Source organism: Diabrotica virgifera, chromosome 4 (assembly GCF_917563875.1).
Source record: "Diabrotica virgifera virgifera chromosome 4, PGI_DIABVI_V3a".
Classification (NCBI taxonomy): Eukaryota; Metazoa; Arthropoda; class Insecta; order Coleoptera; family Chrysomelidae; genus Diabrotica; species Diabrotica virgifera.
The window spans coordinates 239,209,983-239,433,621 of record NC_065446.1 but is presented as its reverse complement, the minus strand read 5'-3'; the positions used below and the strand labels follow the sequence as shown (position 1 = coordinate 239,433,621).

Sequence of the window (223,639 nt, the reverse complement as noted above, 5' to 3'; positions counted from 1 at the left end):
AAATTAACTTAGAACCTTCTTATTGCATGGAATGCTGAAACTTATGGTGCTTAAATTACACCCTAAATTCCAAAGCAATTGGTCAAATAGTTTAAAAGTTATTTAATTTGTTTTTCCAAAATTAATTTTTTTTGCAGCACTGTAAGTCAGAAAATGATGAAGTTACAGTAATATTTTGGATAGTTTATGAAAGAAGAAAATTTACAGTATTAATTTAATTTAAAAAAAAATGACAAAAAATAATTATAGATATTGCAAAATAATTTTGCAAAAACATGTGAATTAAAAAAATGGGGGGGCTAACTTTGTCCCTAAATGTCCTAGAACAGTTGTTTTTCTTTCTAAATGTGTATAAAAATTCAGTCTTTCTAAATATGAAAAAATAATTTTTCTACGGGTAACGGTTAAAAAGTTATTCTAATTGTTTATAAGTAAGCAAAAAATGCACATGTTTTTGCAAAATAATTTTACACTGTTTAAAATTATTTTTTGTCATTTATTTTTAATTAAGGTAATAGTATAAATGTTCTTCTTTCATAAACTGTCCGAAGTATTATTGTAACCTCATAATTTTCTGACTTATAGTGTTGCAAAAAAAATGAATTTGGGAAAAATAAATTAAATAACTTTTAAACTATTTGACCAATTGCTTTGAAATTTAAAATATAATTTAAGTACAAGAAGTCTCGGCATTCCGCGTAATAAGAAGATTCAAGTTAATTTTTACCTAAGTTACGAATATTTATAAAAACTCAATATTTATGATTTATTTTGCAATTTTCTAAGCAACCAATAAGGTTGGACATATTCAGCGAATGCCATATTGAAGTTTTTTATACGATTTATGAGTTTCTTACTCTCAAATTTGTTTAAAGTGCTTAACTTTTTGGTAATAGACGAAAAAAGCGATAATTTACCGTTTTTCGATCTTCATTTGTTTATAACTATGTATATCATCAAAATCGGCTGCAGGAAACATATAGGTTAATAATATAGATGTCCATACTACTCAAAAAATTTGGTTTCGGCCTGGAGGGGGATGTGTCACGAGAAAAACCTTATTTCTCTGGACTACTAGTATTCCGCTAGTTAGCGATACCAGCAAAGCTCACAGCGAATAGAGCTCCAAAACTGGTACCAGGTTACAGTTAGGTTAGGTTAAGGTCAGACCTAAAAAAGATACAAGTTCTTATAGTACTCTTCTGGTACTCCCAAAATTAGTTGACATCCCTTGAAATTTATTCACGGTTTCTGTGGTTTGGAAGTACATAATGGTTGCAGGCTTTGGTACCCTAATGTCTACCACCTGTTTTGTTTTGCCCTCTTCCAACCAAATAAAGCTAGATCGCTGAAGAAGGTAATAAAGCTGCCCTTGATGCCTTTTGAGATCTTCCTTTGTTCTCGTCGGAGAGTCACATGCAGTCCTCCGTCAGCCGTTGGCTTGGATTCCAGAATCACCCAACGATTGGTCCCAAGTAGAGGATTTTGTTTTCCAATTCGTGCCAATTGCACCTTCAGATCCTCATTTTTAGTCTCTGGAAGTTACATTAGAACGCGCATGCATTTTGGTTATTAAGCCTTAACGACCTTAGTATCCATCGTACCCAAAGGACTTATCGTCAGCACGTATCAGCCCATAGTACCCACAAACCATACATACTCTCTCCAGACGTTCCACGACAATGTTAATTGGAAAGGTAACTAAATTGCCAAATTATAGTTACGCGGGAATTTCAAACTATAAATTTTGCGGGAATTTTGATGAAATTTCGCAGGAAATTAAAACAACAGAAAGACAATTCAGTGTTTTATTCAATAATTATACTCTAACTTAAAATTACCTTAAAAGTTACAACTACATAAAAAATACTAAAAGTCTTAAGTTCTGTCTAAAGTTATGGTAGTAGGTAGTGTTGTATGCAATCGGGGCTGAAATACCAATATGTATAAACAAAAATCATAGTTTTACCGAAAACTTCAAATAGTCTAATTTGTTTTGAAAATGCTAAACACTACTGCCATGTGTCACTGTGTAAAGCACTGTTTTTGTAATAAATCAATGTTTAAATTTAATTGAATGAAGATTTTTGAAAGAATATTTTGTTGGAAGATTTTTTAGCTAAATACCTTATAATCTTTTACAAACGTCCAAAAAATATATAGGCCCGAAATGTTGATGACACACTCGTCTATTGGAATCAACTGTTTCAGGATCTACACTGCGCGTCATAGAAAACGGGCACCCTAAAAAATGGGTCATTTTTGATGTCGCGTATCTCCTTAACCTGTTGTCCGATTTAAGTGATTTTTTGAATATGTTATAGCCTTATTCTTTGTCAATATCCCTGTAATAATATTTTTGCTAAACAGGTAAATTTTCATTGTATACCGGCTGTACCAATCAAACTGTGTTTTTTCTCAAAGTTTGCAACACCCTGTGGAATATTCTAGCACTTATAAAATATTGAAATTAAATCCCGACTATAGCCTCAGGTTTTCTGAACATTCTGTTTTTTGATTCATTCTCTTATGTTGGATAATGCAAAAGTTATGTACTTTAACAACTAGTCATGTTCTTTATCAGTTTAGGTTGTTTGTAAATAAGTGCGACAAACTTTAAGGGGCAATTCTGCATGAAAAAATAATGACCGTTTGCTTTATAAACTTATGTCCGCAAATGCTTCGATTACGGGATACGGGATGTTGAATTTTTTTTTTACAAACTGACGATTTATTTTTTTGCCCTAAAACCGGTTGAGACATGCAAATGACATTTGGTAGGTTCTAAGAGATAGTTATTGCGAATTTTTTGACTTGCAATCAAGAATTTTATATTCACTATTGGCGTGCATACGGGTCATATGACCGATCATATTACCCGTATGCACGCCATTGGTGAATATAAAATTCTTAATTGTATGTCAAAAAATGTGCAATAACTACGTCTTAAAACCCACCAAATTTGATTTTCATATCTCAACCGGTTTTAAAGCAATAAATAAATCGTCAGTTTGTAAAAAAAAATTCAACATCCCGTATCTCGCAAACGAAGCATTTGCGTACATACGATTATAAAGCAAACTGTCATTATTTTTTAATGCAGAATTACCCCTTAAGTTTGTCGCACTTGTTTAGAAACGCCCTGTACTGAAAAAGAACATGGCTAATAGGGAACTTGCACTAAAAAAATTTTTTGCATAAAATTGTTAATTTATGTTTTAAAATGTTATATTCAAAATATTACGTCTTAACAATGAATAGTGTACGTACAACATATGGTCAAAGTTCCGCGCCTAAAATTTCCGTTTCAAACAACTTCAAAAGCGAGAGCTGAGCTCTGACGTCACAGGCCACTCGTATCGTTTGCCCGTTCGGTAGGCTATTGCATTTAATGCAGTTTGCCCATAGATAAATAATATAGTAGTTGAAATATCTTGTTTTACTCTGTGGCAAAAATGATTTTTTCTGTGACAGGCAAAATATTAACATTTTATCTCTGTTGACATGTATCAAAAAGTTCTTTTTTATGAAATTACTTTTGTCGTTTCTTGTGTTGAAGAACAAAGAAGAAACAAGTAACTTAAAAATAAACAAAACTTTTAGTAATAAAAGTAAGAGTAACTAAAAAGTATTGGTGCTACTATAGTATGCGGTCTACAGTTGGGTTTCTACTATAGCTTGCGGTCTACCGAGGGATGCGGTGTAAGTATAAGCTGAGATGATAAAGATATTAACTTGTAAAATTACAATAATGATTCTTCTTATTTATGCGTATTATTAACTTTGTAAAGAAGGATTTTGTTGGCTATGTACACGTTCTATCGGTACGTCTGCTAATCACCATAATCTTTTCTCAGAAAGCTTTGAACACAATAATGAAAGGCTCCAGTAGATACTAATAAACATTACAATCAAATATAATCTTTATTATAATGCAAATTACACCGTAATCTTTTCCAGGATATACGAAATCCTTCGATTAGAGGTAGGTAGATCAAACCCACGGGGGGTAAACCGTATACTATAATATAATGGTACCAAACTATTGTTATAAACGGTTTAAACATGCTTATTAATAACTCTTACTTATTTGCCTTGACACCTCGCATTTCTCCAATAGAATAGCTTTCACCACTTTTTATAAAAGTTGCCACCATGAAGACATCAACGGTAGTTAAGTTAGTCAGATTGACCTTTTGAAAAATCCTCGTCCGTCATATTATGCGTTTTAAACTCTTTACAAAGTAGCACTCAACTTTATCAATTTCATTTTAAAACTAAGCTGATTGGGGAACTACTTATTACAATATATAAGATGAACATAAATAATACCTAGGAATTTTCCATTAAAGACGATTAAAATGTAATATACCCGTGATACCTACCCTAATCGCGTTGTTTCCGACTGCTAGGCCCGTGACGTCGAACCAATAGAAGGACGTTCAAGAGCCTCCTAAGATATTTGAATTTTATAGCATTTTCAAAGCGTCGTAATTAGCGTACGGGTTAAAAATTTTTGTTTTTTTCGCATGCAAGCGTTTTAAGATCATGTTACCTTATGTTTTTTAATATCATTTTAATATTTAAAAATTTATGCAAGTTCCCTATTGTTGAAGTACCTAACTTTTGTATTATCCAACATAAGCGAATGAATCAAAAAACAGAATGTTGAGAAAACCTGAGGTTATAGTTGGGTTTTAATTTCAGTATTTTGTAAATGCTAGGATATTGCACAGGGTGTTGCGAACTTTGAGAAAAAAACACAGTTTGATTCGTACACCCGGTATACAATGAAAATTTACCTGTTTAGCAAAAATATTATTACAGGGATATTGACAAAGAATAAGGCTATAAGATATTCAAAAAATCACTTAAATCGGACAACAGATTTAGGAGGTACGCAACCTCAAAAATTACCCATTTTTTAGGGTGCCCGTTTTCTATGACGCGCAGTTTATATTGTTTTTTACATGTGGAGAAACACAGCACGGGATGATCCAACGCTTAGTGTAAACTAAAAATTCTACTCATAAAAACGGAGAGAAGGTTAATAAAATTGATTAAAATTGTGATTAAATCTCATTAAAAATGTAACACTACTATAATAATTAAGCCACAAATTGTAAAGTAAATACAAAAATAACCCATTCATTTAATTGTCAAATGTGACAAGAAAATTGACTGAAGGCGACATCTCTGGATTGGAAAGGAAACTAATTTGCTGTCTTGACCTTGATCATTTACGTGAAAGGTCTAAAGTATGTATGGTTTGTAATAGTACCCATTAATGAACCTTCGAAATGAGGTACACACTTTGGTAGATTTAGGCATTATTTCTTTAGAGTTTAGAGCCTTATTTTGAGGTCTATGAGGTAATTTGACCTTAAAAATGTCAATTCCCCCTTTAACCATTTTCCGAAACATCACCCTCTGTGCCCCTGATATTTTTGGCCGAGAAACCTCAAGCCTTTCGGCATCTTTCAAAGGGGTCCTCATGACGTCCTCAGTACAGCTTCAATGGAAATAAGAGTTAGGTCCTCCCGCGCGTCCTCTGGCGTTAAATATTTTTAAGTTTGTACAACTCTAGATTGTAAATTGCTCCACTCTATATCCTTCGTATTCCATAAAGATCTGGAACTGTAATTCTGGGCAAATAGCCGATTAAATTGTTTTATTTTTTAAATTATTGTACTTTATACTTCTAATTCAATTTTCTCTTTTCTTTTTAAACTTAAAACACTTTTTTACCATTTGCCCTTTAGTTCTGGATGTTTATCTCACTTTTACTGTAAAACGTGTTACATTTACACATAAATTTATTTTTGAAAATTTGACTTATATTTAGAGAATAAGTATATTACTGATTTATTGAAAGATCTCTTGGAAAATTTATAATTTTAAATTAATTTTACGTTTTTAACGCACAAAATTATATTGCGTAAAAGTTTTTTTGGTATATTTAATGATACACCATGCATTAGTTGTTAGAATATGCATATGATGCCATCCTCAGATGCGACCCATGTCGGTTAAAGTGCGAAGTACAATAGACATGCGCACACATTGCTGTACAGCGTTGCAGTTTTTAATGTATAAATAAAATACATATGTCACACCTCCGCTCAAAGAGTGTCATAATTCAAAAAATTTTAAAATCGGTTTTATTGCACCAACAGTTTAATAAAATTATAAACTCCTATCTCACAAAGTGACACGTCTATGGGTCAAGCATTTATCGTTAGATGACATTAGTGTCATTATACTATTATCCAAAACGACGCACCAAACACAAACAGTGTCACATATCGACTTGTGCAAAGCATTTATCCATCTAAGGCCCGGTTTTTCAGTGAGCGGTTAAAATTTTGGTTAGCTAATCTAGTTTAAATTTTAACCAGTATTTTAACCCTCATAGCGTTTTTTAGTGCTTTAAATCAAGTTAAGAAAATCTCGGTTAGCTAACCACTTTTTTCTTCTGTTGGCAGCAGTAACTGTACGTGCGCATGTGCAATTCGAGAAATAATGATCAATTTGACAGAAAAATAAATAAAAGACAATTTCATAACCAAATTAAAAAAAAATGATTAATGCAATGCAATATCAAGTTCGGAATCTTTGTTTAGTTCATAACGTCTACCTCGGATTCATAACAGAAGAGAATTAGAATTACTGGGACGATTTAGACTTTTATTCCGATTTTGTTTGTCAAAGACCACGGTCTTATCACTATTTGAACAGATTTACCAGGAAATAAGAAGTCAGACTCTTTGGTAAATAATTAAGTAGTTTGCTGTGTAGACAAATATAAAATAATCTTTTTAAAATATTACTAGGTAATATCATGCATTAAATCCTGTTACAATAAGTGTAAACATAGGTACCTGTTACAGTTATATTTAAATATATTTCCTTATAATTCCTTCCTATATAGTAACGATAATAATTTATAATTTCGATAATAATAATTTCCTTATAATAATAAGGAGGTATAGTATTTTTACTACATAAGCGATATTACGTAGGTCAAAATTTTTGACGTAAGAGAACTGTCAAAACATTAGAATGTGACTTTTCATTATTGCCATGTTTATTATAACCATGGCAATAATGAAAAGTCACATTCTAATGTTTTGACAGTTCTCTTACGTCAAAAATTTTGACCTACGTAATATCGCTTTTGTAGTAAAAATACTATATTAGAATACTTCCCGCGATGAAAGAAAATAACGTAACCCAACTAATCCCTTCTTTCAGGCAGGTGCTCAAAAAAATAAACATGATTCATTCACTGCACCAATGCGCAAGCGTAACCGCAAAATTCGGAGTTAAACCATCTAACGAGGATCGGTTAAAATCGTGGTTAACTTAAACGAGTTTAAGCTCTAACCTAGTACTGAAAAACTGATTAACCATGATTATTTCGGTGACCAAAAAATAAATAGGTTAACCCAGCGCTGAAAAACCGGCCCTAAGATGTCTATAAAGCGTCGTTTGTCGAGTTAAGACATTATATGTGATTACTTTATTCAAAACAATCTGCGCATATCATATGCTCAAGAAAAGTGACACATTTATCACTTATTTGTCTTTATTTTTGCAGTATTTTGTATTGTTACTTGTATTTAAAGTTACATTAGTAAAAAGTACAAGTCTGTTAACCAGATAATAATAATGATATTATATTCTGTACTTTTGATAAATAATATTTCGTAAATTTTTCGTTATTTTATCTGTATAGTGTCACAACTTAAAAAAAAATTGATATTTTTTAATATTTTTAATATGCTTAAAACGCTATTTTATAGAGCTTCAAAAACCATTGTAACTGACTAAAATAGTTATTATTCTAATTTTAATAGTTTTTGAATTAAACCCAAAAATGTTGTAGGACAAACTTTAAACGTCGTTTTCTCGAAACTTTGCTTTTTTGACTTATGACACTCTTTGAGCGGAGGTGCGATATGTCTAGTTTGACACTAGTCGTGGTGTATCGCCGTTTATGCTGTTTTTATCATGATTTATTTTACAATACTCTCGTTTCCGCTTTAATTATATCGAAAATATGCCAATTTCAAAACAATTTTAAATAACCATCCAGTAAAAATAAAAATTCTATATTTCTTAGCTAATTAAGACATATATCAGATGTATACAATGAGTATTGTGAAAAGATTGGCACTCACCTGAGGGACCGCAGTCGTTCGGATTCAATCAGAGTCTCTTGGTAAAGACAATGAAGTCGACTTTACGAAGTAACAGGACATTTACTCAACACGCACGCCCCACATTACTCCTACATATTACTACTACTACCATTGCGTGGCTAAAGGTTACAAACCAAAGCCAGAAAACAAAAAAAAAAAGAAACAGTACAGAAAACAGGATACCATTATAAAAACACTGCTTGGGTGAAATACCACTAAAACTAGAGTCACAGTTAGCCGGTCACACGTTACGCAAACAATAATAGGGAACTTGCATAACATTTTAAATTCAAAATAAATGTTATAAATCACAACAGAACATCATTTAAAACATTTGTAGTCGGTTCGCTAAACTCAGACACAACTGGCTAGTGATTTTAGTAAGTAATATTGTCAATTTGGTAAAATTGACAAAAAAATAATTACTAAATAGTTAATAATTACTAAATAGTTAGTAATTTTGCCAATTTTGGCAAAATTGGCCAAAAACAAAAAAACTACCCACTAAAATCACTAGCCAGTTGTGTCTGAGTTTTGCGAACCGACTATATCAAAGATAAAAAAGTTTTTTTTTGTCTTTCGTTTGGCCCCTAAAGACGATTAAAAATTCAAATTATACCAGCCAGCCCAAAACGCGTCGTGACGTAATACGGTTATATGTTTACATTCTGCACCAACAAAGTAAACAAAATTGTATATAATTTTAAATTAGACATTATAAACGTCAGTAGATAATAAGTTTGATCGTTTGAACTACATATTTTAAATTCATAGAAAACTTGTACTTTTACAAAATGGCACTAATCAACACGTATAGTGTTTTCTTTTATTTTTCATAATAAACCTTCTTTCCTTTCCTTCAAAAACTGTATCAAACTCCAATCTCAACAAAGTGGTATATATTATTACAATGACATACGATAAATGTCATTAGAATATAAATATTTTCCCTTATTCCGCGACGATGAGCTGGCCAAATACAGTAGGTGGAGGCCAATAAACTAAAGAATTCTCTTCTTTATGTACCATGTCCTTTCAGAACGTTGGTTACCATCACAGCTATCCTAATTTTATTCACTGCCACCCTAAATAGCATGCTTGTATCAACACCATATCAATCTTGCAAGTTCTTCAACCATGAGGTTCTTCTTTTCTAGCAACCTATATTTGGGACCTCTCATTACATGTCCGAAATACTCCAGCTTTCTCTGCTTGATGCTTTTTATGATCTCAGTAGTCTTGCTCAGACGTTCTAGTGTTGTGGAGTTTCGAATCTTCTCCACCCCGGAAACTTTTAAAATTCTTCTATAGCACCACATTTCGAAAGCCTCAAGGCGATTTAGATCGATTTTATTCACAGTCCAGGACTCGACACCGTAAAGTACGACCGAGAACATGTAGCAGCGAAGTAGGCGGATCCTCACAATGCCAATTTTAGGTCTCGTGTTACATAACCTTGGACATCCTTCTAAAAGCGGATCTAGCATGCTCTATCCTAGATCGAATTTCGCCGTGACTTTCTGCGTTACAATTTAACTGTCCAAGGTAAACGATTTTATCAACTTGCTCAAGTTTGGCATTATTTACATATATAGACGGTTTTATATGCTGTTGTTTACTTATTACGAGTATTTTGGTTTTCCGTATGTTAACTAAAGAATAACAAGAAGAATATACCTAAATGTAACCATAAAGTTAAACTATGTGACCTCACGGGTCGTTTGAACTATTTTAAAACACATAAGACTTTAAATTTGTACTTCTAAGTTATTATGAATTTTTGAAGCGTGAAATTTTGGAAATCTCATTTTTAAACAAAACTGAACATTATTATGTAATAAAAAACATGTACAAGTTCCCTATTTGAGTAGAGTACAGGTAATCAGTGGTCCCTAAACTGACCCTAAATAAAAGCAAAAATAACCTACCGTCAGCGTATTTCAAACATGCGATACAGTATACACAAGGATAGCCCTATGTTCACTATAAATGAGAATTCTCTTGACAACGTTGCCGCTCTTCACGGCAGAGGCTGTGAAAGGTAGTATTGGGCAGGTACTTCTAGAGTTAGAGGATTATCGCTGTTAACTGCTGCGGAATAGTAAAGGTGGATTTATTTATGTTAAATCACAGAATGGAAAACCCGCTTGCAATATACGACCATACTGGTTCTAACATTTGAAACGGAGAGGAGAGTTATGATTTCCGATTAACCTTCATAAACCTATGGTCAAAAATTTACATTAAATACCGAGTTGGGTACAAATATATCCCAACAGTTTTGACTTATTTTTTACCATTCAAAAACTGTCTTCGTGTTTTGCAACCGACTATATTTTTAATCCTGTTATTTTACTTGCCAGTTCCTCAATAAGTGTGATCTATGTATTTAGAGTATATATCTGAAAATTTGCCTATATTAATTTGTTACAAAAAGTAAAACCTCATTCTAGTTAAACATTGACAGATCTGTCTTTTTTAGTGTATATAATGTGGTCATTCTACATATAATACTAAAATATCATCCTTTTTTATTTTCAAAGAAACTTGATATATCGAAACGTCGTTCTTTTTAAATATTTTCTAGCATTTTTGAGCACATATGACGATTTTTGTGTTAAGACTGTACCTATAGAGGGCTACGCTGACATTTGACAGCAAACAACCACAATAATGGACATCCTAAGTCTTGACGTCACAAAATTGGGGGGAGCTTATATTTGACTCCAAACAATTTTGTTTATAATGTTAAACACTCATAAGGAATTTTTAATTTATTGTTTACGTGGTTTGTGTGACAAAATAAGACTTTTCATTTAGGTATTTAGTTAAAGAAACGTGTCAATTAAGAGATTTTTATTCGTTTTTACCCAGGTGAGTTAATTTAATGCAATGATTAGTAGAACGTAAACAGTTTTGAGGTTATGTTTATTTTCAACCACTAAGGAATAAAAACCACCTGAGGAAAAACGAATAAAAATCTCTTAATTAAAACGTTTCTTTAACGAAATACCTAAATGAAGTCTTATTTTGCCACACAAAGCACATAAATTAAAAATTCCTTATGACCATTTAACGTTACAAACAAAATTGTTTGGGGTCAATATAAGCTCCTCCCAATTTTGTGACGTCAGACTTAGGCTGTCCATAGTTACTTCTCAGTTCAGTTTTTATTAGCCAAAAAACTAACTTACCTTTTTACTTAAACAGACTATACAGGGTGATTGATTAGTAGGGTAAAGCTCAATAGCTCCGCTATAGTAATAGATAGCAATAAAAGTTAATAACAAAAATTTTAGCCACCTTTGAGCTTCACATTACAAAATTAGTTAGAATGTTACAGGGTGTTCGATAACACAGTGGCAGACCTAACTTATATTTTTTTAAATGGAACACCCTATATTTTATTTTATATTCGAAATCCTGTTAACTTCTCCATCACAAAAATATAAAGGTTTGTATGTTATACAGGGTATTTACAAAGTTATAACCAATTTTGTATGAAAATCGTAACAAGTTCAACTCCCTGTAAAAATAAAAATAAGCACAACAGCAATGGTTTATTAATGCCATATTTTTTTATTTATTGTCAAAATTTTTAAGAATTATTGATATTGCTAATTTTCTTTATATCAAATACAGGGTGAGTCAAAACGCAAGTACATTATTTTCTCAGTAATGTTAAATGGAACACCCTGTATTTTATATCATTATTGAAAAGTAACATTAACGTACTTTAATTTTTATATAACATTCCCTATGCCCAAATTTATTAGTTTTCGAGATATTTTCATTTTTCAGAGCAAATTATTTTAGGTGTTTAAATTTATCTAAATTTTAAGTAAGCCATGACTGAATTGACAATTGAAGATTACCGATTACAATCCGGTAATCAATGTAACACTGTAGCAAATAAAGAAATAAAAATAATTTATTAGTAATACATTTTACAAACAAAAACACAACTACTACATGCAACATTTTTGAAACAATTAAAAACTATCTTTTTATGTAAATGCAACAAATAAACAAAGAAAATTAGTAATAAATTTTACAAAAAAACACACAAACACAAAATACAATATTTTGTGAAGACAATTAAACACTACTTTTGTATGTAAATGTAACAATGTAACAAATAAAGAACGAAACATAATTTATCAGTAATACATTTTGCAAAAAAACATGTTTGAAAAAATTAGAAGCTACTTTTAATAAAATATTTTTAATATTTAATTACATAAGCAAGGTGTTCAAAATTATCTCCTAACACATTTATGTACGCCTAAAAACGATCATTGAATGAGCTACTTACTCTACGGAGCATTTGTAAATTAACACATCGAAATACACTTTGTATTCTATTTTTCATCTCATCCCTTGTTGTTGGAGGTATTTTATAAACTTCATTATTAACGTAACCCCAAAAAAATCAGTCCAGTTTATTAAATTCTGGTGATTTGGGTGGCCACGCTACTAGTCCATTGAAAAATGAAAATATCTCGAAAACTAATAAATTTAGACATAGGGAATGTTATCTAAAAATTAAAGTACGGTAATGGTACTTTTCAATAGTGATATAAAATACAGGGTGTTCCATTTAAAATTACTGAGAAAATAATGTACTTGCGTTTTGACTCACCCTGTATTTGATATAAAGAAAATTAGCAATATCGACCATTCTTGAAAATTTTGACAATACGTTAAAAAATATGACATTAATAAACCATTGTTGTTTTGCTTATTTTTATTTATACAGGTAGTTGAACTTGTTACGATTTTCATATAAAATTGGTTATAACTTTGTAAATACCCTGTATAGTATAACATAACAAACCTTTATATTTTTGTGATGGAGAAGTTAACAGGATTTCGAATTTAAAATAAAATATAGGGTGTTCCATTTAAAAAAACATAAGTTTGGTCTGCCACTGTGTTATCGAACACCCTGTAACATTCTAACTAATTTTGTAATGTGAAAAGCTCAAAGGTGGCTAAAATTTTTGTTATTAACTTTTATTGCTATCTATTAGTATAGCGGAGCTATTGAGCTTTACCCTACTAATCAATCACCCTGTAGAAAGAATAAAATACGATATAAATGACTAAAGATTAGTAATTTTTGTTGAGTGGTCGTTGTCTTAACGATATCGACTTTGTTTTGCGACAGAATACTTTTTCAATTTAATTTTTACAAAACTAGTGAATTTTTTCAATAAATGTCAACAGTTTAAATATTTGACGTGATTTTTTTAACACAACTGACTATCAATCAGACGAGTTGATCACCTTTTATGTACAAAAACGCCCTCTACTAACAGCTTGTGATACAATTCTTGTGGCATTGACATATTTAATGAAATGTTAACCAATTTTAAATGTTTTACCATTGAAATTTTATTTGACCTCTGCGACTGGAAATTGTGTACCTTCGATGCCATAAAAATTATTTTATTTAATTGATGTTATGAAATATATTTTTCTATACCTGAATTCAGCGTTTTATTCATTTTTACCCGAGTTAACCTTTCCATGAATTAAGAAAATGCAGCTTACACTGGTCTGCAATTTTTTTCTTATTATTTTCATACATAATAACGTTATTTTCGGTGCTCTAGACGCGGAATTTACCATAGGAATTATTACAGTATAGATGACCCCAAACCCTTTTTTCATTGCATCATTAATTTTGACGTCATATATGATTTTAAGAATGTTGCAAATCATTACATGACATTTTAGTTAAATCTAACACTGACAGTTGTCAGAATATTAATTTTTTTTTAAACATCAATATTTATACAAATATTTGCCAGAATATTAATATTTAAAATATTTTAATGTAAAAATAAATAAATATAAAATCCAATTTTACTATACAATATCCGAATATACCAATGACATAAATATTTATATTATATTTACGCCGCTAAAAATACTAACCTAGCAATTACAATCATTATTTTACCATATGATTTGTGAAAATACGATCACAATCGATCACTTTTGTGTCAAATTATCTTTATAGGGCTTTTCATCGATTGTCATTTGTTTCGAGCTTCTGTCAAGTGTCACATAATATTAATATATCTACGCCATACGTCTTTGGCTTGTATCTGTTATATACCAATAACGTATGACGTAGATATATTAATATTACGTGACACATGGCAGAAGCTCGAAACAAATGACTGTGAATGAAAAGCCCTATTCGCAATTATTGATTGGTTGTGTATTTAGAGTATTGTAATCGCCAACCAATTATACATCTTTAAGTATAAGTCGTTTTAATATGCCGTCAATGAATACATAATTTTCTAAGTTCAATGTATAATAATCACAGAGGTACGTTTTTTTCTGTCACTTCCAACTGTAATGCGTTAGAGAGAATTCGATAATCTGTGATGCACCGAAAAAAGGGTTTGGGATCATCTATACGTAGACTTTTCATAATATGAAAACCAGTACCGGCGCTAGGGTATAAGGCGCCCGCCTGCAAAAGAAGCATAGCCGCCCTTCGGTGTCTTTTAAATTAGTATTTTGTATAACACCGACAGAAAAAAGGTCATTTTGGCGCACCCCAAACAGGGGCGCCCGCCTGCAGTGCATCCCTTGCAGGCCCGTTATCGCCGGCCCTGATGAAAACATAATATGTTCATTTAATCAAAAAACGATATAATTAGAGTAACAACAACTATAATAAAGCTATAAAGTACTGTGTTTGTTTTACAGCAAAAAACACTAATTTTCAGGTACCTACACTACAGGTTATGAAAGCTTCACTAAATCTATCCCATTATGATGATAAACTGCAAGTTATTTTGTAGTTTTCTTCCTTTTCATTGCTTCAACTGAAGTTTTAAGTTAATTGAACAACAAAAATCAGCAAGCATTGTTGCTGACCATTTCCCATTGTAGCGTCTTTCAATGTCCAATATATTCTGCTGAAACCTTTCACCATGCTTATCTGACATGGCACCAAAATTTTCAGGAAAAAATTTAAGTGCTAATCTAAAAAATTAATTTTGAGTGGCAGATTGCATTCTAGAGGTTCACAAGCAGAAACTGATAACATGGTAACATTTGTGGTATTCTTTTTCTCATAGGCATCTTTCAGTGTGTCGTTTTCGATTTCTTTCTAACGCATTAAATTGTATGTGACAGAAAAAAGGCACATCCGTGAATACAGACATTTATTCTAGTTGTCGATGGCGATATAATCGAAAAAAATTATTTACGAATTATATAATATATCTACGAATATAATCTGTACAATTTATAAGACTATACAAATCAAAGAAAATAGTATTTTATAAATGTCAGATTTAACTAAAATGTCATGTTAGAATAAAAAATGTTATAAATGTATATTATCACAGGCTTACCTTTTTTTCTATCATTTGTGACGCACTGAAAAATGCCCATGAAAAGGACTTTATCAGGATTTGGTTGCAGACTAGTGTTATCAAATACAGGAATAACTTTGATTTTATGAGTGTGCACCCTGGACATATCTGTGGGTCGTTGTATAGCATATTATACAGTATGTATTAGCTAAATGGAATAAATTCTATTACAAATAAATGGGATCGTGTTCAAAAAAATAATTGGACATGTTATCAATTCTTATTTTGTGTTTCATATTTTTGAAATTATACTTCTTTAGACTCAGGGAGTAAATTTTTTTTTTTTTGTAAGCATTTATTAACAATCAGAATTACATATTCTATAAGCTAATTTGATAACAAGTACAATAACATATATCAATGTATTATTGTACACTAAAATGGCGTTATGAGGTACATCACCCAGCGGTTTCACCTCAGTTTCAGCGAAGATCTATGGGCCATAATCTTCGCAATCTTCTGTTGTTTAGTGGCTGTAGTAATGGTAATATTAATTGGTTGGGGTGGTCTTCCAATTTCTCGTGATGTCTGTTGGCTCTTTCTTGAATTACTGTGCTGACTAACGGGATGTTTAGGTCTGTATGAAGGGTTTGGTTGGAAATGTACCACGGGGCATTTGCGATGGTGCGTAGAATTTTTGATTGAGTTCTTTGGATAATTTTTGTGTTTGATTTGCTGGCACAACTCCATAGTTCTATACCGTACGTCCATATAGGTTTGATGACTGTTTTATAAATCAGCAGTTTGTTCTCAATTGAGAGTCGAGATTTTCTACCTATAAGCCAATTAATTTCTTTCACTCTCAACTCAATTTGTTTCTTCTTCTTTAAAATGTGTTGTTTCCAGTTTAATTTAGAATCAAGATGAAGCCCCAGGTATTTGACGATGTTCTGTTGTGGTATGTTGACTTGATTAAGGCTAATATTTGGGCATTGGTCTTTCCTTAGTGTGAAAGTTATATGTGTTGACTTAGTTTCGTTAGCTTTTATCTTCCATTTCTTTAACCACTGTCCAATTTGGTCTAGGTGTTCTTGAAGTTTTAATACTGCAGCTCTTGGATCCTCTTCAGTTGCAAATATTGCTGTGTCATCAGCGAAAGTTCCAATGGTGGTTTGTGGAGAGGTTGGTAAATCGGATGTGTACAGTACATAAAGAAGTGGACCCAATATACTACCTTGTGGGACTCCTGATTGAATTTTGTTACGGTTTGTTAGTTCATCCTCCACTTTAGTTTCAAATTCTCTGTGATTTAGATATGATTTTAATAACTCAAAGTATTTGTTGGGTAGGGATTTTTTGATTTTATAAAGTAATCCTGGGTGCCATACCTTATCAAATGCTTGGCTGATGTCCAGAAAGGCTGCTGTGCAATACTGTTTATTGTCCAAAGCTCTATTAATTACATTTGATATGCGATGGCATTGTTGCACTGTAGAATGACCTTGCCGGAATCCAAATTGGTGTTCTGGGATCCAGTTTTGGAATTCTAGGTCGCTCATAATTCTTTTAAGTAACAGCTTTTCAAGAAGTTTTGACATTATTGGCAGTAGACTTATTGGGCGGTATGATGAAACATCCGTTAAAGCTTTACCAGGTTTCGGTATCATAATTACTTGGGCAATTTTTAGTGATATAGGCCAATAATTAAGTCTTAAGATTGCATTTAATATGTACAATAACTTCATTATACCTTTTTTAGGAAGTTGTTTTAGCATTATTGCTGTTATGAGATCAGTGCCTGGTGCCTTCTTTTCATTCAAATGATTAATTTCATCTTTGATCTCCTTCGGTGTAATTAAAGTTAGTCGCTCTCGTTGATTAATTGGTAAGGCTAGTTCCTGCTCTACTTCTTGTACTTGGTCATTGTCGTGTGGCTTGAAGACTTCAGTTAGATGTTCAGCAAATAAATCAGCTTTTTCTTTGTTGCTTTTTGCCCATGGTCCTGGTGGTAATGAGTTTTTCCGAATTGGAGGTGAAGTATTTATTGGTTTATTTTTGTTTTTGATTGGTTTCCAGATAGAGTTATCTTGACGCGAAAGGTTTGATACATAGTTTTCAAATGAGTTGTTTCTCATCTGTTCTAGAGCTGTTTTTAAGTTTCTTGTTTTGTTATTATAAATTGTCCTGTCGTCTGGTCTGTGAGTTCTTTGCCAAATTGATCTAGCTTTTCGTTTTTCTGCTACTAGTCTTTTTATTTCAAGAGGAATGTTGGTTGAAAATTTTTTTTGTCCAGGTTGAGGGGTAGACTGTTTGGCAGCATTTTGAAGTAAGTTGATTAGATTATTAGTTTCTGTTTCTACTTGTTCGGGAGTTTGCAATCTCACTAGTAGATTTACTTCCTGTTCTATGATTAGCCGGTATGTGTCCCAGTTTGTTTTGAAGTTATGCAGTCGAGGTGTTGGTTTTTTGATTATCACCGTTGTGCTAATTGTGGCAATTATGGGACTATGATCTGATGATAAATCAAAACTTGGTAATACATCTGTATATGATTGAGATATTCCGTTTGTAATAAAGAAATCCAATAGGTCTGGTGTTTTATTTGGATCGGTTGGCCAATATGTCGGTGAGCCCGTCGATAGGAATGAGTAGCTTTTATCCTGGATAACTTTTGCTAGCTCTCTGCCTTTGGTGGTTGTTAGGGAGTAAATGTATATGTGCGCGAATTCATCAAGTCTTGGTCCTGGGCGCAGCTGAAAATTTATACGTGCTCTGATTGAGTAATTACAATGACCTATCAATAATTGTTCAATATGTCGGTTACGGGTAAACAAATGTGTATATTAGTTTTTATTGTTGTGAGGACAAAGAGAAAAGCAAGTTTATAATTGTAGTGACTTTTTAAATAGTTTTTAAAAGCAACAGGTACGTAATTGTAAATCTTTCAGTATTGTAATAAAAAACTACATAGGTACCTACCTATTTGGAAAATGTTTAAATGTACCTACCTAGTAGGTAATGCTTTGATTTACATAATTTGATTACCAACAAAATTTTTACCAATATTCATCTAATATATTATTTTCTTACTCTCTGTTTTGTTGTATTTTAATTCCACAAAAATCAAACTAATTTCATTAAATTCAGAACTGTCAAAAGTTTAAAACGTTCAGTTCGTCTATTTTTCCGACATAACGACTATAGCTAAAATCGAAGATGCTTGGATTTCAAATCAAACCGCCTTAATAGACGCGGGTTCAATCCCAATGCAAATTTTTATTTTTTTATCCATTTTATGATTGTAAGTATTGTTATGCTCTGTATTTCTCTTTTTAATGAGATTGATGAGCAAATTGTTAATTTAATTAATTACTCAATTATTTTAATTACTGTTTATGTAAAAACAAAACCAAATTTAAATTAAATTTTCTAATAAACTTTATTCTCAGGGCTATTTTATTTTTGATGCTTTACCTTTGGTTTGTGGCTTCTGGTATCTCTAGTTGCTTACTCCATCCAGGACAAAACAGGGAAATTAAACACACTCAATTTCATATAAATGTTAAAAAAAATATTATTTATTTATCCAATATACCATAAACATAAGATTTTAAAATATGCTAAAAATTTAGATTTGTTGCAACTATTTCTCATCTAATAAGTTAAGCGTTAATTCTGATATCTCCTCTGTTTTAACAAAAAACAATTATTTAAATAATTCGTTATTTATTCTTACAAAATTTAAGAAATTTTACTTTTCTCCTTTTGAATTGATTACTTATTTCTCTTTAAAATTTGGAATGACTAATTATGTTATAGAACTGTTCAATACAAAAATTAAGCAAATATGGTGTGGATATAAACAAACTCTCTCCGTTTCACAAATGATTTGACTAACCTTTTTGTTTTTTCTCTACTTATTTTCCCTGATTGCGTCGTCTTCGATTCTCCCAAACGTACTCTTAGGATGTTGCGAAAAGTCTCTCTCGTCCAAACTGCTTCACAAACAAACAAACAGGACTCGCTCGAATTCTCGACTCAGTTTTCTTTCTGCTCGATATCTTGTGCAAATAGATACCAATCGGCTACTCGTTCTAGACAGAAACAGGAATCTTCCTCGGTCCCAGGAAAATTAACCTTTCAATTCGGTCAACGATTTCGTTTCAACTTGATTCTGCTCGCAAAAGCCAACTTCACCACTTTACACTGACTTCTCACTTTTCAAAAACTGGACTGCTGTTTTCAAGTATTAATTTCACAGTGCCTATTTTTTCTCTCGTCAAAATCAGACTCAACACTCTCATCCCTTCCATCCATCATTTTCCACCAATCAACAAACATCCTTTCTACCCGATACACCCATATTATCATTTCTTAATAAACGATTTAATTTGTATACAACTTTCCAATTTGTTAAATTATGGGAGACATCAAATTACTCTCGTTGCTAAACAAAAAGCCTTACATTCTAAAATTAATAAATTTGTTTACCGCTTAACCTTCTTCGAATTTTTTTATAAAATTATGTCTTATTGTCCATTGCAAAGCGAAATAAAACTGTAGTGTCTACTCTGACCGCACCATTGTTTTAGTCCGTTCAAAAACCCATTAAGAAAAACCACCTTCTTAACGATTTCACTATTCCGCGAAAACACTGATTACTCACGAAATTATCCTATTACAATTTTTGGTCATATACAGGGCGATGAAAATCTATAATTTTCGTGGTCTCCGATATAAATTTATTTTTTTAAATTATTCTCAAAAAAAATTATACAACAGTATATTTATTATATTTTTTTTTCAGAAAATACGTATTTGTTAAAATTTTTGCCAATAATTATTGTTCAGAAATCATTTGTGGCATTTTTCAATGTGTTTGTGTGTGTTTTATTCTTTTATTTTTGGTTTTTTTTTATTAAAAATTTTTGGAAAGTATTGTAATATTAAAATTAGTTTAATATTTAAATAAAATATAAATAAACTGTTTACAGTATATTAATTTCGTTGAAATCATTTAATAGAAGTTTAACTTCTTACGTGCGTACAAAGTACACACACATTCTTTTTTTTTCAACAAAAATGAAGGAGGACAAAGGAGTAGAATACGAAAGTATTTAGATGGTTCCAGTTTACTTAGGTTGTTCAACTCAAATCCGACTCTCACCTTCACGTTGGTGTGTAATGATACGCTGATCCACCGAACACGCATCGACACTTGGAACCGTGCGATTCTCTCAAATCGCGCCGATGCCCCCACTCAGCTCCACCTCTCCGAACCAACACCGGCAGAAGGATATTTAAGAAAGCCGCAAGCAGAGATCCGACAGTCCTGAAACGACAGTTCTGGGCTCCAAATACCAGCCAAGCGAGGTGAGCTAGGCAGGCCGACCTGAGTAGCGAAGTGCACCGTACTGACGTGAGTCGCAAGCTTAGGCAGGCCAACTCAAGCCGCAAGGTGCACCGTAGTGACGCGATTTGCGGCTCATAAGTAAACGGAGGCACGCGTAGTGAGCGGGCCCCCGATAAACGTATATATTTGAATAACATTGTTAATTTTGTTCTTCTTTTCCAGACATATACCCGGAGGAGGACTTCGCTGCGACGAATAGAATGAGATATAAATTTTTATTTATTTTGTAAATAATTAGGCTGAATAGATTTATTTTGTTTTAACCTGTGTTTTACTGAGTCTGTCGTCTCAGAAGAACTAACCTTTACAGGTGCACCTTCGAAACTAAGACACCCAATTTTAGATCCGGTTAACTATTCTAAATGGGAAATAAGTCATAATTTAACTAAAAAAATGATTTTATTAACGTTTCGACGTCCACATCGGACGTCGTTGTCAAAATACAAAGTTAAACAAAAATGTTGTTGCTTAGTAAAAAATTCTTCTAATAATTTAATTTAATCCGACTCATTTATATCTTCAATTCAGACATATATTATACATTTTAAAGTAGAAGACTTTAAAATGATATTGCCAATATTTATGAGTTGCGTTCCTGGGACGACTTTATTGAAAGATAATATGGGTGGACAGTTAGATCGGAACTGATTAAAGCAGGTGAAATGGTTATTAGAAAATGGGGTTTGGCGTGGGGCTAACTATTCAACCCTGTAAAAAACTTATGTTATGAAAGCTACAATGAAAGAAACTGGACTGGTTAACCTACAAAGAACTCGCAAACCAAATAAGGACAATGATTCGAAAATTTGCATGTCAAGGCCGCGTCCCACCATCAAATAATTTGATCAAACTGGTTTGAGCAAACTGAAAGTGACAGTTAGTGACGTCACATCCTGAGTGTTCATTGTGGATAATAATGAAAAATTTTAATTTTAAATAAAGTACAAACAAGTTAGACAACTCAATACAAAAAATTTGATCAAACTAGACTGATAGTGAGAGCACAGATTTTTAGAATTTCAAAAAAACTGCAATTGTGACGTCACTTTGACGTACTTCCGGAGTTTGCTCAAACTGTTTGATCAAATTATTTGATGGTGAGACGCGGCCTTAAGACTCCTTTATCAACCAGGAGTTACAGCTCTGCTCATATAGGAAATACATAAAAACAAAGCTGACATCATTGCTTTACAAGAGATGAGATGGACTCGCATTAAACTAAAACTCAAATTTGTATAAATGTAATTTTTATTAAAATTGTAAATGCTGGTATGAAAACAGTCTGAACACTTAAATAACTAAAAATAACATTGTATGGCTCATATTGAAGCCGTTTTATACACTACATTATTGTATACTGTATCTACACATAAAATACACGAACTCTCGATGTGGTAATCAAAAGATCATCGTCGTAAAATTTGGTCTCAATCACTATGTTGCCACTGAAAAATAGATATTCATTAATATATAATAATAAAATATACACAATGTACAAAACATACACATGTAAACAAAAATATGTGAGTTCAGAATTGCAAGAAGAAACCATTTAGAACAAAATTAAAAAATAATAAAATGTAAATTTATTTTTATATATACGTGAAAAGATAAAACATTTTAATTTTTATTGAGGCGCGCTTACATGGGCAACAAAACTGTTCAATTGAAGAGCTTGGTGCAATAACATAGTTTTGAGGAAAATGTGCATATTTCGATCCTAAGGACTATGCTATTAACATTTAATTGGTGCAATTAAATTGCACCAATTTTTGATGCAATAACCGTCCACATTGTTCTACATTGAATTTCTTACACAGTACATTTATGGTTTTTGCTCCAAACTATGCTGAGATATTTTTGAAGGAAAGAGATGTCATGAACTTAATTTCGACAAAAGTGCTCTTTAACCAGTACTTGCACCAAGCCCTTCAATTATGGGCAATGATGGTTGATTGTGAAGTGACAAAATATCAAGCAATTTATGGTAACAGCAACAAGCATTGATTTTAGCAACTACAATATTTAGCAATAAGGAGCAACTTTAATAAACTAGTAGTCCAGAGAAATAAGATTTTTCTCGTGACACATCCCCCTCCAGGCCGAAACCAAATGTTTTGAGTAGTATGGACATCTATATTAATAACCTTTATGTTTCCTGCAGCCGATTTTGATGATATACATAGTTATAAACAAATGAAGATCAAAAAACGGTAAATTTTCGCTTTTTTCGTTTATAACCAAAAAGTTAAGCATTTAAAACAAATTTGAGAGTAAGAAGCTCATCAATCGTCTAAAAAATTTCAATATGGCGTTCTCTGAATATGTCTATCCTTATTGGTTGCTTAGAAAATTGCAAAATAAATCATAAATTTTGAGTTTTTATAAATATTCATAACTTATGTAAAAATTAACTTAGAACCTTCTTATTACACGAATTGCTGAGACTTCTGGTGCTTAAATTACATTTTAAATTTCAAAGCAATTGGTCGAATAGTTTAAAAGTTATTTAATTTGTTTATCCCAAATTCATTTTTTTGCAACACTATAAGTCAGAAAATTATGAGGTTACAGTAAGACTTCTGACAGTTTATGGAAGAACATTTATACTATTGACTTAATTAAAAAAAAATGACAAAAAGTAATTTTAAACAGTGTAAAATTATTTTGCAAAAACACGTCGATTTTTTGCTTACTTATAAACAATTAAAATAACTTTTTAACCGTTACCCGTAGAAAAATTATTTTTTCATATTTGGAAAGACTGAATTTTTATACACATTTAGAAAGAAAAACAATTGTCCAAGGACAATTAGGGACGAAGTTAGCCCCCCTTTTTTTAATTCACATGTTTTTGCAAAATAATTTTGCAGTATTTATCTGCAATAATATATATCTTAAAAGATAGTTTTCCGCTGTTACTAGAGGCGTGCTATAGGGATATATACTTCATTTTCGCCTCTTTTCCCCCTCACAATCTACGCCACTGTCATAATAATCATTTGAGCAAGTTTTTTTGGTTTTTTGTTACTTTTTACGTAAATATCATCCGTTTGTCTCATTGCGATAGAGTAAGTATTTTTCAAGTTATTTGCGTGTAAAGATAATGGATTCAATAAGATTATGTATTTTAAACAACATTCAACATTATGTGTTTAAAATACATAATCTTATTCAATCCATTACATTTAACCGCAAATAACTTGAAAACTATGTACTCTATCGCATTGAGACACAAGGTTGATATTTACGTAAAAAGTAATCAAGAATCAAAAAAATATGCTGAAATGATTATTACGACAGTGGCGTAGATTGTGAGTGGGAAAGGGGGAAAATTAAGTTTATATCCCTACAGCACGCCTCTGGTAACAGCGGAAAACTAATAAAACACCCTGTATCTCGGTAAGGAAGAATATTTTATTTAAGCTTCGTATTTTGTGCTAAGATATTAGCATTAAATTGACTCTGTGTATACTGACTTTTAATCATGAAAGTTAATCATGAGCTCTTGATTGATAAACTTTATTTATACGGAGTTGATGGCCTTATATTGAAGTGGTTCAAGAGCCATCTTACGCAAAGTTCGCAAATTGTCAGGGTTAATCATTACTATTCTCCTACCATCTGTTACCTCAGGTGTACCACAAGGATCACACTTGGGACCTCTGTTGTTTAATATATTTATCAATGATCTAATACCCTGTTTCCAAGTAAGTGAAACTATGTTATTCGCTGATGATTTAAAATGTTTTAAAATAATCACATGTGAGGCTGATTCACTTAGTCTACAAGGTGATATTGATCGCCTATCTAACTGGTGTATGCAAAATGGTATGTGTTTGAATGCATCCAAATGCCATATTCTTCGTTTTCATCTAACTCATCATCCAATCATCTTCGAAAATAGTATAAATAATCTGACCTTACATTCTGCCTCTGAAACTAAACTAAGGATCTAGGTGTGATCCTTGACTCCGCCCTTAGCTATAAATCACACATTTCCAGTACAATACAGAAGTCTATGAAGATGCTTGGCTTTATAAAAAGAAACACCAGAGACTTTACTAACATCTCAGCTATTAAATCCCTTTATTTCTCCCTGGTTAGATCTCATTTTGATTACTGTTCCACAATTTGGTCCCCCTATTACTTTACTCATAAACTGAAACTTGAGGCTGTCCAACACAATTTTCTGAGATATACTGCCACTAAGATGCATGTATACTACGACTATTCTGCATTAGAGCACATACTGAAGTATGCAGAAGGTCCTCTTGAGGTACGCAGAAAACAAAGAGACTTAATAATTTTATTTAAAATTATCAACGGGCTGTGTAACTGCCCCGAGCTTCTCTCCAAAATATTTCTATTTGTCCCCAGTCGTTCGACTAGGCAGGTGCAAACCTTTTATGTTTCTTTTCATAGATTCAATTATTCTTACAACACATTTATTCCTAGAACTCTTCGATTAGCTAACTCATTAAATAACCTCGAAATTTTTAATATATCAGTTTCCCGTTTTAAAAATAATATTTCTTCCCTAACTTTTTAATACTTTCGGCCAGAGCTTTTGTATTGTGATTAGTGTTACATGACCTATATGTATTAGTATTAGATAACTCAAAACCGTTACACCTTGGAACATTTCTGAATTGATTTATGTGTTATCTTTTGTTTGTAATTGTACGTGATTGTACTGACCTATATGTTATCTTATTCTTTTTTTCATTTTTGTAACTGTACTACTCATAGAATTATTTTTTCTCAAGCCACTTTGTTATGTTATATTATGATAATTTAGAACACTGTAACATTTAGATCTGAATAGGGCTTGCCCGTGAATAAAAAAAAGAATTCTCTAGTTACGATATGGACAATTCTTAATAAAACATATAACGTGTACAGAGGTATGGCAGAAGTTCTTCGTGGACATATAAAGGTAAGTTATTAGGACTCAATCATAATGTTGATTGACAAAAGAATTTAGGAAAAAACAAGAACCTAACTGCTAAATAATCAAGATAAGTGAAAAGAGAAAATTTTCTGCTGCCAAATAGAACACATAAAAATATCATCTAGATATAAAACAAATTGACTTGAATTTCTATAGCCACTGCATATTTGGCAACAGAACTGTATCAGTGACATTGAGCAATATGGAACAATTAGAAGCAATATTGCGAAACAATTGCCTCATGTTTTGAATTTGCTGCATATCGCTCCACTAATTACTCCAGATTGATCCATTCGTGTTGTCAAGAAATTACTGCTCAAAAAAATTTCCCGTATAAGCGCACCATTACTGATTACCAAAAAGAGGCATACTTACTTAAGTACCGAGGCGGGCATCATCTGTGATTCTGGTGCGGCCTCCATAATGGATTGCCATGTATTTGTCGACTCTGACATAACAAAACCAAATTCAAAGTACCATTCTTCAAGACATCTCCCTTTAAATAGAACTTTTTGTTCCAACCGGAATTTTTCCATCTGCTCTTTGGAGCTAAAGTTAAACTCTCTAGATACTGCACGACATTTGAGGATTGTCTTAGGTACTCGAGCTTCATGTTCTACTTCTGGGAAGCTTAAGTCTTCGGAGCCTTGCCAGAATATTTTACCACCGTCTGCGTCCCGCAGACAGATCCAATTTCTAAATCTGAGAGTTAAGGAAATGTTTTGATGTCAAAAAACAAATTACAGTATATTCCATAAATATACAACTGATTTGGGATTATCGCAACAATTAATATTTTACTGTGCAACATATAGTCCTGTGGCCAGGGGTACAACGGCCTCCTTTATTCAGATGGACTTACCCAAGTATTTTTTATGTATTTTCACCCGTAGATCACGAATTTTTTGGGTAATAGTTGATCCGGATGTCGATAAGATTGTTATTAACAAAGAACTTGAGGAATTACATAACAGTGATTTCTCGCAAAACAAAACATTTTTTTTTGTATTTTTTGGGTCATTATAAGCAAAAAATGTTCTTACAAGTTTTTTCGTAGTATGCATAGTTTTCGAGATAAACGCGGTTGAACTTTCAAAAAATCGAAAAATTGCAATTTTTAAACCCGAATAACTGTTGATTAAAAAATAAAATAGCAATTCTGATTACCGCATTTGAAAGTTCAAGTCAAATTATATCGGTTTTGATTATTTGCATTGCTAAAAATTTATTTTTTTATTGTTAAACAAAGCTACTTGAGTGATGTTTTCAATTATCTCCCATTTAAAATCGAACGAGTATGTAGAGTAGGTACAAGTGCAAGCGAGGCTATTTCTACGTAGAATGCATTAAAACGCATGTATTGGGCACGGGAAACACTATGTGTTTATAGCTTTGTTTAACAATAAAAAATAAATTTTTAGCAATGCAAATAATCAAAACCGATAAAATTTGACTTGAACTTTCAAATGCGGTAAGCAGAATTGCTATTTTATTTTTTAATCAAAAGTTATTTGGGTTCAAATATGTATTGCAATTTTTCGATTTTTTGAAAGTTCAACGGCGTTTATTTCGAAAACTATGCATCCTAGGAAAAAACTTGTAAGAACATTTTTTGCTTAGAATGATCCAAAAAATACAAAAAAATGTTTTGATTTGCGAGAAATCGCCGTTATGTAATTCCTCAAGTTCTTTGTTTATAACAATCTATTCGACATCCGGATAAACTGTTACCCAAAAAATTCGTGTTCTACGGGTTAAAATACATAAAAAAAAGAATGTGTGTGTACTTTGTACGCACGTAAGAAGTTATACTTCTATTATTATGATTTCAAAGAAATTAATATACTTAACAAGTTATTTGTATTTTATTTAAATATTAAACTAACTTTCTTTACCTACCACTTTTAAAATTTTTTTATTAAAACGATACCAAAAATATATAAAAAAAAGAATATGAATCGTCAGGGATTTGAGCCCGGGACCTCTTGATCTCCGGTCACACGCTCTACCGCTGAGTATATGCCCTTTGCTTTGACAGGTTACAAGATTTCTCATACATACTGATAAATTTAATAGACCAAGTGAGGTATAAAAAAATACTTTAAATATACTTACTATAATTATAAAATATCTTTTTCCCGAGGAAGACAAATCCAAAGACACAAAAATTATAATAAATAATACATTTACTAAGGACACTAATATATCCTTTTATATGATATAATATGACTTATTTGCGCTGAAACATACATATCTTGAAAGATTAGCAACGAAATACATGCTGTCTGTGTGCGCATGCACCCGGCATTATAAAATTTCACTCTCGATCGTAAAGAAGTATAACTTCAAAAATGACGTTTTATTAAACCTAATCTAACAGATTACGACATTTTAATAGCTGATGGGGGTTTGACTAGTCAAACCCCGATTTCATAAAATTAAATTTCGGCCTTTGCCTGACCAACTTAGTCGCTCCTAGGATTGACTAGTCAAAGGACGAAACTGTAGTTTATTTCGGGCTTTGACTATAACACATACACCACACAGGTATACATACCGATATGTACAGTATACAGGACAAGAATACAGGACAGCAATTTTATTAGTTTATTTTGATAGTCAGGCACATCTTTATCATTAATATAATATACAGGGTGTCCCGAAAAGATTGGTCATAAATTATGCCACAGATTCTGGGGTCAAAAATGGGTTGATTGAACCTCACTTACCTATATACAATAGTGCACACAAAAAAAGTTACAGCCCTTTGAAGTTACAAAATGAAAATCGATTTTTTTTCATATATCGAAAACTCTCAGAGATTTTTTATTGAAAATTGACATGTGGCATTTTTACGACAGCAATATCTTAAAAAAAAAAATTAAGTAAAATTTGTGCACCCCATACAAATTTTATGGGGGTTTTGTTCCCTTAAACCCCCCCAAACTTTTGTGTACGTTCCAATTTAATTATTATTATGGCACTATTAGTTAAACACATTATTTTTAAAACTTTTTTGCCTCTTAGTACTTTTTCGATAAGCCAGTGTTTATCGAGATATTTTGAATATTTGTCGAATCCACCACATATTTGTATATGGTTAAGTACGGTTATAGAGACCTCTTAATAAACTGAAAATTTATTTATAATTTACATTTTTAGGTATATTTTGAAAAAGAAGCTACATCTCGATAAAAGGTGACTTATGAACAAAAGACTAAGAGACAAAAGTTTTAAAAACACTGTGTTTAACTAATGGTACCACAATAATAGTTTAATTGGAACGTACACAAACATTAGGGGGGTTTAAAGGAACAAAACCCCCATAAAATTTTTACGTAAATATATTGAAAAAGAAGCCGCATCTCAATAAAAACTGGCTTATCGAAAAAATACTAAGAGGCAAAAAAGTTTTAAAAACGTTGTGTTTAACTAATGGTACCACAATAATGAATTAATTGGAACGTACACAAAAGTTTGGGGGGGTTTAAGGGAACAAAATCCCCATAAATTTTTTATGGGGTGGACAAATTTCACTATAATTTTGTTTTAAGATGTTCCTGACATAAGAATTATACATGTCCATTTTCAATAAAAAATCTCTAATAGTTTTCGATATATTGAGAAAAATCGATTTTCATTTTGTAACTTCAAAGGGCTGTAACTTTTTTTATGAGCACATTTGTACTAAGGTAAGTTAGGTTCAATCGAACTATTTTTGACCCCAGAATGTGTGATATAATTTATGACCATTCTTTTCGGGACACCCTGTATAATTTAAATACAATTCAACTCACAAAATTAAACTATTCAATTTTTCTTATGCAAATAAACGAAGCCTTGTTAAGTTGCTTTGTTAAAAAATAAAAATGAACTGTATTAAATTTCTAACTTTCCAGTGCTTTAACTATAATTACTAACAGAATCTGACAATATGGTATAAACAAACTTTATAAGGAAAACAGTTTTGACTATAGATACTTATAAAGCTGTACCTATTCACTTCTTTAAACTTTGTTTTCGTAAACTTTTGTTTAACAAACTATTAAATATTGGTAGGGGAGCCCAAGCGGGGATTTTTGCAGTTACTCGAGCGCGTCAGATTATCATATGGGGAGAAACGTGGTACCCTGCAGATGTACCTCTGCCATATATTGGCTCTTAACACAGGGGAGTTCGTTTAGGGGGGCGCGAAAAAAAAAATCTATCCTTAAAAATACTCGAAATTGTCAGATTAAGATAAGGTAAGTTAAGTACATGCAAAACAGTGTATATTTAAAAAATCTGACGATTTGAGCGGGGCGTAAGGGAATTGGTGAGTCACAAAGTTTCACAAGAAAAAGGCGAATATTTCGCGAAATGAACGTCAGATCGAAAAACTAAAAACTACACGTTCAATATTTTTCAAAAATCTATCGATAGATACCAAACACGACCCCTCGCAGAGAGGGGTGGGGGGTAAATTTTAAATTTTAAATACAAATCCCGCGATATTTAGCAAAATAAACATCAGATCGAAAAACTGCAAAATACACTTATTTAATATTTTTGAAAAATATATCGAATGGTAACAAACGCGACCCCCCACGGAGGTGGGGTGGGGGGTTACTTTAAAATCTTAAATGGGAATCCCCATTTTTTATTGCAGATTTGAATTCTCTGCATAAAAATAAGCAACTTTTATTCGAGACATTTTTTCGAATTATGGATAGATGGCGCTATATTCGGAAAAAACGATTAATGGAAATGGAAAATTAAATTAAAAAATGGCAAGCGCCCGCTAAAATGGAAACTTTTACTTAACTTTTTTTGGTTTTAGGACCTAATAATCACAACCCAATAGGTCCCCAAAGCGCTCGAGTGACTGCACATTTAGCATACTTTGCTCCCCTACCATATGTTGCCTGTGTACAATATCTTTTTGGCGAATGGATTTAGTGTCCGCAGTCATATAAACACAAACAAACAACAATACAATATCTTTCATCTACAGATACTGTGTTTTCCGTTCATTAATAATGAGTAATGAGATATATTCTTTATAGTCCAGTCAGGTTAGACAAAAAAAAAAGACCTAACATTGCATTTCGTGCTACACCACATTTTATTATTCTAACCTAAAAAGGGGGTCAATACTAGTTAACTGTTGTGAATGTTAAGGAGAACCGTTTTTGCTTATTATCTCCGCCATAAAATGGTAAGGACTAAAATTGTTATTATAAATTAATCTAGGAAAAAAAAGGTGTGTACTTTGTACGCACGTAAGAAGCTATACTTCTATTATATAACTTCAACGAAATAAATGTACTAAACAGTTTAATTGTATTTTATTTAAATATTAAATTAATTTTAATACTTACCTACCACTTTCAAAATTTTTTTATTAAAACAATACCAAAAATAATAAAAAAAAGAATATGAATAGTCTGATTTCGAACCCAGTACCTCTAGATCTGTGGTCGAATGCTCTACCAATGAAGCCATAATCGCTCTGTTTACGCGAGATCTCGGACATAATTACAAATAGCGGTGACAAATAGATCAAGTGAAGTATAAAGATGTTATAATAGAAACTTATTATCTTACTCCCGAGGAAGACAAATCCAAGAACACAAACATTATAATAAATAATACAGTGAAACTTGGATAATTCGAATCTCAGGGGACTTTAAAAAAATTGGAATTATCCAAAAATTCGAATTAAAAAATAAATCTACAAAAACAAGGATTACCTACAAAAACATCTGCAAATGATCAATATCAGTAGTTGATCAACAAAAAAAAAACGGAAGTTGATCATTTTTATCACTTGGAGATTTTGGTTTTTCTTCCTATTCTTGCCCGAGTTTTGTCAACCTTAAAAAAATTGGGTAACAAAATTCGGCCAAAAATACCAATTAAAATATTTGCAAGCTATAAAAAAGACTGAGTTTATTTTTTTCCAAAGAGATCCGAAACTTTTAGTTGCTTTTTAGAATTTAGCTTCTCAGTAATGACAAAAGATTCTAAGATATTCAGAAAAGATAGCAGAAAAGTTCGAATTATCCAAAATATAATTCGAAATATTCACGACTTTTTACCATTACTTATATAGGAAATGCTAGGGACCAGAATAAAAATTTGAATTAAAGAAGATTTCGAATTATGGAAGTTCGAATTAAGCAGGTTCCACTGTATATTTAAAACACTAATATATTCTTTTAATAACTTATTTCCGCTGATACATGCATAACTTGAAAGATTAGCAACGTAGTCCATACTGTCTGTGTGCACATGCGCCCAGAATAATAAAAATTCACTCTCAATCGCGCCTAAAGAAGTATAACTTCAAAAACTTGGGTAAGTCCATCTGAACAAAGGAGGCCTAGAAGTTGTGCAGAAGTATGAAAGTAAATTGAAGGGTTTGGTGCAATAACCAGTCAAAGACCACTCTTGTAGAAATTAAGTTTGAAATTTTTCCTCCCAAAAATTTGGAGCAAAAACCATACATGCAGTGCATAGGAAATTCAGTGTAGAACAACGTGGATGGTTATCGCACCAAAATGTTAATGGCATAGTCCTTAGGATTGATATATGCACATTTTCCTCAAAACTATGCATATCGACGGCGAAAAGGCAGGACCTCGTAACTAACAAATTTGCATAAAATGAGTTATTTCAGTTTTCCCTTTAGAATAAGTGTATCAGCATCTATGAACCAGCGGTTAAAGGTGGGGAAATTTCCGGAAGGCTTTAAATTACAGAAAACGGTACTACTTAACATAATAAGATACGCCCTATATGAAAAATCATCCCGTTTTTATTGCACCAAGCCCTTCAATTGCTCTTATCATTATTAAAAAAAAATGGTTTACTGTCACTTTGACAATTTCCTGCGAAAAACTGTTCAATTTTAGATGAGGAAGCCTCATTATTCGAAAATCTTTTGTGCCTCTTTGTTGCTTTGTGTTTAGTAATGTCGTTTTATTTCCACAATGCAAGACCGAAAATTATAAAGTTTTTAGATAGGTATTATTTTTATCATCAAAAAACCGTATCTAATAAATCTAACAATAAAACGTTTGTTTTCTATACTTCCACAAAATTTATTATAACTAAGTGACTACAGCTGTTTCGGCGGAGTGCCTTTCTCAGCTTAAAGCTGTAGTCACTTAGTTATAATAAATTTTGTGGAAGTATAGAAAACAGACGTTTTCGTGTTTTATTGTTAGATAAAATGAACTTCCATCAAGTAACGGTCGAATCCATCAAGTATCTAATAAATTTAATAACCAGAGAGAACGTTGTTAATCTTAAAAAATCCACTTATAACTGAAAAATTCAACAATAATAAAAAGCAATAGGTCCAGTTCTCGATGACTTATTTAATTACATAACATCAGTCAGATTTGACAAGTTGGTCAAAGTAAATTTTTAACGATGCCACGTCGATTAAGTAAGTGTCAATAGAAGATGGTTGGTCTGTCCGACAACTAGCTCAAGAGTTCAATAATATTTTCGTTGAACTGGCAACGATGCCTTAGAAATTAGAATGACACATTTGACAAGACCAACTTACACAACTTGAAAAATACGATTTTCGGTTATAAGAGTTGTACCAGTTGTACAGAGTAAATCAACTCGGTACATTATGTAATTTAGTTTACCTACATGATTTTTATCTGTTTTTTCATTTCTTTATACAGCAGAACCCTGATTATCCGTGCTATGAATTTCTATTACTCAAATTGTATTTTTGAGGTTTTATCAAAATAGCATCACCGAGACTCATAATGAAAGATTTATTTTTTCTGTTATCTTTTTATGGTACATACATATTATGTATGAATTTACGTACATATATGAATTTTATATAAATAAATGTTCGGATTATCCATGCTTTTCAATTATCCGTGCCACATCTGGTTCCGAGGAGCACGGATAATCGGGGTTCTACTGTATTCACCATAATACTTAACCCATTTAACACCTTGGCTGCATTTAGAGATATTTATAAACTTACGTTGAGTGCGTTAAGAGGCGTTTGTCCCGTATACTCCATTTGCCACAGTGCGTTACAACACAGTTGACGCAGCCAAGGTGTTAAGGGTTATCCAGGTATTTAAGTTTCGTCCTCATAGACCAGGACTGACGAGTGAGACGCTGGCCTATGGAAAAATCGATGTGGCTCATAATATGAGTCGCTTGGTAGCGAACGTGTTAATAAATAATAGGTAAATATATTTTGACAGTATGTTATTTAAAATAAGAAAAGCAGATACTTTCTAAAACGTGGCACATTTTTAAAAGTAAGTTGGCCACGGGACAGTCATCCAAAAAAGCGGGACAGTCATCCAAAAAAGCGGGACTGTCCCGCCAAAATCGGGACGTGTGGTTACTTTATCTATAAACCAACAAAAAGAAAAATAGGTTAAAACATAGATATTTGGTTTAAAAAGGATACATTTGAAAACCTTTCAAAATGTCTTCAGAATTTTTAGCAACTGTTGTCATCTTTTCCCATGTTCCAAATCACTGTAAAGTTTGTATCGTAGAAATATTGGAAAATATGGAAACCAACAATTTTCTTATTGATGTATGTACACAAAAACATTAATCAGAAAATGAAAATCGACGTAGACGCTGTTGCCACATTGATAAATCCAATTTGTATAAATAGAATGTGGATTTAAATTAACTAGAATATTTGTAAAAACTGTTTAACTTAAGTATTTAAAATACGTAATGGGTAAGTTAAATAATATTAAAAATTAAATAAAGTCAGGAAACGAGGAAACTCAAAAATATTCAATCAATATTTATGTCTGGCAACGCTGGCACTGGTTGACAATTGACAAGCATTAATGACATAAGACAATCATCGTTTTCTGGCCTTTGACATAATGGGTGTTGAGTTAGGTTGTGGGTGTGGTTTGCATATAAAGGGCCAGCGTCGGGACGCGATTTTGAAATTTGGCGCGAGCTTAGGGCACTTTTGCGGTGCGCTTGAGTGGCGCAATCGATTGTTTTTCAAGGTAGACGAACGTATAGAAACATTATGGTCGTGGTTCAAGAGTTAAAAGATTAATTTATTGCCAACATATTAATACGATCGCCGGGACAGATAACATCGTCTTGTTTTTGAATATATCTTATCGACCACTTCCGGTAGTTGATGTTCGGTAGTAAAATTTTTTGGGTTTAGATTGGTTTTGTGAGGATAAATGTTAAAAATGTTGCAAAGCGGTAAGTTTGTTGAAGAGTATTGCTTTATTCTCAGAATTTGTTTATTTACTTCTTTAAAAGACTCAGATGGGAATAGCTTATGGTTTTCCTTTGGGAAGCGACTCATTTTAATTAATTATCGCCAAAGGCCTTGCATTTTCGCTACAATGCGTTGATTAATAATACTAATATAAAGAAACTGACAAATCATTATACCTACATTGGTTTGTAATCACAGAAATACACTATGATGTTATAAATTTTCCACGAAAATTAAGATTTCTTTTGAAAAGATAGCAGTAAAAGATTTTGTCAATATTTAAAACCAAATGAAAAGGCGCACATTAAAATAACAATTTCTGAAACTCACATTGCTTTATTTTTTTAATTTTTGATTAATGATCAATACTAGTTTTTGGCAAAAAAGTTGTTGATAGATCTAAATGTTTCTTTTATTCCGATCTTTATCGAGTTTTCTTATCAAAGGAAGATAAGAGTGGTTAATTTAATAATAAACCACAGATAACTGCAGTAGATGTAAACAAGGAAATAATTTTATCACACTCGAGTAATATTCTGAGTAATAATAAACTGATTAATTTTCAGTAGGTAACTATTAAATGATAATTATTAGAGTTGATGTATTTGTTTATTTTCTTCTACAATTTTTGAACATTTTGGTAGACCCTATATGTAATTAACTCTTCCTTATATACTTATATTAACTGGTTTAATGAGTTAAATATATGTAATATGTAATAAAAGTTTAACATAGTGCACAGTTCTGTCTGGCAAGGTGACCTTTAAATCTTGAATCTTGATTTAAGAAGAGCAACATTGCAATTTACACTTTTGCAGCTACTTTCCTGAATGAGACGTTGATGATTTCCGATATTAGATTCTTTAATGTAGATGTTCTGTTTCTACAAAGATTTTCTTTGTGTGATATTACTTTCATTAAAAACTATAAGAGTTTATATTTTAAATTCGCATCATCATTATCAATGGCGTTATAACTCCTCTTGAGTATTTGCCGCGCTTTACTATTATTTTCCATGTTTACCGGCCCTGTGCCACTATTTACTATTGTTTCACTCGCATTTTCTCCAGATCCACTCTGATTGCATATTTTTACATTTTTTTAAGCCGTCATACAGACCTCCTCTTATCTGGTCTTTCCCAAAATAGATTATTTATAAGACAAGTATCGTTAGGTACTGCTAGAGATTGCAATTGCTGGATCCAGCATCCAGCAATCCAGATGGATCCAGCGCTTTTATTTACATGCTGGATCCAGCAGACCGTGCTGCATCCAGCAGCGCGGATCCGCAAACATGTCAAATTAGAAATAAGTTACTTAATGTCTGCATTCTCTTTATTCAAAGCCGTGAGTCGGCAACTTGCCTGTTACGTAGGGATGTCCACGAGTTACTTCACGCAAAGATCCCTGGTTCGAAATCAAATTAAAGAAAATAACTTTCGTTTACAGAAAATTACCCCTATTAAAAATACGCAAGTGTAGCTTAAAATAAAGTTTTTATTTGGATGTTATCCGAAGAATGTTACAAACTCGACTGACTTAAAAACATAATATCCAATATCTACACATTCCTTAAAACAGCAATACATTCTTATCATAGGTTTCAATCTCAAGTGGGCTGGCTAGTACGCCCATCATCCCTTCACCTTAAAACAACGAAAAACAAACCATATGGCTCGCCGTATGTATAAAGCAGAAATATCTTTTAAACACGGACACTGCCATATTTTATAATGACTCGACATTCTCCCACCTTGGGGAATTTGACAAAATTTCTCAAAAAATACAGAGAGTCACGAAAAATTACAATAAAATATCAAATAAAGTGAAAAGTAAAATATATCAAAAACAAACAGAGTCATGAAAAAATCAAGTCAAGAAAATGTCACTTGAATCTTACAGGAGTTTTAACTACCCGGTCACTTCGCGTACATCTTTCATTTAAATCGGGTGCTCTGCTTTTTGTCACTCCCGCACTTATTTCACTTGATTCTTCCTCAGCCTGGAGCTGACAACCGTTCTCGTGAGGCACTGTCTCTGGAGCCGCATCCCGTAGGGTAATACCCTGGATATTCTCGCCAGCAGTAACTGCCTCCACGACTTCCACTGGGTAAAGCCTTTGCAACGGTCTCAGAAGTTGGCCTTGTGCCGTCGCAAGACGAACTAATCGCACCTGATTATCTCTACCGGGTAAAAGTTCAATAACTTTTCCTAAAGGCCACTGAAGGCGCTTGATGTTTTCGTTGCCTACTAAAACGACATCCCCGATAGACACTTTAGACACTTTCGTCTTCTTCGTTCCCGCTTTGAGTTGAGCCAGATATTCAGCACGAAATCTTTTTCGCAAATGACTTCTCAACTCTTGCAAACGGCGTATTTTGCGTGTGAGAGAATTCTGCTCTAGCAAATCACAATCCGGCAACTCGTAACTGACTTGCTCACGTAAAAACATACCTGGCGTCAACGCGGCTAACTCAGTAGGATCATCCGAAATATACGTCAATGGCCGCGAGTTGACTATACTCTCACAATCACACAACAATGTCAATAAGTCTTCATAATTGAGAGACGCTCGACCCAAAACTTTTCGCAAAAGTCCTTTCACAATACCTATTAATCGCTCCCAAAATCCACCCCACCATGCAGCTGTAGGGGGGTTGAAACGCCACTTAATACGTTGTGTAGAACTATATTCCGCGATCATGTTCCAGTCCAATTGCTTAAGCGCGTTCTCAAGTCCCGTAAAATTCGTTCCATTGTCACTATAAACCGTTCTCGGGCGTCCACGCCTGGCAACAAAGCGACGGAAAGCTTGAATAAATGCATTTGTTGACAAGGAGGTAACGAGTTCCAGATGAACTGCGCGATAAACGGCACAAGTGAACAAACAAATCCATGCCTTCTCGCCCGATTTCAAGTAAAGAGGCCCAGCTAAGTCCACCCCGGAAATCTCAAACACTGCAGCATCTCGAACTCTATCGGCTGGCAATGAAGGCGTTTGTACTTCGAACGATTTCCCATCTTGTCTCTTGCACACACCACATTCTTTTAAAATGGACCGCACAATCCGTCTACCCCCTAAAGTCCAATATTTTTCGCGGAGCAAACTAAGCAGTCCCTGTGTACCAACGTGACAAGAGTTTTTGTGTAAGCTCAAAATCAACTTGCGCACTATAAAATGTTCACCCGGAAGTAAGATAGGCAGACGAAAATCTTCCGTGTCAATTCTCTCGGTAACGCGAGTTTTTAAACGTATAAGTCCAAATTCATCGACAAACGTGTTTAGCGAGGAAATTCGTTTCGTATCTGAACCGAACACTTCTTTCTGCACTAACTTCAACACAAACATTTCGGCTTTGTCGATTTCCTCCGCGACCAATTCGCCTGTAAGTTTTCCATTTGAATTTCTCGTATTGTAACAAAATCGTATCGTCCAAGCCATCATTCTTAACAGTTTTGTGTACTGAGAAAAGTAACACAGGTGCCAATCGTCGGACGTCATATTCAATAGTGACGAAATGGCTTTTTTCTTTTTCTCAGTGCCGACTTCTTCTTCATCAACCTCTACTTTTTGTTGGGGCCAATAATTTTCGTTTCTGTACAACCATTCCGGGCCCTCCCACCATCGAGATTCGAACAATTGCCGAACACCACAGCCTCTTGATGGAAGATCGGCAGGGTTGAGAGAACCAGGCACATATTTCCAACACTCAGCATTGGCTAAATTTCTAATCTCCTGAACTCTATTAAAAACAAAAACAGACCAGTCATCCTTACGTTGAATCCAAGAAAGAACCGTAGTGGAATCACTCCAAAAATAAGACTCAACATGCTGAGAAAATTGTCTTTTGACTGACTGATAAAGTCTAGCACCAATAGTGGCTGCCAACAGTTCCAATCTAGGTATAGAAATCTTCTTCAAAGGAGCCACACGACTCTTAGCTACTATAAGAAAAATCGAAACACCATCATTCCGAAGAACTCTCAAAAACACTACGGCTGCATAAGCTTTCTTACTTGCATCTGAAAAGGTGTGCAAACTCCAATGGTCAGCTTCAATGGGCCCAGCCTGGATCCAACGTGGAATCTCAATACTCGACAGTTCAGGAAGATGAGTAACCCATTGACAAAATTCCTCAGCCATGTCATTCTCGACTGGTGCATCCCATCCCAGGCGCTTTTCCCAAAGTTTCTGCAGCAACAGTTTAGGGAACAGAGATACTGGACAGGTAAAACCAATAGGGTCAAATATACTCTGAGCTACAGAAAGCATCAGTCTCTTAGTTATGGGTTGTTTTCCGACCACTCCCTGAAAAATTTCACCATTGATTTTTAGTGTGTCTCTTGAGGAGTCCCAGAGAAGACCAAGAACAGGGACAACTGTTTTTGTACTACCAGAAGACTCCCACCCTCTCAAATCCATCTTAGCTTCCTCCATGATGGCAGTTGCTTCTGATACGAACTTTCTCAACTCATTCTCATCAGTAACACTAGTCACACAATTATCTACATAGAACCCAATCATAAGCCTTTCAATTGTATTTTTAGAGTACGGAATATCATTACAACACTTCTCCAGCGCCTTTATCAAATGAAATTCTATAGTAGCACCCAGAAGAAATGGACTACAGTTGACTCCAAAAACAACTCTCCTATGTCGAAATACAAATTCCTTTCCTTCATTGTTTACCCATAGGAACCTCAAAAAATCTCTGTCCTTCGAATGTACAGAAATTTGAAGAAAAGCCTTTCGAATATCCGACACAACACCTATTTTTTGTTGTCTGAACCGTAATAACACAGAAGGAATAAGTTCAATAAGATTAGGCCCTACCTCTAAACACTGGTTCAAAGAAGGACGACCCTGTTCATGAGATGATGCATCAAAGACTGGCCTAATTTTCGTGGTTTCGCTAGTATTTTTAATAACGGGCCTGTGAGGCAAATAGTGCACACAATTATTCTCTTCGGGATTATTTACTATTTCGATCACACCCTCGTTCAACCACTCATTGAATATTAAATTATACGATTCAAACAAATTTGACTTTTTCAACTTATTTAAAGTAGTATCTAACCTTCTTCTAGCGACAACTAAATTATCTGAAATTAAAGGATGCTTGTTCAACCAAGGTAACATAACCTCATACCTACCTTCGTTGTCACATCGGATAGTCTCATAGAAAAAATTCTTAGCCTCCTTGGCCGCCACCTCTCGTGTCAATTTTTCTACAGGATCGGTTATCCCAATAATATCAAGCTCCCAGAGTTTCGCCACAGAAGAACTATCAACAAACAACGCAATCGACATCATAGATGTGCTGAAATTAGAAGCAACTGCCGGCACCTTGCCCATAAGAGTCCAACCTAACAAAGTTTCAACTGCTACAAGACCACACTGTAACTGATATTTCCTTCCTGTATACAATTTGCCTACAACATCAGCTCCTAACAAAATCTCAATTGGTGCTATATGTCCGACATCGCTGAGCGAAATATTCATGTCACTAAGTTCCTCAACCCAAGGGCCGTGATAAACAGGAGAGACATCTGCACAAATTTTTGGTTGATCTAAGGCATCAAATGAACAAGAGTAAGCTCCTTCACTCGCAGTTACCTTGTATAATTTATGTCGTTGTTCAGAAGTACTTTTACCGCCAAATAACGTATGTACGATATTTTCCGTTCCTTTAGCAGAAAAACCCATTTCTTGTGCGGTACGCTGTAAAATATATGTTCTCTGCGATCCAGTGTCAATAAGTGCCCTTACTTGTTTAGTACCATGTGCACTTCTTATGTTTACTCGCAGAGTTTGTAAAAAAACCTGTGTATTATTCAAATTCGCAAGCGTCTGATCCTCAGTCCTATTTTCTTCCGAGCGGCTGATACTTGAGGTCGATGTATCAATTTTGTTAACAGGTAAATCAGGACACATCAAAACAACATGGGATTTACAACACAAAATACAATTCAAACGTGCTCTACAGTTCTTCGAAGAATGTCGCACCTTCAAACATCGAAAACAGGCTTTCTTCTCTGACAATGTTCGTCGTTTCTGTTCCATAGACAATTTTTGTGCTTTAAAACAATTGATACTGTCATGCTGTCCTTCGCAAAAAATACACCTGTCAACCTCATAATTTACCAACCCAGCCGCGGTCGCTGATGGCTGATCAGTTCCTTGCTTTGGTAATTTTATATTCTTCTTTTCAACCAGGTTATTAGATTTACATTTATTTTCAGTCGATAAACCAAAACCTTCCGTTGCTAAATTAATTTTTTGTTCATTTTGAACTTCATTTTGTAGAAAACTCATTAGCCCACTTAATCTTGTCTCCAAAGTTGAAACTTCTGCATATTCTTCGACATTGTGCATGGATACGGAACCAGAAGGCCTTAAAAACTGTGAAGATCTATGCCATAGTCTGATCATATCCTCCGGTAAACATGACTCAATAAGGGGATACAATATTGCCGCATATTTGTCAGCAGTTATGCCTAAGGTCTCAAGTGAACGAAGTTGACTCTCTATCATATCATATAGTGCAGAAACATTACAAGAACTACTAGAAACTCGACTCAAAATTAACTTTAAGAGCTCCCTAATATATACTTCAATCTGGAGATCCTCTCTGCCAAACCTAGACTTCAAACTCTTTATAATTTTTGAGTAATTATCGGCTACTGCAGGAAAACTCTCCACTAAACGTCTGGCCTTACTACCGTCTACAGTGGCTTGTCTCAAATAAGCTATTTTGTCGTTTAAATCAATCGATGGATCATCATGCACTACTTTGAACTGCGACCAAAATGGAAGCCAATCTATCAAGTCCCCAGAATATTTCTTGAATTCGATTGGAGGTAATTTAAAACTGCGCTTACCTTTTATTGATGACTCTGAACTTACTAAACTGGGTCTGTCTTCGCATTTGTACTTCAGTTCATAGTAGCGTGTGCTGTATCTATCCTTTGCCTCCATCTCACTGATTAATTCTGCCTCGGAAGCCTTTTCGACCATAGCTTCAAACACCGCACTTTCCACGACACACAGCTCATTGTACTTAACTTGTAACAGTTCCCACTGTACACTAATTTGTTGCCAGGGTCGAGTGTCCACCGTTTCAGATAACAAATTGTCCAAAACATTAGCAGCTGTCGTAAAAGCAGTACGAAGCACTGTTCGGCGTTTTGTTTCTAATTCCAATGCCATATTTCTCGCTTACAAGGGTAACAACTTCGGCCGAGCCTCACGACAAACGAATTTATTCGCCGGAAAAAAGTTTACACTCAAATAAGCGGAAACAACTAACTTTTAAGCACACCCGTATATATCTAAGTCCTTATCGCGGTCGCCAAAATGTTACGTAGGGATGTCCACGAGTTACTTCACGCAAAGATCCCTGGTTCGAAATCAAATTAAAGAAAATAACTTTCGTTTACAGAAAATTACCCCTATTAAAAATACGCAAGTGTAGCTTAAAATAAAGTTTTTATTTGGATGTTATCCGAAGAATGTTACAAACTCGACTGACTTAAAAACATAATATCCAATATCTACACATTCCTTAAAACAGCAATACATTCTTATCATAGGTTTCAATCTCAAGTGGGCTGGCTAGTACGCCCATCATCCCTTCACCTTAAAACAACGAAAAACAAACCATATGGCTCGCCGTATGTATAAAGCAGAAATATCTTTTAAACACGGACACTGCCATATTTTATAATGACTCGACATTGCCATTCTATGACGCTAGCAGTAGCTCAGTATGATGAAAAGCTTCTACAGCCTAAAAGTTTGCATCGATAAAGTTGATAGACATTGATTCTGAGATGAACTCTCTGCTGGCGAATGGTCAATAATCAATGAGTTGATCGCCACTTTTTAACCGGTGAAACTTGCTATAAAAGTTCTTTGCAGATGAGAGTTGACTTTGATAACGGCCGACACAACCATGAAATTTGCCTTAGACAAACTAAATAGCCAGGACTCTAGCCTTAGTGCCGATATATCTGAAGCACTACGCAACAGAATCGCGGAACGGTGCCTCTCTGAAATTACAGGTACATTAGTAAAAATAGTACAAAATTAAAAAAAGTATGGCGAAGGACTAAACAATCCTGGTTAATTCTTCGTGCCGAAAGAGAATGCAATACGACAAGAGATGAAAACGTTGATGAGTCGTATAAATAAACAAGTGATTGTGGAACCAGTGCAAGAGGATATAATGGAAGAAGATGGGCCAACTAATCCGGAGCTCGTGAATTTTACTGGAACAAGAACTTAACATTGAATTGAAACGAGAAAGAGAAAACTTTTATAACCAAAAAAAACTGATTCTCAAAAAGATTACGAAAAGATTTTGGAAAAGGAAATGGCCATTTATGAGACCGAAGGAGTGAAAGGCGATCGTTTGTCCATAGTCTATGACTATTTAATGATCTTAAAACCGACCAGTATAGAGGACGAAAAGGCTTTCTTGCAACCAGCTATATGTGCAGTTCTGTGCGCAGTAGGTTAGGCCTGTTTTTTAAGGTCTCACTTCTAAAAAAACTAAATAATTCATGTTTCTGTTGTTTAGAAATTTAGAATATAGACAAAAAAACATTGAAATCGTGTTTTTATTTTGATTTAGCTGGATTCAGGCCAATCTTGCAAAAATCCAGCTGGATTGAAAATGCTGCTAGATTGCAATCCCTAGGTACTGCGTATCACATGTTCTGCACATCCTACTCTATTGGCTGCAACGCTAAACGCGGCTTTGGAAAGTAAGATAGACGAAGTTAGTAGGTATGCAATTTGAAAGAAAGTGAAGAAAGTATAGAATAGAGAAGAAGGAAGGAAGAAAAATAGAATAGAACACCGGCTAAGTAGCTCGAGAAACAAGAGACTAAAAAGAAGGTGGGATTCGAGGCCAGAAAAAGGAATAAAATTAAAACATATTTCTTTCTGAAATAATTTGGGCGTGAAATAATTGGGCGCGATGCAGTTTTTGTGATAAGATCTAGAGAACTGTGATAGACCTAGAGAAAGCGTTTGATAGAATCCAATTAAAAGATGTGATACACCTACTATATGAGAAAAATTTACCACTGGATATCATAAAACTGATAGAAAACATATATGTAAGAAATAAAATAGAAATAAAAGTCAATGGAATAATAACAGAACCCATAGAAACAAACACAGGAATCAGGCAAGGAGATTCACTAAGCCCTCTACTGTTTAACATAATATTTGGATGCAATAATAAAACAAGTGAAGAAAAAAAAGGGTGCAAAATGGGCAATACAAAGATTATTGCACGAGTTCAACATTAACGCAAAAGAAATGAATATGAAAATATCAGTCCAAAAAACAAAAAGCTTAGTAATTGCCAAAGAACCAAGAAGATGCAAATTGGAGTTAGACAATCAAATTACACAACAAGTAATGACTTTCAAATATCTGGGAATTAATCTATCAGCCGACAACAATATCGAAGAAGAGGTAAAAGACCAAATAATTAAAGCCAGTAGAACGACCGGATGCCTAAACGACACAATTTGGAAAAACAAACACCTAAGATGGGAAACAAAGGCCCGAATATACAGGGTGTCCCAAAAGTAGTGGAACGGTCGAATATTTCGCGAACTAAACATCGGATCGAAAAACTGAAAAATACGTGTTCAATAAATTTCAAAAATCTATCCAATGACATCAAACACCAACCCCCACTACACCCCCTGGAGGTGGGGTGGAGGGTAACTTTAAAATCTCAAATGAAAACCCCTAGTTTTTATTGCAGATTTGGATTCGTTACGTAAAAGTAAGCAACTTTTATTTAAGACATTTTTTCGAACTGTGGATAGATGGCGCTATAATTGAGAAAAACCATTCATGCTGATACCATAGGTAAATTATAGAAACGGTCTAATATCTCGAGAAATACACTTCCAAATGAGAAACCAAGAAAAAAGTTTTTAATACTTTTCAAAAACCTATCGAATAACACTAAACATGACCCTCCAACCCACCCCCTTTAGGTGGGGTGGGGTAAGTTTAAAATCTTAAAGAGCAACCCCCACTATTTATTACAGATTCGGATTCGTCATGAAAAATTAAGCAACACTTATTTGAAACATTTTTTAGAATTGTTGATAGATGGCGCTTTAATTGGAAAAATACGATTTATTAGCGCCATCTATCAGCAATTTTAAAAAATGTTTCGAATAAATGTTGCTTAATTTTTCATGACGAATTCGAATTTGGAATAAAAAGTGGGGGTTGCTATTTAAGATTTTAAATTTACTCCCCACCCCGTCTCCAGGGGGTGGGTTGGAGGGTCATTTTTGGTGTTTATCGATAGGTTTTCTAAAAATATTAAAAACCTGTTTTTTGGTTTCTCATTTGGAATTGTATTTCTCGAGATATTAGACCGTTTCTATAATTTACCTATGGTATCAGGATAAATCGTTTTTCCCAATTATACCGCCATCTATCCACAGTTCGAAAAAATGTCTTGAATAAAAGTTGCTTACTTTTACGTAACGAATCCAAATCTGCAAGAAAAACTAGGGGTTTCCATTTGAGATTTTAAAGTTACCCACCACCCCACCTCCAGGGGGTATAGTGGGGGTTGGTGATTGAAGTCATTGGATAGATTTTTGAAAATGATTGAACACGTATTTTTCAGTTTTTCGATCCGATGTTTAGTTCGCGAAATATTCGACCGTTCCACTACTTTTGGGACACCCTATATAAGTCAGTTATTATACTCCAGGCTGTAGGTGAAAAATAGGTCGATTTCAGGATATAATTCAGGAATTTTTGAAACCTATCAGGTGTTATAAAGGACGATGCCAGGAATAACTTATACTAAAATGTGACCAAAAATATTGTGAGCTTTTTTTATTGCGATTTTCATTTGTTAAATTTGCATTTTTTAAAGATTTTTAATTTTGCAGCTTATGATATTGATTCTAGAGAAAAACTTTTTAACAGAAAGTTGTAGTAAATTAAAAAACCTACAATTTGAGCTATGGTAAGTTTAATTTCGTTTATTGGTTATTGCAAAACAGCCTGCGAAAGGTCCAAAATGGCCGTTTTTTACAATTGCGTTATTTATTGTACAAATAATTTTTTTTATTTTTTAAAGATTCAAAATAAAGACCTTTCAATTCCAAACATAAAAAAAGTTGTAAGGCCGGATTAACGAATTTGTTGCGTAGATATTATAAATTGTTTATGCCAAGAGGTCAAACGTCGAAGGCTATAACTTTTTGAAAAAAAAAATCGTAGAGAGTTGGTGAAACATCCAATCTCCTTCTAAAGAGTTATATTTTCATATTCTGATGTAAATAAATACGTATAACATTTTTAAACATCTAATTTTTGGGTTTGAAAATAAGGGGGCAAATTTCGTTATAAACATTTAGAGCTGAAGCGGCCCTGTACATCCTATGAGTTTTTAACTTACAGATTATTGTTGCTGAAGACGAAACGAAGATTTATAAAAAAATAAAAAATTTCTACAACCAACTGAAGCCGAGATAATTGTTTCTCTTTTCTTAAATCGTAGTGCCTTTATTTATAACAATTAAGAAATTATTTTACAGTCATTGACTAAAGAAAGACTTATATTATCTTAAAATAAAAATTATTATAAAATATAGTTACATTTAATTATTAAAAATTATTTTTAAAATCGGTGCTTTTGCGAACGGCCGAATTTTGCAAATCGCCCGGCTCGCTTCAAATCCGCGCGCTCGGAAAATTTTTACGTAACTTGTATTAAATTTTGACCGAAAACAATTTAATAATATTACCATTATAATATACTAGGTCTGGATCCCGCGTATGAAAAAAAAGTTGATTAATAGCAAGCTGAAAATTTGTTAATAGCTTAAGGGTGTCTAGTCGAATAAACTTTGATATATGGGAACACTGAAACAGGGGTAGTTTTAATTGTGGAACAGGTTAAAAATTTGGAACGGTCACAGCACGAAAACGGCACATTTATTTTGTCCGACAGAACAGACTTAAACTCTCCGAACAGAGATTAAACTCTCATGAAAAAATCAGACTGCTATTTATTAGCTGTCATAATTCCTGTCATTTGACATATTCTACATGTTCCACTCATTAAAACGCCCATTTGGTGATAAATAGCAGTCTGATTTTTGCATGAGAGTTTAATCTCTGTTCGAAGAGTTTAAGTCTGTTCTGTCGGACAAAATAAATGTGCCGTTTTCGTGCTGTGACCGTTCCAAATTTTTAACCTGTTCCACAATTAAAACTACCCCTGTTCCAGTGTTCACACATATCAAAGTTTATTCGACTAGACACCCTTAAGCTATGAACAAATTTTCAGCTTGCTATTAATCAACTTTTTTTTCATACGCGGGATCCAGACCTATACAGTCTATTTACCACTGTATTTGTTTTTCTTAATAAACTTGTATATGTTATATTATACTTGTATACAGGTCCATATAAGCTAGGTCGTGCGGCGCACGACGGCGCCTAGGTGGTAAAGGCGCCCTTTGACTCGGCAAAGTTAAATAAATATCCAATTCAAAACTAAATATTTTTTGAAGCAAAAAAAAACATTGCAAAAAATAACTTAGTCCACTCATTCCCAAACATTACTATTGCGTTACGTATATTATTAACTGTAGGTACCGATTTCTGTAGCTTCAGCCGAGAGATCATTTTCTAAACTAAAACTTAAGAATTAAAGCGTTTATTTGAAAAACAACACATGTCCATTTTTCAAAAATTCGACTTTATGTATTATTCTCTTAGAATAGTAGTTTCTTTCTCCAGTTCACACATTTATTTCACACTGCATAGAAAATTTTGATAGTTTTAGAAAAATAACAGATATCCATGCGTTTTTTTTTGTAAAAACAACACTTGTCCCATCTTAGTCAACGGTAATTGTAAGTGTGAATGATCTTATCCTTAAATTTATCCGTTGTGTGCATTCTTTGATAGTAATAATGTGATGTTTGTTTCTTTTGTATTAGAAATAGTTCAGCATGGCAGAAACTATACAACACAATACCTCATATTTTCGAATATATTTTAGTTAGTTTGTACAATTATTTTGATATCCACATTCCTTTTAATTTGTTTAATTTGTTTATTCCAGTTTGTCTTGATTTGCCAAAATTTTCATTTTTGGAGTGTTGTTTTTCAAATAAACGCTTCAATTACTTAAGATCTAGAATGGGTCAGGAGCGGCTAGAAAATCTTGCTATTATTAGAAGCATAGGAGCGTTAAAAATGCTACTTTAAAGCACTAGTGCTTTAAAAATTTGAAGGCACTACAGTTAAAAGTGAATTGTCAAATTGTGAAACGTCAAAATATTGATATTTCATTTATTAACATTAATATTAATAGTACAACTTGCGCAATTTGAAAAAGGTTAAACTGTATTATTGCATTTTTAACACGTTTGTAGAAAAAAACTATTAAAATTTGTTAGAATATACAACAATGAAAGTAGATGTTATTCTATTATAGTTATGATTTACGTATTGACAGTATAGGCAGTTTTGATGTAATGTCAAGAAAAATATAAAAATGGAATGTCAGTCAAGTCAAGTAAAAGTTTTTGTAGGTATTGTCCTGTATTTGAGAATGAATAAATTATAATTGTTGATATATAAGACGTTTGTAGAAAAAATATTGTATGATATATGTATGTGTTAAAAAGTACATTTTTAAGGCACTCAATTTTTTTGATTTTTTTACATTTTTTAATACACATTTGCACATAATGCACATTTTTTAATAGCCTAATTCGCTTCGCTCATTCTGCAAACTTTCACATGCGTGCCTTAAAATCGTACTTTTAACACTTATATCATAAATAACTATTAAGTAATGTTTTATAACTTTACATTTATTCTGTTCTGTTTTATTGTGCAATATAGTTTTAAAAAATTATTTGTAATAGATATATATTTAATAGAATACTTTTTACTAGAAACAACAGAGATGAATATACTTCGACGAATATCACGCAAAAGTCTGTTGGCTAGGGGAGAAGCGAAAAGATAAGAAGATCATGCAATGTAGAAGACATAAAATGGATGGGTGACAAAACGGAAACAGGAGTGGAACGAACACATTAGTAGAATGGCAGAGGATAGGATAGTACGAATAGCACGAGATAAGTCACCAAATGGACGAATAATTATTGGCAGACTAAGAAAAAGATGGTGCGATAATCTAAACAATTTAGGAGGCTATTAAAGAAGAAACATGCTTTAAAGTCTTCATATATGAAGGAAGAATAATATATTATTTTTTATAAGTGTACTGTGTACTTATTCTTTCTTTAAAAAAATCTGGGTAGATATAGAAAACATTTCATAGTTTTCCACATTAAAATGTGAAGGAGTGTTTGATATTTCTACCCTTGTAATTTTGATAAAGGCGCTTATCAATATTTTGCACGACGGCGCCGAAGTTACTTGTCGCGTCCCTGTATGGTGGCTCCCGCCTTCTGAGCCACCCTGGATACTGAGGGGTGGTTACCCCGACTATGAGGGTTGATGTAGTAAATATAGTTCGTTGTTAAGACATTTATTTACACGTTAAATATATCACAGAAAATAACTGGTGGTATATTATTTACTTGAAATCGATGTTACCCCCTCGAATCTCAACTGCTAATTGATTTATCCGTTTCTCGTAAAAATATAATTAAAGTCGGTTATTGTTTATTTACTGTTTTGGTAAGCCGAGGTGACCGTGATTTAAAGTGCTGACTGTTAATAAACACCCACTGAATATTATTGCAACTCGACCTTGTATCAAATACTAGCATGCAAAACTAGGTTACTCGTATTTATTAAACAAACATTACCACGGGCATTTAATTATTAAAAGGTTTATTTGTAATATGATGTTTATTGAGATGCTGCGTATCCCAATTCATCTTCCCCTTCCCCCGAAAATTTTCTGACTACGGAAAAGGAAGAAAATTTTTCTAATAGTACCACTAATTACTTGCTGCGTTTTACGAAGTACAATATATACATTTTTCCTATAAATACTAATTAGATACAAAAAATAAAAGTGAAAATGTTCGTTATCTAGACTGTTCCCGTTTCACTTGTCACTCACGGTGTTCTCGGATTGTAAGCATATAGTCTATTCTTATGTATTTCCTTGATTTTATTGTTTTCCGATCTGATCTTACAATTAACATTATTTACCTCTGTTATTGTGAAAGGGCCTACATAAAGACTATCAAACTTACCATTCTCTTCCCTTTTTACCAGGACTAGGTCTCCTATTTTAAATTGTTGTGGTGTTGCTTTGAGCTTATTCTTTTCTTGTCGCTCTTTTTTGTGCTTTAGTAAGAAGGTTCTAGCTCTCTCGTGTGCGCTTTGTAGTTTGTAACGTAACTCATTGTAGTAAGCATCTATATTGTAACATGGTTGAACCTCCTGTGTAAGGTCTTCTGGTAGGTTAACCTTCCTGCCATATAATAGTTCAAACGGTGTGTAGCCATGGTACGCGTTAGGGGTTGTATTGTAGCAGTATGTGAACATCCTGCAACACACATCCCAATTTTCTCTGTCTTCATCTATGAATGCTCTTACGTACTCGTTTAATGTTCTGTGTAGTTTTTCGCAACTTCCAATGGACTGTGGATGGTATGCCGTTGAGAAGTTGTGCTCTATTTTTAATAGCTTTGTTAATTCCTGCATTACTTCATTTTTATATTCTGTGCCTTGGTCTGTTCTTATTTGCTTCATGAGTCCGTATGTTGGTATGAAATGATCAAAAATTCCTCGGGCTATTGTATCTGCTTCTTTATTGCACACGGGTATGCTGACCGCGTATTTAGTAAGTTCACATAACATTGTTATACAGTATCTATTACCTTCGTTACTTTTAGTGAATGGACCTATCGTATCTATATATACTATGTCCCATGGTTTGGAAGAAGTGTCCGATATCACGAATTCTTCGACATGTGTTTTTTTCGGTTTATTAATTTGACATTTATGACATTGTTTAACGTATTTTCTTACGTCTTTTTCCAAATTTTTCCATCTAAATCTTGCTTTTAGCTTCTTTATGAGTCTGTTATTTCCTACGTGTCCTCCAAACATCGGATGATTGTGATATTCTTCTATTAGCCTGTGTTTTTCTTTGTCTTCTTCTATTGTTTCTGGTACTTCACATATGTATATTTCAACATTCTTTAATATTTTGTTTCCTTGTTTAATAAATTCCTCAATTGTGCACACTTTAAAAATAATATCGTTTACGTATATTTTTACTTTACGTACTGCATTCTCTACCGCCAGCTTATCAAGCTGTGCCAACATTTGGTTTAAATCGAAATGATTGAATCCTGTGGCTATGCTCTTGCTGCACTTTATTTTGTTTTTGACCCTAATGCTCAGCCTTGGTGAGATTAGTTCTGCTCCAAAAGACAAAATTGGTAGTCTATGCGCCTCTAAATTATTTAGTACCTTTCTTACTGTCTGTTTGTGGGCTTCTGGCTGTAGTGCGAGTTCGCTTTCTGCCTTCGTTTGCCTTGCTTCCTTCTTATTTTCTCTTGCTTGAGCTCGTGTTATAGCTAATATATGGGTATTGTCTATGTATAGGTTCTTTAGTTGATGTAATGTTATTCTTGAAAGACTATCTGCATAGTTATTTTTCCCTGTTATGTATTCTATTTCGAAATCGTATTCCTCTAAATCTAATCTGATTCTTGTAAGTTTCGAAGTTGGTTCTTTCATTGCAAATAAATGTGTTAGTGGTTTATGATCCGTTTTTACTAAAAATGTTGGTGCTCCATATAAATAACATTTGAAATGATTAATTCCCCAATGAATCGCTAGTAATTCCTTAACGATTATAGGTTTATTACATTCTCCTTTATTAAAACTTCTTGATGCGTATGCTATAGGTAGGTCTATTCCGTTATAATCTTGACTTAAAATTGCTGAACAACTCTCGTTGGATGCGTCTGTTGTTAGGATGAATTGTTTATTGAAATCTGGATATTTTAGGATCGGTGGCTTCATCAGAGATGATTTAAGCTTATTGAATGCTTTTTCACATTCTTCTGACCAAAAAAATTCTACTCCTTTTCTTGATAATCTGTTGAGTGGTCTGCATATTTCAGCAAAATTTTGAATAAAACGTCTATAATAGTTACAAAATGCTACGAATCTTTTTGTTTCTTCCGCTGTCTTAGGTGTCGGATATTGTTCAATCGTTGCATATTTCGCTTTGTCCGGTGATACTCCTTCCTGAGAAAGATCATGTCCTAAATATGTTACTTCTCTTCTAAAAAATTGACATTTTCCTGGGTTAAGTTTCAAATTGAATTTTCAACATGTCTCAAATGTCTTTTTCAGGTTGTCTAGGTGATGTTTTTCAGATATTCCTATCACTACTATATCGTCCATGTAAAGAAATGCTTTGTCTGGTGTTAATCCCGAAAATGCTATTGACATCATCCTTGAAAAGCTATTTGGGCTTACATTTAATCCAAAAGGTAATCTGGTAAATTGAAATGCTCCATTTTCTGTGTTAAACGATGTGTATTTTCTCGATGATTTTTCTAATGGTATCTGGTGAAAACCTGACATTAAGTCTATAACTGAAAACCATTTTGCTCTTCCTAGTTGATCTAGTATCGAGTCTATCCTTGGTAAAGGAAATTTGTCTGTGACTATTTTCTTGTTCAGTTGTCTAAAATCTATGCATAATCTCCATGCTTTATTTCCATCTATCGCCTTTTTCGGTACCAGTACTACTGGGCTGTTGTATTCTGATGTAGACGGTTCTATTATTCCTTGGTCTCTCAGTTTTTGCACTTGCCGGTTTAATTCCTCTGTTTGTGCATGAGGTGTCCTATAGTTTTTAATGTATACCGGAGTTTGGTCTTTAACTCTCAGTTTCTGCTCGTAGAAGTTGTTACATGTTAGCATGTCGTGCCTTAGGGCGAATATATCTGAATAATCTTCACATAAAGATACTAACTTATCGCGTATGTATTCTGGAATGTCTAACTTCAATGATTCCCGTAATTCCTTTTTCCTATCCTTGCTGTCGTTGATCAGTCTATATATGTTGAATAATTTAATGTCTAATGTTTTGATTTCGTTTGTCTCTACTTTTACTGTTTCGCAGGTTGTGTTCACAATTTTGATGTACGGATTATTACTTGAAATAATTGCTCTCGCTATGAATATTCCTGGTTGTATTTCTTGTTGTTCCACTATCCTGTCGTTCTTCAGCGTTTGAAAAATTTTTACGATTCTGTAAATTTCACATCTGGGCGGTATTATTATCGTGTCATTATCTATATTATCCAAAATGTTTGTACTCATGTAACAATCATTGTCCTCTTTAATGTGCATTTTAAGGTTAGCATAGTCTAGTATGCATTGAAAATTTGAAATGAAGTCTCTCCCAATGATTCCGTCGGTTGGAATAGGAAAGCTAGGTTCCACTAATTGAAAGATATGCTCAAATCGAGATCCTTTTACTTCTAGTGTTGTTTCAACTTCTCCCATTGTTTGTAATTCTCCTTTAGTTACTCCTTTTATTTTCGCTTTTGTGTTTGGTTTCACATGTTCCTTCATAAAATCTTGTGAACATTTCAGTATTGAAATATCAGCTCCTGTGTCTATGATAAAGGTATTTGTGTTTTCTAGGATTCCTGTTTTCATTCGTACAAAATTCGTTAGGTTTAAGTCGAAGTTGTAAATATTATATTCCACTTCTGACTGTGTACTTTCCTTGTTTCGTTCATTCAAAACCCCAACTGCTGGTTTTCTGTTTCCTCTTGGCTGTCTTCTAACTCAAGTAGCCTTACGTTTCTGTTTCGTCCTCCTCTCTGGTTTCCTCTGTACGTTTGGTTGTTGAATTGTCTATATCCTCTGTTGGAATAATTCCGTTGGTTTCCTGTTTCTTCTCCTTCGTTCCGTTGTCCGAAGTTATTTCTTCTTCCTCTGTCGTATTTGTTGTGGTATCCTCTTCGGTATTGCTGTTGTCCTCTCCTATTTTCATAATTCGTCCTATAATTGAACACTCTTCCCTGTGTGTTCTCCTCTGTCGTATCAATCGATAAAAATTTAGATACTACTTCCTGCGGTGTTGTGAAATTACCTGCCTCGAGTATTAACTTTGCTCTATCCGTATTAACGTTTCGCTTCATTGTTGCTACAACTGTTTCCGTTGTGTATTTTTTCGCTAGCTCCAATGGCATTCCTTCCGCTATGTATGCTACTTTCAACTGTTCCGCTAATTCCTCTACTTCGGATGCGTACACTGCTGCATCTTTGTTTCCTTGCCTTTTCTTTGTTAACTTGTCTATTATCGTTTTCGGATTGTCACCTCTTAATTCTTTCTTCAGTGCCGCTGCTATAAGTGGGATCGTATCCTCTGTAGTTATCAGATTTCTAGCCTTATTAGTCAATCTTGTTTTTATTAATGTTATTGCTGTTTCTTCATGTCCTTCTGCTATTTTTCCAAGTAACTCTAATGCGTCTAAAAATGGTTGTAATTTCCCTGCGCTTCCATCAAACTCGTTGGGCAATACCTTGCTTGCAATATTCAAAAATTCGTTGATTGTCAGAGCCATGTTTAATATTTTTATCTCTTGTTTTATGTCGCTTTTTCCCTCTTTTATTTCCTCGTCAATTTTTTCCTCTATCTCCTCGTCACTTTTTTCCTCTTCTACTTCTTCGTCGCTTTGTTCTTCCTCTATTTCCTTGTCGATTAGTTGGTGTATTGAACTTGGAACTACTGTCCTTAAGTTTACAGCTTGAAATGAGCGTATAACTTTGTCTCTTATTTTTCCGAAATATTTGTTGCACGCTTCTCTTTGTTTGTCCGATAGCGCTTCCCAATTTTTCTTCGTTAAATGTGTGAATTTGTTATACAATTTAATTAGCTGTGTCGTTACTTCTTCTTGTATATCCTTAGACTTAGGTACTTTCTTCTTCAAGACCCTTCTACTTTGTCTTGTTACTTCTTGCGTAATCTCCTCAACTATTTTGATGAAATCTTCCCAAGTAACTTTGTTGCTACTCATTTATTCATAATTTTCTTATTCCTGTACCCGTAACGAACGCATAAATTTGACAGTCTTACGCGGTATAGTAAATATATATGAAAAATATTATGTCAAAAATAGTAAAAATATAGTAAATTGCCATAAAAAAATCAGTATATCACTCAATATAAATCACCATTAAAAAGGGGTCTACTGCTTAGCCAATACAAATGTAATAAAAATCAGTAGTCAAATAATAAATGGATAAGAATCAGCAAAGATAAAATATGTTGGTAAATATATAAAAATCATATAAAAATCAGTATCAAATAAAATGTATCATTACGTCCTATAATAACTAATATCAGGGTTAAAAAAAAATTCTGTATATTTTGATAAATATTGGTATCATAAGGAAATTAAAATAGAATAATTAAGTAAAAATAGGTAAAACTTAAAAGGTAATGTGCGTTTTAAATGATAATTACGTTAATATTACTTTATACTTTATATTTTATATTATACGAATCAGGAAATACCATAAAAATAGATAATATGGACTCACCACTTTTACACGGTCTGTGTTCGTATCACCAAAAAGTTCTCGCTGCACATTCCATAGCATTGTCCCACGATGTTCCATATGGTAGTTCCGTCTCCATTCCATTCCATTCAGCTCCATGTCAAGCCTGACGTCTCCATTATTTTCCATGTAGGTACCACACTGTTGTCTAGGGTGGTCGAGGTGCAAGAACATTGACGTATTTTCCCATTTCTCGTTCTAGGCTGCTTGTTCCTTACGTTCTCGCCTGGTCTTGGATCGCCATATGGTGGCTCCCGCCTTCTGAGCCACCCTGGATACTGAGGGGTGGTTACCCCGACTATGAGGGTTGGTAGTAAATATAGTTCGTTGTTAAGACATTTATTTACACGTTAAATATATCACAGAAAATAACTGGTGGTATATTATTTACTTGAAATCGATGTTACCCCGTCGAATCTCAACTGCTAATTGATTTATCCGTTTCTCGTAAAAATATAATTAAAGTCGGTTATTGTTTATTTACTGTTTTGGTAAGCCGAGGTGACCGTGATTTAAAGTGCTGACTGTTAATAAACACCCACTGAATATTATTGCAACTCGACCTTGTATCAAATACTAGCATGCAAAACTAGGTTACTCGTATTTATTAAACAAACATTACCACGGGCATTTAATTATTAAAAGGTTTATTTGTAATATGATGTTTATTGAGATGCTGTGTATCCCAATTCACCTGCTTGTATATGTACTTGTTATATGTGAAATCTCATTTCTGAAGAAATAGTATTACAAAAATGATACATATATATGAAATATATACATAACTATATTTTTAATTTTTTCATTGTTATATAAATATAATACTAATAATGTTACTTCTTATTATACAATATAAAACTTTTTCTTCTTGTAGTGACTATCCGTTTTGGATGTTGGCGACCATCATGGCAATCTGTACTTGCACACTAAATCGGTACTGCTGCTCTAAAAAGATTTGTAGTTGTTGTGTTGAACGACGTACGTAAATTTTCTAGCAAGGTAATCCTTCGCCTTCCTGGTTCTCAGTTTACAAATGGGGTTTTGCCAAATTGCCATGATGGTCGCCAACATCCAAAACGGATAGTCACTACAAGAAGAAAAAGTTGTATTGTATAATAAGAAAAGTTTTATATAAACATTATTATTATTATATTTATATAACAATGAAAAAATTAAAAATATAGTTATATATTTCATATGTATCATTTTTGTAATATTATTTCTTCAGAAATGAGATTTCACATATAAAAGTTTATCAAATAGACTGTATATTATAATGGTATTATTATTAAATTGTTTTCGGTCAAAATTTAATACAAGTTACGTAAAAATTTTCCGCAAAATTCGGCCGCTTGCAAAAGCACCGATTTTAAAAATAATTTTTAATAATTAAATGTAACTATATTTTATAATAATTTTTATTTTAAGATAATATAAGTCTTTCTTTAGTCAATGACTGTAATAATTTCTTAATTATTATAAATAATGGCACTACGATTTAAGAAAAAAGAAACAATTATCTCGGCTTCAGTTGGTTGTAGAAAATTTGTATTTGTTTATAAATCTTCGTTTCGTCTTCAGCAATAATAATCTGTAAGTTAGAAACTCATAGGATGTACAGGGCCGCTTCAGCTCTAAATGTTTATAACGAAATTTGCCCCCTTATTTTCAAACCCAACATTTAGCTCGGCTTCAGTTCGTCGTAGAAATTTTTTATTTTTTTATAAATCTTCGTTTCGACTTCAGCAACAATAATCTGTAAGTTAAAAACTCATAGGATGTACAGGGCCGCTTCAGCTCTAAATGTTTATAACGAAATTTGCCCCCTTATTTTCAAACCCAAAAATTAGAGGTTTAAAAATGTTTTACGCATTTATTTACATCAGAATATGAAAATATAACTCTTTAGAAGGAGATTGGATGTTTCACCAACTCTCTACGATTTTTTTTTCAAAAAGTTATAGCCTTCGACATTTGACCTCTTGGGATAAACAATTTATAATATCTAAGCAACAAATTCGTTAATCCGGCCTTACAATTTTTTTTATGTTTGGAATTGAAAGATCTTCATTTTAAAGCTTTAAAAAATAAAAAAATTATTTGTACAATAAATACCGCAATTGTAAAAAACGGCCATTTTGGACCTTCCGCAGGCTGTTTTGCAATAATCAATAAACGAAATTAAACTTACCATAGCTCAAATTGTAGGTTTTTTAATTTACTACAACTTTCTATTAAAAAGTTTTTCTCTAGAATCAATATCCTAAGCTGCAAAATTAAAAATCTTTAAAAATTGCAAATTTAACAAATGAAAATCGCAATAAAAAAAAGCTCACAATATTTTTGGTCACATTTTAGTAGAAGTTATTCCTGGCATCGTTCTTTACAACACCTGATAGGTTTCAAAAATTCCTGAATTATATCACGTTTTTTCACCCACAGCCTGGGGTATTAGGCCAGTTATGACTTACACGGCCGAAACAAGACCAGATACAAGCAAAACACGAAGACATCTGGAAACCAACGAAATGAAGATCTTAAGAAGAATTGCTGGAAAAGGACTACAGGATAGGGTAAGAAGTGAGGAAATCAGACGCATATGTGGGGTAGACAATATAAATACCTGGGTAAAGAACAGAAAAGAAGAGTGGAATGAGCACATAAGCAGGATGTCTGAATCAAGGATAGTAAGAATAGCCAGGGACAAGTCACCGTTAGGCAGGAGAAGTATAGGACGCCCAAGGAAAATATGGAATGACAACTTAGGGGCAGAATGAAAGGCACCGTTGAAGAAAAACAGGCAGTATTGCCTATATAAAAGAAGAAGAAGAAGAAGAAGAAGAAGGAGAGCTGGAAGAATAAAACAGAAATTAGATAGGTAAATAAAACCAGACAAATTCTGAACAAACTAAAATGGAGGACGCCAGTCTTACTCTTCAGCAAATTAATAAATATATAGATTAACTAAACTTTCCTAATATACAATTTATGTTGTTCCATCCTAAACCAACTACCCTTTTGAAGTGAAACTGGAAAGAGATATATAATGACACCTTAACCTTGAAAGAGTCATCATAAAATCTATGGTCCTCTGCTAATTCATTAAAATGCCTTTTCACTTTCCTCTGTAGGATTCTAGTAAACACTGGGTCTACCTGCCACTTAGACGCAAGATTAATAGCTTCTTTTCTTATAGTTGGGTCGTCTTCTCGAATGTTCTATAAACGGTTATTACTCGTTTTTAGAGTCTGCACAGCTTTTTCCAGATATGTTTCTTTACCATAAAGTATATTTAGAAGCAGTGGCGGCTCGTGATTTTTGCCATAGGGGAGGCTATACCTAACTGTAAAATATCTAGACAAATTTGCACTAGCAAAAAAATCCGCCAAAAAAATTTAATTTAAGGCCCCATATTTTTGACCATTTTTATTTACATTTCATAATATCATCATAATTCATAATTTCATCATTTTAAAAATAGTTAGTCAAATTGTAAAAGTGTATTACCAAAGTTTGTGTCGTTTATTTGTTAACAATTCTATCTCTTTAAATAGATATGCATATCAAAATAAATACAGATTTGAACTTTTGCAGTCCATGCAGGTTGAAGGTTCACATTTTTTAAGATACTCAACTGAATTTTTTTAATTCTAAAAGCGGCCTACTGCGAATCCAAAAACACGGTAAATTACCGATATTTTGCTTTGCATTACAGATATAGGAAAACGTTATTTGAATAAGTTGTTCCAAATATTATTCTAACCCCACATACCAAATTTTATCACAAAATTCGCACTTTTATAGGTACTTCAAATCCAATAGGATTGTCAGGGCAGACATTTTGTATTTGGTAAATACTTGATGGCAAGTGGCATATATTTATTTGTTCATTAGCCCTTATTTTCCCTTATTTTAAAAATGTTCACACCACCATTAAACTGCACTCGTCTCTCGTCTTAGGCCCCTCCAGAGGCTATCATTTTTGAGCGATACCCTGAAAATCCTATTGAATTTCGACATAGTTTTTTTCATTATTTGTAGTCAGGATCCTAAAATTGCAGAGGAGGCTGCTGGCCGATCAGCCGCCCTTGCCCACTCTCCGGGCAGCGTGTGCGTTAAACTATAATTCAGCTCTTACGGAGACCGGGTCTCCGTAAACGCATTTTCCGGCCAGCAGCCTCCACTCCAGTTTTAGGATCCTGACTACAAATAATGATAAAACTAAAAGTGCGAATTTTGTGATTAAATTTGGTATATGGGGTTAGAACATTATTTGTAACAACTTGTTCAAATAACTTTTTCCGATATCTCTAACGCGAAGCAAAATAGCAAAGTAAACAAAACAGTGTAGCATGTGTAAAAATTTATGGGGAGGCTAAGCCTCCCTTGCCTCCTCTGACCAGCCGCCACTGTTTAGAAGAGATGTTCAACTGAATGAATATCTTAGACAGAGTAACAGTCATAATAATGAATTTAAAACTGTCCATTGCTTTTACAAGTATGTTTGCTTCTGCAACTTCGTCCGGTCTTTTGGTTTCGAGCAAAATCCTTCTTAGTTTCTGAGTGCTTTCACAACATCTCTGAATCTCAGTTTTCTTGCCAAAATAGATTAATGCCTTAAAGCCCATATGTTGTTGGATTCAACTTCTTCAAAATTACTTCGGATTCACCTGTGTGAATGACTAACTGTGATGTTTTTTTTAACGTAAATGTAACATAATACATAATAGGTAGGCCTACTTTAAACGTTGCACGAATTAACGTTGGAAATTATGAATTATCATTATCAATATAGACCATAAAACAAAATCTTAATTTGTAACAAATTTCTTATCTGCCTTTCAAATGAATATAGCTTTTTGTTTCCCATTTGTTTTTCGTGTCGGGGCACCTCCGGGCTCGGGCTCACTAGGCCGCCAGGCCCCCCGCATTGCGGGCTCTCGCGGTTCTTAGATCCGGGCCTGGTATTGGATATTCTCCTTTTACATATTTTCAAATAGTTTGACCTATTTCAAAATCTGTAAATGCAACATGCATTTCTAGGCCAAATTCTTATTTTTATAATAGTTTCATGTATTCTCGTTTGAACCTTCGAAGTATAACATCAATTAAAGACCAGCTCGTTGGTGCTAATTTGTTTATCAGTGAAAAACCGATATGGCCAGAAACAATATATTTGTAATATTGATAGTGATATCTAACCATAAGTGTGCCGATAATAAAAATCAAATAAATAAAAATAAACCAATAATCCTGGAGCTGATAGAGGCTTTCATGTAAAATATACCTCGAAAGTGGTCTAGAAAGATGGAAACAAAAATGTAGAACAATGGGAATACCACTTACCCAGACTATGCTATATACTCTCAACTTTGTCAACAGAGGATCAAGAAATAGCGGCTCAAGATGATGACAATTTAAACTGCATAGATCGAAAATTAATTGAAGAGCATAATATAATGGGTCTAGAAGTCAATAAAAAGAAAACCGAATACTTACGAATTGGAGAAGAGCAAAAAGATATATTAGATGATAGATCGACGATAAAGCACTACTATGACTACAAATATCTAGGTGTTAATATTTCACACGATGGAACATTAGACAAAGCCATATGAAAAATAATTTATTAGAACTATTCTTCTTCTTCTTCTTAACTCAGGCGAGACTCGATAGTCTCTGGCACTTGGTCATAAGACCTTTGTACCAAACCCTGTTCTTCTCCTTAAACTTTAATAAGTCCTGTGGCCTCAACGAAGGCCAACAGTTTTCTTATTGGTAGTTTTAGGATCTCTTCTGGTTCAAACCTTATTTGACCAGTGAAGTCCTGCCTTCATCACTTAGCACACTGCAATGGCATAGTATGTGTATGGTAGTCTCTTCTTCCATTTCGCACTTTCTGCACCATGGTTCATTCACCTTACCTAGTTTGTATAGGTGTTTTCTTAAACGGCAATGTCCAGTCACCATTTCGGTGACCGTTTTGATCTCTCGTTTATTGAAGTTCATCAAACTGTTCGAGAGTTTTTTATCAATATTCTTGATTATTTGTTTAGTCTGGATTTGCCCTTGAGTGGTTCTTCATTTATTTTGATGGTTCTGTATCAGCCATTTCTGAACCTCGTTTTTCGTATCATCTTTAGTGATGCCACAGAAAGGTTCTGGGCCTTCAAAAGTTTTTCTCTAACCTTGTTTCGCTAACATATCTGCTCGTTCGTTCCCATACACCCCTTTATGACCCGACACCCATATTAAAGACACTTTATTGTCTGTATTAGAACCATTATTAGAACCATAAAGCATTTCAACCAGCATATTAGAACCATTATTAGAACCATCAGCAAATAAAATAAAAAGGCATGAGACTATAGTGAAAAGTATCACTCTACACAGCTGTGAGGTATGGCCACTGAAAGAACTAAAGAACACTGGCAATGCTGAGAGCAACGAAAATGGATTTTTGGAGAAGACCAGCAGGAAGATCTAGAAGAGAAAGGATTAACAACGAAAGAAATATAGAAATAATATAAAACAAACGAACAATCACAGATGACACAGATTATCAATAATACAACTTATCTGGTTCGGACATATACAAGGAATGGAACCAAAAATGGCAACAACTGAAACGAAAACGACGATAGACTACCCCAGCTAATTGAAATAATATTCGAAAATAATATTTCAACCAACTATGACAGCCATCGTTCACCGCAGCCTAGCTCAGTCTCTCAGGGTGTGTGTTCGTCTTGTCCTAATCTTAGATATGAACTCTGAAAATATAGAATGGAAGCAAACAAAACAGTATTTTTAACTAATCATGTTTATTGTTCAAAAATATATAATAAAATAATAAAAATATGACTTATAGTCCAGGGCGCATCTCTTTTGAGATGGACGTTGAGAGGGGACTCAAATTTTTTTGCAGAAATTGCTTTAAAATAACTCAAATAATAATATTTGAGTTATCTTCTTCTTCTTCTTCAAATGCAAATTCACTAATGGATGTTGGCGATCACATTTTCAATTAACTCTCTGTTTCTTGCAATGTGTATCAGATATTTTATGTCGTTAATCCCTGTCCATTGCCTCATGTTTCGGAGCCAGGACATTTTCTTGCGTCCTATTCCTCTCTTGCCTTCAATTTTACCCTGGATTATAAGTTGAAGGAATCAAATTAAGACAGCATCATCAGCATATCGTATGTTGTTGATCAATATTCCATTCAATTTGATTCCCATCTCTGCATCTTCCAAAGACTCTTGAAATATGGCTTCCGAATAAATGTTAAATAAAAGAGGGGAAAGCACACATCCCTGCCGAACACCCCTTCTTATATGTATGGATTTGGATATAGAATTGTCTATTTTTAATTGTGCTGCCTGATACCAGTGCAAGTTTTCAATGCATCTTATGTCTTTTTGTTCTATATCAAGCTTCTTGAGGATCTGCATTAACTTGTGATGTTGGACACGATCAAACGCTTTTTCGTAGTCTAAAAAGCACAGGAATACGTCCTTCCTCTGATCGTAACAATTTTGGACCAACACCTGTGTTGCTACTATTGCTTCTCTTGTTCCAAAACCTTGCCTAAACCCAAACTGAGAATCACTGATGTCACTGAGTTATCCTCCCACTAAAAATGGTCCGGAACATTGTTTAAATAATCAAAATGTCAAAATATGAAGGAAAAATTCGATTTTTTTATGGGTTTTTTGATTATAACTTTAAAACTATTAATTTCTGAGAAAAGTTGTGCTGATATAAAAGTTGCGTAATTAAATTTCCTACAATATAGAATTGGTTTTAAAATTTAAAAAATAGTCACCCTTGTTGAAAAATAGCAATAATTGGGAAAAAAACCATACAAAAACAAGTATTCGTATTTTACGTTTTTCAACCATTTATGCTACACTTAGGACCTTCGTATTTTACCCAGAAAAACTTTATGATACATTAAAACAACACTGTAAATTTCATTAAGATCGGTTTAATAGATTTTGCAAAATAAATTTTGCAATCCAGCTTTCGCAAAAAAATCTCATTTTTTTAAATGTTGCAGGACTGAAAATAAAGCAGATAGCAAGTTGAATTTTTTTTGCTTATAGAAGTGTACTGTACCTTTCAATTGCAATTTGCAAAATTAAAATTGAATAATTACCACGGCGTCAGGAAATTTTTTAAATAAACCTTAATTTTTGGTGGTACGCGCAGGACAGCGGTGTTCGATTCACACAAGTTGACTTCCACCAAAATTTCTTACAATCTTAATCTAATATACAGGGTGAGGCAAATAAAGGGCCTATTAGAAATATCTCGAGAACTAAAGGCAACATAATCATGAAAATTGGAATAAAGGGGTTTTGAAGGATGATCTATTAAATGAAAATATTTTCATCTCTTTGCAACTTCCGGTTATACCGGAAGTTTCTTATAACTTCGTTTTTTTAAATGGTACACCCTGTATATTTTTACATTTTTGGATTCTCTTCGATGTCTTCTTTCTTAAAATATGAGGTTTTGTAATATTATACAGGGTATTTTAAAAGATAATTACGTTTTTTTATTAATTTCATAGCAACATTCACACCCTGTAGAATTGTAGTAGTTTGACATCTAAAACTCTACTTACGTTCAAATGATTTTTATTATAGTCTACTATTGTTAAGAATCATTAGTATAGCTAAATTTTTAATTTTAGTATACAGGGTTGGTCGAAACTGGGAATGAGTATTTTCTGAGTTTTCTTAAATGGAACACCCTGTATTTTAGTATTGTAATGAAATAATATTTTATGGTACTTTTTTATTTTTTAAGCATTCCCTATACCTAACTGCTTTAATTTGTGCTTAATTGTTAATCGCACGAACAATCTTAACTACGTAGGTATTTTGATAGCTAAACCATTATTGGTAATTTTAAGGATCAGTCTGGATTAATATGTATTTATTTCTGAAAAATTATTTGGAATTGAGTATTTTCACGGTCAACCTAATAAAATTTTACTTATTTTTTGTTGCAATTAATGTTTAGCTTTAATCACCAATAACTCACAAATTAAAGCAGTTAGGTATAGGGAATGCTTAAGAAATAAAAAAGTACTATAAAATATCATTTCATTACAATACAAAAATACAGGGTGTTCCATTTAAGAAACCCCAGAAAATACTCATTCCGAGTTTCAACAAACCCTGTATACTAAAATTTAAAATTTAGCTATACTAACGATTCTTAACAATAGTAGACTATATTAAAAATCATTTGAATGTAAGTACAGTTTTAGATGTCAAACTACTACAATTCTACAGGGTGTGAATGTTGCTACGAAATTAATAAAAAAAACGTAATTATCTTTTAAAATACCCTGTATAATATTACAAAACCTCATATTTTAAGAAAGAAGACATCGAAGAGAATCCAAAGATGTAAAAATATACAGGGTGTCCCATTTAAAAAAACGAAGTTATAGGCAACTTCCGGTATAACCGGAAGTTGCAAAAAGATGAAAATATTTTCATTAAATAGATCATCCTTCAAAACCCCTCTATTCCAATTTTCATGATTCTGTTGCCTTTAGTTCTCGAGATATTTCTAATAGGCCAGTTATCTGCCTCACCCTATATTATTTTCTTACTCTATATTTTGTTGTATTTTAATATTTTAATTCCACAAAAATCAAACTAATTTTATTATTGTTGGTGAAATATTGTTTAAATAATTGCATATGTTAAAAAATAATAAACTTTTATTCTCTAAGTTAAAATATATGAACAAAGAAAGCTTTTGCTAAAAAAAGTGTTATTTCAAAAGATAGAGTATGTGTTTTATTTTGCAATAAACAAACTTATTTATTTATATCGAAATGTAATAAAAATTAAAATGTATCAATCATTATCAAAGGTCATTGGAATGCCCAATCAGAGCAAACTATCCGCTGTCCTGCGCGTAGCACCAATAATTAATGTTTATTTAAAAAAAATCCTGACGCCTTGGTAGTTAATCAATTTAAATTTTACAAATTGCAAATGAAAGGTACAGTACACTTCTATATGCAAAAAAATTCAACTTATCTGCTTTATTTTCAGGCCTGTAACATTTTGAAAAAATGAATTTTTTTGCGAAAGCTGGATTGCAAAATTTATTTTGCAAAATCTGTTAAACAGATCTTAATGTTTACAGTATTGTTTTACTGTATCATAAAGTTTTTCTAGGTGAAATATGAAGGTCCTAAGTGTAGCATAAATGGCTTAAAAACGTAAAATGCGAATACTTGTTTTTGTATGGTTTTTTCGCAATTATTGCTATTTTGCAACAAGGGTGACTATTTTTTAAATTTTTAACTAATTTTATATTGTAGGAAATTTAACTACGCAACTTTTATGTTAGTACAACTTTTCTCGGAAATGAATACTTTTAAAGTTATAATCAAAAAACGAAGAAAAAAATCGAATTTTTCCTTCATTTTTTCACATTTTGATTATTTAAACAATGTTCCGGACCTTTTTGAGAGGGAGGATAACTCAAATATTATTACTTGAGTTATTTTCAAGCAATTTCTGCAAAAAAAATTTGAGTCACCTCTCAACGTCCAAATGTACTAATATTTTTACAGATGCGCCCTGGTCTATTATTAAATGCACTAACAAATATATTCAAATTCTTGCCAAAAACTAACAATTCTGGATTATACTTATGGCTTTTGGTATTTGGTTCGCTGGTAGTTTCTTGATGTCGAATGGTACTGCTGTAGTTCTTGTAGAACTGGGCAGATGTTCGGCCCTAGGCCCCCGCAGCTGGAGATGGTAGTTCTTGCAGTCTAGATTCTGATGACAGGGTCATCATTGTGTCAGCCTTATTAGTTCCATCACCGGTGATATTGATGGCTTGAGGCTCCCGAAGGGAGAAAGGTTGATTTATTCCGAAAAACTATAAGAGTAAAACACATATCAAACATCAAGAAGAAAATGTTGTTCCGAAGCTATTTCCTTGTGGCATTTTTATAATCAACTGTTTTAATGGGAAATAAGCCACAATTTTACCAAAAAATTATTTTATTAACGTTTCGAAGCCCAAATCGGGTTTCGTTGTCAAAATACAAAATACTACTAAAATAAACAAAAATGTTGTTGCTAAGTAAAAAAAATCTTCTAATAATTTATTTAATCTGACTCATTTATATTGGCAATTCAGACGTATAATATACATTTTAAAGTAGAAGACTTTAAAATGATATCGCCAATATTTATGAGCTATCTAAAACTAAACCTAACAATGAACCAGAAAGAACAAAGAATTGCATTTATAAAATACCTTGTGAATACGAACAATTTTATTTAGGTGAAACATCAAGACCTTTAAACGTTAGAATAAGTGAACATCAGTCTTATATTAAAAATAGAGAATTTGATAGATCTCAAATATGCCAACACGCATGGGATAATGAACATAGAGTTCAGTGGAGAGATTCAAGTATAGTCCTGAAAGAATCAGATAGTAAAAAGAGAAAAATCAAAGAAGCGGCTCTAATTATGCTAAATGAAACCAATTGTGTCGCAAATTCCTCGGTAGAATGCAGTAGGATGTGGTTACCCATACTGAAAGAGGAAGTCAATAGAAAGAAAATACCACGATTAGTAAGTCAATAGGTAATATCGAGTTAATACAAACTTTTTATTTTAGTATTACTTATTGTATATCTATGTATTATTAATATTATTTATAATTTAAACATATTAAAGTCAGAATTTGGTATTAGTTAAATTTTAATTAATTTTTGATATTAAATTAAAAAGTATCAAAAATTAATTAAAATCAAAAATTAATTAAAATATCAAAAATACAATAAGTATTTTTGATAATATTGTTAATTTAACTAACGCGTTACTTTATGAACACACACAAAGCTATTGTATTTTTGTCCACCCTGTACCAATTTGAATCAACATGTGATACCTTTTTGGAATCAGCTCAGCTAGAGTAATCCGAAAATTGAAACAAAATGGGGTGTTCCATTTAAAAAAAATGACGGTGACGTCATTACTCGAAAGTAATTCACCCTGTATATTAGAATATTATTTTAAAATACGGTAAATTAAAATCAAAAATCGACGTGTTTCAGGATTATTACTTAAAATGCTCTGTTTAGCTAAAAAATAATTTGTTCCATACTTTACGGACACAGTGTATGTCAAAAAGTCATAATTTAGAATTAAAAATGGACCTGTTTCAGGATTTTTCCTTAAAGTCGGTGGCTTCCGAAATAATGAATTTATTCCAGACATTTGCACTATAATGTACAAAATCAATGTCATTAGCCGTTAGCATCTACATATGCATGTATAACCACTAAAAAAGCTAGCTGGTTTCAACACTCTGGTGTCCAAATATGTTAGTATTTGTAAATGTACTGTTTTTCCAAACCCTAACTGATTTCAACACCCTGGTGTCTACACACGCTAGCATCTGTAAATATGCGTCCCGGAAACTATCCCGATTTAGCTTGAAAAATAAATAAATGTTTTATTTGCTTTTTGAGAAACACGGTCTGTGTAGAATTGGCCAGATAAATAAAAAACAAACACACAAATAAATAAACACACTAAACAAATAAGAACAAAAAGGGTAGCATTTAAATTGGAGAAATTCTTCACCTGAGTAAAAAATGAGTGCACTCAAAAATTCCTTTAAAATAATTCGGAAATAAGATTTCTCCCGGGACTGTGACAAATCCAGACATCTGAATTTTTTTAGTTATTATAGGCCTATATAAATAAAACCTGTACTAGCCCAGTAAATGAACGAGAAATTCAGCGATACCGTGTAATTTTCAGGGGCAAGTCCGAATTGCATGAAAATTTGGATTTAGGTTCTACTTACCCTCCACTTCAAAGTTGAAATTGTGCCGTTGGTTGCTTTTACTTGGGGGGTGACAGTCACCTCTTCTCGGGGGTGAAAAAACATACGTTCCAGATAAGACCGGAAATGGATAAATTGACTGATTTTAAGCAACTTTTGTTCTATAGAGTTATTTACGTAAGTCAATACTTTTCGAGTTATTTGCCATTGAAAATGTTGATTTTTCGACAAAAAACTACGTTTTCAGACGGTCTTTCGCAAATAACTCAAAAAGTAAATATTTTATCGAAAAAAATATCCTTAGCAAAAGTGTAGCCTATAACAAACCCAAAAAAATGGTGTATCAGTAAAGTCTATCAATCAAATAAAAACAAAGTTGTAACTCATGAAAAATACTTTCTTATTCGTCTAATTCCAAATCGAATATTTTAACATGAAATCACCGAAAAATTAAGCACTTTTCGGGAAAAACCCATTTAAACTTTTTTAAAGTGTTTATAAAAAGCTTTGTTTTAATTGTTAACAAAAGTTTTAGCATTAAAAATAAGCGAGTTACGCTCAAAATAAAGTTGGCCCTCTTTTTTTTTTGTAAAAAATCATGAAAATCTCGCCGTGTTTAGCTCCCCAAATGAAATTAATCGCTACCGCTTTACAAACAATTTACTTACCTATCTATTTTTTATATGATCTGTCAGTCTCATCGGTTTTAAGTGTTTATTTTGAAAGGGTTATAATTGAGAAAGCTTGAGTGGGTCACTAATCACGAGTGTATGCAAATTTTGAACAGCCATATCTTAACCAATTTTTGTCTTACGGAGAAACAAATTAAAACTAGCATATTTATAATAGCAAAACCTACATTTTTTTACTCTTTAAGATTTTTTTTATCACTAATACTTTTTAAGTTATTTTGAAAAAATGAAATTTTTTAAAAATTTTTAGATAGTTTTTTTACTATAAAACCAAATGTTTTCAAATATAAGCACTTCAAACCAATCAAACTTACAGATCATATAAACAATACACATACAGTTAAAATGGATGGTAAAGCCAAACGATTAATTTCATTTAGGGTGCTAAATAGAGGGAGATTTTCACGATTTTTTTACCAAAAAGAAAGGGGCCAACTTTTTTTTTCAGTGTAACTCGTTTATTTTTGATGCTGTAAACTTTTGTAAAAAGCAACTAATAAGCTTTTTTTCGATACTTTAAAAATGTTAATAAGGTTTTCCCGAAAAACGCTTCTTTCTTTGGTGATTTCGCGTTGAATTATTCAATTTGGAATTAGACGAATAAGAACGTATTTTTCATGCGCTACAACTTTGCTTCTACTCAATTTGTAGACTTTACTGGTACACCATTTTTTTCGTATTTTTATAGGCTACACTTTTGCTAAAAATATTTTTTTCGATAAAATATTTACTTTTTGAGTTATTTGGGAAAAACTGTCTGAAAACGTAGTTTTTTTTGTCTAAAAATCAACATTTTAAATCGAGAATAACTCGAAAAGTATTGACTTCCGTAAAAAACTTTATAGAACAAAAGGTGCTTAAAATAAGTCAATTTATCCATTTTCGGCCTTATTTTAAACACGCGTTTTTCACCCCCCGAGAAGGGGTAAATGTCACCCCCAAGTAAAAGCAACCAACGGCACAAATTCAACTTTGAAGTGGAGGGTAAGTAGTACCTAAATCCAAATGTTCATGCAATTCGGAGTTGCCCCTGGAAATTACACTCCAAAACGGTCATTTATTGGGCTATACGTTTTCGGCAGAGATTTGGGCGTCTCTTATAAATCATTAACTATTTAGTATAGAAAATTCCATTTTTTTTATTTTTGCTCATTAAAATGCTTAGATAATATTTGAGGTGCCGCGGCCTGGATAAGGGACACGACTAGAGTAAGCAAAAAAAAGTGGGTGGTCCTTGTTCTGTTGGACATTAAAAACGCTTTCAACTCAGCAAACTGGGGCCTCATTACAGAGAGAATAGTCGAAAGTGGGGCTCCGGAATATGTGTCCAACATAATAAAAGACTACCTATCTGAAAGAACCGTATGTATATCCAAGAAAAAGAAGATGAAAATGACCGCAGAAGTACCCCAGGGGTCAGTCCTGGGACCCTCACTATGGAGTATATTATACAGGGTGTCCCGAAAAGAATGGTCATAAATTATACCACACATTCTGGGGTCAAAAATAGTTCGGTTGAACCTAACTTACCTTAGTACAAATGTGCTCATAAAAAAAGTTACAGCTCTTTGAAGTTACAAAACGAAAATAGATTTTTTTCAATATATCGAAAACTCTCAGAGATTTTTATTGAAAACGGACATGTATCATTATTATGGCAGGACCACCTTAAAACAAAATTATAGGGAAATTTGTCCACCCCATAAAAAAATTATGGGGATTTTGTTCCCTTAAACCCCCCCAAACTTTTGTGTACGTTCCAATTAATTCATTATTGTGGTACCATTAGTTGAACACAACGTTTTTAAAACTTTTTTGCCTCTTAGTATTCTTTCGATAAGCCAGTTTTTATCGAGATGCGGCTTCTTTTTTACTATATTTACATAAAAAATTTATGGGGTTTTGTTCCTTTAAACCCCCCAAATGTTTGTGTACGTTCCAATTAAACTATTATTGTGGTACCATTAGTTACACACAGTGTTTTTAAAACTTTTTTGCCTCGTAGTCTTTTTTTGATAAGTCAACTTTTATCGAGATGTGGCTTCTTTATCAAAATATAGCAAAAAATTTAAGTTATAAATAAATTTTCAGATTATTAACAGGTGTCTATAATCATACTTAACCATATACAAATATGTGGTGCATTCGAAAAATATTCAAAATATCTCGATAAACACTGGCTTATCAAAAAAGTACTACGAGGCAAAAAAGTTTTAAAAATATTGTGTTTAACTAATGGTGCCACAATATTAATTTAATTGGAACGTACATAAAAGTTTGGGGGGTTTAAGGGAACAAAACCCCCATAAAATTTTTATGGGGTGCACAAATTTCACTATAATTTTTTTTTAAGATGTTGCTGCGATAAAAATTCCTCATGTCCATTATCAATAAAAAACCTCTAGGAGTTTTCGATATATGAAAAAAAATCGATTTTCATTTTGTAACTTCAAAGGGCTGTAACTCTTTTTGTGTGCACTATTGTATATAGGTAAGTGAGGTTCAATCAACCTATTTTTGACCCCAGAATCTGTGGTATAATTTATGACCAATCTTTTCGGGACACCCTGTATAACGGGATACTAGAAGTAAACACGGAGAGAGGAGTAAGGGCGATTGCATACGCGGACGACCTGGCCTTACTAATCGAAAATGATTGGGGCATAATAGAAAAAGTAAACCGAGCAATAAAAAGAACCGTGGAATGGATAGAAGAAAATGATTTAAAACTAGCAGTAGAGAAAACGGAAGCGATAATCTTGAGGGGACCGAGATACACAGAAAACATATTATTCGAGTACAAAGACTCCGTAATAAGACCCCAGAAAACAATTAAATACTTAGGAATAACTTTTGATGACAAAATGAAGTTCGGACAACACATACAAGAGGCATGTCGGAAGGCGGAAGAAAGGACGTCCACACTAAACAAATTAATGCCAAATATAGGTGGTCCGGGATCACAAAAACGAGTTGTAATTTTGCAATCAATCATGTCCATCTTACTATACGGGGCCCCAATGTGGCAGGAGGTTCTAGACATGGCTAAATACAGAGACATGCTTCTTAAGTTGTGCTCACTACGGAGAGCAATGGATTGTATCCTCAATCCGACCCTTGCTCCCTGGTATTTATATTCGTTATATTCGTGAATTCTCGCATTTAAAATAATGTATTTATTTTAAATGCGAGAATTCACGAATATAAATACCAGGGAGCAAGGGTCGGAGCGAGGATACAATCCATTGCTCTCCGTAGTGAGCAAACCCTTTGAGCACAGAGGAAACCTCTGATCAGGGTGTGCAGCGCGTACAGAACCGTTTCAACCATTGCCTTTGCCTACGGCTCCACGGGCGAGAAATTGACGCTAGCAGTAGCAGCAAAATGGCCTTAAGGTTCCGCGGAACGGAATGGGAACAGCCGAACTGAACCGACTACGCACAAGTCCTGTATAGTCGGTACAGTTCGGCCATTCCCATTCCGTTCCGCGGAACCTCAAGTTCACTTCACTGCTACTGCCAGCGTCAATTTCTCGCCCGTGGAGCCGTTCGCTTACAAGTGGTGGCTGGGTCTGTACCGGTGCACATCCTGGCCAGAGAAAGGGTCCGAATGCATCAGAGGGACAACGGGGCAATTGGTTCAGGAACACAAGAAAGAAAGAGGAGCTTGGAGATGTGGCAGAGGGAATGGGCAACTGAAGTCGGAAAGGCTGCCTGGACGAGATGCCTGATTCCGGATGTAGTGAGATGGTACGAGTGCCGACATCGTCGCGTTAACTACTACTTCACACAGTTCTTGACGGTGCATGGATCGTTCAGGAACTACACCTTCCGTATAAGGAAAACGACGGTCGATCTATGTCCCGAGTGTGGGGTGGTGGATGACGCGCGGCATGTTGTATTCGTGTGCCCTGTATATCGTGCGGGACGAACTGAGCTGCAGCTGGATCTGGAGTCTCCTCTAGGTGAGCCACAAGAGCTCATGGATAGACTTATCAGAAGCAAGTGGGAGTTCGACTTGTTCATTGCTTTTGTCACAAAAACCATGAAGCACAAAGAAGAAAAAGAGAGACGACTACAGGTGGGATGACCCATATTACATATCATATTATTTATTTACAAAAAAATCGTTTGGCAAATAAACTCGGATTGCCCAATTAAACTTAGCGTCGTAACCACTATAACTACATAAACCATTTCGGCGATAATGTTTAAATGGATTTTACTTTTGGGGCTCGATAACTTCTGAACGGCTCAACCGATTTTGATCACTAAAGATGAGTTTGCAACGTATTGACAAGCAGTATCTGATGCATCCAAGGTCAAATATGATAACTGAAGGTAATACAGGAATTATTGAGCTTGAAAAACCGTTTTTCCCATAAGAAATAGATTTGATCATAATTATGAAGCCTATAACTTAAAAATTCGAATTTTCCCAGATATGAGGTATACACCGTTAGACGCATCTAGAGTCCGCCTACAAACGCTCAGTTATTGGCACAATTCGTAGGTTGAAATTTTGAATAATTGTCAAGAAACCAAAATTTTCGAAGTTTAATTTTTCAACTTTTCGGCTATACTGAGCTGTGTGTAGGTACAATCTTGACCGCTTAGGCACCATTTGAAAGCTTAACTCAACGCTATTGATTTGGCGTATTTGCGGTTTTCCTCTCTCTCCTTGAACCTAAGATATGTACGCCCAAAAAATATGCAAATTTGTATTTTCCTAGCCCTATAGCTGGCTTATGGGTGGTCAAAAGTCACAAACTAGACCGGTTCTGAATCGAGCCTGACCCCCTCTTGAAACACAGAAAAAAATTCAGATCGGTGTAACTTTTCCACACACATACATACATACATACCTACATATCCACACACATTTTCCTCTCTTTAAATAAAAATTGAGTCATATTTCTGACCTCGGTAACTTTTGAATGGTATAACCGATTTTCAAAATTAGACATGCGTTGGAAAGGGAATGATCAGTACTATCAGAAGCCGCATAGATCGGAGTTTTGCGGACGAGAACGAAAAACAGACCCTAAATGGGAAGGGCCGTAAAATCCACACCCTTGGACCAAAAAGGAGAGTTAACATATGGATGGGCGAGTCTTTTCCTAAACTTGAAGATGGGATATAGCCCAATTTTCAATTCAGTCAGATTTAAAAAATCGAAAATTTGGTGTATATATAGTGTCGCATGTAGGGGTATTGTGCGCCACTGACGAGAACTGCCGTTCTCTGGTAATACGGTTTATACAGCGGTAGCTACGCCCCTGCTGAGTTTGTTTCCGTCCAGAATCTTACCGGAATACGGATTACAGTATTCCGGTAGCTTATATTTTTATTTTCCAAATGCCGGAGGCTAACCCGACGACCCTCCTTCTTTCTCAACCGAGTTTGGGACCGACAAGTGTTAAATAATACATCAAATATAATATAACACAGAGAAGCTAAAGGTCACAGGAAAAAAGTAATATTGCCGCAAATTTCCTGGGACATATGTTATACTTTGTAAATCAAAAAAATTCAATTACTTAACATCAAAAATGTATACTCCTTTTTACCTCTTTTAGTGTGTACTTTGTATCGGAAAATTTTCAAAACATTTCCCAAGGAGAAATAATACGATCTCCCTAAAACGTTTTACTATCTATATCTAGCGTGTAACGCAATAACGCAACAATATATTTTATGGTTTTAGTATAGCAATATTGAATTTATAATAGAAACAGAACAGAAGCATTCCATAAATTTTCTTGATTTAACACCAGACTACAAAATAAACATAAGTTCTTCGTATTTCATAAACCTACCCATACAACTATTACTATTCGCTGTGAGCCGATGAGTAGAGAGGATTAAGTCGTTTTCACCAGCGCTGTTAGTGGCAGTTTTGTGTTTTGTGCATTTAACTTGAACAATTTTACAAGAAAAGTACAAGTTTAAAACTGCGAGAGAGCGCTACCGGCGAAACTCAAAGCCAATAAAAATAGAGGTAACCTTTAAATTTCACATAAACTTATCCTTTTTTCAATGGCCTCTTGCGTAAGCAGTCAACCAGGCGCAGGAACTTATATATTAAATATTTACAGTAATTTTTCAGTTTACAATAATATTTCAAATCATAATTTGTGTTTGTGTCGATAAATATTTATTTTTCTCGTTTTGTAATATTTGACATAATACACCAATTTTACAATAAAAGTACAAGTTTCGAACCGTGAGAGAGCGCTACCGGCGAAAGTCACAGCCAATACACAATTCACTAGGCGTATTCCCATCTCGGATCAATATAAACCTTTAGTCCTTTATGATATCCCAGGCATTCCCAGGTACATTTTAAAAAACCCCAGGTCGGCTCGACCATTAACAGGTAGGTATTAGTACCCCACTAGTAGGTATAATAATAATTTTATCTTAGAATTATCTCTCTCTCTTGTCGTTTTCCCATTATTGAGGATCGTGATGTCTTCCAATATTCTTAACAATTTTCCCCCATTGGTCTATATCTTCAGCTGCTCTAAGAGCTTCGCAGAACGAATTATAGATAAGGGGAAAATATTAAGTTCTTTGCGAATTTAAGAAACAGTTTCTCTTGGTTGGAAATGTTGTCCGTGGAATCGATTTCGCTACTGATAAAAACATAGGATAAAGCTTGGTTAGATGTTTGAGACATGGGTAGCTGCTACGCCACTGCTCATGTAGTCAAAAGCAATTACCTTTTTATCTTGAAATTATACCTAATTTAGCTTCTATGTACCTATTATGGTAAATATGTATTTACTATAAATGTATTTTTTTCCATTGAGATGTAAAATTATTTGATAGTAACAATTAATATCCCATGAGCCGAGCTAGTATATTTTATACCGGGAAGTCTTAATCTTTGCGCCTACTTGGGACATTTTTAAAAGACCTACCTGTTTCTTGGGCCGAGATAGGCACTGCCCATTCAGTATCCCATCCAACACAACATACATTAGCAACCAAAGCATGTTACACAGATTGACAGAAATTCTCACGTCAAAAAATAACTTCGAGATAGAATTAAATATCATTAAACAAATAGCAGTAAAAAATGGGCACAACGAACAAACAGTTAAAAGAATTTAAACCGAAAACTGCATAAGAAAGCCCTGAAATTAGTCTTCTGACTACCTGCGAAAAAATCCAGTAGGTAGGTACTTTCTGCTCTATTAGATATACAGTCAAGATATCAACAAACATAGCCAAACACATAAAAACAAAAGAAATAACACCAGCTTTCAGAACGAACAACAATTTAAGCAAATACATTAAGAACAATAAGAGCCAAAATAAAACGGAGTGGTGTATACAAACTACATCGGACAAACTGGCAGAAATTTTGACAAACGTACAGCAGAACACAAAAGAACTTTTAATAATAGAAAAACAGATTTTACATATTATGCACTTCACCTTCTAGATTCTAGATTCTAGATCAGATTCATTCTTTTAATGAACAGTTTATATGCAAATTCCATCAAGTAACGGTCGAATTTATTACTTATTTAGAAATAATTTTGCTCTAATTTTCTGCGACATATGTTATACTTTGTAAATAAAAAAAAGAATGTGTGTGTACTTTGTACGCACGTAAGAAGATATTCTTCTATTATATAATAGGTAATTTAAACGAATATACTTAAAAGGTTATTTGTACTTATTTTATTTAAAAATCAAACTAACTTTCTTATCTACCACTTTCAAAAAAGAAGAATATCTTCAAAAATTATATAATAATATACTTACAATCATAAAATCTATAAAAAAAAAATAAAAAAATAATAATTTGCTTGGGGCTTGAACCCACTTCACGTCTACCGCGCCGTACGAAAGTTGACGCCATTTCAAACTGCACCAAACTCTCGTATACGTCATGTGGGAATATACACAAACTAAACTAAACGGTTTACACCATAAATTTATATGAATTTAATAAAATTATTAGTTTGATTTTTGTCGAAATAAAATACAACAAAATATAGAGTAAGAAAACGATATATGAGATGAAGATTTGTAGAAAGTTTGTTCGTAATCCGATTATGTAAATTAAAGCATTGCCTACTAATAGGTAACTACACTACATTATTTTGTTTACATTTTCCAAATAGATAGGTATTGAAACTATTAGGTATTTCCAACTGAAACATTTAGAATTACGTACCTGCGGCTTTTGAAAACTATTTAAAAAGTCACTATAATTATAAATTTGATTTTATTTCTGTCCACACATCAATAAAAACTAATATTATACAATATTTTTGTTTACCGATAACCTCCATATTGAACAAATATTGACATATCATTTCAAAATTTCAACACCCAATCAGAGCCCGTATAAAAACTAATACCATACTGTCGGTGTGCGCATGCGCGGGGATCAATCAAATTTTACCCTCAATCGATTCGCAGCTAAAGAAGAATATCTTCAAAAATCCATTACCTTAACATCAAAAATGTATAGGTACTCCTTTTTATCTCATTTAGTATGTGTACTTTATATCGGAAACTTTTCAAAACATTTCACAAGAGAAAATAATACGATCTCCCCTCAATTAAACGGTTTACTATCTATATCTTCGCAATAATATATTTTAGGGTTTTGTTTGAGTTTATCATTCTGGTTTTACGTTTTTAAGTTTTCTTTCTCCTTTGGAGCTACAGTTTTAGTCGGGTCCTGGCCTCACCCAGCATCCCCCTCCAAGTATCTCTGTCGCTGGCTGCTCTCCTCGTTATCCTCCATCAAGATCTCTTTAGTATCGATTCTCACTTCGTCTATCCTCCTCTTTCTTGGTCTTCCTACTGGCCGACATCCCACCATAGTTCCTCTAAGCGTTCTACTAGATGTTCTCTCATTATCCATTCTTACAAGTAAAGTCCAGATTATAAGCATGGCAGAAAGGCCAAAATAAGCACTTAAGCAAAAAATGTCTTTATGAAAACGTTTTTTTGAAATAAGCAAGGTTCAAGAAAAAAACCTGTAAGTAAACATGGATATAATGATATAAATATGAATAAAGGACATTAACATTAAATTACATTTATTTTTAATTATCGTATTATTAACAATTAATAAAAAATTACAAAAGTGTTAAACTAATACATATAATGAAAAATAGAAAAATAATTAACACACTAATATATTTTTTATTCATGGCCATTAGCATAAAAACAATTAACAATAATATGTTTTTCAAAATTTTCTTGTAAAAAGCTATGTCTTCTATCTGTATACATATTACGTAGAAAAAGTTCTTTCAACATCTACAGATGTGATTGGTGCGTATTTAAATTTAGGCAAATGTGCCGATACTGAATGATTAGAATATTCTCCGAGAATAGTCTCTGAGAAAAGTATTTTACAACGATATAATAAATTTGGGCTGTCTGCAGACAAATATTAGTATATTACATGAACAGTTACAGTCGAACCCGCTTATTGGAATAGCCTTCGTGCCAAGCAAAAGTATTCCTATAGCCGGGATATTCTAATAACCGATCATTTAGGGCTAGTAAAAACGTTTCGGGACCTCAAATTTCTATCCCTTAAACCGGGATATTCCTTTAAGAGGTATTCTAATAAGCGGGTTCGACTGTATAACGATGGATTTTCCCGTTTATCTCCTAGGCCTAAGGGATTAAAATTCTTATGGTTTATTGAATTATTAGGGTTTTATAGCTACTTAATAGAATTTTGCTTAAGACAGGAAGTACAAATGAAATTTAACTATATTTTATCATACGAAGTAAAATAAACAAGGATAAGCAATATATCTTCAAAATAAGCATTTTTACTAAAAATAATAATTATAACCAAAAAAAGCAAAATGCTTATAATCCGGACTTTACTTATAAGGTAACCTGTCCAGCGCAATTTTTGTATTTTTTCATAATTTGCTATAGAGGGTTCTTTGTAATATTGATGTAACTCGTGGTTGAACCTTGTTCGCAAGTGGGTCCCAAATTTCAATGTCCTCCTTAATATCTTTCGATATTAGATACTAGACCTGTACTCAGCCGTAATATTTCTTGATTTCTTGAGTTTTTATATCACTAACTTGCGCGTGTTTAGTCTAGTTGGAAAAATGTGTAACACCAGGGGTAATAATAAGCGGTTGAAGCATAGCACTGGCCCTGTTACTTTTCTTGTATAGCTTAGGCCCTAGCAGATTTCAGAGAAAGCAGACTACCCTGCTATAATCTCAAATCCGCGTTAGCGCTATAAAACGGGAGACTATTATTGTTAGTCCAAGTAATGAAGCTTAAAATAGGACAAAACCTCGCAATTTTTACAGAATGGATCGATTTACTTGAAAATTTGAGAATAAGTAGTGGATAGTCCAAGGATCAAAATCTATATAATGCCGAAAGGCGCTTTTACCACGGGGGTGATTGCCACCACATCTCGGGGGTGGAAATTTTTTATTAAATTTTGACTGCAAAAGTTGGTAAAACATTCATTCCAAGCAAAAAACGTTTTATACATTTTTGTGATAAAATTAATAGTTTTCGAGTTATTTGCTATAGAAAGTGTTAGTTTTATATCGAAAAAATCAATGTTTTTAATCAGTTTTCTGCTAATAACTCAAAAAGTTTTCGTTTTATCAAAACAACTTTGCTTAACAAAAATGCACCTTTTGAAAAAATAAACAAAATAGTTGTTTCTAATTTTCTTTAAGACCAATAGTAATCGAGCTATACTTTATTATATGGTAGCTCTTTTTCGTCAAATGCTAAATATTGTAGTTTCAAAGTCAAAAGACGGGAAAACTATGCATATTTCGAGGATAACTTGTTTAAACTAATTTAAAGTATTTAAAAATATCTATCTCCAGAAATAAAAAAAATCTCTAGCTCAATAATTAAGTGACGCCACCTCCTAATCACCACCCTAATTTAAATTAGTCATTGACCTTATTTGGACTTCTTTATTTGTGTATGATACATAGGTTCTAGAAGTTTGACCGGCTTAGAATAATTAGTTTTAAAAAAAATGGAGTTAAAACGAATAAAGAATTTTTGTAGCTTGGTAAAAAATGCCTTTTTCTTCAGAATAAAAAGATTAGCATCAGAGATGCGAAAAAATGTTTCGACATGAAATTATAGATTATTTAATTTCCAAGAAGAGAGTTTGCAAAAAAATTTTCTACGGCAAAAATTTAGTGAGGTATTGACAATTAAAACTTGTAATAACATGCCAAAACCACCTTTACCAACCCTTTCAAAGTCACCTCTTTTTGCGACTGAGAACTTTACAAGGATTTAATATTAACAGGCTTATAGACCTTGTAAAAACCTACAAAATACTTTTTTACCAAACTTTCTAAGACGAAAAATGAAAAAGTTACGGTTAAAGAATCAATATATTAAAAAAAAAGAAATCCAATTGGAAGCATAATAATGTAAGTTAGCGGTGTTTTTAGTAATTAGTCTTATTTATTCTTATTTATTTATGTATTATTAATAGATTCTGGAAGTTTGACTGGCTTAGAATGATTAGTTTTTAAAAAACTGGAGTTAAAAACAAATAACGAATTTTTGTAGTATGGTGAAAAATGCTATTTTCTTTAGAATAGAAAGATTAGCATCAGAGATACGAAAAAATGTTTAAATATGAAATTTTAGTTTATTTAATTTCCAACAACTTGGTTCAAAGAAGTCTTTTCTACGGCAAAAATTGAGTGAATAATAAATGAGTATAATATCGAAAAACATTGATTTTTTCGATATAAAACTAACACTTTCGACAGCGAATAAATCGAAAACTGTTGATTTAATCAAAAAAATATATAGAACATGTTTTGCTTAGAATGAACGTTTTTATTAACTTTTGCGGTCAAAATATAATAAAAAATTTCCACCCCCGAGATGGGGTGGCAACCACCTCCATGGTAAAAGCGCCCACTACTTACTCTCAAATTTTCAATCAAATCGATCCATTCTGTAAAAATTGCGAGGTGAAAAGCTTCGGTTCCTGTACTATATTATTAAGTTCAACAAGCCGAGATGGCATACGACGTTAATTTATAAAAGTAAAAAAGTAACAAACGTACCTAACAGTAATGTACAAGTGTAAAAAACCCGCAGTCTATGATACATACGTTTTCTTTTTAATTAATTTAAATATAATGTAAAAGAAAGATAATTCCCTCTTTATAGGGTTTCTTCCTATAACCGTTTCCATCTCTGGCCCTACCTTAGAGTAGGGAGAATTTTAAGGGCCCTACATACATTGCCATTTTGTACCGTCTCTGCATTCTCGTCCTTTTGGATAAATACCCCTTTTTGTCGACCCCTCAACGCCTCCACATTTTCTTACTGTATGGTTCTTCAGAGTTCATCGACTTTTCAAATAATAAAGTATTTTTTATTTATTGAAATATTAGTATTTAATTCGTACGAATTTCAATAACTGAAAACCTACGTTTTCTTTTTGAGAACTTCATCTAATTTAAAACCAGAAGTTGCGTTTTTGGTATTAATTAAATTCAATACACGATTCATTTATAACTTGGTAAAAATTTACAAGGATTTTATGTGATTCTTTCTAATAGCAATGATTTAGGAGCCAAAAGGTTTTTGATGGTTTACATGTTGTAGTCCCTATTCATTAATTATTATTGAGTAACAATTATTATTTTAATTTACGTTCAAAATAATCTTTTATTTTGTTTCTATCAAGGACTGCAACCTAGTTAGTATGTAATAGTAATAAGATTGTTGATATTAGTATGTGTTTATATTTTTAGGGTATCGAATAAATACATTTTTTTTAATTGAACAGGAGTGACAGGACGTAGTTCTAAAGTAAGAAGAAGAAGGATCAAAATCACGACGAACTAGGCATCTTAAACTGGTGAAGATAAATGAGCTGGCTTAATGGACAGATTAATTATGGAATTATAGAGGATTGGAATTAAAGGAACACGAAATAAACGACGAGCTAAAAATAATCATAAATAGACGGAGAGCTAGAGCCGAAAAATCATCGTCATAAGTAATATGGAGTTTTTCCTGTGAAATGTGTCCATTGTATATTGACAATTATGACCCCTTTCAGGCTGACACCTCAGTGGATACAGGAAGTAGCAATAAGGGATGAAAGGGGAAAGTTAGTGCAGTCATTAAAGGTTTTCACCTCCTATTTTGTTAAACCTCCATCGATTTGCATGAAAATTGGTGACTAGTTAGAGCATAAAACTTAAAGAAATAAAACTTATTTGGTGCCAACTTGCACTTTTACCCAGGTAGTGAATACCACCCCTTCCCGCGGGTGAAAACAATTTTATTAAAAATAACTCCACAAATCGATAGAGGGACAAAATTTAAGTAAAATTTGTTATATCATGTTATTAAAATAAGTCAATACTTTTTGAGTTATTAAAGATCAAAGATTTGTCTATTTAAGAGCATATGAGTGAAGTTACGGATGATAAAAAGAACATATTAATTAATTGTATGTTAGTAAAATATTATTTTTATATTATTTCGATATTTAATTGAATTTTTTCTATCAATGTAAACTGAATATGTCCAGAAACTGGGGCTGTCCAATAATGGGTACATTTGACATATTAGAATACACTTTTGCTAAATTTATACACAAATTTTTGATCTTTAATAACTCAAAAAGTATTGATTTATTTTAATAACACGATATAAGAAATTTTACTTATAATTTGTCCATCTATCGATTTGTAGGGTTATTTTTAATAAAATAGTTTTCATCCCCGAGAAGTGGTAGTATCCGCCTCCAGGGTAAAAGTGCAAGTTGGCACCAAATCATTTTTATTTCTTGGGGTATGCTTTAACTAGTCACCAATTTTACACTCCCAATGGAGGTTTAATAAAATAAGAGATGAAAAACTTTAAAGACTACACTAACTTTCCTCTTTCAACCCTTATTGCTACTTCCTGTATCCACTGAGGTGTCAGCCTGAAAGGGGTCATAATTATCAATATACAATAGACACATTTCACATGCCAAACTCCATATTACTTATGACGATGATTTTTCGGCTCTAGCTCTTAGACTATAAAAATAAGCCATTATTAACAAATCAGAAACTTCGAGGAATTAAAAATTAGAGCAGATAAAAACGATGGAGATAAGTCAGATCAAAATCATTTGAGTTTATGCTCCAAAAAAATATAAACAGGAAGAAACAATGGAAGAATAACTTCAAAAATACATAGCAAATACTGTAGAGCAGAATATAAAAAGTATTAAAAAAGTGAGAGATTGGCTTTTATTTTTGGGGAAACTTTGTAATATTTAACCACTCCAGCGTTTATGGATTTTATATCTCATTAATGACAAGATTAATGGCAACAATCGCGCCTTGATGAGTTCTTTTGTAGATAAAATTTGCCGTAAAATCAGAACGATAAACTCAAACAAAACCATAAAATATATTATTGCGTTACTCTCTAGATATAGATAGTAAAACGTTCAGTTAGGGGAGATCGTATTTATTTCCTCTTGGGAAATGTTTTAAAAAGTTTCGGATACAAAGTAAACATTAAAAGAGATAAAAAGAGTATACATTTTTGATGTTAAGTTAATGGATTCTTTGATTTACAAAGTATAACATATGTCGCAGGAACTTTACGGCAATATTAATGGAAACAAAACGGTTGGAAAACAAAAATATAAGCTAACGATCCCAATAAAAAGCCTTATAGTGCAGTCACTGAAGGTTTTCACCTCCGATTTCGTTGAACCTCCATCGATTTTCATGAAAATTGGTGAGTAATTAGAGGATACCTTAAGGAACAAAGGTGACATGATGCCAACTTGCGCTTTTACCCTGGGTGTGGATGCCACCCCTTCTCGTGGGTGAAAATTATTTCATTAAAAATAATACCATAAATCGACAGAGGAACAAATTCTCAACAAAATTTGTTATATAAGGTTATTATTATAAATCAACAGTTTTTGAGTTATTAAAGATCAAAGATTTTATTTTTTCGTAAAAAATGCATGTTTTAAAGCGGGTTTTTACGTATAACTCAAAAACTATAATCTTTTACAAAAAAGTTATAATTACCAAAATTAAAGATAATAAAAAATTAAATACACTCCTCATTTAAAGAACTACACTAAACCTTTTTGTGTTAACTGGAAGTGAGTTATAGGTAATTGAATGTATATTTCTTTAGACGACTACCCATATCTAAGTATTCAAGCTTAAATAACGGGAAAATGATGCATTTTATAACATAAACTTATTAAACATTTGTCAAATATTTAAAAATATCTATCAAATGAGCCTCCGAGCAAATTGATAGCATTGAAATTTATGCTCCAAAAACTTTTCAAAAGTTATTTTTTAAAAATTTTCCAAAAAATGTTATTGTTTTTTTTTTAATAACTCCGTTAGTTTTGAAATATCAGATTTACCTAAAAACCATTTGAAAGCTAAAACTAAGGGCTTTTAAACCACGTTGAATTTAATCTATTAAACCCCTTACTTTTTTAAAAATAAAAGGTTAAATGGCCCCGGTTACATGGTTCTCGCAGCAAAATTTAAGCTTTAAACGTTTATATCTCGGTTATTTTGCACCCTACAGAAATAGTAAAACAGATAAAATACTTAATACAGAAAAAACTAAAACTTGGTTTTATATCATTTTTTTTCTTAAATTGAGTATTTTTGGAGTTATTATTAAAAGAAAATGAAAATTACGATAATTTGAAAAATTTTGATTTTTTAAAATTATATCTTGATTTTTAGTATGCATTCTAAACCGGTCAAAATTGTTGAAATTATTTCTAATGCTAATATAAAGAAATTATTGTAAGGATTTCTATAAATATTAATAATATTTGTCGAAATGGCGTATGTTTTATTTTTTACTTTTTCCAAAAAATTCGAAAGGGTTCTCTTACTTTCATCATAACTTGCTTAATTTTGATGCTATTAACTTCTTCTGGAGCTCATTTGATAGGTATTCCGAAGTAATTTGACAAGTGTTTAATAGGTATATTTTATAAAATGCATCGTTTTCCCGTTATTTAAGCTTGAATACTTAGATTTGCGTACTCGTCGAAAAAAATATACCTTCAATTACCCATAACTCACTTTGAATTAACATTAGTGTAGTTCTTTAAATGAGGAGTGTACTTAATTTTTTATTATATTTAATTTTGGTAATTATAACTTTTTGTAAAAGATTATAGTTTTTGAGTTATACGTAAAAACCCGCTTTAAAACATGCATTTTTACGAAAAAATAAAATCTTTGATCTTTAATAACTCAAAAAGTGTTGATATATAATAATAACCTTATATAACAAATTTTGTTTAGAATTTTTTAGATACTGGACGGTAACAAATGGAAACGAAATCAGCAACCAAAATGCACAATGAATAAAGGATGTTGGAATGTACAGAGTCTTTTTGTTCTTCTTTTTGTGCAGATATGACTCAAAGCGAGGACTGAATAGAGAACTCCTATGACAGAGAGAGGAAACAATACAAGAAGAATGGAATAAAATTAAAAGGATAACATGGGAAAAGGAAAGAGCTTTGGTTTGATGAAGAATGTAAACAAGCAATAGACAAAAAAAAATGAACTATACGCGCAGTATACTCAAAGAAGAACACAAGAAAGTCGCGAAAAATGAAAAAAAACGAAGAAAGGCATATAAAATTGGCAGAAGAAAGAAGAGGAGATACGAAAACGACCAAACACTAAGAATCGAGGATGAGGAAGATTTCAATCATGGTTACACTCGAGGAGCATATAAATTCCTAAAACAACTCAGAGGGGGATATAAACAACGCACGAATCTTTTTAGAAATAGTACATTCTATCACGGTTTTTGCTGTAAATTTTAAAGAACCGCTTGGATTTACATGAAATTTGGCAAAACCATAGCTAACATGTCAAAGAAAAAAAGTGATATGTGCCGATGTGTACTTTTGCCCTGGGGGTGACTTTCACCCCCTATTGGGGGTGAAAAAATATATGTCCAAAATAAGACCGGAAATGGATAAAATGACTAATTTTAAGTAACTTTTGTTCTATAGAGCTTTTTCGCCAATTCAACACTTTTCGGGTTATTTACGAGTGAATATGTTCATTTTTCTACAAAATAACCACGTTTTTAGACGGTTTTTCGCGAATAACTCAAAAAGTAAGTATTATGCCGAAAAAAATATTGTTAGCAAAAATATAGCATGTAAAAAAATAAAAAAATGGTGTACGGTTGAGGTCTCTGGACCTCGTAGAACCAGAGTTATAGCCAATGAAAAATAGGTACATATTCGCCAAATTTCAAATGGAATAATTCAACATGAAATATCCAAAAGATGAAGCACTTTTTGGGAAAAACCCATTATAACTTTTTTAAAGTGTTTGAAAAAGGCTTTATTTCTGTTTTTATAACAAGTTTCTAGAAACAAATGTAAGCAAGTTACGCTCAAAATAAAGTTGGTCCCTTTTGTTTTGGCAAAAAGAAATCAGGAAAATCACCCCTAATTAGCAACTAAAATTAAATCAATCGTTACCGTTTCACAAATTATTTTACTTATGTTGTGTTTATATTACGAACTGTAAGTTTCATCGATTCAAAGTGCTTATTTTTGAAAAAATGGTTTTTTTAGAAATAACTTAAAAATTGTTAGAGATACCAAAAATCTCAAAAAACAAAAAAAGTCAGCATTGCTTTTCTGAATATCTTGTATTTTTTTGTTTTTCTGTAAGACACAAATTGATTAAGATTTGGTGTTTCTAAATTTGCATACACTCGTGATCAGTGACTCGTTCAATCCCTTTTAACTACAGCCCTTTCAAAAATAAGGACTTTGAACCGATGAAACTTATAGATCATATAAACAATACATACACGAGTAAAGAAACTTGTGAAGGGTAACGACTAAGTTCATTTGAGATACTAATTAGGAGGTGATTTTCCTGATTTTTTTAACCAAAAAAAGGGACTAACTTTATTCTAAGCATAACTTGTTTACTTTTGATACTAAAAACAAAAAAAATTTTTATAAATCAAAAATGATGTTTTTTAAACATTTTAAATAAGTTGTAATATGTTTTCCCAAAAAGTGCTTTATTTTGTGGTTATTTCATGTTAAAGTATTCCATTTGGAATTTGACCAATACGAACCTATTTTTCATTAGCTATAAATCAGCTGTTATGCTAGATATTGAGACCTAATATATACACCATTTTTTTCAATTTTTTACAGGCTATATTTTTGCTTAGAATGTTTTTTTTTTCAAAAAATACTCACTTTTTGAGTTATTTGCGAACAACCGTCTAAAGGCGTGGTTATTTTGTTGAAAAATGAACATATTCACTCGCCAATAACTCGAAAAGTATTGACTTAATGAAAAAACTCTATAGAACAAAAGTTACTTAAAATTAGTAAATTTATCCATTTCCGGACTTACTTTGTACGTATATTTTTTCACCCCCGAGAAGGGGTGAAACCCACTCCCAGGGCAAAAGCACACATCGTCACAATATCACTTTTTTTCTTTGACTTGTTAGCTATGTGTTTGCCAAATTGCATGTCAGTCCAAGCAGTTCTTTAAAATTTAGAGATTTTGTAATATTTTACCGTTAAAGAACGTACTAAAATAGTGAAGGGCTGATGATAGCAGTGACGATGTAGCAATAAAAGTAGCATGAAATTATTTCGAGGATCTGCTAATAGAGCAAGTACAAAAACACACAGCCCATGTAGTACCGGATTTCGAGATAACAGAAGATTAGAACCAAAGTAATGAATTAACATACCCACCCACAAGACATAAAATAGTGGATGCCATTAAAGCACTGAAGAATAATAAAGCCCCAGGGGTTGACAACCAGAACAAAGATAGACGATAAGTCGATAGACGATAGACGAAGTGGGAACCGAAAGATATAAGGTTGCCTGTGAAAAAATGGCTGCAAAATAGGGTTGCCAGCTGCTAAAAACGCGAGGTATCAAAGATAAAGTGAAAGAAAGCTAGCTCACAACGCCATTGGTTTGACAAGATGACTGCTTTAACAACTCACACTCGCTATTAAACATTGTCAACCTTGTAAACCAGTGACGTTGTCCCGTTTATTTGATATATTATGTAATTTAAGTATGTATATTATAAAACCACGTGTTTCTGTTTCCAGATAAAGACTACAAAGAGCGGCTTATATCCACTGTAAAGAAGGAAGTCAAACAAGTAATGGAGGAATCGGTGACAAAAAAGTTTGTACATGAAGAAAGCGGATGCGTGACTTCCTTATGTGGAGCTGTAGAAGCTTGTCTATCACAAGGTAAGAAAATATTTTCAATCTCGAGTTATATGAGATAAAAACTATAAGATATTGTACAGGGTGTAACAAAAATGCAGTTCATAAATTAAACTACATATTCTTTGACCAAAAATAGTTCGATTGAACCTAACTTACCTTAGTACCAATGTGCACATGAAAAAAGTTACAGCCTTTTGAAGTTACAAAATGAAAATCGATTTTTTCCAATATAGCGAAAACTATTAGATAATTTTTATTGAAAATAGACATGTGGTATTTTGATGGCAGGGTCATCTCAAAAAAATAATAAGAGTGAAATTTGTACACCTCATAAAAATTTTATGGGGGTTTTGTTCCCTTAAACCCCCCCCCCCCCCAAACTTTTGTGTACGTTCCAATTAAATTATTACTGAGGTACATACCATTAGTAAAACACAATGTTTTAAAACTTTTTTTCCTTTTAGTATTTTTTCGATAAGCTAGTTTTTATCGAGATGCGGCTTCTTTTTAATATGTTTACATAAACATTTTATGGGGGTTTTGTTCCCTTAAACGCCCCAAATATTTGTGTACGTTCAAATTAAATTATTATTGTCGTACCATTGGTTAAATACAATGTTTTTAAAACTTTGTTGCCTCTTATTATTTTTTTGGATAAACAGTTTTTTACCAAGATATTAATATGTTTCAAAATATACCTAAAAAATGTAAATTCACAATAAATTTTCATATTATTATCAGGTCTCTATAATCTTACCATGTAAAAAATTGTGTTGGATTTTACAAATGTTCAAAATATCTCGATAAAAACTGGCTTATCAAAAAATTACAAAGAGACAAAAAAGTTTTTAGTCCTGTCGCCAGGGGGGGTACAACGGCCTCGTTAATTCAGATGGACTTACTCAAGTTTTTTTTATGTATTTTGACCCGTAGAACACGAATTTTTTGGGTAACAGTTGATCCGAATGTCGATAAGATTGTTATAGACCAAGAACTTGAGGAATCAAATAACAGCGATTTTTGGCAAAACAAAACAATATTTTGTATTTTTTGGGCCATTTTAAGTAAAAAATATTTCTACAAGTTTTTTCGTAGGATGCACAGTTTTCGAGATAAACGCGGTTGAACTTTAAAAAAATCGAAAAATTGCAATTTTTGAACCCGAATAACTTTTGATTAAAAAATAAAATAGCAAGTCTGCTTACCGCATTTGAAAGTTTAAGTCAAATTATATCGGTTTTGATTATTTGCATTGGTAAAAATTTATTTTTTTATTGTTTAACAAAGCTATAAACACGTAGGGTTTCCCGTGCTTTTACATGCGTTTTAACGCATGTAACGTAGAAATAGTCTTGATTGCACTAGTACCTATTCTACCTACTCGTTCGATTTTAAATGAGAAATCATAGAAACATCACTCACGCACTAGTTGTTTGTAGCTTTGTTTAACAATAACACAATAAATTTTTAGCAATGCAAATAATCAAAACCGACATAATTTGACTTGAACTTTCAAAGGCGCTAAGCAGAATTGCTATTTTATTTTTTAATCAAAAGTTATTCGGGTTTAAAAATTGCAGTTTTTCGATTTTTTCAAAGTTCAACCGCGTTTATCTCGAAAACTGTGCATCCTACTAAAAAACTTGTAGAAATATTTTTTGCTTAAAATGACCCAAAAAATACAAAATATTGTTTTGTTTTGCCAAAAATCGCTGTTATTTGATTCCTCAAGTTCTTGGTCTATAACAATCTTATCGACATCCGGATCAACTGTTACCCAAAAAATTCGTGTTCTACGGGTCAAAATACATAAAAAAAACTTGGGTAAGTCCATCTGAATTAACGAGGCCGTTGTACCCCCCTGGCGACAGGACTATTTAAAAACATTCTGTTTAACTAATGGTATATTGGAAAAAATCGATTTTCATTTTGTAACTTCAAGGGGCTATAACTTTTTTTATGTGCACATTTGTACTAAGGTAAGTTAGGTTCAATCGAACTATTTTTGGTTCCAGATTCCGTGATTTAATTTATGACCTGTATTTTTGTTACACCCTGTATATTGTAGTGTTTATTTTAATATATTTAAAGTCTTCTAGCACTAAGAATAAATCAAAATTAATTTATAACATTTATTTATTTAACTGTACCGGGTGTCCCAATAAGAATGGCTCTCGGTAATATCTCCAGAACCGTTTATAGTACAGCTTTGAGAAAAAATATTTACAACAAAAGTTGCCTCGGAAAAAGCCTGGAAATTATTTTTATAATTGTACGTCCACCGGTAGAGGGCATAATTGAATATCAAAAATTAAAAAATCAAAATTTTACAAAATTTACCTAATGAAAAGGCACTGAAAATCCAATCATCGTATTCTTCATAAAATTCTGCGCATATTTGATTTCACAAGTTTAAGTCTACCTTTGCAAATAAGAGGTGGGGGTGAGTGGGAATATTCTTATGAAAAAATGGCTGTAAGTCCGGCTCTGCTAAATCGAATTTTGCATACTTGGTCTTGTTGAAACCACCTCTTTTTCGTCAATGTGAGTGTCTTATTTTCGAAATAGCCTAATAAGTAATATGCAAGCTAGGAGGCGTTATTTAATTATTTTTAGAAATTTAGTTTTATTTGGAAAATATTAAATACAAGTATGCATTTTTAATCCTGTTTTATAAAATTAGACCAAATTAGCAACATAATACCGAAAACCGCATGTCGATATCGATCGAGCCGTTTTCTATCTTGAGATATCTTAAGAAATGTGTAAATTTTATACATAACTGTTACTGTCACCGGTAAACAAGGTTAAGGAAAAGTAGTGTGCTATGGAAAAACAAATAAACATTTTCCAGATGTAAACGTGTATAATTAATTAAAACAACAATAAGACAAACAACGCTATAAAATATAACAAAGAAATAAAAGCAACTACTTCCTTTATCTTAACGACTGCCTAAGTGTTCAAATTTTTGCCCATCATTTTCGATGCAAGCATTTACTCATTCAAGAGTAGATTGAATAGCAACATATTTAACTGTTTTAGACTTTTATTTATGGGGACGGATTAAAGACCTTATTTTTGCCGCTATACTCACTACTCGAGAAAATATGATCTAGAATCTAGAGAATACGAAACGCCATTCAAAGCATTGCGAAAGCAGAAATTGAAACTACTGTTAAATCTACTCTTGAAAGAGTAAATGCTGGCATCGAAAATGATGGGCAACAATTTGAACATTTAGGTCGTCACTAAGTAACTAGTTGCTTTTATTTTTTTGTTATATTTTATAGTGTTGATTGTCTTATTGTTGTTTTAATTAATTATATAAGTTCACACCTGGAAAATGTTCCTGTGTTTTTTTCATAGCACACTACTTTTCCTTAACTTCGTTTACCGGTGACATTAACAGTTGTTTAAAATTTACACGTTTCTTAAGATATCTCGAGATAGAAAAAAGGTATCGACATGCGGTTTTCGGTATTATGTTGCTAATTTGGTCTAATTTTGAAATACAGGATTAAAAATGCATACTTGTATTTAATATTCTCCAAAGAAAACTAGATTTCCGAAAATAATTAAATAAAGCCTACTAGCTGGCATATTACTCATTAGGCTATTTCGGAAATAAGAGTAGATTGAATAGCAACAGATCTAACTGTTTTAGACTTTTATTTATGGGGACGGATTAAAGACCTTATTTTTGCCGCTATACCCACTACTCGAGAAAACATGATCTAGAATCTAGAGAATACGAAACGCCATTCAAAGCATTGCGAAAGCAGAAATTGAGATTGCTGTTCAATCTACTCTTGAAAGAGTAAATGCTTGCATCGAAAATGATGGGCAACAATTTGAACATTTAGGTAGTCACTAAGTAACTAGTTGCTTTTATTTTTTTGTTATATTTTATAGTGTTGATTGTCTTATTGTTGCTTTAATTAATTATATAAGTTTACATTTGGAAAATGTTCCTGTGTTTTTTCCATAGCACACTACTTTTGTTGCCAATTTGGTCTAATTTTGTAATACATGATTAAAAATGCATACTTGTATTTAATATTCTCCAAAGAAAACTAGATTTCCGAAAATAATTAAATAACGCCTACTAGCTGGCATATTACTCATTAGGCTATTTCGAAAATAAGACTTTTACATTGACAAAAAAGAGTAGTTTTCAACAAGACCAAGAATGCAAAATTCGATTTAGTAGAACAGGACTTACAGCCATTTTTTTATAAGAAGATTCCCACTCGCCCCCACCTCTTATTTGCAAAGTTAGACTTAAACTTGTGAAATCAAATATGCGCAGAATTTTATGAAGAATATGAAGATTGGATTTCCAGTGCCCTTCTGTTAGGTAAATTTTGTAAAATTTTGATTTTTTAATTTTTGATATACAATTACGCCCTCTAGCGGTGGACCTACAATTATGAAAATAATTTCCAGGCTTTTCCCGAGGCAACTTTTGTTATAAATATTTTTTTCTCAAAGCTGTACTTTCAACGGTTCCTGACATATAACCGAGAGCTATTCTTATTGGGACACCCGGTACAAATTTATATTTTAGACTAACTCCTAATATCTAATTTATCTTTATATATTACATGTAGTCGAGTCAGTCGTTCCTGGAAATGATATTTATATTTTTTAAACAGTTTTAGACGTTCGAATGGATTTATTCGAACAATTACATTTCCTTTATTTTTTTAGGTTTACGGCGAAGGGCTCTTGGTCTATTCAAAACGTCTTCCACAACAGCGTTGCTTCACAAAATAGCGAAGCACTGTCCAGAAGCAGCCAATATATCCAAGAAAGTAGAAGATCTCGAAAACACGGATCCAACTAGGAGGTCTTCAAGCAGCAGTGATAGTGTCACCAAGCCTACACTGAAAAAGAATGCTTCGCTACCTAGTAATCCTCTGCCGAAATATTTATGGATCAGGTATGTCTTGTGATTAGAAAATATAGATAATTAAGAAAATGTCAGTAAAATTAGTATCGCGGTTACGCTGATTAGTTCCTCTATACACTATACCTTACTTACTTATTTACTCCATGGCGTTACAACCCTTCGTGGATTTTAGCCGACTCAACAACATGCCTTCACCCTTCTCTTTCTTGAGCCACCTCCATCCAATTCTCCACGCCCATAGTGTTCCTGTCTCCTGCTATATTATCTCGCAACCGGAGTCGAGGGCGTCCGCGTGGTCTCCTTCCAGTTGGGACTTCCTCCCACACCAGCCTTACTTTTCTTTGGTCAGAATGTCTTCTGAGGTGTTCTGCCCATTGGCGTCTTCTGGACTTTATTTATTTTATAATGTTGGCATCTGGGTATAATTCTTCGAGCTCTTTGTTAGTTTTTATCCTATATTGTCCTGATGCTTCATCCAGTACAGGTCCAAAGATCTTCCTTAGAATTTTTCTTTCCCAACCACGTAGTCTCTCTTCGTTTGCCTTTGTTATCGTCCACGTTTCGCTTCCATACATCACAACGGGCCGTATGATTATTTTGTATACTTGTATCTTCGTATGTCTTGTTAGTTGTTTCGATTTTATAAGGTTTTGGAGGGCAAAAAGACATCTGTTGCCGGCCTGTATCCTATTGCTTATTTCTTGTGATCCGTTATTGTCTTTAGTTATTATTGTTCCAAGATACTTAAATTCTCTAACGCGCTCAAAGTTAAAGTCATCGATAGTGATGTTCTGACCGATTCTGTCTCTGCTTTGGTTATTACGGCTCATACAGGGTGTCCAGAAACTCTACTGACAAACGAAGACAGGAGATTCTTCAGATAATTTTAAGATAATTTAACCCAATTCACTTAGTCCGAAAATGCTTCATAGTTTTTCTTAAATACCTCCAGAACGCTTCCATTTAGAAAAACAAAAATTGGTACGCGTATTTATCTACAAGATATAAATCTAATCCATCCATTTCAAATTTCTAGTACCGATCATAGGCGTCCGTTTTGGGTAGGGCAACGGTTATTTTATCGCATAACTTTTTTATCTTTAACTTTTATGAATTTATGACACTGGATTATGAAATTGTAAAGTATTCTAGTACTAAAAGGTACTCTTGTTTTAAATCGGTAGGACACACCGTTTTCTAGAAAAATCGATTTAAAAATTTTTCGCTTTTTAAATTAAAAAAAAAATTAAAAAAAAACTGTTTAGAAAGACGAAAACTGGTACATTTATTTATATTCCAGAGATAAATCGATTTCATTAATTGCGAATTTCTAGTACTGGTCATAGGCGTCCGTTTTGGGTAGGTCAACAGTTATTTTATAGCATAACCTTTTTGTCTTGAATTTTTGAGCATTTTTGACAGTAGATTATTAAATTATGAGGTATTCGAGAACTAAAAGTTACTCTTACTTTATGTTGGTAAAATACTTCGTTTTTTGCTGAAAAGTTCTTTCAATTTTTTTTTTAAATTCCAAAAACGAAAAACATTCAAATCGATTTTTCTAGAAAACGGTGTGTCCTACCGACTTAAAGCAAGAGTTCCTTTTAGTACTAGAATACCTCACAATTTAATAATCCGGTGTCAAAAATGCATAAAAGTTAAGGACAAAAAAGTTATGCGATAAAAGACCCGTTGCTCTACCCAAAACGGACGCCTATGACCGGTACTTGAAATTTGCAATAGATGGAATCGATTCATCTCTGAAAAGTAAATAAGCATACCAATTTTCGTTTTTCTAAATAGAAGCGTTCTGGAGGTATTTAAGAAAAACTAATTTCATGACGCCATCTTCAAAGAGCTCTAGCTCCCTTAAGAAGCATTTTCGGACTAGGTGAATTGGGTTAAATTGTCTTAAAATTATCTGAGGAATCTCCTGTCTTCGTTTGTCGGTAGAGTTTCTGGACACCCTGTATAAATATATTTCGTCTTGTTTTCGTTGATTTGGAGCCCCATCTTCTCTGCTTCCTTCTTTTCTTGAACCTCACGAAAGTCTCCTTCATCCTTAATTGGGTGTTTCCTATTAGATCGATATCGTTTGCAAATGCCAGTAGTAAGTTTGCTTCTTCTTGATGAAATACAGTATTCGGGTTTTTGATTCTTGCACTTCTAATTATGTATTCCGGAGCTAAGGTGAGTTGTGGTGAGAGTGCATCTCCCTGTTTTATTCCATTTTTTATTTCAAATGTCTCCGATTGTTGTCCAACTCTCACCTTACATCGTAACCGTTCCATACACATCTGTATCAATCTGACTAGTTTTTTTTGAAAGCCAAGTTCCTGCATCGCTGTCCACAGTCTAGCCCTGCATACTCTATCAAATGCTTGTTTAACCTTTTCCCCGCTTGATGACCAAGCGGGGGAAATTGTGACCCCAGCGTATGTTTTTCTTTAATAAATTCAAAAATATTTTCAATTTTTAACTCATTATTTTTTTATTTGACTTTAATATCATTCTAGATATCCTCATATTGTGAAATAAAAAAAATTCCCTATATTTTACGAATAAAAAATATATTCTGAAGTTGATGTTTAGTAAAATACCGTGTATTATGTGTAATTCCAAGTAGTTTTACGCTAATGACGTCGACTTTGCAAAGTAACAAGACACTTACTCAACATAGACACTACACATGACACTAATACTCATGTTGTGACTGGCTGAATGACGTAAAGTCCATGTCATAAAAAAAATTAATTTTTTTGTTAATTGTCATTTTTGACATTTGTAACCTGGGGTCATTTTCCCCCCTTGGTCATCCGTGTAACAAAAAAAGGTTGGTCATCGAAAGGTTAAAATCTATGAACATCTGATGAAGCTCACGATAAAACTCCCAACATTTTTCCATTATCTGTTTTATTGTGAATATCTGGTCAATAGTAGAGCGGCCCGGTCTAAATCCGTATTTATAATCCCCAACGATTTCTTCTGTGCATATTTTTGTTCTTTCTAGCAGGATGTTTGCAAGGGCCTTGTACATAGGTTTGTTTTTCTTCTTTAAGTACCGTGCCCAAATTTTTAGGCGTAGGTAGCTTCCATAACAATTTGCCGATATCGTTCTCGATCTTGTGCGGCATGTAACAATTGATCTGCTGATAAGCCAGTCCATTGACGAAGGTTTCGGAGCCATGAATATTTCTTTCGACCAATTCCTCTTTTTCCGTCGATCTTTCCATTGAGTATTAACTGCAGCATCCTGTATCTGCTACCTCTCATTATATGCCCCAGATATTCAAGTTTTCTCTTTTTTATCATCTTCATTAAGTCACCTTCGCCTTGACCTACTCTGTTTAAGACTTCTCTGTTTGAAATGCGTTGAACCCAAGATATTCTGAGCATTCTACGATACGACCACATCTCAAAGGCTTCTAATTTGTTCATCATGTTAACCTTCATGATCCAGGTTTCACATCCATATAGTAATACAGGATACACATAACATTTTAGGAACTTGATTCTTAGTTGTAAGTTCAGCTGAGAGTTGCTCAGAATAGATCTAAGTTTCATAAATGCTCCTCTTGCAATTTCTATACGAGTTTTAATTTCTTCATCCGGATTTAGTGTCTCGTTTATCCAACATCCTAGGTATTTAAAATGGTTAACTTTTGTTATTGATTCATCATTGACAATTAGTTGCATAGGGCCGACGTCTTGTTTACTAACCACAAGTAACTTTGTCTTTGTTGTATTTATGTTAAGTCCGTTATTGGAGCATTCTCTAGTGACTCGATCTATAAGGAATTGAAGCTCTTCGATATTTTCAGCCATGATCGCGGTGTCGTCTGCATATCTGATGTTGTTAATAGTTTCTCCCCCGATTCGAACTCCACATTGTCCTTCCAAGGCTTCATTAAAAATTATTTCTGAGTATACGTTAAACAAAGTTGGGGATAACACACAACCCTGTCTGACACCTCTTTGAATGCAAATTTTGTCTGTTTCTTTGCCGTCTACCAGAATAGAAGGTTCTTGATTCCAATATAGATGTTGTAAAAGTCTCAGATCTTTATCGTCTATTCCAATCATTTCTAGATATTCTAGGTTTGTTTAGGAGTGTTATTCTCCGGTAGTCAGTACATTGCTTTTTGTTTCCTTTTTTGTGGATTGGTACAACCGTTGATTGAAATATAAATACGGGTATTAATATTTCAATCAACGGTACAACTTAACTTCATTAGCTGAAAACGATACTAACTTAAAAATCATATTTTTTACAGATTAGCTCTATTTGAAAAATACCTAGCCAAAATAATAGACTTCTTAGTGTCAAATGCTCATAAGTATTACGACAAAGACGCCTTGGTAGCGGATCCTGAATATGGAACAATTTTAAGTTCTCTGCTGATGGGACCTTGTGCTTTAGACTACTCTAGAATGAAGAACCACGACCATTTCTGGTCGGATCCACCTGCGGATGAATTGGTAAGTCTTTTCTTACATAAAATAAAGTCGTTTTGTAAACTTTTGCATGTATTAGTTCAGTTTTTGTTATATCTCTGTTAGTACAATCCGAGAAAAATTAATTTAATTGGATCGCAGAGGTTATGTCGTCATTGTTTCAGTTGGTTATCTTCCTCATCCATTCATTTGTTTGGCCTTAGCTACCAGGGGTATCCGGCCAGGATCTGTGTATTTATATTAATTGTTCAAGAGCCGTACCTAAGGTACATATGGGCTTAAACTCATAGCTCCTGAATCTTCAACAATAGTAAAAGGAGAAAATAAAATAAAAAGTAAATTAAAAGTTTCATACGGCTCGAAGGACCAACCTTGTGTATGTAAATGAACTGTAGTTAGGGAATCTTGCTTCAGGTTATGTAGGTATTCTTGATAAAAAATGGATTCGATTGTTCAACTTTATTTATTGTTTTGAACAATGTTTTTGAAGGTTGGTGAACATTTCAGAGCGAATACATAGTAACTGTTATATACCTGAACTATTGCGGAGCTGCCAGAATACAAATTTAGTCAGATGGATTTATAAATTGAAATAAAAATCGAACACGCACGCATAATGTATGCACATTATGTGACAAATTCAGCAGTATTCGAGCGTATTTTTATCATTATTTTCTACCCTAAATGCCAATAATGTTTTAGGTCCAAAGGCACAGAATCTCCAGTGGCCATTCGACTCCTCCATCTGTTCGTCGACCAATTCTCAACTTTAGAAGGTCTTTGAATACCAGTTCCGATGACGTCATAACTAATAGGTCTTCCACTCAACAAATAGCAAAAGATTATGTAGAAACTTTACACCAAAACTCCAAAGCCACTTTACTTTTTGGGAAAAATAATGTACTAGTTTTACCTGTCAATTCTGATCTGTCAAAACCTATACCAGGGTAAGTTAAGTTTTGAATTTATGATTATTTTGTGACTTTTGTTGACTTCCGTTTTATTTTGGATCTTTATATTTACAAGTCGATTTAGTCGTGAAATGTGCAACAATTAATAAAAATTAAAATTCCTTATTATTTAAAAAGATGTAAGGGAAAAAATTATATGCAACATTTACCGCATTACAATAGTTAAAAATTCATCTACATTAATTTATTTAATTTGAATTTTCACCAGACCGCGCTGAGAACTCAAATTTAAATGTCACTTTGTTTTTGTATATTGTGGGCAAAGGACACGACACAAGGATCCATCCTTTGTCTACCCTAGGTCGTTTTAAATAATTTTTGCCTTACATTTGTCTCAAAAATGACCACAAAACCCTATATTTTAAGATTATTACCCTCCCTTTTTTGATTACATGGTGACCAACACCCCATTTTGTCAAAAGATTTTCGCAACTTCTATTTTTACTCTAAATATTTTTACAGGTATCTAAGTTTGCACCAAATGGCGTCTGGCCTAGCTATAAAATGGACTCCAAACCAGCTTATGAACGGTTTCGTCGACGAAGTGCAAGACAAAAGGTTAGTATGAAGAAAATATAGAATAATATACTGCTTTTAAAGTATTTTTGATCGATTCTTATATTCTTTGGGCCTATCTGTTTTCTGGCATCCTCTTTACGTGTCCGAACCATGTCAATCGTCATTTCTCACTCTCCTCGTCTATATATCACGATATAATTTCATTTTATCTCGTATCTTCTCGTTTTTTACCCTTTCTAGTTTTTATTTATCACAACTCTGTCTTAAATAGTCTTATCTGTGTCGTCATAAGTTTGTTTTTACTAGATTTTGTAACATCCCAAACCTCCAAACGGTTTATAGTGCTACAATATTCTACATATTTATATGCTTTTTGTTTCCTTTTTAATTGATTTTTACCAGAGAACGAGTTTAACGATCATGTTATTGCTCTAACGATATTTATTTTCGTTCTGATTTTATCTTCACTATTCCCTTACTTATTGAAAATTACCCTTAAATAATTGTAGGTTTTTACATCCTTGATCATATGGTTTTCTACATCTAAATCAGGTGTCTCGCCATTTTCATTGCTTCTTTTAATTTCCTTATCATATAGCTAAGATCGTCTTCATCTTCCGCTGTCACTATTTGATCATCAGTAAAGAAAAGTGTAAAAAGCTTTTGTTCTTCCACCGTTATTCCCATGCTTCGATATTTCCTCACCCATTTCTGTATGGATCTAACTAGAACTAGATAAACCTTAAGTAGGATGAATGATAAACCTATTTACCTTTATAACCGTTATATATATTTATATTTATATAACGCAAACCTTTAGTTATTTGAAACAAAGAGGTAATTTCTGTTCCCATTTTAATTATTGCAGAGTTTCCCTTATAATATTTTTGAAACTGGATTTACTTTCAAATTCGCCATTTGCTTCCATAGCTGTAAAATTAGCACACTATCATATGCCTTTTCTAAGTATATTAAGGCTGTATGAGTTTCTCTATTTGTCTGTGCTGTTTTTTCTACGGTAATTTTCAATGTAAATAAAATATCTATGGTAGATCGTGCAGCTCTGAATCCTGCTTTGTCTTTAGTGTCTACTTCTACTAGATTTCGTAATTATAACTTTCTGGATAAGTTTTTTGTGCCTTTCTTATATATTGGCAAGATGCAGCAATGGTTTATACTAATTTAATTTTAATTGCAATAAAAAATATTTATACTTTTAAATCTACTAAATGAAATAGTTAATAAATGTAACAAAAGGGGTTCCATGTTAATAAAATTACTAAACGTTTTTTATTTGCAGTATATATTGGGATTATGCTTTGAACGTCAGACTTGACGACATTGTATATGTTCACTGTCACCAAGATAGTGAAACAGGCGGTACCGTGATCCTGGTTGGACAAGATGGTGTCCAAAGACCACCCATTCACTTTCCCAAAGGTAAGATATGTAAGCTCACTTGCAAACTTATTCAATGTTTTATTTACTTGTACTTTTTTCGATCACTATCTCATAGCTGGGAGTCTCAGAGCACGTATATCAAACGCCAGGAATGACATATGCTCGTCACATACGGGGAATGGAAGCGATCGACCAATACTCGATCGCAGGGTACGGAAAAAAGTAGGAGCTCTTCTTATAGCACACAACTCTGTTCTGTTGTGGTTTACTGCGTTTTATATTGCTGCTGGTGTTCCATTTCCAACACGCATCGATGGTAATATGGTAATGGTAGAGTGCGGGAGGAAAGAGAAAGAGAGAGAGAGAGAGAGAGAGAGAGAGAGAGAGAGAGAGAGAGTGCGGGAGAGAGCAAGCAGTGACGATGCCATCGGTACAATAGAAGTTTTCAGAAAAATGAAAATGCTAGAATAAATGGAAAAAATTAACCAAGGCGAAGTCTCCAAGGCTTGTAGCTCTGTTTATATACGTACACACAACTATTTATTACACAAACGTACACACATTAATTTCTTAGTGTGTTCTGTTGATTTTTTTAAACATTTATTTTCTTTTTGAGTTATTGTGTTTTTATATTGTTTTGCCATCAAAGGTTTGTTTTCAGGTGGGCATATGTTGGCGTTTCTGAGTTGCATAGAGACCGGACTGCTACCACACGGAAGGCTGGATCCGCCATTGTGGTCCCAAAGATCAGGAAAAAATTATACAAAAAGAAGACGACCACTGCCAGCCTTAACGGAAAATGAAGATACTAGCAAAGACTACGTGTTCAGGATCGTCGATAACACATGCAATCATAAAGACATACGTGAGTATTAGGATAATTAAAACAAAAATTATTTTAAAATAAATGTAGATTGTTGCATTTTGATTCAATTTGAGTCTCTCGCCATTTCCCTACACGTGTTTCAAGGTTTATATTTCATCAAGGACGATTTTGTGAGAGGACTACGCGTACCGTCTAGGTGTATTATTATTTAGGTCTTTCGGACCTAAAATAATTTAAAATTAAAATAGTTAATTTTAATATAACATACTTATAACTTTTTATATATAATTTAATCTTTTTTAGTGAAAAGAAATCAGCTCATGGATACACACGCCTCACTACCAACTAAAGTTAGGGTTCAATTAGGTAGCACTAGTACTAGTTCAGAAAGTTCCTCCAAAAGCTTCAGCATAGACCAAAATATACCCGATAGTCCCCCCAGTGTCTGTATACAAGCTGTCTGTGATTCTATGAAAAGACAAATTATATCCAGGTGAGTATTTTTTCAATAGTACTATAAATAATAAGTAAGCTCCACTTATGCGTTATTTAGAACATACATACATGGAAAACCATGAAAACCAGGAAAACGAATAATTCGGTAATGGTATAGGATTAGAGATGGACTGGTCAATCAATACTCGATCCGTCAAGGAACCTTACGGCGATTAATCAATACGTAATCACCTTAACAGGTCGGTTTGACCTTAGTTCAATACTTTAAAATCCCAGTTTAGGAATCGCTACTAAATCCATCCTTTAGCAGAGGCGATTGACATCTAATCAATACCCTTTGGCCGAAAGAGTTGTATCAGATCAATTCTCCGGCATAAGTGACATCTCTATTGTGGCGAACGTCGTTTTATATCATTACCGGTTATCCATCTCCACTGCGCGTCGAATAAAAGTGGTAGATAGTGGGGGCGCGTGTTTAGCTATGTGAACGTTACAAGTCCCTATTACTCCCTATTGATAAATCAAACAGTGATCGTGATAACATAAAGTTATATATTTTAGGGCATTCTATGGTTGGCTGGCATACTGTCGGCATCTCTCTACAGTTCGAACTCATTTAAGTGGTTTAGTCCATACCAAAATAATCAACGGAGATGGAGCCAGCGAAGGAATAACAATAGAAAAATGGGCTGAGCTATGTCTAGACGGTGTTGTTTCCGACTATGCCGAAGTGTATCGACTAACGTATTTTGGCGGCATTGCGCAAGATCTCAGGCATGAAATTTGGCCGTATTTACTAGGACACTATAAATTTGGAAGTACTTCAGAGCAAAGGAAAGAACTTAGCGAAGAAACTAGACAAGCGTAAGTATAAAATTAAATTTGTAATCTATCTAGCTATATATCGTACGCTTTTTAACCCATTTTTGGATATAGGTATCTTGTTATGCATTCCACTGGTCTCTATGCGGTACTTTTAACATTCACTCAATGTAGTTCATCATCATCAATGGTGCTACAGCCCTATAAAAGAGCCTCGACCTTCCCAAGTCTATTACGCCAGTCAGTTTTATCAATTGCCAACTGTTGCCAGTTTGCTGCGCGTATTTTTCTACCATCCTCATCTACACCATCGTTTCATCTGAGTTTTGGCCTACCCCTATTTCTACTTCCCACAGGTTGTGACATAAGAATTCTTCTAGGAGGGTTGTTCTGCTGTGATCTTGCTAGATGTTCTGCCCACCTTAGTCTTCCTATTTTTATAAGAGATACTACGTCTTTACCACCAAATATATGTTTATATCTATGGTATATCTCGTAGTTGTACCTTCTTCTCAAAATACCATTTTCACAGACGCCACCGAATATTCCTCTCAGGTTCCTTCGTTCAAATATAAGCAGAATGTTTTCATCTGCCTTGGACATAGTCCATGTCTCCGATCCATATGTCAACACTGGCTGTGTAAGGGTTTTGTATATGGTATTTTTTTGTTTTTTTGGCTTAAGTTTCTGCTTCTCATATGTCTACTCAGTCCAAAATAGCACTCAATGTAGTTTCCTGAAAGTATTCTCAATGATTGAAATAATAGAACAAAAACTGTTATAATATAATATGTTCTTTAAATATGTGTCATTAATATCTATAAGTTTGTCAAATGTACGTTTTTCAGATACGAAAACACAATGTCAGAATGGTTGGCAGTAGAAGCAATAGTAAAGCAAAGAGACAAGGAAAACCAGGCACATGCTATAGCGAAATTGAGCAGCGAAAGTATGTCAGGAGAACAAGTACCAGCGCAAGCGCAGCAAGAAGAGCTTTGCAATGAAGTAAGTGACATAACTAGACAAATTTAAAATAAACTTTTCTTATACATATAATGCCAAGAAATTTATCCCATACTTGATATTGTGTTTCCTTCTACCTCAGGTTTTTTAAAAATTGATACTACAGAAAACATCCCAGGCAACCAAATAACGTTTACAAAACGTTGAAAAGACGTCATAATTATCACCAAACCACGTCAGTTTATCACGTTTTTTCGACGTCGAAAGTCAGGTGAATATGTCCCACCATAACTGACGTCATTTTTATCACGTTTTAGATACGTGATATCAAAAACGTAGTTTTTAGTTTTTATGTCGTTTTTTTATTATTTTTCATTTTATGGTTTTAAAAATACACAATAATAATTGAATGGTGGGCTGCAACAATCTTGTAAGCGACATATTGGGCCAAAGTGAGGTTTTAATGCAATATTATTGTATATCCAAAGATCAATTTGAGCATCTTTCAATCTGGCTAAAAACATTTTGCCTTCCCTGAGTTTTTCGTACCGCAATGTTGGTATCCGTATGTTCATAAATAGCTTGTCAATATGTTTTTTTCATCTCCTGCATAATCTCAATTCTGTCGCTTAAAACATTGTTGCAGCCCACCATTCAATTATTCATATGGACATTGTTGGTATTGCAATTTTTCATTTAACTGTTTTAAATTTAGCTTATAGGCTAAAAGTAAAACCAAATGGAAGACTTTATAAAAAAAATGTATATTATTACAATGAAATTACAATACCCTCAATGCAATATTATAGAATTTTCACTTTTTATATAGGTATACTTACTGTGTCAAAACTGAAATAAAATAAAAACTAATAAATAAATAATTTATTAACAGTTTATTCAGCATAATATCTTAATCTAACGCAACGCTGTCCATTAAATCAAAAAGAATCGTGAACAACACATAATAATTAGTTTATTAACAGAAAATATACATCAAAACACCAATTATTTTACCACACAATCACACAAAGCACGTAAACAATAAATGAAGTTTGGAGTCAATGTCATGTCAATATACAACATTAATTATAAGCATTAACTCTTTAAGCTTCTCCCATTTTTGTGACGTCAGACTTGGGCTGTCTGAAATGAAAACGTGTTGTTAAACGTATTTTAACGCCATTAAACTTACGTATTTAAAATCACCTAAAAAAGACGTTTATACGACGTAATGTTCAAACACGTGTATATATTCAACCAAAAACTGACGTTTCCTCGACGTTATTGAGGTCACTTGGTTGCCTGGGATCTGGCCAGAAAGTTATCATATGTACGAGACGTATTTGGTTGGCAAAACCCCAGAGAATTAGACGAAGTGATATATCAAGTTTAACATGGAGGCTGCTTGGTCTATCTTTTCGTCTATTGTTGCCAAGAAAGTCGGTGGGACCAGCTAGTTTAGCTATATCTATGGTACCAATGGTGATATGTTAGATTTCTGTTTTCCATTTTTTTTATCCTATTTTATTGCTTATTGGTAAGGTTAAGATGCAAGTTCCAAATTGTACCAAGATTTATGTCTTTTTATAGGTTTTCGAAGATGACGTAATTACCGATGACGAGGACGAATCTCTAGAAGAAGACAAAGAAGGTGGAAAGAAGAAAAATAAACATACGAAACAGAATACCATTAAGTATATAAGTGACGAAGAAGATTCCGGAGGAGGTAAGGAAGTTGAGAAAGAAAACAAGGAAGCAGAGTCTAAAGAAGTTAATCCTACCCCAGCAGATAACACAAACGTACAAAATGATGAAGCCTTAAGTAGCGAAAATAAAATTAGTACATATGGCAGCAATGTAGGTTAGTCTGTATATTAAAAGGTTTAAAAAATATTCTTCTCTTCAGTTCATCAGTCTCATTATCAGTGCCAATTATAATTTCATGTCCCAGGGATTTATATCTATCTACGAATTCTATTTCTTTCTCACCAATACTAATGTACCCAACCAGAAGGTTGGGTAACAAATTGGTTATTATTTTTGTTTTCGAGATGTTAATATTTAAACCTACATTTTCTGCAGCCGCAACGAGTTCCTCTAACATTTCTCTTGCCAGACATAGACTCTCAGCTATTATGACTATATCGGCGAAACGTAAGTTGTTTTAGATATTCTCCATCCATTTTTATTACCTTTGGCATCCAATCCAACTTCTTATAAGCATGTTCTAGCACCGTATTAAAAAGTTTATGTCAAATTGGGTCTTCTTGTCTAACGTCTCGTTATATTTTTATGCAAATTCTATTAGTATGTAATTGGAGAGTAGTTGTTCTAGTTTATTGTAGGTATTCCAGTACTTTCTCTGTATATATTATCCGTGAATAAATACTGAAGAGTAAACAGTAGCGCGTCAAGTGAGGCAACAGTGCGTTGGCAATACGACACTGACAGTGACATCTTACTATCAAAACAATAATTATTATACTCATAGGCGCGCTAAATGTTGCCAGTCAGTCACGTTCGATTTCTTTTTATAGAAATTCGATTTTTAGTGGATCCAATGTAACACAAAAACTAGGCATGGGATAAAAAAGTTTATTTGAAGAAAGTATATTTTTTGTTCTTACTGGCGCTACAGGCTTATTTTTGCAATATTTTATTTAGTTATAGAGTAATTTCCACATACTAACATATTTCTCAAATTGGGCTCTGGGCTCTGGACACTTGGACTCTTCTTTATTATATTACGAATATATGGGTGCCATATATCTCGACAAAATATTCAAAATTCCAGCCGCAATCTTGGACCGCGTTTTCCGCGCACTACTATTAGTGCCTACCTAATAACAATATTTTAATTTTTAGATAAAGAAGATATCGTAGTAGTACAAGATGACGTTGAAGGAGATACTGAAAATTCTAAAGACATTGAACAACAATCTATTGTAAATGTTAACGAAGAATTAAAAGACTTTATACATAATGTGATTGTGATAAATGCGAGTGTTGATATATGTAATTTAGGTAAATAATGCCATTTTTATACATACATATATTTAGCAGAGTTTCAATGGTTCTCATTTCCCACGTTATCTCATTGTGTACTCCTTGTGCTTTTGTCACACTCCTCGTCGGATATGTATATATCTTCGGATGTTTTGTTCTCTATTTCAATTGTTGCCTTTTGGTGTCAATATACATAGTTCTGAGATAATATTTGTTCGTCAATTCTAGTTGTTCTTAGGATTTCGATCATCTTTTGATAGTTAACGTACCTAGTCAAATGCTTTTTGATAATCAATAAAACATGCATATACATCTCTACGTTCATATCTTTGTATCGTTGTGTTAGCACAACGGTAAAAAGGCCTTCTCGTGTTCCTAATCCGTTTCGAAATCCAAATTAAGTATCTATCACTCATCTGAAACTCACACTTCTTGTAAATTCGTGTAAGTATAGATGTTTCTGAAAAAATTTTTAAGCTTAAGACTCATGAGACATTAAACTTAATTTCCATGATTTTATCAATGAAGGCCATCACCATCAAAGCAAAAATGTCAGCCTGGAAAATACTTGTTAGTGGCCTTCGCTGTAAGAATATTTACCTAATGGTTGGCTCTGCTAATTATAGTCCTCTTCATCCACAGATGGTTTCTATTCTTGTTTCACACCGGAATAAAATATTAATATTTACTTCCAGGTAACGAGAGTCCACGGATGAGTAATTTGGATGCCGTAACTGAAGAAAACAATTCTTCTTTGGATACGTGTATAGAAACACATGGTTTAGCGTCTCCGGCTCGATCGTGCTGTGTTTCCCCCGCTAGTTCCAACGGGGGTGTATATAGTGTAAGTTTATCTTTAAGCATCTGTTATACGTTGTAACGGGTAGTTCTTTTTGGACAACAGACCCAGTAAAACAAAGGATCAATTAAATTAAGTAAATATATTGTTGTTCTTTTGTATATGATAAAAAGTAAAATCAAAAATAATAAAACAAAACAATATTCTGCAAAACAGAAAAACAAAATTGTATTTTCTACTATCAAAAATGCAATAACAATGTTAGTATACTACAAGAAGCAATCACGCTATTCCTCAATCCGGAATCAACATATCAATAATTACACACTGACTTGCAACCACGCTATTCCTCATTACGGAATAACCACACACAGTCTCGTAATCACGGAATCAAAATATCAACAACCACACACACAGATCCATGCAACGACTAGACCCCCAACTGGCGACCGCTCAATATGAGACAACCAACGAAGCGATCCTTCAATGCAGAACCGCTCCGTGGAGCAGTACAAAATCTTTTTATATTATTATTTATATTATCTGTAAACTAAAAAATTTAAATTGCTCTTATATATACAGTGCGTCCATAAAGTAACGCATAAATTCATTATTTCGTAAACAGGCGACTTTAAGTAAAAATCCCGAAACAGGTCGATTTTTATTTTTAAATTACGATTTTTTGGCATATATATCATACTAGTGACGTCATCAATCTGGGCGTGATGACGTAATTGATTTTTTAACGAGAATTGGGGTCATGTGATAGTTCATTTGAAAGGCTATTCAATTCTCTGTTCACTAATATAAACATTAACATAATTATTTCTACGGGGTGTCCAAAAAAGTGTTTTTTAGATTAAATTAATTGACATAAAAAAAAGAATGTATGTAATTTATTTAATTCTAAATAAATTTTACTGCTGTCAGAAAAGAGAAGAAAAAAATTATTTAAAAAATGGACAGTGATTTTCGCTTAAACGAAATGTTCAAACTTTCAAGAGGCAGGTGGGTGGCAGATTTAACATTGAGTTTAAGCGAAAAACAATATTTATTTGTGAAATAAACATTTTTCCGGTTTTCTGACAACAGTAAAACGTATTTTAAATTAATTAAATTACGTACATTCTTCTTTTTGTCTCAATTAATTTAATTAAATTTTTTTTAACACCTTGTCTAAATAATTATGTTAATGTTTATATTATTGAATAGAGAATTGAATACCCTTTCAAATGAGCTATCGCATGACCCCTATTATAATTTAAAAAAATATCGATTACGTAATTACGCCCAAATGTATGACGTCACTAGAATGATATATATGCCAAAAAATCGAAATTTAAAAATAAAAATCGACCTGTTTCGGAATTTTTCCTCAAAGTAGCCGGTTTACGAAATAATGAATTTATGCGTTACTTTATGGACGCACTCTATATTGTCAGCCGCAATGTTCGAAAGGTTTCTAGAATCCACGCGTAGTTAGAACGTCCTAGTAGATATTCGAAGGCCAGCTGGAAAAATTCTATCAGGGACGTAGTAAGGCTAGCGTAACAATAAGGATAAACGGTTTAGCACTAAGAAAAAATGAGGGCAAACTGTGACAAAAAAAGTTCCGTATGAAATTTTACTGAAATTAAAGTTACTTAAAACTACGAGTAAGTATTTAAGTTTATGATACATCTTTCTATTTTAGCAAGAACTTCTTGAAACCTTTGGCCTAAATCTACATCGAATAGAAAAAGACGTACAAAGGTGCGATCGCAACTATTGGTACTTTATGGAGAAGGAAAACTTAGATAAACTAAGAAATGTCATGTGCACGTAAGTACTATTTATTTACATTTAAATTAAACGTTTATTTTCTTCTCCAACACAAATATACAGGGTGTAACAAAAATACAAGTCATAAATTAAATCACATATTCTGGGACCAAAAATAGATCGATGGGACCTAACTTACCTTAATCCAAATGTGCACATAAAAAAAGTTATAGCCCTTTGAAGTTATAAAATGAAAATCGATTTTTTCCAATATATCGAAAATTATTCGAGATTTTTTATTGAAAATGGACGTGTGGCATTCTTATAGCAAGAACATCTTAATGAAAAATTATAGCGAAATTTGTGCACCCCATAAAAATTTTATGGGGGTTTTGTTCCCTTAAACCTCCCAAACTTTTGTGTACGTTCCAATTAAATTATTATTGTGGTACCATTAGTTAAACTCACTATTTTTAAAACTTTTTTGCGTCTTAATATTTTTTCGATAAGGCAGTTTTTATCGAGTTGCGGCTTCTTTTTTAATATGTTTACATAAAAATTTTATGGGGGTTTTGTTCCTTTACAGCCCCCAAATGTTTGTGTACGTTCCAATTAAACTATTACTGCGGTACCATTAGTTAAACACAATGTTTCTAAAACTTTTTTGTCTCGTAGTATTTTTTCGATAAGGCACCTTTTATCAAGATGTGGCTTCTTTTTTAATATGGTTCAAAATATGCCTAAAAATGTAAATTATAAATAAATTTTCATACGATTACCAATTCTCCATAATCGTACTTAACCCGGCACCTGCCACGTGGGGTGCTACTAGCACCCCATAACACATTTTCATCAAATATTTGGTATTTCAAATTTGTTAACCGTCCTGTGCGTCATAGTAGCTTTCAATAATATTATATAGCATAGATCTGTTTGTGTTTGATGTGGTTATTTAGTGTCATTCTGAAATTGTAGCTCTAAATTCGAATTGGGGTGTCATCATCTGGCAGTAAAATTTTTTTATGTTTTTGATAAACAGGTCAGATTTACATTTTTTATTATAATAACTGATCTAAATTATTAATATATTCTCTATACTCAATAAATTTTAATTTTCTTAGATATTTTACATCACTTCATTTATTATGGGTTGGTACTTGCTAATTTGCTTATAACACCTTTTTAATTTTATTTTTTAACTTTTATAATATATTAGTAGCTAATAAGTTAATAAAACATGTGTTTTTTATATTCTTGTGTAACTCAACACATTATTTTGTTTATAAACAAGTAGATCACAGAAAATTTTTAAGGGGTGCTGTGAGCATCCCACGTGGCAGGTGATGCCTTGCAAAGCCACGTGGCAGGTGCCGGGTTAACCATTTAAAAATATGTGGTGGATTTTATTAATATTCAAAATATCTCAATAAAAACTGACTTTTCGAAAAAGTACTAAGAGGCAAAAAAGTTTTAAAAACATTGTGTTTAACTAATGGTACCACAATAACAATTTAATTGGAACGTACACAAAAGTTTGGGGGGGGGGGGTTAAAGGAACAAAACCCCCATAAAATTTTTATGGGGTGTCAAAATTTTACTATAATTTTTTTGTAAGATGCTCCTGCCATAAAAGTAGCACATGTCTAGTTTCAATAAAAAATCTCTAGGAATTTTCGATATATTGGAAAAAATCGATTTTCATTTTGTAACTTCAAAGGACTGTAAATTTTTTTATGTGCATATTTATACTAAGGTAAGTTAGGTTCAATCGAACTATTTTTGGTCACAGAATACGCGATTAAATTTATGACCTGTATTTTTGTTACACCCTGTATTTATAAGATAGCATATAGCATAGCTGAAGCATATTCCATACATGCTCGATGGGATTAAGATCTGGCGATTGTGTTGGCCACGGTAAAAATGTAATATCCTCATTATCAAGAAAAACAGGTTTTAAGATACGATCAATATTAGTGTTTCCGAAATTCAAAACAAGACGAGACTTAGACAGTCTTGGTCCTAGTCTTGCGCCAATACACCTGGTCTTGGTCTTGCACTCTCAGTCTTGGTCTTGGTCTTGCAGCAAGAGTCTTGCAAATCTCGTAGTTACGTAACATAGTAGGTCCATTTTAAGCTTGAATTAACATAGCCATAGTGGTAGGTGAGCCCAAGCGGGGATTTTTGCAGTTACTTGAGCGCGTCAGATTATCACACGGGGAGAAACCTGGTACCCTGCAGATGTACCTCTACCATAATATTGGCTCTTAACAGGGGGGTTACGACATTGGCTCTTAACAGGGTTAAGGGGGCACGAAAAAAAATCTATCGTTAAAAATACTCGAAATTGTCAGATTAAGATAAGGTAAGTTAAGTACATGCAAAAGAGTGAATATTTCAAAAATCTGACGAATTGAGGGGTGTAAGGAAATAGGAGGGTCAAAAGTTTTACAAAAAAAAAAACGAACATTTCGCGAAATGAACGTTATATCGAAAAACTAAAAATCATGTGTTCAATATTTTTCAAAAATCTTTCGAATGATACCAAACATGACCCCCCCCACGGAGAGGGTGGGGGTAAATTTTAAATTTTAAATACAAATCCCGCGATATTTCGCAAAATAAACATCAGATCGAAAAACTGGAAAATACACTGATTCAATATTTTTGAAAAATCTATCGAATGGTACTAAACACGACCCCCTGCGGAGGTGGGGTGGGGGGTTACTTTAAAATCTTAAATAGGATCCCCAAATTTTTATCGCAGATTTGGATACTTTACGTAAAAATAAGCAACTTTTATTTGAAACATTTTTTCGAATTATGGATAGATGGCGTTACAATCGAAAAAAACGATTGTTGGAAATGAAAAATTAATTTAAAAAATGAAAAGTCCCCACTAAAATGGAAAATTTTACTTAATTTTTTTTTTGGTTTTAGGGCCTAATAATCACAACCCAAAATAGGTCCTCAAAGCGCTCGAGTGACGACCAACCAAATTAATAAATGTCCGGGTTTGAATGGGTTTGCATCTTTCCATGTTGGCATAATTTACGCAAAGCAATTTGGGATGCATGAATTATTTCGAAAAACTTATCAAATTTGCTTTTAAGTTTTTTAGATTTATGACTTCAACATCTCATAGAGTCTCTAATCATATACCCGAACTACTATACTCCCGAAAACTACACTGAGTCCTAACTGCAAGACGCAAGAGTCTCGCAGACTTAGTCTTGTTCTTACTAAAATCTTGCACGGTCAGTTTTGGTCTTGGTCTGGCTAAAATTAGGCGATCTTGGTCTTGAGAAGAAGTATTCAAAAAAGCATTAGAAGATGAAGTAGCAGGCATAAAAATAAATGGCCTACCCATATGTGAAATTAGATACGCCGATGACAAAATACTAAATAGCAGAAACTATTACAGATCCACAAAGAATTTTAGATAAGGTTGTTGCAACGAGTGAAGAATTTGGTCTGTCACGAAACACACAGAAAACGAAATTCATGGTTATATCAAAGAAAAATATTAGAAACATCAATCTATACACGTAAATAATAAGACGATAGAACGAGTTTAGAATTATAACTATTTAGGGACAAACATTAGTGAAACAAACGATTATACCAAAGAAATCCGAATTAGAATAGAAAAGGCTAGAAGTGCATTCACTAATATGAAACAAATATTATGTAGTAGAGACCTCAGCCTAAATCTTAGAAAGCGAGTACTAAAATGTTATGTATTTTCTGTTCTTTTATATGGTGTGGAGACATGGACTCTCATTAAACAATGCCTCAATAGATTGGAAGCATTTGAGATGTGGACGTATCGAAGAATGCTGAGAATCTCCTGGACAGACAGAATAACCAATGAGGAAGTACTAAGGAGAATACAGAACAGCAGGGAGATACTGGATTCCATCAAATTAAGAAAACTTTAATACTTGGGTCATATAACACGTGGTGACAGATATGAACTCCTAAAATTAATAATGCAGGGAAAGATTCAAGGAAGGCGCAGCATAGGTAGGAGAAAAAAATCCTGGCTGAGAAATCTCAGAGAATGGTTTGGATGCAGCTGAACTTAACTCTTTCGGACTGTAGTGTCGAAAGTGAGAATAGCAATGATGAGTGCCAACCTTCGTCGCGGAGATGGTACGTAAAGAAGAAGAAGAAAGGTCTTGCCCTTTGTAGGAAGTAAGAAGATGAAAAATTATTCCAGGCCACATCATTGCTTGCAGACCACTATATGAATGAATACCCTGTATATGCCTGATTCTCTACTGCAGGCCCGATGTATTAACAAAAGTGTTATAGTTTTTATTAAAAAAGTCGAATAATAGTATCATTCCATTAAATATGTTGTTTTATTATTTTTACACTATTTTATTTCAGATATGTTTGGGAACACCTCGACATCGGCTACATGCAAGGCATGTGTGATTTGGTGGCACCACTTCTAGTAATTTTCAACGACGAATCTCTCACTTACGCTTGCTTCTGTCATTTAATGGAAAGAATGGTCGAGAATTTTCCCAATGGAAACGCCATGGACTGCCATTTTGCCAACATGCGATCCTTGATCCAAATTCTGGACTCCGAGATGTACGAACTGATGCATGCTCATGGAGACTACACACATTTTTATTTTTGCTACAGGTAAGATCTATGGATATACCGGAATATTAAATTTTCGGCGACACTAATACAAGTTCTTATAGGCTGTTCAATAACTTTTGCGGTTCGATAAGAAAAACACAATTTTATGAATTGAAATACACTTTATTATTCAGTATAGTCTCTCTGAACATCAAGACACTGTTTTAACAAGATTCTAGTCATATAAAAAGATAAGTACCTAAAAATTAAATAATAAAGAAAACGAAAGAAAAATTTACACACACATTAATTTTACCCTACTAATATATTTTGAGCATTGTAATCAGGGCTGCTTTATCCTTAAGGCAATATAGGCAGTTGCCTAGGGCAGCAAATTATGAGATGGCGACAAAAATACTGTACAAAAAAATGTTTGTATATAAAAATTAAAATCGAATAAGATTTAAGTATGTACATCCATCGATGGAATAGAAGTGGGCATTCATTCCCAGAAAACAAACAACTTAAAATCACCTGTTTTAGTGAAACTAGGTGGTCCGCAAGGGCGGACGCAACTAAAGCGTTATATACTGGCTTTAGCAAAATAAAAAATGCGCTTTTTAATATCTCTAACGACAAATATCAAACTACATCTGTGAAACATGAAGCACTTTCTAATTTGAAAAAATGGACACTTTTGAAATGGCTTTATTAGCTGTCATTTGGCAACATATTTTAGAAAGAGTGAACCTATCCAATAAGTATGTCCAGAGTCCTGCAATGGAACTGGGTTCTGTCGTTAAAGAGCATGAAACTCTTTCAAATTACTTTAACTCAATCAGAAATAATTTTGCCATTTATGAAGAGGAAGCCAAAAAATTGTGCCCAAATAAAACATAAAGAATAAGAAAGATAAAAAGAAAAATTTAATTTGACTGAATAGACGTCTGGAATCTTATCGGCTTATTTATCAACGTTTTCGTTTTATAACACATTTACCAAAATTAAACAATGAAGAAATTATTAAAGAAGCTGAAAATCTGATACAAATTTATAAAGACTACCTAGATACATCATTCATACATGAATGCATTTATTTAAAGTGTCATTTGGATACCACAATAAAATCATCAATTGACATAATATCTAAATATTTAAAGAAGAGTGGATTGAAAAATATTTTCCCTAATTTTGATATTGCTTTGCGCATTTATTTGTGCATCCCAGTTGTCAATGTGTTCGCTGAAAGGCTATTTTCTAAAATGTCAAGAATTAAAAATAACTTCCGATCAAGTATGATGCAAGAACATCCTAACAATTTGTCGATTTTGTCCATAGAAAGTGACGGAGCAAAGGCGATAAATAATTATGACGACATTATGATGATTTTGCCAAAGAAAAGTCAAGAAAGAAATCTCTGATGTGATCGAACTGGAATGACATTTTTTTCTGTTATATGTATACAAACATCGTAGTTTAAATCCATTTTTAGTGTTTTGTTATTTAAATAAAAAATTTTGATGCAATTTGTTTTTCGTAAAAATGGTACATGTTTGAAGGGTGGCTATTAGAGAATTGCCTAGGGCGTCAATTGACCTAAATGCGGCCCTGATTGTAATCGTGAGGAAGGATGAGTTTTAAATAATAAAAAAAATATTATAGTTAAAGTTATTAAATGCATATTAGTCAAAAAATTGTCTGGTTAAATTGGTCCCTACTAAAGCCACCAAATTAATAAAAAGAAAAACGGGATTTTAATTTATAAATTCCATCCCTAAAGTGAGAATCTGGAAGGGTTGCAAAATACACCCTCACAACTGTTATGATCTCATCATTTGATGAAAAACGCTTTCCACGAATGGATTTTTTTGTGTACTGAAATAGATGGAAGTCGCTATGGGCCAAATCTGGTGAATACAGTGGATGCTCCAACAATTCGAACTTTAATGGATGGATTTTAGTCATCGTCAAAATGCTCATATGACACGGTGCATTGTACCGATGAAAAAGGATTTTTTCTTCTGCAAACCGGGTCTTTTTTCACGAATTTTTTCCTTCAGCTGGTTTGAAAGGTTACAATAATATTCAGAATTAATTGTTTTATCAGTTTGCAAGTAATCCACAAACAAAATTCCTTCCGCATTCCAAAAAACTGATGCTAACGCATTTTTGCTCGATTTCTGGACACGAACTGGTTTTGCTGAACGAAAAACCAGCTTCACACCACTCTTTAGCTTCTTGTTTTGATTCAAGGCCATGGTAATAGCCTAAATCTCATCCAAACTGATGAATCGACGCCCAAAATCCACTGTACCCTTTTGAAAACGCTCTTGTTGCTGAGTAAGTCGCATTCGAATGTGTTTTTGTTCCATTTTTAGCAAATGCGACACGGCACCTATTATGACCACAGCTTTTTGAAACCCAATACTTCAGTCAAAATATTGCTTAAACTATCCAATGAGATACCTAGGACTTCTAATAAATCTCTTTCAGTCACTTCATGATTTTTCAATACGATATTTTTTCTACGATTTCTGGTGTTGTTGCTGTTTTTTGGACATCCTTGGCATGTATCGTATTCAAAGGCTTGTACTACAACGTTTTAATTCGAGAACCCATCTTTTTACTACAACAAATGAAGGTGAAGAGTCGTTATACTTTCAACATGCGTTCATAAATTTCCTTTACTTTTAAAACTTTCAAAAATAAAAATTCAATCAATGCACGATACTTGATTTCGTCCATTGCAAAAAGGATACTGTGACATATCAATAATAAATGCCTTATAAACAAAGAATAAATTGACACTTTGAAATGAAAATTCACATACGTTCGTATGAAGAGTACAGGTACCAACATAAAAAAATTAAGCCAGTATTAGACCACAACGAAGATACAACGTAGTGCCCTATTGTTAATGCCATTGTGTTTGTTTTTATCTCTACGTATTCGATATCCCCTCCCCTTTCATGTAACGCCTCAAACGGAGCAACCGGGTCAATATTAACGGAGATACGATATAGTGCCCGTTTGGCAATGTCGACCTGTTTAATTTTTCTGTCTTAATTTTCCATGTTTTAATGTCCTTGTATTCACCATCCCCCCGACTTTCCAACGAGCCTTATTACGTCACGATTCGACGAGTCGTTTGTCAGATGTCTGTTGTCAGATGTCGTGAAATGCTGTTTTTCAGTAGATCTGAGGAAATTTATAATTTGTGTCGTAGAATACTCATAGTACGAGTATATTTACTATTATACTTAGGCTAGTATAATAATGCCCTCTGTTATCGAATTGCAAAACTTATTGAACATCCCATAATTTAGAACATCCAAAATTTGAAGATTTGTTGAACATTATTAAAGATGAATATTAATTTCTTGTTTTTGTGTTGTTTTCATAATTAGGTGGTTTTTGTTGGACTTCAAAAGAGAGCTGATGTATCCTGACGTAAATGCAACGTGGGAGGTAATCTGGGCAGCGCAGCAAGTAGCCTCAACCCATTTCGTTCTGTTTCTGGCTCTTGCTCTTCTGGAAACCTACAGAGATATTATTCTATCCAATGGAATGGATTTTACCGATATTATTAAGTTTTTCAATGGTAAGTTTTCATAAACTGAAAGGATGTTATAAGGTTTTATAGTTATTGAGGTATCGGACCGAGGTATATACGGTGACCGAAAGCGTTATTGTCCGTAATACCCGTGGTACCTTCAACGTTTAATGTTCGACTAAATATTCTTTATACAGGGTGTTTCATTGGGAAACGGAAATACTTGAATGGTGAATAGAGGTCACTGAGGCGGTTCTAGATATAGAATAGGTACCTCATTTATTGCCTTCATTGAATATAGAATAACAGACTTGTTAAAGTATCTAATAAAACATGACAATGCTGACAAATGACCAATGACCAATAAAAAAGAACAGTAGATTATCTAAGCTGCAAGTTATGGACTATATAGTTGGACTAACCTCAGTGTCGAACAGATATTTCACGTTGCAAAAGGTGGGAAAGCGTTTAAAGAAGTGATCACCTACATTCGTTAGGAGACGGCACAATAAGAAGAAGAAATTATTAATATAAGAGTTCATAAACTCTATAATAAAATACCTGGGAACAGTGTTTTCATTAAAACTTAATTATAATTTCTCATAATTTAGCGTCTACAATTTTGAAACTATATTATAGTACCATTTACTTGTAAAGGGTAGTTCTTTCAGAACAACTCAGTAAAAGACAGGTTAAAAATAAATAAATATATTAAGGATATTTATATTCATAAATGGATGGGTGACAAAACGGAAACAGGAGTGGAACGAACACATTAGTAGAATGGCAGAGGATAAGATAGTACGAATAGCACGAGATAAGTCACCAAATGGACGAAGAAATATTGGCAAACCAAGAAAAAGATGGTGCGATAACTTAAACAATCTAGCAGGCTAATATTGAAGAAGAAACAGGCTTTAAAGCCTACATACAAGAAGGAAGAAGAAGAAGAGAAGAAGATCGTAATAACAATATTATTAAAATACAGAAAGCGATCATGCTATACGGCATCAATATATAAACAACTACACACAGACTCGTAGCCCCCTTACACTTCAATCCAGTGTAATTACACATACTCTCACAATCAAAACATCGACACACCTCCAGCAACTCCGGATCGTAGATAGCAGCTGCCGCTCACGGCGGTTACTTCTTCTTCTTCTTCTTTTGCCCTTTAATTCGTCCAATTTTGAACATAGGCTTCCCCCAGTTTCCTCCATTCGCTTCTGTTTAGTGCTTTCTCTTTCCAGTGCGTTCCTCCTATCTTTTTAATGTCGTCTCCCCATCTCATCTGGGGTCGTCCTCTTGCTCCGGTCCTGTTACAGTCCCGGCGAATCATCTCTTCAATACAGAGTACCTTCGCTCCGCAGAGTTCCGACTCAATCCGTCGCATAACTGCCGCTGAGGTTGAGTTCCCTTTTAGTTCAGTACACTAAGTGGAATTGATTTCATGATCCTCGGCTTTCTTTTTAAATACACTCTCGGCAGCTCTCCTTGGCATCCATCGGTAGTGGAGGGAGTCTAGAGGGAGTGCGTTAGAATTGACGCGTGCTCGGTCCTCTGTTGTTGAGCTGCTGAACGCTGGACAGAAGGCATACCTTTACATACTTACTTTTTTAAATCATACATATTATAATTTATAACATAATCCGATATTTATATTTTGCAGAAATGGCTGAAAGGCACAATGTACAAGCAGTATTAAAACTAGCCAGAGATTTAGTACTCCAACTTCAAATCCTCATCGAAAACAAATGAACCCGTCAAACCTCTAGATATACTACTACAAACTATAAGATTAGAAATAAGTCAAATCAACAAAAAAAGGTGGGCAATCTACTACACACAAGTAGCATTAGTGGACACCGGTAGACTTCTAGATAAATATAATTAAATTTTTAGTAAATCGGTATAGTCCAGTAATTTTAGGTAGCAGTGTAAGCAATCTGGAAAATTTTAATCTCCTCGATTTTTGTAAAACTCCAACTTATATCTCTTTTGAGATTACATAAAATTTATCTCTGTAGTAGCCTTGTTGATCGATTACTTTTTTCTACTTACACCTGTTCGTCCATCTTCTCTTCTATTTTTAATTGCAGTTGCTCATATTCCTCATATTTCATTAAACGTTTGTATTTCTCCATCATTCCAGAGATTTGTGAGCTACCCACTTTCTTGTAACCCAGTTTGGTCCGGTTCTGGTTTTGTGTGGGTCCAATACACTTTTGGATAGTAGTTCTTTCGACTTGGCTGGTTTCACCTGAAGAAGGTTGTTCCTCTTCCTGAACCTCCATATGTAGTTTCCTCTGTTTCACTGGAGCGCTGTTTCACTGTTGCTACTAGCTTTTCCTTCAGTGTTTTTGTCTTCCCTTCCTTCTATCGGAAAGTTAACTTTCGTACTTCGAAAAAGGAAGGTTGACAAGGTCAAGAGACAAAAGTTTCTGGAGCTCTTCTCGAGATTCAGAATCCCCTGAAAAGTCCATAAACCCCTTTGTCTGAAAGTTTGCTGCTCCAGTTTGTGATGTATCCTGAGCTTAGTCTATGGATCTTTTTGTGCTCAAGGTGTTCCCCATCTTCATCCTGTACAAAGACAGTGCATGAGTGCGACTTGGATATATCTTTCTCTTCTAAAGCCCTGAAAGATGCATCCTCCAAAGGCCTCATGGTTGGAATCACCTACTTTATGTCACTCCACGCTTGTGTCATCCGTATAGTAACATTCTAGAAAACTCGGCCTGAGGGTACTCTTCAGGAAGCAAACCAGAGGTCTTGCTTCACGAATTTCTTCATAAGCCACCAAGATGGCTTTTGGAATGCTTTAAGGTTATCCACATCAATCTTGGCTTCTGGGAATCTTGTCAGGACTGTCGCAACCTTAGTAGAAGCGGCAGCTTCGCTGAAAGTCACACCTTCGGTACCTACTTGGTCTTTCCCTTTGCGTTAGCTTTCGGGTAGTGTGCTTCCGTCTGACCTTGGCCTTTTTGGAATTTTGGCCTTGTGATGTTTTTGTTTTGTCATGGCCTCTAAAAGATTTGACGACATCTCTTTTGCCCTTTCAGCGGTCTTAATCAAATTGGCATTGGTTACAGCGTTTTTGGCTTGTATGCAATCTTGGCCTTGTTTCTTCAGATGAATGATTTTGGTTTTAGAAATTATAGCTTAATCTCTTCGTCTATCATGAGATCAACCTCTTCTAACGCTATTATTCTAACAGACTTTGTAATTCTTTGCCTTTTAGCTTGGGAGATTTCTTTAGAACTTAGTGGCCATTTGGCGTTCGGATTTTTTCTAAAAGTTCCCTGCCCTTCGGCTTTAGAGTTGTTTGTAGAGTTAAAGAGTGGTTTTGGCTTTAGAGTTCCCTACCTTTTCGGCTTCGAGAACCCTTTGCTACCTGCTGTCTTCCATTCTTACAATATGTCCCGTACATCTCCATTTCTCAGTTTTTCCGCTGATGTGAGTACTATTTTTCTGCTGAAACTTATCGTTATATCGTTGACTAATTTTTAGTCCATTATTTATTTTTTTATGTAAATTTTTATAATAAACAACATTTAGCTGTACAAATACAAATATAATTTTATTCAATGCAGATAAAAAATATGATTAAATAAAGTATTGATTAGAACAGATTAAAAAACAACAGCAAAGAATTTTACAAAATTTGACCGATTTGAAATTTTCCATACAATAAAACTATGATTACTGGGTTAGTTGAAAGGCCAAAGAGACTCACAATGTCTCTGAGGATGTATACCGATAAAGTAGATTTTAGAAAATTAATCCGAAATATGTGATTTTGGTGTGACTGGGTGGATTTTTATTTTTGTACGACAGATTTTATTTAAACATAGTAGTGGGGAAAGAAAAATTGAGAAATAATGGAAAATTAGGATAAGTATATTTTGTATACTAGAACACGTTCTAGGTGTTTAAGTGTTGGTTGTTAGCTAAATATTATCGGTGTTATATTGCCTTTTGTTTAGAGTTTTCGCAGAGCGTACAAAAAATATGAGTTTACTCTACCTTATATTTAATTTTACATTTCACAATTTGATTATACAATTAAATTTCTTCATAAAATTTTATCTTTGTTCATATATCGATCATCGTCAAAGACATGTCCCACCTAAACGCCTCCTACCACATCTTATCAGTAGCTGACACTTCTTGAAGTTTAACATCAATTGAGTAGCTTTAAATAGATTGAAAATATTTGCCAAATTCGTCAGATGGTCTTCAAAAGTGTCCCCCAAGACAATGTCGTCTAAATACACCAGGCACGTGTTCCAAGATAATCCTCTCAACACATTTACCGTAAACTTTCCAAATGTCGCAGAAGCATTCAAGAGTCCAAACAGCATAATGTTGAATTGCCACAATCCAGATTCCGTGGTGAAGGCTGTCTTCTCGTTATCTACTGAGTCCATTTCTACCTGCCAATATCCATACTTGTCTTTAAGAAGTTCAAAGTAGAGGAAAATTTATTTCCAGCTAATGTATCCAACGTGTCGTCGATCGGAGAGACCCAAGGGCTAGTAGAAGGTTCTATCACCCAGTCTTTCTTTATTCTTCAAACAATGCTTTCAGTTTCCTCTCTATTTGCCTATCAAAATCGATACTGGTAATACCAAACCAATTCGTCTTATAGCTCCACGATTACATGTTTGACAATAGAAGTTTTTTCTGTCTTTCCTACTGTCAGTACGAAGAGGTCACGATACCGCCGAAGAAATTCCCTTTTCTCCGCTTGATTTAGAGACTGGACAACCGTTGCAATGATTTAGTCGAATCATTGGAATTATCAGATATTTTCGTCTGCCGAATTATGGACCTCACTGGTACACAAATTCCTACTTTTGTCTCTTGCTTGATGGTCAGTGGCTAATAATTGACATTAATAAATCTCACAGGAATAGCTTTTACAATTAAAATTCCTCGGCCGCGGCAAACTTTCGAGTCATCGGAAGAAACTTTTGAAATATCACAAGATACTTTCCTTTCCAATGATGTGATAAACGAAATCATAGCAGCATTCTTGTCCTCAAATACATACGTTTATGAATCAGGAACCCTTTCTTCCAGGGCGGTCTTTAGCCGTTAGACTTATTCAGCCTTTTCTTCCAACAGAATTTAATTCTCTATCTTCCAGTGAACGTTGTAAATCGGTCACTTTTAAATTGCTCATAGCAATTTTTTCACATAATTTCTTTAAATGCCCCACTTTTGACACCAATGTAATGTTTATTTGAATTTATTTACAGTCTTCTAATACGAAAACATAGGAAAAGAGGTCGAACGTGAAAATTTTCGACCAGGGGCGTAGCATGGGGATTGGCGTGACACACGCTTTGTTACATTTGACAAACACTAAGAACGAGTAAACTTCAGTATTGTTCTTTGTACGTCCTAACTGAAACATTATAAAGCTTGGTTTCTATTGATTTATTTTTGTATTAAGTAAGCTCAACCACTAGTAGGAATATCCCTACTGGATACAAATCAAAATTAAATAAGATAAAAAAGAATCTATTTAGAAAGAATATTAGAAAAACAAGATGTTAAAATAGATAAAAGACAATGTTTAGAGTATATCGTTTAGCTTAAGCACTAGCAACAACACACTATAGTGAATGTCTAGTTGAAATTAATGCACTATAGTTATTGTACGGTTCCCTAACCGGAAATAATAAATAGAAAATTAATAAAAGAATAATCTGGTTTATAAGTTTGATATATTTTTGTAATAATGCAATTGGCAGATATGATTCAAACGTGTATGTTTATTTAAGGGCTTCTACCAGATTAGGTGTTATCAGTTTTTTCACAAATCAAAGAGAAATTGTGGGATTCTTCTTCTTCGTGTACCATGTTCTTTCAGAACGTTAGTTGCGAACATAGCTATCTTAATTTTATTCACTGCCATCCTAAATAGCATGTTTGTCTCTTATACCATCCCAATCTCGCAAGTTCTTCAACCATGAAGTCTTTCTTTGTCCTAGACTGCATTAGCCTGCCATTTTCTTAGCATAATATTTTATAGCAATCTATATTTGGGAACTCTCATTACATGTCCGAAGTACTCAGGCTTCTCTCCTTGATGCTTTTTATGATCTCAGTAGTCTTGCTGAGACGTTCTAGTATTGTGGAGTTACCAATCTTCTCCACCCAAGAGACTTGTAAGACCGAGAACACGAAGTAGGCAGATCCGCAATGCCAATTTTAAGTCTCTGTTAGAGAATATCTTATATATCTTATCTTAATGGTGCGCATTGCGCACCATTAGCCGGCAAGGTATATAAAGGCAATTTTTACGTTTTGTGAATGCGTCGTAAAACGTAGCCAAGCGTTAAAAAACCGTCAAAGTAGAGAAAGAGGCAAAGAGAAAACCATGAAATTGAAAAATGTTACAAAAAGGAAAATTTTTGAACATAACAGCTCCGAAGTTATTTCAGAAACTGAACTGTGCCATGATGATGAGTTCAACGATCTCGTGTCAGATCAAAATAACTTCTGTGTATTGTGGTGATGGTAGCTAGGTATGATAGAAATGTTTGATATATTGTCAATGGTCTCATGCCATGTGTATACGACAGGATAGTCCAGAAGGATATATTTGTGACTTCTGCAATACTTAGATTTTTTTTAAATATCTGTAACTTGGTTTCTTATCTTTTTCCGTATATTTGTTTGTTCCTTTAATATTTATGTTAAATAAGCTACATTTTCGAAGGTCATTTTTAAGTTCTATTATTGCGCAGTTATCCGACATATGCGCACCATTAGCCGAATAGGTCGGGCAATTGTGCACATTACACTAATTGAAAATTTCGCCTCTCACTCTTCTACTGTTCAATCATTCATTAAATGCGGTCCCTACCAATATACCTAAGCCTTTGAAGTATATCTTCAAAACATTTGGAAACTGAAATGTTTAAAGTTTGTGAAATATCCTGAATTTGTCTTAGATGCGCACCAATAGCCGACTCTCCCATACTATTAACATAATCACATTACTCATATTTATAATAATGTTATGTTAATAAAAGATAAGCTATAGAAGACTATTCATAATCCTAAACCCATATCCAAAAGTGTGTAAACAGAAGAAGAAGAGCTGTATTTGTGAAACAACTGATTATCATTTTAACCAACACTAACTACCTCTTTAGGTTTTTATAAAATAAATTATAATAAATATATACGAAAAATTGTGCCAAATAAAAATAATATGAAGATAAGACTAGAAATTGTAACCAAATTAGAAAAAAAAATTAATGTAGATACATTGGGTCTATTCAGAAATAACATATAAAGATGCACAAAATAAATAAATTATATAAAATGTTATATATAGTGGATGGGTATGACAGATACGACACTAAAAAATTCACAAAATGTATTAACGAACTTATTGTTTGGATATAAACAGTGGCATCTCTAGACTTTGCTGCCGGGGACTTCCAATGAAACCCCAACCAAAAGACATAAAAAAGATCAAGTCAGACTACATAAAAAACATAATTAATAACTTATATGCATTTCGTTCTCTTACTTTTCCTAACTAGTAGTTTTATTGGGTTAGATTTGGCTGTCTGTGATTTAAGTTTCATGTTAGCTAATATGTTTTTATGTTTTAGTTATTTTTTTCTTTAATTTTGGATCGTGTTTGGGAGGAAATTTTCCTATTTTCACCTCCCGTATATTCGCCACTAGTATCAAGTAATTTAATAAATCTACGTCAGCAGAAAAGTATCAGGCGTAAGTTTGTTAATACATGGTGGAAAAGTTAACAATTAGGTAAAAATACAATGAATAATATTGTAATCAAATATGTTCTAACACTATGTACTGAAAATATTTAGGGTTGATGAAAAGTCTGGCAACAAGCTGAGTAGGATGTATAGGTATGTTTAAGTTCATTTTCCAATATAGTGACCGTGACGTCATTAGAATACTAAGTCCGTATCTTCGTGTTTTGGGTCTCAGTTTTCTGTGACGTTATGCAAACTTAAAGATCCTCTAAAAAATGAAAAACACAATGTCATTGCATATCTCAAAATTGCATAATTGCAAATTAGATAGCACCTTGTTGCTAGACTTTTTTGCAACCCTGAGCTATACTTTCTTTAATTAAGGTACGAAAATGTAAGGAAAATATTTTATGCTTGGATCATTAGATTCATATTTTTTACGTAGGTATAATATATTTAAAGTATAAAGTGACGTATTTCGTTGATGAGAGAGTTCAATATATTTTTTAAATACCACTATTTCCAAAATAGTCGAGTCGTTAGAGAAGAAAATGCCACTCAACCTGTAAAACATATAGTGCAGTCACTGAAGGTGGATATGAGCTATTACCTCCGATTTCGTTGAACCTCCATCGATTTGCATGAAAATTGGTGAATGGTTAGAGCATATCTCAAGGAACAAAGGTGAGATGGTGCCAACTTGCGCTTTTACCCTGGGGGTGGATGCCACCCCTCCTCGGGGGTGAAAATTATTTTATTAAAAATAACCCCATAATTCGATAGAGGGACAAATTATAAGCAAAATTTGTTATATAAAGTTATTAAAATAAATCAAAACTTTTTGAGTTATTAAAGATCAAAGATTTTAATTTTTCGTTAGAAAAATGCATGCTTTTAACCGATTTTTCATAAATAACTCAAAAACTATAAGTTTTTACAAAAAAAGTTATTATTATCAAAATTGCGGCCAATAAAAAATCAAACAAACTCCTTAGTAGAAAAACCTTTCAATGTTAACTAAAAGTGAGTTATAGGTAATTGAATGTATATTTCTTTCGTCGAGTACCCAAATCTAAGTATTCAAGCTCAAATACCGGGAATATGATGCATTTAATAACATAAAATTATTAAACATTTGTCAAAGTTCTCAAAAATATCTATCAAATAAGCCTTCGAACAAGTTGATAGCATTAAAATTTATGCACCTAAAATGTTTCAAAATTTATCTTTTAAAAGTTTTTCCAAAAAATGTTATTGTTTTTTTGTAAATAACTCCGTTAATTTTTAAGATATCAGGTTCACCTAAAACTAATTAAAAGTTTATTCCAAGATCTATTAAAAAACGTCGAATATAGTTTTTTAGACCTCTTACTTTTTTAAAAATAAAAAGTTAAATGGTCCCGGTTACATGGTTCTCGCAGCAAAATTGAAATTTTAAACGTTTCTATATCGGTTATTTTTTACTCTACGGAAATAGTAAAATAGGTAAAGTATTTGGAACAGAAAAAACTAAAATTTAGTTATATATCATTTTTTTACGTATATTGAGTATTTTTGGAGTTTGTAGGTTTGTTATAGCATTAGTTTCAAACGGTTTGAAACCATCAGCGAATAGCGGACCAGCGCGAGTAGAGGGGATAGCACTGGTGACTGTATTATGTTCTCTTACTGACCAACTGTTTGCTGACGGTTTCTGACTAGTTTGACTGTTTGCTAGAACAAACCTTTTATCAAAAGAAAATGAAAAGTACGATAATTTTAAAAATTCTGATTTTTTTAAATTATATCTTTTTTTTTCAAAAATATGCATTCTAAACCGGTCAAAATTGTTAAAATCATTAACTATGTTAGCCTAAAGAAATTCTTGTAAGGATTACTACAAACTTTAATTTTTGTGGAAATGGCGTAGGTATGTTTTATTTTTCACTTTTTCCTAAAAAAATCGGAAGGGTTCTCTTATTTTCATCATAACTTGCTTAATTTTAATGCTATTAACTTCTACTGGTGCTCATTTGATAGGTATTCCGAAGTACTTTGACAAATGTTAAACAAGTATATTCTATAAAATGCATCGTTTTCCCGTTATGTAAGCTTGAATACTTAGATTTGAGTACTCGTCGAAAAAATGTACATTCAATTACCCACAACTCACTTTGAAATAACATTTGTTTAGTTCGTTAAGTGGGGAGTGTATTAAATTTTTTATTATCTTTAATTTTGGTAATAATAACTTTTTTACAAAAGCTTATAATTTTTGAGTAATACGTGAAAAACAGCTTTAAAACATGCATTTTTTTTAAGAAAAAATAAAATCTTTGATATTTAATAACTCAAAAAGTATCGATTTATGTTAATAACTTTATATAACAAATTTTTGCTTAGAAGTTGCCTCTCTATCGATTTCTGCTATTATTTTTAATAAAAAAAATTTCACCCTCGAGAAGGGGTGGCATCCACCCCCAGGGTAAAAGGGCAAGTTGGGATCACACCACCTTTGTTCCTTGAAGTATCTTCTAACTACTCACCAATTTTCATGAAAATCGATGAAGGTTCAACGAAATCGGAGGTGAAAACCTTCAGTGACTCCACTAATAGGAACAAGCTGTATTTTGATGAGAATGTCAATTATGGAATCCCAAAAAAGATGCAAGAAAGTTTGCCACTCCTACCCACAGGCTTTCTCCTAAAGCCCCCCTCGTATGGAAGGAAAAATGGAAAATATCGATTTACCAAACGATCTGTAGCAAAAATTTTTCACACAAGAAATGTAGCTGAGATAACTTTGAACAAATATATTTGTTAGCACTTTTTGTGTAAGGTGAACTGTTCGCTGAGAAACAACGCTTGAAGTGACCGGCGATGATTTTGAATTTTTAGTGCAGAATATCAAAAGGCGTTTTAAAGGTGAAGAGTGCAACTTTCATATTAGACCAGGAAGGATCTGTTTTTAGGTGGATGTGAGAGGTGGCATTCGGATTTTTGCGGATAAAGTTAAGTGATAACTTCGTTAATAATAATTGACTTATGCTCCTTGTCAAATATGCCCGGAACATTAATAAAAAAAATAAAATAATAAAAAATTTCAAAAAATTTCGTTTTTTTTCTACTTTCTTTGCTTATAACTTTAAAACGATTCATTTTGGAACAAAACCTTATAGGAATAAAACAAAGATAATTAAATTTTCTATTAGATACGATTGGTTAAAAATGTCTTAATTTATCACCCTTGCTGGAAAATAGCAATAAATATAAAATAAGGGGGCAAAACAAGCCTGTCTTTATTCAATGTTTTTCCATCACTTAGGTTACACTTGGAAACTTCCTAATTCGCTAAAAAAATTTTTGTAATGTGCTAAAACCGTCCATCAAATTTCATTAAAATTGACTTACTAGATTTTGCATAATAATTTTGCAATCTAAACTTTTTTTAAAAAATTAAAAATTTTTAAAATCTTGCACAACAAAAACTAGAACATACAAAGATTTGTCAATTTTTTTACATATAAAGAAGCACTCCACCTATCTAATGCACTTTACAGAATTGAAATCGGATTATTTAAGCAGCCTCAGCAATGTTTTAAAATTATAAACAATTTTTTGGCTTATAAACAAATTAGTGCTGTGTCCAGGAGGGGGTGCTACGGGCTCCTTTATTTAGATGGACTTACCCAAGTTTTTTTTATGTATTTTGACCCGTAGAACACAAATTTTTTGGGTAACAGTTGATCCGGATGTCGATAAGTTTGTTATAAACAAAGAATTTAAGGAATTACATAACATCGATTTTTCGCAAAATAAAACATTTTTTTTGTATTTCTTGGGTAAATCTAAGCAAAAAATGTTCTTACAAGTTTTTTCGTAAGATCCATAGTTTTCGAGATAAACGCGGTGGAACATTCAAAAAATCGAAAAATTTAAAGTTTAAGTCAAATTATACCGGTTTTAATTATTTGCATTGCTAAAAATTAATTTTTTTATTATTAAACAAAGGTATTTGTTTATAAGCCAAAAAATTGTTTATAATTTTAAAATATTGCTGAGGCCCCTTAAATAATCCGATTTTAATTCTGTAAAATGTATTAGATAGGTAGAGCACCTCTTTATACAGTGTCCCAAAAGTAGTGGAACGGTCGAATATATCGCGAACTAAACATCGGATCGAAAAACAGAAAAATACGTGTTCAATCATTTTCAAAAATCTATCCAATGACACCAAACACCAACCCCCACTACACCCCCTGGAGGTGGGGTGGGGGGTAACTTTAAAATCTCAAATAGAAATCCCTAGTTTTTCTTACAGATTTGGATTCGTTACGTAAAAGTAAGCAACTTTTATTCAAGACATTTTTTCGAACTGTGGATAGATGGCGCTATAATTGAGAAAAACGATTTATCCTGATACCATAGGTAAATTAAAGAAACGGTCTAATATCTCGAGAAATACACTTCCAAATAAGAAACCAAAAAAAAAGGTTTTTAATACTTTTCGAAAACCTATCGAATAACACTAAACATGACCCTCCAACCCACCCCCTGGAGGTGGGGTTGGGGGTAACTTTAAAATCTTAAATAGATTTTATTTTTTATACCCCACTTTTTATTACGGATTCGGATTCGTCATGAAAAATTAAGCAACATTTATTCGAAACATTTTTTAGGATTGTTGATAGATGGCGCTTTAATTGGAAAAATACGATTTATTAGCGCCATCTACGAGCAATTTTAAAAAATGTTTCGAATAAATGTTGCTTAATTTTTCATGACGAATTCGAATCTGCAATAAAAGTGGGGGTTGCTATTTAAGATTTTAAATTTACCCCCCACCCCGTCCCCAGGGGGTGGGTTGGAGGGTCATTTTTGGTGTTTATCGATAGGTTTTTGAAAAATATTAAAAACCTGTTTTTTGGTTTCTCATTTGGAAGTGTATTTCTCGAGATATTAGATCGTTTCTATAATTTACCTATGGTATCAGGATAAATAGTTTTTCCCAATTATAGCGCCATCTATCCACAGTTCGAAAAAATGTCTTGAATAAAAGTTGCTTACTTTTACGTAACGAATCCAAATCTGCAAGAAAAACTAGGGGTTTCCATTTGAGATTTTAAAGTTACCCCCCACCCCACCTCCAGGGGGTGTAGTGGGGGTTTGTGTTTGGTGTCATAGGATAGATTTTTGAAAATCATTGAATACGTATTTTTCAGTTTTTCGATCCGATGTTTAGTTCGCGAAATATTCGACCGTTCCACTACTTTTGGGACACCCTACATACATATAAAAAAATTAGCCAACTTCTAAGTGGTCTACTTTTTGTTAAGAAAGATTTTAAAAAATTTGAACTTTTTTAAAAACATTTATATTGCAAATTTATTATGCAAAATCTATTAGGTCGATTTTAATGAAATTTGGTAGATCATTTAAGTAAGTTATAAGAATTTTCTAAGCGAATTACTAAGGTTCTAAGTGCCACCAAAGTGGTTAAGAAACATTGAATAACAACAGGCGTATTTTGCCCCCTTATTTTGTATTTATTGCTATATTGCAGAAAACGTAATACCTTGAGACATTTTTGACCAGTCATATATCATACAAAATTCAATTATCTTTATTTTATTTCGTTACGACTTTGTTCCAAAACGAACCGTTTTAAAGTTATAAGCAAAGAAAGTAGAAAAAAATCGATGTTTTTCGAAATTTTTAAATATTTTAATTTTTTATTAATGTTCCGGGCATATTTGAGAAGGAGCAAAGTCAATTATTATTACTGAAGGTGTCACCTAACTTTATCTGCAAAAATCCGAATGCCACACCTCTCACATCCAAAAATACACGTTTTTTACAGATTAGTCCTGGTCTATTTGCAATTTTTGCATTTTCCTACAAATGAAGTCAGTTTCTATAATTCTGCGAGTGAGCTCATTTTGTCTATCACATCAATCAACGGTCTATCTTAACCGGGTACCTTTTAAGAAAATAAATTATTATATTATGCTCTTTACATTTTCTACTCCATATAATAAGTTCTATTTTAAACAAAGACGGTGCTATTGTATACATAAAAAACTGTAAAATATTTCTGTAAACTAATATATAGTCCAACTTTTCACACATATTCACTCACGGCTACTTACATTTTTTTACAGCACTACATGTAATCATAAAAATAGATTTCTAAATAAAAGTAAATGTATAAGATACAGAATGTTCCAATACTATAATATAAAACCATTTGTATAATTTAAATAAGAATAGAAATAAAAAAGAATAAAAGTAGTAGAAATGGATTATCTAAGGAGAGGGTGTGGTATATCCAAAAATATCGCATCAGGAATGAAGATATTAGAAGGAGGACCATACTATAATATTCTTGAAACAAGACAATTAGTCTGGTATGGTGACGTGAAAGGAATGAATGAAGATAGATGGCCAAAGAAAGCTTTAAATTACATACCACAACAAAGAAGACGAAGGCGAAGGCCTTCAGTTGCATGGGAAGAAAATGTACGGCACATCATGAGAGATAGAGCCATCAAAGAAGACTAATGTATGGACAGAAAACGATGGTAGTCGAAATGCGAGAAGCGACAGAAGCTGTAGGAACCTCGCTTATAGATAGATAGAGATAATTGAAATGAAGATGAAATACTTCTAAATATGTAAGCTATTTAAAGGTGTTATCTACTTTTATTTGTATTTCTTGCATATTTTCATCTCTCGTGAGCGATGTCATAGAAAAGATTGCGAGAAAAAATAGAGATTAGTGAAGACAATAGAGGTATGGGACGCTCACCAAACTCTGGTAGATTTCCAAAAACTAGATCAGATTGGCGCAGGACAGATAGAGTTGAAAACAGGGGGTGGAGACTTATTTTCAACTGAATGATGATGATGATGATGCAATATTTTGAACAATTCTGATACCAGAAAGTGTATTTTGGCTTCGAAATTAATAACAATACAGACCTAAATGTCAACACCCTGAATGACAGTAAGTATAATATAAATTATAGAGGAAAGTCGGAAGATACACTGCCAAAAGAAACCATATAACGAAAGAATAAGTCCCCAAACACAAGTATTATTGGAAGGGAGATTTCTATAAATGATATAAACTATAAACTCTTACATATTGTTTTAATTATAATAATATATTTGTAGTACCTAAAGGAACATTTTGTATCTCTTCTAGATACGACCCATTGTGTTAGATAAAAAACGTAGAAACGATAGAACCTAAATACCCTAATTATAATAAATTCTCAAATTTATATATTGTAATACAAAATTAATATGGTTGTATAATATACAGGACGTCCAGCTCTCTAACTACAATTCTTTTAATATCAAAAAAATTAAAATTCTCCATAAAAGGTGTATTTATATTAAAAAGACACTTTCGGGTTATATCACAGAACATTTTAGGCATACAATTCAATCAACAGTGCTTCTTACAGGTATATATAGCATGTGTATATGCTTTGAACCACCAACAATCTATTAAGCTTTTTAATATAAATATCTTATACAGTCGGAAAAATGAAAGAATAACCATGAACGTTCACATCAATCAGTTATTTTGTATTTGCTGTCTTTTTCTATAAATAACAAACGTTTGTTATAGAAAAAGATAGCAAATACAAAATAAGTGATTAATGTGATCGTTCATGGGTATTCTTTCATTTTTCCGACTGTATACGTTATTCTCGGTTATTTAGCGTTTTTCGCCTTCCTGTAGAATTGTTGAAACTTATAGAAGACGACACACTTGAAATAATGGTGAACCTCTTTAACACAATTTATAGAACAGGCATCATACCAAAGAAATGGCTCTCCTCTACTTTTGTCACAATCCCGAAGACGAATAACGCCAGAGAGTGTTCAGACCACAGAACTATAGCATTGATGAGCCACACACTAAAAGTATTTTTAAAAATAATTCACAAAAGAATATTTAATAAATTAGAAAAAGACATAAGCGCCACACAGTTTGAATTCAGAAGTGGACTGGAAGCACGGGAAGCTTTGTTTGGTCTGAGTGTGTTAATGCAAAGATGTTTGGATGTAAACCAAGACCTCTACGTAGGTTTCATAGATTTTTAGAAGGCCTTCGATCAAGTCAGACACCAAAAGCTGTATGAAATCCTAAGAAGTAAAAACATCGACAGTCGCAACATTAACATCATATCCAGATTATACTGGGGCCAAAGAGCAAACATCAAGGTTGATAATGAGTTAACCGAAGAAATTGAGATTCGTGGAGGTGTGCGTTAGGGTTGTGTGCTTTCTCCACTACTATTCAATATATATAGCGAAACAATATGTCAGGAAGCGCTCCTAGAGCAAAACATTGGTAAGAACATTAACGGAGAGTTAATTAACAATATAGGTACGATACGCTGATGACACGCTAATAGTAACAGATAACCTAGCAAATTTACAGTATTTGATGGAAAACATAAATACTCATACCAATAAGTATGGTCTAAAACTGAACATCAAAAAGACTAAATTCATGATTGTAACACAGAAGCTATACACCAATGTGAATTTAATCATAAATAATCAGCCAGTTGAAAGAGTTACGTCCTACAAATATTTAGGGGTTTGGTTCACTAATACTAATGACGAGACAAGAGAAATTAAGAGGCGAATAGAGATAGCGAGACAATCGTTTGTCAAAATGAAATAGTTCCTATGCAGCCGGGACATAAATATAAACTTGAGAACGAGAATGTTAAGGTGCTATGTTTTCTCCGTTCTGCTGTACGGCATAGAAACATGGATACTGAAAAAGATAAACATCAAAAACCTTGAGGCATTCGAGATGTGGTGCTACAGGAGAATGTGAAAAATACCATGGACAGAAAGAGTAACAAATCAAGATGTTTTGCTGAAGATGGGGAAGGAATGCGAAGTCATAAAAACCATACAAACGAAAAAACTGGAATATCTAGGCCACATAATGAGAGGAGAAAAGTACTCTCTGCTAAGACTCATAATCCAAGGAAAAATCTCGGGAAAGAGAAATGTGGGACGTAGGAGGATTTGCTGGTTGCGAAATTTAAGGGAGTGATATCGGTGCAGTTCAATACAGTTGTTCAGAGCTGCAGCCAACAAAGTTAAGATTGCTGTGATGGTAGCCAACCTCCAATAGGAGACGGTACTGCAAGAAGAAGAAACCTTCCGGTTCCGAATTTGGTCGGTCGTTCCAATCGTCAAGGTGAATATTCCTTTCCGACATTGCCTTCTGAATGCCGCCTAGCCAAGATTATTTCGGCCTTCCTCTCTTCCTTCTTTCCCTTGGCGTCCATTTACAAATTTGTTTTGGCAGCCTGTCGTCGTCCATTCTTTCTACATGATCACACCAGATCAGTTGTCTCTTCTGAATTTCGTCTATGATGGTTGACTTGACTTCCATTATATTTCTGATTTGGTCATTTTGTATTCTTTCAAGCCTTGATTTTCTAGCTGATCTTCTCCAGAAGTCCATTTCCAATGCAAGTAGGCGTCGTTCCAGAGATTTAGTAAGTTGCCATGTTTCGCATCCATGGAGTACTATACTTTTAAAGATGGAGTTAAAGATGAGATGTTTTCTTTGATTAGAGAGTTCTTTTGACCATAGCATCGGGTTTAGGCATCCAATCACCTTTTTCCTTTCACGATCCTTTGCTCTATCTCTTTTTCGGTGCGCCCACTCTTGTTGATTGTTGTTCCCAAATATATATTATATTCCTCACAGTTGTTTCATGTTCGTTAACTATTAGATGCTCTACTGACTTCATTCCCGATGCATATGTATTGCCTTTTGTTTCTATTTACAGAAAGGCCCCACTCTTCATATGTTTGAAATAGCATACTTGAACATAGGTATACTTAAAAACCTTTTTAATATAAATATACCTTTTAGAAAGGATTTTATTTAATTTTTTGTGATTAATGGTATATAGCCCACTACTACAGGAAATTCTCTTTCCTTGGGGATTTTTTAATATCAATTTTTATATTATGATCTTTATAACGTTACAATATTATCTGCATATATTATTATATTAGTTACCTTTTTTAATCATGCGACCGACGTTTTGCTATTGAATGGACAGCCTGTGTAGTTTAGTAGTTGAGTTCTACTAGGTCCTAAAAATAATGTGATGAATAGTAGATATATGATTCCATAAATGTATGTGATGAACTGCACATCTATTTTGAATACGATATAAATACAAAAACATATAACGATATCTATTTATGTTTGATATTGTCTGACAAATGGTAAAATATTTATTTATAAAGATTTATTTATATGTGTATAAAATATTTTATAAAATAATCGTATGAATATCATTTCTGTATTTACGAACAGAACTTACTTGTGTAACGTGACATCTCGTAACTCTACAAATAGTAACGCCTTCATTTCGTAACGGCAACACTTCGTAACATCGACAGTTCGCGACTATAACTATTCGTAACGGTATAATTCGTAACGCCAACATTTAGTTTTTTTTTGAACAAATATAGCAGTTTTCATACTTTCCTACATTAAGGGCCGGTTGTTCGAACGCTAATCAACATTGATCACTATCAAATACTTAATTACTGTCACAACTGTCAATGTCAACTTTGGTTGGGTTGCCGAAAACATAATTATTGATGACAATTACGAAATTAGTAAATCAATTATGTTAATAATTGTTATGTTAATTGACTAACTAATCTCATAATTATAATTAAGTATATTTTCAGCAACCCAACCAAAGTTGACATTGACAGTTGTGACAGTAATTAAATATTTGATAGTGATCAATGTTGATTAGCGTTCGAACAACCGGCCCCAAAAGTAGTTGTATTTTTTTAAGATCAATTCTGTGTTCACACATACTTTTGCATATATTTTTGTAAATATGACAACTAAAGTTTTTTTAATGTTATATTGTGTGCTATGGCACAACTAAAGAACAATAAGGCTCCGTGCTCAGATGGAATACTTGCCGAAATGTTGAAGAAGGGGAGTGAAATTGTTCTCGAAGAATTGAAAACTCTTTTCAACGAATGCCTTATGCCTTCACAGAGGAGAAGTCCCAGATGATTGGAAAAAAATTTTGACAATACTTCTCTTCAAAAAAAGAGACAGGGGAGATCTGAAGAACTATAGGCCAATCTTCCTGCTGTCCCAAATGTACAAACTGTTTATGAGAGTAATAACTAATAGGTTAACGTCGAAGCTTGATAGCTATCAACTGGTAGAGCAGACAGGATTCCGACAGGGTTACAGTACAGCGGATCATCTTCTCACATTTAGAACGCTAATAGAGAAAGCCAATGAATATCACTTGAACTTATACATTGCCTTCGTTGATTATGAAAATGCAGTCGACTCCAGAGAACTTTGGGTAATAGAGCTATGAACAACTGCGGGATAGATTCTCGATACAGAATGCTCATACATAATATTTACAAGAAAGCTACAATAAAAATACAAATAGATGAGAAAACCAAAGCTATACCAATCAACAGAGGAGTTCGCCAGGGAGACGTTATCTTACCAAAACTATTCACACTGGGACTGGAGAGACGCGTTCAAACACATTAACTGGGCAGATAAAGGAATAAATGATATAAGAATAAAACTGAGTCATTTAAGATATTCTGACGACATTGTAATATTCGCTACAAGTTTCGAAGAATTACAGAACATGATGACGCAATTATTTCAAGCTTCGGAAAAAGTAGGTTTTAAGATGAACTTGGAAAAAACAAAAATAATGACGAATACTCCGAACATTAGAAAAATAACGTTGAATGACATAAATTTAGAAACAGTAAGCGAATACATCTACCTGGGACAGATAATGAAAGTTAGAAACAAAGAAAATCAAACTGCCGAAATTACCAGAAGGATAAGGTTAGCGTGAGCAGGATTTGAAAAACTGAGTTGGATCTTGAAAACGATAAAATAGAACAATATTTGAAAACCAGAGTTTACGATCAGTGTATCCTCCCTATACTCACGTATGGTTCACAGACGTGGACACTCACCAATGCCAATATGGATAAAATAGTAAAGGCACAAATGTCGAGTTGCAGGGTTGTCATGTCGAGTTGTCGTGTTGGATCCTCAACGGGACGAAAGGGGGAGCCAACTATTGGACTTTAGGAAAACACTGACTCTAACTTATAACTTTATTTACAGGTTGCAACATCCATCAACGTAAGGTTACTAAGATGTTGTTTCGCGGGGTAGTCTTTCAGACACCCATCTTGCACGACTGTCTCACTAGCATAGTAACGATCTTAATCTTAACATGAATAATCATTCTACTATAATCCCCCTGTGGGCTTTTTATATCTTCTTATAATTTGGACTTTGAAAGTAAACGCTACGTGAGTCTCCGCGAGGTTACACAAACAAACTCCGTCAATCAACCTTCGTTTTGTTTGTGATTGTAGAAACAACATCTTTTGTAACGACCTAATTATACTTAAATTATATACATTGTTTAGATACATATTATATTATACAGTAGGGGTTTTTTCCCTTACTGTACACAAAGAGCGATGGAAAAATCAATGCTCGGGATGAGATTTATAGACAAAAAAACAAACAAATGGATAAGAAGCAAAACCAGAGTAAAAGACGCAGGAGAACATGCTGCCAAATTAAAATGGAGCTTCATAGGACACAATGCCCGACTGAAGGATAAAAGATGCAACCACTAAATACAACAATGGAGACCTAGGTTAGGCAAGAGAAGCAGAGGAAGCCCACAAATGAGATGGGCTGATGACATTAAGAAGATTGGAGAACACAACTGGAAAGCAAGTGGTGCAAAATAGAAAACACTGGATTGAATTGGGGGAGGCTTATGTCTAAAGTTGGATTACTTAAGGCTGGAAAAGAAGATCCTGAATTATCACTTTAAAGTAGTAAAACTATTGTTACAGGTGGATTATATTTATTTTAAGACACAATTTTCAAAATATATTTCTCCACGACATATGACATGTGTAAAAAATGTTTATCCTAATGCTTCTTCTTCTCTTCTATTCTTCTTTTTGTATAGACATGACTCTATCTGTTTTTTCAATGTGCCTCTAGTAAGTTGTCGTTCCATCGTTTTCGTGGTGTTCCCACTGATCATCTTCCTATTGGGGAACCGTCTGTCGCTGTCCTGACTACCCTATTTGTTGTCATTCGGCTTATGTGGTCATTCCATTCTATTCTTCTGTTTCTTACCCAGTTATTAATGTTGTCTACCTTGCATCTCCGTCGTATATCTGTACTTCTAGCTGTGTCCAATAGAGTCTTACCATCGATTTCTCGAAGGGGTTTCATCTCCGCTGTTTCAAGCAATCTTTTTGTCCTCTCTGTGTCGGGTCGTGTTTCTGCCGCGTTTGTCATTATTGGTCTGATGACTGTTTTTGTAAATTCTGCCTTTCATTTCTTTTCCGATATTTTTATTTCTCCACATTGTGTCATTCAGGCAACCTGCGGCTCTGTTTGCTCTATTCACTTGATCTTCCACTTCTGTTTCGAACCTTCCGTAGCTAGATAGTGTGATGCCTAGGTATTTAAACTTTATCACTTGTTCTATTTTCTGACTTTCCAGCTCCATTTTACATCTTATTGGATCTGCTGTTATAACCATGCATTTTGTCTTTTGTGAGGAAATTAACATGTTAAATTTTCTGGCGATTATGTTGAATTGGTGCAGCATACGTTGTAAATCATCTTCCCTTTGAGATATTAGTATTGCATCGTCCGCATAGCAGATTATTTTAAGTTGTTTTTCTCCCATTTGGTATCCTTTTTTAGTTCTTACTTTTTTTATTATTTCGTTCATGATCAGGTTGAATAATAAAGGACTCAACGAATCCCCCTGTCTTATCCCATTGCCGGCTTCAATTTGGTCAGTTAGTTCATCTTCCACTTTTACTTTTATTGTGTTGTTCTGGTAGATGTTTTCGATCGTTTTAATTATTCCTAGAGGTACCTCCCTCGAGTGTAACAAATGGATAACGTCCTTTAATGTGACCCTGTCAAATGCTTTCTTAAGGTCCACGAAACATAAATATGCCGGTTTGTTGTATTCCAACGATTTCTCTTGAACTTGCCTCATTAAAAATATAGCGTCAGTGCATGCTGGTTCTAATGCTGGTATCCTAATGCTGGTTCGTTAAATTGATAAATTTAATTTCAATTGTAATAAAAGTTGGTTTCCACGTTAATAAAAATAAACAGAATAATTCAATTTTGACGTTATGAATCGCTGTCTATTCGCACTGGATAAGCTTATAAAATCAAAAAATCTTAAAAGAATTTCCAAAATCAAAATCTATAAATCCATCGTCAGACCTATACTAATATAAGGATGCAAAATGTGGACCATGACCGAATCAAACGAAGAAAAGCTCAAACGTTTTGAATGAAAAATACTTAGAAAAATTTTCGGACCTCACCACGACATTAACACAAAGCAGTATAGGATCAGAACCAACATCGAATTAAAAGCACTCTACTATACAATGACACCGACATTGTCCAAGAAATTAAATCACAGCGACTAAGATGGGCAGGCCACGTGCACAGACTTCATAACAGGAGACTTGTAAGACTGGTATGGGAGGAGATTCCTACAGGCAAAAGACCAGTCGGACGTCCCAGAATGCGATGGAGAGATAATATCCAAGCAGATCTCCGAAAAATGAACATCCCATTTGACCCTAGGTTGATGGATGACCGAACAAATTGGAAGAAAGTTGTACATTCAGCCAGGACCCCCCAGGGTTGTAGTGCTACGTGATGATGATGATGTTACGAAATATACCGTTACGAATTGTGCTAGTTACGAATTTTCTCCGTTACGAACTGTCGGCGTTACGGATTGTTCGTTACAATTTGTGGGGTTACGAACTGTACTGTTACGAGATGTCTTGTCACGTTGTGAAACTCATATTCGTGGTAATATATTATATCGTGGTTAATTATATTTAACACTTTTATTATAACGTTAAATTCTTCTATATTTTAATTGTCAATAATTTAATGAAATAAATTATATATGTAAATATTTGAGTTTGTTTTTATTTTTATGAACTTATGAACAGTTTTGCACTTTAAAAATGCTATTTTGAAGATGAAAAATATGAAAAATTCAATGTGATGATTTAGAGATTTTTAATCAGGAAATAAAAGATATTTATGATAAGAGAAAAGAACATAGCCAAAAGAACAAGAAATCAGGAAGAGAAAAATAGGATAAACCGACTGAATCGACAAGCCAACCGGGCACTAATAGAATAGAAACTAAAAATGGGACAATTATCTACGCAAAAGAAGTGGAGGAAGCGGGCCAAAATATATAAATATGAGATTTCAAAGAAATTTAAGAAACGATAGCAAACCCATTTTTCCACTATAAGGAGAAAACGAAATCGTCTAGGTAGGTACTCTGTAAAAGAGAAAGCCGAGGTAATGGAAAGGACTCTTGAAAGAGAGTGTACACTGAGCTATCACTAAAACGAGACATAGACTTTATCGAAGAAACAGAACTGGAAACATCTGAAACACAAGAAGAAATAATAAATCTCACACCACCATCATAATCATCAAGCAATTGTATAACAAACATAATACATAACAAACGCGATACTAAGATACAGGCTCTTCCCAAACCAATGGAAGGAAGCCCATGAATCACTTGAAGCCAGGAAAGAACCAGATATTTCCACAAAATCACAGGCCGATTAGATTACTTCTAGCAGTCAGAGAGATCATATATAGTGAGTCATCCAAACTAGACAAAAAAATTAATAAAACGCAAACAAAAAGCGCAAGCCGCAAAATGTACTAACAATCCAAAACACCGTCAAGAGGGAGACCTTGTACCCAGTGCTTCCAAATGGCAAGCATTCTGCTGATTTGAAGCTTTTCTAGCGTTTTCAACGTTCTATTTGGGAGTGAAGGATGGTCTGGAGTCTTGAGCATTGGGGCGAGGTGGAGTGGTTCCTGATTTACACGAGGTGGGCTTGCTGCTTGCGCTCTAGAAAAACAAGACACATGAAGAAAAAGGATAATTTTGAGGTATATTTTATAAATTAATGTCAAAAGACTCTTGGGGAGTGTTAATACAATTTTTATTAGTTTTATATAGGTATTTTTATTCTATACATGTTTACTATACTAATGTATTCTTTTTAAATTCTTCGCAGTCTGGAGCTTTATATTCATATGGCGGTTGACTGTTTTCGATGACCCACACAGTGCCACTCTCAGCTTTTTCTAGAACTTTCATGGCTTCTCTGGCAACATGATTAGCACTGAAAAAACACAAAATTTATTATAAATAAGTAAAAACATTAAGGGGATGGGTACAAACTTTCGGCTTCAATGCTATTTAAATGGGATTCATTTTTTCGAATCCTGAAAAAACTAATATGTATTTTTGAAAAATTTAAACGCAGAATGAAATATTACGTTATTACCAAGGGTCGAAAGTCCCTGGAAACTTATATAATGTTTATTTTAATAAGTTACAGGGGTGAAAAACTAAGAGAAAATTTAGTGTGATTTTTAATTTAAAATATCTCATTCAAACGAAACTTTTTATTCATTCTAAGGGACTTTCGGCCCTCGGCAATAAAGCAATCTTTCATTCTGCGTTTAAATTTTTCAAAAATACTTATTAATTTTCTCAGGATTCGAAAAAAAAAATGATTACATTTAAAATACATTGAAAATTTTGACAGGCGTCAAAATTTTGCATTTTGTTCCTTTCCCCTTAACGCAAATATATAAAGCTATTTTCAATATATGAGGTTTTTTCCTTCCGGAAACCCCAAGACCCGTCGATTTTACTTTGAAGCGGACAATTTTTAACCCTTCAAAAAGGTTGCTTCTTCTTTACGTATGTCAAAGCTAAGATGTTGTCCGTTTTTTAATAAATTCTAAGTTAACGGAAGAATTTTTAATAATATCCTCTATGCCAACAATGGACCATGGACAGGAAAGGGAGCAGGAGGACGACCCCAGATGAGATGAGGAGATGCCATTAGAAAGATTGGAGGAACACATTGGAACAGAAAACACAAATGAATTAACCTCAGAAGCGAATGGAGGAAACTGGGGAAAGCCTATGTTCAAAATTGGACGAATTAAAGGGCAAAAGAAAATGCCAACGATATGGTATTAATTGCCAGAAACTAACAAGAACTACAAGATCTACTGAACAACGTCGTAAGCGAGGGTGAAAACTACGGTCCTAAAACTTCTTCTTTAAGTACCGTTTCCCAAGTGGAGGTTGAGTATCATCATCACTATCCTTACTCTATCTAGAGCTGATCTAAAGAATTTTATAGAACTGCATTTAAACCAGTCCCTTAAATGATTCAACCATGATACTCTCCTTCTTCTTATACTTCTTCCTCCTTTTCCTCCAAAACCAAAACAATGGTAACCACGAAAAAGAATACTCAAAACATGCAAAATTTAGTAAATGACAAAATAATTGAAGTTTAAGTTTTTAGTTAAATTTTTTATGAAGTTTTTAAGACCGTACCTTTGTACATCAAAGTTCTCGATCACCTGTTGATGCATATATCGATAATCTTCATTAAAACACAATTTTGATACATCTGTTCTAAGAAGGGAAGTATCAGTAGCTCCTGGGCAAATGGCAACAACTCTAACTTTGGTTCGATCATAATGTAAGTGATGGCCCCAATTCCTTGTCAAGCCGACAATTGCGTGCTTCGTTCCAACGTATACTGGAAATATAGGAACAGGTTGTAGAACACTAATTGATGACAAGTTCATTATCACGGCCTCGTCTCCTTGTTTGTGGTTTTTTAAGTAGTTTTCAATTCCCAAGACCATGCCATTTATGGTTCCCTTCTAAAAAAATAAGACTTGTATTATACACTGCTCAACAATTGATAATAATTGTAACGTTTGAAAAAACCTACATTAATTTTATGACCTATCTCCAAAAATATCTATTTTTCTAGTTTATTTTTCGTGAAGTCAATTCTATCGTAAATATTTTAAAACCCGCCCTGTTAGAATATTCCATTGCTCCAACGCATAATTTTAAAATTAGTGGCCTTCGGAAGTTCTTTGCAGATGTCGATCATACGACGCAAATAATTTTTGTCAAGTAAGCACCGTTAAGGACGAAAATCGCACTGTAATTGCGCGATTTTTCTCGTTTTGTAACCTCACCTGATACGAGCCGGGGTGAGAAGGAGAGACCAGTTTGAATTTAACATCTGAATTGCACGCATCTGGCGCAGGTTGAACTCACAGAATAGTTACCACGCCATGCCGACATTAATTGCGTATCATCGTTATGTGAAGTCAATGAATGGTTTGCATTTTGTTTTGTGACTAGTGATAAATACCCGTTGAAAGCTTCACTCCTTAATTTGGATTTTTAAAGTGAAAAGCCGAGACCGAATACCAATAAATTGCGACGTAGTTATGGCCGGTTGGTGGATGTTCTGTCTTTTTTGAAGTTTGGTCGAATGGTATTTTTATTCGGAGTCCCCGACGAGATGTGGCAAGTGCCTAGATGTCTGGTTTTGTTTCAATTTTTGTCCTGTTTCCCATTGTCTAAAGTCCCTCGTTGCTGTCATCATACGTGAAGAAGTCCCTTGTCGTCATATTTGAAGAAGTCCCAAAGTTGAAGAAGCCCCACCCACAGGTTAAATGACGATGGAAATTTGTTTAAGTGTGACAAGAAAATGTTTTTTTTAATGCTACTGCAATCTTTTATTATAATACCTATGTTGATTGAGAAATCTTCTCATTATTATTATTTGATTTAAGAGGAAACAGTAGCGATCAACAGGGGCCTGATTCTAATTCATTTCGACAGTCGCAATTTCATTTCGACACCGCGCGATTCTTGGGGATATTAACCTTATTATGTTGAGACTGCTCAGAATTTGGGTTGGCGCTTCGGTTTCTTGGATTTTGTTGATAGTCTGGGAAAATTATCGAAAAAATACCATTTTTGGGAAAAATTATTTACCAGCTATTTTATTGCTAAAATCGAATCTTAAGATTGCATATATTAGTAATATGGGGTATGACAAGTCCGCAGAAAGTGTGTTATTTTATTTATAAACAAATTAGCACTCCTAAATCTTCTTTTTTTTTTTCAATTAGTGGTCTGTAACTCCTATATTTTTTCCTTTGAGCCAAAAACACTCAAATAAAAATTCACCGTAATTTAGTTCTGCACAAAGTTATTTTTTTTCCGATTTCCTTCAACAAAAATTTTACTCAGAAAATCCGAGTTTTCCCAAAAAATCTGCCATTTTCAATTAAAATTTTAGGGAAGTACCTAATTATTTATCAATAATTAAATAATTGAAGACATGAAAGATTTATTATAGTAGATTATACAGAGGGGCTAAATTATGGAATAAATTCATTTCTTTAAAACGGACGATTTTGGAGCAAAATCCCGAAAGAGGTCGATTTTTATTTTTAAATTACAATTTTTTGGCATATATTTCATACTAGTGACGTCATCCATCTGAGCGTGATGACGTAATCGATAATTTTGTTAATGGGAATAGGGGTCGTGTGGTAGGTCATTTGAAAGGGCGTTTAATTCTCTATTCAGTAATATAAACATTAATATCATTAGGTATTTATACATGGTTGCCAAAAAAAAATTTTGAATTAAATTAATTGGCGCAAAAAGAAGAATGTATGTAATTTATTTAACTCAAAATACATTGTACTGCTGTCAGAAAATAGAAAAAAAGGTTTATTTCACAAATAAACATTTCTTTTCGCTTAAATTAAATCACAAACAGACTCCCTCCTACCTATTGGCAGTTTGAACTTTTAATTTAAGCTAAAAGCAATGTTTATTTGCAAAATAAACATTTTTTTCTATTTTCTGACAGCAATACAATGTATTTTGAGTTAAATAAATTACATGCATTCTTCTTCTTGCGTCAATTAATTTAATTCAAAATTTTTCTTGGCCTCCCTGTATAAATAATGAAACTAATGTTTATAATACTGAATAGAGAATTGAACGCCTTTGTAAATGAGCTACAACACGAACCCATATTCCTATTTAAAAAAATAATTACGTCATCACGCTCGGATGGATGACGTCACTAGTTTGAAATATATGCCAAGAAATTTAATTTAAAAATAAAAATCGACCTGTTTCGGGATTTTTCTCTAAAATCGTCCATTTTAGAGAAAATGAATTTATTCCATAATTTAGCCCCTCTCTGTATATCAGGAGACCGGCGACAATCTAACCAATAGTTTAGCAATAATTAAAATGTTAATTAAAAAATTTCGGTCGAAATAATAACCAGAAAGATTATGATACACCAGAATAACTATGATTTTCATATAAAAAAGCACTATACCTATTCAACGTACCTTACAGGATTGAAATTGGACCATTTGAGCGGTCTCGGGAATGTTATAAAGAAACAATTTTTTGGCTTATAAACAAATAGAACCCCTCAGAAAATATTAGATTAAATTAAATTAAGTTAACGCTGTTGAAAAGAGCACGGCTTCTGTGTCCTTTTCGAAGAAAAACAAATTGAATTGCGAGGAGTGATTCCAGGTATAACCGGTCAAATTTGACCGGCATTTGCGACAGAGTTATAAACAACAGGATTTTAATCTTTGAACCATTAGATACCTTTTAATTCCGGTCTTCTTTGTACATACAAATTTTCATATCTTCAAGACACTCATAACAAAAAAGATTTATGTCACTGTCACCAAATTATTTAATTATTGATAAATAATTACTTCCCTCAAATTTTAGTTGAAAATTAAAGATTTTGTTTGGAAAACCCGAATTTTCCGAAGAAAATTTCCGTCGAAGGAAATTGGAATAAATTATTAATGTGCAGAATTAAATTACTGTCAATTTTTATGTGAGTGTTTTGGTTTAAAGTTAAAATTTTCGGAGTTTTAGAGCAATAATAAAAAAAAAGATTTCGGAGCGCTAATTTGTTTATAAACAAAATAGCACACTTTCTGTGGACTTTGCACAGCTATATTACTAATATAGGAAATCTTGAAGATTTTATTTCAGCATGTCCAGCAATAAAATAGCTGGTAATTAATTTTCCTTGTTTTTTACTAATTTTCCCAGATTATTACCTCACATCTTTCATTGAGTTGATGATTCATGTTGTGGACATTCTCAATTATTATATTTCTAATTTAATACTATTCTATCTAATTCCTCAAAACAAGCAAATTTCAATTAAACCCAGCTATATTATAATACCTTTTGATTTAGTTTTCCTTGCAAGAAATAAACAAAACACATCTAAACTAAACCTAACCTCGCTTTTGGCCATTCATTCATCTCCGTGTCAAATAATTTCGACAGTCGCCATCGCCATATTGAAAGCGACTTGTTTAGTGTCGAAATTTGATTTAGAATCAGGGCCCAGGTAGCAAAAACGCGTTCCAATAATATTCGTAATATACGTGTTTCACACGTATTCGTAATAAAGAATGGCGGTACAGAGCCCAATTTGAAAAATATATTTATATGTGGAAATTACTCTGCAATTAAATACAATATTAAAAAACGAGCCTGTACCTTAAGAAGAACAAAAAAATACACTTTCTTCAAATAAACTTTTCTATCCGATGCCTAGATTTTGTGTCATTTTGGAACTACTAAAATTTTTTATTTCATTAGTAGTTCCAAAATGACACAAAATCTAGGCATCGGATAAAAAAGTTTATTTGAAGAAAGTCTATTTTTTTAAATAAAATTAACATGAAGTAAAACTCCCTAGTGTAGTTGGTATATTTAATAAAAATTCTAAAAATTTTTAAAAATCCAAACGGATTACGTTCAAAACGTTTTCGGACTTATCAGTCCATCATCAGTGAACCTAAAAGTAAGTAATCTCACTTAGTAAAATTGAAAAGGGTGAAATTTTGAATGTTAAAAATTGAAAAGTGTGGTTACGATTACTTACTCTCTGTCCTTGCTAAATAGCCACAATGCCAAACACTGGTCAAGATGTATGTTCTAACTACATGGTGAAATCTGATCTACAATTTGGCTTACATTGGATGCCAACGGATTAGTACTAGGAACATGATGCTCTACTCCATTAATTAAGAGATTTTTTTTTTATATTATTAGGTCTACATTGAACTACGTTTAGTCTGTCAATGATTTAGAAGGAAGTTGAAATACTTCAAATGTCAGTAACATTGACATCCAGGAAAGGGAATTTTTAAGGTATTAACCAAGGTCAAGATCCAATGTGGTTACGGAAATTTAAGTTTAAGACTGTGTTGGAATTTTAATTTTTAATATTAGAATTTAAATTTACTATTTTTATAAAAATATTACAACCATTACCATAAACTTGACTATAAAATTAAATTTGATCGAACTTATTGTCATAATATGGTAATGAAAACAAAATGTAAGATAGCATTATTGGTTAATGAAAGTTAATAATTTTTTTGGCCTAAAATAGCCTTGTGGGTGAAAGTTAAAACGTTGAAGTGATACAACAGTTGTTTAGTGTGTATAGAAATATAAATTTGTTAACTGTAATGTTGGTTGTATAAGTCTAGTAAGATATTGATTCTGTATGAAATTAACTAATTAAAAAAATTGGTGAGAATTGAGGTAACTGATATAAGATTGTTAAGTGAAAAATATAAATAATTGACGGAATGTGAAAATGTGTTAGTTATAGTCAAAAATATAGGAAGTATTATAACATTATGCATATAAAAGAAAATGGAATTATTTGATTGTTAAATTAAAACTAAGTTGATAAAATGTGTAAATGAACAAAAGATTCAAAAGAAGTGCGTCAACCGGATGCACAAGACACAAACTGTATTTGGAAAATAATTAAAAGTTAAAAATAGTAAAATAAGAATAAAGTTGTAAAGTTAGAGATTAGAGTGGCTAGAAAGTTAAATGCAACATATTAAAATTTTGAATTTTTAAGAAAAAAATTTTTTAAAAATGAAAAATAAAAAGAAAAAGAAAAAGAAAGAGAAAAATAAAATAAAAAGGAAAAAGGACCTGTATGAAAAAGAAGAATTAAATGAATAGCGTAGTAAAACATTTTGGAAAAGATCAACGAACGAAGTAAAGACCCAAGCGGCGAACAGACAAATAGATAAGGTCAATGATTTATGAAGGGAAAAGTAGGGTGAGAAAATGGCAAAGGGTGAATTAGTTGTGTTGGTGTTACTGGGGGTTGTAGAGTAAATGATTAGTATGAAAGGAGATTTTGGAAATAGAAGGAAGTGAAGTATGAAAAAGAATGAAAAAGAAGGTTAAGTTAAAGGTTTTATGGGTGAGGTCAGGAAAGTTGCTAAGTGTGAAGGATAAATTGAAAAAACAAGGAATTTAGGAAAAAAGTTGACGGTGAATGGGAGTAAAATTGCGATTAAGGGAGGTTTGTCTATTCACACAATTGGGACTGGACCTCAAGTCTCGGATAATCTCCAAATCCTCATACAAGTCCAATCGGAGTGTGTTTTTCTGCTGTATATTGTGCACCAACTGGACACCCTCAGGAATCTTAAGTTCATGTCTATTGACTTTAAGGTGATGTGAGAAAGAGGAAGTAGTATCTCTCTTACTATGTTCTAGGGATCTGGTGGCAAGAGATCTACAAGTTCTACCGATGTAGGTAGCATCACAATCTGAGCAAGAGAGTTTATATACACCACTACGGTTCATGTAGTTGATTGGATCCTTAGTATTGGTCAAACTCTTGTTAAGGGTGTTATTAACTTTAAAAGAAATTTTTATATTATCACAGGAGTTGGTAATAATGTATTTAACTCTTTCAGATAGATTAGGGTTATGGAAAGGCAATGAAGCATAAACCGGAGTTGTTGTAGATGAAGTAGAAGAAAAAGCTGACTGTTGAAGTAATCTGAGCTCTCTTTTATGTTGGAGTTTATTGATGATATCAGGGTCATAACCATTGTTTATAGCAATCTGTTTAATGATGTTTAATTCTTTGTTAAATTCTGTAGATGAAAGAGGAATAGAATTTAATCTGTGGATAAAACTACGGAATGAAGAAAGTTTGTGGGAAAGAGGATGATTAGATGATGAATGAATTACCTGATCTGTTTGAGTGGTTTTACGGTAGATCCCAAAGCTGAAATGGTCATCTAGTCTGGTGATAGAAAGGTCTAAGAAATTAACGGAGTTAGAAGTTTCTAGTTCCATAGTGAAAGTGATTTTTGGATGAATTTGATCTATTTGAATCTATTTTTTTGTTCTTCTTAATGGCGGTACAGGCTCGTTTTTTTAATTTTGTATTTAATTACAGAGTACCTAATTTCCACATATTAAAATATTTTTCAAATTGGGCTCTGTACCGCCATTCTTTATTATATTACGAATACGTGTGCCAAATATCTCGAAAAAATATTCAAAATTACAGCCGCAATTTTGGAACGCGTTTTCGCTACCTGTTGATCGCTACTGTTTCCTCTTAAAGAAGGAATGGTAAAAATGAAAGCGAATTTAAATGATTTTATCGTGATAATAAAAGTTTTGTATGAAAGATATTAAAGGCTGTAAAAATTAACTTAGAAATGAGATTTTGAGATGTTATCCTTGTTGCATTCTGCTATAATAGCTGTCTAAGCATTTGTTTAGAAATAATAAGCTCTTATAATATGTAAAATTAAATAATATGAAGTGACAACTGATAGCTAGATGATTTTGAAGTATATATGTCAAGTTTTGTTTTGAAATAAATACACCGCTCAATAAAGTTTGAATATTTTGGTTTGTAAAAGACATAAAAGGTTAAATTTTTTGTATTGTCATTCCTATGTTAAAGTCTGTATTTCCTGTTCGAGAATATGTTTTTTTTTAAATAATAAAAAGTTTTTTGAAGTTTTAATAAACATTTTGACAGAGTACATATTTTTATTTCTGTAACCCACTGGAAAATTATTAACCAGATTTCTAATACATATGTAACGTTGAGTTTAAGTAAAAAAGAAAAGAGAAAGTGGCATAGAAGCCTAAAATGATGTTGAAAGTTGCCTAATTAGACCCAAAAGAGGAATCTCATATGAAGTCACCCCATTTGGTACCCGTAAGCGTAAGTACGGAGATATGTCCAGTAAGTACCCAGTAGTGAATAGAGGACTTTCTAAACGGCGTCCTCCTTTTTTTAAATAGTAGGAAGGTCCTCCAGTCAGTGTAAGTATCCTTTGTTTATTTGGTAATGGTAGTTAGCTCTTCTAAAACCCTTCCATTCCTTAAGACGAATCCACGCTAGCCTGCTCTCCGAACAACCGCTGCAGCGCCGTCCGCAAAGAAACGTTTAAGCGTCCTTGCTCTTTCTTATTTAGACCCATTTCGATCCCAGTATTCAAGTAGTTTTGTTAACCCCTGTCCCTTATCTGAGCAGGCATTTAAAACGCTTCAGAATCATAATTATTAAATAAATAAAACATTTTAAATAACATAAATAAAACATTTTAATATTTTGTTGGACCTTCGGATTAAACTTCTTAGGCACTCTATTAGGCATACTCTCAACTAATACATTAAAAAAAAATTTAATCCAAAGTTGTCCATATGCGCTTCACAGCTTTTATAACACGTATATAACACATAAATTAGTTGTCGCGTTATAGCGGCCCAGACATGTTCTATGCAGTTCATATCTGGTGACTGGGCTCAGTGCCGGCGCTAGGGTATTAGGTGCCCGCCTGCAAAACTAGCACAGGCGCCCCCCCCCACACACATTCCTAATAAAAATTTTTAGGGTGGGGCCAGACGTGAAGATGTTTTTTTTTCCTGGAAGCCGTCTGTTGTGAACCGGTTGTACTGCAGCCACTTGGCTTATTGTACATCTTCCATTCGTTTATCAAACCCATTCCAGTATTATGGAACCCTGTACCAGCTTGTACAGGTCTAGTAAGTGGGTGCCAATTAATTTTGGAGTCACTTCGATGTCTCCGAAAAGTGTTTGCCGCCTCCGATCCAATGCCTCACAGTCATGCAAAATATGGTTGACTGTTTCAGGTTCTCTGTTACATAGTCTGCAGCGCAAGTCTCCATGAAACAGCCCCATTGTATGCAAGTGACCCTTAACTGGCTCATGTCCAGTGAGGAAACCTGTTATGACTCTGAGCTGATTCCTGCTTGTTTTCAGCAGTAACTCAGCCCTACTAGCACATGTCCGTCCGATACACATCTTGCCATGTGTTTGACCGGGTACACTCTCCCAGTGTGAGTTGTGTTGGCTTCGGATCCAGACTTTTTTTTCGTTCACGGACGGTGCTTTTTGGCACTCTCACGGCCGGCTCTGGACCCAGGTATTTTGTAGCTGATGCTCTCTTGGCAAGTGCATCAGCTCTTTCATTGCCGTATATGCCCCGATGACCTGAAACCCATACCAGTATAACACTGTTATGTTGTGCCAGCCTATCAAGTTCTTGTAGACATTCCCACACTAGCCTAGAGTTCACCTTAGGGCTTATAAGAGCCCCAATGGCTGCTTGGCTATCTGTTCATAAATATGTTAACCCGCTACAGTTCGAATTCCCTCAGGTTGTTTTCTCTTGCACACTGCAAGATTGCAAAAATCTCTACCTGAAATAGGGAGGTATATTCTCCCAGTGTAATAGAAATGTTGAAATTTCCACCACTACAGAATATTCCTGCGCCCAAACCGTCTGCAGTTTTAGACCCGTCCGTATACCAGGTGCAACCCTGCAGTCTGGGTCGAGAGTTTCTTCTGTCCCATTCGTATCGTGGGCAAATGTCCACTTGAAACGGTACGTCAGGATTGAATCTTGATGTCATATGGTCAGAAATCATCATCCATTCGGCATCATTAGTTTTATTCGTTATTCTACTGTGTCCTGATTTAACTGGTACGTTGCTCAGGTTTTCTCGCAGTCTATAATAGCCCATTGTCGCCTCACCTCTTATTGTTATATGTAAAGGAGGGAGATCCAGTAGTGCCTCCATAGCTGCCGTAGGTGTGCCCCTCATAGCCCCCGTGATCCCGAGACAAGCAAGTCTTTGCACCTTGCTTAATTTGATGACGGCACTTTTTTGCTGCACTTTTGGCCACCATACCACTGATGCATACGTAATTGTGGGTTTTACTACCATGTTATAAGTCCAATATACCATGTCTGGTCTCAAACCCCATATTTTTCCATGAGTACGTCTGGCTACCATTAACGTAGATACCGCTCTCTTCGTTATTCTTTCTATCTGCTGATTCCAAGTAAGTCTTGAGTCTAATATTATCCCGAGATACTTTACTTCACTCACCAGATTTAAATGTACGCCATTTAGACTTAGAGGACCTAATTCCTCTGAATTCCTTCTTTTAGTAAATTTCATGATTTTAGACTTTAGAGGACTGATGTTAAGCCCTACATTTGAAGTCCATTCTGTAACTACGGTCAGAGCCTGTTGCATTCGATCTCTGAGTGTACCATTAAATTTTCCGTGGGCTAAGATTACTATTTCATCCGCATAACCACGTGATGCCTATCGTTGTCGAGTCTAGCTATCAGGCCATCCATGACCAGATTCCACAATTGAGGAGATAAGACTCCCTCTGTGGGCAGCCTCTGGCTACCTGAGCTGACACTGTATCCCCTAGCAACGTAGCATATCACACGGCTTCTCAGCATGCAGTCTATCCATCTACAGCTTGTTTCGTCTATTCCTTTTAGACGGATCGCTCTTGTGATTGCTTCGTAGGAGGTGTTGCCAAATGCTCCCTCAATATCGAGAAATGCACCCAAAATCACCTCTTGGTTTTCTAGAACGTACTCCACTCTCTGTACAAGATGGTGCAGTGCCGATTCTGTGGAGACTCCCGCTCGATGTGATGATGTTGCACATTACATTTTGTATACTTTGGATGACAATATATAGTTTAAAGCACTCGAAAAGCTAGGGGGTGGCACGGCCTCCCTGACAGCGTGCCTGCATGGGCGCCCATGCAGATACTCGTACAACCCCAGCCTTGGGAACATTACGTGTGTGTGTTTTAATGAAACAGTGAGACCCACATTTCCGAAGATCAAACCGGTCACTGACCTACCTATCTGACCGCCCATAACCTGGAGTGGTATCTATCTGACCCCCAAGCTATAACACCACCCCACCCCATCGCAGTACATAACGAATGAGGAGGCTTTGTACTGAACGTTTCCTTGGATGCCCTGGGTAATCGGACATCCTCTGTATTACTTTATGTGGTTAAACCACCTGATTTTAGGGGTAGCTAGAAGAGCTTTCCTCCATATTAATGACTTGATTTTGGACTTGTGTCCTAAAAATGTGTGTTCTGGGCAGCGAGGCATCGACTTAGTCGGTGTTAGGCTCCCCGCAAATGTCCCCGGTAAATAAAGTTCGGTTACAGTTCTATTGGATCCATGATCTGACAGAATAACTTCATTTTAATTTTTTTAAGAAATTGGCTAAGAGAACTAAGATTGTTTTTGTCATTTCTTCTTTTTCGGCTCTTCTTCTTCGGTTTGTGCCCCAGATAATTTTTTTGAATCCATTTTTATTTAACTAAATAAAAATAATAAATTTAAAACCTTAAGATTATATTTCTGCAGCAATGTGAAACCGTAATTTAATAAAAGTACTGAGTACTTAACAAATATAATTTTATATTAATTGAATGCAATACTGGATTCTTTCACTGTAGAGTACAACTGACAAAACTTTTTTGTATTAGTATAGGTATAATCACATGAAATAATACTAAATCTAAATCTAAAAATCTCTAAACTAAACTTTATGTAAAATGTTTATTTTAAATATTATGTTTTTATGGGATTAATACTCAATACCTATTAATAAGTACATAATACTTAAATTACACTGGCGGCAAGAAAACAGTATCACAATCGTGTTTATTTTACTAGAAATCATTCATTTAAGAAAACTTAACAACTTGCAAGAAATTTGAAGAAAATAAACAAAGCATTCTCATTTAGAGCAAAGTTGTTTGGCTGAAATATAATATCTTTGACCAATAAATATATTACTACATGGTAAGAATTCTATGCGGCATTGCATATTTTTGTATATTTTACATGTGTGATATGCAAAACTAACAAACACTGATTAGGGTATTATGACGAATTTAAACCACATTAAAAAAAATGAATTTTTCTATTTTAGTATTTTGCATAACACCAGCAGAAAAAAAGCTCATTCTGGCGCCCCCCAAACAGGGGCGCCCGCCTGCAGTGCATCCCTTGCAGGCCCGTTATCGCCGGCCCTGACTGGGCTGGCCACTCCATTCTCATCATCCATTGGCATGATGCTGTAATCTTTCGTTCACAATTATTCTTTCACGGTGGAGACGTCGGTAATAAGCACAAAACTTTCACCGATTGCATCCGCAAATGGTACAACAATTGGTTCTACATCCATATTTCTATATCTCTGAGCCATCATCGTGGCATTTGTCAGAACCACTCGTGTACCTACACCTACCACCCCAAAGGCAAATATAGCCTTCCACAAAAGCAATTGTAGGTAACCTATAATGGTCATTATATACCTCTCTCCTCGTTCCTTCCAAATCTAAATACGACCATCGAAACTGTTTTTATGAAATCTAGACTCATCTGTAAATAAACAGTTTCTCCATTCATTGATTGTGCAGTTGCGGTGTTCTTCAGCCCATCGTCTTCTCAATCCTCGATGTTCCCTGGTTAGTACTGGATCAGGTGAACGTCTTCTTGTTCTTAAGCCAGTCATATGCAACCTTCTTCTAATGATTTGGTTTGAAATTATTCTTCCAGTGGCGTTACTCAATGTTCTGTTGATGCGAGACGAAGTACCTATATGTTGCGTAACGCAAAAGGAAAATAATAAATAATATCAATTGATTTTTTTTTAATTTGAATAATAATTACCTACCAAATTTATATCAACTTCCCTTTCCCATTGTCTATCGTGTCCAACTCCTGCATTGTTAATAAGAATATCGACATTTTTAAAATGCTTTAGAGCCACATCAAACGCATCTAAAAATGATTCAATCAGTAAATTAGTAGGTAGCAGAGTAGTCCAGAAAGCCACTGCGCATCCGCTAGGAAAAATATTCTAATTCGGATTTTTTGCACAATCTTACTCAAAAAGGACCCCTTTTAACAAATTTGCATGTTGCCAGGACCAAAAATTGGTCAAAAATTGTTTAAACGTTTTTTTTTGTTTTTTTCCTAAAATTATTTTTTTTGCAAGGAACAATTTTTTTTTAGGTTTTTTGGATGATTCCAAACAGAAAAGGTCTTTAGTGACTTTTCTCTAAAGTTGATAGTTTTTGACATATAAGCGATTAAAAATTGAAAAATTGCGAAATCGGCCATTTTTAACCCTCAAAAACTATGTGAAAAACTGAAATTTTGAACATTGCCACGGTAGGTAGATATTCTTTAAACATCGGTTGATGAAATCCCGAAGAGTTTTTTGCAATACAATATCAAAATCCGCTTTGTTTTTTAATTGCCAATCAAGCGTGCGCGACACTATTTTCCACCGTTGCGTTGCATGTGTATACAGTATGGTGCAAATGAAAGGAATAAATTCGTTATTTCGTAAACCGGTGACTTTAAGGAAAAATCCCAAAACAGGTCGGTTTTTATTTTTAAGTATGATATTGTATTTTTTTAAATGAGAATACGGGTCGTATGCTGACTCATTTGAAAGGTTCTTCAATTCTCTATTCAGTAATATAAACATGTACATAATTATTTATACAGGGTGTCCAAAAATTTTTTATTAAATTAAATCATTTGGCAAATTGACAAAAAATTCAATTATTGGACACCCTGTATAAATAATTATATAAATGTTTATATTACTGAATAGAGAATTGAAGAACCTTTTAAATGAGCTAGCACACGACCCCTATTCTCATTTAAAAAAATCATCGATTACGTCATCACGCCCATATGGATGACGTCACTAGTATACCATATATGTCACAATATCATAACTTAAAAATAAAAATCGACCTGTTTCGGGATTTTTTCTTAAAGTCGCCGGTTTACGAAATAACGAATTTATTCCTTTCATTTGCACCATACTGCATACACATGCAACGGTGGAAAATAGTGTCGCGCACGCTTGATTAGCAATTAAAAAACAAAGGAGTTTTGAATATTGTATTGCAAAAAACTCTTCAGGATTTCATCAATCGATGTTTAAAGAATATCTACCTATCTGGGCAACATTCAAATTTTCAATTTTTCACATAGTTTTTGAGGGTTAAAAATGGCCGATTTCGCAATTTTTAATCGCTTATAATCTGTCAAAACTGTCAACTTTAGAGAAAAGTCACTAAAGACCTTTTCTGTTTAGAATGATCCAAAAAACCTAAAAAAAATTGTTCCATGCAAAAAAAAATAATTTTAGTAAAAAAAACGTTTAAAAAATTTTTGACCAACTTTTGGTCCTGGCAACATGCAAATTTGTTAAAAGGGGTATTTTTTGAGTAAGATTGTGCAAAAAATCAGAATTAGAATATTTTTCCTAGCGGCTGCGCAGTGGTTTTCTGGACTAGAGTTAGTCCAGAGAAATAAGGTTTTGTCGGGACACTTGAGCAGCCAGGTTGCAAATGGGTTTTTTGGGTACTATACAGGGTGTCCCGAAAAGAATGGTCATAAATTATACCACACATTCTGGGGTCAAAAATAGTTCGGTTGAATCTAACTTACCTTAGTACAAATGTGCTCATAAAAAAAGTTACAGCTCTTTGAATTTACAAAATGAAAATCGATTTTTTTCAATATATCGAAAACTCTCAGAGATTTTTTATTGAAAACGGACATGTATCATTCTTATGGCAGGATCACCTTAAAACAAAATTATAGTGAAATTTGTCCACCCCATAAAAAAATTATGGGGTTTTTGTTCCCTTAAACCCCCCAAACTTGTGTGTACGTTCCAATTAATTAATTATTGTGGTACCATTAGTTGAACACAACGTTTTTAAAACTTTTTTGCCTCTTAGTATTTTTTCGATAAGCCAGTTTTTATCGAGAAGCGGCTTCTTTTTTACTATATTTACATAAAAAATTTATGGGGGTTTTGTTCCTTTAAACCCCCCAAATGTTTGTGTACGTTCCAATTAAACTATTATTGTGGTACCATTAGTTACACACAGTGTTTTTAAAACTTTTTTGCCTCTTAGTCTTTTTTTGATAAGTCAACTTTTATCGAGGTGTGGCTTCTTTTTCAAAATATACCAAAAAATTTAAGTTATAAATAAATTTTCAGATTATTAACAGGTGTCTATAATCATACTTAACCATATACAAATATGTGGTGGATTCGACAAATATTCAAAATATCTCGATAAACACTGGCTTATCAAAAAAGTACTAAGAGGCAAAAAAGTTTTAAAAATATTGTGTTTAACTAATGGTGCCACAATAATAATTTAATTGGAACGTACATAAAAGTTTGGGGGGTTTAAGGGAACAAAACCCCCATAAAATTTTTATGGGGTGCACAAATTTCACTATAATTTTTTTTTACGATGTTGCTGTGATAAAAATTCCTCATGTCCATTATCAATAAAAAACCTCTAGGAGTTTTCGATATATGAAAAAAAATCGATTTTCATTTTGTAACTTCAAAGGGCTGTAACTCTTTTTGTGTGCACTATTGTATATAGGTAAGTGAGGTTCAATCAACCTATTTTTGACCCCAGAATCTGTGGTATAATTTATGACCAATCTTTTCGGGACACCCTGTATAACTAATACATTATAAATACAAAAATGCCCGTCACAGTTCGGACGGGAATTTTAATTATTAACAAATAAATAAGCGTCAAAAATGGCAGTTTTTTCGTTTATATCGCTACAGGTAAAAATAGGGTAATTAAATATCTTGTTTAGAGTATTCATCTTTTAGTAGATGAACAAAGGTTCAAAATGGCAGTTTTTGAATTTTGGTCCGATCATTTGTTGCTTCGCTAATTGCAAAATAAAACTAAAATTTCGAAAATAAAAAATTTGCTCTAACTTTTGCGAAAATTCACTTAAGACTTTCATATTGCATGAAAAGTTGAGACAACCAGTAGGTACATATCATGCACAAAAAATTTCAAGACGATTCGTCAATTAGTTTAAATTCTATTCAATTTGTTTATCTAACAGAGCTTTTTTGCAGTGTTATTGTTCAGAAAATAATAATGACACAGCAATTATGTGGAAAGCACATGAAAGAAGAACACTTATATTTTTCAAGCATTTAAACAAATCTATAAAAAGTCATTTTTATCATTCCGAAAACATTTTACTAAAGTAGAGTCATTTTTGGCTCAAAAACAATTTGAAAAGTTTTGTTAATATTGCCTGTAAAGTAAATCTACTTTGGGATTTCAAAAGCTGGTATTTTTGTCTAGGTTAATTGAGGTCAAAGTTAGCCACATTTATTATTTAATTCACAGTTACTTCTATACACATAAAATCCTCCTGTAACAATGTTAGTTACCATACTCCTCCGAAACGGCTTGACCGATTTTTATGAAATTTTACACGTATATCCTGTAAGACTGAGAATAGGTTCTAATCTATTTTTCATGCCTATAAATTATAAGGGGGTTGCCCCCTTGACATTCTTTTTATTTTTTTGACAAAATTGTCTACCTTAATTTTCTTTGGTGTAGAATTAAAAAATACATACAACCCTTAATTTTCACTCTTCTATTATCAATCCCTATTTTTTAATAGCCATCTATATATTTGCATCTATAAAATTCTCCTGTCACACTGTTAGTTGCCATACTTCTCATACAAATTATAGAATGTATATTTGATAGGTCTTGGAATCGGTCGTAATCTATTTTTCATATCCCTATTTTTCATATCACCTAACATTTTGTAATGTTAGGTGGGAATATGTGTACATAACGTATTCTACAAGACTATGAGTACATACAAATTAAAAAAATTATGATCAAAATCCATCAACAAGCTCCGGAGATATTAATTACAGCATATGTTTGAAGAATCAATTTCATTTTTTGAGTGCACGGATTTTAATAATTATTCCCCTCCACCGATCACGAATCGATTTCGTTAGCACGTAATTTTTAAAGCTTTATTAACCACTTTATTGAAGTTCAAAGTTTAGTCAAACTTTACACATAAACTATATACCTTGAATTTCAAAATGGCGCTAGTTAGGTTGCTTAATTGTTATAAACAAAGCAGCTGTGAATTAAATAAAAAAAGTGGCTAACTTTGACCCTGATTAACCTAGGTGAAACGTTTTTTTTAATTCGTGTAAAAATACCAGCTTTTCAAATCCCCAAGTAGTTTTAGTCTAGTCAATATTAACAAAGTTATTCAAATTGCTTATAAGCCAAAAATGACCCTACTTTAGAAAAATGTTTTCGGAATGATAAAGCTGACTTTTTTTTAATGATTTTTTTTTTAAATGCGTTGAAAATATAACTCTTCTTCTTTCACGCGGTTTCCACAGAATTGCTATAACATTATTATTTTCTTAACAATAACATTGCAAAAAAAAGGGAATAAACAAATTGAATAAAATTTAAACTAATTGACGAATCGTCTTAAAATTTTTTGTGCATTATATGGACTATTTGACTCAACTTTTTGCGCAATATGAAATAGGTCTGGATCCCGCGTATGAAAAAAAAGTTGATTAATAGCAAGCTGAAAATTTGTTAATAGCTCAAGGGTGTCTAGTCGGACAAACTTTGATATATGGGAACACTGGAACAGAGGAAGTTTTAATTGTGGAACAGGTTAAAAATTTGGAACGGTCAGACCACCAAAACGGCACATGTATTTTGTCCGACAGAACAGACTTAAACTCTCCGAACGGAGATTAAACACTCATGCAAAAATCAGACTTCTATTTATCACCAAATGGGCGTTTTAATGAGTGGAACATGTAGAATATGTCAAATGACAGGAATTATGACAGGTGATAAATAGCGGCCTGATTTTTGCATGAGAGTTTAATCTCTGTTCGGAGAGTTTAAGTCTGTTCTGTCGGACAAAATAAATGTGTCGTTTTCGTGGTCTGACCGTTACAAATTTTTAACCTGTTACACAATTAAAACTGCCCCTGTTCCAGTGTTCCGATATATTAAAGTTTATCCGACTAGACACCCTTAAGCTATTAACAAATTTTCAGCTTGCTATTAATCAACTTTTTTTTCATACGCGGGATCCAGAACTAAAAGTCTTAAGGTCATTTTCGCAAAAGTTATAGCAAATTTTTTTTCCGAAATTTTAATTTTATTTTGAAATTTCCGAATCAACAAAGGATCGGACTAAAATTCAAAAACTGCCATTTTAAACCTTTGCTCATCTACTAAACTAAAAGAAGGACACTATAAATAACATATTTAATTACCCTATTTTTACCTGTAGCGATTTAACCGAAAAAACTGCCATTTTTGACGCCTATTTCCCTGGCGTAAGTGTAGATATCGCTCATCCAGAAGAAAGGTGTCACAACTCAAAAAACAACTTTTTTCAGGAGAGATAAAAATGAAGTTTACTAGTAAACGGTAGGTAACTGCTAAAATTTATAAATTAAAAACGAAGAATATAGATAAGTAAATGTTTCTAAATAATTGTGTAAAAGACAAAACCAAAGAAATTATGATATTTGATTTAACAAAGAAAAAAGATCAAAATTTTGAGCTGACACTTTTCTTTTAAATAATATTGGTCACTTTTTTAAATATTAACGAAAAATACCTATAGGCCAGCAAATGAAGCATTTTGACTCGCAATTTTTTCGTCCAGCATGTATTTACTTGAAATTTGGGGGTGGTTGCCACCCCATCTCGGGAGTGGGAATGTTTAATTACATTTTAGCCATGTAAATCGATGTAAAAATATTTTTTTTTACATTTTCTTCGTAAAACTAATATTTTTCGAGTTATTCACGGTTGAAATGAAAGTAACAGTTTTTTGACGAAAAAATCCACCTTTTTTGAGGGCTTTGTGAGAATAACTCGAAAAATATGCATTTAATCAAAAACACTGTATCTAGATATCAAAATTGTATCTTTTAGTAACACAAACCAAATTCTTTTTCGGCATGTTAAAGGTTAGCTTTTTTCGTCAAATGCATAATTTGCAAAAACTTTGCATTTTTCTAGGAAGATTAAATAATCTTTTTTCAAGCATACAATTAGACCTTCCAGAAAAAAAAAATAATAAAATGTTTATAACATAACAATTGAGCGACTTATGATCAAAAAAAGATCGGTACCTGCTTTTCTCTACGAAAAAATCAGTGAAAACAACCCCTAACCAACCTAATTAAAAATTGGTCTTCATCTTTCTGTAATTCCATTTATATTTGCATTTATAAATACACCCAAGAAGTTTGACCTATTTAAAAGGCCTAATTTTAGAAACATTGGAGTTAAAATAAAAATAGAATTTTTGTTCAAAATATCTCCGAAAATACTGGAGATACGAAAAAAATTATAGACTACTAAATTGTAGCTTTTTTAATTAGTTAGCTACTTTTTGTAGCTAAAAACTACAGTCTTGTATGTACATATATTTTCATTACAGTGAATAGTTAGCAAGATATAGTTGTTTAAAACCTCTATTTACGAGCAAACACCCCCTTATTCGAGTCTTTTAAACCCACCCCAATTAAAAACTAAAGAATGTTATGGAATTTAATTTACATAGTCTTATAGATCTTCAAAAATCCTACAAAATTATTTTGGAAAAAAATTTGAATAGTCCGCTTATATAGCATTTTCAACGTATAGGCACAGTTTTTTTGCTATTCGAAACAGTTAGTTCACTCTAGTTTTTATGCGGTTCCTGCGCTTGCAGAAACTCCTAGCAGACTGCGCAGTAGACTAGGAGGAAAATGTTGCTGTTGCAAGATTTAAAATATTCCGATAAAGAATATTCCAAAATTATAATAAAATAATTATGATTATCGATTTTTTTCAAAAAGCTGAAAATTAAATTCATAAATGGTAAAATCCTTTACGTACACACTTGTATAAAATTTGAAAAATAATATTTTCTGATTATTGATTGAATGTATTCAAACAATTAATCACAAGTAACTATCTAAATTGGTGACATTTGGCAACAGTGAGTAGATCTGTATGTTTATTCCAAACATAACCTTATAAACAAACAGTTGTTTATTTAGAGTTATTTATTATTGTTTTCTCATATTTTGCAATTGTTAAGTTGGTTTACTTCGAATTTAATGTGCATTACTGTGGTATTTCTCCAGTTTTCTAAGAAGGTTGGTGATTTTGAATTGGGATTATGATGAATTTAACCCAAAGGCAATGTGTGTGTTTATTTATGTGGCAAAATTCCAGGCACCATAAAAATTTGAGTTTCTTCCTGTTGCCCATGGCACAGCCCCATGGATGAAAATCGGTAAGAACGTAAATTCTATTTAATATCATTGACATCATTTTTGATGTGCTGTCGTTTTAGGTTTGCAGAATGAAAAGAAATTGTTCAATGTGATAAACTTTCTATGAACAGTCCTCAGTGTTGTTACATTAACTTTTAAATATGCATCTTGAGGAGCAGGCCTTTGCAGAAATACTGAAAAGCGGGTTGCAAAACAACGCAAAATAAAATAAACGAAATATGTCTTGGAATGATAATTTTGTAATTCTGTAGGCACATCTATTGAGAAGTTACAACCAGTGGCAAAGTGCCTTAAGGGAATCTATGACATATATAATTGAAGGTATGAGTATATGTTTCAAATCGTTGGATGATTCTGAGAAAGTGTAAATTTTTTTCATGAATTTGGTACATAACCGTCTTTATCTAAACTCTAAAAATCATTGACATCTGTTTTGAAGAACCATGTTCCTAGAAACCATTGATAACAAATATAGACGGTTACCTCTGCATTCGTTGTATCATCTTACTACTCTATCCATAGTGAGTCTAATTTTTAAATCTATAATAATTGTTTACGTGCTGGTTTCATAAAGATGCTTCAAAAATCTATATGGGCCTTACTAGGCAGCACAGCCATGCCTTTAATAGTTTTTCCAATATGCTTATTCTAGTTAAGATTGCGGGACAAAAAGACCACTAAATATTTGAGTTCATTTTTAGGTATCAGCATTGGCTCTACAGCCCATGGTGGGTCTTGGCCTGTTCCAGAATCAGCTTCCACTCTTTCCTATCCTTTGCTTGGCTTTCCAATTTCTCACTCGAGCATGAATTTTTGGTATATATGGGATTATATTGTGATAACGACCAGATCTATGAAAGAATAGTATGTTGTTAAAGAAGATTGTGGTGACACTATTCATGAATATCTGATAATATTGGTTAATGTGAATGGAGTCCAAAATGGGGTTTAGGCTGTTATATAAAAAACTAGGTCATTAGCATATGGAAGTAGGGCGACATTATCTGGTATTAAATTATGTGAATGAGGAGAATTAAACCTAAAAACTCTATTTATTCTGCTAATCAATATGAATTTAATATATTTTAATATAAAACATATGTTATTCTTTCTAGGGACACCTCCTCTGAAGGAATTACAATTATTTGCCAGTATGTCAAATGAATTTTCAACATCAGTCATACTTTCATGAATTTATTGATGAAAATAAAACTAGGTACATGATTTATTATTTACTTCTAAGGGATTCTAAGATACTATGTGTAAAAAGTCCAATATGCAGTGATGAGCATGCTAATAACTGGCAAAATATGGGATATAACGCCAAAGATGGGAAACATGGGATGCATTCTGAAGTAAAAAGAGATGAAACTGAGAGAAATTATTGATATAAACATATAAATTAACATTGCATTACATAGTTTCCCACCTTTAGACGTATCAGATGAGTATGAGAACTGTCACTGTGCCAGGAGAATTTTATAAAATACTCCTGTCACAGAGATCTAAAGGTGGGAAACTATGTAATGTTATCGTCGGCTAAGAGTGTTAACCTGCTAACTCTATTTTTCACTGTGAGTGATATTGGGGTAGTTTCTAGGTCTGTGTACCTTCATACCATGTCCCACAAGCCCGCTGGTTCCACTGTAGTTTAGAGATAGCTATTTCTAAACTACATTGGTGTCGGCGGGTTTGTGTGGTGGTGTATGAAAATACACGGACCCAGAAACTAGCCCAATATCACTCAAAGTGAAAAATGGAGGTTAAAACTCTTATCCAAGGTTATGTTAATTTATTCGTTTATAACGATAAGTTCCACTTCTACCAGTTTCATCTCTTTTTATCTCACAAGTTAATATGTTTTCCATCTTTTGCGTTATTTTGCCGGTTATTAGTGTGAGTGCTCATTACTGTATATTTACGATTCTGTGATTTCTCAATATGATGCTGAGTAGGTATAGATCTGAGTAGGTATATAGTAGGTATCTACAACCCTTTCAAAACAGAAATTTATAAGTTCATTTTATGTACCTATTAAACTTTATTTTAAGGATGAATTTGAAATGCTTGTAGGGAATATATCTGTAAAAAATAAAATTGGTATTGTAAAATTGAAATTCTCAAAATATAATTTATAATTCGAATGTATTATTATTTTTTTCCTCTATAGAAAAGTCCTCTTATTAGTTTTCTCATTAGCTCTTGACAAGACATCAGTACTTCGTTTTTTAGATTTCTCACAAGGATTCAGATCCGGAAGATCCTTTTTAGACGCCAGTACTTACTTAATTACTTATTCCTCTTCACTCCATGCGGAGCATAGGGCGTCAACTGTCTGCCTCCATTCTGTCTTATCCTTTGCACTGATCTTTATTTCTGTCCAGGTTTTCCCAATAGGGCTTTTCATTCACAGTCATTTGTTTCAAGCTTCTGTCATATGTTGTATAATCCGTGTATATTCATAGATATAACAGAATAGATTAGGCCAGTTCGAAAAATAGAGTAACGCAGAACAGTTCGGGTTGGTGGTCTATCTTTCTCTCTCTACTGGCGCTCAGCTTTCTCTCTCTAGCATATGATGGCTGCCGCCTCTGTGTAACTGTCGTTCCATTACTCCCACCTCTTGGTAGATACGCTCACACTCGCACGACAGACAAAGATAGCTAGACCACCGTACTTGATATCAGCGTTACACCCCGATGCATTGAGTGGCATATGACTAGCCTGATCTATTGTTGACATATCTCTGTGTATATTAGTATTATACACAGATTATACAACATATGACAGCAGCTCGAAGCAAATGACAATCAATGAAAAGCCCTATAGCATTAATTTCTTTTCCACATTTCTACGGGTCTACCTGGTCTTCTCTTTCCATGTGGTGTATATTCTAGGGCTTGCCTCGCTATGTCTGTGTCAGGTCTCCTTAGTGTGTGCTCCATCCAACTCCATTTCCTTTTGCATATTATTTTAGATATACATAGGTTTCTGGTTAATTCTTGTCCATAGCTCTTGGTTTGATATACGGTTTGGCCAGTAAATGTTAAGAATCTTCCTTAGGCATTTATTTATGAATACCTGCATCTGTCCAATACATTTTCTTGACACTTTCCAAGTTTCTGCTCCATATAGTAATACAGTCTTCACGTTGCTGTTGAATAGTCTTTCGGTTTTAATTGTCATCTGATGTGAAGACCACATTTTCCTTAGCATATTGAATGCGTTTGTAGCGTAGACGCCAGTATTGTACTATTTATTTCCGTACTAAGACAAATCACAGAAAAGGCCATCGAGTACAATAAACAGCATATCTATGTTTTACCTGACAAAGGCTTTCGATCGCATCCAAGTCGAAGACGTCTTACACTTACTGTATAGAAGATACATGCCAATCAATATTATACGAACCATCGAAAACATCTATTTCCATAATCGAATACAGGCAAAGATAAATGGAAAACTAACACAGTTTATACCAGTACAAAGCCGAGTCGGACAAGGGAACCCGTTAAGCCCACTGCTCTTTAATGTATCTAATAATGGACGAAATAATAGAAGCAGTATTTAAAGATCATGGTTACAGAATGGGGAACAAAAAACTCCAAATATTAGGTTATGCAAACGACGCCGCATTAATCGCCAAGACAGAAGACAATCTCCAGATTAACACACATCTTCAATACAACAGCCAAGAAATACAATATCAATATATGATAATATCAGCAGAAAAAACACATGTATGACATCTAAATACCCACTACGAGGTAAAATCGAAATTGATGGGAAAATATTAAAGCAGGAAGCAAGGTTTAGATATCTGGGAATAGATATACCCAGTTACGGAGATGTTGAAGAGGAAGTACTACAAGAAAGCTTAAAAGCAAGTAAAGCGCTGGGATCTCTTAATCTCTTCCAATCTGGAAGAACGAACACCTAAGACAAGACACAAAAGCAAGAATCTATAAAGCAGCATTTCGACCTATATTGACATACACGGCAGAAACAAGACCTGAAACATCTAAAACGAGACGACTACTAGAAACAACCGAGATGAAAATACTTAGACGAATATCAGGGAAAAGTCTATTGGATAGAGAGAGATGCGAAAACATAAGAAGATCATGCAATGTAGAAGACATACCTAAATGGATGAGTGACAAAACGGAAACTGGAGTGGAACGAACACATTAGTAGAATGGCAGAGGATAGGATAGTACGAATAGCATGAGATAAGTCACCAAATGGATGAAGAGGTATTTGCAGACTAAGAAAAAGATGGTGCGATAATTTAAACAATTTAGGAGGCTAATATTGAAGAAGAAACAGTCTTTAAAGCCTACCTACAAGAAGGAAGACTCCTCTTGCTACGGCGCGTCGAATAATATATCGCTTGTACTATCCCGGAGAATTTAAAACCGTATTTCCGATTGCATTTTTAAAACTGGAAGTCCTTTGCCAAATATCTCACCTTTAGTACCATCCTTGGATTATATAAGCTTTCATCCGACACCTCATTTGTCATTCTATCTGGTTTAATGACTGAGGAGTTGTGTTTACGGACAACGGACGTATATAATTCAACGCTTTCACATTTTTTTCAAAACTGAGTGAAAACAATATTTCTTTAGAAATCCATAAATATATTCGCTAATAATGAAACTAATTTGCAGTGGTTATAGCCAACCTTCATTAGTGGAGTAGGCATTAGAAGAAGAAGACCAATGAAGATAAAGTAGAGCCCATTGTTAGACTAAAATTTTGTTTATATAGAAAAAATTATTTAGTTGAAAATCGTAGGTATGTATTTTTACTACAAAAACGTTATTACGTAGGTCAAAATTTTTGACGTAAGAGAACTGTCAAAACATTAGAATGTGACTTTTCATTATTGCTATGTTTATTATAAACACGGCAATAATGAAAAGTCACATTCTAATGTTTTGACAGTTCTCTTACGTCAAAAATTTTGACCTACGTAATAACGTTTTTGTAGTAAAAATACTATACATAAGGTGCGTTCGCGGGTACAGTTGACAAATTGTCGCCGACAATTTCTAACCTCATTTAATATAAATAATATCGTTAATAGATAAATAAACAAGGTATATTTACTTTTAATTAATATTAATAACTAATTATTAAATTATAATAGGTAAATATACCTTGTATATTTATCTATTAACGATATTATTTATATAATTTTAAAGTGCGCATGCGTTTTGCTGCTAATTTGTCGCCGACAGGCACCCGCGAACGCACTTATTATCTCAATGAATCCATTAAAGCTGATACATTTAGTCTTCAGAACAACAGTAATAATTATTTATGAAACTATCGATAAATTGTCAAGAGCTTCGTAAACGTTAATTGTAGAAAAGTATTCCTTATTTCGAAAAATCTATTTCAAATTTGTCCTATTTATTTTCGAGCAGTGTATCAAAAATAATGTTGAGCAGTATAACACACGCTGTTATGCGCTTGCGTCCGGCTGCAAGGTCTCGATGCGCAGTGGGAAAAATGGAACATTTTTTCATAACGTACTTCACGGCAAGTGACTATACTGATTGTTGTATAAACCTATATACTGTGGTATAGGTATAATAAGAACCGGTTTGTATACTGGCAGATGACTAAAAAACTATTTGTATTTGTATTTGTACATACCTATTTGTAAATTCGTATTTTTGTGTAAATAAATGTTTTTGTAATTCTTTAATTCTACTTTTTTTTGCTGTATAGATCTAAGTATTAAATTATCATTTTATAAAAATTGCAATGTTATTAAGGGTGGTTTTTAAGGATTGAAATATTATGATATTATGTCCTTTAGCATAAAACAATCATTATTTAACCAATCAAAACGAAATTTAACCCATATTAAAGTTTACAATGTTTTTATATAATTTTTGCCAATAAAGGGGTAGTTTACACCCCTAAAAATAATCAACGCCCTTGAGAATGATATAGAATATGAAGTACACGGTGAAATGATCCTAATCCGAAATTTTTATGTAAATCGATGCAAGCCGAAATTATTCTTTTAGGATAAGTCAATTTTTTATATATAGCTCCAACAAGGATGGTTGTAAGGGTTGAAATATTATGATATTATATCTTAAAACATAAAACAATCATTATGTAACTAATAAGAACCAAATGTTGACAATGTTAAAGTTTGTTGTTTATTTGGATTTATATGACTGCGGACACCAAATCCATTCGCCAATGTTAAAGTTTAAAATTTTATTTTATAATAGTTTTCACCCTCAAAAAACCAAAAGCGTACAAGGGCTCAATATAGAAAATGAACTAGAGGGTGAAATGAGCCTAATCCTAAATTTTTGTACAAATCGATACTGGAGGAAAAAATTGCGAGGTTTTGCCATTTTTTCAGTTTTATTTTCTCGACTACTAGTGCACTGGGCACTTCTCAAAATACAACGGTTTTTAGCCCTATCAGGGAACGCAAAATTTTACGAAAACCTCCAAAAAAATAAAGAAAGGATGAAAATTTGGCAATAGGTAGTTGAAATTGTCTATTATTATATAAGAAAAAGTTTACAATTCTACATCCCCTCCATTTTACAAAAATTGGAAAGTACGGGGTGAAAAATTTTTTCTTGGCTGTGAAAAATATACGTTTAAAATAAGTCCGGAATTGGATAAAACGACTAATTCTAGGTAACTTTTGTTCTATAGAGTTTTTTACTAAGTCAATACTTTTCGAGTTATTTGCGAGTGAATGTGTTCATTTTTAATCAAAAAAAATTTTTGGACGGTTTTTCGAGGATAACTCAAAAAGTAAGTATTTTAGCGAAAAAAATATCCTTAGTAAAAATATAGCTTATAAAAAATTGAAAAAAATGGTGTATGCGTGAGGTCTGCAGACACAGTAGAAGCAGAGTTGCAGCTAATGAAATGTAGGTTCTTCTTCGTCAAATTCCAAATCGAATATTTCAATGTGAAATAACCCAAAAACGGAGCACTTTTCGGTGAAAATTCATTACAACTTTTTTAAACTGTTTAAAAAATGGTTTATTTTTGTTTAAAAAAAATCTCCTAACATTAAAAGTAAGTGAGTTACGCTCAAAATATTGTTGGTCCCTTTTATTTTTTGGTAAAAAAATGGCGAAAATCACCCCTTAATTAGCTTCTCAAATAAAATTAATCGTTACCGCTTTACAAGTTACTTTTTTTATCTATTGTTTATATTATCTATAAGTTTCATTGGTTCAAAGTACTCAGTATTGAAAAAGTTGGGTGTAAAGTTTTTAAGTAAACATTTTTTTTAATATTGAAAAAAATCGTAAATGTTTATGGAATTAACTTAAAAACAATTAGGAATACCAAAAATCTCAAAGAGTAATAAAATGTACGTTTTGATTTTCTGAATATTTTTGATTTTTTGTTTTTTTGTTAGACAAAAATTGGTTATGCTATGGCTGTTCAAAATTTGCCTAAACTCGTGATTAGTTACTCGTTCAAGCCATTTTAACTACAGCTTTTTCAAAACGAAGCACTTTGAACCGATGAAACCTACAAATCATATAAATAATACATAGACAAAGTAACTTGTGAAGTGGTAATGTTAAAACGTATATGTGATGCTAATTAGGGGGTGATTTTCGCGATTTTATTACCAAAAAATGAAAGTGACCAACAATATTTGGAGCGTAATTCACTGAATTTTAATATTACAAGTTTTTTTTAAACAAAAATAAACCTTTTTTAAACACTTTAAAAATTTAAAATGAATTTTCCCCTAAAAGTGCTCCGTTTTTGGGTTATTTCACATTGAAATATTCGATTTGGAATTTGATGAAGAAGAACCTACTTTCATTAGCTGCAACTCTGCTTCTACTGGGTCTACAGACCTCATGTATACACACCATTTTTTTCAATTTCTGATGGGCTATATTTTTGATAAGAATATTTTTTTCGCCAAAATACTTACTTTTTGAGTTATCTCCGAAAAACCGTCCAAAAACATGTTTTATTTTGTTAAACATGAACATATTCACTCGCAAATAACTCGAAAAGTATTGACTTAGTGAAAAAACTCTATAGAAGAACAGTTGTTTAGAATTAGTCATTTTATCCAATTCCGGTCTTATTTTGAATGTATTTTTTTCACCTTCGAGAGGAGGGTATTCCCCTCCATTTTTCGTTTTTGTAAAATGGAGAGGATGTAGAATTGTAAACTTTTTCTTATAAAATAATAGCCAATTTCAACTACCTATTCCCAAATTTTCATCCTTTATTTTTTTTGGGCTCAGATTGTTCTTTGATCGGGCTATTTGGTGATAAATAACGATAAGTTCACGTCGAACGTCAGAGCATAAGGTCAAAGGTGTCATTTTTTCGGAATGAAAATATTCATTTTACCGCCAAATGAATAATGATACTATATACCGTCATCTTACGAAGTTGGAAGTACACATGTCATAAATGTGACACTTTTTCTTGTAAAAGTATAGGATTTATGGATCTATTTATTTGTCTAAATCAATTTCTAAATAATTGGAATTGTGCATTTTTTGAGTTGCGTCACTTTTCTTCAGGACGAGTGTATAATCTTCAGGCTCAGCTGCCGGACCTATCGCTTTTTAGTGAAACACCAAATGCAAGTTGATTATTTCATTCATAGGAGATTCTGACCAATAGAAAACTACAGAAATAAAAAGTAAACTGATAATTTTTGATAATATCCCGTCGTCAAGTATATTACATCAGATGCCCTTCGTTGCTACGAAATAATACATTCAGTGACATTAATGACAATTTTAATGTTAAAATTATAAAAGTGATGACTTTCAACCGTCAAATATTTATAACAACTGTGTATTTAATTGTACTAATTTGTACTTACATAAATAAATTACAATAAAATTTTGGTTTTGAACAGTTTTATTCATGAAATAATCGCAACAAATTGCACTCGATCTCTAAAATTATTATCGAATTTTTGCCCTCGTGACACTTTGACATAATTTCACTCCCCTTCGGGTCGTGAAATTAAAACTGTCAAAGTGTCACTCGGGAAAAATTCGATAATTTTAGAGCTCTTGTGCAATTACTACTGATAATTTATTTCTGTAAACTGACATTATAGTTTTCCGGGAAACGCTACTTTACTGACCGCTTCGTAGGAAGTTTAAACTGAGAATCGTTTGAGACTACATGTCTCTTCAAAGTGATTTGAATGAATGAAGTTAAAGCCACATCTTGACTCGTTGAAGTTACTCGACGGAATGAATCTAATGTATGCTCTCTCTTAGCTGCAGGATAAATTGGGCCATTGCCCACACGACTTTCACACAAAGGTTTTTATTAAGTCAGCAAAGTTAATGTCCATTGCCAAAATATTGTTTATGATTTGCAACAATTAAACAAAATTAGTGACCAGCACATGTGTAAATATAATAACAAATTGGTTCATGTGATATGCGGGGTGATAAATATATACTGTTTAATATCGGATATGAATGATAAATATTTAAGAATAAACAACGAGCGATGTGTATTATAAGCTAACTTACTCTCGAATGCTTTCAAATCTGTTACGTCCAATTCAACAAAAACTACTCTATCTGAACCATATTCATCTCCAAGTTCTTTTGACTTAATTTTACCATTTTCTGCATTTATATCGGCAATTACTACTCCCTAAAATATGAATATTATACGTTAATATTACAGCATTACCTTTATTCTGTAATAACATAGCTAATAGATAGATAGCAAAACAGCAGGCCCTGATAATATACAAGCAGAACTACTCAAACTAATGGACAACGAATAAATAGAAACGATCACAAAGATACTCATATTAACAACATATTATACAACTCTGGAGAAATACCAACAGAATGGCTGAAATCTGAGTTTATTCCACTTCCAAACAAAAAACCAGGACCCAAAAAATGCGAAAAATACCATACCATAAGCCTAGTGAGTCATCTCAAAATGATTCCTAAATATTATCCATAAGAAAATTTACAAGCTGTTTGAAAATCTAATGTCCCTCAACCAGTTCGAGTTCATAAATGCTGTTGGTAGGAGAGAGGCTTGATTCTCCATACAAGAAATGACTGTCTGCATGTCTGCATGAAGTCGTATCCGTGAATGTGTTGAGAAAGAAAAAAATAAAACCCAGAATATATTTTTTGATGGGCACCAAGTTTGGTGCCAACTTTGTAAAATCAGTCATTTGTCTGACGAATAACTAATGATGTTTCTGAGATCACCCTTGCCTGTTAGCATCACTGTTTTCTCTTAGTAGATTAACATTGCAATTATAGGGCTTTTCATCGATTGTCATTTGTTTCTAGCTTCTGTCATGTGTCACATAATATTAATATATCTACGTCATACGTCTTCGGTTTGTATCATTGGTAATACCCTTAGAGTAGGGAGAATTTCACACCCCCTCATTTTTGGGAGGTATAAAATTTTCCATGCTCTAAGGTAATACCAGTGATGTGGGAGAGAGATACCAATCGTACGACGTAGATATATTAATATTATGTGACACATGACAGAAGCTCGAAACAAATGACTGTAAATGAAAAGCCCTATTGTCTCTATCTGATCTAAGTTATCTTCATCCTGAATTTAATTTATGATTTCTTGTTGCAAAGATGTCGAAAGTCCTAAACCAAGTCTCTGAAATATCGGCAATGGTTGCAGCTACTAGAGATTCAGTTGAATCAGAACAAGGATTTGTCAAATACACCTGCAACAAAAACTGTTCCATAAACAGATGCAAGTGCAAGAAAACAATGATATTCCGTAATTCTAAGTGTCACCAAAGCACTCCATGAAAAAAACAAATAATAATTTTTATAACTAAAGTATAATTATTATTCTTATAAAAAAAACACTGATTATTTTTTATATGATTGGTTGTATTTCCAACTGTCCATTAGTTTATGCCGAATCATTATCGTTATATTAAAAATGATTGTCTTACATCCAATTACAGAGCATTTTATTCAGTTTATGTAGATATGTATTTTGGCTTAAATCAGGTATACTATAACATTTATACTAGGCCGTACTAGTTTATCCTGCAATGTTTGTATTAATATCAGGATAAACTAGTTTGGCCTAGGCTAACCTAATTTATCCTATCGCGTTTAGGACAAACTAGTTTGGCCTAGGCCAAACTAGTTTGTCCTGAAATCTAGTTTGGCCGGTAACATATACATCACAAACTATAAAAACTACAAACGACCAAGGCAGGACCAGGGGCGTAACAGAGGCCCCCGCAGCGTGAAGCTTGCGGGGGGCCCCAATCGCTTAGGGGCCCCATCTTGTCATCTGATATTATGTAAAAATCTGTTATTACTATATTATTTTACGTTGTGTGTTTAAAATTAAAAACGTAAATTTCTAAATAGACGTATTTGCCAAGTGAATCATCTAATAATATCTAGAAACTTAATCCCTTCCGGCCTACCGAAATTTTATGGTAACGACAATAAACTATAATGCTTTGTACGTGACTATTGCAAGATTTGAGAATTGCAATTTGCCGAAATGGGTTTTCTCTTTAATCTTTACCTACGTTTAGTATTTCGATACAATTATACAGAGGCGTAACAGAGGCCCCCGCAGCATGAAGCCCCAATATGTCAAGGGCCCCATCTTGTTGTCTAATATATGTAAAAATGTTTTTTTTATATTAGTTGCATACATACGTTTTTAAGCAGTGCATTATTGAAAATGAAGTCCATCCGAATTAATAAAATTGTTGATATATTCGCTGATAGTAGATAGTGCACGAAGAAAGTTGTTCATCTCATAGAATAATACTAATGTAATCATTTAGTAATTTTTGTTCTATTTTATTCTATAATTCTATACCAATAAAGATGAAAAATGTAAGTCGTCATAAACAATGCATGAATACACCAATAGCTCAGTAAATGACAGTTTTGGAGTGAAATTATCAGCATCACGACGGACGTATTTGCTTGACAATTAAGTCCAGAAATGTATAAATTGACTAATTATAAGCAACTTTTGTTCTTCTATAGAGTTTCTTTATCTGTGCTAATACTTTTCAATCATTTGTGAGTGAGAATGTTTATTTAAAAAAAAAAACAACGTTTTCAGACGGGTTTTTCGCCAATAACTCAAAAATAAGTATTTATCGAATTAAATATTAGATATCGAAAAAATATTTGTAGCAAAAATGTAGCTTATAAGATATGAGATTCAGAAAATGGTGTACTTATTCATGAAATCTATCGACACAGTAAAAGCACAGTTGAAGCCCATGAAGAATTATTCTTATTTGTCCAATCCCAAATCGAATATTTCAACCTGAAATAACCAAAAAATGAAGCACATTTTGGGAAAAACTCTTAAAACTTTTTTAAATGTTTCAAAAAAAGCTTTATTTTTATTTTTTATAAAAGTTTCTAGCACCAAAACTATGCGAGTTACGCTCAAAATAAAGTTGACCCCTTTTTTGGTAAAAAAAATCGTGAAAATCTGCCCCTATTTCGGACCCCAAATAAAATTTATCATTAGTGCTTTACCATTTACTTTAAATATTTATTGTTTATATGATCTGTAAGTTTGACCGGTTCGAAGTTCTTATTTTTGAAAAAATTTAAAAGTTTTGTTATTTTGGAAAAATGCCTTTTTTTCAAAATAACTTAAAAAGTATTAGTGATACGAAAAATCTCAAAGAGTAAAGAAATGTAGGTAGGTCTTGCTTTTATAAATATTTTGACTTTATTTTGTTTATCTGTATGCCAAGAATTGGTTAAGACATGGCTGTTTAAAATTTGCATATACTCGTGATTAGTGACTCGGTCAAGCCCTTAAACTAGAACCCTTTTAAAAATAAGCACTTTGAACCGGTGAAACTTACAGGTCGTATAAAAAAGTTAGGTAATTTGTAAAGAGATAATGATTAGTTTCATTTAGGGTGCTAAATAGGGGGAGATTTTCACAATTTTTTACCAAAACATGGGATTAACTGTATTTTGAGCGTAACTGGCTTAGTCTTGATGCTAGAAACTTTTGTAAAAAATAAAGTTTCTTTTAAACACTTTAAAAAAGTTCTAATGAGTTTCCCCGAACATTATTTCATTTTTTGGTTATTTCACGTTGAAATATTCGATTTGGAATTTGACGAATAAGAAAAACTTTTCATGAGCTAAAAGTCTTCTTTTACTGAGTCGATAGACTTCATTTTTGTTTCACTTTTTTTTATAAGCTAGATACGTTTTTGTTAACAATATTCTTTTCGACCGAATACTTACTCTTTGAACTATTTGCGAAAAATCGCCTAAAAACGTCGTTTTTTTTTGTTGAACAATAAACATTTTTATTCGTAAATAACTCGAAAAGTCTTAAGTTGACCACTTCGGTGGTGAACTGAAAATTACACGGTATCGCCATAGTTTACGTTGATTTACTGGGCTGTAACACATATAGGTATTTGTTACACATGTCGCATTGGGGCCCCATTTCAAGTTTTGCGGGGGGGGCCGACGGAGTTTGTTACGCCACTGGGCAGGACAGTAATGCAGATGCAAAAGATATAATTTCGAATTCTACCAACTCTTTAACGAACCAGACGTCGTCACTAGAAGATAGCGACTTATATGGGCTGGACACATAATACGAATGCCAGACAACACAATCGCTAAACAACTAGCCACAGGAACACCTGTAGGAAGAAGGAGAGGCCGAGCGAGAATTTGGATGTTAGATGTAGTTGAGACAGATTGAGGGATATTAAAAATAAGAAGATGTCTATATGTCGCCGGAAACCAAAGAGAATGGCGACGAATTTTAAAGCAGGTCATTATTAAAAAAGGATTCTCGAGCCAAAAACGATTGTGATGGAGACCAGACTATAAAAAAATATTTTTCTAATTTAAGTTACTTAGAATTTTGAATTTTACCTTAATTTCATTGATTAGCAATTGTTTTACCAGAGCCAAACCTATACCATCAGCTCCACCGGTGACTATGGCAACTTTATTTTTTAAATTAAACACCATTTTTAATTTTTGCACTCAAACACTAAACTAAGTGTATTAAGTTAAGAAACATTTTTTATATTTGCTAATGACTATCGCTTTATCTGATAAGTCAGTTTTGAAGGGCAAAATATTGAACAAGATTATTTTTTAAATTACATATAAACAACTTGTTATACAGTATAGTATGGTGCAAATGAAGGGAATAATAAATTCGTAATTTCGAAAACTAGCGACTCTAAGGAAAAATCCCGAAACAGGTGGGATTTTTATTTTTAAATTATGAATTTTTGGCATATATACCATACTATTAGTAACGTCATCTATCTGGACGTGATGCCGTCATCGATTATTTTTTAATGAGAATAGGGGTCGTGTGCTAGCTCATTTGAAAGTTTATTCAATTCTCTATTCAGTAATAGGTATATTCTTCCTCGTCTTTTTCGTTTGACTAGGATTACTCCTGTTTGTCTGCCACTTATTCTGTTTCAGTTGTTATTGACTGTAAATTGTCTTTGCACCTTTTCAGCGGCCTTCCAACGGGTCTTCTGCTATACGGCTTGTTGTTTTTACAATGTTTGCTAATCTATCTTGTCCCATTCGGTTTACGTGTTCGTTGCAGTTTTTTTTTCTTGTTTTTATCCAGCTGTTAATATTTTGAATTTTGCATTGTTTGCGTATAGGTAGGTAGGTATCTACTTCTGTTGCTTTGTCTGTCTCTTAATGATATGCCCGCTATGCTATTGATACTTTCATTTCGATATTGTTGATTTGTTGTTTCGTCTTATTTATTGTAGGTATCGGTCCTTGTCTCCGCTGCTGCATTTATGTTAGGATTGGTCTTACTGTTGTCTTGTATACCTACATTAAATAAATTACATACATTCTTATTTTCGTGTCAATTCTTTAATTAAAAAAATTTTTTTGGACACCCTCTAAATAATTATGTTAATGTTTATATTACTGAATAGAGAATCGAATAAACTTTCAAATGAGCTAGCATACGACCCCTATTCTTATTAAAAAAATCATTAATCATTAATATAATATCTTCTTCCTCTGCAACTCTGCAACGTTCACATGTACCTAATAAAGTATGTCAAAATTACCTGAATAACTATCGATATTAAGTTAAAGACATTTTGTATTAGAAAGAAGAGTCAAATGAAATGACAGTGACAGTGACACAAATGTCTATTTTTAGGTTAAATCGATTGAAATCCAGAAAATTTTCAACTGAGCTTTTAAAATTCGTTCCCAAATATAGTGCGGTATCAGAAGATGATATAAAAGCTTTAAGAAATTTTATAGACAGTTCTAAAAAACTGCTAGTCCTTACTGGAGCTGGCATATCAACAGAATCAGGTTCGTCATACATATCCTTGATCTTTGGGATTTGGGATAAACTTTCATGGTATATTGCGCCAAGTAGCCAACTTATAGTCCCCAGTTGTAGTATTGATTTATTTATGTATTTTTTAACTAACATAATATAAATCAAATTCATTATTCGCAATATGAGTTTTCTCGATAAGATGGCTTTCTAACCATTTTGCAAATATTCTACATATATATCGCCTTTTTTGAACAATGATAGGTTTGTCAGGGTTCAGGTCTTTTGTTTTCGAACCAGCATTGCTTTATAAGATATTACATTCCATGTTTAGCTTCCTCCATCTTTTAAAAGTTTCATGGATATTTGATCCCCTCCTGTTGCTTTTCCATTGTTGTCATCGTCGTATTAAGATATTGGTCAATGCCATATTATGAAGTTCCTTCTAGGTACTGCACACGTCAGGGCTATACCACATATAGAGTTCCATCTATTGTTTGTTAAGGACTTTTAAGTGGGCGGTATCTTTTTCTGTTCTATTTGTTTCTTTTCATCATTTGTAAGCAAAAGTTTGTCTCATACAAATAATTTTCAATTCGACAAATAAACTTTTCCCTCCATGATTGCTGATTTATTTGCATGCTTCATACTGAGCTTCCCAGTAGGTTTCATTGTGCTTGTATATCGTATATTGCAATACCTTGTGATAGGTCCGATTCTTCTCAATTACTGCATTTTGTATTTGTTAATTTGCTCGTCTTTCCTGTATTATTAATCTGATATTGAAAAAAAAAACAATTTGATTTTAACAACTTGGCTGTGTTTAGAGATATTTATAAACTTAAGTTGAGTGTGTTATGAGGCATATAATATGTCCTGTATAGTGTTGGAAAATTCTCAAGAATGAAAAATCGGAGTATATTCCTGAGAATATTCTCGATATGAAGAATTTTCTGAGAATGAACCTTATGAAGCGCTTATGGATATTGTTAAAGATGAAATAGGGTATTAAAAATCATTAAATTATATACAAAATTATAAGACGAAACAACAGTGTTCTTTATATATAAGAAAATACAAAAACAACAGAAAACAAAATTTATTTGACAAAAAAAAATGAAATTTTCTTAACAGCAAATACTGGATGTGGTGAGCTAATCTGAAAAAGATGAGGCCTCAGCTTCAGAATCTATTTCTATCATTAGCTCATCCTGGTCATCTACATTCTGCATTTCAATGTACTGATGAGAAGTTGTGGGATTTTGTTTTTCACTAGTCACCAGCTCAGTCATGGATTGGTCTATGTCTAACAATTTTAAATTGAGAGCAATAAAAGTTATCTTATCAGCCAGTTCACCAGTAAGCCGGTTTCTTTTAGAGGAGTGAATAAAACCATAAGTACTGAAACTTCTTTCAGTCGACGCACTGGATGAAGGCATGCTTACCGTCATTGGACGAATCTAACAACTGTGTTGGCTGAAAAGCAGTTGATGAATGTTTCTGTTGATCCTTTTCAAATAATTGTCTTGCTCCCACTGGACATTTAACACATTTTACTAAATGTTTTGTCATTCTTTTTGCATTTTTCAAGTATTGACTATCATAAAATTTGCAAAAGTACTTGTTTTACCTTGTACACTTTTAATTTTACAGTAATTCCATATATTATGCGTTACTTCGATCCATTCTAAATATTTGCACGTTAATATAGCACTAAGACAATAAATACTGACACTGTAAACACCCTAGCTAGTGGTTCATGGGATTCCCCAGCCCCGGTTACTGTTACTTAGATTTTCGGGGATTTGACCTAAAATCGCGTGAAAGCGAAAAAGCATTTCATGAGCGGAGCGGCAAGTAACTGTTTGAGCTTCAAGAATAATAATGTTTGGGATGCAAAAAATATACGAGGTGAATTGGCAAAAACAATATAGAAAATTCTCAAAAATAATTTTCTGCCCGAGAATATACTCGCTGAGAATTTTCTGGCCAAGAATATTCTCGTTCTTGAGAATATTCTCTTGAGAATATTCTTTTCTTACATCACTAGTCCTGTATGTTCCATTTGCCACTGTGCATTACAACACAGTCTGTGCAGCTAACTGTTAATGGAGTATGATGAGGTTTATTTGTCTCGTAACGCAGCCAAGGTGTTAAAGTTCAGTCTGAGTACTATATTAGAGAACATCAATTCCATTCTAGGCATACCAGATTATCGTTCTGAAGATGTTGGTTTATATGCAAGAACAAATCACAAGCCTATTCAGTACCAAGAGTTTTTAAAAAATGCTGCTTCTAGGAAAAGGTATTGGGCCAGAAACTTCGTGGGATGGGATACTTTTTCACAGAGACAACCAAATGTTATTCATTATTCAATTAGAAACCTGGAACATGATTTGAAGAAGGTAAGCATTTGAAATCTTTTAATGTTTATTGTTATCGACAAGTAGATCCTTAAAGCCTCTACATAGGTGACCAGAAGGACCTTGAGGGATGTACATAGAAAAGTTGTATATTTATGGATAAGAATTACATGTCCAATAAAAGAGTTTATTTATACATAATATATCGATGGCTTAAAGCACACTTATTGTAGGTTTGTCCATTTTTTTCTATTATTGAGTTATGCACTGTACCTTGCTGACCTCCTAACAGTCTATCATCCTGCACGGACATTGCATGTCCTAACGCATTTGGTGTGGTATAAATGACATTTCAAAACTGTGCGCTATACTGCCCTACTAAGCACTAAGGGGGTATCTACATTAGACCTCAAACTGAGAAAATGACGTTAAGTTCAAACCTCATTTATTTTAGTTTTTTATTAGGTAAAACCTTCAAACCTTTTTTATTGAGTTTCTTATTTTTTTCTTTAGCTGAATGTATTGTTTTAATAGTAAAATTTATTATTTTACATTAATTATACCAGATACTGCCAAATTTATTAAGATACTGCCAAATTACAAGAATACTGGCAATCGCTGTTATTACATAGAGTTTTCAAGGTTACGTAGTCAGTGTAATATTTTATCTAAAGAATGTTTTGTGAATTACAAAAAAGACCTTGAAAATAATTTTAATACCGATCCCAGGTCATTTTGGAGATTTTTTAGCCGAAAAAATAATCTATATGACGTTCCTAATAATATGTATCTAGCTGATAAAAAAGCTGTGAATGGTGATCAGATAAGTGAACTTTTTGCTGTTTACTTCTCTGAAGTTTATGTTTCTTCCCTGGATGTAAGTTATCATGACACATTTAATAATTATTCATCTATAAAGTGTGATTCTTTGACAGTGGAAGTTATTTATGACGGTTTGTCAAAACTTTCTAATAATGTAACAGCTGGACCGGATGGACTTCCCGATTTTTTCTTGAAAAACTGTGCTTACAGTCTAACTGTTTGTTCTATATAGTGTGGCAGATTCATGCAATATATTATAAGAATTGCACATTTAATGATACAAGCGTATAATTTGGTCCACATATACTGTACAAATAAAGGTTCAAATTTAGATATGAGGCCATCTCAGATTTTGCCTTTTACAAAAATGGCGGTCATTCCAAATGGGCGACTATACATATATGACTAATAGCACGATATGTTTTGAATGAAAAGTCCGATTTCAACCAAATTTGGTACGTATGTTCGTTTTGTGATTTACAAGATCGATGCCATAAACTGGAAGAATCTTTTTACCAGAAGTTTTGTTTTTCCTTATTTTTTATGTAAAACTATTTTATATTATGTAAATAATTTATTTTCAATTTTTTCACCCTGTATATATTAATTTTTCAAAATGGTAATACCACTATTGAAAAGAGCGTAAGAATATGTTTTAGGAAATATTTTGAACTTTGTAGTTATGTTAATTATAATGACCATTTAATAAATGCATAACGTATCTTCACATGTACCTATATGTGGCAGATTCGTGCAAATATTATAAGAATTATTGTACATTTAATGGTAGAGTCATATAATTTGGACAACATATACTACACATACAAAAGTTCAAATTTAGATATGAGGCCATCTCCGATTTTGCCTTTTACAAAAATGGCGAGCATTCAAAATGGCGGCTATACATATGTGACTAATAGCACGATAACTTTTGAACGAAAAGTCTGATTTTAGCCAAATTTGCTATCAAGTTTCTTTTTTTGATGAATAAGATCGAGGTCTTGAACCGGAAGAATCGGTTTACCAGAAGTTGTGTTTTTACTGTTTTTTATGTAAAAATATGTTGTTGTTTTTTTCAATTCTTTCACCCTGCATATATTAATTTTTCAAAAAGGTAATACCGCCATTGAAAATAGTGTAAAAATATTTTTTAGGAAAGATTTTGAACTTTTTAGTTATGTTAATTACCATTTAATAAATGCATAACGTATCTTCACATGTACCTATGTGTGGTAGATTCATTTTGAACGCCTGCCATTTTTGTAAAAGACGAAATCTGAGATGGCCTCATATCTAAATTTGAATCTTTGTATGTGTAGTGTGTGTGGTCCAAATTATATGCTTTTACCATTAAATGTACAATAATTCTTATATTATTTGCACGAATGCGCCGCACATAGGTTCATAGGTACATGTTAAGATACGTTATGCATTTATTAATTGGTAATTAATATAACTAAAGAGTTCAAAATATTTCCTAGAAAATATTTTTACGCTCTTTTCAACGTCGGTATTAAGTTTTTGAAAAATTAATATATACAGGGTGAAAGAATTGGTAAAAAAACAACATGTTTTTACATAAAAATCAGGAAAAACACAACTTCTGGTAAATCGATTCTTCCGGTTCAAGACCTTGGTCTAACACATCAAAATAAGAATCTATATAACAAATTTGGTTGAAATCGGACTTTTCGTTCAAAAGTTATCGTGCTATAAGTCACATATGTATAGTCGCCATTTTGCATGCCCGCCATTTTTGTAAAAGGTAAAATCTGAGATGGCGTTATATCTAAATTTGAACCTTGATGTGTGTAGTATATGTGGTCCAAATTATATGCTTCTACCATTAAATGCACAATAATTCTTACAATGTTTGCACGAATTTGCCACACATAGGTACTTGTGATGATACGTTATGCATTTATTAAATGATAATTAACATAACTAAAAAGTTCAAAATATTTTCTACAAAATATTTTTACGCTCTTTTCAATTGCGGTATTACCTTTTTGAAAAATTAATATATACAGAGGGAAAAAATTGAAAAAAAAACATATTTTTACATAAACAACCAGTAAAAACACAACTTCTGGTAAACCGATTCTTCCGGTTCACCATATCCCTCTTGTAAATCAAAAAGAAAACCTATATACCAAATTTGGTTGAAATCGGACTTTTCGTTCAAAAGTTATGGTACTATTAAACACATAAGTATAGCCGCCATTTTGAACGCCCGCCATTTTTGTAAAAGACAAAATCTGAGATGGCCTCATATCTAAATTTGAACCTTTATATGTGTAGTATATGTGGTGCAAATTATATGCTTGTATCATTGAAATTAGGCATTCTTCCTGATAAATGGAAAACTAGCCATTTAATTCCAATTTTTAAATCTGGCGAAAGAGAAAATATAGAAAATTACAGAGGTATATCAAAACAATCGACCATTCCTAAACTACTTGATAAGTTGATTTATAACCATATTAGATATAACCATATTATTTATAACCATATTTATAACCATATAATCATTTATTATGCAATAAATGACGTCAAAGTTAGAATAAATAAAATATGGAAAAAAGAATGGAAAAATATTACAAGCATGTCAAAAAATTTATATTTTTCTTTACATCAAGAACTTCCTCCGCCACCTGAATACATATTTAAATATAACCTGCCAAAGCAAGATATTTCTACTATCGTCAGATTAAAAACTCGACACGGGAAATATGAGGCACATCTGCACAAATTAGGAATAATTAATTCATCAGTATGTTTTTGTGATAATGTTTCGATTAGAGATTTAAACCATATTTTCTTGGAATGCAAAATTAACGAGAGATATATAAATCAATTATATTACAATTTACGACAAACACAAGTTCATTTTCCAATTAGTATAGAATATCTACTAAGTTGTCATAAAATGGAAATATTTAAATTACTCATAAACTACTTGAAAGAAACAAATATAATCATTTAAGTGAAATACGTATAAATATAACAAAACTAATAAATTGAGGTAAAAATAAAATAAAAATCTGTGGCTAACGGACTCGCATCCAAGCCATTTTTTCACACACACACACACACACACACACACACACACACACACACACACACACAACCATATTAGGTTTACTTGTCAACAATTAATAAATAATTATCAACATGGCTTTATGCACAAGAAATCCACAACTACAAACTTACTATCTTATGAAACATCTATTATCAGAGATCTGGAAAGAAAATGTCAGGTAGATTGTATATACACAGACTTTTCAAAAGCCTTTGATAGGATTGACCACTACTTACTGTTACATAAACTTAAGGCATATGGTTTCAGCGATCAGCTTTTAAAGTGGTTTGCTAGCTATTTAATAGGTCGCACACAAAAACTGGGTTCATTTATGTCAGATGCAATACAAATAAAATCTGGAGTTCCACAAGGTGCTCATTGCTCGCCCCTTCTGTTCAATCTATTTATTAACGACATAGGTGAATGTTTTAATCACTCTAAGTACTTGCTATTTGCTGATGATTTAAAGATGTACAGATCTATCAAAGATCATGAAGATTGTAGTCTCCTTCAAAACGATCTCAATAATTTAGTTGAGTGGTGTAACAAAAACAGACTCTTTTTAAACATTAATAAATGTCATTTCATTAGCTTCCACAAAGATGCAAAAAAATATCAATCATCATATGTCATCGACAGTAAAGCGCTCTCTTATGTTAAAACAGTAAAGGATTTAGGAGTAATATTCGATGAAAACTTAACGTTTGTGGATCACATTAACTATGTGACAGCAAAGGCTTCAAAAGTATTGGGTTATATACTTCGCAGTTGTGCTGATCTTTCCCTTAACACAATAAAGGCTGTTTACTCATCATTGGTTATATCTATATTAGAATTCTCCTCTATTGTCTGGTCACCATTTTATAATGTTCATGTTGTTTGTCTCGAGAGAGTTCAAAATAAGTTTTTAAGATTTGCAGCGTACAGATTGGGATATAATGTTATTGAACTAAACCACAACTATACTATCATCCGTAGTGATAGGGGACATGAAAGGAGCCTCCACGTAGATTGTGATCACTTGTGAATACAATCGGGCGTCCCCTGGAAACGAGTAATGTCGGCTAATCCTTTCAACACCGGTGCACCAACAACACAGATGCAATCAAAATCAAAACGGTCTTTATCAAGGCCATTTTTGATGACGACCTCAATTAATAGGGCTTTTCATTCACAGTCATTTGTTTCGAGCTTCTGTCATGTGTCACATAATATTAATATATCTACGTCATACGTTATTGGTATATACCAATGATACATACCAAAGACGTATGCCGTAGATATATTAATATTATGTGACACATGACAGAAGCTCGAAACAAATGACAATCGATGAAAAGCCCTATATTGAAGGACTATCAGCAGATAAAGAAGACCTATTGTCTAATATGTGCAGAGAACATGGTGTCGATGTTCTACTGGTTCAAGAAACCCATAGAGGTACTGCAAGCCGCAGACCAAGGATTCGGGGTATGAAGCTCATACTGGAGAGACCACACGACCAATATGGTAGCGCAGTCTTCGTCAGACCAGATATCGACGTAGCATCCACATCTCTAACAGATCAAAATGACATCGAGATCCTCACAGTGGAGATAAACTCCTGTACAGTAACGTCAATCTACAAACCACCAAACGCTGACTTTGCTTTTGAGGAACCGAATAACTTTCAATCACAGCAAATCAAATTCGTACTGGGTGACTTCAACTGTCACAGTGTCGCGTGGGGTTACAACGAAACAGATTACAATGGCGAAGAACTAGAAAAATGGGCTGAAAGCATGAACCTAAAACTTATTCACGATCCAAAGCAGCCTGCGTCGTTCAACAGCGGAAGATGGCGCAGAGGTTACAACCCAGACAATATATTTGTCAGCGACAGAATTGGAGACCAGGTGACAAAAATCGTTGGAAGCGCCCTCCCAAAGACACAGCACAGACCAATAATTTGTCTTTCCAACGCGGCAATCAGATACGAAATTGTTCCTTTCAAGAGAAGGTTCAACTTTACTAAAGCAAAATGGGAACAATTCTCTGAAACATTGGATCAAGAAGTTTCCCAGCTAGAACCTTGCCCTGATTCATACGATAAATTTGTAGAAATCGTAAAGCAAGTATCACGGAAATTTATCCCTAGAGGTTGTCGAACTGAGTACATAGCGGGGCTCAATGAAGAATCTAAACCCCTACTTAAAAGATACGAACAGCTATATGAAGAAGACCCTTTCTCGGAAGCGACAATACAGGCTGGGGAGGAAATGTTACATGCGATATCCGCCAACAGAACGGAAAGGTGGTGCAAGCTGGTCACGAGTCTGGACATGAAACAAAACAGCAGACGTGCCTGGAAGCTGATTCGGAATCTTGGCAACGATCCCGCTGCTCCGGCAGTCAACATCACAGAAGTCACACCCGATCAGATAGCCCATCATCTTCTAATGAACGGTAAGACGACATCAAGAAAGAACAAGGTGAGAGCTCAACGGAATATCGACGAAGAAAGAGATGTTCTAGGTACCTCTTTTTGTCTAGAGGAGATGAGAGGCGCGATCCATCAAATGAAAGATAATAAAGCGGCTACTCGCAAAACTCTACGAAACTACAAAGGATTTCCGACTAACAAGGTTAGTGAAATGTCTCCTCCAGAATAGACGCTTCTACGTAACGCTCCAGTCCAAGAACAGTCGGTGGAGGGACCAAAAAAATGGGCTACCACAGGGAAGTGTCCTCGCGCCGATTCTATACAACATATACACCAACGACCAACCCATACACCAACAAACAAGGCAATTTATTTACGCTGATGATACAGCGGTGGCAGCTCAGGGAAGAACCTTCAATGAAGTCGAAGTGAAACTGACAGATGCCCTGGGAGACTTAGCTCTATACTATGATAAAAACCATCTGAAACCCAATCCCACAAAAACCTAGGTATGTGCTTTCCACCTGAGAAACAAGCATGCCCGAAGGTCGCTGGAGGTGGAATGGCGTGGTCAGATGCTGGAACACACAAGACGCCAAAATACCTTGGCGTCCGTCTGGATAGAACTCTGTCTTACCGATACCACTGTCAAGATGTCAAGAAGAAAGTAAGTGCCAGAAATAATATCATCCGCAAGCTAACTAATACAAAATGGGGAGCACAACCACACACTCTCCGCACTTCTGCCTTGGCATTATGTTTTTCGGCCGCGGAGTTTGGAGCACCAGTATGGGCAAACTCTGCTCACGCAAAGAACGTCGACGTGGCTCTAAATGAAACGGTCCGTATAATATCGGGTTGCCTGAAACCGACACCTATCGAAGAGGTATACCCCATTGCTGGAATTGCTCCACCACCTATCAGGAGGAAGGTCACGTCAGAGGTAGAACGGAAAAAGCAGGAGACGGACCGAAGACACCCCTTATATGACCACCAAACTCAGCCAAGCAGACTAAGATTTCGGAAAAGCTTCCTGAAAACATCAAGATCCATCCCCGAAGCGCCAGAGACGCGCCGAATACACCTATGGCAAGCGTCAGCTACCGCGACACATTTTCCTCCCTCGGAGGAAATGGCTGCTGGACACAATTTACCGTATCCGACTTGGAAAGCGCTAAACAGACTAAGACCCGGCGTTTCACGTTGTGCTAGTAACCTGAAAAAATGGGGATACCAGGAGGACGATACCTGCGACTGTGGCGCGGTTCAGACCAGCCGGCATCTACTATCATGCACAGAGATGAGAGAGACCTGCACAGAACAAGACTTAATTATAGCAAATGACAGGGCCATCTATGTGGCCAACCATTGGAAATACAGAATTTAAAGTTGTTGGTGTTCCGGACACGGAAAGTAAGTATCCGTAGTGATCTCAATTTGCACTCCTTAAAAGACCGTAGAATTATAAATGATCTAGCTTTTATTTATAAACTATTAAATAGTGAAATCAATTGCCCTGATTTATTAAAATTAATAAACTTTAATATTCCAAACCATGATCTGAGAAATAATAACTTGTTCCATGTACCTCATCATTCAACAAACTATGGTCTTAACTCACCAATAGATAGAACTTTGAGTCGCCTGAATGATTTGGACATCTATTTATTCTCTTCTTCCAGTAGAGTATTTAAAAACCGACTAAAATCAATTTTTTCGGTCAGCACTTATGTTTAATGTTTAATATTATATTTTCAGTAGATTTGTTAATTTTTGCCATGGACAATGCTTTTGTATTATGTAATTTATTAATTTTTTATTGTCTGTAGTTAGTTGATTAATGTCGGTTTATATTATATTATTATTATGTGTTGTCACTGCATAACGTGGATTGTGTGTATGTTAAATTTAGTTTTATTGTAATGTACTTACTATAGTTTTATGCTGTCACACTTTCATTTAATTTTATTTTTTGTTTTTTTACTGTTTTACTGGACTTTACTACTACTACTTTTACTTCTACTTATTGTTTATATATGTATATTTTGTATGAAATTGGGGAAACCCGTAAATAAATAAAATAAAAAAAATAAAATAAAATTTACAACGAAAAATACTAACAATGCTAATATGTTTTAGTTGTAACTGCAATGTACTACGCCAAATAAGTGGTATATGCGTAGCTACGTCCAAAGTTCTTAAGTAAAAGCAGATACCACTAATAAAGCTTAGTATTTACACTGGATACTACCAATGATAAAATAATGTAAATCAGAGATTACTATACTTTATATAGGATATAAATTTATTAACTGAAACTTCCAATGATTAATAAAAGGTATTTAAAGTAGTTATGCTGAAATGCTCAAGTAAAAGACACTTCTACGACCATTAACGCTTAGTAATCTATCTAATACTAGATATTTAAATTTGATCAGTTCAAAGTTCTGATGATTTTTTTTAATTTTGTTTATGTATTCCCAATATTGTTCTGAAGCTATTTCTGTGTGGCATTTATGTAATTTATTATTCTAAATGGGAACTAAGCTACAATTTAACTGAAAAAATGATTTTATTGACGTTTCGAAGTCCACATCGGATGTCGTTTTCAAAATACAAAATATTACTAAATTAAACAAAAATGTTGTTGCTTAGTAAAAAAAATCTGTTAATAATTTAATTTAATCTGACTCATTCATATCGGTAATTCAGACATATGTATTGCCATATATAATATTATTATACAATTTAAAGTAGAGCACTTTAAAATGATATTGCCAACATTTATGAGTTGCGTTCCTGGGACGATTATATAAGATAGTTCATTCGATTACATGAAATCAACTTTAACTCAAGAATATTCGTCACAAAAAAATTATAGCATGCGATTTGTCTTTAAAAAGACAACCACATTCAATGGTGACAGTAAAATTCTCACGTTAGTGATTCCATGGTAGGTCACGAGGAAAAACCAAGAAAAAAACCTCATGATACTATCCCGACATTGTAAGTATTTGGTCCTACTTTCAGTTTACTCTCAAAACTAACACCAAAATTTTGATTTTATATGTATATTATTTTAAATCATAAATATTAATAATACATAGATATATAAATAATACTAAAATATAGAATATGTACTATCCTCGATATGTTGTTGACTTATAATCGTGGTATTTTCTTTCTATTGACTTCCTCTTTTAGTATAGGAGTATAGGTAACCTCATCCTACTGCATTCTATCGAAGAATTTGCGACACAGTTGGTTTGGGCGACAGTGAACTCTATGTTCACTGTCCCATGCGTGTTGACATATTTGAGATCTATCAAATTCTCTATTTTTAATATAAGACTGACGTTCACTTATTCTAACGTTTAATGGTCTTGATGTTTCACCTAAGTAAAATTGTTCGCATTCACAAGGTATTTTATAAATACAATTATTTGTTCTTTCTTGTTCATTGTTAGGGTTAGTTTTAGACAGGGTAGGCAAAAACCAAGGTTTTTTCAAAAAACCAAAGTAACCAGGTTTTTTTTGTTTAAACCAGGTTTATTTGGTTTAAACCAGGTTTATTTGATACCAAGTATCATAGTCTAAATACTTTAAAAATGAATAAATTATTTTATAAAATAATAGTAATAAACAATTCAAAATAGCTAATAAAAAAGAATTTATTTATTTTAATTTTCTTCATTTGCGGCAGCTGTATAAAAAACTTTAAATAAAAACACCAGTTTGGAGGTTCAATAAAAAACCAGGTTTTCTTCTTAAAAAACAGTTGATTTAAACCAAGGTTTTAAGCATGTTGGTTTAAACCTGACAACCCTGGTTTTAGATAAAATAGATCTCAATGTGTTCGTTGTCTTGAATGTTTTTGACACTCCACAAGAACAAAAATTGGAACAAAAAGCAGGTAACATCTATTTACAATTTGTAGTTCCTACCAACATACTAGAGGCAAAAGGTGGCAAATAATGAGTTTTTAAGTATACTAAGTACTAAGGCAATATATGAGTATCTAACAAAAACTAAAGGTAAACAGCCGTATCCGTGAAGATACTACTTTTATATCTTAGTATATGTCGGTTACACCCAATTATGCTTAGCAAAATAGGTTAAAACTGTTCATATTTACGGCTAAAGAGCTTTATTAACGTATAGAGGAAGATCCAAGAATTTACTAGACATCAAAATCTCAATATACCCAAAAATGTCAGATACCCCCTTTGCGCTTAGTACGGCAGTATAACGCTTGACTACAAGAGCTTAAACATTCAAACTCGATTTTCTCAAAAAATACATGCACATACATACAATAAGTGTGCTTTAAGCCATCGATATGTTTACTTGGCCCTTACATATGTGTTAGAAACGTTTACGATGACAAAAAGTGATGAAGAACGTTTAGGCTGTTTTGAATTTAAAATCCTCAGACATAATATTACAGGAGTGCAGGAAAATGGATTATGGCGTAGTCGCTATAATTTTGAGCTATACTGCCTTTATAGTGAGCCTTGTATTGGTAGGACTATCAAAATAAACAGGCTGAGGTGGCTAGGTCACTTAGAGGGAATGAATGAGATGAAGCCATCAAAACACATTTATAACCAAAGACCAGATGGAGTGAGGAGATGAAGATTTAAGGACCAGGTGGAAGACAAGTTACGAGTATTAAGAGTATGAAATTGGAAAACCAAGGCAAAGGATAGGAAGGAATGAAAGCTGATTCTACAACAGGCTGAGACTCGGGCTTTCAGAAGAAGGTTGTGTAAATATTTTACTCTTGTTCTTATGGTTACCTCTTTTTCCAATCTACTTATCTTGAAAATAAATTGATAATACTTCACCATGAAAAGTTTTAGGTATCTACTGTTGTTACCCAGAATGTAGACAACTTACATTACAAAGCTGGAAGTGAAAAAGTGATAGAATTGCATGGAAGTGGTTATAGAGTAATATGTTTGGGCTGTAAAGCCAACTATGACAGACATGACATCCAACGAGAATTAAGGAAACTAAATCCACATATGCCAGAGACTACAACTATGATTAGGCCAGATGGAGACGTTGAAATTCCACAGGTAATGTAATTTTGTTTGAATTTTTTTACGAAACCATTTTAAGTAAATTACAAAAGCACCCGTTGTTCATATTCTATAGTTGAACACTAACAGGAGACTGTATTCAACCATTGTACCTTCATCTTCAAATAATGTAGTAGTAGCATTTAATTTTAATCTGTTTATTCTTTGTCCAGTGTGTGTTAAGTATATATTATTTTTTTGCCATTAATTTAAATAAATAATGTCTACAACATTCCAGGACATCTTCCTATATAACGAAATGCCCCTGATGATGCTTGAAGAGTGAAAGTATTTTTGGGTAAGATTTAATAAATTCAGTGCTCGATATCTGCCTTTTATTTTCCTAAAATTTAGATATTGGATCATTCACCAATATCCTAATTTACTATCAGGAGAAACTAATTGTATATTTATAATGAATGTAATCAGAATTAAAACTAACATTAAATAAAGAAAATGTGTCAAATGTGTACTTTTGTTTTTTTTTTATTGTTTTCATATAACACCAAATAGTTAGTCGTTACAATTAAAAAAAAACTCTAAATTCAATGCTCCAAACGAACTACAGTAGGGACTTGATTATCCGTGCTTCTTGGGACTGGCCATGGCTCGAATAACAGATTACTAACATTTATTTCTTATATTTGAACATAGTTTAGTGGAACATTGGCAGCTTCTTCGGTCTTCTGGTTAGTTAGTTTTTGATTGATACTGTCCCATCATTTTCTTCGTCTTGAATCTCTTTTTTTAGGTTGTAAAACAAATTTAACCCTTGATACATTGGAAGTCTCTCTCCACTTGCTTAGCACACACTGGACCATATATTGGTACCCCATCTTTTCTGCAGAAACCACTTGGAAAGTGCTTCATCGAGTTCTTGAATGACACGAGTTAAGAATACAACAGAGTAGATAGTCTTCTCTGTCTCTCTGTTCCCTTACAAATAAATCCCATATTCTTATATAATCGGGGTTATATTTTATGCTGTACTTATAAACAATAACATTTGTCAAAACTTGAAACTCTTTCATTCTATTGCTGTCCTTGTTTAATGTATTCTATTATGTGAAGAACGAATGAACCAACCATACATAAATGTAATATATTGTTTTTAGGAAGCCATTGACACCTTTAAACAACTATTCTGTGTCAACTGTAAAGGGATTTTAAAACCGGACATTGTTTTTTTTGGAGACAATGTTCCTCTAGAAAGGGTAACAGCAGTAAAAGAAGCTGTCACTAATAGCGATTCTTTGTTAGTCTTAGGAACTAGCTTGACAGTATTTTCAAGTTACAGGATAGTTTTACAGGCTGTCGAAGAAAAGAAAAAGATAGCACTTGTTAATATTGGTCAAACGCGGGGTGATCACTTGGTGAATTTAAAAATTTCTGGTAGATGTGGTGAAATTTTACCAATAGTCTGCTGACAACTGTTTAACCTTCCGATGACCAACCTTTTTTTGTTACACGGATGACCAACGGGGGTAAAAAATGACCCCAGGTCAAAAATGACCTGGAATGAATGTTTTCAGCATTTAAATCTTCATCTAACAATACATCCTCGTTTTCTGATACTATTTCATCTTCTATATTATCATAAAAATCGGTAGCAGTAACAATTTCCTGTAACTCAGACCTCAGTAAGATATTTGCGGGCCATATCTTATATGTACACAAAATACTAAGAAACTATAGTAATATACGCCAGGAAATAATAATAATGACTAACTGTAGCAGACAGGAATGTCATGATTCGTACATAACAGGCACCACAGTCTAAAAATAGATTTTGATAACTCGCAGTGTAAAACTACTCGGAATTCCACATAATAGACGGTATTTTACTAAACATCAACTTCAAAATATATTTTTTATTCGTAAAATATAGGGAATTTTTTTTATTTCAAAATATGAGGATATCTAGAATGATATTAAAGTCAAATAAAAAATAATGAGTTAAAAATTGAAAATTCTTTTGAATTTATTAAAAAAACATACGCGGGGGTCCAAATTTACCCCCCTTGGTCATCCGAAGGTTAAAGAACGTTAGAAACTTGTACAGTAATTGTTAATATGTAATATATGTTACCTGTTACGTTTTGTTTTTTTTATAATCCATTTACCATCCATTTGACCATGACTTATGATTATTCAGCTGTTTCTCCTCAGCCATGATGGTTGGGTGATATACCCATGCCATGAAAACAGTTTTAATGTGTTTGTAACATTTTCGTCGCCATTTTTTTTTCTGTTGAGGGTTGTACAGAAGACAACTACTATAGTGCATACATGATTATATATACAACTATACTATATTAGTGATTCGTACATAACAGGCACCACAGTCGGTTGTTACACAACCGACTGTTGTCGGTTGTTACACTTTTTTAAGCGGAGAAAAGTAGCGGTTGTTACACTTTTTTTGGGAGATGCTACAAATGTTGGTTGCATCTGTAAATACTTTAGAAAATTAATTCAAACTTGGTTAAAATGATTCTCTTTATTATACTCAATATAGATAAAATATATTCACATTTAAAAATTCTATTTACAAATCAATTACCTCATTAATGTAAAATATTATTGGATAATTTATCAGCGTGATCTAAAACAGTATATTCAATTGGTGATTGGCTGTTTTCGATAGCCCAGACGGTTCCATTTGGCGCCTTTTCTAATACATGTATCGCTTCCTTCGCAAGATGTTCTGGACTGTAAAATATAAATTTATAAAAACTCACCTAAACAAATTGTTTATAGTTTTAGAGGTTTTCAGTTTTAGAGGTTTTAGATTTAATATAGTAAGAGATCAAATTACTTGAACCTATGTCTGTTTTTAAACCAAGAGGAGTAATTCAAATTTCCCGCGCCATAAAGCTTGTTTGTAATTGATCCAACCTCAGGCAACTCCACTGTAGTGTCAAATTTTGACACTAATGACATTTATAAAATTTTGACATTGGCATTTCATAGGTTAATTAAGTTATATCAGCGATTTTTTGTATTTTCTGCGTTATTTCTTTAATTTTTAGATTTTAATCTGTCTTTATATATGTTACAGTTCAAGTTGATTATCCAGTTGGAGTTGACTCCAACTAGTTGGAGTCAACTCTAACGGCTGGTTTCAGTAAAAGTTGATTATAAATATAAAATGAAGATTTATATTCAACATTTACTAGTAAAAGTAGACTCCAACGAGGAAAAGTATACTCTTCCCAATGCCATTTAGTAAAAGTTGATTCTGATTCACACAAACAGCGCATTCTAGAAATTAAATGTTACTGAATGTGTTCAAATTAGTCTAGGCTGTATCGTCGCCCCCGTTAGGTAAATTACTCCGATTCGAATTTTTTGCACAAACTTACTCAAAAAGAGGTCCTTATAACAAATCTACTGGGTGCCAGGCAGTACCTTGATCGATAAATTGTTTTTTAAACAATCTTTTTAGACATTCATAAAAATAATTTTTTCACTTCGAACAATTTTTTTTTAGATCGTTTGGGTTATTCTGAGCAAAAAAATGTATTTTGTGATTTTTCTCTAAAATTGATTGTTGTCGAGTTATACGCAATTTAAAATTTGAAAAATGCGAAAATAGCCATTTTCAAGGCTTAATAACTCGGTTAAAATCCATTATTATGAAAGTCAGAAAGTGACCAAATCAAAGTTTATAGCCCCCTCTACAAGATCCAGTAGAAATTTTTTTCACTATTTTATTACTAAGCTTTATCTTTAATTATTAACAATGAGCGCTAAGTGCGTATTAGGCGGCCGTCAATGGTGAGTGCTAAAGAGATGCACCATTCCAGCCATCCAATGGTGAATCTCACTCGCACTCACATTGACGGCCGCCTCAATACACGGTTAGCGCTCATTGTTGATAATTAAAAATAGTATCTTATTAATGAAATAATGACAAAAATTTCTTCAGGATCTTATAGAGGTAGCTGTAATCTTTGTTTTTTTTTTAGTTTCTGACTTTCATAATATAATAATATCGTATGGCATTTTTGCCTTTCGGACAGTTCCGGCGCCAATTACATCTTTAACCCTGTTTCAAGTAACTAGTGTCGATGTACACTAGCCCAGGGGGACCGACTGCTTAACGTGCTCTCCGAGGCACGGTGAGACGGCTCGTGTCATTATTGAAAATGAAAATGGTTTGTCTTTAGCAGGGCTCGAACCCACGTCCACTGGCGTATGAGGCCAGCGATTATGCCGTTATTCCACGGCCGCCCGCTCGACTTTGACAATAATTATCTTTAACCGAGTTATTAAACCTTGAAAATGGTTATTTTGGCGTTTTTCAAATTTTAAGTCGCTAATAACTCGACAACAGTCAATTTTAGAGAAAAAAAGGCCCAACGAATCTAAAAAAAAATTTGTACAAAGTGAAAAAACTATGTATTTTTGCGAATTTGTTTAAAATCATTGTATATCGCCAAACTTCACTAAAATCATTCATTATTGTACTCATTTGCCCTCATTTTCGGCAGTAAAGTAACACTTTGTTGTATTGAAAGAGGAATGTTACTTTACCTGCCGCGATAATTAATCAAATTAACCGAGATTGAATGTAAGTGATCAATGGCAGCAATCGATTATTTATTTGAGTGAAATTAAAATTTATTTACTTTAATTATTAAAAATATTGTACAAAATTTATCTTATTATTAATAAAATTTATGTCAAAAAGTAAAATTCTGTAGTGTTTCGCAGTTATATTCATACAAAATAAATCAAAACTTTACAGATTTAGTAATTAGGTAGGTATACAATATTGATAACTATCGATTAAACATCAAAACCGGCCATCATGCAAAAGTCATCTGTCATTACTGTCATACGAATTTTTTATTTCGTCTAAAATTAAAAAAAATTCCTCAATGTTGTAAGTGTTAATGTTTTTTATGATTAACGATACAATGTTGTACGCACCACCTCAAGACTCTTTATCGAACGCGTCTGTTCCTCTGCTCGTAATATCAGACTCGTTAGATAAAGAGAAGAGTCACTTTACTAGCTGACTTTACTGAAATTGGTTAAACAATTTTTCGACCGCGGTACCGCGTGACACCCTGTGTATTTGTTATAAGGATTGTTATACGGATGTATTTCTTTGAGTAAGTTTGTGCAAAAAATCGAATCAGAATAATTAACCTAACGGGGGCGACGTTACAGACTATACTAATAAGTAGTTGAAACGGTCAAAACAAAGAAACGCACACTCATCAAAAATGCACTTAAGATTCTCGTATAATCAACATTTACTGAATCGATCCAGGAAGAGTCAACTCCAACTAGTAAAAGTTGATTTAAATTTTTAAAATCAACTTTTACTGCTCGTTTCAGTTGGAGTTGACTCCAACTAGTTGGAGTCAACTCTTAAGCGTCGTTTAAACACAACGATAAGTCACAGCAACTAGTTGTGATGACAAGTTGAAACGCTGTTTAGACGCTGCGATTCAATGCGATACCACCTTCAACCCAACTCCAACTTTGATAAGTTGTGCGATACACCGTTTACACACAATGATAAGTTGCAACAACTCGATTGACCTTGATAAGTTGTTTGATTTATCGCTGTGTTTAAACGACCCTTAACTGAGAATCAACTTGAACTGTAACATATATAACTAACAGTTGTTTTTAGAAGTGATCTTTAGCGACGTACCTATTAGCATAATATAATATTTATGGATTACCGTCAAAGGCCGATGTGATATCAAACAAAAAAGAAGATGTATTTGGTGATATTTCTAGTGACTTTCTTGGGTGTGAATCTGTCTTTTAGTTTACTCCTCTTGGTTTAAAAATAAAGTAGTAAAATTCAGCTGGAATTCAGTTTAAAAGTTTTCAATACTTTCAAATATTGGATTTATTGCGTCGTTCCTTGGGCAGTTCAAACCCAATACTAGCGTAACCGTAGACATATACAGCGTGTCCAGACACTCTTCTGACAAACGAAGACTGGAGATTCCTCAGATCAAAAATTGAAGAAAGACTTCTGTGTAAAAGGTATATTTATTAAAACCCCAATAAAGGGCTACATTAAAAGACAGAACGTTTTCGCTCTAAAGAGAGCATCATCAGTGTTCTAAGCAAGCTCTACATGCTAAGCCACCAAAAATACATAGGTTAAACCCCTTAAAACGCCGACCAAAAGTCTTACATTGGCGTGTATTATGTTAAACCCTGGCGATGGGTGAAAATGAAAAAGATATACCTCACAGCATTATATGACTCTACCACGTGTATGTGGGTGGTTGAGTTGATTTCTCTGTCTTCAGACAGAAGAAAATGTGAAGACAGAGAAATCAACTCAACCACCCACATACACGTGGTAGAGTCATATAATGCTGTGAGGTATATCTTTTTCATTTTCACCCATCGCCAGGGTTTAACATAATACACGAGAATGTAAGACTTTTGGTCAGCGTTTTAAGGGTTTTAACCTATGTATTTTTGGTGGCTTAGCATGTAGAGCTTGCTTAGAACACTGATGATGCTCTCTTTAGAGCGAAAACGTTTTGTCTTTTAATGTAGCCCTTTATTGGGGTTTTAATAAATATACCTTTTACACAGAAGTCTTTCTTCAATTTTTGTAATTAATGGTATACAGCCAGTTACGGGAAATTTTTCCTTATGGATTCCTCAGATCATTTTAAGACAATTTAACCCAATTTGCCTAGTATTTTGACATAGGCCGTCTACAAGGATATACTGGGGTATAGGCAAATTAAAATAATCGGTACTCCACCTGGTGAGCATAGGAGTAACTAAAGATATTGACATTGTTCTTCCATTTTGCTTTGATGTGTGTTTGTATAAAGATATTTACGTCTTAAAAGTAATTTGATAAGAATGAGTTGTTCAAATCGGTATTGTTTTCAAATAGGCTTTTAGGTATTGCTACAAATAGCGAATTGAATTTCACTTTTCATTACAACATATTAAAACAGCCGAAAAAGTTGTGGAACAATTTTTGGGTTACATAGTGGAAATGTTCCATAAGTCTCGTATCATAATATGTATCACAACACATATACTGAATGGTTATATCAATCATTGTTACAGCCAATGAAAAAAGAATCTTAATGGAACAATAAAGCGCACAAAAGGGGCGAACATGTTACTTTAGAAAAAGCAGAAAAATGAAACCAATTATATTGGACGTCGATCATGAATCCCTAATAATAAAGCCGGCCGATACTGCGGTGTCGTTCGACAAAATAGTCGATAATATCAATTATTCTGCAGTATCGAAACCAGTTTCTCTGTGGTAAAATTGTAACGATTTTGTTGGAAGCACGGTCACACACGATCAAAATTTTTGCCATTTCGCGCCCTCAGTAATATAGAGGCACAATTCAAAAAAGCAGATTGTTGGGAAATCGCGTTTAAAGATTCTGGTTTCCAATATTACAGCTATTTTTTCAAATAACATGCTTATTATTTAAGTTATAAATGTGAAATTTGGCAGATTTGTTACTTAATAATTACACAATAAATAGCCGTGATAAAAAATAATAATATAAATAAATTCCATTAATTACATGTAATGGAAAAAAATACTTTCAAGTTAGTCCCATATATTACAAAAAAACAACAGAAATAAGAAACTCTTCAAGTTTGATCCCTTATATTATGAATGCTCTGTCACTGTTTATGAAAAATAGCGATCTATTATGAATTGTACCCATTTATTTATTATAGTTTCTATAATATAACGGCTCAACTAAAAACTGTTCTATATAATACAAAATATCAAAACACAAACTCACCAGGATATTCGTCATAGAAAGACATGTTACCGATTGCTACCTTGTAGCAGTAAAAACAAGAGGTGAGCGGGAGAGTAAGAGGGAGGCACAAATATAGTATGTATGTATACACCGTTCTTAGGCGTCAACGCCCTTCGGTAGGGATCTATGGAGGAGTATCACCAAGCCGGAAGCCCTTATCCCTTCCCGTACCGCTCCTCCATAGGCCGATCAGACGCCAGTTTATTCCAGACCAAGCCGTAGACTCTATTGAGTTTTATACTACGGCGTTGGCCTTTTATAAATTTCATGACCTAGCTGAGGCTCGAACCAGCGATTGCAAATCGCAAATCCACTAAACTTGTCGATCGACTGAGCCCCAGCTAACTGGACCGTCAAGACCGACGCATATATACAAACATTATGTCCATGTCCAGACCTGGACAAATATAGTTACTGAACCATTTAATGTTCTTTTTATCTCTCTGTCAACGCTAACCGCTAGAGAATTTTATTTTGTGCCCATATCATTTAAAATCACAGTTTACACAAATTTTGAGTTAGGCCCTTATATTACTGAGGGTGTGATTTAGTCGAATTCGACAAAATTTAACCACGCCACAATATCGTGAGTGGCCGGTTTAATATGAACACTATCGATTCTGCTGCAGAAATCAAGGTTATGTTCAAGGTTGGCAGGCTTAAACCACATGCTTGAAACCTTGGTTTAAAAAAAACCTTTGGGCTAGTGCAGTTGAAACTTCGAAACGCAATTCAAATCGGCTTATTACTATTAAACTTATTAACCTATTAAACTTATTACCAACGAATTATTTTACTATTAAAAATTATTTCAACATTCAACAAATACAAAACTCATTCAAAACCAGGCACGTAGCCAAGCGGGAGGCGTCCATGGGGTCCGGACCCCTCCCAAAACTGCCTCGGCTTTTGTATCAAGGCAGCAAGTTTATCCCCGAGTTATTATTTTTTACTAGGATTATTTCTGTTTTTATTCAGTGTACGGATCAACTTATATCCAATTTAAACATCAGATTTAGCAAAAACGAAAGTATTCTATCAGCATTTCAAATTATTTTACCTACATTTGCCTCTACAGAAAAAGCAATAGAAAATTTGGCTGCCTATTACTTCCACGACACTTCTCTTACAGCAATAAAAGCTGAATATATGTTATGGAGTAACTGTAATACAATATCATCTTACCAATATCTTATCATCGGAACCAAATACCGAAGTTCTCCACGTAATGGAACATTGTAATAAAGATTTTTTTTCAAACATTTACAAATTCCTTACAATTTTGGCAATTATACCTGTCACAATGTCCAGTGTAGAACCTTCGTTCTCAACAATGAAGCGAGTAAAAACTTTATCCAGAAACAAGATGGGAAACGAAAGACTCAGTTTATTGGCTATTTGTTCCGTTCATTGGACGTCGATAATATAAACCCACGGTTATTATATAAACCTACCTTTGCATAGTATGCCCAAAGTCAACGTTTATCTTTTCAATTAAAGGCAAATACGCCTGACTAAGACAACTTGTTTGAAAACCATCTAAGATGGGAGTATTGGTAAGTCCAGGACAAACAGCAACAACTCTAACTTTAGTTCGTCCAAAATGCCAAGGATGGCCCCAACATCTCGTTAATCCCACTATTGCATGTTTGGTGCCCACGTATATTGGGAACAAAGGAACCGAGTATAGGACACTAGCGGAAGATACATTTAAAATCACTGCTTCGTTTCCTTGTTTATGGTTCCGTAAATATTTTTCCATACCTAGAATTATTCCGTTGATGGGTCCTTTCTACAAAAATAAAATATTATGGTAGGTAAAAAATTAGAAAAACATGTGATAAATGAAACAAAACATAAAATACCGGGTGTCCACTTATATTTTCCCCATTTTAACTGCCTATAACTTTTAAACGGCTTTAGATAGAAATATGCGGTTTTCGATGAAATGTTTTATTTTACTAAAAGTTTTGTCTGAATGGATTGAATTTTTTATATCGCTTTCAAATACGAAAAGAAAAATGGCGGATTTTTGAAAAAAACGTTGTTGACTTTTTTTAATGGAACACCCAGTATATTTTTTTGTAAATTGAAAGAAAGGTCATTCACCTATCCAGCGATATAAAGTTTTTCAAAATCGGTTGTCAAATCACTGAGTAATTAATTTTTAAAATGAACGGTGCAACGTGGATATCACATACCTAAATAACATATATCTAACTAAGCAAAATGATATTATGTTATGTGATTTCCACATTGCATCTTTCATTTTAAAAATTATTTGCTCAGTCATTTGACAACCGATTTTAAAAAATTTAATATCGCTGGATAGGTTAATGAATGTTTTTTCAAGCTACAAAAAAATATACTGGGTGTTTCAATAAAAAAAGTCAACAACGTTTTTTTGAAGTTATACTTCTTTAGGCGCGATTGAGGGTGAAATTTTATTAATCTGCGCGCATGCGTACACAGACAGTATGGAGTTTGTTACTAAATGTTTTAATTTATGTATGTATCAGTCCAGAAAAGGTGTGGAAAGGATATATTAGTGTTTTTAAATATATTTTTCTATAAACGTGTTAAAAATGCAACTTGCAGCACTCCATAGGAGCGTTAAAAATGCTACTTTAAAGGACCAGTGGTTTAAAAAATTTTAAGGCACTGCAGTTAAAAGTGAATTGTCAAATTGTGAAACGTCAAAATATTTAAATTTCATTTATTAACATTAATATTAATAATACAACTTGCGTAATTTGAAAAAGGTGGTTTAAAATGTTTTTTTAAATTTAATTTAAACTGTATTATTGCATTTTTAACACGTTTGTAGAAAAAAACTGTTAAAATTATTTGTTAGAATATTAAAAAATAAAAGTAGATGATATTCTATAGTTGTTATGATTTACGTATTGACAGTATAGGTAGATTTGATGTAATGTCAAGAAAAATATAAAAATGGAATGTCATTCAAGTTCAAGTAAAAGCTTTTGTAGGTATTGTCCTGTAATTGAGAATGAATAAATTATAATTGTTGATATATAAGACGTTTGTAGAAAAAATATTGTATGATATAGGTGTTAAAAAGTACATTTTTAAGGCACTCATGTGAATTGCATAATGAGCGAAGCGAATCTTTCACATACGTGCCTTAAAATTGTGCGTTTAACATTTTTATATCATAAATAACTATTATTCTTTTTCTCGTGATCATCTTTCAGTGCGTCACAGTTTTTCGATTTCTTTCTAACGCATTAAATTGTATGTGACAGAAAAAAAAACGCACGTCGGTGATTACATTCCATCGGTGACATTTATAACATTTATTCTAGTTATTCTAGTTGTCGATAGATGGCGCCATAATAAAAAAATATTTTTTTAATTAGATAATAATATTACAAATATAATTTGTATAATTTATAAGACTATACAAATCAAAGAAAATACCATTTTATAAATGCAAGAAACACATTTGATTTGTTTTTATTCCAAATTGAAAATAAAATGTGACAACTGTCAGAGTTAACTAAAATGTCATATTAGAATAAATGTCATAAATGTGTATTGTCACGGACTTACCCTTTTTCATATCATTTGTTACGCACTGAAAAATGCTCATGAAAAGGACAATATTATAATTTTTGTGTATTTGGACTTGTCTACCTCGGGAATAAGATAATAAGTAATATTTAAAGTGTTTTATAAATCACGTCGTATGTTTGTCACTATGTCTGAGAAATCTTGTAGCCCGTATAAACAAAAGGGTATAGCTCAGTGGTAGAGCGTTGGGCTGGAGATCAAGAGGTCCCCGTTTCAAATCCTGGTGTTTTAATCTTTTTTTAATTTTTGGTATTGTTTTAATAAAAACTTTTGGAAAGTAGTAAGTAAAAATTAATTTAATCTTTAAATAAAATACAAATAAACTGTCCGAAAGTATATTTATTTCAATGAAATCATATTTAGAAGTATAACTTCTTACGTGCGTACAAAGTACACACACATTATTTTTTTTCCAAAAATCCGCCTTTTTTTATTTAAAAGCGACATAAAAATGGTCATTTACTTAAAAATTTGAAAAAACAGTCATTTCCCTATCCAACGATATAAATTCGGTGGTCATTTTTTAAAATCGGTGGTCAAATGACTGAGCAATTAATTTTTAAAATAAGAGATGCAATGTGGAAACCACATAACATAATATCAAATGTTATTTAGGTATGTGATATCCACGGTGCACCTCTCATTTTAAAAATTAATTACTCAGTGATTTGACAACCGATTTTGAAAAACTTTATATCGCTGGATAGGTGAATGACCTTTCTTTCAATTTACAAAAAAATATACTGGGTGTTCCATTAAAAAAAGTCAACAACGTTTTTTTCAAAAATCCGTCATTTTTCTTTTCGTATTTGAAAGCGATATAAAAAATTCAATCCATTCAGACATAACTTTTAGTAAAATAAAACATTTCATCGAAAACCGCATATTTCTATCTAAAGCCGTTTAAAAGTTATAGGCAGTTAAAATGGGGGAAAATATAAGTGGACACCCAGTATATCATGGCTATAGCAAAAACTCAATAAAATAGTGTAAACTCGGACTTTCGTACATCTGAAACAGGTCGCACTCCGACTTCAATAGTGCCACAACCCTAAAAAATGGAAAATCTGTTTTTTGGCGTAACACATTCGTCATATAATTTAGTTTTGTCGCCCATGTTCTCTCAACTGTCATCGATACGACTAACTTCACGCGTAACTTTGATTCGAGAATTATAAAAAAAAATATGCATTGAAATACAGATCCCGTAATTTTTTGAGCGTTAATAAAGTGAGTATTGTACCCTCGGAGATCCGTGGAAAAAATTTACACCCAAAATAACAAAATTCAGTTTGGCAACACTGTGCGAATGTTGATAGTAACATATCCTTTTTAAGATAAGCACAACTATAATTTAGTCCAAACAAATTAATATATTTTTTTTGCCAACAAAAATGAGATTTTTCAACCAAATAATGTTTCAAATATGATGTGCAAAATAATTTTTAATTGGGTTCTGCTAATGGGCTTGCTTTTTTTGTCATTAAAGTAAAAAAAAACTAAATTTTACTCATTAAATCAATGTTGTCCGGTTATCGTCTTAAATATTTTAACTGTACTAATATCCGTTGAGTAATTCTGAATGATGAATAGGTCGTTAAAACATTTTATCTGTAGCGGCTTCTGGAATATCTTAAAAATATCGAATTTCATTGATAAAATGCGCATATTCCACCGATCTTCGCTTCGACAATACAAAGACATACTTATTTCTCTTTTGTAATTACAGCTTCAATTTACCGTACACTTCTCGTAGACTCTGCCGATAAGGTAGAGTCGTGTTGAGGAACCCTGGCGTGCCCAATTTAGTTATCTTAGAATCCGTACAGTGCGCCTGTGTTGTTATTACCATTTCTGATTTTGGCTATCTTAGCATTAGCAACAGCGCCACAATGCTGCAATTTGCTTTACACTGTGATCGAGAGTGGATATGTGATAAGTACCGTTCATTTTTAAATATCGCCCTAACATTTGTTGATATTTAAATATTTATTAAGTGAAACATGAACATTGAGAAAGAAAGAAAGCAATCAATAAACTATTAGTATGGGAACGCAAAATAATACTGCGAGTTATATATGGTTCTTCCAGGGACAGTGTGACAAATGAATGGATGAGCAGATACAACAATGAATTAGAGACTATCTTCGGACAGGGAAACATCGTGAGATACATAAAAGTCAATAACCTAAGATGGGCGGGCCACGTGGTACGAAGTGATGACGATAGACTGATTAGTAATGTGCCTAGAAAAAGATGGTAAAATACAGTCAGAGAAGACCTGGAGAAGATGGAAGCAGTGAGACCTTGGGAAATAGTAGCACAGGATCGGAACCAATGGAAGACAATAGTAAACGCGGCAAAGACTCACGAAGAGATATAAAAGCCAAAGATGATATTGATTTGTGATAATGCATTTGTTAACCAAGAAAAATTATACTCAAGTAATAGGCTAGGTATTGATTATGTATTTTAGAAAGGAACTACAACGTTAACGGGGTTTTATTGTTTCGTATAGTCAATGGACCTCTAAATATGAAAAAACCGCGGAGTGCTACCATTTAAAGGGGTGCGTTTTTGAGAAAGGGGTGAATTAGTCCCTAGGCACAGGGTGAATTAGAGTGAGTTCTATGCACTTTTGGTACAAACATGTCTACAGTAAAATTGTTCCAGATTAAATTTACTATCGAGATATAACATTTTAAAGTCAAAATTATTTTTTTTTACAAAAATATATTCCAAAGAAAAGCAAGAAAAAAACACGAAAGATAGCAAATTTGTTTATTGCCCCATAACTTTTTTCCACGGGGATATAGGTATAGGCATTGCTTCACAGAAAAAAAACTTTCGTCCTTTCCCTTTAAAATTGCGTTTGGTAAAAGGCTCTATGATTTACAGTTTTCAAAATATTATTTTACAAAGTTTGCCACTCACAGCGATTTTTAGCCACTTTCCTTGTTACTTTGCAAACATTGTTCTGTAACTTTTTTCTTCGCAGCTTTAGGTATATACAATGTTACATTTGATAGTAAGAAAAGTTAATTACAGTAGAACCCCGTAAATCCGAACCCCGCGAATCCGAACTTTCGGCAAATCCGAACCAACGGAAAGTGAAAAAAATTTAAAAATTCAAGACAAAAACTTTAAAACATGTTTATTATACAGAGTAAAGCCAGAAAATTGGACAATGTAGGATTACTAGGACTTTGACATTTAAAATTTCTTAAAAATAAATAGAGGTGCGTTCATCATATGAGACAATAAAATCCCGTTAAAGTTGTAGTTCCTTTTAGTTCTCTTATTTTGAACACAATCAATAGCCCATAAAACAATATTGCCAATTGCCAAATTGTAAGCAAAACCTACCAAATTTATATCAACTTCTTTCTCCCATTGGCTGTCTAAACAAACTCCTGCATTGTTTATAAGAATATCAATGTTTTTAAAATGTTTCAGCGCCATCTCAAATGCATCTAAAAGAATGGCAATTTATTAAACAAATAGAAAAAATAATAAAGAAATAAAACATACCTTCAAAGCTCTTTGTATTGGATACATCTGTTTTTGCAAATACTATTTTTTCTGAACCAAATTCTCTTTTTAATTCTTCCGATATTTTTTTTCCATTGTCAGCATTTATATCAGCAATCACTACTCCCTGAAAAAATTGAAAAAGTACATACAGTATGATCTGTGGAATAAATTGATTATTTCAGAAACGGACGACTTCAACAAAAAATCTTAAAAGGTGTCAATTTTAATTTTTTATAAGTAGGTCATCAATTTGGAGGCAATGGTGCTAAATTTGCAGTTACTAAAGCGTTATGGGAACCTATTGGGTTGTGAAGATTAAGTCCTAAAACCAAAAAAAGTAGAGTTAAGTTTTTCACTTTAGTGGGGACTTTTCATTTTTTAATTGAATTTTCCATTTCTAACAATCGTTTTTCCGATTATAGCGCCATTAGTCCATAATTCGAAAAAATGTCTCAAATAAAAGTTGCTTATTTTTACGTAGGGAATCCAAATCTGCAATAAAAATTGGGGCTCCTATTTAAAATTTTAAATTTACCTTCCACCCCTCTCCATGAGGGTCGTGTTTGGTATCATTCGATAGATATTTGAAAAATATTGAACACGTATTTCTTAGTTTTTCGATATGACGTTCATTTCGCGAAATATCCGATTTTTTTTGTGAAACTTTGTGACTCGCTCATTTCCTTACTTTCCTCAAATTGTCAGATTTTTGAAATATGCACTGTTCTGCATGTACGTAACTTACCATATATTAATCTGAAGATTTCGAGTTTTTCTAAGGAAAGATTTTTTTCGAACTTCCCTTAACGAGCTCCCTGTATTAAAAGCCAATATATGGTGGGGGTACATTTACAGGGTACAAGGTTTCTTCCCATGTGATTTCCGCTTGGGCTCCCCTACCATATAGTATGTGTTTAGTGCGGCAGATTCGTGCAAATATTAAAAGAACTGTGCATTTAATGATAGAAGCATATTATTTGGACCACATATACTACACATATAAAGGTTCAAAATTATATATGAGGCCATCTCAGATTTGACCTTTTACAAAAATGGCGACGATCCATATGTGACTAATAGCACGATAACTTTTAAACAAAAAATCCGACTTCAACCAAACTTGGTATAATATACCAACCAAACTTGGTATAATATACCAAGTTTGGTTGAAGTCGGATTTTTCGTTTAAAAGTTATCGTGCTATTAATCACATATGGATATATTATAGGTTGTTTTTTATGTATGAGATCGAACTCTTGAACTGGAAGAATCGGTTTACCAGAACTTGTGTTTTTTCTGATTTTTTATTTAAAAATATGTCGTTTTTTTTCAAATCTTTCACCCTGTATATAATAATTTTTCAAAAAGGTAATACCGGCGGTGAAAAGAGCGTAAAAATATTTTTTAGGAAATATTTTGAACTTTTTAGTTATGTTATTTACCTTGTAATAAATGCATAACTTATCTTCACATGTACCTACGTGCGGCAGATTCGTGCAAATATTATATGAATTATTGTGCATTTAATGGTAGAAGCATATAATTTGGACCACGTATACTACACATATAGAGGTTCAAATTTAGATATGAGGCCATCTCAGATTTTTCCTTTTACAAAAATGGCGGGCATTCAAAATGGCGACTATACATATATGACTAATAGCACGATAACTTTTGAACAAAAAGTCCGATTTCAACCAAATTTGGTATATAGGTTGTTTTTTTTATGTATGAGATCGAACTCTTAAACCGAAAGAATCGGTTTACCAAAAATTTTTATGTTTTTAGGTTTTTATGTAAAAATATGTTGTTTATTTTTTCAATTCTTTCACCCTGTATATATTAATTTTTCAAAAAGATAATACCGCCGTTGAAAAAAGTGTAAAAATATTTATTAGGAAATATTTTGAACTCACTAGTATTACCATTTAATCAATGCATAACGTATCTGCACATGTAGGTACCTATGTGCGGCAGATTCGTGCAAATAATAACATAAGAATTATTGTGCATTTAATGGTAAAAGCATATAATTTGGACCACACATACTACACATATAAAGGATTCAAATTTAAACATGAGGCCATCTCAGATTTTGTCTTTTACAAAAATGGCGGGCATTCAAAATGAATCTGCCGCCCAGAGGTACATGGGAACATACGTTATGCAAGTATTAAATGGTAATTAACATAACTAAAAAGTTCAAAATATTTCCTAAAAAATATTTTTACACTTTTTTCAATGGCGGTATTATCTTTTTGAAAAATTAATGTATACAGTGAGAAAGAATTGAAAAAAAACAACATATTTTTACATAAAAAAAAACAGTAAAAACACAACTTCTGGTAAACCGATTCTTCCGGTTCAAGACCTCGATCTTGTTTATCAAAAAAAGAACCTTGATGCCAAATTTGGCTGAAATCGGACTTTCCCTTCAAAAGTTATCGTGCTATTAGTCATATATGTATAGTCGCCATTTTGAATTCCCGCCATTTTTGTAAAAGGAACAAAAACTGAGATTGGCTCATATCTAAATTTGAACCTTTATATGTGTAGTATAATATACGGTCCAAATTATATGCTTCTACCATTAAATGCACAATAATTCTTATAACATTTGCACGAATCTGCCGCACATAGGTACATGTGAAGATACGTTATGCATTTATTGAAAACATATATACTTATAAGAATTGAAAAAATAAACAACATATTTTTACATAAAAAATCAGGAAAAACAGAACTTCTGGTAAACCGATTCTTCCCGTGCAAGACCTTGATCTTATACATCAAAAAAGGAACCTACATTCCAAATTTGGTTAAAATCTGACGTCTCGTTCAAAAGTTATCGTGCTATTAGTCACATATGTATAGTCGCCATTTTGAATGCCCGCCATTTTTGTAAAAGGCAAAATCTGATATGGCCTCTTATCTAAATTTGAACCTTTATATGTGTAGTATATGTGGTCGAAATTATATACTTCTATCATTAAATGCACAATTGTTTCACATATCGGCTTTACTAGTTGGAATATTAGGACATATAAATATTAGGAAATTTTATATTAAATAAAAGAGTTTTTATTATTAAATAAATTACAATTACATCCTATCGAATTCAATACATTTTAAGAAATCAATGAGGATGATCTGGATTGCCAATCGACCAAAAAATTTACAACATTGAATATAACTTCAGAAATGATCCACAATATTCAAGATTGTCGTCAGCGTTTTAATTGTTGCTAAGAGGCAAGTGGATGGCAGTTCAAACATTTAATTTAAGCGAAAAGCAATGTATATTTTGCAAATAAACATTTTTTCGGTTTTCTGACAGCAGTAAAATGTATTTTGAATTAAATAAATTACACGCATACTTCTTGTGTCAATTAACGCAATTAAAAAATGTTTCTTTGATTACTCTGTATACATAATTATGTTAGGTATGTATATTACTCAAAAGAGGTGTGCGGCAGGGGTGTAGCTTATCCCCACTTCTATTCAATATTTACTCCGAGAAAATATTTAAAACATGTATGGAAAATGCAAATGAGGGCATAAAAATAGAAGGTGAGTTAACAAACAATATAAAATATGTAGTTCAGAAAGCCACTGCGCATCCGCTAGGAAAAATATTCTGATTCGGATTTTTTGCACAATCTTACTCAAAAAGGACCCGTTTTAACAAATTTGCATGTTGCCAGGACCAGAAGTGGGTCAAAAATTTTTTAAACGTTTTTTTTTGTTTTTTTTTTCCTAAAATTATTTTTTTTGCATGGAACAAAGTTTTTTTTAATCTTTTTTATCATTCCAAACAGAAAAGGTCTTTAGTGACATTTCTCTAAAGTTGATAGTTTTTGACATATAAGCGATTAAAAATTGCGAAATTGGCCATTTTTAACCCTCAAAAACTATGTGAAAAACTGAAAATTTGAATGTTGCCAAGGTAGGTAGATATTTTTGAAACATCGATTGATGAAATCCCGAAGAGTTTTTTGCAATACAATATCAAAACTCCTTTGTTTTTAATTGCTAATCAAGCGTGCGCGACACTATTTTCCACCGACAGTATGGTGCAAATGAAAGGAATAAATTCGTTATTTCGTAAACCGGCAACTTTAAGGAAAAATCCCGAAACAGGTCGATTTTTATTTTTAAGTTATGATATTGTGGCATATATGGTATACTAGTGACGTCATCCGTCTGGGCGTGATGACGTAATCGATGATTTTTTTTAAATGAGAATAGGGGTCGTGTGCTAGCTCATTTGAAAGGTTCTTTAATTCTCTATTCAGTAATATAAACATTTATATAATTATTTATACAGGGTGTCCTTCTACTTCTTTTTTTATCAAATAATTTAATTTCATAAAAAAATTTTGGACACGCTGTATAAATAATTCTGTAAATGTTTATATTACTGAATAGAGAATTGAAGAACCTTTCAAATGAGCTAGCACACGACCCCTATTCTCATTTACAAAAATTATCGATTACGTCATCACGCCCAGATGGATGACGTCACTAGTATACCATATTTGCCACAATATTATAACTTAAAAATAAAAATCGACCTGTTTCGGGTTTTTCCTTAAAGTCGCCGGTTTACGAAATAACGAATTTATTCCTTTCATTTGCACCATACTGTATACACATGCAACGGTGGAAAATAGTGTCGCGCACGCGTGATTAGAAATTAAAAAACAAAGGAGTTTTGAATACTGTATTGCAAAAAACTCTTCGGGATTTCATCAATCGATGTTTAAACAATATCTACCTACCTTGGCAACATTCAAATTTTAAGTTTTTCACATAGTGTTTGAAGGTTAAAAATGGCCGATTTCGCAATTTTTCAATTTTTAATCGCATATATGTCAAAAACTAGTCACTAAAGACCTTTTCTGTTTGGAATGATCCAAAAATCCTAAAAAAACTTTGTTCCATGCAAAAAAAAAATAATTTTAGGAAAAAAACAAAAAAAAAACGTTTAAAAAATTTTTGACCCACTTCTGGTCCTGACAACATGCAAATTTGTTAAAATGGGTCCTTTTTGAGTAAGATTGTGCAAAAAATCCGAATCGGAATATTTTTCCTAGCGGATGCGCAGTTGCTTTCTTGACTAATGCCAATGACGCAATGCCAGTAGCATACATGAATCACAACAGATAAAGGAAAGGGTTAATTTAGTTAGTGAGGAGTACGGCCTCAACATCAAGAAGATATAAATGGATGCTGATAAGCAAAAAGCAACAACCTTCTCGACAGTTACGGATAAACAACATACTAGTTGACCATGTAGAATCTTATGTATAGCTTTGCAGCATCTTAAATGCAAAATGGCAAAAGGCCACAGAAATAAAGGAGAGAATAGAACGAGCTAGAGCAGCATTTAACAATATGAGAAAGCTCCTCATAAGTATCTAAGAATTTGTTTCTTCCCCTAAAACTACGTCTAACTAAATACTACATGTTTCCGACCTTACTACTCGCGATGAAAAACAAAGTATCTGACCTCTGGTGGAATAAATTTACTATAAGTGGTATAAACAAACCAGAAAATTGTTAATTTGAATGGAATTTGGTCAATATTAAGAAATTTTTAGTAAATTTTAGCATTATGGAGTACATTAAAATATTTTAAACCAAATCGGTATTGTTCTGTTCCTCGATTGAATGTTTGTTTATACCATTTATATCGGCCATTTTACTGCATTCGACCTGCCCTCTATATTTCGTTTAAATCGCGAATATGGTCTGGAGTCTGGAGGCCTGGACGCTGACAAAGACAGAAGCATTCGGAATGTGGTTGTACCGACGCATTCTTTGTATTCGCGGTGTGCAAGTACTTGGAAAGGGAAACGAGAAACGACCGTGCGCGAGTCGCGTAGAAATATTGCAACTATCTTAAATAATTCATATTGTCAATTGAAATTGTCAAATTGACGTATATTTCATACCTTCTGTCATTGACGCAGAAAAATTATATATTGCTCCACAATATTGATATGATATGCAATTATTATATAAAGGTAAATTTAATTAATTGTATTTTGCTTGCAGTACTGCATTTTAATAACTGATTTTATTTACTACATACAATTGTTTACGTTTGCTAAACATAACCTGCATCTTATTTTTTCTTCTTATTATTTTTTTGGACTATGGTCTTGACAATTATCCAGCAACCAGGACTAATATAATTGGCCAATATAATTAAAAGCGCGAATAAAAGTACAGAGCGTAGAAATAGAGGTCGCTTTGCCGAACTTGTACGGTCCCAATATCCTCGACCAAAAATTTAAAAACTCATATAATAACTTAGAAGTACAAATTTAAAATCTTCTGTGATTTAAAATAGTTCAAACGACCCGTGATGTCATATAGTTGAACTTTATTTATGTTTATATTTATGGTTATATTTAGATATATTATTCTTCTTCTTTAGTTTATTAGCCTCCACCCACTTGGGTATTTGGCCAGCTCATCGTCACGGAATAAGGGGAAAATATTTATATTCTAATGAAATTTATCGTATGTCATTGTAATAATATATATCTATATACCAGTTTGTTGAGATTGGAGTTTGATGCAGTTTTTGAAGTAAAGGAAAGAAGGTTTACTATGGAAAATAAAAGAAAACACATAGGTTTTCTATGAATTTAAAATAGTTCAAACGATCAAAAACACTTGTGACGTCACATAGCTGTATTTTCTACTGACGTTCATAATGTCTAATTTAAAATTATATACAATTTGATTTACTTTGTTGGTGCAGAATGTAAACACACAACCATACGACGTCAAGACGCCTTTTGGGCTAGCCACAATAATTTGAATTTAGAATCGTCTTAGGGGCCAAACGGAACACAAAAACAGCTTTTTTATCTTTGATACACGTTTTAAATTATGTTCTGTTGTGATTTATAACATTTTTTTCGAATTTCAAATTTTATGCAAGTTCCCTATTAGGTATTAAAAAAAATGTGTGTGTACTTTGTACGCACGTAAGAAGTTATACTTCTATTATATAATTTCAACGAAATAAATATAGTTAACAGTTACAATACCAAAAATTAACAATAATTATCAAAAATTAACCAAAACTTAACAATACCAAAAATAAAAAAAAATAAAAAAAAATGAATATGAATCGTCCGGGATTTGAACCCGCGATCTCTTGATCTCTGGTCCAATGCTATACCAACCGAGCTATCAAGCCCCGTGCTATTGACGTGTCGGATATAATTACACATCACGGTGACAAATAGATCAAAGTGAAGTATAAAAATAGATATTTTATTATCTTACGCCCGAGGAAGACAAATCCAAAGACACAATGATTATAATAAATAATACATTTACTAAGAACACTAATATATTCTTTTAATGACTTATTTCCGCTGATACATAGGTACATAATTTGAAAGATTAGCAACGAACTACCTACTGTCTGTCTGCGCATGCTCCAGGGAATTATAAAATTTAACCCTCGATCGTAAAGAAGTATAACTTCAAAAATACCGTCTACTGCCACCGTCTACTACCAACTATCCAGGGGAAAATAGACAGTAAGCGGGGGCCAGGCAGGAGAAAGCGCTCGTGGCTCCAAAATCTGCGGAAGCGGTTCGGCCTCATATCGGTCGAACTATTCAGAAGTGCCGTAAGCAAGATCAGAATTGTCATGTTAATAGTTAACGTTTGCAATGGCAGGGAATTTGAAGAAGAAGAAGATTGTTTAGATGCAACAAGTAGGTACATTGTACATAATACATTGTGGAGGTCAGAATTATACATAGACAGAGTGGTAGGAAAACTGGTGAAGTCATTATCAGTAAGAGAAAACCAATAAATCATGTTCAAACTAAATATTTACCCTAATATCCTTAGTTAATAATTGTCGAACGAAACGTAAGCCGATTCCAGATGCTCCACCGGTCACTATTGCCACTTTGTTTCTTATTTCGAACACCATGATTGACTAGATGCAAAATACAATAATATCATTCAACTACTAACAAACTATTACTGTATTTTTAGTAAGAAAATAGTACCTATATTGGCTATTTTTTTCTGGTGGCCTTTAAAAAACTTGTTTTTTGATACAACTTTAGGTGGTTAATTACCTATTAAAATTCATAATTTTCTCTAATTTAGTGATAATTAGATTCTTGATTTTATCATAATTTTTTAAATCATTTTGATATGGAAATAACTTATTTATTGTTATTTCTAGTAGGACGTGGTATTATAGTCTTGTGGCGAGCTAGTTCACAGTAGTCTTTTAAATTCTGATGGGTGCACCCAAGTTTTCTTTATGTATTTTGACCGCTACTCACTAAGAAAACAAAATGTATGATGATATCTAAGAAGAGTGTTACGTCAATGAAAATTGGAACCATTCCCTAGAAATCAAATAATGTAGGATAGAGAAAGCAAGATCTACATTTAAAAAAGAATGTGTGTGTACTTTGTACTCACGTAAGAAGTTATACTTCTATTATATGATTTAAACGAAATTAATATACTTTTTATTTATATTTTATTTAAATATTAAACTAATTTATACTTACTACTTCTCAAACATTTTTATTAAAACAGTGCCAAAAATTAAAACAATAAAAGAATAAAACACACAAACACATTAAAAATGCCACAAATGATTTCTGAACATTAATTGTCGGAAATTTTTTTAACTAAATACGTATTTTCTGAAAATAAAATTATATAATAAATATACTTACAATCATAAAATGTATAAAAAAAATAAAAAAATAAATTGGGATTCGAACCAGCTATCAGCGCGGTTGGTATATTGGGGTTCATTCGCCTTAAACGCTTCGCCACGGAGGCAATGTGTCATTATGTTCGAAGATCGACTAACTAAACGGATTAAGCTTTTGACATTTTTGAATTAAATTAAATTATTTTGATTTTAAATTGAAATGATTTAGAATTGAAAAAATACAACAAAACATAGAATAAGGAAACAATATATTAGGTGAACATTGATAGAAATTTTGATGGTAATCAAATTATGTAAATAAAAGTATTACATACTATGTATTTTGGTAGGTTCAAATAGGTAGGTAGCTATGATACATTTACAATTATTACGTACCTGTGGCTTTTAAAAACTATTTAAATGTCACTACAATTATAAACTTTTTTGTTTCTGTCCTCACAACAATAAAACTAATATATTATACATTTGTTTACCTTCATATTGAACAATTATTTATTATTGACAGATCATTTCAACACCCAATCAGAGCCCGTATAACGACTAATACCATACTGTCGGTGTGCGCATGCGCGCAGATCAATATTAATTCACCCTCAATCTCAATCGCGCCTAAAGAAGTATAACTTCAAAAAATGGCTAAGCTATTCAAATGTCATAATTTATCTATGCCCAAAAAATCAGGTTACTTCGATGTTATATATTTCCTATGAGTATACTGCTATACGGAGTTGAGTCATGGACTCTCACAGACGCCGCCTGCAAGAAAATTGACGCTTTCGAAATGTGGCTTTATGGTAGAATCCTGAAGATATCTTATTGGGACCGTGCAAGTTCGGAAAAGCGACACCTGGTTTCATAGCTCGGCAACATTTTTCGCACTTTTAATTATATTGGCCAATTATATTAGTCCTGGTTGCTGGATAATTGTCAAGGCCATAGCCCAAAAAATATAAGAAGAAAAAGTAAGATTTAGGTTATATTATTAAGAGGTAAACAATTGTATGTAGTAAATAAAATTAATTATTTAAAATGCAGTACTGCAAGCCAAATACAATTAATTAAATATACTTTTATATAATAATTGCATATATATATATATATATATATATATATATATATATATATATATATATATATATATATATACAAATGGAAAGGATTAATGGGTAAGCAGCTGAAATAACGGAGCCAAGAGTACTCTTTTTTCAATATCAAATATATTTCGGTATTGCCTTTATACCATCATCAGTGATTGCTACAAATGTGTTATAAGTGAGTTGCTTTGTGAAATAATTAAAAATGTTATTAAACTTACAAAGTTGAGATTGCGGCTCTATGGTTAAAATTTTTTGTAAAAAATCTTCCAAAAGGGGAAACATCAAACATGTTAAAATTGTAAAAACACAAGAAAAAACAAAACATTTAAATGAAAAAAACTGTAACAATGCACATTTAAAAAAATAAATTAAGTTTTAAAATCTTTTTTGAATCTTAAGAAACCAAAACATCAGGTAGGTACAACCAGTACTTTTTTTGTACAAAAAAAAAAAAAAAAAAAACTTGAAATTAAAATGAATTAGCGGTAATCCTAAATGTTATGTTCTATGTTCTATGGTAGAAACAAATGATAGCTGACAATGACATAATGAAATTTTGTTTTGTGGTTTTATTCACCCTAACCTAACCTTACTTTTTTTCCACTTAAAAAAACATAATTCTCAAATGCAGATATTCGAGATGGAAAGAAATACGAAAAAACCTACAGCCTACAGCTTATATGCTTTTGGTTTATTCATATTCATCAGAAACCATGGTGTTACGATGTAGTTTGTTTGTATTGAATTCTTTATCTAAGTGAAGTAAGTGTGAGTAAATCTCACTTAAGTGGCTGATGTCTGATTTTTTGTTTATAGTTAAATCAGTCTCAGAAATAAAAGCCATTTCAAGAAACAACCTTTTAAAATAATTGTTTTCCACTGCTAGAACTTTAGCATCTGTATAGTTCATTTGGTGATCATTTTCATGGACATGCATGGATAAACTACATCTGTCTGGATATCTTCTGGCATCACTTCTGTGCGACGTGATACGATCTTTCAATCGTCTCGAAGAATGGCCTATGTACTGCAGATTGCAATTTGTGCATGGTATACTATACACTATATTTGACATATTGTCTTTCAAAGTTTTGTCTTTAAGTTTTGAGAAAACTGACTTCATTGTTACAGCTGTTTTTGTAGCAAACTTAAAGTCACCAACAGAATTGAAGATTCGTGTCAGTTTTGGTGTTACATTATGTATGTAAGGTAGTGTATAATATTTGGTGGGCATGGATGTTATGGCTACAGTATCAGTTTCTTGATCAACAGTGGTACTGTTTACAGGAGAAAGGTTTTGTGTAGTGTTAAGTGTAACCGATGGTGTGCTAAACAAAATTTTCTTTAAAAGAGCTGGTGGATAGCCATTATCTAGGAACAACTGGTATAAGATTTTTAGGTTTTTTTGTTGTAGTGATATATCTGAGATTTGTATGACCCTACATTTCATTTGTTCAACTAAATTTAATTTTATGGAATGTTTATGGTAGGACATATAGTTTAAAAACCTACCTGAGGCCATAGATTTTCTGTACCAGTCTACTACTATTTTGTTATGATTTGAACGTATTAGCTTTGTATCTAAAAATGGGACAGACTGTAATTCATCTTCTACCTCAATAGTGAATTGAATGTAAGGGTCATAGCTATTAAAAACAAAAAGTAGTTCCTCTGTTGAATCTTTAGGTATGGCTAGTATTAAGTCATCAACATATTTCTTTATGAAACTCAGCTTAAACGATAAAACCGGGATGACTATGTCTAGCAAATCGTCCATCACATAATTTGCCAGAATAGGACTGATCTTAGCACCCATGGGAGTGCCCCAACTTTGTTTTATAATTCTTTCTCCATAAGAGAAATAATTATTATTAAATAAAAAAGAAATCAAATCAATAAAGCTACTGATGTCCATCTTACAGTGTCTACTTATATCATTCCAATGTTTATGTACCGATCTAATGCAAGTATCTAAATATATATTGCTGAAAAGTGATACCACATCTAAGCTGACAAGAACGTAGTTGTTAGGTAACATATAACCATTAAAGATTTTATTAACTTCAAAGGAATCTTTTATGAAATAATCATTGTTTTTGTCATATGCTAAGGTTAAAATGTCTGTAACAAAAGAAGATACATTTTCTGTAGGTGAATTTATAGTAGACACTATAGGTCTTATTGACAATGTGGGCTTATGAGTTTTCGGTAGAGAATAATATTTTGGAACGATACCATTATATTTTGTAAGATTTTTCTTTGTGACATCATCAATATATTTATTTTTAAATAAGTTTCCAACCAACTTGTTACTTTGTGTTTGTATTGTATTAGTGGGATCAGTTCTTAATTTTGTTCCTATTCTGGCAAATTATGTGATGGACGATTTGCTAGACATAGTCATCCCGGTTTTATCGTTTAAGCTGAGTTTCATAAAGAAATATGTTGATGACTTAATACTAGCCATACCTAAAGATTCAACAGAGGAACTACTTTTTGTTTTTAATAGCTATGACCCTTACATTCAATTCACTATTGAGGTAGAAGATGAATTACAGTCTGTCCCATTTTTAGATACAAAGCTAATACGTTCAAATCATAACAAAATAGTAGTAGACTGGTACAGAAAATCTATGGCCTCAGGTAGGTTTTTAAACTATATGTCCTACCATAAACATTCCATAAAATTAAATTTAGTTGAACAAATGAAATGTAGGGTCATACAAATCTCAGATATATCACTACAACAAAAAAACCTAAAAATCTTATACCAGTTGTTCCTAGATAATGGCTATCCACCAGCTCTTTTAAAGAAAATTTTGTTTAGCACACCATCGGTTACACTTAACACTACACAAAACCTTTCTCCTGTAAACAGTACCACTGTTGATCAAGAAACTGATACTGTAGCCATAACATCCATGCCCACCAAATATTATACACTACCTTACATACATAATGTAACACCAAAACTGACACGAATCTTCAATTCTGTTGGTGACTTTAAGTTTGCTACAAAAACAGCTGTAACAATGAAGTCAGTTTTCTCAAAACTTAAAGACAAAACTTTGAAAGACAATATGTCAAATATAGTGTATAGTATACCATGCACAAATTGCAATCTGCAGTACATAGGCCATTCTTCGAGACGATTGAAAGATCGTATCACGTCGCACAGAAGTGATGCCAGAAGATATCCAGACAGATGTAGTTTATCCATGCATGTCCATGAAAATGATCACCAAATGAACTATACAGATGCTAAAGTTCTAGCAGTGGAAAACAATTATTTTAAAAGGTTGTTTCTTGAAATGGCTTTTATTTCTGAGACTGATTTAACTATAAACAAAAAATCAGACATCAGCCACTTAAGTGAGATTTACTCACACTTACTTCACTTAGATAAAGAATTCAATACAAACAAACTACATCGTAACACCATGGTTTCTGATGAATATGAATAAACCAAAAGCATATAAGCTGTAGGCTGTAGGTTTTTTCGTATTTCTTTCCATCTCGAATATCTGCATTTGAGAATTATGTTTTTTTAAGTGGAAAAAAAGTAAGGTTAGGTTAGGGTGAATAAAACCACAAAACAAAATTTCATTATGTCATTGTCAGCTATCATTTGTTTCTACCATAGAACATAGAACATAACATTTAGGATTACCGCTAATTCATTTTAATTTCAAGTTTTTTTTTTTTTTTTGTACAAAAAAAGTACTGGTTGTACCTACCTGATGTTTTGGTTTCTTAAGATTCAAAAAAGATTTTAAAACTTAATTTATTTTTTTAAATGTGCATTGTTACAGTTTTTTTCATTTAAATGTTTTGTTTTTTCTTGTGTTTTTACAATTTTAACATGTTTGATGTTTCCCCTTTTGGAAGATTTTTTACAAAAAATTTTAACCATAGAGCCGCAATCTCAACTTTGTAAGTTTAATAACATTTTTAATTATTTCACAAAGCAACTCACTTATAACACATTTGTAGCAATCACTGATGATGGTATAAAGGCAATACCGAAATATATTTGATATTGAAAAAAGAGTACTCTTGGCTCCGTTATTTCAGCTGCTTACCCATTAATCCTTTCCATTTGTGTTTAATATTGTTCAGCTGTGATCAAAATTGGATTTATATATATATATATATATATATATACAGGGTGGTTCATCTTATTCGCCTCGGTCTCTGTACGGAAAACCACTTGATATTTTAAAAAAATTTCTTCACAGAAATATACAGGCCTTTAATACTACAACCTAAAAATAATGTGAATTATACAGGGTGTTCCAAAAAAGAGTGGTATATCAAAGTTATATTTTTTCTTATGGAATGCCCTATATCTGATGACATTATTAAATTGACCTTAAAAAATAAGCTATATTTTCATAAGGGTTCCCTATACCTAAATACAGGGTGTTTTGATTTATTTCGATTTTTATAAAAATGTAAGGTTTTAGAAAAAAATAAATATCTACGAATCTAAGAAGCAGTAACAAATTCTTTCTTGGATCTTAATAATAGACTATTTAGCATACTTAAACAGATGCTTATTGCAACAAAATTTCTTACAGGGTGGTCAAAATATGAGATTGTTCTATTAACAAATTCAAGCTGTAATAACTTACTTATTTTAAATAGAACACCCTGTATCTTACTAGTCTATCGCGTAGAAAATTTGCTTAGCTTTCAATTTGTATTAGGGTTTCCTATACCTATCTTTTTACAGGGTGGTCAAAATATTAGATTGTTCTATTAACAAATTCAAGCTGTAATAACTTACTTATTTTAAATGGGACACCCTGTAGCTTACTAGTCTATCGAGTAGAAAATTTACTTAGCTTTCAATTCTTATTAGGGTTTCCTATACCTATCTCCCTTCATTTTTTAAATATTTAAAGATTTCCTAATTTGTAAGCTTTAAAAATTAGAATTACATAAGTACCTATGTCGTGTTTATGTACAACACATCACCAACACCGGCAATATACTTAGACAAGATACTGTCATTAATAATAAAATTTTCATTGTTAGCATGTAATCACACAGAGTGTTGTATTATTTTAGTTGATTTTGGCCTACATGTGAAATTGAATAATACGTTTATTTTAAACTGCATACCCTATATTAGATGCCGTATTCAGGAAGATATTTAAATTATATTTCATTCCGTATAAGTATTTTCCATATCTTAACCCAACGGATATTAAGTAAATTTAAGAACGCCACTTTTTGTTTGAATCTTTAAATCGCAATTACAAACAATTAAATGCAATGGCTAATTTGACGAAAACGAGCCTATTGTACAAAAATATGTAAAAATGGGTATTTACAGAATAACATGGGAATTTATATCTACAGAATAACATGTGTATTGAGAATGTTAACATGGAATTGAAGAGATTTTAAATATCTACCATTATAAAGAATAGAATATCGAGTATGTCATTTAAAATAAGAACACTCTGTGTGATTAAATGATAAAAATGTGAATTTTATTAATGAAACTATCTTGACTAAGATATTTAAGTATATTGCCGGTGTTGGTGATGTGTTGTACATAACCACGACATAGGTACTTAATTCTAATTTTTAAAGCTTACAAATTAGGAAATCTTTAAATATTTAAAAAATGAAGGGAGATAGGTATAGGAAACCCTAATATGAATTGAAAGCTAAGTAAATTTTCTACTCGATAGACTAGTAAGATACAGGGTGTTCCATTTAAAATAAGTAAGTTATTACAGCTTGAATTTGTTAATAGAACAATCTAATATTTTGACCACCCTGTAAAAAGATAGGTATAGGAAACCCTAGTACAAATTGAAAGCTAGATAAATTTTCTACGCGATAGACTGGTAAGATACAGGGTGTTCCATTTAAAATAAGTAAGTTATTACAGCTTGAATTTGTTAATAGAACAATCTCATATTTTGACCACCCTGTAAGAAATTTTGTTGCAATAAGCATCTGTTTAAGTATGCTAAATAGTCTATTATTAAGATCCAAGAAAGAATTTGTTACTGCTTCTTAGATTCGTAGATATTTATTTTTTTCTAAAACCTTACATTTTTATGAAAATCGAAATAAATCAAAACACCCTGTATGTAGGTATAGGGAACCCTTATGAAAGTATAGCTTATTTTTTAAGGTCAATTCAATAATGTCATCAGATATGGGGCATTCCATAAGAAAAAATATAAATTTGATATACCACTCTTTTTTGGAACACCCTGTATATTTCTGTGAAGAAATTTTTTTTAAATATCAAGTGGTTTTCTGTACAGAGACCGAGGCGAATAAGATGAACCACCCTGTATATATATATATATATATATATATATATATATATATATATATATATATATATATATATATATATATATATATATATCAATATTGTGAGCAACATATAATTTTTCTTCTTCAATGACAATAGGTATGAACATGCCCCGCGCCACGGGCCCCGCGCACTCTAGTAAAAAAAATGTAATTGTATTTAGTTTTCTTCCAATTTGTGCAAGGCGCTGATTTCGGCATCGTGATTGGTGGAACATGACTTTTGACAAATCCTGCGCTGTCTGTGTTCAGTCATTATGGTCGGTATTATTTTGTGTTTGTTTGTGTCATCATAAAAAGAATATTATTCAGTCGTGTTTTTTGATATTTTTGTTATTTTCTAATCGAGTACCTTTTTAAAGTTAAAGGTAAGTTTTTATGATTGTAAGGTAGAGATTTTCTGATTGTACTGTTTATCCAACGGGTTTAAAATGCACATTTTATTTTGCGTTTTGTTGTTAGGTCACAACAAGTAAATATATATTTAATCCAAATTAAATACAGTCGAAAATGAAAGAATAGGGCTTTTCATCGATTGTCA

General features: G+C 33.1%; 5 protein-coding genes and 1 long non-coding RNA gene across 7 annotated transcripts; 3 read left to right on the top strand and 3 right to left on the bottom strand.

Moving 5' to 3' along the window:
- Positions 1-22,193: 22,193 nt before the first annotated feature.
- Positions 22,194-34,603, bottom strand: LOC114327123 (retinal rod rhodopsin-sensitive cGMP 3',5'-cyclic phosphodiesterase subunit delta). Its single transcript, XM_028275630.2, has 3 exons — positions 34,361-34,603; positions 26,293-26,613; positions 22,194-22,408 (listed from the first exon to the last, which is right to left on the bottom strand). Exons 1-3 carry the CDS (start codon positions 34,408-34,410, stop codon positions 22,327-22,329), a joined length of 453 nt encoding a protein of 150 aa, XP_028131431.1. The 5' UTR covers positions 34,411-34,603; the 3' UTR covers positions 22,194-22,326.
- Positions 34,604-34,794: 191 nt separating this feature from the next.
- LOC114327530 (small G protein signaling modulator 1) lies at positions 34,795-128,458 on the top strand. Of its 2 annotated transcripts, none has more exons than XM_050648816.1 (18): positions 34,795-35,142; positions 88,489-88,635; positions 93,328-93,559; positions 97,804-98,008; positions 98,687-98,931; positions 99,418-99,513; positions 100,775-100,914; positions 101,525-101,740; positions 102,005-102,194; positions 102,719-103,021; positions 103,828-103,984; positions 105,533-105,803; positions 106,808-106,966; positions 107,644-107,792; positions 109,441-109,568; positions 113,904-114,167; positions 117,515-117,708; positions 119,333-128,458. In XM_050648816.1, exons 1-18 carry the CDS (start codon positions 35,121-35,123, stop codon positions 119,419-119,421), a joined length of 3,207 nt encoding a protein of 1,068 aa, XP_050504773.1. In that variant the 5' UTR covers positions 34,795-35,120; the 3' UTR covers positions 119,422-128,458. The 2 variants fall into 2 exon arrangements, with proteins under 2 accessions (XP_050504773.1, XP_050504774.1); XM_050648817.1 differs by having other exon boundaries at positions 34,796-35,142; positions 101,537-101,740.
- Positions 128,459-141,523: 13,065 nt separating this feature from the next.
- Positions 141,524-176,953, bottom strand: LOC114327112 (15-hydroxyprostaglandin dehydrogenase [NAD(+)]). Its single transcript, XM_028275618.2, has 5 exons — positions 176,797-176,953; positions 172,408-172,534; positions 155,357-155,463; positions 142,967-143,301; positions 141,524-141,728 (listed from the first exon to the last, which is right to left on the bottom strand). Exons 1-5 carry the CDS (start codon positions 176,893-176,895, stop codon positions 141,587-141,589), a joined length of 810 nt encoding a protein of 269 aa, XP_028131419.2. The 5' UTR covers positions 176,896-176,953; the 3' UTR covers positions 141,524-141,586.
- On the top strand, positions 162,582-165,009 carry LOC126883357 (uncharacterized). The gene is made up of 2 exons (XR_007697620.1): positions 162,582-162,864; positions 162,925-165,009. It is a non-coding gene; the product is annotated as an uncharacterized LOC126883357 (long non-coding RNA).
- A 1,003-nt stretch (positions 176,954-177,956) lies between the features above and the next one.
- On the top strand, positions 177,957-194,075 carry LOC114327093 (NAD-dependent protein deacylase Sirt4). Its single transcript, XM_028275597.2, has 4 exons — positions 177,957-178,239; positions 180,410-180,612; positions 191,759-191,977; positions 193,096-194,075. The coding sequence occupies exons 1-4, from the start codon at positions 178,044-178,046 to the stop codon at positions 193,405-193,407; spliced, it is 930 nt and encodes a 309-aa protein (XP_028131398.2). The 5' UTR covers positions 177,957-178,043; the 3' UTR covers positions 193,408-194,075.
- A 390-nt stretch (positions 194,076-194,465) lies between these two features.
- Positions 194,466-214,943, bottom strand: LOC114327100 (15-hydroxyprostaglandin dehydrogenase [NAD(+)]-like). The gene is made up of 5 exons (XM_050648820.1): positions 214,787-214,943; positions 206,911-207,037; positions 206,746-206,852; positions 201,240-201,577; positions 194,466-194,692 (listed from the first exon to the last, which is right to left on the bottom strand). The coding sequence occupies exons 1-5, from the start codon at positions 214,883-214,885 to the stop codon at positions 194,548-194,550; spliced, it is 816 nt and encodes a 271-aa protein (XP_050504777.1). The 5' UTR covers positions 214,886-214,943; the 3' UTR covers positions 194,466-194,547.
- Between the last annotated feature and the right edge of the window lie 8,696 nt (positions 214,944-223,639).

Excerpts from the sequence above, each read along its gene's own strand:
- LOC114327123 (XM_028275630.2), bottom strand. The coding sequence starts at position 34,410 with ATGACAACAGTTGCTAAAAATTCTGAAGACATTTTGAAAGGTTTTCAA. Across the intron at positions 26,614-34,360 it reads ATTTTGAAAGGTTTTCAAAT|AAATTGGATCTGTCTGCGGG; the intron begins GTATCCTTTTTA and ends TCTCAGATTTAG. Across the intron at positions 22,409-26,292 it reads ATGCCCGCCTCGGTACTTAA|TGGCAACATAGTGATTGAGA; the intron begins GTAAGTATGCCT and ends TCTATTTTTCAG.
- LOC114327530 (XM_050648816.1), top strand. The coding sequence starts at position 35,121 with ATGTTAAAAATGTTGCAAAGCG. Across the intron at positions 35,143-88,488 it reads GTTAAAAATGTTGCAAAGCG|ATAAAGACTACAAAGAGCGG; the intron begins GTAAGTTTGTTG and ends TTCTGTTTCCAG. Across the intron at positions 107,793-109,440 it reads CCAACGGGGGTGTATATAGT|CAAGAACTTCTTGAAACCTT; the intron begins GTAAGTTTATCT and ends TTTCTATTTTAG.
- LOC114327100 (XM_050648820.1), bottom strand. The coding sequence starts at position 214,885 with ATGGTGTTCGAAATAAGAAACAAAGTGGCAATAGTGACCGGTGGAGCA. Across the intron at positions 207,038-214,786 it reads TATTAACTAAGGATATTAGG|GGAGTAGTGATTGCTGATAT; the intron begins GTAAATATTTAG and ends CAATTTTTTCAG. Across the intron at positions 206,853-206,910 it reads CAATACAAAGAGCTTTGAAG|ATGCATTTGAGATGGCGCTG; the intron begins GTATGTTTTATT and ends CCATTCTTTTAG.
- LOC114327093 (XM_028275597.2), top strand. The coding sequence starts at position 178,044 with ATGACAGTGACAGTGACACAAATGTCTATTTTTAGGTTAAATCGATTG. Across the intron at positions 178,240-180,409 it reads TGGCATATCAACAGAATCAG|GCATACCAGATTATCGTTCT; the intron begins GTTCGTCATACA and ends ATTCCATTCTAG. Across the intron at positions 191,978-193,095 it reads GAGACGTTGAAATTCCACAG|GAAGCCATTGACACCTTTAA; the intron begins GTAATGTAATTT and ends TATTGTTTTTAG.
- LOC114327112 (XM_028275618.2), bottom strand. The coding sequence starts at position 176,895 with ATGGTGTTTAATTTAAAAAATAAAGTTGCCATAGTCACCGGTGGAGCT. Across the intron at positions 155,464-172,407 it reads AGATTTGAAAGCATTCGAGA|ATGCGTTTGATGTGGCTCTA; the intron begins GTAAGTTAGCTT and ends AATCATTTTTAG. Across the intron at positions 143,302-155,356 it reads GGGAAGTTGATATAAATTTG|AAGGGAACCATAAATGGCAT; the intron begins GTAGGTAATTAT and ends TTATTTTTTTAG.